Here is a 288,358-nt window from a genome sequence, read left to right as displayed (position 1 = left end):
TCTTGTGCGTTGTAACACAGTTTTGAGGACACAAGCTGTCTTCAGTCCGGTCCACTGAAGCCAGCCTGGCTGTGAGTAGGGCTCAGATAACCTTCAGGAGGTTAATCTCCCTTTCAGGAGGTTATTCTGTGCATCCCTCTCAGTCAGCCCTTCAGGATGTTAGTTACCGAAGCAGTAAAGCCATCATCGTCCAGAAGCTAATTCGTGTGCGTTTAAACAATAAAGGGCTGCACGTGTCTGTATTATTAACCTTCCAGCAATAAAGAAAAGGTTACTACCTTCTAGAACAATTTATATTAATTAAAAATGTCAGTTCATGAAACATTTTTAAGCTTAATTTTAAGAAAAATAAAGCTGTTTTTCTCCTCTTTAATTTCTGTGTGTGTCCCTCTGTTTCTTCCAACCTCAAACATAAAACAAGCATCCCAGGAACTACAAAATTCGCTGTGTGTTTCTCCTTGGCAAAAGCCCTGTAGTTTGGTGATTTCAGAAAAAAAAGTTGGAGAGGTCCTCGGGCATGCTGAATTTCTCCTCACTACATGACTTCCAGCATGGACAAGAAACAGACCTCGCTCCTCCTCCCCCTCTCTGTGGTTGCACGTAACCTGCCCTGAGAAAGGCATCCGAACTGATTTGCACACCGACTCACGCTGCAGTTCCTCAAGTTCAAGCAAAGGTGAGTCAAGGCCACGTTCAGTCACCAGTCAGCTGTCCTCAACTCATTTCAAGTTATGGGCATGACCTAATTGAAGGCTTCCCTGGAAAGTGCTGGCCAGTGAACCCAGCCCCTCTAGGCATCTTCTCCCAGGACCCACAAGGGCGCTGGGAGCCACTAACAGAAACCCCAGGCTGAGCACAAAGCGGTTTTACAGGTTTACACCAAAGCCATGAGCTAAGCAAGCCCCGTTACGCCCTCCCCAGCAGCAGGTCCCCATGCGACCGCAGCGCCGTAAGCAACAGGGAAGGGCACCCTCGGGAAGGAGCAGCAGCCAAAACAGCAAACGCGGGCGGTGACGCTCCCAGGAGCTGTGCGAGTTCACTGCTTTGCTTATCTTCCTCTGCAAAGTACTGTTTTGGCAACTCGCACATACCCCACGCTTCGTGCTCGCCCCGTACCGCGCCTGGGTGCTGCGGCAGGACGCTGTCCCCGCGTGGCGGCAGAGCCGAGAGCGGTGGGTGTGTGTAAGCGCTGGGAGGGCGCCCCGCGGCAGCAGAGCCGTCTTTTCTGTATGGAAGTAACATCGCAGCCTGCCCCGAGCTCGCGCAGCCTGTGCTGGCGGCACCAAGCCTCGCGGGGCTGCAGCCCCGGCGCTACGGGGAGCAGTGAAGGGGGAGGATGCAGGGACAGCCGTGCCAGGCCTGTGGTTACCGGTAGCCACAGGCCCAGGGGATGTGGGACACGCGTGGGAGGGTGCAGCGCCAGGAACCCCCCGCTCTGTTTGCCACCCAGTGCCGTTGGCTGAGCGGCCCCCGTTGGGACTGGATGAGAACGTGCGTGGAGACAGCGGGTCCAGCAGGGCCAAGCTTGGAGCCAAGCATGCTGCGCTGGGCAGGACCCATGGCCCTGGGCCCCAGGGAGCAGAAATTGCCCCCACAGAGAGGAAAGTTGGCTTGGCAAGAGCCCCTGGCTCTGGGCAGGAGAGCAATGAAGCCTGTCAGAGATGCAGGTCCTGCTCTGCACCTGGGCTCCAGCTGCTGCCATAGGGGATGGCCTATAAGCTGAAGCCCACAGCAAAAAGGAGGGGGTTGTGCCACTAGACAGATACGGAGCCAGGTGGCTGGCTGTTGCTGTTGCTCTCTGATGGGGTCTTGGCAGTGGAGGAGGTGGCCATGGAGCCACTGTTCCTGAAGATGCGGAGCAGCCTCCGCTTGTAGCCCCGGAAGGCAAAGAAGTAGATGATGGGATCGATGCAGCAGTTGAAGTTCATGAACGCCACAGTGACCTGCAGGGACATCTTGAAGGCTTGCTGTTCACGGCAGGACGGCTGATACAGGATCTTCCTGACCATGAACTGGACGATGTTGAGATGGTAAGGGCTGAAGCACAGCAGGACAGCCAGCAGCACTACCAGGATGACAGTGAAGGCCCGGCGGTGGTGCCCATTCTTCACTGTCAGGGAGTTCTCCTTGGCTGTCTGGCAGAGCTTGAGGTTGATCCGCACATAGCACACCAAGATGATGCCCACGGGCAGGAAGAAGCCGAGCACACAGGCCCCCAAGAGCAGGTAGGGCAGCTTAGGCACCTCCTCAAAGTTGAAGTACTCCATGCACGTCAACTTGTCACCCATACGCCGTGTCATGGGCCGCAAAAGCAGCGGCACCGTCTGCAGGAACACGATGAACCAGATGAAGACGCAGATGCCCCTGGCACGGCTCATCCTCCGGATCCTGCCAGGGTGCCTGGTGCGCACCACAGCAATGTAGCGGTCCACACTCACACAGGTCATGAAGTAGATGCCCACATAGGTGTTCATGTAGAAGATGAAGGCTGTAGCCCGGCAGAACCCATCCCCAAAGGGCCAATCAAACTCCAGGATGTAGTAGGCGATCCTGCCTGGCAGCGCCAGGGTGAAGAGGGCATCAGACAGGGCCAGATTCACCAAGTAGAGGTCGGTGGAGTTTAGTTTCTTCTTCCTGCGCTGGAAGGTGATGCAGAGGGCCAGGATGTTCCCACAGGAGCCGAACACCAGCAGGACGGTGTAGAAGAGGGAGAAGGCGACTTTGGCAGAGAAGTGGTGGTTGTGCACGTTGCAGCTGCTTTGGTTGCCAGAGGTGAGGTTAGCGAGTGAGGACATGGCCTCAGCAACAGCCATTTCCGTGGTGCTTCACGGTCTCCGTCGCTCTCCTTGGAAGAAGAAGAAGAGACGTGAAAGTGGCAGCTTATAACTGCTAACTGCTAACAGGAGCGGTACCTATAGGGCTGGGTCTCGTCAAGAAGCAAAAGGCCTGGCCCGCGCTCCCTGCCGCCCCCCTCCCGGCTCGCAGCGCTAGTCATTTGGAAAAACGCATCTCTTGTGATTTCGGTGTGAGCGTCTCAACAAAGGCTGTGACTCATCGTCTGCTTTCTTCTTCTTGCCACCAGCTCCCCTTAGGCTTTTTTTTGCAAGTGCAATCCCTACCTGAGAGGATTTGGGGGGCGGGAGGGGGGGCTGCAGGTCACGCACGCAAGGTGTGACAACCCCTGCGGAGAAAACGTCCATCCCCGCAGCGCCGGGGCTCTGGCGGAGACCTCGGTGATGCTCCGGGCCGGGAGCGAGAATTCAAAAAGCCCAGAGCAACCCACCCGCCGTCCCCGGCCCGGGGGCCGCCCGAGGAGCGCGCCGGGGCCGAGCCGCCCGCCCGCCCCAGCGCGGCCCCCGCGCAGCGCCCGCGCAGCGCCCCCCGCGCCGCCCCGCGCCCGCCGCCGCCGCCAGCCCCGCGCTGCCGCCCGGCCCCGACGGCGCCGCGCCCCGCGCCGCCCCCCGCCGCCCCCCGACGTCCCGGCGCCCGCAGGGCAAACGCGCGGCGCGGGCGCTGCGCTCCCACCTCTCGCTCCCTCGCCGTCTGGCAGCGGAAAGCGCCTGGAGGAGGGCGGCGGGGAGCCCGCAAGGGCCCGCGCCGGCACCCTCGGGCTTCCCAGAGGTGTGAGCGCCGCTCCGAGGGCCGGCTCACGTTATAAAGGCGCTGCGAGCTTCGTTTTTTTTTTTTTTTTTTCTATTCTTTCTTTTTTTTTTTCTCGGGGTTAGTAAAACTGCGCGCTCTCTCTGGGCTTTCTTCTTTTTCGGTGTGTGAGAGGCATTTCGCTGCAGTTGGGGGGTTATTCTTAGTAGTGGCTATGCTGGGGGAGATAAATGACTGTGCACGCACAGTAATCACTCCTGAAATCTTAGCCGACTTCTGCTTTTACTCTGAAAAACTTCTCCCAAGGATGCAAAATGCAGTTGAACAATGAGAATAACTTCAAGTCTGCTTCGCTCGCGCCCCCGGAGGATGCCCCCGTGGGAGTGAGGGGGTGCGAAGGAAGGGGGGGACCTACGTCTGGCACAGCCGAGCAACGCGGTCAAACCTCTTCTGGCAAAGTCCAGGCGAAGCTCTCAGGGGGCTGCACGTGGCCCCGGCACCCGCGGCCGGCAGCGAAGCCCGGGCGCGCTTGTCCTACGCACGCGCGCGTTGCGCCTTGAGGCAGCGGCTAATCGCAGCAGAGCCGGCCGATCCGCTCTTACTGGGAGAAGGTTTTCCCTGTTGGAGTAACACACCGTGTTGTGAACGGCACGTTAATAAGAAAAAAGTCCCTGTCTCAGCCGGAGTTTTAGCGCCGGGTCGGGCACCACGCGGCGCTCGGCTCCTCCCGGCCAAGCCGGGCAGTGGAGGGCTCTGATTTACCCGCGCGCCGGAGCCCGCCGCTGAGCCCGGCTCCCGCCCTGAGCGGCGGCAGCCAGCGCAGTTTGCGGCGCGGGGGCAGAGCCCTTTGCGCCGCAGCACTTCCCAAAGCGCTTGCAGACACGCAGCCTCCTCTGCGGCCACCGGGACGGCCTTCCCCATCGCCGCCGCTTCCCGGAGACCACCGAGGCGGTCAGATCCCGAGAGCTTCAGGGTATTTTTGTTGTTGTTTTTAGTGGTGATCTTGCTTTTTTTTTTGGCTTTCCAAAACTCCTAATAGACTAGGAAATCCCCATGCAGGGACATTCAGAGTTTTACTGGGGAAAAAAACTCAAGCCTAGAAATGTCAAGGTTAAGCTTACAGTTAAGTTAAACCTGCCCTGTGTGCTAGTAAAGCTCAGCCCATTCTTTAATTGCATAATATTTATAACATTTTTACAACATAGTTGCATTAAGCTCTGCCAGTCTGAGTACTCACGTATGGTGAGTCATTTGTATAGAAATTACACAGTGAATAATATTGCCATGAATTACTACCAGTTAAATGTACCTAATAAGAGTAATAATGAAAATTTGCTAACAACCATCCGCTACCGGAGACACTTTTTGGTAGCTGAAGCATTTTCTCATTGTATTGCATGAAGGGAAAGGTCCTCTAACGGGAGAATAACTGCTGAGTAAATCGCAAAGCCTCTTCCTCAGCGCCGTGAGGACTTTCTGCTGGGTGCAGCCGCCAGTAGCTTGGTTACTCTTGTCTGCGTGGAGCTAAGACGTCCTCGAACCATTCCTGCGTGGCAATGAGGACGCCAGCAGGATGGGTGCTCCACATCGCGCAAGTATTAGGTGTAAAGAAAGGCTGATCATGACTACGCGCACCCGAGAGCGCTGTTCCAGCTAGGCACCAGTCTAACCAACGCGCCGGGCGAAACGCAGGCAGCATAAGTCCTGGTGTCTCGCAGCGAGGGGACACGTTGGCGCTAGCGCCAGCGGAGCCCCGGGAGCCGCCCGTCCTTAGCGTTAGCTCCGTGGATTAGCACCACCCAGGGCTGAAATCTGGGATTAGACCTGGCAAAATGCCCTCACCAGCAGCCCGGCATACGCAAAAACGTGAGGTCCGGCGGGACACTTGGTGATGCAAATCCACGGTCGGGGCTTCCTCCGGGCAGCGAAGCCTCCTCGCAGGACGCACCGTCCCACCCACCTGCAGCTGGAGCAGGCCGCTGGGGCGGGGGGACCTGCGGGGCCGGCACGCACCTCCATCCCGCCCCCCCAGCCCCACGTTTCCCCACTGCCCCGGGGTCCGGATGGGCCTTGGCTCCACAGAGCACCAGCCGGGCGAAGGCGGGGACGGCTCCCGAGGTGCCAGGCTTGAGCTTCAACGCAAGGAGCAAAGCAGCGCACGAGTTGTCTCCTGCCATCTCCGTGTCCATCCACGGCCGGTTTTCTTGCATCCAACCAAGCAGTGGGCGCCTGCGTCCCCATAGCCGTCCGCAACCCCTGCGCCTGGCAGCCCCGTCCCTGCCGGGACCCCCGGCGCCCATGCTCGTGTCCACAGCAGCTCAGAGATGGGCAGGGTGGGGGGGGAGAGATGCTGGGAGAGGTGGTTGGCCACGAAGATGCTTGGGCCGTTGCTTAAAGCTGCTGGGGCTCCCCGGCGCCACACGATGGTTTGGAGCTGGAGGTGCAGAAGCCCCGGGGGCAGAGCGGGGAAGGGCAGGAAGCCTGGGCGTTTTCTTTCCATTGTATCACCGGGTCTCCGTGTTTCCTCTCCTCTTCGACCTTCGTTGCCGGTTTTGTCTTCTAATGAAAAACATTTTCAGGAAGCGTTGGGTTTAGAAACAGAAGCTCCAATCCAAGCGCTTTCGGTTTTGGTGCAAGAGGCAGGGATTTTCCACGGCTCAGCCCCCGGATGTGAAGCAGCCTCCGTTCAGCTGGCGCTGGGACGAAACGAAGATGAGGAGACCTTCTGCTGCTACCAGCCTCCTGCCTGTTCAGTAGCAGCAGCCCTGTGAGGAAGACAAGGTTTGAGGGGCTCCAGATCAAGACGATGGAAAATACGGACAAAGCGGAATCTGCAGTGAGATTCCTGCTGGTCTGAGACAGGTCTCTCCGTACAATAATTTCTGGGGGTTTGGTGCACCTGAAACCTAATCTGGCCCTGAATCGAAGCGGGAAGCACTGAGCAATTAAAAAGTTGCAACTTGACCTGGTTTATTTTGACATGGGCAGCAAGAGCCCTGGAGCTGCCGCCGCAACGCTGTGATGATGGCCGGGCAGAAGGACCAGGCACAGGGCAGCTCTGCGTCCCGGGTGGTGGCGAATGGTGGCTTCAAAGCTCAGGTTCGCTCCAGGAGCTGTTTTCACCCAAGGTCCGCAGTCTTCAGACCTGAAACGTGGCCCTTCCACCGGGCGTGCGACCCACGTAACCCCTGTAGTTTCCATGTGCCCTACCTGCAGTTTCAGTACGTCTGGCTACAGAGAGTAGCAAACAGGGGTAACTCTTAGTCACCTACGTCTGGGCACCTTGATAGGAGAAATACCAAGGAAATTCACATTATGAAATAACTTCCTCTAGTGAGCACGAAGGGCACTTGTTTCCACACTACGCTGTGACTTAGAAGCTCCATCTTGATTTTGCAGGAATAAGATGAAAGTTTTCTTAGTATCTGATTTCTGTGGTTAAAAACAATGTTTAAACACTTGTTTAAAAACAATCATAAAGCAAATTTGGAGATCTGAGTTCCTATTTTTATCTTTTATTTTTTTAATGCCAGGGCCGCACACTCTATGCACATGCATGCTTTCATAGCGCACCACCCCTACTCAAGCAGAAGTAACCCACGCAGAACAGGGTGCTCGGGGCACGGGAGTGGCTGCTCTCTGTATAGGAAGCACCAAAGTCCCATCTGGAGCCACATAATCCCATACTACAATTTTTCGTGACAAGACACCTTCTTGCCATTTGGACTTGGCCATTTTGCGGTGCCTTTCATTCTCTGCGGTCAGCGCTCAGGCCACGGCTGGTTCCTGCTTATCTGCGCTATTTTAATAACCTCCAACAGGTAGAAATGCCTTGGGAGCAGGGAAGGGATGGATATGGTCTTGCCCTACTCAATCGCATGGTGAAGTTCAGCTGAGGGTCTCGAAGGCCTCCCAAATCAGATTGCACCAAACCAGGGCTTACTGGTAAGGCCAGATGGATAAATCTTAAACCTTACCGCCCTAAATGACCATAGTTCCCATGAGTTGTTGGCTAAATGTTGTTTTAATGCATTTATTACACATCTTTGTTTCTTCGTTCATGCCTCCTAGGTCCAAACTATGTTTCATCTCCTCTCTTGTACACCCAGGAATGCAGCTACCAAATTTATAGCAGGAATTCCCAATTCCCGTGGAAATTTTGCTTCCTGGGCTTTCACTCACTTCTAAAGTACTCTTGGAGATTGCAACATTTTAGCCACTAATGCTTATTGAAAGCGCTTGTGTCTATGGGCTGTAATGTAGCTATGTCTGATGATTAATGCTCTAAATGATTTGTATATCACAAAGAATCGATCCATGTGATAGCTAGAGAAAATAGATCTCAAAAAGAGGCAAAATTAAACTTTTTGGGGGGTGTGCAGACCGTGACGTTAGCAAAAAGGAGGAGCATGCCAAGAAACAACAACAAAAAAACCTCTCCATACACATAAAAATAAAGCACGCTCTGCATCACATGCAGCAACCCCACAAAACTTTGGGCCGCATCTTAACCAGGCCAAGAGACGCCTCTTCACCACAAGGGAAGAAAATCAGCTTTTCACTCCCTGCGCAAGCGAGAACACTGTCCAAGGGCTCGCTCAAAGCCCCTCCTCTTGGAAAGGCTTTACATGGATGGGAAGTGCCGGTAATTTCAGAGCGGTGACTCACGGAGGCAGGGATAGTGCCCGTCTGTCAGCCCATGCACCCGCCCCGTGTTCCCCACCGTAGCGTCTACACAGATTTCACCTCAGCTGTGAGATGCTGAAGACTGATTTGCACCCACAGATAGAGATCAGGCACGGGCAGCGAGGTGGTGAGGCTTATTTTCTTTAAAACTTGCAATTTTACGTTTGAGTGTCATGGAACCAGTAGTCCTAAAGTGGGACCAGACCTGTGAGGTATGTTAGGAAATTTTTAGAGGCTGCTAAAGTCCCGAATTTGTTTTCATGCTTGTTATTCAGCAAGTATTTTGCTTGTGACAAAATACTGTGTGGCTTAGCACGTTGTGGAAATGAGTTTATGATTTTCTTTTCTTTTCTTGGTCTGGCTCTCGGCCAACATTTATTGTCTGCAGCAACCAATGCAGTGACGAGCTGCTGAAATGTGTCATTTTGAAACGCTCAATCGGACGGAAGCGTTCTGCTCTTCACGTCTTGATCAAATAACCTGATCTCCAGGTTGTCTAGAATCAGGATTATTTTTACAATAATCTTCAAATGCAGAAGCAGGGCTCCGTCTCTAGGTAACTGCTGTGCCTGTGCTTTTACAACGTCCCCCTGGTCTTCAAGAGGTGCAGTCAGGTGTAGCGCAGCCCCTATGCACGCTTGGTACAGCATCCGCTACCGCTGAAGACCACCTTTGCCTACCACTGTAGGCAAAGAGGTATTTAGCTTCATACTAAGCAGGTGCAGAAGTCTTCAGTCAAAGGCTCGCTGTAACTGGGTGACTTAATTCTACCATGGCTTCAGAAGAAGATTGTCCTGGATGCACAGAGGCTGTGTCAGAATGAGTCAAAGCTTATCTAGTGGGAATAACAAAGAACATTTTTTAAAAAGAGAAAAAACAAAGGGTATTTTTTTTCGAGAGCTGAGGGAAATTTGAGAGGCCCAGTAATTCCCCATGTCTTCAGAGTGGGAGTCATCTGACTACTTCAGATGGCCATGACCACTGATTACTAAACACCGTATTTCACATGAGATGACCTGTTTGTCATAGCTTTAGTATTTTTTTAAAAACTACATTCAAGTAAACTGTGACAGCAGAGTCATCATCCTCAGCTAATCTGATTTAAATAGCAGCTCCTAAGAAGGGTAAAATTAGTATTTACTAGAAATGAAGACAGCGTAGTTTCAATATCTAGTCTAAGATACTCTTCAGAAGGTTTAGATAAGGATACTACTACGTACTGTCTCCCCACCCACACTCAGTTTACATATTAATAGCCAGGCGATAGCCGATAGACTGAGCACCGAGCCAGTGAAAAAGAGGTTTCAAAGAGGTTTCTCTGTTCCGTTCTTTCTCCTAACAGAGACCGGGAGCTGTGTCACCGTGGTCGCCTGGGGGCAGCCCTAGCTGCCACCTCACAAAGTGGGGAGTAAATCCCCCAAAAGCCCACGAAGCTCACCCTAGAGGCTCCAGGCACCGAGAAGCGCTTTATATTCAGCTCCAACTCCCCAGACCTTGCCACATTTAGGAAATTCGGGGCCGTGTTTCACTTCCAGGCTCTGTGCGCGTGGGAACCCAGCTGAAGCCTTGGAGATTCCTGCCCGTTGAAATCAGGGGGCGTTCGCTCACAGACTTTGTGTTGTGGGGCCAGGCTCCTGCGCTAAAAATGCTTTTAATTACAGTGCTTGGATAGTTTTTATTTTGTAAACAGTCACTCTCTAGACTTCTTCTGTGCGAGTGAGCTCTGAATTAAAAACTGGAAACCCTTTTTCTGGGGCGGTGCATGTTGACAAGAGGATTAATGTTTTTGCCAGATGTAGTTTGGTGTGAAGATAGGGTGAAGGCAATTCTACTCTCAAAACCATCTTTTATTCTTGAGATATCAAGGAGTTTACCCTACTCTTTTAGGTAAAAAATATCTGTGGGTGAACTTGATATGGATGATTGATTGGGTCTAGGAGCCTGTATATAATATGAATGAAGTTGCTCTGAAAGAAGGTCCTTTAAAATGTAAGAAGGTACTTGCCATTAAGATGACCCAGCTTTTCATCAGAAACCAGTATGAGGTAAAAGCAAAATACCACAATGAGGCCCTTTAGTAAGGTCCACTGAGAAAATGGTATTTGGATTCAATTTCATACACAGAGAGTAAAAACAGAAGTCCCTGCGTAGCAAGAACATCCTCAGACCAGACCCATAGGGCTTGTTAAATGAATGTACACTGAGCTCTGTGGGACAAAACCCACCCAACTCAAGACGTAGTGAAGCCCATCTTCAGATGAATCTAGAAGCTTGCTTTACAGTCGTTTCCACTAAAGTTACAGCCCATGTGCTGATATGCCTCCGTGTTGTAAGATGGGTCTCCACCATCAGATGCTTCATATTAGCTGTCAGGTGTCCAAATTTTCTTCTGTGTCCTGCCCAGCTGAGTGTGAGGGGTGAGAAACAGGCTGGCGTAGATGAGATGCTATAGCCAGACTGTGAGAAAAGAGTTGTGGTCGTAGCTTTTGAACTCTGCCAGAGGAAGAGCGTGCACAGCGAAGCAAGGTGTGAACTTACGACTCACCAGCTGCTTTGAGTTTTCAGCACCTTCCTGAGCGCGCAGTGTCTACATGTGGCCTCGGTGCGTGGCAGGCCACATGCCCTAACCTCATGCTCAGCCTTGCAGTGGACCCTTGCCTGGTGTGGACAAGCCCTTGGACAGTCAGGGCAGCGTGGTAACACCTCAAGGTCAGGGCTTTCAGAAGGAGTGAGAAAGGGGTAGAGGAACAGCCGGATCCAGGGTGACTTTGGTACTGCCCAGGAGACTGTCCCAAGGCAGCCTCGGGGTGTGCCACAAAGCCTAGGTGTCTCCTTCCTCTGTCACGCTGCTTTCCTACCCCATAGACTTATTCAAGTAGATGGGGTCACTCCTCCTTTACCTGGTCCTACCACATTACGAGATGTCCCCCAGTGCAGAAGAGGGAAGAGCCACCTCCGCGCAACCGAGCAGCGTGTGCAGGAGGAGCAAACCGCTGGCTCCCATCAGCTTCCTCTCGCTGGGCACAGAGTCCGTAGCCCCGCTCCCGCAAGGCGTCCAGGCTTTCCTTCCAGGGAAAACCACCTTCTTCTGAAGGTGGGCCTCCTTACCTGCTTGAAGACATACTTAGCGATTTTTTTTACCATTCCTACGGCAGGCATTTGTCCAGGCTTGAATCGCGTGGCTGCCGCAGAGCCATCAACATCTCATTTTGCAGATTCACATAGGTGGTGAGGAGAGGAAGTGGTTGCTTTGATCTCAGTGATCTGCTGCAGATCAATTATACAACTTTTGGGTGAGCCTTACAACAGCAGCCGCACGTGGCTTAACTTACGCAAGCAAGGCAGGACGGGGAGTTAAAGGGAAAACACTGAAGAGAAACAAACCCATTTTGGAACGGGGGGAGAAAGAAAAGGCATCCCACATTACCAGTGGGTTTGCAATGGGTTCACGCAACGCCGCCATGGCTCGGGCAGCCCGGGCTGGAGCAGGACTTCAAGGCACGTCTCCGAGCGGCAGCCGCCGACCACAGGAGCAGCCGCTCTGCTGCTGAGCTCCGTCCTCCCCTCTGCTTCGGGCCAGGGGATGGAGGTGGCCTGGCCCTCCGCGGCCCCTGGGGGCGGGGGCGTACGAAAAGGGAGAAATGGCAAAAATGGGTTTTCGTGTTATTTGGGGGGCTGCAGATCTTTATGAGTTAAAAAAAAAAAAAAAAAAAAAAAAAAAAAAAAAAAAGACTCACTTTGCTATGTGCAAAACACCGGCCACAAGCTACCAGTAACTCTTGTCTGTGGACCGACACTCGAACGCTAAAAGCGGAGGCCCAGAACCGGCCTCGCTTTGTGCCTTTATTTTCCCAACTATTAGAGACGCTGGCAAATAAAATAAAATTAAATTAAAAAAAACCAAAAATAAAACGAAATAAAATAAAGCAAAAAAAAAAAAAAAGCAAAACCAAATCAAAATAAAATAAAATAAAATAAAGCAAAATAAGACAAAACAAGACAAAACAAAATAAGACGGGGGGGCGGCGGGGCCGCTAGGGGGCGGCACGCGCACAGGCGCGCGGGGGGCCGCGGCCGCGCGGGGCGGGCGGCAGATACAGCTGCAACCCGGCCGTGGTTTGAATTTCCCCCAGGACTGCCCTCGGCTCCGTCGCTTGCTGTTTCACTTGTGCCTGAAGGTCCCAGCCTTTTTGGGGGGGAACAGAGGCCTCCCGTGCACGTTGCCCACAAGTTCTTGGGTAGAGTAACAGCTAAAAATAAGTAACCATCATGGTTTTAGCCAGGTTTCGCTTTGAACGTCTGCGTTACCTCAGAGCAAAACCGAGAAGCAGCCTTGGGCTAGCTCTCCCGATCTTAAACCCTGGACTGTCACACATCTCTGCTTGTTGCTAGAATGACATTATTCACAGCCGGTATAAAGAAGAAGTGTTATTCTCATTAGAAAGGCAGATGAAATACTATCGATTTCAGCGGTGAAACTGAGAGCAAAATTTGTTTTGAGTGGGCCAACTCCATATTTAGCTGGCGGAAATGCCAGCAAAAATTACCACTGAAATCAAACACGCTCACTCTCACTTTCCCCGCCACCATGTTTTGTAGCGCGGGGGCTCTCATGCCAGCGCTCCTCGAGGAGGACATGGACCAAAGCCCCCTTGGAGAGCGGCGGGTGGGACTGGGAAATGCCAGCTGTGCCACACGGACACCAAGAGGAGCCTGTGAGAGGGCTTGCTCAGGACCTCTCCTAAATTCCTCATAGAAAAATGCATTTCTTTTGTATTGCAAATGGCAGCACCATCTGGACTAGATGCCGGCATTATATGCCAAATTCGTGACGCTGGTGAACAGGTGTGGTGCTGGCAAATCTTTCCTCCTTCGCACAGCTCCTAAAACAGGGCAGCTCCTTTTGTAACACCTCACCAGTCCAAAGGCCTAAACAACTCCTTTATTTTACAAGTGAGTCTGGGAAACCTGCCTGCACCTGCACTACCAGGTAGTCACCAAGCCCTTGGTTCCCATCCCATTTCCCAGCTGCTGGGGCTCAAGGAAGAGGAGGAGGAGAAGGAAGAGGTCCACGGGCTGTCTGGGGCTCACCCGGGAGGGACTACACTGCCGTACATAATATTCACAGAGCCGGCTGTGCACACCCAGTTCAGACCGCTGCTCCACCCGGGGCCAGCCGGCGTTGGCGTTTCCGCCACGTGTTACCTACGTGCTCCCGAGCGCCGTGGGCTCATCCCACCGGCTCGTGTTTGCACAGGCGGTCACATGCGCTTCGGCTGCCGCCATGCAGCTGCCCAGCACCTTGTTTGCCGCTGCTGGGACAACATCACTGCTTCCTGGTAAATAAAACAGCGCCGCTGGTCTACGTGCTCCTTGGCAGTTTATTGCCAGAGATGATAGGTCTTGTTACGCAGCTCCAAGTGCGGGGGACGGGAGAGGGAGGGAAGAAACGATGCAAGCAGGAAGAAATGCATGATCGCAACGGCAGCAAGACTGCGCTTCATGAACTGCCACGTGTTGGATCTTTTAAAAGCATCATCAGGTATTAAAGACCGTGTGCTGTCTTAAGAGCCCCAGACTTTATAACCGGAGTAAATGCTGATGCCTTTTTTCCAGCTCTGAAGGTATCTTCTTGGCAGGTGGGAAACATAAAGCAAAGAGGGATAAATGGCCAGACTCGGCTGTCTGTAAACGTGCCCTTCATGTACCGCTGGGCTTGAATTCAGCTGCCCCCTCTTCATTTGATAAAGCACCAACATCTCTTACTGTCTCTCCACCAAGGCTGCATTGCCACCAGTTACAGCTGGAGCCAATGCCACTTCAAGTGCAGGGTGGTTGCGAAGTCGAGTTGCCCCACGTGGTTCGCTGCTGGTTGCACAGGGTCAATGGCAGAGACAGGAGCAGGATCCAGAAACTGAGTGCCCTGCCAGCTTCAGGCTGCAAGCGTAGCCTGCATTTTATTCCCCTTTCTGCACTTCTAAGGAAATCTCCTACAGGGACTGTGGAGAATCAATAAGAAAATCCTGATAATAAACACTGAGACTGATAGGACCAAAATTAACAAAAGTCAATGCAGCTTTATTGCATTTTATGTCAATTTAATAAAATCTGCTTTTCATCTGCTTCTAAAGACATGTGACCAAAGTGATTGAAAGCAGGCCAGGAGACCCCCTAATGAAAAACCTGCTGGAGGTATGGGACAAACTGCAGTACAAGGAGGGTAGGTGCTGATTAGAGACCATAAACACTTGAATAGAAATAACAGGGCAAACCGAGGTGATGGAAAACGCACTGCACTTAGAAACCATATGAGAAGGTGAATTGCAACTGATACAAGACTTCTTCCAGCACCAAGTGGTTATACCAGGGCTTTTTTTTTACATACTGTTTGATATATAGTGAGGTCCAGGGAGTCTTTTTTTGTGCTGATGCTTATGCAGAGCAAGGATCTTGGACCCTTGTGGGTTTGTATCACTTCTAACTGCTCTGTTGACTGGCAGTGCGGCAAGATCAAGCAAGGAAAAGATGAAAACACTGCACAGATTCTCCTTTTCTTTATTCAGGCATCAAATGGAAATCCGGAAGACAGATTTGTATAGAGCAGGCAGGTATTTTCAAAAAAAAAAAAAAAAAAAAAAAAAAAACCCAAATGACAAACTGGTTGAAGAAAGTATGTATAGAAAGATGATAAAAACCCAAATGACAAACTGGTTGAAGAAAGTATGTATAGAAAGATGATTTTGGACATCCAAGGGAAAAACACTGTACTCACAAGTACTGTCTTTACACATTACATCCCAAATCCAAGAAATTAAAGCAATCTGATCCATTTCCCTTTTTAATTTGGTCATCAAATAGTCAGGTTTTACTGACATTATCAGTTGGATGTCAGGAAGAAACTGCTCTCAACATATATTCCAAGCAGGCATGATTTTTGATAAGAGGTAACAAACAATGTTGACAGAATTTGATTAATTTGAGCTACTATTCGTATTCTTTAGGCTGGCAACTTCAAGGCCAGTAGGTCATAAAACTGGTTTTGAGGATCACTGACTTCCTTTAACAGGGAAGTTAATCTAAGTTAATGCCTTAATCAATTACAAAAACAGGTAGGCAAAAAGAAATAAAAAGTCCAAAGTTCCTCCCCAGAAATCCCCAAACACTTTAAATTCTTCTACTTGCAAAGGTGTAAATGGCTTCAGCATTTAGGCCTTTAGAACCTACAGTATGGAGGGAAATGAAATTTATAACAGTTTGACAGACTGTGGGAATATTCTGAAGTATAAAATCATAACATGAAAGTTTCTTGAATCAAATTGTTGTATTCGTATGGATGATAGTCCTCTCTAGATTCAGACACTTGCACTTAGACATCTGCAAAGCAGGAGTCTTCATGTGAGAAAAATGCTTAGATTCTAATATTGTCTATGGATATCCAGCCAGAGGAGCCAAGGAAAGACAGATCTTTTGGAGTTTTGGATGGAGAAAAAAGTAGGGAAAATTGAATCAGAGAATAATATCAGTTAAGGTCAGGTAGTATGATCACTGAATTTAAAAAGAGCATAGCTCAGTTTGCTGTTGTTGCCTAGATTTGGGACATAACCCTGCTCTGATATAAGTCAACAGAAGTTTTGTTGTTGACTTCAGAGGGACCAGAATCAGGCACTTTGTCTGCTCCAGACCTGACTATTTATTTGGAAGCATAATTTTTTAAAACACACAATTTTCTCTTAAAATGCTACAAAGTAGGGCAAGTAATTACATTAGGCTATACCTGAAGCTCCAGAGAATTAATACAAAGGCTGCTTGGCTCTTGCCAATTTGACTGTTACAATTTTACTAGCACCATATGCAGCACTACCTTACCTGCTTGTTTCCGTTAGTGAACTCTTTGGGGTTTTTGTTATTTTTTTAAAAGGAGCATGCAATATACACAAACAAAAGCTCTAGGGAGCGGGGACCAGCTCAGTGCCCCGTATAGTCTTAGTATCAAATAAATCAGAGATGGAATGGGCCTGTTTGCTCAGCAACTCTGTCCTTTTTTTGCAGATATGCAACTGTTGGCTCAGGAAAGATGCTTTTTCAGGTGGTTTACGTTGCTTGCTGTCATGCAACAAAGTGTGAAGTGAGATTTCCTGTGTTACTCTGAGCACCCCTGTGGCCGAAAAGCAAAGGAGCTGACAAGTTTGGAGAAGACTCACCATGCCAGAGACTGCGGACAGGTTGAGGAGAGTTTTTTGAGGACAGCAGGGAAAGGGCTTCCGCCCAGGTGACAAAAGCAAGTCCTGCAGTCTTCTTGCCACTAATCCCAATGCAGGAGAAGAAGCAAATGCAGGTCTAGCATCAGCTACAAATTATGCAGACAAAGGCTTCACATAAAGATCTAAGTGGTGATTATTCTCCCACAGACAGCTTTGTGAATCGGGAAAAGATGAGGGGTTTGCCACCACTATTCTTGAAAATAAAGTGATATCCTGTTGGAAGCTGTTTTCACGACCAACAGTCCTGGCAAGTGCCTTAAGCTGGGGGAGCTACTATAAGGGCTCACCTGGAAAGCACATCCTGGTGAGGTGGCAGAACTGGACTGAGGAGATGGACATCTGCCTTGTCTGCACCATGCCACTCACCAGAATCTAAACAATTGCACTCATGGCAGTCTAATGCCCATGGGATTTTTGTTTCATCCCGGTGAAACATATTGAGGCAAGCCAATTTGGTTCTGACAACATTCTTCAAAACTGTTATACTTTGCTGTCTTGGAGCAGCCTGATAGATCTTCTGGTTGAGACAGGTCTTCTCCTACCTCTGCATGTGATGGAGGAGGACCTGGCAGGCCTAATTTGGGTGACAAGACGTATAAGTTGTGCCAAGGGCTGCCCGTAATGTCTTTTAACCCTAAGGATCATCAGCTACGAGGAGGGCAGTAGGAGCGGTCTGTGAGTCTCATGAGTGTCAAGAGGAAGCAGTTAGATGGGACAGGGAGATAGGGAGCACAAAAGGAAAGGTAGGTTTGCAAAAGGGAGGGAAAGATGGTGAGTTCAGGGAAGGCTTGGGTTGTTTCTCAGAGATGGGTTTGGTGTTTTAGTACAGTGTATGAATAGCTTCTACCCATGACACACAAGATTTACCTTATCAAAAAGAAGGCATTGAGCTCCAGTCTAGTTCAGGCAGTCACAAACAAGCTTTATTGATTACTTCAAGCTTGATCTTAGATTGATCCTACTCCTAGATTGATCAGAGAGATCAATCAAAAGATCAGAGAGGAAAGGTTAAAGGCTTGAAACTAAAAGTGCTGCATACAGACTGATTTGAAGTCTCCTATGGTTTAGTCTCTGCTCAGTAAATGAGTCTGGGAAGTTTATTGCACATATGCTATCTTGCAGTCTACAAGAACACTGAGCCATAACCATAACAAGGCACAGCAATGCAGAACTCAGATGGTGTCTTTAAGACATTGCCTAGCTAAGTTTGACAGATTTTGTTGTAAACTTATTTTTGAAACTCAGGCTATTTTGAAACAGGCCTAATGCAGAAGTGTGAGTAAGGGCTACACTGGGATCAGCCCTCAAAGGGAAGGAGCAAGTAGAACTGAACTATCTCTGTGACAGGTTGAAAAGTTTGGTGGTCTGGGACATGTTTCTCCCTTGCTCAGGGAAAAAGAAGCACAGAATCACCAAAATGTTGGTTGGAAGGACCTTGGAGGCTGCCTAGTCTAACCCCTCATCCAAGCAGGACTGTCACCAGCATTAGACCAGCATAGGTCAGCTATGGCTTTATCTAGCCTTGTTGGGAAAAACCTCCAAGGAAGGAGACCACTGCAACTCTGGGTGACCTCTCTTAGTGCTGCACCACCTTCCTGGTGAAGAAGGTTTCTCTAATGTCCAGGCTGAACCTGCCCATCCACCATGTGTGCCCATGTCCCCTTAGTAGGGCCTCTGGCACTACCAAGCAGAGTTTGGCTCAGTCACCTTTGTCATGGTTCTTCAGGTAGGCACAGGCTGCAGTTTTATCTCCCTCAGCCTTCGTGGCAGCCCTCACATGGCCCTCTCTAGATTTTTCACATCTCACTGGAAGTGGGGTGCTGTCCAAAAACAGGATGCTGTAGTCCAGCTGCAGACTTACCAATGCCATGTAGGGAAAAGAAAGTACATGGTGCCAGCCACCTTGTTTTCTGCGCCAATGCTCGTTGGAGGTACCACCATGCCTCCATCCAGGTACCCACTGTTGGCTGTCAGATGAGATCTAAATGATAAAAACCAAGAGAAACAGAGCAATTTTAGTTACAGCCAACACTTTGGTGTCAAAGCACTACAGAGTTCTCCCTTAAGGATCTGCATATAATTAGATGTACTTATTCAGTAAGTCGGAGCAGCGCCCAACTTACGTTCTTGTTTCTTGAGTTCATGTTACCGACTAAGACTTATCAAAACATAGTTTTATATGCTAATTTCCGTATAATAAAACCCTTACTGTATATCATTCATCGATATCAAGTGGTGTACATGTAAGAGTAGGCTAATATTATGTATATATTACCAAGTTTATGAGTTCAAGAATTACAATGTGCTTGCTTTATTTAGGTGGTAAACTTTTTTAATGAGTCTGGAGGGTCCTTTACATAAAAGTAGTGGCTCTATCTTGGAATCTCTTTCCATGTTTATTAGAAATGTGTTTTACTTTACCATGAAAAAAGCCAAGGAAACATGCAGCCTTAAAGTCTAATGAAGTAGTTATTCATGCAGTCAAAGTTCATAAATTTTAAATACATTTAATTTATAAATTGAAAACATAGCTTGCACTGGCTTTTTCAAGATTATTGCTTGCCACAGGGGTCTCAGGATAACTGCTTGGCAATGTTTGTTACCTCTTTTGTTTCAAGGCCTAGACTGGATCTTCACCATTTGCTCACATTCATTTAGAAGTTTTTAGAAGAAAGCATTTTAAAAAGAGATCTAAGATATTAAAAATTGTAACCCCAACTGCATTTTCTTTGTTCTCAACTCAGATAAGATTTGCTTTTGAGCTGATACTTCAATAGAGCTCTTTCTCTTGGTGAGAAACCTTTTGTCCCTCTGGAGACCTCTTTTTTGAGCTAATTGCAGAGCATATTCCCTAGAGCGACAGTCTGAGCTTGATTCTAGTCTCACAGCAATAAAACCTTAGAGCTAGCCTGGGTTAGGATCCCAGCCCCTGGGAACAGGGAATTTAGGGAAGGAGGGAAATGAAGATGACAGCTTTCCACTTTTCTTTTTTTCCCTCTGCAGTCCTCTTGTCGCAAACCCGTCCCCCATGACCAACTTTGATTGCACAGCTTCTGCCATAATCTGTCCTAGTTGCAAGCAGTCTCAGGTACAAAACATGCAACAAGGCACTCAGAGGCCCCTGCCTATGCTAAGAAATCAGGAGACAAACACAGGAGAACGGTGGCCTTCTGCCACCTGGGATTTCCACTAGACAAGCCAGTAGACACCCCGTTTTGCGCCAATGCTGCAACGAAGAGAGAGGCCATTGATGCTCATTGATACTGCAGTATCACTGCTGTTGACTCAGAGTTAAGAGGAGTAGGCACAGGAGCTTTGAATAATTTGAGGCAGATGTTATAAAAACAGGAATGTGATTATGATAAAATAAAGCATCAAGCCCCTGGTACCTAGAATCATGCTTTTCACATTTAATCACTGTATCTTTAGATTTATATTGCAAGGTCCCCACAAGCTTCTTTAACAATAAAGCAATGCAGCCAAAGAAAATAGATCAGTAAGGCTCATCCTCTGCAATTCCATGTGCCAAAACAGATCAACTCTACCCAAGTCATTTCCAAAAGAAATTTGTCTCACCTGGTCTCCAATGTCAGACAAGCCACTACGTCCTGCAGCAGGGTACTCCAGTGAGTCACTGTCCTAACGTTTAAAAAGCTATTTCTGACGGAATTGAGGTAAGGGCCATTCCTGAATTCCTCATTAAAGTGACTTGCTCCTCAGTCATGCAAATAATCCCCAGGACTTCTACAAAACCGAACTGCAAGATGAGGCCCTCTGAATGACTGATGTACAGCCCTGCTCTGCCCCCCCCCCCACCCCGTTTCTCCCATTCCTCCTTTATTGAACCCAAACACTCCCAGGCAGCAGCTGAGCAGGGAGCACACACTAGACCCGGGCAGGGCAGGGAGTGGGGCCAGTAATTGGAAAGGGGAATTGGGAAGCACCAAATCCTATCAAGAGCCAGCGGGGGCAAGCTTAGCAGCCGTTTCCCGGAGCCAGCCCCGCAGTCCTGCACGGCTTTGCAGGCTTTTGTTCGGTGGCACCGGAGGCTGCGTGGCTGCTCCGCTTGGAGCAGGCGCTGCCGGTCCGGAGAGCAGGGACAGAGCGGGGACGGCACGCCGGCTGAGGCAGGCTCCTCTTCCAGCCTTATTGCTGCCGAGGCCCAGGAGAGCAGCGCGTGCTCCGGAAAGCAGCACAGCGCGGCGCTCAAGGGCACCCGCGTTCCCCGGGCGGTTTTGGGGTAGCCTTAGGCACAGCTTCTTGCCCTCTGAAGCGTCACCAAGTGCTGCCACTCTACGTACAGAACCAGCAGCTATTTTCTCATGTATCTTTGCTCATTAAGAGAATAGCCTAAATATAGCCCCAACTAGCAAGAGCGAGAGACTGTGTGGTGCCCTCCGTGATCCGGTCTTCGCGGTCTGCCTACATGCAGCGCCAATTTTCTGCACGAAAGCCTTCGCTTTGCGAATGCCACATCAAGTGCCCTCTGCTCTCAGCCCCGGGGCAGACATATCGTTTCTATTACATGTTGCCACCATGCACGCAGGAAATACATGCAGCCCCAGAAACTGAGATAACATGCCTGGTAGCCCGTGGTTTTCTGTACAGTCTTCCCCTCTGTGCTTTGGCTCCTGACCAGATGATGTTGGTCCCATGTTCAGATAAACCAGGCTCTGGTGTGCAGCTGATACGAATAAAATTCTGGACTTCAAAGCCAGAGGGAGAAGCATCAAGGATGTATCTGAAAGTCAGCAGGCATAGTCTGGGCAGGCCAGAAGGGCAGGGAGAAGGTAAAGGTGCCCGGGGAGAGAAGTGACGTGGCAATGCCCACGTCAGCCTGCCAGTGCGGGGATGACATGCCCATGTCCGGGTGACGCCAGTCCTCAACAGGGAACAGGCTACGGAGCTGAGCCGGAGGTGGTAACATTAGTTACTTGATGCCAGATGGTGTCTTCACACCTGCCAAACATTCACAGTCAGCCAACACTTCCTCCTTCACTGGGCAATTTATTCAAAATAGTGGGCAAGTGGAGAAGAAGGAAAGAATGTGATGACTTTGTGGGGGACTTTGTGCTGTAGCTTGTGTAGGAGCTGCCCTTGTCTATCCCCCTCCCCCATGACAGAATAATTGAATGTGATGGTCAAGGGAGAAAAATTAAATACACATTTGTGCTTATATGGTGCTGCACACAGTTGGCCTAGAAAAGAAAAAGATTATGAATGTTTGAAGATCTGTTGCCATATTCTAGCTAAAACAAGATTGTTGTGACCAGCTGCGTGATAAAATAGTATGTTATTTGCCAGGTTATTATTGATTGCATTTTTGTTCATTCATAATAAAATAGACATTTCAATTCAATAAAAATTCCAGAAAGTCTCTAAAATCCCTTGGAGAAACAGATTTCCATTAGAGTTTGTAACCTCTGTCTAGGAATTCCTCAGCTCGTCTGTTTTAACTTACACAAAGTTTTCCACAGAGTAAACAAAAGACCTTGCTTCCTTACGCCTTGGAAAACTTGAAACAGCAGCACATTTTATGGAGAGATAAAAGCTCGTAAATGGCACAATATTCTCATCACAAGCAATCTGCCTTTTAATGAATGCCCTCACATCCATTCTCCCTTGCCCACGGATAATTTTTTTTCAGTAGCTGTTTCTTTCTGTTTCTTCTCTTGGGATAATGCTGTGAGAAAAAAGATATCAGCAAGCAAATATTTGGTGGCAAAGCCAAAGGAATCATGTTCTCTTGAGATAAAAGTCTCTTTACTTACAGTTGAGTAGACTGAGATTAAGTTATACGGAATCCAGGCTCCTTGCCAATTCCTCCTCATCTGCTTGTCAAGAAGGAACACTTCGTTATTTGATGCGGCGAGGGAGCAAAGAGCAGAAAAGAGGGCTGAGGGCCACGGCCATGCCCTCCCACAAGAGTATTTCCCTATCCACAGGAGCTGCCCTTCCCAAAGGCCACCAGGATGGATGCTCAGTATTAGTGACAGAAAGAGGGCCACAGCTGACTTGCCAGCACAGGTGTGTGTTGAGGGCACCATTCAGGAAAACAAAATGGGGTTAGATGAGAAATGAATGATGATGGGTATGTGAGGACGATGAAACGCAAAGGCAGCTGTGGGGAATCAAGAAAGGAGGAGGAAGAGAGATTCTCAGTGTCGCTATGAGATCAAGGCATGTGAGATATGGGTTGGGAGACTACTGGGGGTTGTGAGCAATTAGAAGAGTTGATAGTTCTTGAACCTACTACTATGTAATTAACAAACTACGCAAAATGGTGAACAAAACCAAGAACCACAGACCCCTGCAACAGTAGCAGCATCAGCGTCACACTGCATCTTGTCCCGTGCATCAGGAGGCAAGCTGAAACATTAAGGAGCTTTTAGTGGGTGCATAAAATTGTATGACACTATCTGCCACAGTCTTACATTTGGAAGTTGAGGAAGTTTAGGCTGAATGTGTGTTGGATGGTTTGATGCCTGTAACTGTCAGGTGCTCTGAAAACTGTTCGGCCCACTGGGCTCAAAGGGCAGAGATCAATGCTTTGATGCTCAGCTGGTAGCCAATAACAAGCAGAGTTTCCCAGGGGTTAATACTGGTTCATTATCTTAATCAAAAACCTGAATGATGAGGCAGAATGCAAAATCTGTAAATGTACCATCCTCAACAAATCTGTGGATGGTATTAAGTTAAGAGGGTGGCTGACAAGCTGAGTGGTAGAGCTTTAGTAAAGACCATGAGGAACTCAAGAAGTGGCCCAACAAAAACCTCATGAAGTTAAATAAGAAGTGAGAAGTTCTGTAGATGGGGCAGAATAACTCCAGGTTCTGCTACAGAATGGGAAGTAAGTGGTAGACTAACATCTCTGATGAAAAAGACCCGGCAGTTATGGTGATGACAAGATGAATATGAGACTACAGTAGAATCCAACTGAAAATAAGTGTAAATTGCACACTCTGCTACGTTGGGAAGGAGGGTGGCCAGTAGGTTGAACTGGCCTTCTGCTCAGCACCAGTATATCTGCAGCTGGAGTAGAGCATCCGGTTTTTAGATCCCACCACTTCAAGGGGGATATAAAAAAACTAAAGAGGACTAGGTGGCCTCCAGCATTCTTCCAACCAACATTTTAGTGATTTATGATCTTGTTTCTTTACATACACATTTATCAGTTTAGGTACCACCCTACTTTGCCAGCATGGATGAAATTTCTAAGAAGTTAAAAAGACTTTATGTCATTGCAGTCACCGCCACTACGTACATGAGTAGATACATAACATGCTGCAAACCAAATATGTCATACAACTCAGAGCCATGAATGCATGGGTTGCATATTCAGCTGCATATATTCTCCATTCAGTCAGAACACCAATATAAAGATAGCCTTCATAACTCTTTCCCACTGTAGGAGAAATATTGAGGCACTAGTAGTGTCATCTATTGATTGTGTGTAATTGCTTCCAGATTCGTAACTCTTGGCAGGACAAGCCACCCCAAATTGCTCTTTTTTTTAGCTTGCAAAACTCGTAGAGCACAATGTGCTCCTATTACAAATACCTCACTAAGAGACATTATAGTCCACATGAATCCATGCACTGCACTCTTTTGTGGGTAGTCAGCTCATCAGACTATCATTTCTGCATTCACTCATCTATATGAAGGGCGATCAGTATATAAACTCACCCATGATGAAATAGTTTTGTTGAACATCCACATGCCATACACCGGCCCGTGCATCCACTTTTGAGTATCTGTGAATACCCCATGGCAGGCCACAGTACCACATAATGTCAGAGTAGTAGTCATCCTTTCCATAGTTAAACTATTGTTTGAATTTAGGGCTACAAGTGTTCTATACATTGCAAAGGCATACTATTAAGAGACTGCTTAATCTGAGAAAAGCTGACTTGTAAAAATCTCAGCCCTGGCTGAGATTTTCTGGGTGGTCCTGCACTGTATTCCTTTCCATCCAAATCCTAGAATGGCAAACCAATGTCCCTTTCTGAGCAATCCAAAATAACCCTTTACAGACCTACCCAACACAAAAGAGTGTTTATAAATGGTCCTCCTCAGAAATATCCTGAGATTTGCTTTGTTAGCAAACCAACACATCAAGGCAGATTCTTTTCACTACAGCCTCTATTTTCTGCTCCTATATGTCTGTGTGGTGATCAGGCACAGTATTTTAAAAGCTGTTCCCAGGAAAAGTACTGTGATTTCCAGAGGCAGAAGTTCATGTAAAGAGTCACTATTTTTTCACCAAAACTTTCCAAACATTCCTCTCTCTCATCTATGTATATAACATGCACTGATTCTTCACCTCTGATCAAGCTGCCTCCCATCATTCATGACCAATGTTGTGTTAAGCTGTAATCTATGTAAATTTATTACCTTTGGGGGAGTATGGAAGATATAAATCAGAAAATTCCTCTAATTTAAGTGAATTTATTCCACAGAATAAGTGAGAGATAAGAAACCTTCCAGCTAATCTTTTACATGAAGCTTTGACACCCTAACCCCATTTATTGTTATTTGGATTAAGTTTTAAAGTAATCCCAGTTTTGTCAATGATTGGCACATACCAATAAAAATTGTAAAAGCATATGAAGTAATGGCAGGGCCAGGTCTCAAAGAAAATCTTATTTTAAAAAATCAATAGGAGGGCCACTTGTTCCTGGTGCAGTCTTTTTCCCACTTTATGGTGGTTTAATGAAGACCACATTTCCCTAGTTTGTTCATGAGAGCGTCACGTGGGACAACGGAAAAAAAGTTTATTGCCTGCCTGCAAAAATGAAGACACTTACTACACCATCCTTTTGTCACTAGGTCATTAAAGATCTCATGCAGCCATACTGTTCTCTCCCAATACTTGCTACGAATCTCCTGCATCCCTGCAGCTCATCACAGAACCTTCAGCATCTCTTTTAGGACTTGTCAGTTCTCTAGGGTTCCCTTTTCCATTAAAATTCCTTTCCACAAGACTGCATTTGCCAATTCTTTGAGTGGGTTGAAGTCTTCTGTTTTTAGTTCCTAATTCCTTCGTTTTCACTCCTGTCTCTCCTGAAACTCGAGCGCGCTGCTGATTTGTGATTTTTTCCGTCGGCAGCAGCCTTCCAACCAGTTTTCCCACAGTAACTGGCAGCAAATGTAATGCCACTTGGTACAGCTACATACACGTAGTATCACTGGGCACTCACGGAAACAAAAAGCCACTTCTTAGTCCCGTAACTTGAGGGATGGACTACACCGAGAAGAGTTACTTCCCAAACGCTTATCTAGGACAGAGTTCCTGACGCTGCCACACATATCCTAGCGGAGGTATGAGAATTACCTCCAGGTGTCATGGCCAGCAGCTAACTCCTGCTGGAATTTCTTGCCTGGTTTTCTCCCAGAAACAGCTACTGTAATTCACCTTTAGGCTGAAGATTGAGCAAATTATCTTCCAGGTTTACCCGTATCATCTTACAGAATATTTTAAACACAGTAATTTTACAATTCACCATAAATTTCCCCTTCTAATTGTCAAGTTCTTTTACTCACTTTATTTCTAAGTGTAAAGCTCAAAAGAGCTAAGTAAAGTTCTTTTAAGTGTAAAATTCCTGCAAACAGAAGGTGGGGTGCATTTAATTACCATTACTGTTTAACTTGCACTCTGCTTCTTGCAGCTCTCTGCCCTGCTTTTGCTTTTCCGTGGCCATTTATTACCTCTTTTTTCCTTTCCTCCCCACCTTCTATTTCAGGCTGCCAAGGGGAGAGCAGAGTCCGACTCCTGCAACGAAACGCTTCACCTGCGGAGCCTGCTGGGAGGGAAATTGATAAAGCGCAGCACCAGCCCAGGCAATTTCGTTCACAGCGGGCACTTGCAGGTGAAGCACTACCATAAAATGGAACAAGGTTACTTACCCGCCACCTTCCAGCACAAATCACCAGCTCGTACCTGCTTCTTCCGCAGTCTTCTCACCACCTTCCTGCCAGGCACCGGTTGGTCCGACCCCAGCGCAGGAGACGGGAAGGAGCCACGTGAAGGGCCAAGCACTAGCTCTGCAAGCGGCGGGTTGAGCCCGAATAAGCGCTCCGAGCGTTGAGCGCTTGGCTGAAGCGTAGCCCAGGCGCCAGGCCGCCAGAGGCCTCCTCCAGGCCACCCTCCCACCGATGTCTCCCCGGAGGGGAAGCCTGCGGCCAGTCCTGCCTCTTGGGGTGCCACAACAGTGCAGCAGAGCTGCGCCCGCTGCAGGGGCCTGGTAGGACAAGGATGGCTTGTAGCTCCCTCTGTAGCATCTGATGAAGGTACCCGCCTGATCCGTGGCGTAATTTCGGACAACTTCTCTCTCGTTTCGGCTGGTGATTCCCAGCAGTTCAAGCGCAACATGAGTTAGTTCCCAAAGGGTAGGGACAACATCACCGTCACTCCAGCATCACTTTGCCCCAGTCACCTTTCCCGTGCTCTTTGAAAACCCCCAGCATTAGAGGGCAACTTTACCCCAGCTCCGGATTTTTGTTTTGATAGGACCGTTGCTCAGAAGCAGGTCTCCAAGCTTTATTAATCCATGGGCTTTTTCTCAGCTAGCACTGGAGGCTGAAATATTTCCATCAGACTGGTTGGGAGTCGGGGGTAGGTATGAGAGAAGCGTCATGAGGCAGAGTAGGGAAACCGCACTCTGCCACGTATCCTCTTCTCTGATAGAGTAAGGGATGAAATTTTAAAGCTCCAGATTTAAGACAAATAAACAATTTTTTTTTCACATGATTCATAATTTATTAATCTACCTAACATACATTGTTCCTGAGACCAAAATATTTTGAAGTCTAAAAAGGCTGAACCCTTCAGTGTGAACAGTCATGGTTGCAGCTGTATCACATTTGGTACAACATGATAAAAAGTACGAAAGATAAACTTTCTCATACTTCGGGGCCTAAAACTCCAATAACCAAAGGGATTAAGGAGAAATTCCCTTTCTTAACAGTGCCTTGTACAGGCCTTGTTAGAGAGTGAATACTGGGCAATGGCAGACATCTGGTAGAGTAATTGTTACAGTACTAGTGGGGGAAAAAATCATTTTGACAAATCTGTTTCTATGAGACAAAAAAATATCCATCATCTCATTTGTAAAATTCAAGTACTGAAATTACCACCTAACCAGCACAGTGAAAACTCAATGTTCAACGCCTGGCTCCTAATTCGGCACATAATTCTCAATTGAAAACAATGGAAAAATAAATGTCTGGAAAGCATGCAACTGCCTCAAAACGTTTATGAATTTTGTCTGTATTTCTACCAGCTACATTCCAAATCGGTTCCTGCTAAACTCTGAAGTCTGTACTCTAATATCTCAGAAGGCTCCCCATAACTTGAATTCATACAATTTTTTTTGTGATTTGTGTTATTCACCATGAGGAACTCTGAGTAAAGAATTTTGTCAATGAAAGTGGCTGATCACGTGTGCATAAGTCTTAACCGGTTGTGCCACAGAAGGATACATGGTAAGAATACTTGAGAAATGTGACCGCAGATTAACTGATAATAACCAGATGGTATCTCTGTGTGCCTATTTCCACTTGTAAAATGGAGTAATAGCAGACTATTACAGAACATTTTTCTTCCAGCTTTTTTCAAAAATCCACTTTAATTCTTGTCAAAAGATCCGGAACAAGCTGCTTTTGGAGGAAAAAAACCCCACAGATTCTTTACCCATTGCACACTCGCTGGACAGCATTCACATCTCCCAGCTTCCTTTACTGACTGATTTAGGTCTACTCCAGCATGTGCTAGAATAGGTCACTACCCAGATCACTTTCATCCAAAATCTCTTGGGTAACAGTAGCGATCAAGAGTGATATTTAAAGTTGGAACTACAGTGAAATTATTAACTATAATAACATGACCACACGGACTGCTGAACAGTTAACTAGCTCAGTTGATTTGGAGGTAGTTAGAGCTATAAAAAGAAAACATTCTCCTTTGTTTTATCCACAGACATGTTCTACTTTCCCCTGTACAAACGTATGTTTGTTTTCAATTCACGTAATTGGTCCTAATGTTAACAAAAATTATATAGTTACACTCTGAGGGCCAAACTCATTGGCGTGGCCTAAACCAGAGCTGCTCCAAACACGGGAGACACGGGCCAGGCAGACACCAGTCTTCCCACACTTTATTCTGTGTTGGTTTAAAATACACCAGAGACACCACAGAACCTCTACAAATAGAGACCGCTGAAGGGAGCGGTGGCTCCCACAGCCATGAACAGCCAAGGCCGTTACTGCTCAGGCCGTACTAGCTGGTGCCACTTTTCCCCTCTCCCTTCTGGAGGAGTCTGTTTTACATGCTGCAAGGCACCACCACATCCCTTTTGGCATCCTTATTTCTCCAAAGACTCTGCTCCGTGGCTTGGGCAAAGGCTGAGCTGAATTTAGCCGTAAGTATTTTGGGACAGCCTTCCAGCGCTTTCTTCTCAGATGTAGTTTAGTAGCAGTCTTCACCTGGCAGAGCTCTTCTTGGCCCATTTTATTCAATCAGTCTTTTTTTAATTTGGCAAGTCAGATATCAGACTTGTTGCACATTTCTAGCACTGTATGACATAATGTGAAAGAAGATATAATCCTCTGCTTTGTATATCAAAAGCCTAAAAGGATTCTGTTATATTTTAATTTGAAGCTGCTCATAAAGAGTCATGGAAAGGGCTGAATCCATTTCCTGAACAAATACTCAAAAATAAAAAATAATAATAAAAAAACCCAGAAATGCAAGTCAAAGCCAGATAAACTCAGCAATGGTACAATCAGATACATTTCTATATGCTGCATAACTAGTCAGAATAATGTAGTGGCTGTTTACTTAGGTAGTGAATTGGATTCTTCAATTCTATAGTTAAAAACTATAGGCTTTTCCTGGAGTGCTGCTGCTCTGCGTTGACCCAAAGGAGCAGCACACCTCACGGGCCACCAAGCCCTGAACAGAGTGCTCACAGTTGCAACGCGGCTGCTGCAATGCTCCAGAGCTGCAGCAGGCCAACGCACACTCACTGGAAAACTGTTTCTTGGGAAGGAGGGGACAAAACCAACAGGATCTCTGTCCCAGTGACTCACAGGCAATGCTGCCATCCACCTTCACAGGCCAGGGAAAGCTCATGACATGCCTCTGGTCCCACGGGCCCCACAGGTGGTCAATGTTCCCACTGCCAAAGAAGCATTAGATCCACCAAAGGACTAAGATGCTTGATATACTCAACTTCTGCTTCAGGCACAAAGCTGTAGTCCTCTAGATCCGTGTTCAGCTGTTGTCTTGCTGAGGAGGCCTCTCAGTTTTCAGGGTTAAAGCTCCCTCAGTACCTACAAGTTGGCCTCAGATCATTTGCAGAAGTACTTGCTACATAACAGAATTGCATTGTTCAAGTCTCCTCATGCCAAAGTACCATCAATCTTCAAAATATATATTCCTTCATCTGTTTCATCTGCAAGAAGTTCTCAGGTGTGCGCAGTGTACCAGCGAGGGGCAGGGGGGAGGAGATCACAGTACAGCAATCTACAGGGTGGGATCCAATTCAATTCCCACCTCCACCTGCTCACCCACACCCCCCCCCCCCCCAGACTACCAGAGTAAGGGCTATTTAAGACAGGGTATTCCAGATGAAGTTCTCCATGAAGTTATTAGTATTGTCTCAGGACAGAAAAGCACACTCATTTAAAACACTCTCTCTGTACTTTAGCTGTTAGGGAAACTCATCCACAAGAAAGGAGTTCCAATTCTTGCTGCAAATAATGTTTGCATCATTTCTATTAAACAGTAATTGTACAAAACATTGAGAAGATTATTGTCAGTGAACTGGAAGTTAGTTGTTTCCAATTAAGTGCCCGAAATGCCGTGCAGGAGAGTAATCCTTAACTGTGTGCCTGCACAATCTGCAGCAAGAAGTACTTACCTAGTCTGTGAAAAACTGAGAAGCCTCCCTATGGCTTGGCTGCTGAGACACTGTTATGAGAAACACAGGTTTCGGTGTCCCCAGGCAAAGGAGGGAGTATACTGGAAGACTGCACTAGCTGCCAAGGTGAAGGGTAGAAGGGCCTTTAAAAGACTGCTTTTGAAATGAACTAGATTATGACATCTGTGATTCGCATAAAGAAGGAAGCACCCCTTGCAGCCCAGAGGTAACCAGTAAAAGGTGAGAACCACAATAATGGTAATCAGAACAGTTTTGGATACAAAAAGGCTAAGGACATTTTTCAAGGAATGACACTTACTTTTCCAGCAGTTTCTGATGACTCTGTGTTTGTCATCTGTGTACTTCTTACCACAAGAATCTCTCAGGAAAAATCTCAGGTTGTTATTTTGCTTTAACTTCTGTTGATTCATTAATCTCTGAAACAGTATTTTTTCCTGTGTTTATTTCACGCCATCATGCATAATCTTAAAGTCTCTGCTGATAAAACCTGTCGTACTTGTTCTTCTGGTACTAAAATCACACCCACTGAATTGTAACGTATGGCTGTAAAATCCGCAGCAGGGGAATCTAAGACGGGAAATTTTCAAGAAAATTTCCACTGCAGTTGTTGTTCAATTAGAGAAGATGGTTTTTACTCAGACCAAACTTAGATCCCAAAGAATCACAGCCTGGGATTTACACTTCCCATGGTTATAGCTGCTCTAAAAGAGTTACTATATTGAACAAATAAAGTAGTCTACCAATTGCTTTTGCGTATCACCTTTGTAGAGCCAGAGAGAAGGTAGCATCATAGCATACAGCACCATACCCATCGCAAAGCCCTTTGGACCAGCTGACAGCAGACACAGAGAAACTTCTGAGTCAGCACGTTGTGTAGTCATGAAGACAGAGCAAGATGAGGGATTTAAGCAGATCACAAAACACACCACACCTTCTACTCATTGCATAGTTTTTGGAGTGTTGTCAAAAAAAAGATGAGGATTAAATGGGCAAAGGCTTTTAAATATTCTCACATGCAAAGAAATGGAATTGGGCACACAGAAGTAATTTGCTTGGAATATTAACCTGTGAAATGGGAGATACGTTTGAACTCCCATATGGCAGAAGAGTGACTGAACTTGGGTTTTTATAGCCTGATTGCCCTGACGATGAGTAATTTTAAATAAAAAGAGGGAGCTGGAATTTCTTCTCCAGCTGTGCTTGTCACAAGGCTTGATATTCTAATTGCGCTCTTAGGATATCAATAGGATGAGACAGGTTGGAATGAGACTTAAGAATGAGTCAAGTAGATGAATAACTTAAAGTATATATATAAAATTTAAGAAATGTCTATCTATATATATTAACATTAACCTATTTATAAAAAACTAAAAATGGCTTATGCTATGCAGAAAAAATATATATAAAATATATTAAAAGAACCTTACCTAAGGCATACATTATGTGGCCCAGGTGCTTAGATGCTAGGCATTGTATCTGTCCAGGCAACAAGCAAATTATCTCACCTACATTTCCACCCTGCCATACACAGACTGCCCTCAGTAGCAGGTATCTCATTCATTGCTATCTTGGGCACTTTTAGATTGTAGTGTATGCTCTAGACAAACTTTTAGACTGCCCTGTCCATCCTCTACAAACTAGTAGCAAAACCTTAGCTGCCTACGGACTCTGGGTATGTATACGTTGGGTGAACAGTAAGCTTATCTTTTTTTCCCCCCGAAGTCCTGTAGTAAATAGAAGAAATGAGCACAAAGTTATTCTGAAAAATAAGCAAATTATGGGAAATGTTGCAGTGTTTACAGTTTTTTATTAAGAGGCCACTGTTCAGAGTTTCTAAAGCTGCACAAATACTCCAGACAGATGAGGAATATCAGGAAGTAGGGAAGCATAAACCAAGGATCTTTGCTGTGGACTTCTTTCAGAACAATAAGTACCGTCCACATTATCAAAACAATGTACTTTTCATTCCTCCCACTTCCCTAGGACTTTGTTGTTGCTTCTGTGTTTTTTTGGTAGATTGGGCCATCTGAAAGCAGCCATCAGTAATACACAGGAAATTCGGTCCATGGTTGTTCTGACTACTAAATGGTAATGGATGGTCACCATACAGAACATTATGTATGTATCTTCTCCTTGGCTTCATCTAGCTAGTGATGGATCTTGCCTCCCGTTCAGTTTGAAAAGCAGAAGAGTTGTCCATAGCAAAAAAATCTTGACAATTAAAAAAAGAAAAAAAAAAGTTGAATCAATGCAAACACAGTGTTGTCCAAAATCTGGGTTGTCACCCAGCGCAGTCTGACTGGAAGGCAGACAGTCCCAAGGCACTTCACCTAACCAGGATGCGAGGCCTCACAACCCGGCATCCCTCTGAAACGCAGCACCTCATGGCTGAGGGCACTGGGTGAGCTGAGGCAGGACCCTCGGGTGCCTGGCTGGCAAACCAACACTACCTGCCACCTCCCTCTCCCTTCTCCTTGCTGAGCTTCTCTCCCATCGGTCCTTGACGGTCGACAGAGCTCCCCCCCCGCCCCGGCCTCCGGGCAAGCGGCGCCAACCGCCCCCGGTGGCAGCCGCCGGCCGCGACCGTTGGGGCCTGCCCCGCCGTCGGGGCGGTGATTCCCCGCCGCCATGGCAACCGCGGGGAGAGGGCGGGCTAAGGACGAGCTACCCCGGAAGCGAACGCGCAGGGTCGGGCTCCGCGCGCGTGGCCCTTCCCCTTTTGCCCTCGCCCGGCGCCCCGCGCTGGGTGACGTGTCGCCAGCGCGAGAAGCCGGAAGTAGCCGCCGTCAGGGGAGAGGCGGAAGGGGGGAGACCAAGTAGCGACCGTTGCGGGCGTGCGCGCGCGCGTGTGTGCGTGTGCGCGCGCGCGCGAGACGCCCCCTCCCCTCGGAGGCCGCCGCGCGCCGCCCTCCTCCTCCTCCCGCCCCCTCCCCTCCGCCCCCGGCTCGCGCCCCCAACCGCCGCCGCCGCCGCCATGGCTCTGCGGCGGCTCCTCATCGCCGCGGCGCTGGTGGTGGCCGTGCCCCCCCCCGCCGCCGCCTTCTACCTGCCGGGCCTGGCGCCCGTCAACTTCTGCGTGCCGAGCGAGGAGAAGCCCGAGTGCCAGGTGAGCGGGGCCGGGCGAGGCGGGGCGGCCCGGCCAGTCTCGCCGAGGGGAGGCCTCGGCGCCCTCCCGGCGGCCAGGCTTGCTGCGCGGCCCGAGATTTTTATCCCGAGGGCTTGTGGCGGCCCCTTTGTAACGTATCAAATGTGGTGGCCCAGGGGCTGCTGCTCCGTGGACTTCGAGCTTGTTTCAGTTCCCGGTGTAATCACTCGTGGTGAAGTGTCTGCGGTTCCCTGCACGGAGGAAAGGCACTCTCCGTTCATCTTACGTGTTACTGTGTCATTACAGAAATTGGAAACCCCTTCAGGTTGTCTCTTGGGCCCTTTTAAAGACTTGTTTGAAAGCTGCAGAAAGTAAGAATCATTGTAACAGGTCCTGCCAGAGGTTTTTGACTCTGACAGGAGCGAATAGCTAATGGCTACAAGCAGGTATAAAATCAAGGCAAGTACACAGTGACATTTTGCTTTCTCTGTCTTTTTGGCTGTCAAGCATCTGAGGCATAGGAGCTTCTTGGCTCCAGACTCTCAAATGAAGTTGACATTTATTTTCATATGTGCATAAACACTCAATAGAGTTCACGTCACTGTATTACTTGTCTGCGTTGGCCAACAAGGAGTCAAAATAATCTTTGCACCTTTGGGTGAGCTTTAGAAGTTGTTTGCTGCTGCTGTGATGGAAATTGTGCTCGACCATGCTTCGAGACTTAAATGAGAAAGTTCAAGACTTAAATGTAGAAGTTCAAGAGCAATAGTTTTTACAGTCTCTTGCCTGCAAAGTTGTGCTATTGAAAGTGGCTATTTCATGCTTTCTGGGTTCTCAGCTTTTGTGTTACATGAAAAATGAGTCCATAATTCTGCAAAATAAAGATCTTAAATAATTTGCTTTTGATAAATAACTTGCATCTACTTTATCTATTTGCAGCTGTGAATCGGTAGAACAATAAGCCAAACGTGTAATGAAGGCATAGTTGCTATGTATGTCTTTTCCCTTGAGTATATTGTTCAATTGGGACCAGCCAAATCCTGCACTAAGTACAAAACCATGGATTTCTTCACTGTTGTTTCCATGCTCCTTCTATTGTAGTGTTCTACAAACACTCTGTTGTAGGATCATAGAAATCTTGTGTGGAGGTGGCCTCTGGAGGTCACCTAGTCCAGCTTCACTCTTGAAGCAAGACTGTGGCCAGTGCTAGGTTGGATGAACTATGCGTTTGTCTAGCTAAGTCTTAACAGCTTCCAAGGATGGAGAATGCATCACCTGTTTGGGCGACCTTCACAGTACTGCATTATTTTCTTAGAGAAATACTTTTTCTACTATCCAGGCCAAGACTCTGAAGCTGCCGTTTGTGGTTCTTCAGAACATCCCTGAAAAACATTGCTATGTTTGAGTGGTTACTGTTTCTAAGCTGGGGGTCACGGAAGAAGAATTTTTAGGTCAAGTCAAGTAAAATATATTGCCTACTGTCTCTTTTATCAAACCTGCGACACTTAGGCCATCATCTTTCTCAGATGTCTCTGCATTTTTTATCTCATACAATGTGTACAAAACATTTGACTCCTTATCTTGAGAAAGCCTCTCTTTGTGAGAAGGGATGTGATATTGTCAGTGAAATGACTCCGCCCTCCGCCCGTTTCCTAATCTGCTTGGCCATGCTCAGTTTGGCTACTTTCTCCTATTTCTGGTTGGAATATCATCAGAAATAGAATATGATCAATGAAAACTTAAAGAGCAACTCCTCCCTTAATATTAAGAATCTTCACTGTTTTTAAAAAATACAGATTGACTAAAATGTGAACTAGTTGTATCAGGAGTTGTCACTGAAGATGCTGATCTGCAATTACAATTCACACATGTACTTCTTATGGAAAATTGAGGAGCATTCACATGAATTTTCTTCCTCCCATGAAAAATAGCTAAGGTGAGGCCTTGGAGCAGCTGAGCCAGTCCAATTCCTTGCTGCTGCTGAGGGGAAGAAATTTCATTCCCATCCTCTGCATTGCCACAGCTGTATTACATGTTAAATTCTTATGTGAGCTTCTTAATATGGCAAGTCTGGCTTTTGGGCAGACTAGTTTTCTGCTGTGTTAGTGAGCTGAAGTGGTCTGCAGAAATATGACAAGAGTGTGCTAGCCAGAGGGGTCAGCGGCAGGTCTGCGTGGCTAGGGACAGAGAAAAGAGGAGCAGCAGCATATCTTCATTTACTGAGTCAGTTTAACAGCTCATAACTGTTCATGGAGCTGCATCCTGACTTGCATGTGGACAGTTACAGTAGATGAGGAGCACAGTACCTGACTGAAGTATCTGAGCTACAGATATGCACAAACAATTCCTTTAAAAAAAATAAAATTAACTTCTCCAGAATTTCTTGACTTGGCTAAGCTTGGGTGAATTTTCACAGAGGGGAAAAGGCACTTCTACTGAATGTGCACTTTTAATACTGTAACAGAAAATAGGTAAGTTGCTGCTGGAAGAGGAAGGTCTTGCTCCTTTAATGCACTCCCCTTGTGCTGTCCCCAGCTCTTGTCTGATTGTGCAGTAAGATGGCTCAACTTGCTATGAGGCTGAAAACTCCTCTTTTTTGCTTTACCATGGCAAGTCTTTTGCTGTATTTACCAACCTGAATTGGTTTACTGTGCAAGCAGGTAACAGCCAGAAACAGAGTAGGGTAAGCAGTTGAAATACATGGGGACTGTGGGACTAGAGTAAGGAAGGGGGCAGGGGGGAGACAAAGGGAGAAGTAAAAGACCTCTCGCTTTTGGTAGCAGCAGGCAGCCTCAACAGTTGTTAATGTGAATGGACCAAACTGTAGTCTGAAGCCACAGCAGACTGAATTTCAGGTTCTTGTTGCAAGGTTGCTGGAGTTTCATTTTGTTTGTAAGTTTGCCTTACATTCTCTTAAGAAACAGTTTTTATTTAAACTCAAAACACTGTCTCAGTCTGAATGTTTTGTTCACATCCTCATAGTCCAGTTTTCAGTTGCTATTTAATGAAGATCGTGGACCAGTTTATGCATACCCTTTTAAGACTTTAATTACACAAAAGTTAATGTGATAGATTTAAAATTGCTTCTTAATAATGTGGCTCTAGGTTGCTACACTAAACTAAATCACTGACATCTAGCATACTTTTATTATTCTTGTGCATTATTTTCTGCTATCTCTTAATTTGAGTAGTTACATTAGTCTAATTTGTTTTTGTGATATGGTTACTGTTTTTCTGATGGGTAGCGTTTTGCTCACACTCTCAGCAGATAAAATTCATTATGTGGGATTTTTGTTTCAAAATGTAGAGTTGCACAAGAATTCACATTTTCAGTTTGAGACTTTAATTTACCTTATTGACATAAATCTGTACATAAGTCAAAATTGATTTTATGTTTTGATGTAACAGTATTGCTTATCTTAACTCTTTCAGTCTGGAATTGAGCTGTTTGTGAACAGGCTTGACTCAGTAGAATCTGTCCTTCCCTATGAATATACTGCGTAAGTATATTAAACTCATGTAGGTTAAAAATTCCTGTTTTAGAGTAATTTTAATTATTTTTTTAATATACATTTTTAGCTTTTTTGCATTAATTGTCATCCTATAGATCAAAGTGTTACTTCTGTCTTTAGTAGCCTGCAGCCAGATGAGTTAAAATAGTAATGAGGTGTGAACTTCCCATCAATTATCTTAATGAGGTGTTAAATGCTTTCCTGCTACACTTCATAGGAGCGCTCAAAATACATATCAGTGCCAGGTACAACTATGAAAAGTTAATGCTTCAAATAATACTTAGTATTATTTAATTTATTTCAATACTTAGTATTCAATACTAATACAGTATTAGTATTGAAGAGCTTAACCACTAGTTATCTATGTTTTAAGGAACACAAATGTGATATATTTGACTATAGATTGGAAAAACTTAGCATGCTGTTAAATCTGCTGGTGAATACAAGTGTAATAATCTGTTTATTTAGTGGCGTTTGTTATGAAGAAGCTGTCTGTACTTTTTCAAGGCTCTGGCCCACATGATTCCTTTCAGGGCTGTTGTGATTCCATGATACGAAGATTTAATCCCTGGTTAAATTTACTGTGCAAATAGAAAACTTCTCATTACTTACAGAAACTTATCTGACCATATTAAATAATATAAACTAAGTTCTGAAATATCTGATGAAGAGTTTTGGGAGTTTTGTTTGTTTTTTAATGAGACTGTGATTTTTCACACTTAGCTTTATAGATTCTAGGAAGAAACCATTTGTCTAGAAGGAAAACTAGTTCCTTCACTTGTGATGAAAGTATTGATTGGGAGGCACTCTGTGAGGTCTAGTATTTGCAGCTGACAATATTTTATTAACTCTTGTATGTTTTTTTTTCTAATTCAGGTTTGATTTTTGTCAAGCGGAAGGAAAAAAGCGTCCATCTGAAAACCTTGGTCAAGTCTTGTTTGGAGAGAGGATAGAACCATCTCCTTATAGGGTTTGTTTCTTGCCAAAGGCTTTTCAGTAACACACAAATTCAGATTTAACAACAGAAGATCAGAATCTTGAACTTCTTCATAAGGGTTTTATCTCTAAGAATTTAAAAACCTGAAATTCCAAATAATAGAAATTTGTCAGTTTAATCTAGAATGAGATATATGCCTGCTTTTTGGTTTTTGAAGTTTTTTTCTTTATTATTCCATGTGTTTTATGCAAAAGGGGACTAAAGTGTCTCATATTCAATGTTAAAAATGAAATGATGTGTTCAGGAACCTGCATGTTGCATATTTTTTTTAGTAGTGGTAGTAGTGAATCCTGAAAGCTGTCAACGAGGAACTTTTTAGTACCAAACTGAGGCAACATGTCTGAAGAATACTAGTGGTATTGATGTATTTCTGTCTGGTGCTTGTGTTTTCAAAGCTGTGGTTACATGATAAAAACTGTTTGTTAGCTCTACTGATTGTAGTTATTCATGTCCTACACAGATTGGGTTTGAGCCATCATTTTTTGGCTGGATCACTTTTTACTGGGTTTGTAATGCAGCCTCCTTTACTGCTGGCAGCACAGGTGAGGCAGCAGACTATGTAGTTCTAAGATCAGGGGTAATCCAGGCTGGTATCGAAGTGTACACTTCAAGTGTGTCTTGAAGCTGTGGCCTGCAATGCTGAGGATTTTGTCTTTTCTGTTTGGAACCGGCCAAAATCTGGTTCTTGCTCCTTGGCTGTCCTTGTTACAGGCAACTGGAACCAGATCTGAAATCCTTCTTGCAGCTGTAGAGTGGAAGAATTAGCATGGTAGTTGGCCAGCTTGTTCTTTATCATGACAGAAGCTCTCACTGATTCGTGTTCTAGGACAGCATGTTTTCATCTGAATCTATGTGGACAGCATCATTGCTGTGAGGTCAAATGACCTGTAATAAATCATTGAGGAAAAAACAGGTTTTGATTGTTAGCAAGGAGCCCTTAGTGCAGGGATCATATGGTGTACTCTATGATCATGGGGGGTTCTACAGTACAAACCAATATTAAAAACTGCTCTGGAGGGTTAACGGCTTAATAATTTGTTGGTCTTTCATTATGTTGGCGTAAGGAGTTTTGAACATATAGGAGAAATTCGTTAAATACTGCAATTAGTCTGTCACAGCATTTTTGCTGATATGTATTTCATTTTTCTTAGTTCACGTTTCGTAAGGAGGAAACATGTAAACCTGTTTGTACAAAGACATATGATACCAAGAAGCCAGAAGATAAGCAGAAGTTAGACTTTTTGAAGAAAAGTATGCTACTGAATTATCAACATCATTGGTAAGCTGATGCCAGAATGCATAATCAGTTGAGTCTATTACATGGGTGATAAGTAATTCAGTATCATTTTGTATTTGTGTGTTAATACAGATTCAAGACTAGGTGTTTCAGCTAAATCTGTTACCGTTCTGTTCTTGCAGAAGATGTTGTTTTATTTGTCTTCTCCATACATATATATAAAAGATTTATTTATTTATTCATTTTGCTCCAAGAATGAGCACCAGGAAATGAGTTTGTTTCAAAACTTACAGCTTTGTGTGTTCTTTGTGCTGCCTTTGCGCTTACTGCAAAATACTGCTCTTTCTTTGCACCAGTAAATGTGAAAGTGAATTATGCTCCAGCTTGAGAAATGTCTTAAGGATCAACAGTTTTGAGACTGCTTCATGCAGAGTGGTGGCCAGCCAAAATTAACTAATAGGGTACTTCTGAGGAATGCAGAACTACTTACTCCTCTCCTGTTCCTTTTTCAGTCCCTCTGTAACAAGTATTTTTCTGTTTGGGTTGTCCAAGAGTGTGCTAGGACTCCTTCTCTGCTTGGATGCTGAGGTTCTGTTCTTGTGGGAGCTAGTGGCGGGCAGGGCTAGATATGTACGCTGAATCTTGTGCAGATGGTTCAGTTAGGAATTAGCTGTGCTAGGCATCCAGATGCAGGAACTGGGAAACACTTACCTGCAGGTTTCGTCTTGCTATTAGAAATATCTGGCCACACTGTCTGGGTTTGTATAGTACTTTGTATGGTGGTATGCCATGCTAACAGCAGCCTTTGGGTACAGCTGTGGAAGGAACAATTAGTTTATGATTTCAGAGTTGCCTGTGGCATGTCTTTGCAAGTAGTACCTGAGCATAATTAATTAATTACACATATGATTCCAAATACATCCTCTGCTTCACAAAAACAGATTTCTGTTTTCATCTAATTGGATGATAATTTTCTAGATATGTTAGTGAAAACACAGGTGAAACATTTAATGTTGCCTCTGTCATAAAATGTCATTTGCTAATGTTGTATTCTGTTTCTTCAGTTTTGAAACAGCCACTTATGCTGTAAACGCAGTGAGTGCTTTTTCTGCTGTTCTTCGGAACTAATGTTGGACATATTTAGGGATAGAATATGGCTCACAGATGTAAATCTTTCTAGGAACCTCTTTAAAATTACCAAAGTTGGAATTTGATAGATAAGGCCAGAAGGGTTCATAAGCAAAGGCCTATGCGTGTTTATGTAAGTGAACAAGGAAATAATAAAGTAATAAAAATACTGTGAAAGGTGCAGCTACTTTTGCAGAGATTTTGAGTGTATAAGCCTAATGCAGAAATGAGCAGAGATACTGGATTTGATTATGTTCCAGTTAAATAAACACTATATGTATTTATAATACTTGAACCACTTTTAATTTCACTAACATATGTTGTTGTGGCATAAAACTTCAGCTTTAGAAGTTTGTGTATATGCGTGTATGTAAATTAAAAATATGGTATCCCAAGACTATCGCTCTGTCACTTTTCGAAACAGACTCACTGTGTTTTTAACAAAACCCCAAATTTTAAGCTGATTATTCATGGAGAAACTGAAACAGAACTGTGTAAAATTAGACTGTTTTATTCCCTTCAGAATAAATTATTTTACAAATATATTTAGGTAATGTGTTTAAGTATGTATACTTTAAGTATGTATACTGTGAAGTATAATTTTTAGCTAACTTGATAGATATAGCTAACTTGATAGAATTCTATTTTAGTTCTTATAAGATGCAGCTCGATTTTTCAATCTGAATATCTCCCTTTAAAAATATGGTACTCCATACATATTCTTATATTCTTAGTTTTTTTAAAAAATAGCACTTCCACCATTGTGGGATTTTTTTTGTTTGGGTTTTTTTGTTGCTAGGTCCACTGCCTTAGAACTTTAGATTGCATGGGATGCAAATTCACCTTTACAGCTGTTACGGTAATGCACGTCTCCCTCAACCATAGCTTCACAAAGTGGAGGTGGCTGGCTTTTGTAATAAATAATGCATGGACCAGGCATGTGGTATAGGGACATATTGTACAGGGATCAGCAAGGTAGCATAAGTGAGGATTTAATAGAGGTTTATTATCCAGCTTCAATTTATCATAAAATTCCTGGGGAACACAGATGGCACAAAGTACTTCTAAGGTTTTAAAAGCCACTTAATAAGCTTAGGAGTTGACATACTGAATTGGACTCAACAGCTAAACTGATCTCTTGTCTGACAATGTTCATCACCAGATGTTCTAGAGAAGCGTGTAAGAACACTTGTATAACATATTTGCCCCTTGCGTATAATCTTTACAAGTCATTTTAAATTTGAAGATTAACTGTGAAAAATTATTTGCTTCTTAAATTATCAATTTGTTCCAGCATTGCTGCTTGAAGGCAGCTCAGTATGTCTTTTCTACAGAAGATGTGAAGCAAAGCCTTTATCACAACCAAACTCTTTTGCAGTAGACTGATGACTGACTTGTTTTTACTCTGTGAAATGAAAATACTAACAAAAGCGAGAGCTATCTCCAGCATATATTATGGAGGTAAAAATCCAAATATGATCTAAATGTAATGAAACTGCTGCTGGAATAGCTCCTAATCAGCAGCTTAATTATATCTAATAGTGTATGGGAAGTGAGTAGGATTTGGTTGGTGTTGCTGCTGTTGAAAGCTTTGTGGGAATCTTTGGAAACTGTTGAGCACCTGGAAATCGTGTTTTCGGAAGGTCTTTGCCTTTTTCCCATGTGTCAGTATGAGCTAGGAGCATTGTAACTTCATTCTGTCCAGTAGCTAATGGTGGGGATGATGCAGACTTATTTGTGTTTGCCTGAACAAAGGCACCATATAGCACTCTTTTTAGCTCTTATCTTTTGATACATTGAAAAAAAAATACTACTGTAGAAGTAGTGTTAAAATATGTAACATGCTAAAAGACTAAATAATTCTTCATAGCTAGTTTCCGATGAATTTTTTTTAAAAAAGCTTAGGAGGTATTATCAAGTATTTGTTGGCAATAATAACCTACTGGTTATAGTGATGACACATTTAATTGTAAAGGTTATTCAGTAGCTTGATAAGTTTTACAAAATCATGTGTTGTTAAGCTTCAGTGGGATGCCTTTTTTGGTCCAGTGATGCACAAAAAGTGACTTTCACCCCATGGCTTCATCTTTGAAACTTGCTAATGGACCTGTAAAAACATACCTTTGAGCAATTAATACTGCCCCAAGGGCAGCTGCTGAATTTTAATCCTCATTTAAATGATTATATTTTGGCATTTATCTTTCAGCCATTAAGAAAAACTTCATAGTGTAAAGAAACAGGCCTTTTACCTCGCTTTTACAAAGGGAGATGTGACCATATTGGATATCTTTTCATATCGTTAAAAAGTATTTTTGTGTCTGACAGTCTCACTGTTTGTAGCATGACTGGTACTATACAGCTATACTGTATACTATACAGCATTACTGTATCATATTTTCCTGGAATTCCTCATAAAGGTTTAGCGTTCCTCTGCAAATTTTCCATTAAAACTGAATTGTAAATGTACTGGGTTCAGGACTTTTACAAGATAGGAATTTAAGTTTTGTGAGGAAGTGGTATAGAAGAAGCAGGTTAAAAAAAAAAAAAAGTGGTTTGCAAGCAGCTACTTTCCCATAAATGTAGTGGTTCAAAGGTTTTTCTTATGCAGACTATCTATTAAAAGATACCGTCCTTTCACAGAACTGCAACTGGTTAGGAATTTACTTCAATAACAAAAAATGGAAGTTGCATTTCACCTTTAATGAAAAATAAAGATTTACATTGTGCCATGAAAAGTCTTGCAGTTGAGGAGCAATGAGAAAACCTGCTGGATGATTATGTTTAGGAATATATGTGTGTGTGTATGTGTGTGTGTAGGCAATATTTAGGAAGTTTTATGTTTTATCATAAAGAAACTTGAAATAATAAAGTTAATTTTAGCTGTTTGAGTGGATGATTCAGGCTATTTCAAAAGATGAAATAGTGAAACAGTTAATCTGTGGAATGACGAACTTCATGTTTTGGCCTTAATTTGTGAGGTGACTTTGGAGATCAGTCCAGTGAATAGAATGTGTTGGTGGTTACAGAGCAAGTCTCCCATTTCCAAGCCACTTTCTAAAGAAATGGTTTTTTTAAAGGGATGACATTTCAGTCAGAACTACATATTGCAAATCCAGTTTGCAAGCAGAATGCGAGTAGACAGTGCAGTCTTAAGACGGGAAATCTGAAAGAAGTTTTATTCTTGTATTTAGTCTTCCAGTATCTCATGTAGTATAATTAGATCAATATTAATCTGTTTTAATTTACATTACACTCTGTATTTTGAAAGACTGTGAAATAACAGTATATCCTTTGCAGGATTGTGGACAACATGCCTGTGACATGGTGCTATGATGTTGAAGATGACCAGAGGTTCTGCAATCCTGGTTTTCCTATTGGCTGTTACATTACAGAAGATGGCCGTCCAAAAGATGCCTGTGTTATTAATGTATGTTTACAAAATTCTTCTATTTTTTTAAGGAATATCCATTTTTTTACTAACTTAAAGATTAGCATTTCTCCTGTGTCCTGTTTCTGTGGTGAGTCCTCACAATCTTAAGAACATTTATTCCCTAAAATTGGGCAAGTGTTTTGGTATCTCTAAGTACCACAGCTTGGAAGCCTATTCTGTTTAGAAGAAACTAAGAGCTCTTCTTTTGGCTCTTCTTTGTGTAATAAAGAAAAGCTGAAAAAGATGGAGGGAGGTAGGCACACACATAGCCTTTATTATGTATAGGGTGTGCAGAAGAAGACGAACATGTTATCCTTTGTTGCCTGAAGAAGTCTAAGCATTCTAAGGCTTGGGCTTTACATTTTTGTGGGATAGAAGTGTTTTCTTCAAACCAGGTTTACATAGACCTGTTTATGCTCCTTTATATGGAAATTAATACTTCTTGGGAAGATAGCCTTCTGCATTAGCCAACACAGTTCTAGGGAAAGCAGAATAACTGAATAAAAGATTCCTGAGTGAACTGCACTTCTCTTGCGAGGAAGAAAGGTCTGTTGGATAACTGGGGGAGTTCCAGGTAAATGCACTGCACGATTTGTGGAGATAACACATTAGGAAGTCCAGTCTTGTCTTCAGATTACCCCAGACCTCTTCTAAAGAGGGCTGATGGAGAACTTGAAATAGATGTTAGCTTTTCCCACTTCATGAACTGTCCTGAAGAAGACAGTTCCTGCAGTTTTGACCTTACTTTCTTTCCTTTCGTAATTAATCAGTTTCAGAGACTCCAACACAAATTGCTGTTGGAAGTAAATTCATGATCAAATATACCATCTGACAATATTCTTTTATCCTTGTTTAAATATTTTTGGCTGATTAAAGGAAGATAACCTAGAAGACAAGTAACTGAAGAGTTGTAGAACACTTTGTTTATATAATCACCCTTACAGATAGGGCCATTTGAAGAAAGTGATGTGGGGGGATAGAACCCTGAAGAAATGAAGTACTAACTGAAATTCAGTAGACATGTTTTTTGTGACTTAACTTCTTGTTTAACTGTCTAAATTCCAAGCTGATGCATCCCTTCACCTGAGATCTGTATTCAGCATTCTTAGCTGCTGCTTGCAGTTCTTCCATGTGTGTCTTTGGTTTGAAGTATGAAGGCGATTCTGTCACAGTGGACAGTTACTTGCATTCCTGTAAGATTCCATTTAATCTATTAGAAAAATACACAATGTTTTAAGATAGTGAATTGTTTATGAAATACTTGTATGGGGTTGTCACATGACTTGTCCTATTCGGCTTCTACTTCCATTAGGTAAAATGGAACATCTTCAGTTATTGAAACATATCAGGTAAAGTTTGTCTACTTTTCAACTATAGTAAACAGTTTTTACTATTAATTTTCTAGTTTGTCTTTTAAATGCAAGGAAGCACTTCACTGTGTTCCCAGAATCCCATGTTCATCTTGTAGGGGACTTTCCTGACAAGAAAACTGTTTTAAAATCCATTTTATAAACTTCTGCCCAAGGCTTTGGATGTCTTTATCTCCCTGATTGACTCTTTCTTCTTTTCTTTTCTTTGTCATTGCAGTCAGAATTTCATGAAAAGGATACATTCTATATCTTCAACCATGTTGACATAAAAATATATTACCATACTGTGGAAAATGAAGCTCTGGGAGCAAGACTTGTTGCTGCTAAACTTGAACCAAAAAGGTTAGTGTTCAGGAGTATCTTGCCATCAAACAGTGGTCCATCCCAGGATACTTGCTTCAGTTCTGGGTTCTTTTGCTAGTCAGAAATGCTTTTAGATATGTAACTGGTAGGTTAGCTTTCCCAAAGGTTATGTAATGTCACGTAGGACATCCAACATAGTTTTGTTCTGAAGTCCATAGATCCTTCTGCACTATTTCCTATTCTGGACAAGAAAAGATAAAATGAAACCTGGAGGTCCTATACATTCAGTGAAGCAACCCTCATTTCTCAACTGGGGAACATTTTACCTTGCAACCGAATTCAGTATCTGAAGCACAGGTTATCAAAGTGCAACATTTGATGTCTTCAGCAATGAAGATTTTACTAGAAAGATTTCACAATGTTGTTCTGATGTCTGTATGACTTTTCTACAACTGATGCCTGTTTTATCACTTACTGGAATCTTAGCTTTCTTTTCTGTTGTATTCTTAGTATAACTGAGCTTGTTGCATTGTTGCTGCAGTATCATGATCAAAATACATTTTTTCTGCCACCTAGCTGTTTTGACAGAAGTCAGTAATTCCATTGTATTGTGACGTTTTGTTCGGGGATTCTTAAGAATACTCACACATCTTTAGTTTTGGTTCTCTGTTTTTGAAACTGTGTTCTATAGGGTATTTTAGAAGACACAGCTTGTGTCCAAAAAGCTCTGATGGCAAAAATTTCTGCACTTTTGTGATATGTTCCTTGCGAGTTCTGAAACAATAACTGTTAGGAACAATTTTTGTATTTAAAGGAAGAGACCTGCATGAGACTGATACTTGTGTGAACTTGTTTAAATACATTCTTAATAGTGTTATTAGTCAATCTTAATAGTGTTATCAGTCAAACAGCTTTCATCTTGTGTTTTTTCTTCTGACAGTTACAAGCATACTCATCCAGACAACCCTGACTGCTCAGGAATACCTATGGATATAAGTAATAAAGCTAATGGAGAAGTCAAAATAGCTTACACGTACTCAGTTACTTTTCATGTGAGTATTCAGCTTTTCTGTGTTAGCTATCCCTTAATAGGAAATCACTTACATTAATAATCTTGACTATAAGAGGTGGATAACTAAAACTATTTCAGAATAGCTAGTTTGTCATTCAAAAACTCTTCTTATTTGAACTAGATTGTCAAATATGACATGGGGTTTAACTGCATGACTTGAATTTTGCATATTCCCCTCCTTCCTAAACTTACAGATCCTGTATGGTTTTTAGAAGAATTATACTTTCCATGGCTACCTAGGTTGTCTGGTAGATTAGTTCCCAATCCAGGCTTTTAACTTGAGAAATTACAGGTTTCAGCAAATTAGTGTGGTAGGCAGGTGGAAGCTCGTCGTTTTCTGCTCTCCTGCTATAAAGATTTTTGGTTTTTTTTTTTTTTTTCTGTATTTCCTCCAGTGTCTTCCTCCCCTGGAATTCTGCCAGAGACTAGGAAGCTGGTATTCTTTGTTCCTTTGCTCTCTATTTAAAAGCTGAGGAGCACTATATTAGGCGACTGCAGGGAGCAGTATTTGAATGTGTCTCATTCTAATGACAGGCTAGACAGATGGGGGATTTAATGGAATTTTCTGAAAAACTGTTTTGTAAAGTATTAGTCTAAGACTTCAAAAATGCAAATGGGGAGCTAACAAGAGGAAGGCTGTAACTAACTGGACTTGTTGACTCCCTGTATATGTGTTGAAGGGACAGCTTGCACATAGCTATCACAGCTATTCTTACTTCCATCCTCAATGATTCTGTAATCCTTCTGAGGATAAAGGAGTCTACTTCTTACCTTTTTTTATCTTGTTACAGATTTTCATCAGAATCATGGCAATTAAGATATGAAAAATATCAATAGGGCACCTTTTAATTTTGTTTGGCTATTCTAACAGTTTTCTTGTGCTTATTGCAAGATCAGCGACATCTTTCTGAATGATAGGCCATTGCCAGATAAAGACTGGTTGCATATATTCCCTACTTCTAGACTTAGAGCTTGCTATAGGATTCAGTTCAACTAAGGTGAAATGGAGACAAAATGTTAGTTGGAAAGTAGCGCTGAGTTTGTGTGGAAACTACTGCCACCATTTTAAGTATACAGTAAAGCAGTGCTCTGGTAATGTCAGTCCATCTCCGCACTTTCTCAGCCATGAGCCATTTTTTTTTCTTTCATAAACTGTTTTAGTGTTTTGACATTTACCATGGTAGTTCTTGACCATAGTAATGTACTGGATTGCATGGCAAAGTGCAAAATGCAATAAATAATTTTAGAAAAATACTTAAAAGGAGTAATATTATGTATGACAGTTGTTACATTTAGAGAGGTTGCATCAGTCACAATGTTGAAATTGATTTGTATACTAAAAAGTGAGTACATCTTTGGAAACCTGTGAGAAGTTAATAATTAAGGAGTGAACTTCGCTTTGCACTTAGCTATCACATTGTTTCTCTTATAAAAATGATATATCCAGCTGTGTGTTTTACTGTCCTGTGCACAATATCATGTCTTTTGAAGATCTTTCTCTGACATTTCATCAGATTGGCACATCAGATCATCTCAGGAAGAGAGAAAAGAGCCAGTGTAGGTATAGGGGAAAATGTCATTTTATCCTAAAGCCATTGATGTAGTTTAGAAACTTGTTACTTGCATTGAAATGTAGTTTTTGCAATGACCTGGATATTTGATCTTGCTAAATTATCTAACCCACTGGCTTTTATGTTTTTATAAATTGGATTTACAGGGAAGCAAGCTCTTGTGTTTTACAACTCATTAAAATAACACCTTGTCAGCATAACACCTAACTATTTTTATTAATTGATTTTAGTATTTATGGTTTGTTTAGTAGTAATCTTCATGCTGATCAGTGCTATTTATTCCATTTTTCACGTCTACTCTGAAAAGCAAAACAAAAAAATTTTCTCTGAAGCATTTCTGGTCAATGAATATTCAGTCTGTATAATGAGTTGAAATACAAAAAGGAATAATTTCTTTTCCTTTGCTGACAACATAGACATTTTACTACTGTCTCCGCACCTGTCTTGCAGTATAAGCTGACTATAATTGGAATGGTAGTTGGTAAATAAAATTTGATGTTGAAACAAAGTTGTACTAAAGAAAAGGATAATTTGGGCAGGACACTACTAGAAAAAATGGAAAGCTCTGCTTGGTACTCTTTCTGTTGCAGTACTTGGTCTCTCAATGTTTGTGATACTGACTTAGATTTGCTAAAAAAAAAAAACCCTAATATTTTTTAATATTAGAGTTGATGGTCATTTGAATTTCAGATGAATTGATGTAATACTTGAAGGGAGGAAGCACAGTTGATGGTCATTTGAATTCCAGATGAATTGATGTAATACTTGAAGGGAGGAAGCACAGTTAATTTTGTATGGCTTTATGTCCTGAAAATACAGGTGCTCGATAGTATTTGGAAAATATTTTCTTTTAGATTGTGGTCAAATCTTAAGTTTGTTTTAGGCAATCACTATTAAACTATTCACTCTAAGCCTTGTAAAATGAAAGTTTTAATTTGTCATATGGTTGAAGGTTGCTTTACTTGAATAATAACTTGTAAATTTAAGTTGGAGACTGGCAATGTCTGAGACTGAGACATTTACTCTTTCAGGAAGAAAAAAATATAAGATGGGCATCAAGATGGGACTATATTTTGGAATCCATGCCTCACACACACATTCAGTGGTTTAGGTGAGAATAAAAATGCTTGTATTCAAGTGTTCTGTCCTGAAGAATTTTCACATTGGAATTTTAATGGTGATTTTTTTTTTTTCCCTTAAAATAGTATCATGAATTCCCTAGTGATTGTTCTTTTTCTGTCTGGAATGGTAGCTATGATTATGTTGAGGACACTGCATAAAGACATTGCAAGATACAATCAGATGGATTCCACTGTAAGTCTGGAATGTACCTCCTAAAATATATTTGGAGTTCATTTGTTTTCAGCTAAATATTTCTCTGTAGCAGGCTATTTAAAAGGTGATCCATTATATTAAAATACTGTATTTGCTTTACAGGAAGATGCTCAGGAAGAATTTGGCTGGAAACTGGTTCATGGTGATATTTTCAGGCCCCCAAGAAAAGGAATGCTACTGTCTGTTTTTCTAGGCTCTGGCACACAGATCTTAATAATGACTTTTGTTACCCTATGTAAGTAATACGGTTGGGCAAGAGATAGTTGAGTACAAAGAGTCTCTTATTACTTGTTGTGTAGCACTAATAAAAATGGTAATTTCTTTTTTAACTAGAATATTTTTTTAAAAGACTAAGATTAGAACAGCTGAGCTGAAACAGTAGATATACAGCTTAATATACGTAGATCTTAAGAAAATAATTGATATATTGACTTTAAATCAAATGTATAATTAAGTTCTAAAATTGTGTATATCTGCTTCATAGTTTTTGCTTGCCTCGGATTTTTGTCACCTGCTAACCGGGGAGCTCTGATGACCTGTGCTGTAGTCTTGTGGGTACTGCTTGGAACTCCAGCAGGTTATGTTGCTGCCAGATTCTACAAATGTAAGTAAAAGTTATTTAAAATGACAGGGCTTAAGTTCATTAGACTAAATTATCATCACAGAACTAATTTTTATTTTGTGCTACTGTTTATAGTTTCCCTCAGGGTAACATGGAGAAATGTACTTAACAACAGAAAACAAATACAAAACGGTTAAATTCTTATGTCATAGTTAAATGACAAAGTTAAATTGTTTTTGATGTGATCACACCTAAAGACCCTGAATTGCTCACAGCTATGCATTTATGGGAGGAGGAAACAAATTCCATTTTATTAATACTAAGCTCATTACTTCTGACAGTTTTGTACTTCTGTTATCCTACAGTTGGGGGGAGGGGTAAATCCTTAACTTACTTTCAGTTTGAGCCACAGATGTTACTTTTTCACCCCCCCTCTTTTTTTTTTCCCTAAATCATGAACCTCTGTACTTCCTTGCCTGAGATTTTTGGTCACCTGTCTGTATTAGCTTGATCCTAGCTGTTTGGGAGACTGGTGCTGGTCAGACTGAAGAAAACAATGAAGGTTACTAGGAGTTCTCTAGTGTGGAAATCCACCCGGTGGTATTTGAGCCCCTTACATTACTTGATAACATTTTCTTCAGTTGATCCCAGTTAGCTTTCATTTCAAGGCCTACCAACCTTAAATGTTTTGTTTCTCAACTCTTTGGTTTAAGTGAAGCATGCCATTCCACTAACAGCTTGTTTTACATATTTAAGCTACAAGACTGTTTATGACTTTGAGCTAGATCTTTTGGACTGAATTACTTTTGACTGAGCTATGAAAGGAATTTATTTCTGAACTGTAACATGGCTGTAGATGTTGAGATCCTTCAATTTCTCCTAACCATTATGCAACTTTTATTTAGGGAAAACCACTGGGGAAAGAGGGTTAGTATTTGCAGGGAATTTTTCTACAGTGGTGGTGATGAGGTAGTAAACTATTCCCTTGTCCTGTTCTTCAAACCAATCAGACTTCAGTGGAATGACACTTCAGGACTGAAAGCATAGCTGAAAACGGAAGTACTCTTTACGTGATGCTGGATGTTTTGTATTTTGAAAATATTTTGAAGTATGTTCATGGTAAACTGATTCTGTATCTTTGGTGAAGAGGTGGCTAGTAATAGTGTTTCATATTGTATTGAGAATTTAGTTGATATTTGGATATTCTATTTAGTGAAACAGACAGTGCTCCAAAGATATGCCTGTCATCCATGACAATTGGCAGTCATAGATGGTATAGAGAATGTAAATGTGAATGTTTCTCCTTATGTTATACAGAAAAAAATACTGTAAGATATACGAAACAAAATACAAGTGAAACACATATTTAGCTTTTATATTTTTTTGTTAACATGACATTTAAACTGAAGCCTGATTAAAAATAAATGGTTAATCTTAATAACCAGTGCAGAGTTCAACGAAGATTTTATGAAGGGAAAAAAACCCAATTAAAATCACTCTAATCATAATCACTTCTGACTCTTGAAATAAAAAAGCATATCATTATGACACTGCTCAGTGAAGCTGACAATTTCATCTGAATTCCGGCAGGATATTTTAATTTTGAAAGTGTGCTGACTAGAATTCTTATCAGTGTAGAACAAATTCATAAAGATTGTTTTTAATAAAGCTATACTTGGTCTTGTGATAGCACCACCCTTAATGCTTTTAAGACTAACAGAACATTACTGTTCCCTGTAAGCATGTTAGTCCTGACTTTCTTGTAAGATTCTTACACAATAAATATTTGAAGATACTTTTAAGCTTGCTTTTCCCATATTTATATTTTTCTACTCAAACCTGCAGTCAGATGTTGGAAAGCTTAAAATCCTTAAGGACTCAAGGTTTATGCTGTTTATAAAGGCTTAAGCGAACACTGCAAATCTATTTCTGTCTTTTAACATAGAAAGATAAAGTCGTCAGAGACCCAACTTATTTATTCAGATACCTTTCCTGACCTTAATTTGAAGTTTTCTTTGCTTTGAAGCTCTATGATTAAGCAATATGATGAGGGAAATTCATTTTCCTAACTAAAGATGTAGCATACTGTTTTGAACTTGGGCACGATAGCAAATCATTTGAGTTGTTGCAAGCTAAGTATAACAGCTAAATGGACTGGAAAATTAATAGTTTTGAGCTTAATGCATGTTTTGATGACTGTCAAATATTTTAATATAGCATTTGGAGGTGAGAAATGGAAAACAAATGTCCTGCTGACATCATTCCTTTGTCCTGGGTAAGTCAGAATATAGCCGTAATTAAAAGAATTAAATTGCTTTTCTGACAAGCATAGCTAATTTTAAGCTTCAGCTATACAAGTAAATCTTATTACATCATCCCTTTGTTCCAGAAGCTATGAGAACACCAAGGTGCAGTTGACAAAGATAAATGTTAATGGCACATCATCCTTAGATGTCTTTTTTTTTTCCTGTAAGCTTTTTGTTTATTCTTGATGCATGAAAAGGTTGATTAAGAAAGAGCAACATGATAGGAAGTTTTAGACAGGCACACCTTTTCATTGGTTCCTCTTGTTTCTCTGACCACACTGTAGTTGATCTTATGTGGTGTCATATACTGTATAACCATTGTGCTAAATTTTCCTACTTAATCACAGCAAGCAGTCTTACCCTGAAGTGTAGTTAAGACAAGCATATATTTGAAACTGCTTAGCTGGAACGTCAGCTCCTGCTGGAGTTCAGTCCAACCAGATTAAAAAAGAAGGACTAGCTTGACCTCTTCTTTTTAATATTTTGTATATGTCACTTGGTTTTAACGGATTTTACAGTAAAATTTTAACACAGTGCTATTGCTAACATTATTAAATTTTGAGTATTTCTGTGCTTTAAGTATGTTATGTATTTTTCAGAATTGTATTTGCAGATTTCTTTATCATGAACCTCATTCTCTGGGGAGAAGGCTCTTCAGCTGCTATTCCATTTGGTACTCTGGTTGCTATTTTGGCGCTCTGGTTTTGCATATCTGTACCACTGACCTTTATTGGTGCCTATTTTGGTTTTAAGAAAAATGTAAGTGTCTTTCTTAAGAGAGATTGTTTTGTAAGAGTGTGTGTGGGTGTATATAGTATATATTTTACATATATGTATGCATGCTCTATAGACTATGATTGAAGTAATGCCTGAGTCAGCTGCAGTCCTGTTCAGTTACTTTAGAATTGTATTAGACACTTGATCTTGCAATTCCAAGTTTTCAGATTTCAGTTAGTCTTTAGCTGTGGTGATATATCTCAAAGATGATTAGTTATTGTATTTAACTGAATGGCCGCTCAAGATAAAGTGATGATCTGGGCATTCTTTATTTTAATTAGCATCTCTTTCATTACTAGACCTAGACAAAAATAAGGAAATTCACTTACAGATTTCTGGGGTTCCCCCCCCCCCTTTTTTTTTTTTTTTTGTTTGTTTGTTTGTTTCTTGCCTACATCCACACTGAGTCTTAGGAAGGATATTTTCTGATCGCTAGACTTCTCTTAATTTGTGTGTTCAAAAAAATGGTATCACTGTTTGGCAGCCGCTGACTAAATTAGATGGGACGTCCTCCTAAACTGACTGATATTACGTGCTGATACAAGGACTCTTAATGACATGAGTGACCAAAGCCTTCTTAAATAGTGAAATTGATGCTTCCTTTTTGCTTAAAAAGTGCTTTACTGTGCCTCACAAACTAAAAATATCAGAATTAATAGATTTTGAGTTTATTTCATATATAGGAAGCCAGAGTTCCAGCTCTCTAACTCTCAAGAAATGCCTTCTGAGAAAACTGAAGTATCCGAAGAGTACTTTTAGATCAATTGTAGTTGTCTTATTTGTCTTAACTGTAATTCAGAACTTTATTTTTCCAATAGTCCGGTTGAAATTCCATCAAAAAACTCTGCCTTGTGCAATAACAGTTACTTCTTAAAATGAGGATTTGATAAGCTGCAAGGCAATATAAATATGTCATAAATATGTTAAAATTGAAACAAGAAAAGAAGCACCTGGCCAAACGTGTTGGTGCTCTTGATACAGTCTTTAAGAAAGGAGAAACATGAGAAAGTGCTGATTTATCTGCCTTAATTTTTAGTTCCCACCATGCTGGTCTATACATGCAGCTTAAATTAATGCCAGATTTAATCCTCTCACTTTTTAAGTTTACCCTAATGTGATTCTTGAAATATGTCCTCAAGAGTAACATACAAGGGCGGTTTTTAGAAGGAGAAATCAGTCTGCATCACCACCATCCCCAAGCTGAAAAGTAGAAAGAGAGCTCAGGCTCTGTAACAGATCACTGATCATTAATTGTGAAGAAGGAAGTTCAAAATATTTTTTACTCTGTTTTCTGCAAGAAGTCTCTTTTAAGTGGTTTGTTCTGCAGATGTTGGTGGCAATACTGGTTGTTGGTAGACATACAGTGTTAGATGAATGTATGTGCAAAACAAATAGTAATAGACTTGCCAGAAGTAGACTTTTGTTCCAAAAGAAGGCAAAAAGGTGATGATGTACTTTGACTTGTTATTTATGTAACAATCTCTTATTCTCATTTAAAGGCTATTGAACACCCTGTTCGCACAAATCAAATTCCTCGTCAGATCCCTGAACAATCATTCTATACAAAGCCATTACCTGGTATTATCATGGGAGGGATTCTGCCTTTTGGGTGTATCTTCATACAGTTGTTCTTTATACTTAATAGTATTTGGTAAGTTTACTACAATCTATTTGAACTTTCTCTAACACATAAAGTTGTAATTTCTATTTGAAAGTCTGTGTTCAGGATGTTTTGATTGACTTTTTGGGGACTGCAGAGTTACCAGAATACAGGTAAAAATCTGAATGCATCATCTTATTATTTTGTGGGTTAGAAGGTATTCGGTGCCTGTGTTGCTTGTCCAGGTGTGCAGAGAAGTGGCTGTGATATCCATAGCAATCTACAGCTGACTTACAATATTCAAATAGTTAGGTTTCTCACACTACTTCTCTGACTTCATGCAGAAGTGGCTCTGAAGCTGACATATGGCATATAACTTGAGAATAGTAAGTATATTAAAATTGACTGGCTTTTGTTGGCCTAGAGAAGTCTTATTGCTACATGGAGGAAAATAAAACACCAAAAGCTTTTCCTAAATCTTTAGAAAGGCACCAGGGGGTAGTTCTTTTAAACATGAAGAGTAACCCACTGAAGACTAGTTCAGTGCGAGTGAATTCTGATGTGAGCTCATAGAATACTGACAAACTAATCTACTGTGTGGAATTTGCCTTCCTTCTGGCACAATGTAGTTATTGGATCTCTTTAAACTGTTTCTGAACCTTGAATAGGTGCCTGTATTCAGCGTACACTTCTACAGCATTTGACATGTTTTATTATTTTGCAACTCTGCCCCTTTGATTGAAATGTGAGGTGAAGTCCAAGTTCTGCTGAAGTCAGTGGAAAAGGTGATACTGACTTCCCTGGAACCCTAACTTCACTCTTTATATCCAGCTAGTTCATTCCTAAAACCCCAAATACCTGGGGCATACTTTGGACTTGCTTTCTCACCGTTTTCAGGCTATAGCTGCTGAGGGTCATATTCTTCATAGAAAGCAAATTAGCCAACTATATGACTACACCAGTGATAGTACCTCAGTAGGAAAGGAAATATCAGTAAGACAGTGATATTACTGCATATGAAGAAACAATATTAGAATATTGTCCATTTTAAGTAGTGTTTTTTTGGAAATCCGTTTACAGGTCTCACCAGATGTATTACATGTTTGGCTTCCTGTTTCTGGTGTTCATTATTTTGGTTATTACATGTTCTGAAGCCACAATACTGCTCTGCTACTTCCATCTATGTGCAGAGGTAAGAAATATTCCTCAGTGTTCATGTTTAATACTGTTTTAAAGAGATTTCCACATAATTTTTAGGCCTTTGTAGTTGGAAATAAGTATTACAAGATTTAACATAAATATATTTACTAAATGTCTTGGAAGTGTGTATTTTAAAAGTAAAGCAAATTCAGGTTACTTCTGACAAAACTTTTAAAATAAATATTAAAACCTTGCACTGATTACCTTTAAGTCAGATAGCTCATCTTCAGTGTCTAAATCCCTGTCTTCTGAAGGTGTTAAACTAATCCATTAATTTTGATTAATGAATGTGCATTTTTGCATGTGTTCAACCTGCAAAAAAGTCTGTAGCTAGCAGTAGTAGGCCTGGTTTATGTTGATTATTTGGGTTTTCAGATTTTTGCCTATTTGATACTGATCTTTAGCTTTCATATCTCTAATAGTGAATAGTCTAGTTAAAGCAGTGATGATTAGCTTTTGTATGTAGACAGACGTTAGGAAAACTGACTTTTGGATAGAGTGATAACGAAGTTTGCTTGTAGTTCTGTATTTGGTAAGATGGTCAGTGTGTTAGAGGTATATGAAATATTACTCACACATTTCTTTCTTTCTTTTTTTCCCAACCTGCTTCTAGGACTATCACTGGCAGTGGCGTTCATTTCTCACTAGTGGTTTCACTGCAGTTTATTTCTTAATATATGCAATACATTATTTTTTTTCTAAACTGCAAATCACAGGAACAGCTAGTACCATTTTGTACTTCGGTTATACCATGATTATGGTTTTGATTTTCTTCCTTTTCACAGGTAAGTACATTGAACCTTGGCTAGATGTTGAGTCTAAATTTTAGCTTTGCTCAGGAGAACCCTTGGAAAAAGTTATCTTGATGAAGCATCACAAATTGGTACATAGTCTTTGATTTCTGCTGAGCTAGTTCTGTTGCATTTTTCAACTCTCTGATGACAAAATCTAAATACAGAGATGAAATGGGGAGAAAACAGAATTGGACTGCCTGTCTGAGGAGTTGCCTACAATTATATTTTCAAACATGACATCTTTGAATAAGATAAATAGTTTGCCAGATTTCATTCCTGTATTAACCATATGACAAACTCCATTTTTAAGTTAGTTGTCTTTGACTGAAAAACCCTTCAGAAACGTCATCAGGTCTAAAGTTACAGTGGCAGTTAAAAAAGAAATGGCAACTTTTGTGGGATAGAGGAAGAGATAAAAGATGAGTAAAAGTAGACAGTGAAGACTTTTCTGTGTTCTCTCTTCTGGAACTTTTTACCTTCTTTCCCAGTTGCACTGAGGAAGTGACAGGAGAAGGGGAACAGAAATACTTAAGCAGAGTTCTGATACGGCTATATCAGAAAATGATTATCTTCATTGTCAGATCCTGAAAAAGCACCCATATTATGTGCTGCACTTCAATTTCTTCTTCAATAAGTGAGATGAGGTGACAAAATCTTCCCTTTGTCATCCTTAATACTAAAAAGGAATCTTCAGTCAGACATGTGATAAAAATGCCCCCTTGTTTGGTACTAACTAGCAACTCCTCAAAAACCTTGAAAATATTGTATTGCATTCCAGCAAAATATATAATCAGTCTTTGTGGACTTCAGCATACAGAGCAGTCTTTTTAAAACTATTTTGAACTGAGAGTTGCTTTAAATGATTTAAAACTTCACCTTTATGATGAGCCTTAATATTTCCTGAGACTCTAGTATGGATTATAAATATACCTATAAAGGCTGCATTTTGAGCCGTCCCAGAACTCGTATGGCTTGCCATCAGAGATTTTAGTACAGGACTCACTATAAATAGTGTTTTCAGTTCTGCGTAATATAAAGGAGAATCAGAAAAGAGTAACAGAATATTAATTTCAAAGGCCTTGCCACTTCAACCTAGGACATACTGAAGCAGTTTATATGTCACAACAGATTGCAGGTGATGATGATCCAGGAACAAGGAATTCAAACGAATTTTGGTCACTGCTTTTTTTTTTTTTTTTTTTTTTTTTTTTTTTTTTTTTTTTTTAAGGGGGAACTGGACTGGAGGAGGTTATGTAATCCCTTTAAAAAGTGATCAAAATATGTTCTAAAAGTGGTTAGTTTTCTTTTAAAAATTTAATCTAATGTCTTTTGCATTGTTTGCAAATGTTTTGTGAGTTACAGCTCACAGTTACAGCACTTCTTTACTGTTATTTATATTTTATATACTGATAAACAAGCTGTTCTAAACATGTAGGTCTGAGATTCTGCCTTCCTTATTCGCTCTCTTTTATTTCTCACTGCCTTGGTTTTTTTTTGGTTTTGTTTTTAAACCTTGATTTCTTATTGGGTTATTAATAATCTCATTGTACTAAAGAATTCAAGAATGCATGGTTGTTTGGGCAAGTAAGGAAGTGTACTGCAGGATGCAGATCAATTTTAAATGTGGTGCAAATTTGTAACATGGTGTGAAAAAATATCAGGCCTATGAGTAAGATCAGTTAATTTAGTTTAACTAGTTTTTCTAATAAATATTGGGCATCTCTGCCATTAGTAGTAGATCATTTTGACCAAAACCAGAAGTGTTTACCCCATCTACTTTATTCATAGTCTGTTCTTCTTTGGACATAGGCAGTAATTCTGGACTGTGCACTTGTAAGGTGAGGGGGACTATGCAGTAATCCTTCCGTGCCGAGGCTTGGCTTAGGTGCCTTTCTGCACCTAAGGCACCATTCATTTTCCATCTTTCGTTTGCCTTTAATCTTTCAAGTCAGTTATGTCATGTGACATCGTCTGAGGGCATTAAGATGTGTCCAGTGCATCCTCTTTTCCTTTGCTCTCATGTTCACTTCCAGCTGGCCATCAGGAATTAGTTGTGCAGTGTCTGCCATCAAATCTGAGGAGTTCTTTTCAGGGTGGGTTCAAAAGGATGCAAGGGGCAGGTGATTTATCTCAAGACTTCTCAGATGCTTTCTGTGGTAGTCATTTGTGTGTAACTGGAGCAATGGACAGACAAGTTATGCTGTGCAACTCAAACTAACCTTCTACAGTCTTATGCTTTGGTTCTTGTAAAAATTCAGTTTCAGTGTTGAAATCAGGTGAGGATACATACGAAGTCAACCTTAAGGTCAAAACTTTTGAGATGACATATGCTTTATGAGACATCGTAGGATTCCCTTCTGTTTAAGTGCAAATGGTTCTTTAATTTGAGGAATATTCATGTTTCTTTAGACTTGAATAATTTTGTCCATTTGGCTTGGAATGCTAAATTCACAGGCCAGTACATTGGTTTCTCTCTGAGATTTGTTGAAGTGCTTCGAGATGAGGCTTTGCAGAAAGTAGTAGGCAGTTCTCGGTCCTTAAGTGAAATAGCACACTAGCAATTTAGCAAAAACTGTTCCTAAAGGCAACTGACTTCCTCTGTCAAAATGATAAAGAAGCTAAAAAGAGAAAATCATAATTGTTGTATCAAAACTATTCTACTGCTGCTTACTCATCTGTTAAAAATTGTCAGTATCAGGAAGGATTTTGATGGTGCCCTGCTGCTATGTCAGTGTAACACATGCTTCAGGCACTTGCTTCCATACTGCATTCCAGGTCATTGATCACACTCAGCAGGCAAAATACCGGGAGCTACATGACAAATCTTTGATTCACAGCTGGGACCAAAACTATGTATCATAGTAAATGAGTCAGTTAAACATCAGTAGTTTAGCAAGCGTGAAAAAAAAATTACTGTGATATCATTCATGGTTCCTTGCAGCCTTTTATAGTGAATGAATTGGCATGCAACTTTTCATTGTGGTTCTTCTCAAATAGTAAATTAAAAGGTGTGGAGGGGGCTGTTTTGTTTTAAGAGCATCTCTTGCATAAGCTAAGGCTGTGATTTACTAGAGGTGCTCAAGCAAAATCAGATCATTTTCAAGGCTTTCTTTCGCTCCTAGTTTTTGTGGGAAGTAAAGGTTCCCCTAACAAGTGTCTGAACTGCTTTCAAGTCCATTATCTTTCTGACTGAGGCTGCATTGTGAGAGAATACAGTTAGAATGACAAAACCCAACTGTATTAATTACTCTGCATTTGAAAGAGTATTCTGTTTAAAAACTTGCGTCTGTTGGATCTTCACTAAGAAAAAGGATGCAGCTAACTGTTTTAGTTAAAAGGCTTGTAATGAATCAGGGAAACAAGCTTCACCCTTTAATTTCAGTTCAAGTTTGCTTATACTTTTTGACTCGTAAGTATTTAGAAGTGCTTATTTTGAGGTATGTAACACAAATGTGTTCAGCAGGAGATTACAAACTCCATCATGACTTCACCATGTTCTGAATATCGTATTAATTTAATTTAAGCAGGAATAAGTGCAGTACTGTGTAGTACCCAAGATCTTGACACACAAACTAAGAAATATGAAACCCTTTCAATGCTGTTAACCTAGTTGGATTATTAAGTGTACAATGCTATTCCGACCAGTTAAGCAGGTCAGTTAGTGTCTGTAACTAGTCAGTGAAGAGGGGTGAAGTGGAGCTGTATGAAAGAGCTGGACTGGGGAATAATGAAAGCAACAAAGAAAAAAAAAAAAGGAAGAGAAACAACGGTGTCTTCCACAGGATAAGCTCAATGACTGTGAAAATAATGAGATACTTTACATAGTTGTTGAAGTCTACAAAGACTGTGTTCTGTCTGTAAATTTCTATTATCTGATCTGTTGAATGTATTGAGAACCAAAGGAAGGAGGTTGTGTGTGCATGTGTCCTAATTTACAAACTATAAATAGAAATTGAGGATGTCACCTATGTACACTGTCCCAACATAACTTTTTTTTTTTTTTTTTTTTTTAAGGGACAATTGGATTCTTTGCATGCTTTTGGTTTGTAACGAAAATATACAGCGTGGTAAAAGTTGACTGAAGAAACCAACATAAAGAATTAACAGAGAAGAGGTTTAATCTTCATTAACCTAACTTAAAGACCTGGTCTAGTTGATGAACTTGAGCTTTATCAGAAGTATTGGCTTCCTGTTCTTTGAGAATGATACTGAATATGCAGCTGCCCCAAAAACTTTTTCCACTAACATGTTTGTATTGTGACTTAACAACCTGTTTTCATTCAGATCTTAATGAAGATCAGAGTTAGGATATTTATGCATCTGTAAATACAACTATACTTTAAAAGAAACATTACATTCAAATGGCAGAATAGAAGTGGCTGTATTACAAAACTTAATGATACTTCTGATTAAAGTACAACTGTAAATAGGATTTTCTAGCTTGGTAGATGGGATGAATTATTTTTCTTTGAGGGAAATGAGACTTTTTATTATGCTAACTTTGAAGGATGACTCTTTAAGAAGTGTTGCTTTTAGTTTGGATGTGATTTTTATTTTTTACCGGTATTATGTCCACAAATATTCTGATTTCTGTGAATTCATTAGTTTCAGTGTTCTTGGCCTTTTAAACTATGTGCCTCTGAGTCCTTGAATTTATAAATTCATAATCTAATAAATATTGTAAAAATGTCTTGGTGGGTCATTAAATATTAGAAGTTCATAAAAATCTGTAAATTATAATGATGAGGGATGTTTAAAGACTGCGTAAAGTATTTTATGGCATTTTCTGTAGTTTAATGTATATTGACACACCTTTAAATCTGCAAGAAATACAGTTATTTGTGCTACATGACTATAACACTAAAATGTGTTTGTGGCGCATGAGAATGAAATCGTAACACCCTTCACAAAAACATTCTGCAGCACTTTGCCCAGATACTTACTTTCTGAGATACCAATGTGGAATTGTTAATATGTTGAGAGGATCTTAGTGCATGAGTCAGCATTCACTGCTGATTGTGCTTTTAGAAGATCTTCATGATGCATATAAAAATGGCAATTATTGCTAATTGTGGATAACAGGTTAGAAAAACAAAAGTAAGAGATTACTATTTTTGCCTTATATTAAGAGACTAACGTCAATTTCAGATGACTAGAGTAAAATCTATATTCACTTCTTCTGAAAATGGAGTGATTTGTTCATATCTTGTTTAGTAATTTAGTTTCTATTTGACTTTTGGCATGTTTTCACAAGCCCAGAATAATTTTATTTAAAATTAAACTGCATGTACCGGTTGTTATTCATAAGGCCTTTTTTATTTTTCTCTTTATTGGTTTACTTTTCTAAAAGACCTTAACCTAATGATGCTTGAATATTGAATCCAATAAAAATATCTTTGGTTAAGGTAACTTGTCATTCTTAACCCTGCTTAGAAGTCGGTATGTAAGAAAACCCCAGGTGGCATTTCCCAAAGTGCTGCGCCGCACAGCCCCTGCGAGGTGAACCACCCCTCTCGCACGCTCCACCTCTTCCAACCACAGTCGTGCTCGGAGGTTGCGAGTGAGACTGTTCTCATGCCCCTCCCCACGCGCACTCGCTAGGAAATGCTGATTTCAAATACGTCTTCCATGTTTTACGTTCAAAACAGGAAAGGGGCGAGTGTGGTTAGACGATTGTTCTTTGCTAATAGTGTAAGAGCTGTGTTGTGAACTCCTGACTTAAATTTTGAACAGTATAAAATTCAGCATTCTCAATATCCCTGTTCTTGTGAGCACCTGCCATAAGTACATCCACAGCTCAAAATCATCAACAGTTACTCATTCAAATGTGAAGGTGTAGTTTGAGAAATGTGCATAATTGAAATACAAATGTAATAGCTACTTAATTTCAGTGTAGGGATCTGAAAACAGATTCTTTTGAGATATTTACAATTGCTGTTTAAGAAGCTGTTTAATATAAGTAGCATCATCATTAGAGTATGTGTATGGATTTGAAGCTGATCAGTGTATTTCCCTTTTTTCTTACAGACTAGTTCACAAGTTATGACTGCTTAAGTATGTTATTTTCACCTTTAAATGTGCTCTGTGAACAGTATGATCATCTTCTGGAATCTAAACCTCCTGCATACGCATTTTTCCAAGCAGCCTTGCTTGTAATACTGTAACTGTATTGAGTTACTGTATGAATTTGAAATGGTCAGACTTTGGTGTTACTTGGGATAACACTTACACCTTCGATGATTTTCAACTTCTGTTGTGTGTTAGAGGATCAAATATTCTACTGTTAACACATCTGAACTTCAGATCTCTTGGGAGGGCTGGAGTTTTTGTTTAAACTTTAAAAATAATGGCTTCTTCTGAAATTTTTCTATGCTATTGGGCATTTTCTTAAAATGTCCTCACTGCACAGATTTCTGAGAAGATGTAATCCAGTAGAAGGTTTAAGAGGTAGGAACCAACTGTTGAGCTGCATGAAGGCAGAGCAAATGTGGACAAAAATATTTCAGCAGTATCCTTTTTTTGGTGGCTGGCAAATCATTTTACAGACTGTTTCTTTAGGGGTAAATGAAACTGATGTTCTTTGTCAAATCTTCAGTCCAGACCTGCTTTTGAAACCATGTTATGGGAGTTGTTCCCCCAAGGCCTCCAACAAAAAAAAAAAAAAAAAAAAAAATCACAACTTTGATGTAAATATGTAAGTGTCCATCCTCAAATCTAAAGAAGATGCAAAAAGATGATGCTACCTTGTCCATCTTTTGTCTAAGAGCTTCACTTCTAATTGAAATGCTCAGCTGTGTGTGAATACACACAATGGTCCTTAGGTTTTCGCCGCAGTACAGGTCCAAGGCTACGAACAGTTTGCATGTGCGCTCTGCCACTTTACTGGAGTCCTTATCACAGACGTCGGGTGACTGTGAGACAGTCACAGACAGTATCCTGATGGTTTATGTGCTGTTTCTAAAATCTTGCTGTTTTGCTCAGGGTTGCTTGAAAGCAGATTCCCTTAGGTTTCTTCCCTCTGCCTTTCCTGTGAACGCAAATTACTGACTACCCTGCCTAGCACTTGCAAACAGCGCAATGCTTTTGTATTTGAAAACCCAGCTATTCAGAATACGTGCGTGTGGTTACAGGTACGACGTAGATGTAGCAGTGGGCACAAAGCAAAGGCACTGGACCACGCTGTTGAGGTTGTAGGTATGTTCACGTGTTTCTGGAACACCCCTTACTGTCATTCTGGGGCTCAAGACATTTTGAACAGTGGTGTCACGCAGAACTCCAGGATGGACAGCACTAATTAAAGCCATCAGTATTTGTGGTTGGAGGAGAAAGCCTGTCCTGTGTGGGGTCTTAGGAAGAGGTAGGTGGGCTGTCTGGTTGTTGGATAGTGAGCTAGAAGGGAGGTAGCTATGTCTTCTCTGTGACTGATTGAAAAATTCTTTGAGGGAGTACTTTAGCCCTGATGTGGGTGGTGGCTGCACTTTTTTTTTTCTTTTTTCTTTTCCTGAAAAAAAGTCTTGAAGACTTGAAGAGAAGTGAGGAAGAGAAGGTAGAATAGGATGGAATTCAGGCAGGCGCCTGTGAACCGTGAGGCTCTCACAATTACACTAATCTCAGTAAGCTGTTTGAATCAACAGGAAACAAAAGTCCCTTTTTCAGTCTGAGCTGACATGATACATATCAAATATTGAAAGATGAGAAACACTGTTTTACTAATAGTAGTGAAGGCAAAATTACCAAGTCTTGAGTTAAGAAAAATGGGCCAGGCAACATTGGTACTTCAAGCAGGGCTGGAGAGTAGTGAAGGTGGAAAGATTCCCCCCTCCCTTTTTTTTTCCTGGAATTATGAGGCTTTTGTGAGGCTTTGACTCTGGCCAGTAGAGTCTGAGGTTGTAGCCAAGTAATTCTACTAAGCTTTGTGGGATTGCTGGGGAAGGATTGCAGTAGCCAACGGGACGTGTTACCAATTCTGGCTATGTTAGCAGTGTGTGACAAACAAACAGAGGTTGCTCAGTGAATTGTAGTTATTCAGCTGATAGAGCTCTTGAGTGTTTTACGGGTGAGGAATAATTTGCATGTGACCATACAATGGAAAGTACAATAAATCCTTAATAGCTGGTGAAAGTTTTGTTTTCAGTGGTTGCTAACTATTGTTCTGAACACCTCATTTCTCTCTCTCTTTTTTTTTGGGGGGTGGGGGGAGGAGGATATAATTTAAAGTTACTTCCAATTTGGATTTAATTTCCCTACTCCAGCTACCCCAAATGTTTAATTTTATGAGGTAGAACTTTGATAAACTGAACTGGTGCAGGATGCACGTGACCTGACTTTATGCTATGAAGCTAAATGCTGTCCTCTTCCTGCATTTTACTATTTTGGCTGATAGCTTCATTCCTGGGAGCAGCTGTACCTCTTCTTCATAAATTTTCATTAAGTTCTTGCTCCCAAAATGGTATGTTCATCCAAGTTAGTTCTCTCAAATCCCTGCTTGCTCCCTTGCACTAATTACCACACATCACTTAGAGAATGTGTTACGTTGTGCAAAGAGCAATTTCATCTCGGCTTTTACATCCCTTTCCTCCTTTCAATTACTATTCCTCTGAAAGCAGCTTTCATTTTCGATGATACTCCTGACCCTTGCTTTTGGAGCACTTTACAACTAAGTCCTTTCTTACAGTAAGGAAGATTATTTGTGCAGAGATGTTTTGGTCTTCACCTAAATAGACTGTTTCCTACAATTCATCTCTGATTTCACTTTTATTCTCAGTGTCCTGCTGTTTCTCTTTCTACTAGACAGCTAATAGTAACCCAGTTATATATCTGCATAAAGCTGACTCCTGAAGTGTTGCTTCTGTTATCTCTTATTTTGTGTGCTGTGCATACACAACTCTATGACACTTCAGACTAAAGCATAAACCTGCAGGGACTACTGTGAAATGTAATTTATCGGTTGATTATTGTATGGCTGCCACCATAGGTTTTCTTTCCTTTTATTTGAAACATCTGGACCTCATTGATGATGAGAGGAGGGTAGTTTAACTGCTTGTAAATCAAATATGCCAGAAGATTACAAATGAAACTTGTTGTGTTTGGATGACAGTATAGTCTTGCAGCTTCCCAGGATACCAGCACTTTCAATGAAGTGCAATTTAAACTCTTCCTTCCCTCAGAGATATTTTAGCATCACCTGCTGGCCAGAGCAAGTATGAACTTTCAAACTGCAGGAGCAGAGTTAAGGGTATGATAGGAAGAGTCTTACCAAAGTACTCTACTAATAAAAGGAGGATTTCTTTTTTTTTTTTTCTTTTTTTTCCTTTTTTTGTCCTTGACATTATGTCTTCTATTATGTATGGTAACTTCAAGTTCCTGGAGGTAGGTAGCCAAAAATCAGGGTACAGGATAATACTGATGATTGTACAGATATTTTAGCTGTGAAGTTGTTAGAAATCTGTTTGGCTCCTTTGTCTAGTATGGGCATTCAACTAGACAAGGGTCCTTTAAAGTTAAGCGTTTTTCAGATATGCAGTCTTGCTTTGTAAGGATTAATTGTGCTATTAACTAAGATAGCTACACTGGTAACTTCAAACAGGTTTTCTAAGTTCACAGTAAAAGGGATGCTTTAGAGGTAGCCTTGCACCATGTCATAAAAGTCTTGCCAGCCTGGGCTGTGAGGCTGGTTGAATGCTGCATACACTGTTTCTCAGTTGCATACTTGCAGTAGTGTCATGTCCTGATTTCTGAACAGTTCAGCATGACTGTAGTTTTACTACGGCTGACACAAGACTTTGGGCTGTGGGGTTTTTTTTCCCCTTTTCTTTGATCATGGCAAGTCAAGAAGATAGATTTATTTTTAATTTTGTTCTATATTTGTGGGGAAAGTCTATATAAAGTTAGAGAAAATATTTTTTCCCATCTTTCCAATGACTATTTTGAAATATTTATTTCGGTTTACCGAGAGTTGCCTATTCAGCTGAGGTGCTTAAAATCATGGAACAAACTCAGCTATGACTATTGTGATAAAAGGTGGTGATCTGCCGGTGGGGTAGTCCCACGCACTTACATGGTTCAGCCACCACTCATCCTTCACTTTGGTGAAAAAGCAGAGGGAGAAGCAAGTTCCTCCTTCACTGTAGGGTGTGAAGGGGGGCAAGCTGTGTGCTGCCTCTGCCTACTACACACGCTAGGGTTGAGCAGCTTTGGGATATTGTTGAGGAGGTCAGTGGGGACGCCTGTTCTCTCCCTCCCTGTCCTAGGGACGCAAGCAGCATCAGAGTCGTGATGTTCCTTCTCCAGCCTCTCTTGGGAGCTACCAACAGCAACAGACAGACGGCCAGGCCTGCTTCCTAGTTTTTCCCCCAGGGTCTCCCAAAGACCCCTATCTGTGCTCTGCCTTTTACCTCGCCCTCTGGAAATGGCTTGTCTCTGCTCGTTGCAGCAAGGCTAGCGAGACAGCTGAGAAGAAATGGGTGTTTTATTCTGTCTCCCTTTTTCTGGGTGCAGTGACAGCAGTAGAGTTACATTACACAATTATATATGTTCTCCTGCTGTACAGCATGTGAGCAGAGTAGCCTTGAGGCAGCTGGAGCGCAAGGCAAAGGGAAGCTGCAGGTGGCCTTACATTAACTGCTTGTCCCAGAAAACAAGGTGACAGTAGTTGCTGCACGCAAAAACTGCAGAGAGGAGGAAAGAGGTTCTTTCCTTCAAGAACGACAATATCCAGAACGAGGGGATGAAGCCCAAAGGAACTGATTACTTTGCTGAGAAAATGCTGGTTTAGTAAGGCATAGTCTTTTCAGTCGGAGTGTATGAGTTTCAAGCAGGGATTTTTGACAGAAGACAGTTCTTGGCTCCAGAATAGAATTTCTGAAGAAAGCACCACAGGCAGGCAAATTTATGCAGATTAGGAACATGACTCTAAATCCCCAGAGATTTTCTTGACCGCTAGATTATTTTAGGGTTAATATGTCTCTCATTCTGTCTTTTTAAATAGGTTTATGGAGTTTTTGTTTGCATTTTTTTAAGTTCCTATAGAACTTAGAATGGGAAAGAATTTGGAGTCTGTTTTGTTGGACAGGAAACCATCTCCTGCCCAACTCATAACTAACAGGAGGGATTCAGGTAAAGTAACCTGTGCAAACCATCTGTTCTCCAAGTAATTTGCTGCAGAAATATGCTTCTGTATGTTGTAAGGTGAGTCCTGATACACAATGTGCAAAGACAGAAATATCCAGCAGAAGCCAGTACAGACAGTCTGACTGAGCATCTCTGTGCAGGACCTTGAGTCCTCAATCAAACCACTGCCAAAGAAAAGAGAGAGAAGTAAAAAATAGAGGCTGTGTGGAAAATTTTAAGGGTGCTAGGGCTACAAAGAGATCACAACAAAGATGAATATTCCTTCTTGACCTTTTAAACAACTCTGACTCTTGCAGCCTTAGCAAATACAGTGAAGATGGAACCACTACTCAGTCATGATACTAGTACACAAAAGAAATCTATTGAACTCATGGCAAGCCATAACACTGAAAAAATTAAGAGTGACAAATAAATTTGTACTTAGCTTACACTAGTCAAAAAAAGTGCTCTATTAGCAGAAGCCAAGCTCCAAAGGAAAATGACTTGTGTAGGTCAAACTGAAATCTTATTTCTAGCTCTTTTTAATATCAATAGTCTATGCCTGTGGTGACTACTACTAATAGTTCAGCTTCTCATCAGTGGGATGATAGGGAAAAGTAAATGTGATAATTTGGAAATGTAAGATGATGCAAAGTTTTAACTCTTAAAAGAAAAAATTCCCTTGGTGCCAAGAATTTATTGAATGCTTTTATTGGTTCTTTTTGGTAAATTTGTTGGGAATATGAAAGAATTGGGCATTTTTAAGAAGTGATGGTACAGAAACTGATGTTAAGCAAGTTTGTTAATGAGACTGAAAATATAGGACAGGGTATAAGAAGAGGAAGACCACTGTCGTAACCCAGCCTGGGCAGGACCACCTTGTATGCAGTGGTCACCCTCTAGCACGTGCAGTCAGAGGTGTGTGTGCTTCTGCACTGCTCTGTTGCCTCCTTGAATTACATACAGATCCTTGAAGATGATGGAAAGCCTGAGATCACCCCTCCACCCCACCAAGCCTTTCTCTTCTGTGAATCTGTAATCTGATAATATTTCAGACTTGCAGGACCTTTTTGGTCTTTTCTCTCTTTCAATCCCTCCTTGGGTGCAATGACAGCTAATTTCCCATTCTCAACACCCTCAGCATCTTAGAGAGCTTCATTCATTGTGGCGCTCGCTAAGATTTGCAAACACCACCCTGCTGAGCTTGATGCATCTATTAGGTGTGTTTCTGCTAGGATGTATAGAAACATTATTTTAATTTCTGGGACTTTTTAATGCCAAACAATTGAGGTTAACAGATTCCCAAACTACATCCTTGGCAGGCGATAGCTCTCTGCAAAGTAGAAAGCACCGAGTGGCTGGCTCAAGTGTAGTACGCCTTGGGAAAGGCTGCAATAGTGTAAGGAAAAGATCACATTTTGGTCCAGCTCTATTCCAGCCCTTCACATTTGTGTATGAATAAATACATATTTTTTATATTTCTCCCTTGTATGCTTTCATGCAGTTTCTGGGCAGTAACTGCATTTTGCTCAGTGGAGTCATGTGAGGAAACACATCTTGCTGGCAGTGGCAGTGTCCACAGCAGGGGTAGATGTTGGTGACTTTGGGCAGCTACAGGACTAACAAATTAGAGAACAGTAATTGTAACCCAGTCCTTTCCTCACAATTTTTGGCTATCGGCTGCACCTTTTCACTCCTGCCTGGCCAGCAGTTCTCACCTGCCAGCACTTTTCTTTTTCTCCCCAGTAGCTGTTCTTCACTGTCGCAGACTCCCAGAGCTGCCCCCCAAAGTTTTTGTTATAAACTGCAGCCACCGAGGTTAGGGCTAGCGATTATCACTCCGAGAGCTTTGGCACGCAGCGTGCTCCTTGGGGTCCGCAGTGTAGGCTGCGCGTAGGAAAGGGGCACAGACTGGCGTTATTCAATTACCCTTTGGCATTTTGGAGGTGCAAGGTTTATTCTTGTGGACAAACACTGCCATGATTTTTACATGTGGAAGAGTTTGAACTCATCCTAGAAGAACCAAGCCTAGCAGCCTCATTTGCAACTATTTTAATTAAAACTGAGCAACTAAACACCATTCCTAAACATCCCAGTGCCAGGCTGGTTAATCAGGCGGTGCTGTGAGATGTACAGGTGGCTGTGGAGTAGCTGTCACTCACAGCAATGCTAACTGTAAATCACAGCATTGAAACCACAAGCAGCAGAGGAAGGCTGTGCTGCAGCTGTGCTGCCGTACTGAAAGCGCCGCGTGATCTTCTTCGTGAAACAGTACTCAGAGAAAAACATGTAGTTGCGTAGCATTGCACATCTCCTTGGTGAAACCCTAGAAGGCAGCCTCTTTGCAAAAATACGGCTGCTGGATGTTCTTCTTGAATACGTTTAGTGCACAGATTTCTCTTGGAGTTTATATCACTGTTTCCAACAATAATCCTCTTTTTTGAGGAACGTGTGCTTCTACCATCAGCAATAATGGTTTTCCATACGATATGTGGTACATGTTTACCAGCCACAATTATTTGTAATTTTTACTTTCAGTTTAACTTAGGTTTAATTGTCTCGATTTAAGCCTCTTGCACCAGCACTAAGCTGCTTTTGTTTTTACTTTGGATCCAATAATTTTAATGTTTCCTCCATATGGCATTGGGTTTTCAAAGGAAAACAAGGTCTGAGATGGAGTTACATGAATGGATTGAAATTAGGAAAGTGAAACTAAAAATATAAATAGGAAATACCAGGCTAATGTGGTGTATATAGGGAACTCTTGACTGATATAAGCGTATGACAAAAATGCTCATATCTTATGCTTAGCCCTTCTATATTTATGGTGGATTTTCTATTACTTCAGCAGTGGCCTGATAAAACAGCGTATCTTCTCCACCAGGACTACCAGAGAATAACAGTTATAAAATACATTTCAGTGACTCTAAACAATGAATTACGCTGCCTTGTCAAAAGTATTTTTGTCAAGCATTGCTGGTCTGTGATCTTATTCTGTGAGCGTGATGCACTTGTTTAGCTAAGTTTCCTTTCTATTCTGTTGAATTATTAGCACAAATATAAATATGAGTCTGTCAGTCCCTTTTTAGTCCAATACCTCCCTTTGAAAATATTTAACCATTTGTGACACTGATAAAACCAATGCTGCTTTACTTGGACTATGAATTTGGTGTTCTCTTCCAGATCTGGATGTGTCCTGGGAGGAGGTTTTCATCCAGGCTGAGGAGCAGCATTCCCAAAAGGTGTAAATCGGAGATTATTTTCCTGTGAGATCTGTGGACTAAAACATTCATGAGAACACCCCTAACTCATTTCAGTTAAAACATGCAGGGTTAGCCAAGATCTCATAGCTTTAAAGCAGCTGGTTTTCGCTACAAACCTTAGGAGCAACGATATGATCCTTTCTCTCAAGCCCATGGGCAGTGGTTCAGGAACTGCTGCAGTTGTAGATCATTCATGATGTGTGAATCCACCTGAAAGTGAGTCTCTACATTGGTTTTGTTAAAGCAGGATTCTGTTTTCACTGTGAGGAAGATCTGAGATTTGGGAAGATGACTATCTGCCATGTTTCTGTATCTTCTAGCACTCTTACATCTCTTTAATGGTAGATTACTCTTCAGCAGCAGGATACCCCTAAGATATGATGTTTTTTAGTCCTTGGCTAATCCAAAAGTAGCCTGAATCAGCAGTGAACAAACAAAGGCCTTATATGATACTTCTATCTCTTCTGCCAAGAAAATGAACATAAAAAGCCAGTTCTAATTTATGCAAAGAGAAGACAGGAAAATTTAGTATTTAAAATCCTAACATCCCATTTAAAAGCCCAAACATCCCATGCAGAGCATTTGTTAGTTTGTAAGGGACTTATGATTTTTTCCAGCAGCTGGAGCCTACTTTAGGACCTGTGTGGAGTCTGAGGGGGTTTTGCTGCCAGTGGTAACGGACTGTACTTAAGGATAGGGGTATAATGTTATTGATTTCCTACATCTGATGTAAGAGTTTCCATTTCTTGCTGGGACACACAGGTACATGGGTTATTTGATGAAAACTAAATCATTTCACTTGAGGTTCCTCATAATTGAAATCATTCATGAAATCTTATCATATTTGCAAAATCCTTTTATTTTCTTTATAAAAATGAGAACATGACTTCATTAAAGTGGTGTGAGACTTCAGCCTTTAGATGTTTAATGGTCTTTAAAAAAAACTATTTTAGTTTGAGATGTGCTGCTCTCTGCCATGACTGAAGATAATAGCACCTAAACTGAGTTTCAGAGTGGCTATACTCAGAGCATGTGTTCCTACCTTCTTTATCTTGGCAAATTTACTGGTTCATAAAATTTTACTAGAAATCAGTCAAAGCTCTATTTTCTGGTTTTCTTTTTCTCTTTTTCCCCCTCTTCTTCAGTCTGTTAGAGTGGTAAGTATTCTAAGATTTATTTTTCCTGACACTTCTTTAAATGTTTCTTTCATTTGTCATTATGTCAAAATGGAGCATAATTTCTGAAACTAGCAGCAACCTGTTCCAAACTGCTAGTACCACAGGGATAAATTTAAATTTAAAGACTTCAAAAAATAGTGACAAGTGAAAACTAATGTTTACAAGTTTTAAGAGTAGAATTACATAAAAAGTCTCCTTGCAGAGACCTGTGTAAGGGAAATGAATTTGTCAAAGCTCACCAGTCTTTTTCAAGATGATTTCTCCCCTCAAGTCTTCTAGTGCTGATTGCTCAGTTCTTCAAACAAAAATGCAGTAGCTAGAAATACCTCTCAGAGCTGCACTGAAAGGCCCTCAGACATGTTTCCTCCTTTTCAGTGTCCTCTTTGATTCAAGCAATGCTTTTCAGAACAGGGAGGTTTCCTGTTCCCAGCAGTACTACCAGAGCACAAGTGTCACTGCACACAAGTATCACAATGGTCTTCCTCAAGCATTGCTTGAGGTGCTGACACCTGGAGTACTGCTTCATGCATGCCTTATGCCACTGTCACTGGGTTGTGCTCTTCTGCATGGGGTTCCATAAGCTTCTTAGGAATCATAACATCATATGACCAAGGGCTCTAAAGATGTAGGAAGTGGACCTGAAAACCAGCAGATCTGATCAGCTGCAATATCTACCACTAGAAAAGAAATCTCCAGCGCAGATACACTTGCAGAAAGAGTTTTATTGCTTGATGTAGAAGTATCTGAAGCTCAGTTCAGAAATATCTAAACTCTACTGAAAATAATAGGGACCTGAGCTATCAGCAACAGGATTTTCAAAAAAAATACTACACTGGACTGAGAAACAATTTTTTAAAGATAGGATTTTCAGTATAACTGAAATTGGGTACTAACACACCCCACCTTGGGAAAAAAAGTCTCTGTTCTGCTTACATTCTAGGAACCATCCCACATTTTTTCTATAAACAATTCTTTTCATCTTGGCACTTTAATACTGAAATTTTCCTTTGCCTACTAGTTCAATGAAAACAAGTGTCAACCAGAGTTCAGCTGTGCCCTATACAGAGAGAGCTTTAAAGACAATGCTCTGTGGCAGGCACATAAACAAAACCAAGGGACTTTGCCTTTTACACAAAACCCATTTCCCTCCCCCTTCCATCCAGTAAACAGCTTCTGGCTGCAGATTTGGTCCTTTATAGAAGAGATTTTTAAGATCCCAGATGACCTGTCCAACAGCCTGGTAATCCTCAAATCATCTGCTTGCCATGCTAATGTGGAGATGTCACTGAAAAGGCTTGTTGACAACCTTCTGTTGCATTAAAGATAATTCTGTAAAACTGCGACTACCTTAGTCAGTTAAACTTTAGCACATGGTTGAATAAAACTTCTCTTTCTGACAAATTCAAAAAGACTGTTGACAGAAAAGAATTGTATGGAAAAATACTTGTTTTCCAGTTCACTTTGGGTTAGAGTAAATTGACTCTGATCTCTACAACCTCTTGTCAACTCTTTTAAACAAACATTTTTAAAGTTATTTTTTCAGAAGTCTGAATATCCTTTCCATGCACATTCTCATGCAAAATATATTAAACTATCCATCTATCATGTTTTATATTAGTGTGAAGTCAAAAATATTTTAACAACCAATATGGATTTACTTCAGTTTCTTTGTTTTTACATTTTCACACAAAGTAAATATTTTCAGACCTTAACAGGAACTCATACAGCAAAAAGACAGTACTCAAATACATTAGCCAGTGTCTCACAAACTGTCATATTACCAACATCTACAAATCCTTGCTGGAATAGTCCAATCAATTTTTGTGTTGAGTAATAAATACTAATCCCAGCTAAACTGTTTTGGTGCATATACAGCATGCTCTGATCCCAAAGAACTCCTTAATCCACTATTTTAATGATAGTCTATGGATTATGGCATCTATACTGTATATTGACACAATATATTGAGTTAAGGATCCATAGAGGAACATTTCTGTGATTCATTTTTATGGCGTACAAACCATCACAGTATTATGGTGTCAACAGCCTACAGATTATCTATTGGATTTCAAAGCACGCAGCAGCAAATCAAATTTAATGGGCCTCCCTAAAGGTGGAAACACTGTAAAATGTACTGGGAGGGAGGACTTTGAAATAAAATTAGAGGGTATATAAATATCAGTGAGCATTTCTGTATAATCTGCTATAAGGCACACAGAATGTTTCAAGTTTTAAAATCTGTCAAAGTAACAACGTTAAAAAAGGGAGCCCCCTTTCTTGCCCCCCCTCCTCATCCACACACACATCCCACTTCTTTCCTAGCAGCCTCATCTCACTCTCACATCTCATAGCTTGACACCATTTCAAGTAGAAAAACTCATCATGGTAGATAAAAAAAAAAGTGTTTGCTCCAAATAGGTCTGTTTTTTGTTTTATTTCTGAACAGGAACGGCATGCAGCATAACCAACCCAATTCTGCAGTCAACCCTGGTAGCAGCAAAATCCCCCAAAAAGGGATTCCTTTTGCCCCACCGTCTGCCTCTTCTTAAGTAAACCCACCAGTGCTCGTGTGGCAAAGGCTCTGGTGCACCATGTGATACAGGGAGGTGTCCACAGCACCCACCTTCAGTGGGGGACCCGAGCTAAATGTTTAAATGGGACAGTTATTTTTTTCCAAGCTCCATGTCTAATTAGGGGAAGGATACACTCCTGAGGGTGGCAATTCAGGAAGGAGTCATAGTTGCTCTGAATTGCCCTCGTTTTTTGACTATAAAAGGTGCCGAAGAGGATTAGGCTCAGTGGGCTGAGGTCAGGGTCTGCAACGGGTGCCTCGCCATCGAGGTGCAATGGCGATAGCACTGGCAGGCCCTGGCTTGGGGGAGCACTCTTCTCAGTGGTGGGGTAAACATGGTGTTAGCAAGCGCAAAGTAATACACGTAAGAAAGAGCATCTTGAACCACTCATGTGCATTGCTCATCACTAAATGAACAGTTAAAGCTCAGGAAACAAACCTACTCAGGGCCAATGAAAAAGTATGCTCAATGTATAGCAGCAAATAAAATATTGGGATTTATAAGAAACAGAGAAGAAAAATAATACCAAAACCACACTACTTTTCTAAAAAATATTATATGCTCCTGCCTGGAGTACTGGCAAGCACATCTCTCCAGTTCAAACTCTCTTATAAACTCTGTGTCCCAGTTGTTTTGTTTGGCCCCTCACTGCAATTTCTCCCAGTGTACAGAGCACATAGGATGTGTGCCACTTCCCAGTATGAAAATATATTGACTTTTCCTATTTCAGTGGTTCCATGCAGATGCTTTTTGGTAATCTTCCCCGAAAGTTGCGTGGTGCATATTATCTTAATTGGGTGGCAGGAAGCATTCAGTGTAGTATCTTCTTCATGGTTAAAAATAGGCCTCTCACACAGTATCATTTGTCTAGTATTTTATTAGATTTATTGCAGGATTTGTTTTAGTAGTCTCTACTCCTCACAGCTTCCCCTCACCTACTGGCCATTCAATTCTTGCAGACGTTTCTCTGTCAAAAAGACTGTTTTGAGTTTTCCTGTTCCATCTGTTGGTGACCTGCCATCCTCTGATTCGATTCCCATCACTTCCCTTAGTGCCTCTCCAAGAATCTCTTCATTCTACAGTCTTTCAAAACAGGTACTGCAAATTTTGTTACTTTGGCATTTACTGGCAAGTCACAGTGCCTGTTCCTGACATAATGAAACATATCGGTATCCCTCATCATTTGTTCTGTAGCTTGAGCTATTCCTAAGTGATCCTTCCTGCTCTCTAAACGAGCTATTTGGCAGTACCTGTTTGCAGAGACAAAACCCCCCTTCATGTGGATTGTGAGGCAAGTAAGGAAACACCCCACAGATAGACAGGGCAGCTGTGAGCTCCCAATAAACAGACTAACAGGTAATATCATACTCCCGACAAGGCACGGATACTGAGGAACATGTCTGAGCTACACAGTCACACAGGCAGGGACCAGCATTTCTGGGTGTGCACAGACAACCCCAATGGGAAGATGGGCCATGCTGCTCTGCGGAAAATAAATTTAAATCAATTAGCTGGAGGTGGTGATATAGCTTCCTTGGTAAAATGCCACAGAAGTGAGTAAGAGCACCTTGAACTAAGCCATGCTATGGTGTAGCACACAGACTGCGAGTCTTACTATATCTCTGGGGTTGGCAGGAGAACAGCGTGTTTTTATAGTGGTTACATGTACGGGTTTTGGGCAGAAGGTTCCTTGGCCTTGGAATATAATTCATCTAGGGAAGAGAAGGTTTTATTTCAAAGACAGCGAACAAGACTTTTAGAAAAGCAACCTCTAAAGACTGACCAACATATACTCTCTTCTGCTGTTAAAATCTGGCATTTTATTCGTAACCCTATGGTATTGTTCAACCTGCCTGGTTTGAGATTTGGCTTATGGAGCCTTGAAGAAGCATAAAAAACATAAAATCATGTCACAAACAAGGAACAGCTTGTCTGTGAGTGCCCAGGGGGCCCAATAGCAACTCCTGAAGAGAAATCAGGTGAGTTGCCTTGCTCTAAGGAAAATGATGCTTAATCAGTTTTCTGGAGAGAAGGCTGGGACAGGCAAGAGGTATTTATCTCTTCTTAGGAGTTTCCTGTGATGTGGGTAAGACCCACATGTATAAGGTTGTGGATTTCCCTGGGTTCCTGTGGTAGGGTGGGCCACTCTCCCTTCTCAAGAGGAGAAAGCTGCTGTCTGAGTTGTGTTTTTGAGATTGTTGAAAGAGGAAAGCTGGGATGCTTCAGGCCTTTGTAGACTGTAGAGAGAGCATTTTATTTTTTAATATAAAATAGTCCTGACTCTATATATCAGGGCTATTCAATTCATTTTCATCAAAGTCTGTTTTCCATCATGTTATATGCATAGGCTCTGGACAATGTACTACACCTGGTTCTATGGTAAATTAAAACACTCTGCACTGCTGGGATTTGATACCCTCTACAGTTCTGTTAAATATAATGATGCAATGAACAGACATTGGAAAATTCATTTTTCACCTGTGACATCTATTTTGTGTTTATTAGCTTTATTTCTATTCTTATACCAAGAAAGCTTTGGGGGAGTTTCCCAAGATTTCTGGATGACAGATCCTTCTTGGTCACTCCTCCTACAGAAAAAACTGTCCTGGCAGCTCTAGGCTTCAGCTGCATCATTGCATGGGGGCACACTGTCGGCTCAGTGCAGAGCAATGTGCTGGGGCCAGCTCTCCAGTCACTGCATGCCTCCACTTTGGCTAGGAACCACAGCGAGTGCCAGGTCCTGTCTCCTGCTCTGCTGGGGAACCAGGTGCTACTGTCACCATCACAACTTCAGCAGTGCATGGCAGCTGCTCCCTGCTTAGGAGCACGGGTCTCCTGCCTGGCACAAGAATTGCAGAGTTCAGCTCAGCTTTCCAGAAAAACAGTAACAAGAGGTTGCGGGCAAGGAGGATGGATGTGCCATGGACTCCATTCAGCTGCCTGCTCGTAGGTGTCTCTTGCCTCCTGAGATGCTCCATGGTGCATCTAGAGCAGATGCTGCAATTCAAGATAGGTCAGAATCCTGTGACACAGCTGCTGTCTGGTGCAGATATCCCAGAGGCACTAGGGGTTTATGTTTAAATAATTGGATTGAGCCCCCTAGGTGTGCCACACCTTGTGTGAGGACCAGGATTTACTTACTGTAACCTGGGCCCATGGAATTTTGTTGTCTCAGGCTGAAGCTATACAAGGTGTAAAGCAGTAGTGTAGTTTCAAAGTGAAATCCGTCACTGGTGCCACACATTGTGAGTTGGATTGGTTCCCAAAGCAGCTGCAAGCTTCAGGAACTGGACGTCTTTTGGAGGAAATTAAACCAGAATCTATGCTCCAGTGCCTGCTGAGTGTACCAGGATCCAAGGCTGGGGGTAACCTGCACCATCAAGAGGTCTCCTAACACAGATGTGCCAACAGGAGATGGGGTCTTGTACCATCAGGAATGCCTGAATCTTGAATTAGTTATTGTATTATATAAAGTCCAAATGTGCCTCCCTACTAGCCTTTGACCGCTTGCCCTCAGCACTTTGTGACTCCACTGTTCCTTCCTCATCAATGCACCTTCTTTTCTGGTTCAAAGTCCTTTTCCTTCCTTACCTTGCTCTTGCTTAGCCACCTATTTCTTTTATCACCTTTTTTTTTTTGTTATCTCCTTATTTAACTGCTATTTTCTGCTTTGGTAAAAGCAATCCCTTCACTTCCCTTCAATTCACTTTAGAGAAGCCGGTGAGGCACAACTAAGGTACCTTAGGAGATGTCATTGCTGGTTGCTGTGCTGTGAGGTCAAAGAAAATGCCTCAGTGGCCGGATGATCCATGGCAGTGCTATGAAGATGCTAACATCCTGACTACTGCTGGGTACAAGAGAGCCACCTAAAATTGAAGGCAGTGGTCTTGAAGAGTCAGGACCCCCACTGGATGAGGGGGTGAGAGATGGCCTAGCAGGTGTGCTCCTGTTACAGAAATTTAAAGGTATCTTCTGATGAAAGTGCCCTGCTGAGACTGCCATTCCCTTGGCTGGCTCCTGGGATGATCATGTGGGAGGGTCAGGAGGAGAGCACATCCACCCCACTCTTGCAGAAGACCCATGGCAGGGTTTTGCTGGTGGCCTGCTCTGGCTAACGCCTGCATTGTCAGCCACAGGCCAGAGCTCCCCTGCATCAGCTGTCTGTGCAGTTTTTGGCAGCCAGGAGGCAAAGTGGGTGTAAGACCTGTAAAGACTGCAAAGCTCATCACTAGGACGACCTTGAGGGCTCCTCTGCCCCCCCCCCCCCCCCAGGGCCATCAACAACAAGAAAAATCTTCCACCTGCCAAGCTCCCACACCAAATGAGTGGGAGCTCAGGTCAAGTATGCCATGTTTGCAGCCCACAACGGTGACAGAGCCCTCCTAGGCTCTGGTCCTAAGGAGCTGCTCTGTGGCCCTGCCCTTCCCCAAACCTGGCAACTTGAGAGTTCTGGTACAGCAGCTTGCAAAGAGGGGTCAGTGTGCCCTGCAAAAGGGGCTGGGTCTTGCACGTCTAGTGGTGGTGTGTGTTGGTGTTGGCAGCGCTGTGTCGATACACTTGGCGCAAGACAGGCAAAAGGACAGCGCGGGGCTTCCTGGGGTACTTGCATGATGAAGCAAAAGTTTAGCATCTTCTCTGTGTGCCTCTCTTATGAAAGCCTAGAAAAACAAATGCAGTTTGCAAGGGAGAATAAATAATATATTGGTCTGAGCCAGAGCCTGAATAAAAGACTAACAATGCCTCTTCATTTGCATTGTTGCTGTTAAGCTAGTACTTAAAAATTAAAGTATTTGTAAACTGAGTGAAAGCTGCAAGCTGCTTCATGATGCAGAAGGCACTGTCAGTCAAAGACTCTTGCCAGGCGGCATGTGCTGTCACCTCCAGTGAGGCAGGAGGCAGCAAAGGTGCCTTGAAAATCTCACAAGTACTTGGCCAGTTACGAGATCAGGTCCAAAGTAGCATTTTCACCATAGAGGCATTTTAACACTGCTGGCCATCGAAAGTGATTTCCTGTCGGAAAGAGGTACACAAATCTCAACCAGATTGGTGTCGACGCTTATTTCCCATTTTTCCACAATGAGCTGAGAAGAACATTCCTTTGTGTTCATAAAATTAAGAGGAAGGCACATCATTCCTTGACTGTTATGCTCATTTTTCTCTTGAAAATCAAAGTAAATGAGTATCAAGAAGACACTGATGTGCAAAAGCTTCCAGCAGCAAAGCAAGTCTTTTTTTTTTTTATTACTAATATCACAGACTCCAATAAATATTGTTAATTTTTAGCATTAAGACTCATTAATAGTTCTACACTACTACTTTTTACCTAGCTTATCAGAAATACCTGCTTTAGTTATTAATCATACTATTAAGATATAATTAATAAATTAGAAAAATCATTAATAAATTAGAAAATGAGTGCAAAACAACCATCATGTCTTCTCCCAGAACATTTCAGTTTTTCTCTTTCATAGCAACTTTATGCTTTCAACGCTTCAGAAGAAATTATGTCATTATCATTGAAAAGCTGTTTGAAATACAGTTGAAAAGACATCGTATCTGAAATTTGTGTTGTAAGACTAGCACTGTGGTTGCCATGATGCTTTACTGAATTAAGAGAAGCAAGCTTAGTAGGCAGCAAGCATCATTTATCTTTTTTAGCCTATTTTGCCCAGTCCATTAAAATTGCTAAATGATTTTCAACTACGCATTCTGTCAATCATTCCATTTTCATATTTTTTTCCATCTGAAAGTTGCAGGATTGCTCCTCTGATTAATTTCCCTTTATAGTTATCATGTTTCAACTGAAAGAGGGATACTAGGACCCTTCGTGCATATGAGGTTTTGCCTCATATAGGCCAAGTAACAACAGCACTGAAAAAAGTATGATAATTACCAACCTCAGCTGAGCTCAAGGACTCTTTTCTCCACATATTTGTCCTATACATACAACCACAGTGCCTTTCCCAAACTTAGCCCCAAAGACAAACTTAGCCCCTATTATAACCTTCCTATCTTCATAAGTACTTAGATGCCTAATTCTCAAGGACTTCAATGGGAATTAGGCTCATAATATGTTCTGAGCATCTCTGAAAATGTTAAAAGTGTCATAATCTAACTCATAAAAATAGAGCATCTTTAAAAGGCTTCCTAAAAGGGTGAGTGAGATGAATAGTATTATTCCAATGTTACAGAAGGGAAAATTGACTTTTCTATGTCCCTATGACCATTTGCAAGTCTAACAGGCAAACATCATTTTGAAATGAGCAAGCCAGGGGCTCCCTCAGGCTTTCTGAAACTGCTTTCTGCAAAGCCTATGCACACTGACTAGTGCTGCAGTTTGAACTTCCATCTAAACCTGCAAGTGCCTCTTCACGGAGTGATGGCTGCTCTGCTGCCGCCACAATTATATCCTGCCTCCAAATGACATTGCAGCACTAAATAATATTTGGTGCATGGGAGATCCTCACCTTATGCCGGGTTGTGCTTCCAGCCACCCAGGCTGGCTGTGCCTCTGCTTCCTTTGCCTCGCTCTGTGCTGGCACTGGAAGCCACAAAGATATAAAGGCTGAGAGGGTCTGGCAGGGGTGGCACACCTCTTCTCCTCCTCACTGCTATCTGGCTTTTTCACTGCAGAGTGCTGGAGGAGAGCATTTAACACATGTGGGATCTTGGAACTGGAAAGGGAAAAGATGAGAGAGGAGTCAGGGTAGAAATTGGGCACCAATGAGAGGTGTGAGATAGAAATCTTGTATCCCTACAGAGAGGTGCAAAAGGCAAGTCCCCAGGTTCTCCTCTACCACCTTGTGCTATATTATCCATTATTAGGAAAAGTTCCTGAAGGAGATAAGATTGGCTAGAGGCTGGAGTGAGAAAGGAGGGAAGTGTTAGTGAAGGGAAGGAGGAAGAAAGATCCTCTGCCACACATAGTTCACTGGACCTCTTCTGACCCTGTGCAGAAAAGTGTTAACACTATCATGCTTCTGGGGCTACCATAGAACATTATTTGCCATTATGTCAGATTTAAGTGGTGTCACCCCTCACTAGCACGCAAGATTACCAAGGGCATGGAAGCTGAACACAAGTCACTTTCATGCTTCAGTACAATTCTTGAAAACAGCATACTTCATTTTGCCAGGACTGGAAATTTATACTCACTGACATTGCTTCCCCAGTGAAGTGATGCTAAACTGAATGGGAAAATTATGCATAGCCTTCTAACAGAGAAAAGCAAGATGGGTGTGAGGGAAAAAACAAGGTTTCTTGGCAAAACAAAACAATGCTAGAAAGTAAAGAAAAGGTTCCACAAGGACTGCAGCTTGATTTGTTGTGTCTGGCATGTCCATGCCTACCAACTCTATTACAAAACACTCTGTCCTTCCTCCTCCCCCCCTACACCTTCTACCATCTTCCCACAGACCCCCTGTGTGTCCTGATGAGCAGGAGGCAGCGTGGACTGCATGGGGGGCTCACTGATGGGAGAGTGCCTGGGCTGCTGTGCCAGGCAGCCCCGGTAGCCTGGGCCAAAGCACCCTAAGGAGTGGGGGAATTGGTCTGGTCTTCCTTCCCCATCCTGGTCTTGTTTCCATAAAAGCTCTTGAAACTGAGCATATTGCGAATCTCTCTCCCAAGGCCAGGTTTGGTCCATAATGGGCAATGGGTTCAATAGTTGCAGGATGATGGGAATGATAGACAGATAGGGAGCATGATCCAAGATTCCTGACCTTAGGAAACTAGGCCAAAAATACCCATACTTATGGACGGATGAGCTTGTTGAAAGTATGTTTCATCGCAAGTCTAGTACATTAGAGCAGAATGGCAAGGCAAATACATTTTAAGTTCTGCCTGACAGAAAATGGAAGAAACAGATCAACAGAAGCACTGCGCTATTTTCAGGATCCCTTCCTTCTCAATTTGGCTTCCTTTCCCCCCCGGTACAACTTTGTATTTCACCTTTGATCTCACCTCTTCATTCTCCTCTTCAAAAACAAACTATTTCCACTTGTTACAGTTATTTCTGGACTGAGATGTGTGGAGCAAAAGTATCTGAGCCCGAATTTAACCTCGAAGTTAGTCACTTGTGTCAAGCGCTGTCAGCACTTCTCTAGGTATATGCTAACTTTAAGAGCCTTGCCACAAATGTACCCCCAAACTGTACAGCTTCTGCTATGCCAATATATCAAGGCATATACTAGCACATAACTGGATGCAGTGGTTACATTAGAAAGATGGCTATATTGGCATCGTTACTGTTGCCCATGAAGGTGAGCAAGTGCTCACGACAGAGGCCTAAGGTGGTAGGCAGGTATGATTTCAGCAGAGGTCAGGGCCTGTAGCTGCTCAACAGCTCCACACTGTGCACCCACCAGCAGCCCCACTCACACCACCATCCCTGACCCATCTGCATCAGACCCAACCCGGTCAGCGCTCAGCACACTATTTAAGCACCCCCAGCTCGCCCCGTGGGCCCGGTGGGCTGCGCCCTTCTGCCGGGAGCAGCGGGTTTCCTGAAGAGCACGGGAGGAGGCAGCTCACAGGACGGAGGGAACATAGCGCCCCCGCTGCCCGGTTAACGGCCACTAACGACTGCGCCGTTGGTGACGCGCGGGATCCTCCCAGCCCCGCCCCGCCCCCCTGGGCACGAGACGGTTACCACACGCGGGCGGAGGACACCGCCCCCCACCCCACGTGGTGGCGACGGCTCCGCCCCTCTCCCCCCTCCCTCCCCCCCGGCCAATGGGCGCCGTGAGGCGGAGGAGCGCAACGTCGCGGCTGGGAACGCCGCCGGCGGAGCCAATGGGCAGCGGGGAGAGGCGGGGCCGACGCGGTGATGATGATGGCGGCGGCGGCGGCGGCGCTGGCGCTGTGGCGGGCCGGGCCGGGCCTGGGGGGGCGGAGACTGTGAGTGACGCGGCAGCGGCGCGGGGAGGGGCGGGGCTCGTGGGGGCTCGTGGGCGCCGCACCCTGCCCCGCCCCGCCCCGCCCCTCCCCGCGGGGCGCCCCCCCCGCTCCCCTCCCCCGCAGCACCCCTCCCCCACCCCCCGCGCGGCGCTCCGCGGGCGGGAAACCGCCCTCGGGTTTGGGGGAAATGAGGGTTTTTTTGGCCTCTCCTCCCCACCGCGTGGTTATTCGCAGCGGGCCGGGGGGGGAGGGGGGATTGCCAGGCCGTGGAGCTGCTGCTTAAATAAAATAAGCCCGCGGCGAGCGGCACCCGAAACGCTGCTCCCTGCTGTGTGTCCCGTCAGCAGAAGCACCCAGCACAGTTTCTTCATAATATATTTTGGGTTTTTTTTGTTTGTTTTTGTTTTTTTTAAGTTTCTAGACTCTTCTGCTGCTCAGCTAAACGTTGCGAGTTAAATCAGGGCAACCCTGGAAGTTTGCTGCTTGACCTCAGGGTTTTGCGTGTCGGTTCTGGCCCGGCTAGCTGCATTTTGGCCCTTTCTCACCGCGGCCGTTCAGGGCGCCGTGAGCAGTGGGGAACTGTCTCAGCTTCGCTGTTGTTTGAGGGGGGCGCCAGGGGCGCGGTGGAGCGGGCACCGTAGGCTTCAAACTGCTCACCTGCCGCTCAGCCAGAGGTTGGTACGCAAGCAGGAGGAGCCCGGGGGGGGGGGTATGAAGGTCCACGCTGGCGGGGCGTGTTGGCTGCCCCCGTTTTACCTGTAACTGTTGGGGTGAGGCCGCCTGGATGCTCGCCCTGCTTCCCAGGAAATTTCACGGGCCTGTGCCGCAGCGGCTGGAGCAGCAGCCAGGTGCCGAGCAGGGCCGCGCTGGGAGACGCGCGTCCGTCGTGCACTAACGGAGGAGAAATGGTGCCTCTCCTGGTCTGCTGCTTCCTTCTCCAGCTTAGCCGGGCACTCAGTCCCTTCAGACAGCAGATGTGGAGCAGTCAGAGAAGGCTCTCCAAGTCTCAAGGACAAGCTCCTGCCTTTTCTTCCCACCCTGAAACAATTGCCTATTTCTGCTCTATTTCTTTCTGTAAGGGACATTTATAATGTATGACAGTTAGGCACAAAAGGAAAGTGAAAACATAAATTAGTTTCTTCCAATTACCACAAAATTACCCTTGCCTGGTTGTCTGCTTTGAACTGATACAGCTACTAAATTAGAAAGAGTGACCGGGTCTTTTCTATTTGTGGCGCCAGAGTTTCTGACCTAGCAAGCTTGTTACAGCCCACTGTGCCCAGTCTATTACAGAATAAAACAAGTGATGGTAAAAGGCATGGGATCAGTACCATGGGTTTTCTTCTTGCTAAGAAAACACTGTGTTACCTTCTCCATGCATGAGCCACTCTGTGTCAAGCTAAGTGCTGGACAAGAACATGCAAATGGCCATGCTGGGTTTCACCAAGGACTCATCCAACCGTAACAACTTCGAGCTTGAGTCAAAGCCATGTGGAAGAGTAGGAGCAGGGCAAGCACCATACCCACCATAGTGCTTCTTTGGCATCCAGCTATTTTCCATTCAGGGGCTTACTGAGCTGGGTGTGAATTTGAGGTATTTTCTATTATTGTTTGGCCTGTCTCGCCTTGACTTTGTATGGACATCCAGCTTATCTGTAGTTTCATTCTGCTGTCAAAGTAGTTTGGGCTTTTGTGATTAATCTGCATGCAGCACTTGTGAATGTTGTCCCCTTGGCAGTCTAGGAGCTGAGGCCCAGTATGGATGAGGGAAATTGAGTCAGAGGTGTGAGAAACAGTTGTTCTGCTTTCCTTCTCAAAATGACGTGCAAGTTATGGCATGGGCGAGAAGCTCTCCCACCGGCATCCTTTGGCCTTGCCCTTGTGAGTCAGGAGGGTTCATCTCCATTCCCATGCTTTGGTGGGCGCTGGTTGATGAAGGTTGTGTAGGAGCCATATGTCCCCTTGTAGCTGGCCTGAGATCACAGGCGTTTTCACACAAGTGGCCAGATAGCTGCCAGATGATGCTCTTTGGGCAGGAGTATATGAAACCTTCCGCTGTAAATAGATATGAAAATCTCCATGTAGATCAGCTTGCAGAATCAGGTGCTAAATGACACATGCTATAAAGAGGCCTTGACAGCACCTTCCTGCTGGAGATCTGCATGGTTCTGATAGCAGGCTGCCATCAGCAGTGTTAGCTTTCTGCCTGCAGGTGCATACTACCTGCAGGCTGAAACAGCCTTTACTTACTCAGATGGTTGGTTTTTGTTTTTGTTTTTTGGGTTTTTTTTGTGCTCATTTAAATAAGGTATTGAACAATACTTCCAGAGGGGAAAGCAAGTTTTAAGTACTGGCGTTCAGCAGGCAGTCAAGTGTGTTAGTTCATTTTAATATTTAAAGCTATAAATTCTTGCAGTCTGTGCTGAGATCATGATGCTGTAAATATTTTATAGTTGATTAGCAAAAGAGTATGCAGTCTGTAATAACTGTAATCTAGATGTTACTATGAGCATGCAATATTGATTCTAATGGTCTTGAGGAACTTTAGGGATGATTAGACTTGTTTGTGCTATGCAAGACGCCTATAAAATCCAAATCTGTCCTTTATGCCCACTGTCACAGTGTCCTCTATAGTACAAGGTCATTTTCCAGCCTACCTCCTTCATCTCATTTTTATACCCTATTTCCAGGTGCATGTAAATGCCTTTTTCATTTCTTTTTTTTTTCACATTAGTGCAGAATTATAAATGCCAAGCCTCGCAGTTTCTAGTTGTGAGGAATTCTGAATATTTATACTGCAGGGAGGTGAGGAGTTGACACTACATGCAGCTGAGGGCAAGCAGATGATCACATTTACGTATGCATAACGCACATCCAGGGTTGGGAAAGGAGACTGCCTGCCTGCCTTTGGCAGAGCTGCTCTCTGCCAGCCATGGTCAGAAAGCAGCACATTGGTTAGCGCTGCAGCCAGGCTGAGATATGGCTGCAAAGCACTACGGCCCCCTCACTTGATCCCAGGAGACTTTACGGCCTCCCATCTGCAGGAGTTTTCTGTGCCTTGTTAGTGGTGCTGCTCTGAAGCCAGAGAAGCTGTGCAGGTGGAGATGCAGGGTGTGAAACTACAGACTGCAAGCTGCCTCCCAAGACCTGAATTTGGGGCAACCTACTGGTCAGAGACCCACGCAAAAGGGGAATGAGGAGTCCTCACTCACCTCTGAGCTGAACATCCACATAGTTGTGTGCAACAGGGAGAGAAATAAAGGGACAACTTCAAACTTGGGCAACTAAGGCACGTGTTGGTTGGATTTAATTTGCAGCTTCCTGGTCTTTGCCTAGCAGAAGTTTTTGCAGGTATGGAAATGATGGTAGGTGCCTGTTGGAATGCTTAGTGTCACTGGGTGTGAGCTTGGTCACACAGGTCCCGCAGTGCTCATTTCTGTGATGTGAGACTGGCAGCATCCTGGACCCCAATTTACAACATGTACCTCCGATCCAACTGCTGCAATTTGTTATTCATGAGGACGTTACTGCCCCTGCAAAGCTGCTGCTCAATGCCGCCACGGGAGTGTGGGCAAGGTACTGGTATCGTTAGCAGGCAGATGACACCTGCGGTAGTCAAAACAGTTTTAATCTGTTTTTGCTCACTTGTGATGTTTCAGAGCCTGATGGACTTTTCTTGTCTGAGGAGGATTTTTGGCTTATTGGGAGACGTTCAAAAAAGTCCACAACCGCTTTTGAATAAAAATTGGAGCTGTTCTTTTGTTGTTGTTAAAAGACTTTAAGTGTGCTTTTAAAGACACTATTGCAGTAAAAATACACTGACTATGAAATCTGCCTTGATTGCAGATCTTCTTGAAGGGTTCTTCCTGCTGGTGGACAGCAAGTTGACCATGAGTCAACAATGTGCCCTTGTGGCCAAGAAGGCCAATGGTCTCCTGGGCTGCATGAGTTAGAGTGTTGCCAGCAGGTTGAGGGAGGTGATCCTGCCCCTCTACTCAGCCCTGGTGAGGCCACATTCCTGGGCCCAGTTCTGGGCTCCTCAGTGCAAGAGAAACACGGAGCTACTGGACGAGAGTCCAGTGTAGGGCTACGAAGATGATTAGGACTGAAGCATCTCCACTGGAAGGAAAGGCTGAGAAAGCTAGGCCTATTTAGCCGGGAGAAGAGAAGAATGAGAGGAGATCTTATCAATGTATATGAATATCTTCAGGGAGAGTGTCAAGAGGATGAGGTCAGACTATTTTCAATGGTGCCCATCGACAGAACAAGAAGCAAAGGGCACAAACTGAAACACAAGAAGTTCCACCTGAATATGAGGAAAAACTACTGTGAGAGTGACTGAGCACTGGAACAGGTTGTCTAGAGAGGTTGTGGAGTCTCCTTCACTAGAGGTGTTCAAAACCTGCCTGGATGCAATCCTAGGCAACGTGCTCTAGGTGACCCTGCTCGAGCAGGAGAATTGGGCTAGATGATCTCCAGAGGTCCCTTTCAAGCTTAATCATTCTGTGATGAGCATGGTGCAAAAGAGGAATGTTACAAATGTGATCACCTGCTTACCAACATGAAACCTGCTTGTCCTCAGCCAGCTGAGTGTATATCAGCTTCAAGCATGCATAGGAGGTTTTTTTTTCACCTGTATTTCTTCATGTGGCATCTTCTGGGCAGAGGTATACCCATATGCCAATACCAAATCAATCATAAGCATTGTTGTTAAGCTCGCATATCAGCCAAGTGCTGCAGAATATAGACTATATTCTATAGGCACATACCATGTGTTGCATCAAACGTGAAGATGCAGGCACACCAGTTACAAACAAAGGAAGCTCCGAAGTGCTGCTGGCAGAGCTCTGCTTCCTTTGCTGTATCGCTAAAATGGGCATAAAGCCTTTTCGTGGCACGGTGAGGCTTGCTGAATATCTGTGTGAAAGATAATACAGGATTAAATAATAATTCCATTTCAGATCTTGTGGAGGGACTGCGCATACATCATCTAAAATTTCTACACTTGGAATAAAAAATATTCAAAGCATTAAGGGTTTCTTCTGTTATGTCTGATTGTCATCTCCCCCAGGAACTCGCTGCTTCTTTATCTTTTGTTTCGCAATACAAGTTTGTGGCTACTTGGCAAATTAGTCATTACAACGTTGTTTTTCAAAGATTGGACACTGGAGGGTGCTAATGCAATGAAAGCTGAAATTGTTCTAAGAAATTAAAGGGTTCCCCTTTGTTAGTTTAGTTTTATTTTTTGCTGCAACATTTAAATGGAAAGACATGAATTATGATCCTTACCAGTAGCTGATCTTGTTCAGTGTGTGTAGAACTATAACCAAGAATATCAATAAAGTGCTAAGTCTGTAAGGGATTTCTTTCCTGAACCATTATCAAAAAATCACTCACTCTGTTCTACACAGTGTTTCTTTCAAGATTATGGCATTGGGGTGAATTGTGTTTGAAAGTGTGACTTTCTAGTGATAAAAACATTTTATCTGGCAGAAAGTTGAGAAGTATCTGCAGAATCTGCTTTTCTACAAGGTTATTTTGGTTCACTTAAACCAGTGTTGTCACGTAGCTGAGGAGGTGAGAACCTGATACTGTCTCACACTGGAGAGGGAGGGAGAGGATGCTCTGAATGCTGCTAATCGAGGTCCTGGTGTTATGATCCTCCAAATGTGGAGGAACCTGATGGACCTCCTTGAAATCAAGGCCTAGGCTGGGTATGTTGTAACTGAATGTGTTTAAAGGTAACTATGCCAGCTCTAGTAAGCTGTGGTTTGGCAGTGGTGTAAATCTGGCATTCGGGCTTCTGATGCCACAGGCACGTGAATCAAAGGGCTGATCCAGTCTGAACTCCGGCTCTTGTGTCTTACTGCACTTGCTCCAACCTGACTTTCAAAACGAGTGGTCCATCTTCCCCATTCTCCTCTGCACCTTCCCGTTGCTGCTTGTGCATTAGATCTTAAGTTGATGAATGGGATCAGCAAAATGATCCATCTGGAGCCTGATAGTTTGGGGGGCCTTTGGCTCTGCAGGCTTTTTTTTGGCTACCTCAGGAAGCTTCATCTTACCTCGCGACTGCTGTCACCAGCCACACAGAAGGGAGGATGCATGTGGCCTTTTCAGTAGCTGCCATTAGGTCAGATGAAGCACATTACAGAGTTGAACGTTTGCTCTGCTGATTCAAATTTATGCAAGCATTTTTGGCAAGTTAAAATTATATTGGCAGGTTTATGCCAAATGTGGGTCTTACCTGTCCACACTGCTTTCTTGCTTTATGCCGAACCAGGTCTCCACTCTCACTTGTGGAGAGCTACAGAGCTGATGTAAACTACGTGTTATGAGCTCCAGTATTCAGTATTCACAGGATTGTGAAACCTGTGTTTGAGCCAGTTTTCATACTGGCAGCAGCAGAAGTATGACACAGGCTGGTTAATGCTAATGAGAAGCAGGGTGCAAAGCTGAGCTTGTACAGCTAGTCACCACTGGCACCCAAACTAGTTTGCTTAGCGCTAACTCAGTTCTTCTGGATGATGCTACTCGGTGCTGTATCTGCCTGCGTGGATCTGTTAGCAAAATGATGCCAGTATTTGTGAGGTGTCCTAGCAGAACAAATGCAGTACAAATACACTTCCGCGAGATGTCTTTCTCCTTGTGTGAGAAAATTAGTTACTCCTTTTTCTCTTTCCCCCTTTCAAATGAATTGTTGTGCTGTCGCTCCTGGAAAGGGTTGCTACCTTGCTCTATTTTATTGGTAAATTTGTGTTCTTGCTCAGGTATTGCAGTCTGCTTACATATAACTGGACTAGCTTTTATTTCTCTTAAAAATATGCATCACTCTTCTCTGAATTCCCACATGGACAAAAAGATGTGGAGGAGAAAGGAAAAAGAACCTGTGTATAAAAACAAACAAAAAAACCTAGAATCAGTTGCTGTCAATATTCTGGCATTGTTTGACCTACACTCACTCACCTCACACACAACACAGCCAATTCTACAGAAAAGCCTGTCGTTTCTTGGTGGTTTATTGGAAGCAGCAGCATTGTAGCCTGCTCAAAGTTTCCATTTCTTTTGCAACAAAAGTTTTAGTAGTTTACCAGAATACAGTAATAAGGGGATGAGAGCAGAAAAGTTCTTAAAATCATTGTAATAGTTAGGTACTGAGGACAGTATGTTTAAGAGGACATAGTTCTGTCCAGGCACACAAAAATGATCTGGTTCACACTGTATTCATCTGTTTTACTGGCTTTTAAAGGAAGACAGTTTCTTCCATCACATCTCCGTATTTATGAGCAGGGAGCCAGGTAATGCCTCTTGGCATAATTTCAGAAAAGTGTGTGCTGGTCATGATGCTGAAAGGATTTGCAGTTGTGCATTTTATGTAGGCTATGTCTTAATTTATCCTGAGAGACTTTTGACTAGCAGAGAGGGTTAATGGACCTTAGATCGAATGTACTTGACCATGTTGAGTTTAAATGCTGCAAACTGCTGAATGCTTTCTTCAAGGCACAAAGCATTCTCGGCTTCGTGGTCCTTCATGGGAAAAGAACCCACTTGTTCCCTTGGCCGGGGTGCTTGGCACAGTGCAAGACTGAGCTTTCATATGGCTCTGCAGCCTTTTCTTGCTATTTTGAGATTAGGAGCTTTTTTTCTGCTCCTAATTTCTGGGTTTTCTGCTGAAGAACTGGTGGCTTTTCTGAACTCTTACAGTATGGTGTATACTCCCGTCTGTCACATATTAACCCATTCTGATTTTCAGGTGGGCTCCTGGTCATGATCTCTTGGACTCTTGGTGGACTCAGCTCCTCTTTCTCACCCTATCTGGAGCTCTGAGCCTTGTCGTTTGGAGCAATGAAATACTTGATTCACCAGTGGTATTTTGTCAGTTGGGCTGTCCATGGCAGTCTTTCTCCAAATGCTGCTCCCTTAGGTGGGGAGCAGTCCTCAATAAATGGTCTTCAAATGGTCCTCTTCCATCCCACAAGGTTGTGGAGCACTGCAAGCTTGCAGAACTTCAGTCGCAAATGGATGTGGAAGACAGCTTTGTTGTCATCGAGCTGCATGTTGTAAAACTGGAACAAGTTCCCTCTTCAGTTTTTCCCTTTTTTCCCTTGTCTTTGCTGTGTTCACCCCTCAATTCTCTGTGTGCTCTTCATGCATCGTTGGTGGAAACGGGAGTCGCCAGTCCCCGTGGCAGGGAGCGGGGGGCTGCCCGCCTGCCCTTCTCCACCCCTTCACAGGCCAGGATTGACTGTTGTCTTGGGCCGAGCAGCCAAACCTGCTTTCTCCTCTGCCATTTTTAGTTAAAACTGGTTGGCATCAGTGGCTCTGCAGCGATGAAAGGGAAATGATGAAACTTTAAGACATTTGGGGCATAAAGCTGATCTCTAAATTTTAATGTACTCATTGCATTTAAACAGTTAATAGATACATTTTACATTGAGCTTTCAGGTGACCTAATTTCCCTTAGTACTGTACATTGAGCTTTATACATCTGCACCTAATTTGTAAAAAAGGACTTAATGAGAAACTTCAAACAGTTTAAATGTCAATTACAAAGAAAGCGAGGTTTTAAAGTTCCAGTAATCTGTCCATATTGGTCATCGAAACATGATCCCAGGTGGATGTTAATTCAAGACAGATGGCATTCCAAAGGCACAATTACAAAGAGCTTATATATTTTCAACACTAACAAGCTGTCACGCTATGTTGTAGCTACACTTCCAATACTGTATAACTACAATTACCGCTTTATCTGGTGCGGACTTGCTAATAACGAGTTTTGATTCCCCGTTCTTGAAATTGTCAATGGGACTTTTTGGGGGTGAAGTTGAAAGCAGAGATGGCTGGTGCAAATATCTTTCATTTGCTCCATATGTTTTTTGCTTGTTTGTTGGTTAGGTTTTTTTAGTTAGTGGAATGCTACTCAGAGAAATTGCAATATTGAAAATATTGAATAATAACAGGACTACCTCATCACAGAAATATTTCTATTTCCTGGTGATGATAATTAACATTAGTCTTATCAGCTGCTAGGAAATAGCTGCGATGATTTGTTAAAACCCACAACATCCTGGATGTTTTCAGTTAAAAAGTCATCTGAAAGCCTTTGGAGTAATGCATATGTGACCGGGAAGATTGAAGTCCAGGGGATTGATTGTGACTTTACTTGTGGTGGTGTAAATAGGTAGCAGTTTCACTGCAGCCAGGCAGGAATAGCGCACCCAGTGCAAAATGAGGTTTGAATTATTTGTAGGTTTTTTGAGGGTGTGATTAGACGTGTGGGCAGAGATAGAGGAGCTGAGCAAAGCAGGGGAAACCTAGGACTTCCATGAGGCTGAAGCATCAACTTGTGATAGATAGTAATGCTTGTTTGTTGTAGAATGTATATACTTATTTTCTGTTTAGTAGTTGAGATAGAGAGTGATTTGTGTAACTGAACAGTAAAAACTGATTGTGTACAACTTCCACTGATAATTTTTTCCTTCAGTTTGTTTCTTGAAACAAGGTCAAGAAAATGCAAGGTTTGTGCTGTTATGAACAGACAGTGCTTTAATAGGCTTTAAAAATTATACAGTGTTAGAAGCAGGATTAATAATGCTCTCCGATAGGTTTTTAAGCTCTTATGGGTACATGTATCCCATACAGAGGCATTGAGAAAGAAGGGCTTATATTTCTGCTAAATTATCTATCTTTCAATAAAAGGTAGAGAAGATGCAGAAAGGCTAGGATGCTTCACACCTGGAATGCTGGCATTAAATGGTGAGATTTTGCCCCTCTTCCCCTTTTTAAAAATTAAACAATGTTGTAAAATGTTTTTTCTAAAGCACCTTACCCTTCTTCCTTTCTGGAGGAGATGCATGTGCTATTTGACATATGCAGTTCGCCAACAAGCAAATTGGACTCCTGAGCCATGCTTGAAACAAAATGCCAATTTTACCTACAGTTTTACTAGCTTTCCTGGTTTATGCAGTGGCATTTGAATGGCCTCTAGTAATTGTTTTTAGCAGGAAAAAGAAAATCAATCAAAAAAGAAAACACGACCCAAAGCTCATTAGCACTGTATTTGGCATGCCATGAATTGTTAAATCTTTATATAAATGCAGAAGTAATTTGTAACAAACAAAATCCTTTTTTTTTAGGGGAGGGGGAAAGTTTCTTTTAAATTTTTATTCTTACTGCTGTGATACAATTTTTTTTCAAACATCAGCTGTTAATTCCAGAATAGGGGACGAACAAATTCATGTTTTAATAAAGCAACTCTGTATAAATATTGAGTGTTAAATATACTTAGTGAATTAAGTGAATAAAATTGAGTGGAAAACAAAAGGCAATAAATAAATGCTTAAATAACCTTTTTTTGGCAAATTGGTTTATATCTTTTTTTTTTCCTTAATCTGAGGCCAGTGTGTCTCATTCTCTAGTGTTTTCCCTTCTGATTTTTCCTGTGATTATCTGGGTAACATACCATAGTCTTTTATTTAGATTAGGCTTCATTTTGTGAGTTAACTAATTGTTAAAGCCCGAGTGGGAAATTTTCTTGCACCTGGAAAATTAGGAGAGCAAAAGCAAGAGACATGTCCGCATCCTTTCCCTGGTGGTTCTTCACCTGTGAATTTGAACTGCAGCGCTAATAAAAGTTTTGTGGACCTCATTTTATGTGAGATCATTAAGCGACAGGAGAATTCAGGTCTAGCTGCCCTTCATAGTTCAGGACACTGAAAGGTGCCATTTATAAGCTTAAAGTGCCTGCAGGAAGGCAAAATAGGCTTGTAAAACTTATACCCCTAACTCTGAAAGGTAACCAGTTTGTACTGCGGGCTGCAGACCTAGGTTGTCAAAATTGCAAAGGTGCTTTATGGTATTGATTCTTTTTAAATTGAAAACCATCTGCCTCTGAAAACTGATGTAGTAGCCTTTTTTTTCAAACTTCTCACTTGTGCTGATATCTCCTTCATCAAAAAAAAAAAAAAATATGGGGAAAGATCCTAGTAAAAACCCTATCAGTTGTTGTAATGCCAAGCTGCTGGGCTTATTATCTTTCTCACTATAGACTGTTGTTCTGCTGAGCTGTGAATTTGATTATAAAGTGTTTCTCCTGACTTTTTAATAATAATTTGCAACCTTGAAGTGCAGTGAACTTAGTCCTTAAGGTGGGCTAGGCATTTTGCAGGCAAAGCAGTCGCCTCCCGAGCGTTCGGGAACCAGTAGCAGGCTGCACAACACTTGAAATGGAGAAAAGTCTTGGACTTCAACATTTCCTTGGGCCACTGCTCTCGTGCCTTTCGGGGTCTGCAGATCCATAAAACGGCAGCATATTCTTTCTTTAGCGGAATGTGTTGCTTGTTTAGAGCTGTGATGGTTAGTTATATGAACGAACATTTGCTGTGCTGGCTATCTACCACTCTGTTCAACTCCAATATTTATTCTCGGGGCAGGCACAGCTTTCCCTACTTGCTCTGACTGTCATGCTTCAAGTGAGAGTTGGAGCAGTCATTTCAGGAGTTAGTGCCTCAAAATCGCCGTTGTTATAGTGGAGGACTTTGCTTGGTTCTTTTTGTTGCTTGCTCAGTTGGGCTAAAACCTTCTCAAGTCCATGCTAAGAAACTTGGCATCCATGTCTGTAATGCTATAAATCGCTGGGGCTGAACTCTTCTAGTTCAGCCGGTGAAAGCTGCACGAGTCGCACCCTCATTAATGCTCCTTGACTGAAATAGCTTGGATGCCAATTTGCATGATCTGAACCTAAATTCCAGTGAAGACAATAGAGTGGACGGCAAGTCCAGTCTGCCTGCAGCATCTTTGTCCTCTTCTTCTACGTGAATTTAATAGCCAAATGCTTAGTCACATTATTTTTAGCAGCGACTGGTTATATTGCATAGCATCCAAACTGTTATCCCTCCGTACGTAGTTCACGTGAACTCCGAAGAAGTGGCTGTGATGGAGAAGTGTATCTGCATTACTCGGTTTTCTTATGCTGCTTTTGTCACCTAGATTGATGGACTTGGGGCCCCAAATACTGCAGTGTGTTTAGTATGACCCCAGGGCCTTTGCAGAGTTGATTGCAGGACTCAAACCTTTATATCCACTATTAAAAGGCAGTTATGTGACTGTTTATGTCAGAGCCAGGTGCTTTGTTGCCTGTGGACATGCTGTTACTTGACAAAATTTATTTTTTTTTTTTCTTTATGGTCAGAATGTGATAAACATACTTACCATGGTACCCTACCCTTACAAATGGTCTGGCTGCCTTTTGCAGACCGCCTCTTCTGCCAGAGCATCAGTGAGGTTTTCCTCGCTCTCCACAAGCATGCATCTGTAACAGCATTCTTGCAGGCACGGGGAGTTCTGCATTTTCTCTGTGAATAACATATAATTTCTAGGTGTCAGTCAACATATTTATAGCAATACTATTCTTGTGTGTGTGTGTGGTTTTTTTTCCCTCCAGTTCTCTAGTCCTTAGTGCATTTCTGCTTTTGTGGGTTCATTTATTTAGGCTGTATATAGCCTGTTAGCCTAATAATGTATATAATATCTATATATCCTAAGCTTTGGGGGCATATTGCATTAAACATTAGCTTGTTGTTAAATCTGTAACAAGAGCATGGTATTTAAGATTTAAGATGCTTTAGACTGGGTCAGTACAAAATTTTGACTCCAGAACAGAACTATAAAATCTGTTTTCTTACTAACTGCTTCTTCAAGAAGTTGATAGATGTGGGGGCAAAAAAAATTAACATTTTTTTTTTCTTTCCTGTTAAACTAAGCTATTGAGGAATTCTTCCTACTGCTACGCACTGCAATATGTCAGAAACACCGTTATGTTATAGTTGCATCATTATCTAAAGGAAAAATTGAGTGTGGGTTTGAAGTCGACAAGTGATGAAAGTAGCCCTGAGGTTGTCAATTAGAAAGGCAAGGCCTGGAATTGATAAGTTAACGGCCAGTTCCCTTCTCACCCCCTCACTTTGCTGCCTGCTCCCTCCTCCCCCTGCCCCCCGACGCTTTATTTCTCAGGACGTAAAGAAAAGACTCATGTTGGTTCGCATCCCAAAATTTATCTCACAAACATGATTCACTTGCATTTTTGGCTTGTGACAATGTGCTTAGTATATATAGTTAAACAAGGAGAAATAAAATGTAGCAGACAGAAAAATCAATCACAAAATGATGCCCACTGTTGTTTGTGGAGGTGGTGGTGGTGGTTTGGTTTGTGTAAGTGTTGAACTGTTACAACTATTCTTTCATAGCGTCCCTGGAGTCAGCACAGCGAGTTTAGCAATATTGCATAATTTAACTTCTACCGTATGTTTGTCTGCAGGTTTTAAAATGTGAATCTTAATGACAGCCAGTGGGATCCATGTGTTCCCTTAAAAGGTGGAGGGCAACATGTGCATTTTTTCCTGAAGGGAGATACTGGCTACCTAAGTTTAGGATATAATGTAATATAATACCTAGTGTTTGCATTTTGCTTGGGCAGAAAGGATCTAGCATGTTGCCATTTCTCTGTTCTAAGGGAACACGTGGTTTTAGATAAACAGCTAAATCATGGAAAATAACAAACCAGATGTATTCAGATTTTAATCATTCTAGGTGTGCTGTGTTGTGAGAGCAAGAATAAGCTTATGAAAGCAGTTTTAAAGTAGTAATATAAGTTGAATATATTTCAAAGAGGCATGTTGTGAAGCATTTAGTTCCTCTTCAGTTTTTGAAAAGCTGCAGACAGACAGTCTTGAAGTCTGAGTTTTTTTACTCATGGCACAGCTATCTCAGGGACAACAGAAATTCAAGATTTTTTCCAAACAGCCCCGTCTCAGCCTAGAGCAGACAAGTAATAATCACAGAGTTGAGATGGCAGGTAAACCTGCAAAGCACATTCAGGATTTTGACCTTCCTGTTGTGGCTCCTAAGGCCCAGGTGGTTTCGCAGTGACCAGCAAAACTCTGTTGAATGGCAAAAACTTGCGGCTGCTACTCATCTGTGACCAAATGAAAGAGGGAGCTTAGGAGATGGACTGCTGATCTGGAGTTCTTCTCTCCTCTATCCAGGGTGCAAAACATGAAGAAATTTCTAGACTAGTGTAATTCATAGGAAAAGAGACATGGCATCATATTAAGCAATTCAGTGTTAGATGGAGCTTTCTCCATCGGATATGTTAGCTCTGCCTCAGATCCAAGCTGCAGAGCTTCTCCAGTGCTTCACTGGAGGTTTCATATAGAACAAGAGTATTTTCCAAAACCGTATATTCCTTCCATGCTGTACATTAATGGGTTTCCTAAGACAGATGTGTCACATAGTATTGTACCCATAAATAATGAAAATATATGATAATTTTTTTTCATGAGAGGTCTTGCACATTATGGCTCTGCTGTTTTTTAGAGCTACAGAAATAAGCTCCTTTGGTGGCTTATTGCAAGACAGGCTGCCTCAGGATGAAGTAATAGATGTTATATTTAGTTTAGCCTATTGTGTTCAGATTTCACACCTACTAGAGAGCTCAATTATGGGTTTTCCTTCTAAGTTGATGCTTTTCCTGAATTCCAGTAGTGTCCATACAACCATGGTAGTCTTCTACAGTTACTTCCTGAATGAAGTTATAAAAGTTAATGGTGTTGGATCAGCAAAGCTCATCTTCCAGGGGAAATGTTCATCTCTTGCTGGACTTTTCTTCTCTTAATCTCTCTTTCACTTACTTTTCTCTATCTGTCAGCAGTGCCGTTGGGCAGGTATATTCCTGTGCCATATGGAAGAAGGTCGGTCAAATTTTGTTGATGCCAATCACGGCTCTGCAAAAGGCAAACCAATGCCAAAGATCCCCAGTCAAATATCCCTTCCAGTGTGTGCAGCAGAACGTTGCTCTCTGCTCTTAGTGCCCCCCACTTCCCCTTTTGCTGTTTGTTAACCACATTTTCTCACTTTTTTTTTTTTTTCTGGTGAGGGGAAGCAACCAAGAGCCCCTCTTTTGGTATGTGATTGTTACTTTTGGCATGCCTTAAGTACATCAACATCTTTTCCCTCTGTGAATTAAAATTTGACCTTTCTGCCACCTACTTACCAGTTTATACTTGTTACTCTTGTACTTCTGTTTCACACGCAGTGGTGCTTAGGAACACAGGGGAGTTAAAAATGCCTAAGGATCATCATAGTGTGAAAATTACAGAGCTCCAGGAAGATTATTGGTAGAATTGGTCTTTTTCTCCGCCTTTTGCCTACATCCTGAGGAGAAGTTTCATTTTTGAAGGGAAGATTTCTTTCTTCCCAGCAAGGCTGGTCAACATAAACTTGAAGCTCTCCAGAAGTTTGATAATGTTGGATCACTTCTGTCTAAAGATATAGAACCACAGTCAGAGATTTGGGCTCTAGAGAGCTTTTTAGAGTTAAAAAATCAAAGGCTTTCCCTTCCACCCACATACAAATACAGGTTCAGTTGCGCTTCTTCCTTCCCCTGTGAGCATTCTCAAGTCCTGAGCTCCCACCTTCTTGATCATCCATGCTCAGAGGAATCTTGGAAACAAAATAATTCTCCAAAAAGTGGTGACTTCTTGGTTCTTCTGACAAGGAATCTGAAAATAGCAGAGAAACTTGTCTAGATTCAAAAATTTGAGATATTTGCAATGGATAAAAAAATCTGTACACTAGAAATCAAGGAAAGAAAAGAAAACTAACTGCTTTCACAAAGATTTGTTAAGCAAGGTGATTTGCCATGTCCAAGTTTTGAATTCCTAAAATAAAATCAGAGTCCTCTATTGTATTTATGCAGGCAAGAAAGATTTCCTTTGGATATATCTGAAATGATGCAGAGATCCTTATCTAGGAGAATGCATGGTGTTAGCACGTCGTCATCCTACTGGAACTCAGCACCTGCTTTCCAGGACAGGAGAAACCACAGATTGAAAATGGTATTAAAGAGCTGCTTTTTGGGGGGCAGCTGTAGTTTTTCATTAGCCTCTTTGACCACTCTGGCTTGGAAAATGATCTGTTAGCCTTAAAACACAACTGACTAAAAAAAAAAGAAAATTAAAGACATGATGGCTTAGGGTTTGTCATTGAATTTGTGGCTGTATAGAATCACACTTGCATTATGGAATGCTAATGACAAAATTAAGTGGTATTTGTATGCTTCTTCCCAGCTAGTAGCCAGGAATTTTGCTGCCAACACCTTTTTCCAGGAGATATTTAATCTGGTCCGATTTCTTATGATTCCTTCTCTGCAGAGAAACTGTGGGACAGGGTGGGGGGAAAATGAGAGAACAGAACAAAAGACCTAGATAAAGTTAATCATGATCTAATCTGATTATTTTCCTGGATGCAAGAAGCAATACTTTTAAGCCAAATATGGTTTTTGAGGAAATGTAGCAATGGTTTGGGCGCTTCGGCTACTGTAGACCCTCAAGATGTTTGGAGGCCTTCAGTTCAGACACTCAGATATTCACCACCTTCTTGAGTCTTTTATCTTTATCCTTTTAGTCTTTTATTACCTTAGAAAATTTCAGATTCCTTTCCAGAACACTTTTAACCTGTTCTGCAGCTGATAAAATACTTTCTGCTAGCATCTTCATATAAAATATTTGAGATGCAGGACTTTCTACTTTCTACCACTAGTAGCACTAATGCTGGCACCTTCCTCAATGAAGCAAGAATAATTTGATGGGAACTGAATGATCAGCAAGGAGCTGAACACTGAATGAATTAGATGGCTCAAGCTTAATGATCAAGAAATAAGTAACAAAACTGCATTTTAAAATTTATACTAATTGCATTTCTTTTTCTTATTAAAGATAATTCTGTTAAAATGGTGCTAATGCCTAAGCTTACTGTAATCTGCTAAAATCATTCAAAGTAACAAATACAATAGAAAAAAAGCATTTGTGCTTCCGAAATTGTAAGTCAGACCACTGAATTCCTGAAGTTGATACCTAAACTCTACAAACCAGAGTCATTGAAGTACTGAGTCAGCTTTTGAGATCAGTAGTCTCTCCTGCAAGTACCAAGAGAATATTTTCTTCAGTATATTCAATTAGCTCAGTTAAATAATTAATTCATTCAAAGTTGACCAGTTGGGAGTTGAAAGCAGAAAAGCTTGTTCTTCTCTACCAATCTGTGAATAAAAGCTAATTATGAGAGGACTGGATTTTCTAATAATACAGTATTGAGGGATATTATGGCCAGAAACTAGACTGATGTGCTAATTCTTGCTAAAATTGCCTTTATTTTAACAGATCAATTTTAAAATCAAATCACAATTCAATATTTTTTTTTCTTTGTAAGACTAGCCCATTTAAGACTGTGCTATATAACCACCCGTGTCTCTATATTTTAAGTTACATTCCAGTTTCCATCCAAAGAAACTGTAAGTATACACAAAAGGATAGTAAAAATGTGCCATACACAATTTTCTAACAAAAAATAAAATTAATCGGAAAAAAAACATATAATGAGCTCTAGAGAAGCTTAAATATGTATCAGTAGAGCTTCTCCGTCCTTATGGCTAGCAATAAGAAGTGCCAAATTTAGTGTAAAAGCTATATTTAGCAACATACTTCAGTGGTTACAAACTGAGAATTAACCTTTCTTCAAGAAAATAACTAAAATATGTAAATGGAGAAACAAGATTCAAATTAATTATTTAACTCAAGTTTTCCTGCCTGGTAATTTAAATCATTATTTTAAAAAGTGGTTTAAAAGGTTTCATCCTACTTAAAATCATCAGTAGCTGTGATACCTGTGGGTGAGAATAAACATAAGCACAAGCTTGACATGGGGATCCAGAAATTCAGCTAAGAATATGAAATCAAGAAAATTGGAAAAGAAAATTTCCAGCCCTGTCCATAAACATTTGGCATATGGGGCACCCCACAATGAAATTTAATTGCCTGCTCTGCCAATAGGGTAGTGAGGGGAAAAATTGCCCCGGGCTCTAGAAACATGAGATGTGGAGGACAGGGTGGAGAGTCTGAAGCCACCAAGTCCTACTGCTCCTTGGTCCATGATGCTTCCAATTTCCAACAAATGCCGCAGTGCTTCCTCTCCTTCTGTCCATCACATCCAAAAGCTGTTCCTGTAAATGCTAATCCACAACCTTTCATCAAATTGCTTTGGAAAAAACCCACTGTTTTCTGTTGCTGATTGATTGATGAGGGTTAGGCTGCCCACCTTTGTACCAGTTCCCTCTGTAAGCTGAGTTTGTGCACGGTGCTGAGTTTCCGGGAGATAATCCTTTCTCAACACCTTACCAAGAGGAGAGTCATCTGGCTAGTTCTTGTCTCCTTAGCCACGATTACTGACTGAGGGAATAGGGACAACTTCAGGTACAGTGTTGCGAGACCAAGAAGCAAACCTTACCGTGCTCTAATGGTATTATCTTTGCTCCCACACTGCCAAGTACCTTGCTCTACTTTTTTGGATCGCATTTCAGTTTTAGCTTCTGAAGAACACGGGTTCCTCTTCTTCAGTGGCTATCAGTGAGCCTGCTGTGTAACTCAGGAATGGCTTATTAATAAGTAGAAATCAAATATGTGGTTGGATGTTGTGCTAGATACGATGGCACGTATCCCTAACTCCCCCTTTTTGGCCTTATTATCTCCTGAGTTAACTCTGGGTGTCTGGTAGAGACATGAGACTCTGGGAACCTCCTACCAATCACTTTTATTTTTTTCTGCTGATGTGCACAGAGCAGAGCTTTCATAACGGGCTGCCCACCCTGCTCCTCGTTGTCACTGCTGGCATAGCTGTGTGTGCTGAAAGGGTGCATACAGAGTGAAAAAGCAGAATTAAAGGCATTTGCCTCAAAACAAAACTACTACTGTGTATATACTACATGCCCACCCCAGTCTGTTGTCTCCCATGTCCTATGGGCAGTCACCTTGTTCTCCGGGAGTCTGCGATGGTGGTAAGATGTCCCATGAGAATGATGACGCTTTAGATGTTCATGAAATAATAACACAAAGTGTGAGCAGCGGTGATTTAAAGGCTTTGTGTTACCTGCCCTGTGTTAGACACGGTAGCTGCTTGCACCCTTGTTTTTTTGCACATGCAGTTTCTGTGTAGTCCTTTTGAAGTAGCAACCAGGTTTTGCCATTTCTCTCTCGTGTTTATCCACCTTGAAAAATTAGCACTATACGTAAGTTTTTCAATATCAGTTTTCAGGATAATTTGGACCATTTTTTCTGTGGTGTTTTTAAAACTGGCAGAATAAGAACTTTTTTTTCCCAGTCTGCACACAGTGCAAGAAGTATATTAAAATAAATTTTAAAAAATCTTTAAGTGAATTTAATGCTTGTATAAGGTGCCAGATTTTAATTACAGTTGGCATTTATAAGTGTAGTGCTGGCAATGGCAACCATATTGCTGAAAAAAGGCATAAATTTTGACACTGGCAATATGGGAACCCAGCATAAGAGGCTGTAAACCTACTTCCATTCTGTTTTAATATACTAGTTTAAGGGAAGAACTTTTAATGGTTAATATTTAACTAGAATGTTTAGGGTTAGATATAAAGTCGTTCTAATTTCAGACTATTTTGTAATTTAGGCTCTATTGAAGATCAGCTTAGGTAATAATTTTCTATTAAACAGCCTGTAAATAAGCATGCTTAAAGCAGGGAAAATAAGATGCATCATTACAAGAAATGAGGTTGGCATCTACCAGGTTTTCCATTAAGTTCCAGGTCACAGACAAATAAAGGAAGTATGTTAGAAAAAAAAACCTTTTTAAAAATAATTAGGGAGATGTCTGTTTTGTTCACCAGATGGAAAATCAGTAGTTGTGGGTGGTCTGTGCTGGATGGGGCATCTCACAATTGGCAGAACTATGCCTTTAACTTTTAAAGTCCTGGGACAAAATGCAAAAGTAATTGACTGTTCAGAATGCTCTCCCTCTGGATATCTATCCTTGCTTTTAAAACTGAGATTTGGTGAGTTTCTGACTTTTTTTTTTTTTTTTTTTTTTTTTTTTTTTTTAATAAGAATGCTCAGGCTGTTGTGTCTCATATTAGGGCAATTGGGTATTTTCGGTAGCTGTTGATTGGGGATGTTGTCTTTTGTGATTACGCTGTGTGTGTGCCTGTACTTGCGTGCACGCGACTGAAACACCACGGCTTTGCAATTCTCCACTAGCATGTTGTGCACGTTTTTCATAATATTGTTGATGTTTGCCGTGTCCAGGCTGTACATAAACTGTTGGTTAACATCATTTCATTTGCTTCCTTTCTCTAGTTCATTCCTTTTGAAGATTTAAATGAGATGTGTCTACCAGTTTACTAACTTACTAAAGAAAACAAAGTTGCACCCTTAGTTTTGCAAATAATAAGATAATTTGTATTTTAAGATTGTTCAGGGGGTTGCATCATGCAGGAATAGGAAAGTTTTATAAATCAATAACACTCTTTCTTTAATTCAAATAAATGAATCACAGTATGTATGTATGGACACTGTGGGTGTGTGTGTATATATATATATATGTACACATACAGTCATTTAAAAATGTGTTAAGATCTTTTTGTAACTTTGCGCACCGTTTCAGGACTGACACTTTCTAACTGCCAGATTAATATGAGAAAGTGGTATCTTAAAATGTAGAAGAACCTTTAGAAAGTCTTTGTATTCATTTTGATTAACAGGCTTAATTACTTGAACTGCGATAAAAATGTGCGTTGTTCAACGATGATACCAAAAGCATGGTACAGAGTCCATTTATGGCACAAGAATCAACTACTTTGCACTTACTTTACAGACAATATTTTTGCAGTTATCTATGTGAACAGTCACACAGAATTGTATGTGTGTGTTATATACATACATTGTAGCTTACATTAAACTGATCCTCACATTTATTATGTGCAAGCATGCTTGAAAATAAGTGAGGCACTCAACTTAGTACCTTCTTTGTAAAATCCCTTTTGCTATGCATGACATGTACTCTTTTATTTTTCTTCCTTGCAGTAAATTATAAAGCTTTTTTCTTTCCATGAATCTCCTTCCAAGAAAACACATACAACCTAATAACACTAGCCTAGAGAGCCATGCCTTGCCTCCACTACAAAGCAGTGTTTTCATTGAAGAGATAATTATAATATGGTTTAATGTTCTTGTCAAGCCTGAAACACTGTCCCTAAAGAGTGCTATTCCAGAGGGTGTCTTTTTGAAGAGAGTTGAATGTAGCTAAGAAAACATCCATATAGCCACACACTTTTCTGGTAAACCAAGGCAGATTTTTAATAAAATTTGTGCTCCCTGAAGAGAACTACGTGCTTTCTAAGGTGTTAATTTAGAGCTGCTTCTTCCTCTGGATCTCACTGTTGGAAATAAGGAAAATTTGCTGAGGTTGATTTATTTTTTTTTCTCCCCAATTATATTTGTGGACTTCAAATCTTTACAAGGGTGCGTCCTCGTAATAATAATTAAAATGCTTTTAATGCGCTTCGAGGCACGGACTTCAACTGAGTAAAAAGCCCAAACTGGAACACAAATGGTTCTTCCCAGGCAACAAACACGCTTGGCTGTTAATATGCTGTAATTTTCTGCTTTACTTAGTGAAAACAGCAATTACTTATTTGCCCCATTCCTCCCCCCGCTCCCGGCACAGATGCTACTCAGTCTGTCCATGTGCCGAGCGCTGAGCAGGTCGCGGGCGCGCGCCCGAGCTCGCGGGCCTCTTGGGGCCTCCCAAGTCAAGCCTTCCCGTCGCGCGCCCTCCCGCCGGCGGCGTTTCTTCGCCGCCCCTGCCCGTTCGAGAGGCGACCGCCCCTTGCGCCGGTGCCGCTTCTCGGGCTCGCCGCCGGCTTGGGCGAACGTTTGCTTCCAGGTGCAATTTTGTGTAAAGGAAGAGAGAGAGAAAAAAAAAAAAGAAAGGAAAAAAAAAAAAAAAAAAAAAAAGCGGTGCGGCCACACGGGTTGAGATTGCAGGCTGGCTCAGCAAATCGTTCGGCGTGGGTTTTGCTGCGCTGTCTCCCGCAGCAGCCGAGCGCTGGTGGCTGGAAGCTGCGTATTTTAAAGCAGGACGCGTTGGAGCGAAGGCGCAGCGGCTGCGGGCAGCGCAGAGATGCCCTCGCCCGCAGCCAGCGCGGGGGCTTCTTCCCTTCCAGCTTCGCAGCCTGACTAAGGTTGGTGAGCGAGAAAAACGTAGTTACCTGCCACGTTGCAAAAAGCACGTAAGCCCAGCAAAAATCGCAAAGGTGACGGCGACGGAAATCTTCCCCCGCCGGCCGCTCGGTGAGCAAGCGGCGCTCGGCGTACGCGCGGAGGAGCCCTTGGCGGCACGGGACAGCCCGCCTTCTGAATCTGCTCTTGGTGACCGGGAGTCCAGCACCTCTCTTCTTCCAAGGGCTAATCCTAAATGAGGAATAGGAGCTGCTATGTTTGTAAATTGAAAAGGGGCATTTCATTAACTCTTTAATGAGTGTAGTTCTGTAGAGGTAGTTTAATACGCGCGCAACACACGGAAAAATGGATCACTTGATCCTTCATTGCAGTCCTCTGATCCTTAGCAATCCACTTCCTTGCTCCGAAGTCGAGCAGATTTTCTTTTTTTTCTTTGAGGAGGAATTACAACGTGGGGCCTTAAATTAACATTGTAAATAATCTCTCGATTATTTCAGTGTATTAGTACATTTTCGCTGCGAAGCACCTTCTCAACAGAGAAGCGTTAAAATGTTTTTGTTGCTGCACAGTTTAAAAATAACCTTAAAATCCACCCCCCAGGTTTCTGTATTCAAACTAGATAGCTACAGTTCAAGGAATCAACAAGTGTTCCTGGCAAAGCTAACATTTTACAGTCACATCAGTTGTAGCTGCTTTGCCTACCCCACCAGTTTCCTTCTGGTTTTTAGTGGAAGGAAAAAGTAGACTAAATATATAAAATCTTCATTGATGAATTTAGTTGTCGAGTCACCAAAATGCCATTTTTCCCATTTCTTCTCAGGGCTTTGTAACTAGAAACTTTCTGTTTAGTGTTTGCTGAGGGGAATTCAGATTTTTCTTTCAGCAAGATATTAGGCTGAGTTACTTCCTAATGCTTTTTATGCAGCTCAGCACCTAAGATTTTGATGGATATTTCTTAACTTAAAAGGAATTCCATTTTTTTATATGTGGCACTTTTCCCACTAAACTATCTCTTTTCCTTTTTGAACAAATACCTCATTGTGAGATTAAATAGCTGACAAAAACAAACCCCGTACTTTTCAAGTAGGTGAATATACATCACCTTTGAAATTGAATTTCCATATTTTTTTCAGGTTATATATTTGATTCATTAAAAAATCATTTATTTTAGCCACGAAGATGTCACACAGAAATCCCTTGCCATGTTAGGTGCTGCTGTGACCACAGACAAGGCTGCGTGATGCCAGTCTGCCCTGGGCTGATCTTTGCTTTTCTTTGCCGTTATACTTCCTTCTCAGTTTCCATGGGAAATGCACTGTGGAGGTAGACTTCCAGGCAGCTCGTTTTGCGTAGCCTTGCTGTAGCGCCGAGGCAAACGTTCCTGCTCCACTCTTTACACATCCTAAATATCCCCCTTTCCCATGCAGCTTTACAGATAAGGAATTGAGAAATAGAAATCCAGTTTATTTTTAATATCGATGCTGTCCAAGGCGCCTGATTTCCAGCTTGCATGTCCGCATGCTGAGCTGGAGAGAGCAGCTGAACCACAGTCCGTGTTGGCAGGTTTGGGTGAGCACATCTTGCTTAAGCACATAAATACACTCGGTGCCCCTGCTCCATTCTGGGAACTCCTACTGGTTGCGTAGTATCTCCGTAGGATATAAATTGATTCCCTTGTATTTCCTTGCTTTTTAAAGGAGGGCTGGAGCAGGATTTTGCTGAAGCGAGTTTGTTTTTTATTACTAACCTTGCTTGCTTTCACGCCGCTGGCATTCACTCAGCCCTGCGTCCTGCTCATGCTTTTCATAATGAGAAACTCTGCAAAGACCTGCGGCAACTCAAGGCGGCCTTGTTAAGGCTGGGAAGTAAAATACTCGGAGGTTAGGAAATGTGAGGATTAAGGTAGCTTGTGCCGCCACAGTTCAGCCCCCGTAGACGCTCATGTTCTAATATTGTCTTTTAATTTCAGGATCATGCACAGGTTTTTCTACAGGACCCTGGCTTCAGCTAGTGAACAGGACAGGCGACGCTGAGTTAATGAGCAGTTATTCAATATTTTGTTTTCTCCTAATTTTTCAGTGCGTTGCCCGAGGCCTTATTTACTGCACACTATTGCAACCCTGCTGTGAAGACAGAATTGTTAATTTCCTCATGAGCATTTCCTATGGCACTTATTGCTATAAATATCTGAATGCCTAGCAAACATTAATTAATTTATCTTCAGAAAAGCCTCGTGATGAAAAGGGTGGGTATTGCTGCTGCTTTACGAAGAGGGGGCTGAGGCACCGGCAGGTGAGGGTCATGAACGTCCCATAAATTTGGGTGTGGAGTTGTCAGCTAGGGTTGGAGAGGCAGTGAGCTGTATTTCAGCAGTCAGCTTGGAGGCACCTTGCCGTCAGGGTGGAAAAGCAGTGCCAGGTTAGGCAAACAGGCTTCTTCCACCAGGTATTAGAAGAGCCAGTGAGATGAGCTGTGTAGGGAGCATGAGTATCTTTTACTTCATTAATAACTTTTATTTGGGGGAAAAAATACAGCAGCTTTGGGGCATGCAAGTCCTCTTCACCTGCATCCTTTTAATTTGTATATCCAATAAAGTTAAATTCTCGGCCAAGCAGGAATTTCTGAAGAGACCCATAATGCATCATGGCTGCAAGTTCATTACTGTTCAGAAAAGCTGGAAATATGTAAAAGGTACAGTGAGCAGGGAGCCACCTAAATCTAGACAAGGAGAAATACTGCAGAAATACCATATTTTAAAGCAAAGCCTTTTCCGAGATTTAAGAACCTCGCTTTGGATTTCAGGAAAGTACTTCAGTTGTGATTGAGAGCTCTTAGCCCTTTCATTAGAGTCACATATCTAAGCTTTCACTTCCAAAACCATTTTTGCACTTTGATAGCCAAAGCAGTAATTCTAAAGAAGAGCACAGAAACCAAAACGGTGGCAGGTGTGTCCTCTTACTTCATAAATTGCTCTGTAATAAGAAGCAATGGAATCAGTTCTTCCTCCTTGTGGGAGGATTCAAGGCTATACTTTCTTTCCAAGACATTGCTTTAATCACAAATGCAGTAAACTGTGACTTTCTAAATGCATAGGTAGAGGATTCACCTGGTAGAGGGCAGATCCAGTTCCTGTCCTTGCTCTAGTTATTTATCAAAGCACTTGATATTAATCAAGTAATGGCAACAGTAAGAGAATGATTTTTTGGGTCAGTCTTTATAGACTGGCCTCAGCGATCATGCTCTGGGTTGTTTATATTGTCTGCTTTATTCCCAGTGAATATGTAACTGTATGCTAACTAGAAGAGCTTCTTCAGTGTGTTCCTAGGGTGACATGGCCTGTGTCCTCGTCGGAGAAATGTGTATACGAATCCCCTCTGGAACAGGGATTTAGCCACGCTTCCCATGTGCCGAGCAGCTACTAACTGCTGATCAGTTAGCTGTTTTGCCCAACTCCTTCAGTCCCCCTTGTATAGAGCCTGTTCTGTTAGCCTTGCTTGATGAGTGCAGGTGGGCAGACCTTTGGGTGGCACCAGCCAATGTCCTGCTGATGGCCAAGGTGCTTCTGGAAATCCTGTGAAACAGATATTTAGGATGCCCTGGAGCCACGGGAAAGGCTGGCATGCTTGGCTCCAGGCACATGTCTGGCTGTAGGTGGACAGCCAAGCAGGAGTGGTAGGATCTGTTTTACTTTGAAATGCCTAAGCTGGGAGGTAGGCCAGATTAAGATGATTAACACCCATTGTGGTCCCTGCAGTGTGATTTTCCAGTTCTTTCTGGCTTTTTTTTTTTTTTTTTTTTTTAAATCCATGAACAGCTCATAGTGACCATACATGTGGTTATTAATAGTGCATGCTGTTACAAAGGAGTGCTGGCCTGCAAGGACACCTTTTGGTGTCACTGGGCTGCTAGGTACATCAGGTGGTGGTTCCAACTTGGAAGCACCGATGTACCAGCAGCACGTGTTGTGGAGCCAAGCAAGCCACAGACATAAGTGTTCTCTCAGAATATTTTGCTGAGTATCTGGCAGTGTTTTTCTCCATATCCCCTTGTCTTTGCATGCTGGATTGTTTGTCTCCAGAGGTCTAAGACCTCCTCGTTAATTGGCCATCTTGTGCAAGGGCAATACCAGTGAACAAGGACAATGACAATGACGGTAACAGCAAGTGATCTGTTCTGATCGCCTCATTCCTTACTTTGCACACTTGTCTCAGCGCAACCTGAAGTCTGATGTTGTGTTAATGGAGAAACGGAACTTTCTGTAATGTGAACGGAGAAAAATGCGTGCTTTTGCAGTCAGCTTAGGGTGCAATTCCAAAAATTTAGAAGAGAAGAATGAATGCACCTTGTGTGCAGAGAGAGATCTCTCTCCAGAGCTCAGGTGCAGAGCTCACTAAATGTGGAGGACTGAGTTTTTTGTTAACAAAAGATCAACATAGCTAATGCAGACCCCCTGCTATTGGAACACTAGAAGTGTGGGACTAGCAAATTAGCACACAGGAAATCTGCAATTGCAGGAAAAGTCAAGTCTCATGATCGTAGCAATTGTTTACATCTTTATACAACAAAAAGGCTGATTAATCATGTTACAGTACAACCTTGTGTTCAGATAGTGGGCGCTCACATTATTGTCTTTGTGAAGATGAGTTGTCACTTCTCTGATGTAGGCTGCTCTCACAGCAAAGAGGTATTAAAGCTTTCTGTTTGAAATAGAATAAATGGAATAATTTCTTCTGGTGCTAAGCTGTACAACAGTTTCCCTTTTACAAGCCTGAAAGTTTAGCCCCGTGCTAATTGGCACTAAAATGAAAAGTAATCAGTGCGAGGGAAGGGACTTCACAGTTTAATTTTAGTTAGTATAGAGTCAGTAAGCAGAACTGTGGTTGGGCTATACAAAAGCATGATGTAGGAGTAAAACGCTTAGCTGTAGCACGTAACTGAGGTCCTGAAGCAGCTCTGTGTGTAGGCTCTTACCAGCAGCTGGTAGCTAGAGCAAGGTCATAGATGCGCATTTTGGAAGCAGCTGTGCTGGGTGGGAAAGGCAGCGCTCCACCGTCTTGCTGCTGCTCCACGAGAGGTGATTGCTCCTGGCGCTCTGCCGGCAAATGGAGCCCTTGGAGGCGTTCGATACGGGCTAATGGGGCTCATTTTGCCTGGAATAGGTATGGGGGCACTCACACAACCTCTTTCCATCAGCAGAGCCGCGAAGCCAATTGCATCTGGCTGGTGGGTGATCCCAACCACACAAGGCTGATCCCGTCTCAGGTTACGTTCAGAAGAGGACATCTGCCTGCAGCCTTAAATCACTGAACACAGTAGGCGTCTTGCTGGCAGAGTTTTATGGCTGCTGCTTAACACAGAGCTTGCTAGAACGCTTTTCCTGTTCTTCGTTTCCCTTTCTCCCTACCCACGTAGGCTACATAGGCTTTCTTCCCACACATGTATTTATTCAATGACAACAGATACCTCATCGTTTTAATACAAGTGAATTTTTCCATATTCTCCGTGAAGAGTGTATTCATCTAGAGGTGGATGTGCTATGTGCTATATCTCTACTAAGGCCCTGTGTGATGTTAGAGCTCGCTGAAAAGTTTAAAGGAGAATATCCACAGTCTTGGAAAATGGTGCTACTTTTTTCTTCTAAAGGAACAGATTGCTGTTGATATTTCTGTTACTCAAAGGTGAAGTAACAAAAAGTCCGAGTTTCTTTTGTTTTTCTTTCTTTCCACACAATCTCTTCCTCTTGTCTTTCCAATTCTGATTGAATTTATGAAATGCCAAATGCTTTTATTAACACCTTGTTAATAAGAAAAACATGCAATCAGCTCTACTGGTTACCATCTTCATGGTACTCTTTGCAGTTGTTTGTAAGCAACAGTCAGCAGTGAGCAAATCCTGTAGCTACAGAACTTAGGCTTGTGTCCTTCTGGTTTGCATGGAGGTCATGTGAAAACATGGTGCTGAATTAGTACCCCCCTGTGCAATATGGAATTACTGTTATTGCCAGCTTCTGCTATTTCTGCAAGGAGCAGAGGTGACTGCAATGGAAGCTGTACAGAGCAAGAAAAAAACATACCTTTTACAATCTCTTTTCTGGTGGACTTGTTAGGATGTGATCATAATTGGCAAATGGCGATAAACATTCCTTTTTTAAAAAGAATCTTTTTAAAGGGAGCCAATCAAAATTTGAAAAGCTGATTACAAAAATACAGGTACATTTTTGATTCTTCAGTTTACATGGTTATTTTCTTCCTCTCTCTCCGCTCTGGAACTGCGGCACTGTATTTGCCCTACATGTTTAGAGGGACTTACACAGGAGGGAAAAAGAAAGGTTAAACTTGACAAAAGCTATTCTTGGAGATTATCTTTGGCAAAGCTAAAGTCTATTAACTTTTTTTTTTTTTTTTTTTTTTTTTTTTACAATACAAAGTACAAATTAAATCATACTATGCCCGTTAGAGACTTTGCCCATGGAAGAGCTACTGAACTGATGAGCTATTCTTCCACGATTGTGCTGGCTTCTCCAAATAATAACATTGCCGTGTGTTTTTCTCAAAGTGAGTGCAATTTGCATAGCATGCTTTCAGGGGTTTCCGCTGCTGCCGAAGCTAATTTAATAGTCATTAAAGCACTGAGCAAGTCTAATCCAAAGCCTTATGGGGGCTTCAATTCAGGCCCATAAAACGTGCAGATTTGCACTTGTCAGGCAGATCTCGGGGAAGCATATTGTAGGAAGAGGCGTATGGTGAGTGTGCTGCTATGACAGAGCTTCGGCTACATCGGGGACGTTTGAGGGGGAAAAAAGGGAAGCGATCCCCTCCTCGGAGAAGATTCCTATCATGGCAGGCTGGGGCATATATATCCCCTGGTAGCATTTCTACCTCCTGGAGCATTAAAAAGAGCGAGGAGACAGGGCTGATTGCGATCGCTGTCCCTCTCTGAGGGCTGCCTGAGCTGCACGGCTGGTTTCTGGGGTCCCATTTGGGATGGACGGCTCTTGCCCCGGCGTCTCTTCAGTGTAGCCCAACGCTTGCTCACACCCTGACATTTATGTTTTGTGTAGCCCACGTGCACATAGGTCTCTGTGTAATGGATGAAATCGTGGCACCGCTGAAGATGGCAGGACCATTGCCACTGATTTCCATGAGGCCGTGTTTTTACCTGGCCCATCTCACGTGCGGAGGAGCCCAGCTGTTTTACCCTGCTACCAGGGCTCAAGCGACTTTCTGCCAACGGCTTCAGGAAATGGCACATAAATTGCATGGGAGCAAGCACGCTCCCTCGCGGGTGCAGCTTTGTTTTCTCCTGCAGGTTGTGAGCCCCTTGGACCGCATGTTGCCACGGGGATGGGGAAGGGCGCTGGTGCTGGCTTCACCATCGCCTCCACCCACAATATCCCCGCGGTGCCATCCCCTCTTGCAGCTGGTGTAGGAATCTCGTGTCTGGAGGAGCGCAAAATAGGACATGGCAGTGCTATAAACTCCTACACGGCTGCCCGGGGGCAGGAGTCAGCCAGCTGCCCCGCTCCGGGCTGTGGCCTTTCCAGTTGCCGCTCCTCCGGAGCACCAAGCATCTCCCACTCCTCCTGGGCACGCACCGGCAGAAACAGAGGCTCCTCTGTGGTGCCCGGCTCCCAGCAGAGAGCATGCCCTCGGCTGAACCCAGCCTTCAACTTCAGGGCTGTCTTCTGGCCGCTTGTTTCCCAGCCACTAGCCCTGACGGTGGTTTTCTCAGACAAGCAGCGATGCTGCCACTGCAGCAGCTTATGGGAAGGTGCCCCAGCCAAGTAAAGCCACGTTGGCCCATCTCTCTCCAGGCTTTCTGGAGGGAGGGCAGAGCAGACCTTGTGCTTTTCCACTGGTGGCAGAGCCCCTGTGCTGCCCAGGGCTCAGCAGGAGCCTCTGCAAGCATCCACAGCACGTTTGGGAGCTGCGAAAATGCCACTCCTCACCCAGGGCTGGCATTGCCACACTGCGTAACCGCTTTGTCACACCGGCTGGAGCAGACCAGTGTGCTCTCGAAATGTAATTTGCCCTTAAAAATAGCGAAACATGCTGTAGAAACATAGGGTTGATGTCACCTCAAGGAAAATGAAATATTGCCATGAGGGAATAACGTTGGTGTGGATCGAATGGAGAAAGCAGCTCCTGTCTTTCTTTCCCGTGTGTAAGATTTTGGCGCTCTGCTTCGGGAGAAAATTGGCAGGTTTTTCAAAAGCAAGCATCTCTCGAGAGCCGAGGCAGTAAATAATGAGTTCGTAAGCTCTGTTTGGCGTGGGAATATTCGAAACTCAAGTGTATGATCCTCATTTAGCTTCTCGGAGCGGAGCTAGTTCAGGCAATGCCGATTTACACTAGCTGCCCATCTGCTCCAGCGTTTTTTTGGCCGCCCCACGCAAAGTGAGTTAGACCTTTCCAAAGAACGCACGGGCCCTTGTGCCGGCTCTCCCGAGCACCTGGGGGAAACTCGGCCGAGAACCAGGGGGAGCCCCGCGTCGCGGCCGAAGCACGAACCTCCCCAAAAGAGCCCCGGGGCGCCTTAAAATGCAGGTTTGTGGACGCTTTGAATTTTCGCAGCGCAAAGACCCACGTTGGGGGGTGAAAAAAAAGAAAGAAAAGAAAGACAAAGCAAAGGAAAAAAGAAAAAGAAAAAAGGGAGGGGGGAAGAAGAAGAAGGTGCGAGGGAAGTCCCATCGGGGCCGGGCCGGGGGCGGCGGGAGGCGGCCGCTGGGTGGCGATCGTGGCCCGCCGGAGCCGCCTGGCCGCGGCCGCGGGAGCTGCGCGCTGCGCCGCGCTGCGCTGCGCTGCCGTCGGCGCGGCGCGGGTTCGCGCCGCCTCTCGGCGGATACCCGCCGCTGATTTCCCCTGCTTTTATTGAAGGAGCTGGCACCGTGTGTTTAGGGTTGCTTTGCACGGCGTCATTACCCTGAGTGCTTTTTCTTTTCCTTTCTTTTTTTTTAAAAAACTTTTTTTGGATTAATTAAGTATGAATGGATCATGCATAAACAATCGTCTAAGTAGTGGCAAATAACTTTGCTACCTTTGTCAAGATGCCTGCCTTTTTACAACTTGTAGTGAAAGCATTAGCGCACAGTGCGTCTGGTTGCAGTCTGCGCGATGAGAAGGAGAGAGAAAATGTCAAATAATACCATCTAAAAGCAGTTGGCCTAATTCTCTCGAGCTGCTAATTTGAAACAGCACCATTTAATCCAAAAGAATTACACCAGTTTATTCCAACAAGAGAACGGGGGCTGAAGAATTTAAAATGTGACAGTAGCCCTGCAATCTTCAGGAAATTTATGTTTTTGGTTGGGAAGGGAGGACGGAAGAAGGGAGTCTGTTTCCACCATCATCTCCGTGCGGTGACTGATTGTTGTCTGATGCAGCTCTGCTTTCGCTTCTTGGGGAGATGTTCAGAGCGTACATGCAAAAGTGATTCATCTCCGCACGTCTTAGTTGAGATAACAGCGCTGCAAACCCCACTGTTAAGGTTAACCTGTACACTGCATACGGACAACAGATGGAAATTGTGGGTTAGAGCCGCTGCAAAAAATAAAAACGTGTTCCAAAGGGAAAAGGATCTTGTATTTCTGTGTTTGAACCTTTGATCTTCATTCACATCTGAAGGGAAAAGTAGACCTTTTGCTGAAGACACATGGTTTTGCATCTGTGAAAACACAGCTGTATATAGCAAAACAAGACTGGTGAAAAACACAATGGTTTTGCTGTGTCAGTTTAGCCGTTAGTGCTAAAATTCCTTAGAAATACAGCCTTTTGAAGAACCTCTCAGAAACTCCCTCTCTTCACCATATTGTTGATCGAGAACCTTTTTTTTCTGTGGATTTTGAAGTTCATCAGTGATCAAGAGACATCTGTTATCTAAATATTTAAAGTGAACTTCTGAGAAAGTCTGGCACTCCCTCAGCAAAACTGCTCTGACAGTTTTCTAAAAAATGTAAATGAAGACATCAAAACTTGCAGGAAAAATGTGCACTAGCAAAATAACCTTAATAGCCAGCCTGAGTTCAAAGAGAAAATAATCTGTGTCGTTAATGTTGTAATTCTTTATGGCGTACGCGAGGTATATAGCAACCTCGGAATAAGAGACTGCCCGTCCCGAGGTACCCCGGGGCCCTCGCTGAAAGTAAAAGCGTGTTGTGCAGGGTCTCCCGGCGCTGAGCGCGGTGGAGAACCTGCGCTCGGACGCGGCGGCTGTTGTCCCCCGCCTGCCAGCACATGCAGGGACACATCGGCCTGCCGGCCGCGTCTCCAAACAGCTCCGCTGGCTCCTTTCACAAGCCAGCGCCCAGCGGTGCCCCCGGCGCTGCTGCCGCTCGCGAGCCTTGCAAGGGTATTCTTACACCTGAGCTCCCTAGTCACTTGGACTGGTTTCTTACCGTGGACAAAAAGAGAGGCGTGAGCAATGCTAAATGCACAAGTCTCACAAAGTAAATGCAAAATTATTTCTTTAAGTGCCACTCTCCATAACCCAAATACCTTTGGGGCAGAGAGGAAACCTGGCTCCATTTTTTTTTTAATTCATGATATTGGCACAACAGTACCTGGCTCTTAAAATTGATCCGTCCCGGAGCCTTATGGCAAATTTTCAAATGTATGGAGGTGCCTAAACATGCAGCTGGCACTTAATCGGATTTTCAGAAGAGCCTAAGCAGGTTAGACGTCCTAATATCCATCGAAATCGGTGGGATTTAGGTACCTGTCTTGCTCGGTTGCTTTGGAAAATCCTACCAGGTGCCCGTCAGCATGTCGAGTCGCCCTGGAAAATCTGGTCCCCATCTATCCCCGTGCTCCCTCGGCTTGCAGAGACACTTGTCTCTGATCTCGGTCTCCTCTGGCCTGACACCAGCACCATCACTCTGGCGTCTGCCTGCGAAAGCGGCCTTTCCTCCGCTCAGTCCCAGCAGAGCAGCCGCGACCCGGCCCGCACTTTTCCCATTATAATGGCAAATTCCCAGTTCCCGATTTCCCAATTTTTAATGCTTGGTGGTGTTTGCATTCTCTAAAGCGCTTCTGGATTGAAAAACAAACAAACGAACGAACATCCCCTCCGTGCAAGCAGGTCCGCGTGTAGATCGGAGGCGAGCGTGGCGGTCGTGTGCAAGCGCAGGGGCGTCGCGCGCGGGGCCCGCAGTCGCCCTCGCAGATCGGGGCCTCCCGCGCGGGGCGAGGGCGCCAGCGGCCGGGGGGCAGAGCCGCTCGCCACCTCCTCTGCCGGGGAGGGGGGAGCAGACGGGGAAGGGCGCGCGCCTCCCTGCCCACGCGCGCTTGCTCCCGCTTTTCTCCGGGAATAGCAACAGCTCCGCTAGCGAGCTGACCCTCCTGCTGCTCCTGCCCCCCGCCTGCCCCTTGCCCACCCCCTGCCTGCCCCTCCGCCTGCCCCCTGCCCACGTCCCCAGCTGCCCCCTGCCTGCAGCTCTGCGCCGTTCGCTGCCTCCACGCTTGCCCCCCATCCCTTGCACCCCCTTGCACCCCTTCCCTCCCCCCCCCCCGCAGTGCCCGGCCGTGGGGCTGGGGGCTTCTTTTCCACAGGCAAAACCCACCGCTGCATTTTGTTCTCGAAACAGTGGGTGTCACTAAAGCCTCTGTTTTTAATCCCGTGAATTCGTTATAGGGGAGCTGTGGGGTCTATTAATTTTTCAGGTGGACTGCCTCTGGATTGCCTTTTGATGTGGTGGCTGCCTGGCTTTATGTTCGGGAGGTGAAGAATTCCTCCCCACCCTCACTTCTGTGCCTCTGGGGGGGTACACACAATTTCAAAAAAAGGAGCTGTTTCTGCAGAGGGACATGAAGCATGGGAGAGGATTTTAAAGGGGGTTTTATTGGAAGGGGGGTGTCTTTTTCTTTTTTCTTCGTGGGGGGAGTGTCACCTTCCTTTTTCTGCCTGTGGCAGGTACCATCAAGCTTGTGTTGCAAAACCAAAAAGGGAAAGGTTACGGTGATGCGTGCTTAAAAACTATGAAAATGCCACTGGCAAAACAAGTTTGAGGTTTTTTTTCTTCAGCTGTCATATGCATGTGTAGTGTATTCATGTTATCTTCAGTGAAGACAATGAATGTTTACATATAGCCGAATACCATCAATGAACATTAGCGATAATATTAATTTCCTGGCTTTGACCATCAAGTGAGAAGGCTATAAATAGATATTTGTTCTTTTTAAAAACATACAGTAGGACAATATTTTTCCTACAAAGTTTCTTGCATATATAGCGTATACAGTTTCTTTCCAAGGCAGGATTCTTTTCTGGCTAGGATTATGCCTTCTCACTGTGCTTTTTCCTTAAGAAAAAGGTAAATACTTTTTAACGTCTTCCAGTGTTGTGGGCTATCCATGTCCTCATTTTGTCCTTTTGCAATGTATTCACAGTCATTTGCAACTTTTGAAAGCCAGTCATTGTTTCTCTGCACTTATTGAAATGCACAGATATGTTAAATAGGAAAAAAAAAACCCAACAAAAACCCCAATGACTTCTTTTTCGCTGCATATGCTAAGAGAGTGCAGCTTGACTCTTCCCTGGGCATTTGTTAGTCACATCCTGTTGTCCATTGTTGTGGTGGTTGTGGTGTGAATCCAATTTATTTGATGGTGAGGAGCCAGTTTCTCCAGTGCTTGTGGGACGATAGGAGAAAGCGGGACAGCAATACAAAAATACTGGAGGGGACAAGGTGTAGCTATCGAATGTGTTTGTGTTCGGTATGGAATTAGGATCTCGGAAGTGACTGAATACAAGTACGCATCATTATTTTACCATCCAAGGAATTTTTGATAGTATTTTAATATATTAAATGTTCCTGGGTGCTTTGCAGTTGAGTATGTGGAGAAAACTTGACTATGTTTCCCGTGATGGGTGGCACAACAGGACTTTTTTCCTTTTTATAAGCCGTAGGAGGTGGTCACTGGCTGGTTTAGGTTGAGGGCTTCCTTAAAATCCTCTCCGAAGTCTGCAAGAGAAGCCGTTTATAGTGCCAGGACCATTTCCAATGTCAAGAAGGAGGTGGTGGAACGTGGTTTTCAAATTACGAGATTTTTTAGGGCAACAGAAACAAACCGACTCCTGTGGGAAAGGTGTGAGCTGACTCAACCGAGAAACCGCACCGGCTTCGGAAGCTGGAGAGTTCCAAAATGATTTTATTAAAAAGGACATCCAAGAGCAAATTTATCATGTTGTTATGGCAACTGAAATAGTTAGGTTGCAACGTGTGCATCTAGACCATAAGATTGCAAGAAGCCAGCAAAATAAGCCCCGTATTGTATTTGGGGGAAAAAAAATCGAAAAGTGGAAGCCAAATATTACAGGTCTTGCTTTCCTCATCTGTGATTAGTACAGCAATTCCTATTTTAATCTGTCTGGGGATGATGATGATGGGGTTTTAACAAAGGTGAAAGTAAGGCACTGCAATATTTATTGCCCTCAAGTGTGATCTGAGATTTAAGTTTGTTGGTTTTGCCTCTGACTTATTGCTACAGTGATGCTTCATGATGTTCTGTATTTGCTCCTTTTTCAGGACCTATAGCTTCGCGCTGTATTTCTATAGCGACACACGTTCCAATCCCCTTTTTGTCTCTGCGCTTGCTACCTTGCCTCCTGCGGGACTGTCAGGAGTCGCTGAGCAAAAATAGCTGAACGGGCTCCTCTTAAATCGGGTTAATATTAAATTGCTGCTGCGGCTGCTTTGATTTCGCTTTAGTTCAGGAAGTCATTAAGCTGCAGCCTCCAGTCCCCAGCTACCCGGTTTTAGAAAGAGCAAAAATATTTGTTAACATTCGTGGGTCCGTACCGTAACACGCTTCAGGAACCTTTTGTGCAACATCTGAAATGGATGAATTTGCCAAGTTTCAGATTTCGGGGGCAGGCAATACATTTGTAAGTCAGTGTTTTTGTTATTCTGGGAAAGTTATTTGATTTGCAGGCGCTTTTAACGTACATTTAATAAAAAGGAGATGGAGTGTGACATTAAGCAATTTTACAGCATTAGCAGCTTTTGGCTGTAAACAAAGCCAAACGAAACCCGATTGCGTTCAGTCTCCGAAGTTTGCTGTCATTTGTGCATAAACTGTGGACTTGATCCTACGGAGCATTATTCAAGCAAAAACACTGCTTAAAGTCTCTGAGAATTGTGCCTGAGTAAGTACTTGGGAATCAGATCCTCTGCTTGATGAAAAATAGAAGTACTTGCGATCTAATTTTAAGTCTTTTCCGGAGTTGCACACTTGTCCTAATGCTTCTGGTTTTCCTTGAGCTTGCCTTGCTAAGACGCTGCTCTTGATGTAAAAGCTGGACACTAAGGGAAATCAATGTTTTCGAGTAATCCTAGGGTTTTTTCCTTTGCCAGATTTTTCTTTTTACTAACCTCTTCCTCAAAACAAAACAAAATAAAACACCTCTTATTGAAGCATCTGATTTTAACTCAATGTAATTTTTTTAGAGGTTCCTGAAAAATTTAGACACATTCTCCCAATGTTTGGAGCTTCAATTTTCAGTATTTTGCAATGTAAAATTGCTTGACGTTATTTAATTGGACATGAGGGTGTAATACAGGAATTTCCGTTATGTGATGGATTAATTGTTTTCCTAATACTTTAAAGGCTGAGATCCAAACATTTTTCCATTCTATTGCAAAATTAACTGCAATAAATCTGTCAGACCCAATTATTCATTTAAAGCATTCCACACTGATTAAATCTGCACATTCGTTTGTGTGTGTGCATGTGGGCGAGCGGGGAAGAGCGAGAGCAGGAGAGGCGGAGGTGTGTGCAGGGGGAACGCTAGTTTTACTTGGTTTCCGAAAAGAAAAGAAAAGAAAAGAAAAGAAAAGAAAAGAAAAGAAAAGAAAAGAAAAGAAAAGAAAAGAAAAGAAAAGAAAAGAAAAGAAAAGAAAAGAAAAAAAGAAAAAATAGCCAGGCTGGGACCAAGCACTTCGAACTCAGCCTGGGAAACGTGATTATCTAAATAGTGCAATATTCAGAATTCAGCAGGTTGGTAGCTGTCCTTAAACCTGTCATTTTTCCTGCCTGGTGCAGGGATTGAATATAACGTTCAGACGTTTGCCACGATCCGAACAGATCATATTTTACTTCCGCCACCACGGCTTCTTCTTCTTCCTTTTCTTTTTTTTTCTTTTTTTTTTTTCCTTTTTTTTTTCTTTAATAGTTTGTTGATGTTTTCCGAGCCTCGAAACAAAGTCAGATGTGTTAACAGTCTTATTAACAATGTTAAAATGGAATTAACAGCTTGTGGCTACCCCTGGAGTACAATAGCGCGGCAGCCCGCCCTGCCCCCTTATAAACTGCGCCCCGCTGTCTCGCTTTTGTTTCGGGCCCAATCAGCAAACTAAAGTTTTGCCGAGACAGAAGGCAGTTCAAGTGCTGCTGCGGGGGCCGCGGGGCGGCTGCTCGCCCGGCCCGGGCGCCGCGCCGGGGGCGCGCCTGGCCCCCGGCGCCCACCGCCGGCGCTTCTCTTTCCTTTTTTTTTTTTTTTTTTGCCTTTTTTTTTTTTTTTTTTGATTTTTCCTCCTTTTTCCTTTTTCCCCTTTTTTTTTCCTTTTTTTTTTTTTTTTTTTTGACCCGCCTGGCTCCCTGACCTCTGGCTTGCTGTTTTGTCGGTTTAAAAGGCTCTTCCTCTGTCGCGGTTCACTTTTATGGTCCTTTTCAGGGCGGTGACAAAGGCTTTTTTTGTTTATCGAAGATGTATTTCGGGTGAGGTTTTCTATTAATCTTCATAACTTTTTGTGGCCGGGCTGTTTCGCTAGCGGCCCGGCGCCGGAACGGCATTGTGCCCGATTTTACGCAGCTAGCGTCGGCTGGAAAATCAAAGCTAGGATCCGCTATTCTGTAGTTTGTTTGTCTTTGCGAGCGGACGTTAACAAATACCGGGATTGGGATCTGCGCTGAGAAAAGACTCTTATTTTGTTCGACTCCCTCACGTTTACTTTTTGCCGTACCGGCGAAATCCTTAGAAATGTCACCCAGCAGATTGCAGCGTTCGCTGTAAAACGAACGTTCAACGACATCTATTTTTTTTTTCTTTTTTCCCATGTGGCTGCAATAGTCCTGCATGAGTTTGCATATAAGATTTATTTAAAAGGAGAGGCGTTTCCCCGTAAGGAAAAATGGTGATATGTTTTGCATTAGCTACGGCTGTTACATTTTTAGTCCTTTCATCCAGTAATCTCCAAGTATTTATAGCTCCTTACCAAACTGAGTAGCAGCAAAAAGTGGGCAAGCATTTTAAGCCCGTTTGTAGACTGAAAACCTGGCATGTCGCGGGGAGGCTGCCGTTTGCCCAAGGACTGCGAAGACGGTTGCAAGGCAGAGAGAGGAAAGCTTCCCCTTTCGCAGGCGAATTCCCCGGCCGCTGGATCACTTCTGTTAAAGCAGCAAACTGGGGAAACCCACGCAGGGTTTTGCCGGCTGTCGGAGTGACCAGCAGCTCTGTTGCGTTACGGAAGCGACCTGGGTTTCTCCCGGCAGCCTGGCGCGGGGCCGTCGAGGTAACCGTCGCGGCGGCGGCCTTGCAGTCGTGCCGAACGAGCAGGCAGCTCCCGGGGGCGCGCGACAGTGGCGGGAGGGAGCCGCCACGGCCCCGCGGCGTCCCTCGGGGCCGGGGGGCAGAACCGGCCACGGGCTGCCGGCCACCGCCGCCGCGGCGCGTCCCCGCGCGCGTCCTGCAAGCCCGACGGCTCGTCATTAACGGGGCAGCGAAGGGGTGGGTTGGTCCCAGGGCACGAAGCCCGGAGAGGTCGTTTAGCCCGCCGTGCAGCGTACCTCCGCGTTCAGGCTCGAAGGCCTCGTCCCGGTCCTTGCGTGCACGCTTCTCAAATACCGACGTACGCCAAGCGCCGCTCTCCCTCCTTCCACCTGCCTCCTTCCTGCACGCGTCCCTCCGCACCCGAAGAGGCGCCTCGCCCGCTCCGCTGCGCAGTTCCCGGAGCGTAGCGCTTCTGAAGCCGTCTCTATCAGGAGGGTATCTATTTTGCGCGCCCTTTCCGTATCAAACAAGACGCAGAGCGGTCGAAGCCCGTAGACGTGGTGCGGGCCGCTCGGGGTCGTCCGGGTGCACGGGGAGCGGCGCCGGCGCCCGCTGCGCTGGGCGAGTGGGGAAGGTTTCAGCTTTCCGAGGATCTTGCCCTGAGGAAGGTGCTCAGTGATCAGCGTTAACTTCAGTTTCTTATCGTCTACCCACGCTGGTACAAAAACTCGCTTGTAAGGGATTTTTGTACCAGCTTTGCACACATAAAACCCGCTACTGAGCTTAACCCACGGATATTCTTTACTAGTGGAAGAACCAGGCTGAAAAACACTTTTTTTTTTTAATGGAGGGATCAGATCTGCGCTATCTGTAGTATCTCTCTCCAACATGTTGTGAAAGTATTATATTTAATAGGCTAGCCAACAATTTTATACTAATAGAGCTTGTCATTGACGCTTTTTGCGTACTACCAAGTTTTTATATCACTTCAAAATGCTACAGAAAGAAAAGGAATCCTTTCATCTTGTTTTAAGTTCTGTAAAAGCGATGAGCAAAGATCATTTCAGAACTAGTGCTGCTTTATTTATGGATAAAAAATTAAATGCCCGTTTTTGAGAAGTGTTTTCATTTTTATGTGACAACTACTGAAGAAGTTGATGTTTTACCTGTTTATGAGAGAATTCATAAACAGAAGTAGCGTTTATCTGCTGAGAAAGTATTTTGGTGGTTCAGGAAAATTCTGGCTTACAGCTAGGGGGTGAATACGCCACGTTTCTTCCAAGCCACCTTCCGGAGAGAGGGCGTCTCAAGGGAGCAGCGCTCCTGCGACGTGCGCGGGGAAGGAGCGAAGGAGGCTGCGACGGGGCCGGGCCACACGGCCGTCGCGCAGCCCTGCCCTTCGGGCCCCTAAATCGCTCTTCTCGTCGCGGGAAATCCCGCTGGCGCTGGCAGCGCGACGGCGCGCGCGCGGGGGCTTTGCCCGCTTGCGTTTTGGGGTGGGGTGGGACCCGTGGAGGTGCTGCTGCGACCTGCCCGGAGATGCTGCGACTGTGCTGCTGGAGCCCAAGCAGCCTCAGCAGGAGGCTTTCCAGCTTCCTTCACCTGCGCTTTTGCCTGCAGGGTTATATTCCTGCTAGGTAGCTCCTGAAAGAAGATTTAAGAGTGGTCGGAATTTCCCTTTATTTTCTTTCACTTCTTTAAACTGTGTAGGCAACTCCTATTAGAGGTTTATAGTCTGTGGAGAGCGGTATGGTCTGCATACTTCCAACACACGGAAGGTTTGTATGTGAAGCTCCCAGTCCGTGCATTAGATGCGTTCTCCTGTCGCGAGCTCTCAGCAACATGGGCAAGAGTTGCAGGAGCTTCCCGAAAGGAGAGCCCCACAAGCTACAAATAAACTGTGGAAAGGGAAGGGGAAGTACAAGCGGAGTACAAGTCATTTAAAAGCAATTCTGAGTGTTCGGTTATATTACCTACTTTCTCGTGCATTTGAGTCCAAATAATTCTCCCATAGAAATGTACATTGGACCATAAGCTGAAACTGAAGCAAAATTACACCACAGGGCCAAAACTGGTAGGTTGTGAGTCCAGAAGAACGCACACACGTATTCAGTATTACAAACGTGAAGAGTTCTACTAAAGCCGTAGTTAAGATACTGCAAAAACTCATTTCGGGATGAGGCCTTGATACAAATATCTCTATTTGAAAGAAGTTGATACTGTACAGTATGATACTGTCTTTTATCTAAGCTTAAAACTAGCAACTTGCCCTTTTTGGACATGCAGCACTCCAAAATATTCCCTGCTGATAGGTCTGCGGTGCTTTTTCCAGCTATTGGAGGTAGACATCATGGAAATGAAGGTTTGGTTTCAATTGAAGTGGCGACGCCAGCGAGCAAAGGTGAAGGGTTGTCACTACGGGCACAAGCGACAAGGCACGTTCAAGCGGCTCTGAGAACCCGCTGGCACGAGACCTTCTAGAAAGCCTACAGACATCAATGGTACCTCTGCATGGCCACCATCTGCTCCTCTTCTGGGGCAGGAAGATGGAGAATATGGCTTAGACACCAGTTTTTGGTGCTCTGTTCTCATGGGTGAACTGGGCGAGGAGCAGGTGGGGTGGGGAGAAGCTGTTCATTTTGGATGAACAGGCATTCGTTTGTTTCGAATGATTTATTTACTTATCTATTCCGGGCCGAGGAAGTTTCGTTGGAAACAACCTGAAGGGGAGCGAGCTGCAGGTGACTTTTGTTGGACTGGCTCCTAACCTTGGAAGGAGGTGATGCGAGAGGACCGGTGGGACAAGGACATTGGGTTTCCTGCCCCAGCGGTGCTGCTGCGGGGTGAACGTAGGCGAGCGATGCTCCGGCAAGGGATCTAAGAGTGTATTTGGACGTCCCCAAATGTTGATTGCAGAGTCGTAAATGGATTCTTTACTGTGTTCTTCTGAACGCACACTCATACTAGCAAATGTTGGCTCAAAGAGTTGTATCTATCTAAATATATCTCCAAATAAATATTTCTATGGAGATACAATGCAAGTGATAAGGTACATGGTACGGAAAGTGTGCGGCGATGAGGTAGCACATTTAATAATGCATTTTTCTCTCGTTGCAAGTTGATTTCTAAATGGGGAAACTCAGGAAAACCTTGTAAACGAGGAAATGGGTTTATTTATTTATTTGTTTCGTTTCAGCTAAAACAGATGGGATTCTCGGATCATGCTCCGTTAAGCCTTCCTTTGGAATTCGCGCCACTGTGACCACCGAGCCCAGATGGTGCTTAAATCTGTCATTTTTTAACAACCCTACTTTTTTAATTTTATATCCAAACACGTTGAGCATTCTAAGTGATTAATTACTGTCCAGATATGTCTGTGCTGCAGTAATTTACTTGGATGTGCCAAAGATCATTTCATTTGGAGTAGTTAGCTTGGTGAGGGCTAAGCGGGCAAAGAGAGACTCCCCAGAAGGTACCTTACATTAGGGGCAGCAATGCTTCCTTCTTGGGCAGCAGTAGCTTCGCAAAAAGTTTCTGCAAGTAAGTAAAACAAAATTTCGGTGCACATCGGTATTTTTAAAGCTTCTAGGTCTGAATTTCAATACTGCCTCATGAGTTTCAGTCTCAGTCTTCTGTGTGCAGAGAGTTACAGCAAAAGGAAAGGTTGCAATGCCTGACAAAAATCCCTGTTTTCTTTTAAGCATTTTACTTCTGGACATAGATGCCCAAGGTTTCAATGGCTAGCTAATGTGAGAAAACGGAAGGCTTTTCTTCAAGAAGCAGAGCTTGTTCCAGAGGTTTCAAGAATGAAATGATCAAATTACCATTATTCTTTAGAATCAAATGCTTCTCTAGCGGTTTCTCTTCATTCTTTTTTTCTTTTCTTCATTTTTTTTTAAAGTCATTCTTCCAGAAGAGTTTAAATGTAATTATTATTTAGGAATCAGACACTTGCATTATTCTGCATGTTTGCATCATGCTGCTATCAATCATTGGTATTATAGAAATGAGGGAAAGAAGTGATGCTCCACGATCCCTGTGGGTATCCCTAGCTTTACTGCATGCATCAATACAGCGCATCAAAAACCTAGAGTTGCTGTTATTCCCTTCAACTAAACGCTGTTAGACGATCACCAGAAGGTTATTTGGGGATGTTACTGCATATTGTTTCTTTGGGCACACAGGTTTGGTGGAGCTGTTTCCGAAAAATCCTGAGAAGTGGGAGCTTCCTCTGTGGTGCCTCAAGTCAGCCAGGCTTTCTGGGGCTTTCTCCCACTTTGCACAGGAATCGTAGAGCTTTTGCTATGTAAGCGCCAGCAAAGGAAATGTCTAATTCCTTTCCACTGCTGTGGGACACGTGGTGGGGGCAGGCTGTGTCACCCCTCCTTTATGCGTTCTTTATATGCGATACCATCTTGGTTGAGTTGCTAGCTCCATCTGTAAATGCAACCCGCAGTGTTAAACATAGCAGCGTACCCAGCCTATGCTGAAGGACATTGCTTTCTGCGAGGGATGTTTGTTCCTACCCAAGGCTGAAATTGCCTTGCCGTATATGCTGTAGAAAGCCTAGGCATCTTTAAGAGAAAAGTAAATTTGTATCTCTAATACATAAAGTTTGTGAGGAGGTGTTTGTCCTGTAAGGCTATTTAAATGAGCTCAGCCCAGTATTAAACACTCAAGGATTTCCGTAGCCGCTGCCACTGAGTCTCAAAGTGATGAAGCCATGTGTAGTGCTTATCTCACCAGGCAAGGTAGCCTCTCTGCGGGACTCGCTGCAGCGATGATCACTCACCTCCCAGGATTTTGTGTCTCATCCAGCGCGCATGCCACCAGCGATGACCAGTTTATGTGAAATAAAAAAACGCAAATTGTTCAAGACTGATTTGCACTTGCCTGAGAAGTAGAAGCTTAAGCCGTGCTGAATTTTGGTTCTTCTGAAGACCCTTAAGGCCTTGAAAGCCAGAAGAACCTTAAGAACTATTTCTCACCATATTAACACACTTTAAAAGAAACTTCAGTTCTGGAAAAGCAAAATAAATAAATAAATAAATAAATAATAATAATAATAATAATAATTCTCCAACTTCCTGGAATCTGCAAGGAATCAGGTAAGCAAGTCAGACACAAAGGGCTGAACGTATGCTATAATGTATGCTATAAGGTTTTAAAAGTACCTTCTACTGAAATGAAAATCTGCTATCTATGAAACACAAGCAATATTCGAAGACTGGAATAGTCAAAATATAATGATCAAATGAATGCTTCCTACAGTGGTAAGACTTAGTAGATTTTATTGTTTCCTTGAAGGTAAATTTCAAACTAGCACCAGGACAGCATGTGCTCTCCTGGAAACTGTGCTTATATATATAAGTATTTATATACTGGGTTTACACACACACATACACAAACACAAATTCACACTCACACACACAAAGTGAATTTGTAGCTATAATAAAATGAGTGTATTATATCCATATAAATAAATGTGAGCATGTGTGAGCATATAATCAAATGAAATTTTCTCATTTTGATACATACTGAAGTTGACTTTATTTAATAGATTGCAGTAGGAGGTTTTTATGCTGAGAGCACTACATTTTTGGAATAGACATTTCCCTTGTTAAACTTTCGCTGAATTTAATTACTCTTAGTAATTAGTGATTCATGCTTGTTGTTGCAAAATAGATAATTAATATTAAATAGATAACATACAGGATGAGAAAACGCTCCTGTGAGAAGTGGGATGCCTCACCAATCTCACATAAGGTGTTTTTTTTCCCAAGCCCAGACTTTCTGGTAGCCTAGTATGGTTTCCTGGTACTGTTTTGGAAGCAGTGAAGTTCACCTCTTTCAAATCTCAATTTTCCTTCCCAGTTATAACAAAGTCTAGGAGGTCAGTAATTATATGAAATCGTGGCAGCGCTTTGACGTTTGCTTTTGTTTTATGATTTAATAAGGCTGGAGAAGGCTGAGTGGGTTCTGGTTTTTAGGAGGAGAGATTTATTGGCTTTCTGGGGCAGGGAGTTTGAGTTAGTTACTGCTTGTTTCAGCACTCTCTTACTGGTGATACTTGCATCTAGCATGACATTTTTTGGACCTGCTAAGAATGCTATAGCTAGGAAGGCTTCATCTGTCTTTTCTGGTTTGTACTATAGCATTTTATAAGGGGTGTATACAATGCCAGGTTTTCTAGCACTGAAGTGTTCAGTTAATTTTTATGTAAGTTATAAACCTGAAGTGCATATAAAAAGAAATGATAAGACCCTAATGTGAGTCTCTCTACAAAAAATAACATCCGTACTTTGTTGATGTTAAAATGATCCTAGTTAGTATTTCATTTTTTTTCCTTTTTCCTTTGATAAATAATTCTGCTTAGTAACATCTCTATAAGCAATTTATAACAAGCATCATAAGTTTCCATTGAAATGAATCACAGCAGTGCGGTGGCAGTTTATCGCTTCATTAAGGAGGTTCTCTTCTCCGCTTGCTCTTGCATATAATAATTCCTAAATTTTGGTAGCCCATTAGATGATTTTACTAAGCATCCGCAGTTACTTCTCTATCTTTTAGGTCCCCCTGCAATGTAATAAACAGAGTTTCTTAGACAATGCAGGTGACAGGTTTTTTCACTCTCTTTTAAATACATGCAAACTTACCTCTGTAGTTTCGATTGTTTTGTCTTTCCCAGGTACAGCAGAAAGAGGATTATATGACACGGGAAAGTCCCAGTTCACGTTCCTGTTATTTCCAGGTAGACACAGAAAATGATGCCAGCCTGTTTTCACTTTCAGGGTTCTTTAGGGCAGTTTCGCCTGGGAGGAAATCACTGCTCTTGAGGGATTAATATTGTATGCTTGTTTTTTGGCACTTAAGTTACTTGGAATATCTCCATATGATCTTTCTTAAATCTTGTTAGCTAAGGAAAGACCTAACACCTTTCTAGGCATTTCAACACTTAAAGCGGCCGGGGCTATCTTTGTGTGGGTTTCTATCGCGAGTGATATCCAGGTGTTTGATTTGGCTAAGCAAAATACATGAATCCTTTTGATGAGTAAAAGTTAAACCAGGATAGCTTATCAAAAGCCCCAAACATACTCCAAAGGACAAAACTTGCAGAATCACAGTTCCTATCCGTCTTACCTATCCATCAAAACCGCCCGTTTCATCCAATTTGCATCTTTTTATCTTTTCCTCCTTAATTGCTTCCAGCATTGGAGGACTTTCTTAGTGCCAACATGTAGATTGTTAGGCTGGGGGTCCCATTTTCCCTGGTGCAGTTCTCTGTCGCGCATTACTGAAAACTTTAATACGAAGAAACGGTGAAGCGAGCTGCTTTTCACCACAGCTCCCCTTGGTTGGGCAGGCACAAGCTGCCGAGGCGGAGAGGGTAGCCACAGTCACTAGATCTTCCATCTCTTTCCTCTGGGAATACTTCCTCCTCACACCCCAAATGTTGGACTCTTCAGGATGTTGCTCGAATCAGAAAAAAAAAAAAAAAAAAAAAAAAAAAGCTGTCTTTCACAAGTGAGTCTTTTTAACCTTTCCATAATGAGTTCCCAAGTGCTTTTTGGCCATAGATATTAAAGCTTGTGTGTTTGCAATTCCTCTGGCAGACTGCCTTTAGTAAAGAGGATATAGTGTTCTCTTGGTATTTTGCCCAAAGTAATTTTGCAAGAAACTGTAACTGTATTTAGTACATGTCATTCATTTGAGACAAGTCATTGTAATTGCATTTGATCACAATCAGTTTATGGCTGTTTTATCATGTTTTCATGCTGCATATCTACTCAAACATCATAGCAAAACTTAATGGCTACTGTTTTACTTCTGCATAAAACATTTTATGGCCTTTTTGTGCAGTAGACATCAGGTTTCAATCACCATTGCCCCATAGAGAGAGAAAAAAGTTGGACGAAGAACTATCAAAAGTCCTTAACTACATAAAATTTTATTTCAGGTCAACTTCCCATAAAAGATATTAAATGTATTTTGTGGTTTATTCTGCACGTTAACAATTTTAGAGGAGCTGCAATATTTTGGGGGAAACAGTATGAAAGGGGGAAGTTAATTCACATAAGATGTTTTACATTTGGGGTAATTTTCCTTTGTAAAAGTATGTATTCGTATTTGGAACAGCAGCTGGATAGTGCCATAGTCACATTCTCAGAACAGCTTTAAAAGCTTACTGTTGCGTTTACAAACTTCAAATTTCTGACCTTCTGTTGCTGCTTTTTAGTCATAGCTTTAAAGTTTTGATGTTCCATTCATAAAACCGAGCACAATTCATGCTCTTTAAATTATATATTTTGGTGTCTCAGCACTGTTGAGTTCCCAGCTGAAAACTTTAATTAAAAAGGAAACTTTGACATGCTGCTGAGAAGATTAGTTCGCATTAGAATGGCAAGATAAAAGAAAATTTAGTTCTAATCTAATTAACACCAATTAAAAGATGTAAAAGAATTTGCATCCGCCAATTGTTAATTATGCATCAATTTGCCCATCCTGTGCCAAAAAAAGCAGAATGTGCCCTGTTTTGTTTTAGGATACCTCTAGTGTGATGATATTGCCACAGTCATTTTTCATGTGAATTGGCTAAGATGGTAACACTTACTTTGTGTCATTCCAGGGCTTTGGTTCGTGCTTAAGATTTCACCGGAGTGTTATTTCAACTTAATTGTTCTGTAACTTGACAGCTGTATGTAAGGATAATGAAAATGCAAATAGAAATTCAGATTTTACAGAAACTGATTCCACATATGCACATGCCTTTTCTGCTTAAATGTATGTATGTAATTTTCTGGAGGTGTTGGAGCAGTATGCCCGTGCATTTTTATGTGTCTATGTGTATTTACACATGCTTATATAATATTTATTTTGATTCACGGGTTTTTTTTTTGAGATTATATCGGGGATTGTCTGGTAATAAATACGGCTTTATTCCTGATGCCTGTGGGATGTAACATTCTGGGAGAACTGGTATGGCTACTGATTCGAAGGTCTGTCTATTCTACAAGCTTTACAATTTGCTTTCAGGCAGAAGTCTCAAGGTCTTTTGTACACTGTGTGGCAGGAACTTGTTTTAAGTTTTGCAAAGTTTTTTTTTTTTTTTTTTTTTTTAATGTACATTTGTCTTTTTCTAATTTGGCTTCTCCAGATTTAAAATCTAAATATGTTAGTGAGGTGTCTAGTCCTGTACAAACAAGGGACCTGAGCAAGATTATGCTGTTTACATTCTGTGAAGCACCTTATTTTTATTTAGATGGCCAAATTACTAGGTGAGTAATGTTCACCAGTAGGAATGTTTTTTCTCAGCTGTCTTCATAGATGTTGCCAGCCAGAAGCTGACTTGCCAGGGGAAGCCTTTCCAATGCGGCAGCACTTCTAACACCAAAGGGACAATTATTTCATGAGGGTGGTAGCTGCCTGTGCCCTCCGCAACCCAAAGATAAATATAATACAAATTTTCTGAATTCCTGTTTACTTTCTCCTTTTTTAACTCTTTTGCCCATAGTGTTGGTCTGCATAGCGGACAGTAAGGACCAGAACTTCCCTTCAAGCCTTCCTATATATGACTAGTATTCAATGTGGCTAGATGATTTCAGAGCTTGGAAAAGCAAGAAGGTTGCATATCTCTGGTAGCAAAACTATAGAGGACAGGAGGTGCATACTTCAATCTGAAACAGCAGTTACGCTGAACATCTCTAGGCATCTAACAAAATTAAGAGAATAGAGTTGCAAAATTAATATAAAAATGAAATTTTAAGGCCAAACTGTATATTATGGGGAATAGAAATGTTGGTGTTATAGTACTTCTTGTAATCAAATAGTATAGTTAAAGTGATAACAATGTCTAAGTTAAGAATTGCCCTGAATTTCCTCACAATAGTCAAACAATTAAGTAATTTTGTACTACTGTAAGAATGTATCATGTAACTCTTCTGTATGTCTTGTTGTTCATGTTATGCCTTGCTGTGCTGTTCTTTATGCTTATATTGCCTTTTGTGAAAAGCATCACAAAGGTTCTTTATAAAGAAAACAAACCAGGAGCTAGAACATTAAGAGTACATTATATATTTGACCAATCACTTTTATAAAGTCTGATGCAAGTCTTTAATCTGAGATCCTTGGAGAACGCTTTGGTTTTTAATATTTCTATGACCTTCTCCAGGGGACTGAAAAATTACTTTGAAGTATCAAAGTGGTGCATGGAGTTTTAGCTGTGTGATTCCCATTAAAGTCAGTAGGAGCCAGGTAGCTAAAACTCAACGCAACTATGAAAACATACTCCTTGTGCAGTGTTAAGTAGTAAAGCAATTCTGTGACATGGCAGTGACATTTTACTGCATTTGCGGGCTTTAATAGATCCATTCAGGGCTTGTATTTTTACTGAAGTTTCACTGTTCAGTGAAAATAATAAAAATATTCAAAACCAGGTTTACACTATTCTAGTAAAGGGCACAACTGTTTTGAAAAGCTGGTTCTTTACTTGTATTTTTAATATAAAATGGCAAAATCAGTTTTGCAGACTCCAAGTTCATCACCTGTATGTCAATCATATTGTAAGCTTTTATTCAAAAGCCTCTAAATGCTTTGCATACTGTCAGCCCATAACTAATAGTGCTGGTAGATGATGGGGATTTATCAGCTCAGTCATGCTCCTGTCTAAGGAGAATAGAGTTTTTTTCAATCCTCTAAATTCACTATTAAATTATTTCATACCTCTAAATTTGGCCAATGTATGAGCATGGGCATTACATCTTTGAACCTTCCCTCAGAAAAAGACAATGATTTTTATGTCAGGGTTCTGGGCACCTCTAAGGCGGCAAAATGTTTCTGTTGGATATCATTTCACCTATGGATCAGGAATACAAAATTTTGGATGGGAACTCTAGTCAACTTGTCTACAGGTGATTTAGCTGAGGGTTTATGCTGGGTAGTTCTCAAACATAAATCAGACACTGTCACCGTTTTTTAGTAATGTGGCATCACTTTAATTTCATGACAGTTTCCAGTTTGCTCTGTCACAAATCTCCAGTATATTAGATTCTATATAAGCTTCTGATTATACTCCAAACCCAGCTGCAAATTAAAAAGTTCTACTCCATATAAAAACCCTGTTGCATTCTTCTGTGTCAGCCATGATAATCTGTCCTATGTGTCTTCTAGCAAAGGCAACCCATGAAATTGGAGACACTGGTCATCCTCATTAACTGCCCTTCAGCTCTTCTGGATTTGTTGTCCTTGATAAATTTCTAGCTCTGCAGTCTGTCTGACTGAGGCAGCTGCTGGTTACAGAAAACCTCTGGTTCAGCCACATTTACACCAGAGAAGTAGCCTAGAATGTGAAATGATACTGTCTTCTGCAGACATGTAATTATTTTCTTCCTGAAAGACAGAAGTTTCTGTATCAAATTTTCTGAAAGAATGTGGAACGTCTAATTTATATGGTATTGAAGGAGGAGGAAATGCAATGGTATCTCCACTCAGCCATGTCCCGAAATACAAGTGGAATTGCACAGAGGCTTGATCCTAAATTACAAGACCCAGTTGCCCTTTTCCAAGCGAAAAGCCCATGCTTATGCTTTTTAGCTCTGCAGCTGCATGTAGAAATCTGCAGAGTTGTCATACACCAGAGACCATTTAAAAATAATTGATGGTACACTGGAATATTAAGAATATTTGAGAAACTGGACAGTACTGCCATCATGCTCTTTAAGCAAAACTTAATTTTGTGTTTTCCTGACAAGGTCGTCTCTCCTTTGTCCACTACTTAACAAGAAGAGTAAGTGTTCAGAAGAGGTGGGAATCAAAGCTCCATTCATCTTTGCAAAGTTTTGCTTTGTCCGCACTGGCCTTTGTCCAATTTAAAATACCTTTGGAATCAGCATGTCTCCTTTGCATCCTTTTGCCCCAAACCTAAACATCTTCTAGAAAAAGTCACAACAAAATCAAGATGTTAAGTGTCTATGAAACTTTATTTACAGCAAAATAAAATAAAAAGTCAGGTGTGCTATTCATCTTGTCCAAAATCAGAAGCAAGGACTCAAAGCTTCTAAATCTTACATTTCACAAAGACAACAAGTAGCCATGGGATGAATTGGACAGCTGTCTAACAGCATTCCTCTCCAGGGCTGCCGTGCCTGGATGGGGAAGGAAGAGCCCTGCCTACAGCCGTGCTGGCTAATATTTGCCCCTTGGAGTATCAGCTCACAGACGTAGCTTCTCAGAAAAGTTCTCTAGAACAGCAAGAAACGGGTAGGATATCTGATGAGGAGTACTATCATGAAAGGTTATGGTTGCGGAAATCACCTTTTAGCTGTCCTATCTGTTTACTGGGTAGCACTGAAAAATCAAGATCAATTACTCCAGATTTTTGAGCTAGAGTTCATCTCTTAATTGACATGACACACTAAGAAGCTTGCAATACTCGGAAAATAGATCTAGCGACTAATGTCTGACTACAGCATTGGTTCGGTAAAAGTGCTTTTTATGTTCTAGGTATGGCCAATGACTTGCTGACATTTATATTTTCACAACAACAACAAAAAAAAAGTGTGGCACGTGCATAATGCATCACATTACCTCAGGATATGCTGCAACTTTTATGCGGCCGAGAGAGTGTATTTATAGTGTTCAAGTTATAGTGTATCAGGTTTTATAGCATCAAGCATTTTGTCATTAGCATAATCATTTCAGTTTCTCTCAAGCAGACTGAAAATGGATTGAAAATGTATCGGAATTAAATAACATACAGGACTAATCTATCCTTGGTCCCCAAATTTTGCTTCTATGAGTCTCAGTGAAACTTGCCAGGAGCTCAAGAGCTGTGCAGGGTTTCCTGAGAAGAGTAATGGCAATTCATCTTTAATATGGGCCTATAGTTTCCAGAAGCTACAGATTTCAGCGTATAAAATGCTCCACCATGATCCTAAGCACAGTCCGCTGCGATCAAAATTCCATATCAAAGAGAACTTTTGCTGCGCTTCTGTTTTGAAACAGCAAGCTGCATTTGGAAGTCATAGCGTTGACTTCCTTGGGTCCATAATTTATATGAATTAGATTTCCTGAGTTGCTTTCTTTTAAGTACTCTTTCCAAACCTTTTAAAACAGCCTTATTTTGAAATACTGACCTTTACTGTAGGATTCAGGCACAGGGCCAAGTACTTGCTCAAATTTCCTGTTCATGCATGTTTATCCTGACCTGTTGGAAAATGTACAATACTCTTTATTGCTGTATGACAGTAGAGAGTAACTTTGCACATATGGTTAATCCAGTTTTGCTCAACATGATACATGTGTGTGCATCTGTATGTGTATATTTAATTAAATTACTAAAAAAATCTTGCCCTTGATTTACAATATGTAGCAAACTGCATATGAATATTGGAAGAAATAATAGTATCATTAAATTAGCTTTATTAGACTTTTCAGATGTAAAGACATAAATAGATTATGATTTTTTCCTCTTTAATTGAGAAATATTTTGAAGTGTGTAGAGACAGAATCAAATTTTCATTATGTACCTGGTCAGGGACCAGGCTAAATGGTTCTTTAAGCAGTTTGAAAAAAAAATGCTCATTGAAGACTTGTTAAGTCGTGTGAGAATATGCATTAAATGCTTCTCTCTCCTGTGGGTATGTAGGTATCAGATACTTGGTTTACTGTGTGAGGTTTAATGCTTTTCTTCTAATTTCTAATGAACTTTACCACCAGACTACTTGATCATGACTAAGCCTATGAACAATGCAAATGGAATTGCCCCCTGATGGTGAGGAATGGGGCCCAGATGGCCCTTAAAAGGTGATAATTAGGAAATATAGCATATCTGAGTAGCTAGAAAGAGAGAAATTTGTTGAAGACGGTCAATCTGTTTGAAGCAATGGTCTTTTCCTTAATTATATAGATTTTCATTTAGGGCTGTTTTAAAGTAAATTTTCCCAGAAAATTTTATTTGCAACTTGAAACTAGAAACCACTGATGCTACTACTCCCTGTTTTAAATTATTTGTGGAATCTTTTCGTCTCATGTTGTCTTCAAAATGTAAATAACAGGCTGGCTGTGTATATTGTGGCAGTATTTTGGGTTGTATGTGTTCTTGTGCTGCAAAATGGTAACAAAGCGAGAAGTACTGGAGATAGATATCGGTATGTTGTAGACTATACACATTACCAGAAGTCAACTGTAAAATCTAGCAATTTAGGATTTGCTTGCTTCTTTGTCACTGCAAGTAACAAAGCGTTTCATTGCATTTTGGGGGTTTATAAAGCTCAGGCTTTTATTTCCCTATTTGACTTTATAACTTTATTAAAACACTGTGATTTTGAAATATATTGCTTCCTTCATGGAAATTTGGAAATACACATTGTTTCTTTTATGTTACAGCTCAGATACTAATGAAATAGTAGCACAGGTTATTTAAGGCTTTCCACTGTCACTGTCATTTACAGCTGCCTTATGAAATGATGTTTGATGTTGATTTTTATTTCCCTTGTTCATTGTGTGAAAAAGGCCAATGGAAAGGGACATTCATACTGTTACATTCTGGGAGGAAATTATGTGAAAAAGAGAAAACTTAATGGTAAATTCACTTCCTTTAATTCTGTAAATTATGTAGACTCTGTATGTGAGACTAATGTGATTTGAACACATCAAAATTTCAGAGAATGAGTGGACAAAATATACATACAATTAATTTTTTGAACACAGTATTTAAACCTGAATTCAAGTGTCAAATAAAAGCATGTAACAAGTATTCAGTGGTAAAATCTGTTTGGATGGCTTGTTCGCCTCAAGCTTGTATCATTATCATTCACAGTGTCAGAAAAAAAATCTCCAAAACATGGGTATATCTTGCAGATTTTGTCTGTTTTGTTGTTGTAGGAGAGGATAGACTTGCTGACAAAACAGGGAAATTTTCCTTTTTTTTTTTTTTTTTTTTTTTGTCCTGTATATTATTTAATTCTGTCTTACATCCCGTCATTTAGCACAGTGGTATTAGAGAGCATGCAGACCCTCTTCCATGCTTTGATTGTATCACGGTGAAATAGAAAGGGCCCAGTGGTCACTCTATTGCCTGGTCCCAAAAGTGCTTTGATCATCATAGTCTATGTTAACCTTTACCTTTTGTTATGTACTGTCCTCTATTTCTAAATTTATTTTCCTCAGCTCTGTTGGCTGGAGTGAAGATCATCACAAGGTCAAGTTTTTATATATTTGCATATCAATGCATTACTGATTTTTCTTCTGCCAGAGCATCCTCTTCTTAGGAGGAACCAAAAAGCAGTGCTAAAGGAAAGCTAGTCTATATCAGGAGTGAAGCTGTAAGAAAAGGGTTTTTTTCCCATTTTTTCCTTGTTTTCCTTTCTTCTGAGTATAAAGCACTCCAATATACAGAATGATATCTATATTGAATTACTACTTTCTACATCTCAAGATCTTACTATAGGAAGTAAAAATATTCCCAAGACTAGGAATACCCTTCTTTGAAGAGACAGATAATTTTAAATGGTAGTATTAATATCAAATGTAATCTTTAAAAAATAGGCTTCTTGTCAGTTTACTGTAAGTTCATGTGAAATTGTTATACTATACCTACAAACTGTTCTTCGCTTGGTTGCATTTTTGCAGCTTGAACTCCCAGTTATTTTTTAAAATTAGGAGTTTTGAAGCATGAAAACAGACTTTTTGAAACTACTTCACGTATACATAGAAATTAACATAAGTTGTTAAGTAGAATTGCTCAAGCTGACAGTATTCAAATTCAAATTAATATATAGTTTTAGGAGATGTGTGACTCTTAAAGTGAAAAAAAGATAAGTGTTAGCTGTCAGTAGGGAAAAAAAATATTAGAAACTAAATTTGGTAGATTTCCTATTCCCTAGCTCACAACTCACAACCTACAGTAAATAGGAGTATACCTTCAGCGAGGTCTGTGGGGTTCACAGTCCCTGGCATAGAGTCGGCCTGGTCGCAGACCCTATCAACCTAAATCCAAAATCAAGCCAGATCTAATCCTATGAGTCAGAGTTACCACCCTGAGAATTACTTGTGATTCTCACAGTTTAGACAATTCTGCAAGTGCTGGAATAGCACTGCATACATAGATAAAAACATTATTGCCTTTAACAAATGCATAAAAGAGGTTGCATTTATTTATTCTGATCTTGAGATGTCTGCACACTTAGCTTTATGGGCACTGAAAGTAAGCAGTACCCCCAGGAGTATGAAGTTAAACATGTAGAAATGCTGGTAGTCCCAAAGCAAGGGCGGTAGGTGGTTGATGTCTGTGTGTAAGAAACTGCTAGCATGTTTATCTGGTTCGGAAGCGACTTTCTATTTGATAAGTCATGTGCATGTCTTTCAGGGGATTCTTATATTTCCTTCCTTTTGTACGCATGTGCTGTCTGCTTCACAAGGTTTTGCCCGCATTTCCTGCCTTAAGGGAAGGCTTTGTTGTCACCTGGTTAAATCTCAGAAGTCGCCTGCGTGCTGTATTGCTTTTTGTTCTAGCTGTTCTAAGGCAAATAAGCAAATCTTGTCTGCTTGCCCTACTTCCCATAATTTCCATAGCATAAACATTTTGAGTTCCTTTCTGCTTTAAAAAGAATCTTTTGCTTTATTCTACTGCTCTTTTAGTCGATTAAGAGTCTTTTTTTTCTTTTTTAATGTCGTTAATTTTCTTTGTCATTCAAAGAGAGTGGGTTTAGCCTCTTTATCCATCCCAGGCTATCAAAAACTTTCCAGAATGTTCTATATTCTATTATTTTACAGGTAATTTATTGTAACTTTAATTTTATATGGCACAAAGGAGAAGACAGACATGGAAGGTTACTTCATTGCACTCTGATGCAATTCAGTGTGCTAGTTCTGTTTATTATAATTGATAGGGAATGTTTAAAGTACCTAACAGCTGCCCACTATATTGTGCTGATATTTATATGGTACTTTTATACTCTGTCTGCAACCATAAGCACAAAGGGTTTCTAAAGAATTAATATAAAAGTTGCTTGTAAAATTCCAAGGTTTATGGCATGATTTCTTCAGCACAGACCTGCTTGTTTTATGTGAGTGGATGCTACTTAACATAGCATGTTTCATTCTGTGCTTCTTTAAGACAGAAGAACTCCAGTTTTTGAAAAGTTTAAAAAAACCGTTTATCTTACTAAGATGAGCATACCATATTGTTTTAAGTTATTCTGAAAGAAGGTAACATGTATGTGCAAGATTAACGGGGCATAGATATCTTGAAGTACTTTAAATCACTTGACTAACCCATGGCTACTTTTCTGTATTGTTTAGAACCTTTTGTTTTTAATTAAATATTTAATAGCTTTTTTCCCCTTGCTTTCAAACAGACAAAGCCTAAAGCTTGATGCAGGAGGTGATGCCTAAAGCTAATGTGGTACAAACTGGCTCCGGACTGTCCTTCACCCTTTATCCCATGGCCACGCTTGCCCTGAGACAGGCCTCTGCTGAAACTTTCTGCAAAGCTGAATTTACAGTTACTGCATTTTACATCCTACCCTGTGTCCATGGCTCCCTGTTTCCAGCTGCACTGATGCAACAGCCCCATTTGTGGTTGGTACCCATAAGCTGTGTATTTCCTTGGGAGCCTGGGACCATTGCAAGCATTTGCAAAACCTCCATCTGGATGCATTGTCCTGTCACTGAAGGTGCACAGTAAACTTGCAGGAAACCCTGCAGCCCTTCCTAAATATGGGCAAACTCGGGTGTCTCAAATGCATCCTCTGGAGGCTCTGCACAAATCTTCCACTACTACTGTGCTCACTTCTCCTATGTCAGTGACTTCCCAAGAGCAAATGTATTTCCGTGCTATAAACAACCTCACCCTAATGCCCTCTTCTTCTCCTCCATACATACAATAGTTAACGTGGAGCATGCAGCAGCTGCAAAAGGTTGGGAGAGCAAGTGTGTTAGTCCCAAGTGGGTGGCTTTGCTAAGGGCAAAGGAAGTATGATGTTAATTTTTTCTGAGCCCTTTCCAGTTGCAAGACTTGGTGGGCCTGTCCTGACCACTTCCATCTCTCGGGAGCTTGGAAATTCCCCAGGAGCTGCTGCCCACACTTTCTTCCTGGTAGCAGTTTCCTGTGGCGTCTTCTGCCTTCAGTCTTTGTGATTGGCCTTGTCGGAAGATCATGCACAAGATAGGCAGGACTTCCCCAGTGGCAAACGGATCCTTATATTTCTTTGAGAGACCTTCTGTATTCTTTTATTCCTTTATTTATTTATTTATGTTTTCCATTTCCAGTGGCTCGCCCTCCCTCCCTTCCATGTTCCTGCCTGCAGGTAGGAGAGCTGCGTCTCAGGGAGGCATGTGTGCCACCAGTGCATCACTGCTGCACACTGCAGTTTCCTGGGGAAACTCTGACCTGATTTTAAACAGGAAATCCGGAGTACCTGAAGGAGTCTCCCTGGGGAGGTTAATTTGGCTGCCTTCTCAGTGCAGGTAGCCTATTTGTTTGGAGCCAAGTTAGCTCTATGTGGCGCTATCAGTTAGTCTGCTTCTTGGAGGGCATATTAATGAATCTCCACCTGAAACAGTAAAAAACACAAGCTTTTAACATCTGTAGTAATAATAATGCTAAGAATAGTCTGGTTTTCAACTATGGGATTCTCACATTTCCACACATTTCCCTGCAATCAGCAGGTCTTGCAATGTACCTGCTTTTAAGAATTGTTACGTAGTTCTATGACTCTCAGAAATGAAGCTTAAAAAAAGACAGCACACTATAAATCTGATAAATTCCAAAGGCACAGATAGTATACTGAACAATGATCTAGTGCCCATATTATATGCTTATTTGTACCTGTTTTCTTCTCAAGTGATGAATTTAGCTTTAATAAATGTGTTAGCGTGCTAGAAGCATCCAAGGTCTCTTCCCATGCCTTCTACTCCGAGTCCACATGTTGTTACACAACATCGAGCATATTCTTTCCTGGACATTTGCAAAAGAATAGGAAGATTACCTTATTTTCACTTCATTTGCATCATAGGTATCTTGTGCCCTGTTAGAAGTACTTATACTTGAAAATACATCTCTGAATAATCTGTATCCATGGAAAACCTATAGTAAATAGAGGCAGAAGCAGGGTAGGATTAGAGAGAGAGAGAAAGGACTAATGGGTGATATGCAAGAAGTTCTTGGGTAAATGTCAAAAGAGTAAATTCCCCATCATATATAACCTGAATTCTGCTTGTTTTGCTTTGTTTTGTGTTTTACCAGATAACTCATGGATTACATGCACAAAAATAGAACAGGAATTCACACTTCAGGAAGGAGCAAATCCAAGCACTGTCCTCTGTAATGTGCTGTAGAGATTGCCTATACTATTCAAAGTGATTTTGAATTCAGGTCGCTAATATACATCTGCTGTGCTCATGTAAAAACATAGTGAAGACAAGGCACTTCAGTTTTGCCTCGAGGGTCATTCCCCATCTCCACATGGAGTTAACTTTCTGATAAAAAGGAAGTACTGAGTTTTCACTGTCTTCCTACCTGGTCATATCTGCCATGTGCAAGTTATCCCAAAGATTTTTTTTTTAATGCTTTTTTATCAGGGATGAGAAGCCTTAAGGCTTCAGAATCCTTAGCTTTTGTAATATCTTACAAAAATATAAATGACCAGGCTTTGATTCGTGCAGAAGGTTTAAGGCTGCTTATTTTAAGAACCATTGAAACCTGAAGCCGCAGCCCTCTGATTACAGTCCGAGCCTGTATTTGACATAGTGCAGCAATGATTTCTAACATCTATTTTAGTTTGGATTTAGAGAGAGACAACCTACATTGAAGTACATTGCCATGCTCTGACTTGTGAGTATTGTGTAGGAGGTTTAAGTAAGATTATTTTAAGAACTCAACAAGCCTGAAACAGCATTTTTATGATTACAGCTTTTTTTTTTTTCTCTCATCCTTTCCACATAGAGCAGTAGTGAATTCTAACATCTCTTTTAGCTGGCTTTAACACCAGAGCCAGCCTACACTGAATTGGCCTCTTTTGATGCTACAGTATTGACTGAGGGGAGGGACAGATGGAACAAAAATCCTAATTGCCCAAACTTACAATAGGTTCCCAGCAGCAGCCATCACAAAAGAAATGTTAATGCAGTAAAAGGTAAATGGAAGGAGGCTAAACCCAACTTGTGGACAATTCAAAACCTACATCAATTTATTTTAAACTGCTTCCTGCAGTTTGTGAACACCTTCCTAGTCATAGTAGAATTATATTTGTTTTAACATTAGTCACTGCTCTGCAGAAGTTTTACCATAGTTCTGCAATTTATAAAGTAAACTGGAAGATGTAGCCTGGCATGAGGAACAAATACTTCCTATGGTCTAGGACCAACAGTCATAAAGTTATTTGTTAGATAAGGTCAACGTCTCATGCATATTTTTGCAGCTGCAACTGAACGCTGTGTTTTCTAGCAGAGAGCGTTGAGAGTATCTGCCGGTACAACAGATGGCAGTAGTATTTTGATGCTTCAGCTATGAATGAGGGGGCAAAATGTCATTTACCAAACATCCATCCATCCACCCGTCCATCCATCTCACAACAGTTCTGTGAAAGTATCATTCATCATGTTCATGTTTGCCATGTTTTCTTTTCCATTTCCATTTTCTATGATGCCTATCTTACTGATATCTCTACCTTTTAAAGTGCAAATCTCATGAAAGGTGCTGTAATTATTTAAGAACATACTAGAAAGTGAAAATTACTTTGCAAGAGCCTGTGTCTCAGCTCCAAACCATGAAAAGCTCCCTCTGATTAAACACATTTTAGGAGTTAAGCGTCTTTGGCTGACCGTTGTTACCTTTTCTAATAATGGGTGCAACTGAGGATTGTTTCACCAGTTCATAGACATCCATAGTAGACGTTAATTCAAGATATGATTTTAACCTGCTTTTTGCTGGAGTGTAAAGGATTTTTAATTGCAGAGCAAGCCCATGGACAGTGTTTACAAACCAGGACATTGGTCCCTCCTTTAAAGAGACCTCCATCATAAATAATTACTACATAATTTTCTTAGATATTGTTTGGGATAATTTTCTTAGATGGTTTGGATTCCACAGTTTTGTAGTTGATGGATACTTGCAATTATGCTTTTACAAGAAGGAAATAAAGCTATCCTTCGAAATCAAACTAAGGTGAAAACCGGTCCATATTTAGCATACAAGTTTTTAATTTTTCCACCCTTTTAATTAAAATCATTAATGATAAGTTTATAATGACCATGCCTGGAAACTAAGCAGGCCATGCCTGAAAAGGCTGCAGGCCTTATGGGATTTGGCAGTCAGGCTGCAGCGTGTTTTTTCTCGTGAGAACGCACGTCGACACCAGTAGTGCCTCTCATGTGGACAAGAGTTGTGAAAAAAATAGGAGAGATGAAAGGGATTTATGTGACTGTGTATCTCAGTCCCAAACTTGCTTAGATCCTACAAATGCAACCCGAATGACTCCGCTGTTGGGAGGGAAATGCAACTCTGGCCTCGCCGTGCTTGCGCAGCCCGGGGGTTCGGTGTCCCCGCACTCCTCTGCACCCAGCGGTGGGCAGCCGCACCTTGGGCATAAACCAAGAGAGCACCTCCGTCTCCGCTGGTTGTTCGTGCAGGCCTTCTTGCTCCCCTTGCGCACAGTGATCAGCGATGCTTTTTTGTATCCCCCAAAAGCATAGGAGAGGCGTATAGCTTGGGTAAATCCCATGCAGCTGTGCTGTCTTACAGTCCTTGGGGGGGAAAAGAAAGAAAAGAAGAAAAAAGGAGGTTAGGAGTGAATAATGCCTTACGGAGGGCTGCACCCACGTGTGCTGCGTTGTGTGAGGTAAGGAAGCTTCTAGAAATTCCCTTGGAGAATTGAGCTGCAACATACGGGGTGCTCCCTCCTCGCGCTGCGCCGAGGGCCAGCTTGAGAGTCGGCTGCTCTCGCTTTAAGCCTGCTACCGCCAAAGTGATTCCAAAAAAAAAAAAACCTTTATCCCCTTCCCATAAAAGTTTAACAAAATTGCTGTTTGCTTGCACCCAGGAAGCGCTGGCGCAAAGCACTGTTTGGTTTTGCGTTCAAAATTTGCCGTTTCCAAATACGTTTCGCCTCACCTGGCGTGGGCTTAGCGTGGGCTTGGCGTGGCGAAAGGCCCGGGTGGCCAGCGGTAGTGTTGCCACGTCCTGCCACGAGCTGCCAGCTCAGGTCACCACCTCCGCACAGGGCTGCACCCTGCCACCAGCCGCCATCTTGCCACGAGGCACCACCAGCCGCCATCTTGTCACGAGGCCCCACCCGCTACAAGATGGTGGACGGGCGGGTGCAGCCGCCCCCTGTGGAGCTGGCGGCGTTTGGCTCCCCTCCGCTGCGCCGTCCCAGCGTGGTCCGTTCGTTACCAAACATTGCTCTCCCACCTCTGCCAGATTACTCCTCTGCACCGGGGACGGCGGCAGCGCGGGGCCTAGGCGAGATGTGTCTCGTGCTAGAGAGCAGTGAGGCTCTTTGCAGAAACCAGCCCCTAACCCCTCCCCCCCCACGCACACGCATGTCGCTTTTTCTGTCTTTTTCCAGATGACGAGTTTTGTATAGAAACTTCAGTTCTCATGAACCAAATTATTTCTTACATGTAGCCTCAAATACCGAGCAGTGTTTGGTTTCAGTGCCTTGAAGTGGCGTCGCTTATTGGTCCCCCCCCAAGGTAACAATTCAAGGTCTGTATGTTTGGTTATAAAAGTCAAAGGTTAAGTGATTTGGGAATAAAATGTCATTTAATGTGACAGAAACGCGACAGAAATGAACCTGCTGATGCTTGCATTACTCCTGGGGTTTTCTTTTCACTTACAGGCTTGGTGTTAAGTAATTTTATTAACTGAGGAGGGGGAAACATATTATTTGCTAACATTTTTATCCTCATTGCAAAATTTATTGTGTGTTGCTTTTTAAGTATTTTAAAGCGGAGAGATTGGGAAGGCAATGAAAGTAAAAATGTAACGTGTTTTCTCTTTCAGAGGTGTTATTTAAAACATTGTATGATTAGTCAAAAAGATTAATTGTTGCTTGTGGCTAAACAGATGATAAATTTTAAAATGATATTATTACAGTGTGTCAGCATAAAAGCTCTGTGTCCCAAGTGTGTCGCCTTTTTATGTTTCTGTTGACAAGGTCCACATTTTATAGCACACTACCAGAAAGTGTTGACACATATTCAGATCACTGATTAAATGTTTTAAAAACGTGCCACTCAGAAACTAACCCTGATGGTCTTTTAGACAGGCATTTTAGGAGTCTGAATGCATTTCCCTTCATCAGTTAGGCTGTAGCACAGTGAGCAGTATTAATTATTATTATTTTTTTAATTTTGGTAGATTACTATTTTAAGAACAGAACTATTTATAATGTGTTTTCAAGCACATATTTTTATGGTTGTTTCAATATGCTTTAAAAGTTGAATAGTAAATAATTGCTCAGCAAGACAGTTGGGCAGTGAAATTGAAAAACCCATCATCTTTCTCTTGTACAATTTTGCTGCGGTGTTTTGGGGGTTACTTATTGTTAACATTTTGATTTATCTAGCCTGAGACCATCAGATGACGTTAAAAAGTGCAAGCCAATGCATCTTTGTAATTTCAATTGCTCAAGTTAGAAACGGTGCTCCACATTGAAAATTTCACTCATTATTCTCATCCAAATCCTGCAATCTGCTCTGCCAGCTCAGACATTTTATCCTGCATGGATTTGCCTTGAAACCAGCCATGCTGCCTCCAGACCCTACGTTCAGGCTTGTTCCACAGCGTTTTATTGCCTGATCACACAGGTTGCCGGGCAGTTTCCATTCCCACAGGTTTCACAGAGGATTGCTTTTCCCCCATGGAAGAGTCATAGAATAAAATGCAAAAACAGTCCTGGAAACATGGGTTGGGACCCAGGTGTTTCCTCTTCCAGCTTAGTGCCCTACTCACTTTCACAAATTCATACCTCTTTGTAATTTCTGCCCCCATATATTTTCCATTCTTGGAAACCAAGTGACCAGTTTGCAGCAATAACGATGGGTTATATTACTGCTGGGTATATTATTGCTGGGTTGTAAAACTCTCTCCTGCGGGTTGTGCCTTTGAGCCTCATCAGCCTGAGACTGGAGCAGGACCCCAGTTTCTCACTCCAAGCAGTAGTGCTGACAGGGCAGCAGCTGTTATGCAGCTTCTTCAGTGGCTATCCTTTAAAAGAAAATAATTAACCCTAATTAGAAAACCATTCCTCTTCATTGGAGATACGCTGTGAAGCTCAGCTTACTGTTTTTTAATGTTTTCCTTTGCTTTTTTAGAGAGATGTTACTGAGATATGAAACATGCAATCTGTTAGTGTTCTTTCTCAGTGTTTGCAATTCCAGCCTATTCTAAATGGTGTTTCTGGAGTGAACTATGTAAAAGTTTATTCAAGTAAAAATATCTGGTTGATGAATTGCCTTGCTATTTCAGGTGATATGAACATTTAGAACATGGTGAAAATATGTTTTCTGATCACACAGTTATCTCTTGGTTCACTAATAGATTTTATTGTGCTTGTTACTGTCCATCAAACTCTGTTCAAATTATGAGTGCCATCTGTATTCAGTTGTCTTGTCTTGCAATACAACTATTCAGAGGTTTTTTTTATTCTGGAAAATAGTACTAAAACTGTAGACAAAAGAGGAAGTTGACTAGCTGAGTGAAGAAAGAATTTTTAATTGCACTGTTCAAAGACTTTCAGGTGATTTGCTTTAGTATTCCAAAAATATTTCAATGTTGGGAGAAAAAAAAGTGAAGTTTTAACCACAGTTTTTAGTGAAAACTTCCTGTAAACATTTTTAAACCAAAAATTTTTGAAAGATTTCCTCCTATCTTTTGTAATTGAAGTGAGTTATTGTGGGGGAGATGAAATCGGTTCCCACATCTGTAAGACTTTGGAAGTACTGAATGTATGCTCAAGTGGATGAAAGAGTTGTATCATCTCCTTTCTGTTCTTGTGGTGCTACTGACCTGCCTCTTGTTTTTGTTTTCTGTTACGCCACTGATGACAACTTTCCTAGTGATCAGACTGTGAAACAAAACTGCCTCTGGGGGCCATGATCCATTAGCATATGCAGTAAGGTCCCCTGGTTGCCACGTTTCCCCTTAAGTCTTTTTTTTTTTTTTTTTTTTTTTTTTTTTCCCAGCTGCTTTCTTAGGACTGCCACGCTTCCTGTCCTCTCTGCTAATGGAAAAGGTGATATAGCTTGTACAACACAGGGAGGTAATGATGTATTAGAAAGAGAGAAATCAGGAGTTTCCTCAGGAAGGTATTTCATCCCATCTGTAAAACACTGATCTAAGTCAGGAGTGATGAACCAGGCTGTGGGTAGCTGCATCTTTCTCTGCTGATGGCTTAACGGAAACAGTTAGCTAGTGTAGGCTATAGGCCTGGGTTTTAGGCAGCTGAAGTTAGTTAAAGTGAATCCTACCCTGGACTGTAAAGATTTAAAATGTTACTGTGGCCCCTGTTTTCTGAAACTTCAGCAGGGGAAATTATCACCCCAATAAAGAATACACATATTTTTCCTGGGTGGGGTGCTTCTCAAAGGTACTGCACTAGCAAAGATTTGATGTAAAACGGACATACCTTATCATGTGGAATAAAACTCCCAGTCATGGTTGAAATCAGACCCAGTGGAAATGTTATCATCAGTTTCAAAGGGAACAAGATTTGCAGAGGAACCTAGTAAAATCCTGGCTGTGTTGCAGTCAGTGACATTTTTTTCATTGAATTTGATAGTGCTAAGGTAATTCATCCAGAGTGCTCTTGAAAATTGCACTCGCAGTCAGGTAAGTGGCTGAGTGCAAAGTACTTGGAACTGAACCTTACATTTGATGAAACAACACAAACAATACAGAAATTCAGGATCAGTTTTATAAGATAAACTGGAAAGAATTACTTCAGTATTTTTTATATTTACACTTTTGAAAAATTAAATACATTCCAACCAATAACAAATGGAGCCATCAAAGTACCAACAGACACAAAAATTCATCCACTGCTCCTCTTAAATTAGAAAAAGCCTTAACCAAAACTCACAGTTGGGTGTTATTTTCTGGATTTACTACAAAAAGAACAATGCATGTTTATTAAAAACAGAGTGGCTTTTAGCAGCAGCAGTAGCACTGCACACAATACACCAAAGCACAACAGGGGCCTTCTCCTAGCAATTGATGTGAAGAAGACCTTTGGCAGAGCAATATGGAAATTCACATTCAATGGCTTGATTAATTTGGAGTTTGGAAGCCACCTTCCAGAGATGGATGACAGTAGCTTATTAAATAAATAAATAAATAAGCAAGCTAAAGTAGCGCCGGCGTTATAGCATCAGATTTATGTCATCTGCAAAGACAGAAAAGGCCTTTGTCACCACTATTGTTCAACCTGTCAGCAGAGCCCTTGGCAGCAGCCTTTTGTAAGAACTTGTGTCAGGAGTAATAACAGGGAGATGACGGCGGTTGGTCTGTTTGATGTAACCTGTTTTTATGTATTCTGGCGTTGGCATCTACACACACACGCAGAAGAAAATAAGAGGGCCGGAGAGCCAGGTTTGTCCCTGGGTGTGCTCTCAGCTCCCCTAAGGGGCAGGCAGCTGGGATCTGCACCCACGTTGGGTCCTGCGTGCTGGGCAGGGGGAGAGGCTGGCACTGGCAGCGGTCTGCCAGGAGCCCCGTTGACTCTCCTTCTGCATGCATGCGTCAGCCCGCATCCTCGGCTTGTCACCAGGGAGTTCGGGGGAAATGGGAAGGAAAGGCTAATAGTGAGTGGCGTCCCTAGCGACAGTGCGTGGTGCCTGGTCCTGACCTCTGCAGCTCCCTGCCTGCTCTGAGAGCGACTCTGGCCCTTGGAGATGCGCGACAGTCCCAAGGGAATAGTGTAAGCATGTGTCAGGATTTGTGGTACGTGTGCCTAAAGCTATTCGGAAGCAATTAAGAGCTGTCTGGTATAATTCAGCGTATAATAATATGGTGTATAGTAATAATCTGGCAACTTCAGGGTAGAAGCAGGGAGGAAAGTTAGAAAAGAAAAATTAAGCGCTTTACCACAAGTTATTATATGCCATTTTTACAGAGATGAAGAGACTGTAATTCCACTTCCTTTTAGGGGAAACTTATCTATAATCTATGCTTTTTACTAAGATCTTGCATTTCTTTTCAACTTGATATTTTTATGTCTTAGCCTATAAAGCAGAAGAATTAGAAATGATCTGCAAAATTTTATTTGGAGTGCTAAGTGATTAATTTCCTCTACAGAAACATTAAAAGGATTCTCTTGCTCATGTGAAAGTCATTTAGTTCTTCAGTATTAATTATGCAAAGTAGCTAGATCACTACAAGTTATAAAAAAGAGAGCATGCTGACCTGAAGATATGAGATAAAGAAGATGACTCTTAGTTTGCAACTAACTCTAAGAGCAGCCTGCTTTATTTTGTCTCAAAGCCAGTAATAATTGGGTAAAAGCTAAGGAGTATATAGCATATAATTCAGAATACTCATCTCAACTATGTGACTGTAGAAGAGTTTAACTCAAGACTGAACATTTGCCATTCACGTCAGAGGCTTGAATTTTTGTTTTGCAAACAGAAGATGAAATTCATTCAAATTCACTTGTGAATAACTGAATAATAATAGGGAATTTCTTATAAAACTTACTGAAATTTTTTTTCTAATTAAGCAGTTCTTTAGATTTGAGCAAGTGAATAAATAAAACTGAATGGAGTTTGATACCAGTGAGCTATGTAATCCAATGAGAAAGACTCTTTTGGACTTTTTTTTTAATTATTATTCTGTAAATCAAAGTCATCAGGTTTCCTACATACTTGTTTTGGGAATAAACTTTACACAGATATAAAACTTACGGTTCAAAAGTATAATGCTCACAGTACTGAAAAAACAAAGAAGAAACTCGACAAACCTCTTATCTTTGCACATCTTGTGTCGGTAACAGAGTAAAGAGATTTGCCAGGGTGGAATTATAACATGAAAATTTGCCATAAATCCTACTGCACAGAATTTAATCTCATTTGTATAATATAAAATATGTAAAGATATTGGTCATTATTCTGGGTTGCATCAAAATTTTTAATGTTTGTGGAAACAAGAGCATTATTTTTTTGTGTATGCACATATTGAGAAAACATTTTTCTTGCACCAGTTTACTTGCTCTGAAATTGGAGGTGAAGCTGAAGGTAAAAATTCATATATTGTACAGGTTTCAGGTTTCAAAAATACAGTATTATCTCATTAGCTAGATGCATACTTAGCTTTGCATGTGGCCATTTTGCATGAATATGCTAGAAAAATATTTCACATCAATGATGTTACTAAGATTACACAGTACTGATTTTGTAAAGACTGAGATTTGCAGTAAAATATCTCATTTAAAAAAAATACACATTCTGTTCACCTTTACGACAATAGTTGTGAGGCCAACGTTATTAGTGTTCTGCTTTCAAAAACTGTATAGATTAATAAAATGAAACTGCTGTAGTAAGCTCATTGCTTATGATCCATATTACATGAATTGTTTAAAATATAAAGATTAAACAGTATAGGTCATACATACCAGTTTAGTTTGAGCCTTATAAATTCAAGCTGTATCTATTACTTTAAAATGTATTTTCTTAATATGGCATAGAACATCCTTGCCTGATTTTAGATTAACTCATGAACACACAGCGTCAACTTCTTAAATTGGCAAATGATTGCCTCAGCGCAATGGGAATTTTGTTGGCAACTTAACTTAAGTGGGGACAAGATTTCATGCGCAATCACCTTCCAGAAACAGAAAATCCTATTTCCAAGAGGTCATCTTCACTTCTGCTTGACTTCAGTTGGTGAATTGAGGGCTTCGGATGTTTCAAAAGAAGCAGACCTCTTTTTGCAGGATTTACCTACCGTAATTTACCTAGCATATGTTAAAGAGAAAAAATGAAATTTTGTGAAGCATCCTTCTGCTGTAAATAGTGTGACTTGTCGTTATCTCTGGAGCTTTTCTTTCATGTCTTCAGTCATCTTTGTAAATTAATGTTAGACAACATCTTTAGGTAGTACTCAAAGTATTTTAAAGAAATTATACAGTGTATCAAATGTAGAGCAACCTAATCTGATGAGGACTTTGAAAATAACATGTTAGAAAGCTGCAATGCTTCTTGGGTGAAACAAAGCATGTACTTCAGCCTGCAAAACAAGAAAGCTTGTAAGTCACTCAGGTATCTCTTAATCCACCATCACTGTAAACAGGAATATAGGCCAGCCCTTCTCTCTGCTAACCAATGTTACTATTGAACATGCATACAACATGCAGGAGATTTTCTTTGGTTTTAGCAGGTTTTGGATATACCTTCATATGAAAACAATGTGTTTATCACTGATTTTACAATGTGTTCTCATAGATGGAAAATGTATTTAAATAGATACCCAGAAGTTAGCTAATGACATTTATTATTTTCCTATCTGGTCATGGAAAATAATATTCTTTATGAGACCAGGACGTTATTTTATCAGCAATGGCTAGTATGTGGGTTTCTAAAATGTTCTTCTTTGATTAAGTCTGCAGTTTTGTTTTCTATTCTGATATTCTATGGCTCTGGTGACTTTCCATTAATCTTTTCAAATCTCCTTTTTCTGTCTGTCCAACTGCTTTTCCTTTTATACAGTTTCATTATGTAGAATTTATCCCTTTCTTGCTTGTTTGTTCATAGTAAATAGTTTCAGTTATGTCTGTGGGGTGGGAGCACTTATTTTTAGATTAAGATCTGCTTCCCAGATTCTGATATCACTGTAACTCTTATCTATGCATATTTTAGGTAGGACTGAGCACATTTAGGCAGCCCTTACTGTGGAGTTGGACGTATCTTCTAGCACACTGATTTTGCCCCCACTACTTGGAGGTACAAATAGAGCAAGGCTTGGTGTTTCATTGCAGTTCCATGAACCTTCATCTGGCCCAGTTGGGTTGAATTTTATTAGGAAGGAAAATTTAGTGCCTATAGATCAATGTTAAAAATGTTTTTGGTAAAACTGTATTACAGGTCCTGGCTATTAAGGGACTAGAAGCAAAAGATAGTTTTCCTAGACTTCTATTTGACTCATACATTGAGCTTTCTGAAGTCCTGAAAAAACAGAAATTAATAAAAAGCAAGTACTGAAGAAGCAACAACCATTCTAGGTGTGTATGCTAAGTAATAAAATAAAATCCCAAATCAGAAGACTGTGGTTAAAACATCAGGCTTAGAGATCCTTCTGCCACTGAAGACTGTTTTGTTACAGTCTGAAGTAATTTGTTCTTCTTGTTTCTGAGATAAGTTTCTGGATTCTAACCAGATCCTCCCAAAGAGACTGAAAAAGAGAGAAAATCTTCATGAAGTTTGCCCTGACCTATAAAAGCACAGCTCTGCAGGAGTTACAAATAGCTTTTTGGCTAAGTTCAGGAGCTGAAAAGGCCTACACTTGTTTTGTCTCCAGCACTGACAATAGCTCTGGATAAGAACATCTTTTTTAAAAGTTCCAGGGATCAAGCTGAAAGTCCAGCTACTGGTTTTTCTGCTTTCCTGTTCCCTCCAAAAAAAAAAAAAAAAATATATATATATATATATGTTAAAAGGCCTAGTCCTGCTTCCACTGAAATCAATGGAACTTTGTCTCTTTTTAATGTTTTTTTCTTTTTTCTTTTTTTTTTTTTTTTGGTAGGCCACTTTTTCAGACTGCTGCAAGTACATTTCATGCTTTCAGGTTAAATCAGGTTTCATATTTTATAGTGCAGCGTTAAAAATACCTAAGGAAAGGAAAGAAATTTCATTTTTGGAAAACTGTGCTGGTTTGATAATAAGCTACAGCAAGACAGTATTTGGTGCACGGCTGCAGAGAGTGTGAATGTTCCCACTCATGTTTGCAAGCGTCTGTACTGGGGCCATTGGCAGATATCCCCCAGCCAGCATGCCGGATCCAGGGCCCAGCAGGACAGGTAAGACTATTATTTCCAGAAACAGCTGAGCTGTCAGCAAGTCTTGTTTTTTATTTCTTAAAATTGCCGTGCTTTGGTCCCCACCCACTTTCTGATATGCTCGTGCTACCCCAAGAACGAGAGCTGTATTCAGTCACGGGATTGATGGTGGCTTCAGGGGGTTCTAATACTCAGCTCAAGAAGTGCCCTGGTCATCCAGCCACTTGCTGCTTTGGCAGTGCGGGATCCCCCTGTTCCTCCTGTTGAAGATGAACAGGAAACAAATGTGAACAGCTATTTATTTTACCAAAGTGTACCTACCCTTCAGCCCTCCCCAAAACAGCTGATAGGCCAGATTGCTTATTGCAACACGGGAAATAAGGAGAATCCAGGCCTCCCCTTTCCTGGGCCTCATATACCCGGTGAACTGTCCCTGCTTTTGCCCCAGCTATGTTTTAGGAAAAAATGTGTGACATGAGGGGCTTTGTCCTGGGCTTGACATGTTGTGCCATGGGGCTGGGGCCCTGTGGAGTACACTTTACTTCTCTATGCCTGGGACCTTGTAAGGAGCTGCTTAGGCTGGAGGAGTTCCTTGGGGGTGAGGGAAGGCAGGTATTAGGGAAAGAGCATGTTTCTATCTGTCTCAGCTGAAAATCAAGTATTAAGCTGCATTTGATCCTGCAGAGAAGTCAAGAGAGATGTTTCTTCTGCTTTTGGAAGGGAAAAAAGATCAATCTCTAATGCGGACATTACAGTGAAAAAGGTTAAAAGCCTTCTTAATTGCAATCATCACAAATATCTAAGAGAGAATTCTTGGGATGTAGCTGTAGACTTTAAAAAGCAGGTTGCTGGGTAACGTCTGTAGAGGCACATCTGGAGGGCAATTCATCCCACCCAAAGGTACCAAGCTTGCTTGCTAGATAACTTGCTCTTTGGAGATGTCAGTTTCTCTTGGTTGACAGTGGAGATCACCTGCACAAGTAACGTTTTAGATGACCAAAGTTAGGTGCGGTCAATGAAGCTCCTGAATAGGTGATCAGGACATGATTTAAACTGAAAAAGTAGCGGTACCACTGAAAAGGCCATGGTAGCTGGAGTAATCGTGAAGCAGCTGGGTGAGCAGAAAAATGATTCTGCAATCAATCAGAGTAAGTCTCATGGCTGGTTGATGAAAAAAGACTGATCCCAAAAGATGTGGATTTCTAAAAAACAACATCTCTGCTTATATATGTTTCCAGGAGCATGTCAAAGGCTCTAATCAAAACACAGCATGTTTTGCATGGGAATGTTAAGCAGGCATCAACTTTACAAAATCAGTTAAGCACAATTTGGAGAGAATTATTACAAGTTAGCAATACCATTCTTGTACTTCATTATTTGCATTTTACATATGTAAAGGACAAGCAGATATCTTCAGTATAACAGCTTTTATTTTTTAGATTGGGGGGGGGGGAGGACACAATAGAAATGTGACAATCAAGTTACCCTGTGGCAGAAACTATTTTGAAGAGGGGCTGTGTGTACTGAGTACAACGAAATGCGATGTAGAAATACCTGATTTACTTACTTATGAATGAGCTAGCTCAGGCAGTAGGCGCTCCATCCAAGCTCATCTTCTCTGCTAAGACAGCCTTGGTAGACCTGATGGCGTTACATTAGGTGCGCCTGCTTGCCCAGTGCTCCATGCCTAAATACTAGCAAGACTAACCCGGGTGCCAGGAGAAGAAGCAACGTGGCGCATCCAACACCACATTATGAAAGCTGTTTTCCTGTAGCAGCGAAATATTGTGTGTGTGCACATCTGTGTGTGTTTCTGTGCACTATAAAATCTATATAATCTATTTGATACAATGTGTGCCGTAAAGGAGAGCCTTAAAGTGGGATTAAATCAGGAAGAAAAAGGAACAAAAGTGGGATCATTTGGCCTCCTAAGGTCCTTACGGGAATGGAGGACAAGTTTAACAATGTGCGGATTGTAGCTCTGAGTTGTTTCCTCTGCCCGGCACCGTTGTGGGGCTCCCTCGTGCCCGTGCAGAGTCCCCCCCCCCGCCATGGCCTGGGGGCGCTGCCTGCACACCCTGCTGAAGGGGCCCTGGGCGTACTCTGAAATCCCCGCTCGCCGTGGTAAAACGGAGAGCAGCCGATTTCTTTAAGGGGTAGAGAAGCCAGGAGGATAATGGAGTGATTTAACTGCCCTGCCTCGCTTGATGTATGAAGGTGGATTCATGAGTAGTTCCCATAACATTTTGCTGGTGGTTTAATCATTACCAAGAGAAAAGACTAAAGAATGCAGAGAACAGGACGCTGCACTTTTTTTTTTTGGGGGGGGGGGGGAGGAGGAGAGGGGAGAGGAGGGTGGATGGGTGTTTTCTTCTGTTTTTAAGAATTGCATGTCTTTGATGAGATATTGCTGCAGGCTATTGTTTTACATTTTATGTCAGCTACCTTTTGTCCGGGGCCCATTATTGATGCTGTATTCTGTTTTAATTCACACTTCTCTGCTAATCAATTACAGCGTTTATCCATTAATCAGGTATTCTGACAGGGTCAATAACTGCTTTTCAGTTTTGTGGGATGTTGCGTGTTATCAAGCAAGTAGCAACAGTCGGTGGATTAGTTTAGCATGGTGCTATTTTTGCAGGCTGGTGGACGTTCAGAAGAGTAAACATCTAATGAGGCTCCTGGCACTTACTCTGTTTTTTGGATTCCTTGTCAGAAACCTCATCTGTTTGCAAAATTCGACCTCACTGGTGAGTGTGTGAGAGCGTGTGCATGCATGTGTGCACTCGCACATGTGAGCCTGCATATGCACATGTGCTCATGGCTTCCCCCATCTGTGTGTGTACAAATATATGTAGGCACATCGTAGCCTAAATGTGTATCTTATAAAATGTGCTAGTGCTGCTATATGGCTTGTAACAGATATACCAGTGGTAAATTATCACAGAAATTAAAGTTTGAGTTTTTTTTTTTTCATTTTAGCAAGTGGTGTAGATAACAGAGAGGGCAACATTTAATTGGACAGTTACAGTTTTGGTAGTTAAGTTACCATCTATAATGATGGTAACAGGTTTCAATTATCTTTTTTATGACAGATGTACCAACATTTAATTGTTTCTCGTCAAGTGCGGAAAGAAAAGACACTTCTGTAGATTTTTCAATTCTTCTACATGTCACTTAGCTGTCTGCACCATTGTCTGAGCGCCTTTCTCTCATCCTTTTTGCGGCAATGAGTTGTGTCATTCCCTCATGATCAGCACTTTTGTTGTCTTTGTTTTTTGCTGTACCTCAGAAGTCCATCTTTTCTTTCATCTCCTTCCCATTCATGCATGAGGGAACAGTTGTGCTCTGTTGTGGGGATGTTCCGCTGGATTTCAAACAGTAGGGTTTCTTTTTATTCTCTTCTAAGTAGTACAATGGGGCTGAATGTCTGTTGCAGAATGCACACACTAATATGCCAGGTTATTTGGTTTCTAAGAAGTCAATAAAACCGTTACGTTTAGGTTCAGTACTTGGCTTGCTTTTTTTTTTTTTTTTTTTAATCGCTTGTTTGCCTTGCAGTCTTCAGTTATAAATCTGTTTGTTTGTTTCTGGTTATAAAATGTAATCCTCTATATTAAATCCAAGCGTGGAATCAACAAACACTTAAAAGAAAATGTTACTGGCGATGGAGTATTTTCACACTAGCAGATTTGGCAAGCTATGTCTTCCCTGATAAGGAAGCAAAAACTGCCGCCAAATCTAATTAATGGGGTCTATAACAGGGAAGGGGAGAGAGCAGGAGAGAGGGAATGGGAGGGGTAGTTATCATGAGTTGGTCTTGGGAAAACTTTCTTGTTTCTTGGAGACTTAGTCTTTGCATTTAAAAAAAGGTAGCTGCAGTATATTTGATTTTAAAGATTTATTTTTTTGCTTGTGCATGTGCTTAGTTTATAAACACTTATTCAAAAGCCATTTCAACAGCAAAAGGCTAAAGACATAAAAAGCTAGAGATATCTTCAGACACTTTGTTCTCATATTCAGGAACAATCTTCAAAATCCTTCTTAATGAGGTCATAAAAGAAAAAAAAATCGAACAAGTGGTACTTGTGTACCTCTCTAGGATGTGTCATCGGGGTCACTTGCCACTAGGTTATCCTATTTAAAAAGGGATTGGGATAGTTCAATCAAGCATTGCATTAAGAGAGAGACTTTGATTAATTCCTTCTCTTCTCTATTGTGCTATAGATAATTTCAGTAAATTTGTGATACTTTCTTCTTAGTCAATGTTGAGGCTTAACGTTCTCAATGCGTCATGCTGAGTATTAGCATTTATTGGGCCTATTTGGCTCTAGTAAAGAGCAGTGTAGGCTGCAGACAGCCCTCTAATCTTTGACAAGTGAGGCCATTCTTTCAACATTACCGTTATCTCAGGTCATAGAGAGAAAGTGTTCTGTTACAGGTTTGCTACAGGAACAAATATTGCCTGTAAAAGAAGGGGAAGAATAAAAAAGTAAGTAGGCTAATGATTTATTGCAGATTTGTTGTTGGAAAATAGAGTTGGCTTTTATGTAGAAAATCACTGTCTTGAATAACTTGTTCGTTTTGTGACACAATGGGAAAGAAGTAAAGAAATGCAAAGTTGAGCTGTATTACTAACTTGCGCTGTTGCTAGAGACTTGAAATGGCAGTAGAGCAACTCAGAACCCAGCTGTGATTTTATTATTTTTATATCTTGTATAACCTAACTTTTATTTAACAGGTAATTGGTTTTGGTGGGAAATCTCCTTTTTCATTTAATTCTCATTTCAAAAAAATAATAACTAAAAGGAGCTGTTTTGACAATGAAGAAATCACATTGTGTCCAGTTTCTCCACTAAACATTCATTTTCCTTTCCCTTTAAATATGTGTCTTTAGGATTTGCACGATATGTCTTTTATTCATTGTAAAAATTTCTATCTTAGCGTTGCTTGGTATAATCTCCTTTCTCTTTCCTGGCTCATTTTGAAAACGTGTGTGATAGTCGCTCCGGAGACTTAAGGCCCTGTTGGGTATACACATATTTAGGCGCTCTTTAAAAAGTGGATTTTTGACCTGATAGACCGTAACGGCTCCCAGGGAGCCACTATGGTCATTGTGTAAATCCTTCTTAGTTTTCGGTTTACTCACTTGATATACCGTAACCGCGCTTAGGGCCGTTATGGTCTATTGTGGTAATCCAGCTGCTGCACATGCGCATAAAGCTTTTGTGCCTAAAAATCCACAGGAAGTTTTGTGGGGAGAGTAGTGGGCACGTACAGCATTACTTCCTTTCTAATGGGCAGGGAGTGAAATGGCCAGAGAAAAAAGCTGGAAAGCTGGGGCTCTTCTTCCTTCCCCCTGGCAGCAGCCAAAAAGCACTGGTACACATAATAGGTCAGCCGGCCAAATATTATATTAAAAGGAAAAGGAAAAAAAAAATCTGCCAAAAATATCATCTGGAATCACCAATTTAAATCTAAAATGTTCAAAAGTATAAGACAGCCAATTTTTGTTTATGCATTTGTTTAACGTGTGGCTAAGATGTGTGTCAGGCTTCTGCCCAGTGGGATTTTTGACAACTGAGTTATTGACCCTTGAAACAGGGAGTTGTAACCGAAAGGCTGATATCGTCATAACTATAGCAACACTGCCAGTGCTCCTGTAATTATTAACTTCTTTTTAATTAAAAAATTAAGCTGTTTCTTATTTTAAAGCAACTTTTATTGCAAACTGATGGAGCTAACACTGAGAGAGGTTGCATTGGTAACGATTTGGAATAGTGTGTGTCAGTTACTAAGATAATTAAAGTACTGAGAAAGTGCAGAAAAAGAATTAAATATCACTTGCTCGTATGAGTAAAGCTTATTGGTTCGAACTGTTCCTATGAGCCGGTCCTGGCAGGCAGTTTTAACCATCATTTTGTGCCGTGTAAAGCTGATTGAAGCTTTTATCGCTTGCTCAACTTCTCATGCGGCTGTGCTGCCTTGCAAGAGCAGGGCTTGGAGAGAGCGAGATTCAGCCATCCGCGCGGACGGGTTTTGGCAGCGTGCGGGGCCGAGTGATTTCACTGTGCAAGAAGCGTGCCTGCGTTCGGTGCAGAGAGGGTTTTGTCTCCCACCGACACATTTTTACGCCGGCTGCTTGCGCCTCGGCGTCGTGTCCGAGAGCATGGCAGGACGCCCAGGCACCCAGGAACGTGGACGTGGTGCCTCCCTGCCAGGCTGGCCCATGCAAAACCCATCCTCTGCTAAGGGTTGTCAGAGCTTGCAGGGTCCTTATCCTGGCATGACACTAAGCCCATGTCAGGCTCATCTCCGTGGTGCTGCTTTGGCTGCCTTCCACGCTTTCCTTCAAAATCTTGCTCCGCGGCGGCAAGAACCAGAGAGCCGTCGATTGTGGTTTCGCGAGTGGAGTAATTCCAGAAAGTGCTGCTGCCGGTCTAGTCATTCTTGGCTCCTGTGGGGACCTGGCCAACGCACTGACCCTCTCAGCTCAGGATAGATTTGCTGACCTGTATGTGGTGGTGGTGGTGGGGCAGAATTAAGAGGGGAGGGAAAGGCCGTTGTATTTCAGCAGCCTCTTTTGAACAGCGGACTGTTTGCAGAATCCTGTCGTGGTTTTCTAAGACTTGACAAGTTGCTGAAGCTTTTATTATTGCCCTAGCTTTTGTTTTTATTTTTTTAATCCACTTTCCAAAAGGGAGAGTAAATGCCCATTACGTATAAAATATATCCTCCATATCTAATGTGAGCCCAGCAGGTTTTAAATACTAGCATAAATGACTGTAAGTTCTCTGTTTCCTTCTACATTAGAAAGTCCAAACTCTTGACATTACTGTGTTTAATCTAGTTCTCAAATTTTTTCTGTTTTACAATCAGTTGCTAAGCTTTCCCTAGCCAGGTTTTCAGATAATGGCTTTTGTTTTTGCTTAGCCATCTGTCCCTGTATTAATTGTCCTTTTTCCCTAGCATCCGCCCAAAATTTTGGCAAACTGGTTCCTGAGGATGGTCTGAATTTCTTTTGCCTCATTTTCTATTGTTGGACACTGTTACCTTTAGCATTTCACACATTTAATAGATGTAGTTCTGGCTAGTGAAGGGAAATTCAGTCACTTGCACTGCATTGCAGGGAGATGAAGTTACTTTATTTTTATGCAACATTAAATGCTAGGAACGCAATGTAGAGGTTTAAATTAAAATGCTAGTTTGTGCGCAAGAAATCAGTGTGTGACAAGTACAAATATTTTTCTGCTTTCTCTGCAAAGTAGGGTAACAGCTTACAGAGTTACAGGATTTCAGAAGAACTTCCTCCAGGGTCAGTATCTGAGTTCCCATTTCATTTCCATTCTAAGTACTGAACTGCCGTTTGTTCTGCATGATTTACACAGCTTCTTCCCTGGTCTTTGACTGCAGAGCTACTGAACCAGGCCCTGATTCAGAGAGGTACTTAATCAAGTGATATTATTAGAGTGCTCAGACTCTTCATATTGTGCTCAACTACTTGGCTGAATCAAGATCATGCTGGCTCCTTGCTTCATCCTCCTCCCCTGTATTCTCCAGCCTTGTCTCTCTCTTCCTCTGTTTCATCCTCAAAGACTTATGCCAGGGTACTACTATTTCTCTAAGTGATTCGGCTCGCTGCCCTGAGTTAATATATTTTCTCTGTCTCTGATGCCACATCAAGAGACTCCTCAGTCCCCTGCTTTTCATTGGTGCTTCCCTCACCAAAATCTTCACTGATTTGGTCCTCATTTTTTTTTATCACTATGTCCTCACCTTTCTACTTTAATCTTGCTTTTGACCTTGTTTTCTTTTGGCTAAGTGAATACCCGCTGTGGTTCCCTTTTGCATCTCAAGTTGATCATCTGGTTCTGTGTTTTCAGGGCTCTTCTCCTGTTTTGCTTCGTCTCCCTGATAGTCTTTGCCAGTCTTCTCTCGTGGCTCATGTAGTGTCACATCTTGTCACCACCTGCCACACAGCCCCCACAAAACCCAGCCCTCCCTTTGGGTCTTGGGGGCCACCTCACCGAGATGCCATGCATTTGTCACCCATCTCCTGGCCCTTTAGGCTCTCCAGCCTCGCTCTGTGCTCGCTGTCCAGGTTCACCTCTTTTGCTTTGCCCCACTTCTGGAGCTGCCTGTGGCACTTCGCTGGCTTCAGATACCATATACACCTGGCTCAGGTCCTGGGCCTACCTGACCTTACCCCTCTGCTAAACCTGGCCCCTTGCAGTCTCCTCCCATGTTTGGTATGCCTCCAGCAACAGTCGCAACTGCCCTTTTATTCTCTGCCTCCTATAGGTATTTTTCAAATTTCTTCCTTTATAGCCCTCAAATATGAACAGCTTTCCAAAAGCCCTTCATCTTCACTGCATTCAGAGCCTCCCTGACAACGCTGTGTGTTGAGTTCAATGTTGGTTTGTTGCTGCGCAGTATAATAAAAGTGCATTTTGAATCGAGACATAAGCAAGTCTAGTTGAGTTACAGAATAATCAGCATACTACAGCCGTCTGAGAGCATATTTGTCTACCCACACTCTCCTATCTTCACCTCTCCATAATTTCGCTGCATTCTGGCTTAGAACCTGTCTTCTATATGCTCTCCTTGTAATATGCAACATTTTTGCAGAGGCTAGAAAATAAAAATATTGAATATTTTAAGGCTAGTGTATCTGAAATCACATAAAACTCAACTAGTGGTTATTTATTTTTCAAACTAATATAAGAAGAACTTCCTAAGGCAAGAATAAATGAACCTGCTAATATTTAAAATGTCCCTTTTGTGGGTCAGAAATCTGAGAAAATCCTTGAAATGCTCAATTTAGCAAGCATGACTGTTATCATGAGGGGAAAACAATTTGCATTACAACTGCTTTTGACAGGAGCAGAAGTAACATATCTTAAGAAGACTGCAAAACATAACCTTATTTGTTGAAAGGAAAGACAGTGTTTTGGACCGGACTGTATGAGATTTCTTTTAAGAGTGCGGTAAAGCACTTGCAGAGCTTCAAGAATGTCCAGCAACAGAATAAAATTCCTTTTAAAGAAGTAATTGTTGTAGCATGTTGTAAAAGAAATAATTTAAACTATACCAAGAAATAATTTAAGCTATACCAAAGCCATATAAAATACTCTAAGTACATACCCGTTTAAGTTCAAGTGTCTAAAATAGATGTGCAAGATTTTCCTGTGGAAGTCTTTCCAGGAAGCTACCTCTCTTCATTTGAAGGAACAGAAAGTATGTTTTGCAAAATTTAGACATGGTTTAATGCAGAGTACTCAGGCCAATGTGCAAGGGGATACCCAGCGCCGTGGCAAGGGAGGCAGCTCAGCTGCAGGGCTTTAGGTTTAGATAGTTCTCCTTGCACCGTTGTTTTCTTGGTGCTCATTGCCTGAAGCCCACATAAGGTGCAATCCACATAAGGCACAACTGAGGTTTATGTGCTGCTGTTCTTAGAAGTGCTGGTTTAATATCTCTTTCTGGCTGAATGTACATGCATAGGTTTTTGGTGAGCTCTGTGCTAAGGGCTAATCTATGGGGTTGCCACAGTCTGGTTTGAGCACAGGACTCAGGAACAGAGTGAAGACCAAGTCATGACAAGGGAATGGTAACTCTTTTCCTGCTGTTCCCTTACTCACAAAAGGGGAAAAAAGCAATGAATTAGTTCACTCCATTTTATAGCACATTTTAGTGCATTTGGCTACCACTCTAAGTGGCTATTTTAACCAAAAAGTTAAATTTCTTCCCATTAATGTATTGAGCAAACAGCCCCTAAATTCCCCTGCTTTCCCTCCAAAATAGCAAATGAGGTGCTGAGCAGGGACAAAGAAAGGATGATATGAGTTTTTTTACTTTTTTCTTACTTTCTTATGGCTAAAAATATGGCTCTGTGGAAACATAAATGAAGGGGCATCACTTGTTTGAAATACCTGGTCGCGTGCTTTGTTCTAGCAAGGATTTGGCAAAGCCAGGAAGCAGTCGCTTCAAAGGCAGGGCAGTTCGGGCCCATTGAGACAGGGCTTCAGCCTACAGCGGTGGTAAATCTGCAGGGTCACACCTGGATGTGCCCGCGGTGTGCGGACGCAAAGTGTACGGACACAAAGAGCCCAAGCGTCACGAAAGCAAGCCATTCTCATCGGTAGCTAACTTCGGAAGGATTTTCAATCATCTGGTGTAGGTGGTGTCCCACGGAGATTTACTGTGTCACTGGAGACTTCCCAGTCTAATGTCATTGCCTGAGATGCAGGAAAAGGCAGTTTATTATAGGAAAGTCTGAGGAACATTTGAGACTTTAAAAATTGTAAGAAAGACCAGTTTTATCATTTCTTCGATTTATGGAAGATGATTTTTTTTTGCCTCTTTCCATTGTTACGTGTTATGTGCCATACTGAGCATTTTTATATGCATACATGCATCCGTATGCATACTTTTATATAGGCATAAATAAATAAAAAAATTGAGAGTTTATATATCTGTACAGGCAGATAAATATATAAACATACACATATATAGAAAAATGTTCACCTCTGACTGTCATGGTTACAAACCAACAGAACCTTACTTTTAAGTCAGGGAGATATTGTACTGTCTTTCTGCATCTCAGATTGTCAGGAAGGTATTTTCTAAGTTTATTGTTTTTGTAATTATGTATTGTATTGTTTCTAAGAGACTTTTAAAAATAGCATTTTTTTTCTTGCTGGCACCCAGACTTAGGTTATTATTTTGCATTTTCCCTTTTTAAACTCAAATGACCCAACAAACAAGGAAAGAATTTGCCTGCTGGAAGTGTTCTGTAGAAAAGAGTGGATATGCCACGATTTTTTTCTTGTACATCTGATGCCAATCTCCAACAATAAATCTTGTAATTACTGAGACATTAGCTCAAGTAAAATGTTACTGAGGAAGATAAGAATTGAAACCTTCATGACATCCCTCCTATCAGCAAGGAAACAGATGATGAGGAACTAGGAGTAATGCGAGACTATAACTAATGTTTCAAACGCTCCAAATTATGTGTGTGTATAATCTCAACTTCGAAGCACCATTCAAGGGCATTTCAATTTGGTCTAAAACACATTTCAGTATTTTTAGGACTGTTTACTGTCTCCTTCATGCTTTGTTTGCTTCTTGATATTATTACACATTACTGATATGCTCTGCAGTATTAAAACATATCTCAATGCTAATATTTCACTTTTGTACTGAATTATATCTAAAATGACACCCAAACAAAAAAGCAGGCAAATTCAAGAATTAAATATGGTTTCTTTTTTTTCCTCATAATTTAGTGAAGTATAGAAGAACTGTTTTATCTAATTATCTATTTTCTCTTTCCTCAAAACCTTAAGTCTGAATTAACATTCATAGCAGAGGTCATTAAAGAGGACTTTTAAAGGAAGACAATGTGGTGCCTTCACATATTTTCACAGGGAGTTTTTCCCACAAGGTTTTATTATCAGTGAGTTCAAAGAGTCTGTATGTTGTTCACTTTTTATACAGATGTTCAATGCTGTAATACCAATTTAGAGAAACATTTCCAGCTGCTTATTTAAATGTCATAAAAATGTTAAATGGATATAGACCTAATCCTGTTTCTCCCTATAGATTTTGTTTTCCTGTAATTCGGAATATTTGCTTATCATGTATCAGTTCTCTAAGCTGAAAGTGATTTTATTTGTGTAGGTTCTAACTGAGGCAGTAAATTTACCCTGTTTGCTTATATTTAAATAAATATCAAACACCCTGTATCAAGAATTTAGAGGGAAAAAAAAGACTTACTCTTAAATTGGGGCAGTCTGGAACAATTTTCTTTGCGCTGTCCCCGAGTGAGCTGTGTGCTCGGTGACCCAGTGTCCTTTCTTTCTTTTACCCTTCCCTTTTAGCCATATCCAACTCTTCCCTCCCCATTAAGCAACAAAGATGGACAGGGTTGTTTTCTAAAATCTGTTTTTAAGGAAGGGGGGCTGATGGTGGTGTGTATTGTAGTGCAGCAGTGTAGGAAATCCACATTGAACAGATTTGAGGTGGTGTTGGAGAGGGACATCCCGTGAAACAAGGCCATTGGCGAGGACGGCAACTTTGACTCTTGAGCTTTACCTGAGTTTCAGCTGGTGTTTTTATGCGCTCGGTGACCACAGTGAATATATACAGTAGCAACCGTAACCACACAAGTAATCTCACCTGTGAAATATAGATAAGAAACTCCCACAGAGCGTGTAATAAGAGTGCTTGCACTCGCACTTGCACAGAGCAAGGCCCGTCAAGGGCTATCAGTGCCCCAGAAGGGATTTCTAGCTGTTAATTTGACTTTTTTTTTTTTTTTTTTTTTTTGTAAAAATAAAATCATATTGTTTTGCAGAGAACTTGATTTTAACCCTGTCTCTCTTCCCTCATTGATGAGGATGACTCCAGTCTGTATAAGGTTCTGCTGTCAGTGACTGACTGACCGTCGGGCGGGATGGGACTTACTGCGTGGGCGATCTGCCCTGAGGAGCTGGGAGTCACGTCTTTAGGATCAGTTTCTAGGTCGCACAAGATGTGGCAAAGCCAGTGCAAATGGTTCTCTGAAAATATGAAGAGACAATGAAATGATAAAAAGTGTTTTGAAAAAAAAATCTTTCCCCCCACTCCTTATAGCGTGCCTCTGTGTTTAATATTGAAATACATCCCTTGGCCAGCAGTTCTCCTCCGTTATGCGTAGGTATTGCCTGCTGGCATCTTTACTGTCGTCAAGCTTGCCCACACCCCAGAGTTTGTCCTCGGTGAGATGTGTCCTCCAGATTAAGCGCCCACCGTGGGCGCTCTGAGGATCGGCTTCATCCCACCCAACCCCGTGTCGCCCGCGGGTGCAGCAGGGCACGGTGGCTTCGGGCAGCTTCGGGGCCGAGCAGGCTCTCGGTCCCCAGGCTCTCAGCCCACCGAGGGCAGCTCAGCAGCTGGACGGGGAGCTGGCCTGGCAGGCCGGCGCGCACTGTATTTTCCATTTTTAGTTTCCCCAAGCACTGACTGGCAAGGAGACAATTTTTGAGGGCTGCTTCTGATTCTGTGATTAGCATGCCTGTTTCTATGTAATAAAAATATCCTTCAGCTGACTACCTGGAAGAGCAAGATGAATCGACAGCTTTTTATCATTAGTTTCACAGTCTTTGGTATTTTCTTTAAGCCCTGCTTCCTAAAATCTCTTTTTTTTTTTTCTTTTTGTTTTAACTTTTAAAGGTGATACCTAGCTTTAACTGTTGTAAGGAAGAGCTTGAAAATACAAAGCCAGGGATTCGAGAACAAGAAAATTTCATTGTGTGTTTAAAAAATGTCACGACTTTTAATCCAGCCTCATAATTTGAGGTCACTTTGTACAAGTTTTTTTTTTTTTTTTTTTTTTTAATTCTTGGTGCCACTAGCAAATAAAAGAATTAATGTGTTTTTTTCAAGAGGTGTATGGAATACTGCACAGATGGTGGGGAAGTGCTGAAGAAAATACAGGTGATGGTTTTCATTGTCATCTATACAAAAGCAATAATAATGGTAATTCTTGTAACCAACCAAAAAGACAGGAAAAAAGGAAAGAAATTGGATAATAAAACTTTGCCAGCTGTTTATTTAAAGGAGATCAAGAAAGTTCTGCAGTCTCCATAAAGTTGTTTAATCCCTCCACTGCTGCTAATTTTGTACGTTCCCTGTCAGATAATTGAACAAGGACGTAGTTAAAGGCATGAAAATCTAAAAGTCAGGGGGTTTAAGCCATCTCTGCTATTTTTTTAAATTAATGAAGTCAGGTCTGTTTTTCTGCTGGTTTCCTTCCCAAATGAAATAGGGCTGGCTTTATTTTTATTGCTGTAACTGTCATAGGAAGATTCTTGTATTTTGCCATTACTGAATAGTGATAGAGGTGTAGAAAATCCATTTGATCTTCTATAATGTTTTCCTGGTTAGTAAGATTTACATATGACATTTTTGTATGATTAAAAGTACAGGAATTTCATTGCAGTAGACATTAACTCCTGTGATTGAAGTTAAGGGAGATTTTTTTTTATAGCTAATCAAGAGTTTAAGTGCCTCTGGGGCATTTTAAGAAAATGTTATACTGTACTTAATGAACATTATACTACAAATAAGAGTGATATTTCTGTAATTAAAACAATCTGGATATTGCTTAATGAATGCTTTTCTTATCTTAATGTATAGGCAGTAAGGATTCATGTAGTTGCCTTTATTAACTTGTGGAGTTAGTTAAAAAGCTGGTTAAAACAGTAAGTCCATATCAGGTCAATATAAAATGCTTATGTAGGAATTTCATTGATCTTATAAATCTGACTAGTAAAAAAATAAGCACAGATGCTTGTTTGTGCCATCCTGAGCCATACTGCAATGCAATATTTCTGCCTGTAGACATTTTCTAAAGTAAGTATTGCCTGAAGCACTGTGGTATTTGCAAGCATTCTCCCCTGTTGTCTGTTAAGAAAATGTTTTTAAATTTTTACTACACTGGTATTCAAAAGTAGAGAGCAGTTATTTATCAATTAGTATAGCTGCAATTGATGTCAAACTAATAGCATTGTATGTTTATTCTTCTTCCTGCCATCTTACATCAGCTTTGATGTAATTACAGCATATTTTATTCTTGATGCAATTGCAGTGCATTTTAGTTTTATAGCTATGTGAACTGTTCTTTAGCAGTTTCATATTTACTAATTGCTTGTTAAAGTGTTCTTCACTGCTCCATTATTTGGCATAGACGCTATCCTGAATACGTCTATTGGGATACAAAGTAATTCTTCAATCTGAAATGCTCAGCTAAACAAAACTCATATTTTTACTTTTCAGTTTACTCTAAAAGATGTCATGCAGGCTTTTCCACAGCTCAGACTGAGTGTCTTTATTTTGTTTAAAACATATTCACCAACTGGATTGCATCTGTATGATTCTAAATCTGTTTTGCACAAGTCTCTGCATAAAACTGAAAATAGTAGCAGGTTGCCCTATGTATAGCCAAAGAACACATGGAAATAGAATAGTTTCATAATCCAGAATTGATCCTCTGTCCTGGAGGCACTTAAGCACATGGTTAATTTTAAGTGTTTGACTAGTCCTTTTGATTTCTCTGGACTAAACACATGCTTGAATGGGTTTACGGAAGCAATCTCAAAGTACAGAGAGGACTGCAAAATTGTTTTGTTTTTCTTAAGTAATAAAAATGTCTATGTTTTATTTAGAAGCATAATTTACATACATTTCTAAATAAGTGTATGGGAATCAGAGACCTTGTTTATGGTTTGGCTAGGTGTAGAACGGCGTAAACTGGAAATCAACACAAAATGTGGCCTATTTAATAAAGGATTCTCAGAAGTATGAAGGAAACGTCATTTTCTAAAACATCCCTGACCCAGCCAGAACAAGAATTAGAAAGGATAAAATTTGTAATAAGCAAATGAGAAATTCTGAAAGATGCAAAGGAGCAAGCAGATTTCTTCTGTCTTCCGACGTCCACAGCACCAGCATATTGATACTCATTTTTCTTTTGCTTGATTCATTTGTTTCATTTAAATATTCTCAAGCACATTTAGTGTGATTTTATTTTAACTTTGATGCAAATCAGAATTAATTTTAAGGTCCACATCATTTTCTCTTTATCTCACGCTGTGCATTTATGAATATCCAACCTGCCTGTGCTTTGGTGAGAGTAATTGTTCTGTGCTGCTGCACTATCGTTTCAGAGGCAGGACCAGCAGCTCCTTGATTCGGATTTTAGCGAGTATGTGTTTCGTATAATTCGTTAGCAGTTCCCTCCTAAACTGCTCCGGAGGCTTTGGCAGTTTGGGACTCAGGTTGTAATCGCAGTAATTAGCGCCGAATTTTCAAATCTCGTTCTCAATCTTGACCTTGCAGCATTTAGCCGACGTGTACACAGCTGGATCAAGGGCAGGGACTGAGCGAGCTCGGCTGTGGGGCTGCTCCTGTCACCTGGTATCAGCACCGGCATGGAGGAAAGAGAGGAGAGCACTGAAGAAAAGGGAGGACAAGCATGCTCAGATGAGAAAGAAGTTCTATCCCAAAATGTTTTAATCCCTTTCTTTTGTATGGATATAGAGTGAGATGTGCACAAACTGTGTGTGCAAAAATGTTATGACAGACTTTGCAAGAAGGGACGTGTCAGAAAACCAGCCAGAGTGGAGTCTTTTCCCAAAGGGACAAGACTGTTTTGTAGTGGTCACACACAAAAAGCCTCTCCTTCAAAATTCAGCTTTTCTGCAGAGGCCACCAACAGAGCTCTGATTCTGTAAAAGTGCCACCATTATAGATTTGGATTTTTTATATATTCACTTCTTAAGACAGAATTTTACATTGGATGGCCCAGTACAGCCTGTTCTGTCCCTGTCCTCCTCCTGAATTGGAAGATTCTTGACCTACGAAGCCAAGTTTTTGTCTTTGTGTTGCCCAGCCCCGAGCACACTTGGTACGTATCAGTTTATGCAGAAGAGTGATAAACCGAAACAAACTGTAAATCAGTGCAACACAATACATCCAAAGGGATGCTTTTTTACTTAGTAATGCACACTTTTAAAAGGCTCATTTTTCCTTTCTAAACCTTTTGGTATAGTAGTGAATCTTCATTTTTAATGTGGCGTGTTTTTGTTACGTGCTGTGATTTTCTTTTGCAGCTGCTAGTTGCAATTCTGCAACATTTGTGTAATGCAAGAACATCTTTCAGGAAAAGGGATGGCTAAACGAAATTTTACAAGATTTCCTTACACATCACAGAGTGAAAAAAAAAATGGAACGTAGAAACCACATTAGCTAAATACATGAAAGAACTCGCCATTTGCTTACAGAAATTAAAACTTCACAAGCGTCTATATTTAGAAAGACGGGGAAGCCTACTCCTTCCCGTAGTTAACGTGGCCAAGCGAATGTGTTACCGGCCAGCTGGGAGTTTTCCCAGGGCCCGGCAGAGCTCTGGGTTTGCCTGAGGAGCAGTCAGCGTCCCAGGGAGCTGGGAGCGTCCCCAGCGCCAAGGCCAGGGGACCGCGCGGGGCGCAGTTCGCCCCAGCGGTACTTCCTTGGCGTGACAAGTTACGAGAAAGAGGGAGAGCCACCACCTGCGCGTCGGCGCCGGCGTCTCGGCTCCCCGAGGCAGGGCACCGGTTAACCTTGGGCGGCAGCAAATGCAGACACGGGGACGTGCCGAGGCGAGCGGCCCGTGCCGGGAGTGCCAGCGGCCCGCGTCGCCCTGGGCCGCTCTTTCAAAACTTCCCCTTATTCAGTCGAAGGGAGCCTAACCTTCCTCAAAACCCCAACTATTTCTGCTGCTGCAAAAAGGAGAGAAATGAGAGATGGGAGGAGTGAGCGATCCCCTTTTCCTCCCATCTCCTTTGGCCATTTTGAACCGAGAAGAAAAAACTGATGTTCAGTCAGAGCACTTGCAGCTATGGCAGAGCTCGGAGGGAACCGAAACAAATGTGGTTGAAGGAACATGATGGGGTAGATAAAAGGTCATTTTTTTTACGTTTAGCACTGGTGGGAGGAGAACGTTTGGTTAACTATTTAACCTATGATAGCCTTTTATCATTTTATGGCGTAGGGGTCCGTTATTTTAAGCCTTTGCCAGTAAGTGCCTGGTTTATATTTGGGCTTTAAGGCTCTGGTTTCCAGTTACATGATTTATATCGGTTTACTGGAGATAGGAAAAAATTACAAATTGCAACTGAAGATCAACATCTTTTCTAAAATGAATTGCTGGCAACTTTTGATTGAGCACTCGTTTTTCATGTAAACACTCAAGTCCTTTCTTCTACTCACATTTCTCCACGTTGCTTTTTTTGTTTTTTTTTTAACAGCAGGACTCTCCTTCCCCATTTCGTTTGCCTCCCTGTTTTTTGGATATAATGCGATGTGTCCTATCAGTGCTAGCAAGCGCTTGCTAAAGGTCACTTGGAAGCCCCCTTTTCATTTCTCCCTGCCCCAGTTTTTTCAGCAGGATGGTGCTCCCAGGAGTGACCCCCTCCAATCTGTCCCTTTTGATATCCAAAGCTTGTTGTTACGGAGGTTAAATTTCTTAATTCACTGCGGTTTTGTGAGCCCTTCTTCAGCCCGCTGCACTCTGTCCCCATTGCGGTGTGCAGACCGCCTAATGATTTGGCAAAAACGTTAAAGTTTATTCCTTAACCTCTCTTAAAACTTGAGGGGCAGGATCTGATTCCCATCTTGTTTCCTGGCATTTCAGACCTGTTTAATTCCGTCAACTTGAGGGGAATTAATCTTAGAGTTACACCAATGTGAGATCATATCAGCCTTACGGGGGAGTTTGAAACCAAACAATGCCGCTTTGGAGATGCTCGGACTCCTGAGCAAAGCTGCTTTGCAGCAGATTTAAACAACAACTCTCGTCTGTCTTCCACAGCAAGTAGCTGTTGCCGTGTATTTAAAGAGGGAGAAAGTGTATTTGTGGGTTTGAAGGCTTTCTTAATTATTTTTTAAAGCATCAAGGAAATGACCTTAGTGGTTTTGGAACAAAGGAAGAAATCAAAATGTAAAGCAGCGTGTTTGATATGTTGATAACCCACAGTTTTTCTTTTAGCATAATTGGATCACTGTTAGTGGCAGTTGTTAGGTAAAGTACCTTAGCAAAGTTCTGGCATTATGCAAAAGTAAACAGCATATGTCTCCTCTTTTAACATCAGTCAGATTTTTAGAACAAAACTTATAAATTCACCTAGAATTTGTTTCCACTGGGAAAAACTCAAAGATTTCAGAGATCTATAGGCTGACTGTAAAGCTTGGGAAGTGATCTTTTGTTTTCCAGTAAAGAAAACGTTAGCATTTTTTCACGTTAACTTTTTAACAATTGCAGGGATTTGTTTTTCTTTAAAACTGCAGACCTTTTCTTTTTCTTCTCCTTTTCTCCCCTCTTGATATTTTTATTTCCCTTTTATATGGAGAGTTGTAGATTTTGTCACTTCAAACGTTAGCTGTTCCTCCTCTTTTCTTTTGCTTTACAATACACACTAGGAGATTTTTTTTTTTTTTTTTTTTTTTTGCATATTCCTCCCCTTTCTCTGTGAGATATTGTAGTTGACCAAATTTAAAACACTACAGTATTTAGCATCCCTGCAGTGCCATTTTAAGTATTTGGACCTGGAAAATGCCCTAAGCAATAACTACCTGAATTGCTTTTAATTACACAATATAGCTGCATCATTTTACTTCAGATTCTTTTTGATTGATGCTGTAAGGCAATTGTAACCATGGATGATGGGATTAAGTGCCTCTTGAAGTGACTTTAGCTTCTTGTGGGAACAAAGGGAAAGAAGAGAACACTTAGTCCCTTTTTGAGCGAACAGCCTTTTTTCACTTGCTATATAAAGAAATACAATTAACAAACATTATCCCCAGAGGTGAATTGAAATGTACATGCAGACAATAACCGCTCTTGACTGCAATTAGACATATATGATCCGAGGTATTTTGGCCATTCATTAGTGCTAATTGTTTGAGAAACAAGCCTACAGAACGAATGATTAAAATGTTAGTGCCATAACTAGGATTATTAGCATGTGTGATAAAATGCATGCGCTGCAGCTGTACCAATAAAACTCTCAGGAAAGTCCCTTTGATTTGACAAATACTTAGCTTAGCTCGGTTGTAAGCTGTTTGTATTTGCAAAAGGCCTGCTGATGTTTATAACAAACAACTTGTATCTCCTTTTCTTAATTAGGAGAATTACTATGCAAATTGTGGTGCTTTGTAATTTCATATCTTTTTCCTTTGTCTTTGGTGGATTATTTGGGTTTTTTTGCGAGCTACTCCCTAGTAAATCGGACGTACTAACACCAGAAATAGAATACTTATTGTATTTACTTTGGTTTTATGCGGGCATAGCAGGAGAAATAACTACAGGAGGGTTTGCAACCTAAGCTGCATTGCGTTCGATGTGGGTTCAGGGATTTGAGTCACCTGTGTCCTCCCCTCCATCATGAATAGCCAGGACTGTGGTTAGGACGTGCTTACGTGCACAAGGATCAGAAATCCATTCTGTAGAAATTCACCTGCATTTTGAATTCTTTTGTTGTGATGTCCAGATACACTCTTTGGAAACAGTATCCCTCGCTCTTTGCCAGCGCTATGCCAAAGATTGTAGAACTAGAGAGATGGCTCTTGAAGCAATGGATATTTTTTCATGGAAGAGGCACATCAGGGTGTAGTATCTCTTCTGGAATAATACACATTAACTAGAGATGCAGGGTAAAGTGCTGAGCCTGAATATAACTTGTGGGAGCACTTTGCGAAGTATGAATTGTTGTTGCTAATGAGACTGCACAGGTGCATACAGTTAAGTATATGTGTGAGTATGAGCAATACTGGAATCTCAAAATGCAGTCTACAGCAGGGAGATTTGGATAATTTGTGGTAATTTCACTGGTTACAGTCGCGCTGTATTTTGATAGACATTGTAATGTCTCTGAGTAACCAAAAAGGCTTTGTTTTCTCCTTCATGAGGAGGAACTATTTGCTCTTGGGTGAAACTAGTATCAGAGGAACAAAAGTAACTTTAATTTGCCGGCTATTTTGACATTTTTCAGAAAGATTTAAGTATAATGTTGTGTTTGCTGAAGAAATTTAGATTCATTTTCAAGACCCCAAGAGCATTTAACTTGCTGCTAGATGCTATGAATGAAAATATGCCGCTGTAAAACAACTTAATGACCTTTACCCAATAGTCTAGTCTTTAGTTTAACTTACAGCACTTAAAGCAAGAAACATTGTCTTAGCAAATTCACTTGGCTTATGTCCATGTATTTAGTTTTAACCACTTTCAAGCTTAGTTTGAATCATTAAAATAGTTGCACTCGGGAAATACATGTAAGATTTTCCTTTTTGTTATGGTGTGGGGTTACCAATGGAAGTCAGGTGCCGGTGCTGTTTTTTTTTTTTTTCCTAAAAAAAAGTAACTGCTGGAGGTATTTTTATTCTATCAAAATAACAGTAGAGGCCAAGATGATCAGGATAGTGTTTGCTGCTCTGAGTAATTAGTTGTTAATATGCACAACGCCCTGGGCCTTGCCACTGTGTTTTTAAAAAGTCAGTAAGTAGGTTCTTGTATCAAGGTAGACCTTGGTAGGTCTACTTTCTCCTCTACATTGTTTGTTTTTTAGGAGAACACAGTGAGAATGGAAGAGGATTTTTTTTAAGAATGTGTATTAAAATTGTTTAAGTATTTATTGGACTCATACCTAAACATACTTGTTGAAAACATATTTTACACTTACATTTCTACAGCTCTTTGTTTTAAAGGGGGAAGAATGCTGTGCTGGTCTACTGACACACATTCTTCCCGTACGTTTTTTTTTTTTTTTTTTTGCTATCCCTCTTGACAAAATGATTACTTTTAAGATTTGCGGAACTGTTCCATAAGACTGATAGTTTGGCAAACTGACAATATGTTTTTATAATCTTGTGTCCTGTATTTATTTTGGTCCCAGGGGGCTACAAAGTTGATTAGCTGAGGAGGAGATACCAGTAGTCATAGGCTGGTAGTATTTATAACCTTAAGCCTATCAGGTGATGGTATTTTAATGGATTAAATTTACTGCTTTTTTTGGAGTCAGCTAGTCTGCTGGGGAAGTCATACTGCCACCCCATCGAAATGAAAGTTTGTGTGCCTTAATGGTGAGAGCTGGCCTGAAGGTAATGACAGTTTTACCTACAAGATGCTCTGTGCCGTTGTGCTCAGTATTTGGAGAACTGATAACCAAATAACTAGCAGTGAAAGGGAAGGCGGCTGGTCAAACAGCCTTCGGTTTGATTACAGGCTGGAAGAAATCTCAGGCAATATGTCTGACAGGAGATACATCTTGTCTCTGTATGCCCTGAAATTATGGTTTTAGTCACATCTATCAGGTTTCGGCATCTGAGACGGTTGGAAAGATGCAGTCAGTAAGGGTGCTTCAGGGGCTACTTGGCTGTAGCCCTGGAGTTAACTATTAATGGACTGAGATCTTTGACTCCTTTGTGCCTTTGGGAATGACAGGGTTGAAGCCATCCAAGAAAGAGAATAGAAACTAATCACTTTTGTCTCCGCGTATATGTTTAGTGGAGGACTGCAGACTCCTTCACTGACCTCCATGTCACACAGAAGAAAGACCCTCCTATTGCCATTTGAGCTAAAACCTCTCTCCCACCTCCTCCTTGCTTTCCCAAAGTGTCCTGCATGAAAATGGGATTAAATGGGTTTAGCTAGCTGCCACTCGAGTCACTGCAAGTTGTGTTACCATCCCCACTTCAACGCAAGGCCAGGAGCGTGAGAGGGTTCATGGGAGAGGGGCGAGCAGTGGACTTGGCAGAGACTTAGTGGATCTCAATTATCTGTTTCTCGGGTATCGAGGCTCAGGATCTCCACCACGTGTAACTCAGAGGTGCCTCAGTGAGAGGTTAAGATTTATTAATAAGGTTAGCATTGGCCTTGAAATAAGTAATGCATTGTTTTTATTCAACAGCAAAACCGCCCTGGTGATTGGGCTGCGTTAAGCATTACTACTTGTATTACAAGCAAGAGAACGGCCCCAGGCTTTTGTAGGCTCCCAGAGAAAGTCCACCCAGGACACGCAGACCTGGCAGCGGAGACAGTGGAATAGTTGCCATTTTCAGCTTAGTTTACTAGGATAAAACGTGATAAAAGCTTTCTTCCTATATTTAAAACAAAACCTGTATTTAGCTTTCAGGGTGCTGACTCTAAGGGAAGAAAGAATTCTCGGGAAAGGTTGGTTTGGAAAGGCAAGTATCATAGCGGCCTGTCAGCAATGCACCACGCTGTCTCTGACGGAGAGTGACTGAACTCATTTTCAAGCATTTCAGAGGGATAGTCATGTTCACTTTGAAGAAAACTTGTTGGCACATGTAGCCATGTGTCGTCCAAAATGCAGCAACTAGGGAAACATTATTAAGAGGGGCAAAGGAAAATGCATAGGTCCCTGACATGATGTGATAATGACACAGTCTGTGTGGTACTAGAAAAGCTTTGCATTATTCAAAGTGCTGAATAATATGCATGATAATGCATAATGGTGTTATATAGTAGGATTATTTGTGGCCTAAGTGACTTGTGCCCTGACTACGAAGGCAAATTGTATTATTTTGTCCTCATTTTTGATGTAGCAGAACAGGCCTGCTGAGGACAGTGTGAAATGGGTAGGAACAGGAGCAGGCAAGAGTTTTTTAGAAATGCTGTGAACCACGGTGGTACCCTCTGCAATTTATTTCTCTGGGCTTGTAATTATGGAGCAAGATTAACTCCTGACTGCACTCAGGGCAGCCTTCCCGGGCAGCTCTGCTGCCTCTGAGTGCACCAACACCAGCTCGTGGCTTGTGGGGGCTGGCTGGTCCCTGATGGAGAAACACGGACACAAGGCGGAAGCTGCCTCAAACCACTCGGATACAGCAATCCATGCAAGCTCTGTGGTGCCACAAATTCAGGCCTACGCTGAAAAGTGACGCACAAAGCATTTGCTAATGTTGAAAGGCACCATGGCCAACAATCTGTCAGTAATACTGGTGGATTTATGAGCTCTGTCAATAAATACCTGTGCAGTGGGTCTGAAGGTCTGAAGGCTTCTGAGAAGACATGTTGGGATTAATGAGCTTCTGCATTATGGGGTTTTAGTTCTTGTCTATCTCTTGTTTCCCCATCCATCCCTTTTGCTTATTTTAAAATTTGCATGCAAGTACTTCTGTTGAGAAAACGCTAGGGTTGCAAAATCAGCCTTGCAAAACTGTGTTTGTTTTACCCAACACCCCAGCTCCATTCACAGCGTGCTGTCCGGCTCCTGGAGCAGATGTGGCAGATCGCGACTGCCTTCAGAAAGCAGCCCTGCTCTGTTGCCAGCACAACCTCCATCCCATGCAGTTGTTCTGTGAGGGAAAAAATCTTTTGTATTAAATAGTTGTCGTAGTGCACAGGAACAAACAGTGGAACTGAGGATCTGTGGATAACATCAGCCTTCGTGTTTCTTTAGTTCTGAGGTGTTTGCAGCTTCCATTGAACATGGTTGTTTTGGTTTTTATACTGTAGTTAACTGTCATACTGATATCTCCCTACCTAAGTTCTTCCTGAGGGAGGAAAAAAACCCAGCAACTATCTAAGTAGGAATGTTTTCCTTTTAAAATATACTCAATTATTCTTTCTAGCATTGTAGACAGGAGTCTAATTTCAACAATATCCTTTACAGGGTGAATTCTTCTCTGCCAGCTGGTGTTCCTAAGCTTAGTTATCACTTTGCATCATCTCACAAGTACGTTCCCAGGCGAGCTGTGCTGTATGTACCTGCAGATGACGAAAAGAAGATACGAAAAATCCCTTCACTAAACGTAGATTGTGCAGTACTGGACTGTGAAGATGGCGTGGCCCTGAACAGAAAGGTAATTAAAAAATTATTTGTGGAATACAGTCAGCACTAAACAGAACACATGGAAAAACATTTTGCTTGCCTTGGGGAGGTGGCATCCGGAGAAAAAATGATAGATCTTAAGATATACAAAGTAATGTAACATTGATTAGCTTTGTGAAGGTGTTGGAAAACCTGATGACCCAGAACTGAAAGAGATCCTGTGTGAATGTGTAGAGAGTGGCTTATTGAAGGAATACAGAGCTGAGCATAAGCACTTATCGTGGAAGAGTGGAATTTATTTCCATTGTTATTATTGCTACTTACTTCTTATAGAAGAGGAGGAAATAGACTGTGAGCAGAGAAGCTGAAAAGAAAGAGCTTAGAATCACCAGATGGAAATTTTGTTGTTGAAACAAAAGCATCTGCAAGTTATGAACAACTGAGTGTGGGTTTGGGCTTGAGCCCTTAGGTGTTTGGAAAGATTTACTTATTGAGCTTTAAGGAAGAAGTGCTGTTAGGGATGTTTATGAAGGAAGGAGAGGTTAGACCGTTAATGCATCAGGATTTGGAGGGCATCAGAGCTGCAAGAAAGAAGGCATGGAAAGCAGAGTAGGAAATAAATGTAGACATGTTAGGTACTGATGCTATGTTTTTGTTGATGTTTAAATTTTAAAGAAGAGAGAATCATCTAACATAAATTCATATATACTTGCAAACAAATTTTGTAAATATATCAAAATAACTATTCCCCTTTAAAATGTTTCACATATTAAGCAAGGTACATCAGAAACTGGTCTGAATGTTCCCTAGTGAAAAGTATTTCTAGACTGGAACATAAATTTGCCATATTATCATATTTTTAAGCTTTCTTGTCCATTTTATAATGTTTCAAACTACATGAAAAGTTGTTTACAGTTTGAGTATGAATGTGTTATACTGGGAATTATGAAAACAATCTTGAAAATTTTCTCATGTGATCTCAAAAAAAGTTTGGATTCCATTTGGATGGAATTTTATTCTTTTCTGTATCTTGGGAATTAATGCTTTCCAGAGGGACTGTATTTAATAGTGCTGTCTTTAACCTTCAGCTCATTACAGGTATTTTGGAAATAAAAAGCTTATAGAGTTTTTCTGTGTTAAGAGTTTAGTTCTAGAAAATGAAAATAAGATTGCTGAATGTTCCTGGTAGAACATTCAGAAAGAAAATCCCAGCTGCTGAAATTGTATGAGGAAGACTAAAATTATAACTGCTGTCACAATGAATTAGTATTGTTTAGTTCGTATTTGGGAGGCTGTTGCTGTAATATGACACAAGACACAATTGTGTGTTAAACTGTAGTATTTTTAGGTGCAGCTTTATTATATAAAAGAAATCATTTTTAGCAGAAGTATCTATCCATAATGTAGGATGATAGGAAAACAAAATTTTATGATCAAGGTGACAAAATTGGTAGTAGTAATTTCTAAACAGTGGTAACATTATAGCTCAATTGAAGTGAAGAGAAGTTATGCCACTGGGTATAAGGTTTCAAAGAAATTAGAACAAATTCCTGTAACAGAAAGTTGAGATGACAGATGAGCCCCTGACTGAGCTTAAATGCAAAAAGGAAGTAGAGAGAAAGAAGAAGTGGGGACAGGCAAACAAGGGGGAATATAGAAGTGTCATCCAGGCATGTAGAAGCAGAATTAGGAAGGTCAAAGCTTGGCTGGAATTAAAACTGGTGAGGGCTGAGAAGGACAACAAGGAAGGCTACTACAAGCACAGTAGCAGCAGTAAAAGAAAGACCGGGGAAAATGTGGCTTCACTGCTCCATGAGACAAGTGACCTTATGCTGCAGAAGGTTGAAATGCTCAGTACTTGCTCTGCCTCAGGCTTTACTGTCCAAGCTGTGCTCTCAGGCCTTCCACGATGCCTCCATGTGTCTGGAGGCAAAACCTGGGGGAGGAAGGTAGTACTTGCAGTAGGGGATGAAGTTAGGAGATGGCTAGCATCATCAGGAGGCTGCTGTCTCATCACTGAGAAGTCTTGGTGGCTGGAGGAGGTTTCTGATGACTGGAGAAAGGCAAATGTTATACCTGTCTTCAGAAAGGGCATGAAGGAGGATCAGGCTGGGAACTCCAGGCCCATCAACCTCACCCTAGTCTGTGGAAAAATGAATGGCTAGTTCTCATGGAAAGAATTTCAAGGCACATAAGGACAAAGTCAGCATGGATTTATCAGGAGCAATTAATACCTGACCAACCTGATTGAATTCTCAGATTATATATCTCTCTGATTATGAGACATGAATAGATATTTTCTGCCTTGAATTTAGTGAGGCTGTCAGCATGGTCTCCCATAATATTCCAGTAGCCAGCTTGAGGAGGACTGGACTGGATAGGCTGACTATATGAGGGGTGGAAGTCTGGCTTGATTCAGGTGGTTGGTACTGTGTGGTATTTTGCAAGTGCCTTTCCTGGGACCCGTACTGCTTAATACCTTCATCAGCTACCTGGTAAATAGGATGGAGTGCACTCTCAGCAGGTTCAGGGATGACAGCAAACTAGGGTGCAGTCAATATGCTGGAGAATGTGACTGCTCTAATGGACTTTGACAGGATGGAGAAGTGGGCTGATGGAAACCTTACAATGTTCAACAAAGTCACAGTCACATAGCTGGGATGGGAAAACCCCATGCAGCAGTATGGGCTTGGGGGAGGAATGACTGCCTGGTGGGGGGGAGCTCTGCTGAAAAAGATCTGGGATCCAGCGATGCATCCTCCCTCCCTGGAAGCTTTCAAGCTCTGAGCAACCTGATGTAGAGCTGAACTTAGCTCTGCTTTAAGAAGATGGTTGGGCGAGGTGGTCTCCAGAAGTCTTTTCGAATCTGAAGTAGTCTGTGTGATTCCATGATCTTGTAGCAAAGTTTAATTTAAAGTGATTAGAAGATTGAATTTCATTTTTAGATTTGCCACAGATACTCGATAAGACTTTGAGACTTAGATTATCTGAATGTGAACCTGAAATTTTAATTATCCTAAAACTTTATTTATTAATGTTTCTTAGATGTTTAGAGACGTGGTGTGAAAGGAGTGTGCACTAAAATCAATATTCAGTGGCTCTTTAGAAATTAATCACCTGAAACTGAGAAAAAGTCACAGAAACATAGCAACACTCAAGTTGTTCTTTGATTTGTTATTCTTAAAGTAAATAGTACTAGTGAATTTGACTTTTCATTGGCGTATTTTACATTAATAAAAGTGCTACTTAGGAATTTTCCTGAAACTGCTGCAGAAATGTTGGGGTTTTTTTGGAAAAAATGGAACCTCGTAGACACACTTCCTTTGGCCAGATTTGCCTATATATAGAAGGCCTTCACTTGCATGAAGTCCAAGCAACAAGTTTGAGCCAAATCTTGTCTATTTTACAAGATACAGTGTGGTATGTATTAGAACTAAAATAGATTTTAAGAGATCAAGAATCTGGAATGTCAACATCTTTATTTGTGTGCTCATTTAGAGGGAAAAGAGAAGTATGAGCTTCCTATGTTTGAAACTGGTAAAATTCGCAAAATTACATCTGGTTGCAGTAGCTGCATTTGAAGCTGTACTCATAAATTAAAAATCTTTAGATATTTTATATATAATTTCTTTCTAAAGAAAATTCAGAAAAGTTTCCTTCCCCCAAGTGTGTTCTGTAGCAGTGCTCAGAGAACACCAGAAAAGGAGAACCTATTTTAACTTATTCTGGTCTGTCTACAATTACAGTGTCTTCATTTCTTACCCTCAGGAGCTACCACACTAACCATGATTTTAGATGCTACCTGTTGACCTGCCACCTTTTCCATCTTTTTCTATTTGTTACTTTGATTAAATGAGAAGAAAAAAACAACTTGCAGAAGAAGTTCATAAAGAGGAAAATTTTCAGCTTTTAAGGGGGGAAAAGGAGGAAATGACTAAAAAATGAAAGTTTGTAGTATGCGGAATACTAAGCTGTGTAGCCTCTGAATAGGGTAAGAGCAGATCTAGCTGTGAGAAGAACATGTGGGACCTTTTGAGCCCCTTTGGGACCTAACAGGGCTGTAAGTAGGTCTTCAAAAATTCAGAAAGGGAAAATTCGAGGAAGATATCTCAATGCTACTGAAAACTTCAGCCTTCTTCTACAAAGTTAGCTTTAGTCTTACTAAACTTAGCCTACCTGTCATGCAGATCTCAAATCCTGGCTAGGGCACTGTATGCTGTTTTTAGAAGTTCTAATACATCCAGTTTCATGGAGAGGTCTGTCAGCTGCCTCCCCAGGTGTCCAGCTTTGTAAAACATTGGAAATTTCCATTGGAGTAAGTTCATTTTTGGTTGTAGGTGAGGGAAGATGAGAACTGCTGAAGGGAGAGAGGTGTTCTTTCCCACTAATGCAGTCCTAAAGGTTTTCCAAATTTATTGTCCATTTGGAAATGGATATGGCTTAGAAATTGGAGATGACTCAGAATATTTTTAATATTTTTAAGTGAACAGCTCAATTAGCTCTATCTAATTCTAAAACAATAGTCAGATCACCTAGCAAGAGATCAGCTGGAGCTGCTGCTTCAGTATTATGCTTCTTTCTGAGCCTTTGATGAAAGTCTCAGAACATTTTAATGCTTCCAAACCTGTACTATTAATGGCTTTATGTTTGTTGAGGCCACAGAGTCGTTTTGAATAACTGAGATACATGGAGACTTACTCTGTAGCTGTATCAAGCTGTCCCACTAGGCCAGCTTGTGCCAGAATTACTTTATGGAAAATCCAAACATCTTCATTCCATCTTCAACTTCTGTAAAATATGTAAAATAATGTAAAACAAATATATTTCAAAAGGAAAAATCATTACCAAATGAGAATTGAAGTGTTCCAATCTGAAAATATTGAACTAGAAAGTTTCCATTGTACCAAACCTTTCTTTTTCTTTAACAAGACAGCACTTTTACAAGTATTTTTGATTTCCACAGAATGGTCTTTCAATGGAAAAATCTGTTATGAAAATTGCTGGGCTGTTTGTATCAAAATACATGTTTTCTTGGTGAAATACGGACCAGCCTCTGGTAAAAGCCCTATTGAAGAGAATAGAATTTCTCTGTCTTTCCCATTCTTCTGGTGGAAGTAACAAAACCTGTTTAAACATCCATCTTGATCTCAAGTTCTCTGCAAATGTATTTCCAGCCCATCCTAGAACTCTGAGAATTGCCTGGAATAGCAGACTTGTGTGTGAAATGTGTATGGAGCTGAAAGTGTGTTCTGTCTCATCAGGGTGAGCTTTGCAGAAAAAAGGAAACTAATGTAAAGGCTCAGGCACCCTGAGTACCATGGCATTCCTTCTGGTCCCTGGCTGCAGAATTCAGGTTTCATGGAGCAACATCTTCATCTGCAACACCTGATTCCCCTGCTGGGCTGCAAATAGTTGGTGCAATAAAGAAGGATAATTTCAGGTTAATTATCTGCTCAGAAAGTTAAGCTAAGTCATTGTCTAAGCTGATACAGTGGCCTCCTGAGATGTTTGATGATCAAGGAGTAGCTGGCAAGAAAATATCCTCTTTTGATTAAAACATTTTCACTGTAACTTCCCATGCTCAGTTTTGCTATACCCCAAAGTGGAAGTCCCCTTCCAGATCTGCCTTGGTCTGAGCAGGTGTCTTTTGTCCCTGAAGAACTTCCTTCCTCTAGCCTCTGGGTCACAACCCTGCAACATCCAGTCACCTTGACAGCTGCTCTACGTGAGGACACTGGCTCTGTACATGTACCTCATGAATGGTTTTCTCAAATGGGGCTCAGTACATTTAATAAATAATTTTCCACTTAATGTTGTTTTTATGTAAATTTGCCAGGATGCTTTGTGAAGTAGTAACGGGGCTAGGCCTAATTGCCCCACTAAATTTCGTATTAGGGAGTTAAATCCCACCCAGCCATATATATGCATATACAAGCATTTATTTCTCATGATCGCTCATAAAATTCTGGCATGTAAAAGGTAATATTGCTCATATTTTTTATATCAGAGGTGTAAAAGCAATCCCTTTGAGTATATATATGGTAAAAGGAAAGTTCTGTAGAGTCTTCTGACATAAAACACTTCATTTGAAAATAAGAAGTTTTATTGCTGTCTCTCTTAGATTAAACAGATTTCATTTATCCAGTAAAATTTATCAATATTCAGGGCTGTACTGTAGAGAGGTGTAGGACTGATTAAGATTTGAGCTCCTAACCGTTTTTGCTGTGAGTTGCGATTATATCACTTTGTCTCTTCTAGAACGTAGTTGCTCTTCTTCTTCAATGCTTGAGCAGCAGAAACTGAGTAAGAGGCATCCTTGGCCCCATCCTTTCCTCCCATCCCATCCATTATAGAAGAGATAGCATGCCTGAACCTCTTCTATTCTCACTGCTCTCCTCAGAAATAAAGAGGAAGTTCAGTTTGGCAAAAAAAAAGATGGGTAGGGAAGGACTTATTTTTCTTATGTGCAGCATGGCCTCTTAGGGTCATAGCATAAATTTGTCCCTACTTAATATCTTGTAGCAGCCACTTAAAAGATCATTGCCGTACTGTGCCATGGAAAGAAAAAAAATTCAATTAATTCTTTTGAATCGTCTGTTTTAAAAAATAGGATTAAAGCCTGACCACTTTTCAAACTATTCCATTATGAATAAAGCATACGTAAGAGATGACTCTGGGTTCATTACAGTTAAGAGCAGATCATCCACATACATGCTGATTTTATGGAGATTTCTCCCCATGAGAATGCCTTCTCCATCTCTCTAGTGATCTGATCCTGGGGTCAGAACAAACAGTACGCTGGAGAGCGAGCATCCTGCCATTTTCCCCCTAATCTGAGGCCTTCTGACCTTCTTATTCTTTATCACTGATGAGAAGAGACTATTGCACATGGAATAACACTTTAACTAAATTTGGGGGTGGAGATAAATATATAAAATGGGTCAGCATGGTATACAAAAAGATCCCAGACCTTCCTTATTGAAATACATTTCCTTATTCATCTTACTAAAGGCTTTTACAGTATCAGTAGAACAAAGCTGCAGTTGGTTTCCATAAATCTCTGGCTACTTCAATTAAAATCAACAGTTTTCCTGTATTATGTGATGATAATCTTTTTTTTTTTTTAATAAAGCCAACTTGGTTAGGATTTATCAATGCTGCAGGTATTTCTCTAGGCACATAGTGAGAATGTTAGCTAGTACTTCATAGGCACAGTTGCATGAAACATTGATAACTAGGTTATTTTGCCAGGACTTTGCTTTATTTATAATAAATTAGTACTGTACCTAATTGTATTCCTCCTACAGGGAGAAGGCTTGCTGATAAAGTGTGTAGAGAATGATTAAATGTACACAGGCGCGTAGTAGGGTGACTTCTCTTCAAAAGATGCACAAAATTAAAATGGGAATGCTGCTTTCCTTGGTGGCTTGCCATTATTAAAAGTCTCAGTAGCATGGGAAATTTCTTCTGTAGGAATTGGGGAGTCCAGAAGTCTCTCTGGTTTATTGTAGGGAAGCTGAAGTATACAGTGAAACTCTGCAAGGCCTTTTTGATCCTTGAAGAGTTCTGATGAATATACATTTTTATGAAAGTTGTAAAGTGTTTTCATTTCCTTATTAATCCCACCATGGTGCTGGAAGAACTGCCACTCCTGGGTGGTAACTGTGACAATAAAAGTTTTTGTTTCTATTGTTTTAGTCTACAAGCCAATCATCTTCCTTATATAAAGATTTGAGGTATCATAAGTACAATCACAATATTCAGCAATTTTCTTCTTAATGAGCTCAATAATGCCTGCGTCTCTTTGAGCAGAGCCTTTGAATTGCCAGTTATTTTTTTTCCACTGATTCAGATGTATCCAATTAAGTTTGACTCGGGCATGTTCTGATGCAACTATTACTACTGACAGAATGGTGTCTGGAAACTTACGGAAGATGTCTTGGCTCAGTATTAACAGAAATTTCAGGCAGTAATATATTAACAGACATAGGAAAATATTTTAAAATATTACAGTTAATATTTGTATGGAATAGTTAGAATTCACCATACTTTAAGTCCTTGTACGTCCACTGCACTCAGGCACATCAGCACACTTTGGCAGCTAGTTGCAGGACCAGAGCTTACAGATGGTAAGTATCTTGCCGACAGCAAGACATTTACTGTACCCTTGGTTTCATCTGTTATTCCTTTGGAGACTGTACTGTTCAAAGACAAAGATCCTAGTGCTCAGAGGTGGGAAATAAACACTGATACCTGTGTAGAAGTCTATTTTTCTTCCACTGTATGTACTATTAACAGGAATCCACAATATTTACCGTGGTGCATCTTCAAAACTCGATTATGCAGTCCTTCCTTCAGATAATGTTTCTCATTGAATGGGACATTTGTACCTAAATGAATAATTCAGGATGAGACTCTTCAGCAGTATGAGCTTCTTCTTCATGTGTACAGCTATACCTCAAAATGAAGGTTTTCTACCTCCTAAACTTCCCAGGTTTCCCCGGAACAAATGTGCTGATGGTTAGATATGTCATGTTTCTCTTATTCTAGGTGAGTTTTGGATGTTAGCCCCCTTTTTTGAGTTGTTGATTCTTCAAACAGCTGATCGATTCTGTGAAAACAAAGCCTGCAATGCCTAGCGTTGCTGCACCAATATGCATGTGCGAGAGTGCATAACAAACTATTTCCAATATATAGCATAGAGCCATCTAAAACTGGCCTTTTATTTCCACCACGAACTAAGCATATGCCATGACATTCCTTCAACTTGGAGTGGAGTAATTTATCTCTGTTCCACAGAAGACAACACATGGATTACAATTGCAGCCGTATCTCTAGCTTACTAAAGCTGGAGAGCATCCAGAACTATGAATTCATTGGGCATTGACACCCCAGAATAAACCAAAAGATACACAATTCTTGTGTTTTTCTAATCCCTGCCGTAGAACTGAAAGCTGTAATAAATGGGGACAGAGGATCTTGTTTACTCACATCTAAACCTGCATAGCTCTGCGGGCTACCTAGTGCACTCCAGCATGAAAGCTCCTAATGTGACCTAACCTGTGCAGATAGCCATGCCCACAGTTTGAGCTCCCAACCAAGGAATTCTTTTACAGAGAAGCAAAAAACATGTATTTTTTCCCTTCGTTTCAGGTAAGTCAAAACATTTAGCCTCAGCATTTGAAAGTTGTTGTTGTGGCAGCACTTTTTATGTATGCCTGGAACATGTGGTTATTAGCACATCTAAGTGCTTTGGGCTAGCCCAAGGTACAGCGTTGGGCTGGCCCAGGTATATTGTATTTCTGTCTCCAAAGGCAAATGCACATGTCTGCAAATCAAATATACTACATATTTTGATGTTATTGTAAGCTGATTTGCCAAAGTTGCTCATCTTTTTCTTTGGCTACCAGTACCACAAGGGAGATTATGGTCTGTCTTCTTGTTTATTGATAACAAAGTGATAAGCTGGCTGTGGAGTCTGGTTTGCACTTTGCATCATTTCTGAAAGGACAGATAAAATCCTACTGTTTTCTGCATTTGACTGTGATTTCTATCTTTAAAGGAGCTTGGTTGCACTGAGATTTCTGCTTCAACTTCGTAATGACTTCATAATGTTGTATTATCTACTATGTATCATTGTAATAGCTCTTTTTGCTATCTTTCTTCCTCTGTAGTGCATCAAGGTTACCCTCTCCAGAACAATGTACTTGCCAGTTATTATCTCTTCAAGGTTTGGGAAAAAGAATTGTAAATATTTTTCTTCATTTCTGATCACTGAGCTCCAGAAGGCCATAAATCCTTGTGTTGTTCCTCATTTGGGAGCAAATGGTTGTAAAGATCACGGTTGCTTATTTTAAGATCATTATAAAACATTGCTTGTTCATTCTTTCCTCCTTACTTGTTACACTGTCTTACTAGATTGCCTTGAAATAGCTGTTCCTATGCCAAGTTTGAGATAACTTCATATTCCAAGGTTTCACTATGGAATTGTGCATTGTAAGGGGTTATATTGGACAAAGTGGTATTTTCTTCCAGTTTAACCAGGTTATTTGGTTACATTTTAAACTTTGATTCCACAGAGATCCAATCTTCCACTTGTTAACCAATTATTTTTAAACGGAATAAATATAGATTGTAATTTAGTATGCTTTTTTCATGAGAAATGGGACAAATTAATACATGTAAACATGGGTGAATCTATTTAAGTAGACTGTCCACAAAATCCTTACAATATGTAAACAACATTTGTTATGCCTTAGAGATAACATATGATTGGACTCATGAGACCCTATTTATCCTACTGAACAGTTTCTTTTATAACTTCAAAGGGAATTTTATATATTTATGGCAATAGTGGGGTGTTAAGTGTAGCTAGACAGAAATTATACCTCAGCTATTTAGTTAATGCCAATAGGGATTAAATTAGATTTTATAGCTGTTAGTAGAAGTCTGTTTTGTAGCTAACAAGTGGGATTTTTAAATCCTGGAAAGCATAATCCTATTATAAAACTGGCAGCTGAATTAACATTATCTAGGAAGCAAGTCTTCACGGATTAACATTTTTTGACATTAACAAAGAAAAACTAATGCTACAGGGATATTAGATGCTTTTCCCAAAAGTAGGGGAAAAAAGGAAAGTGAATATAGGACAAGATAAATGGCACAAATACTGCAGTAAGGAAAAAACGGAGCAAAATACACATGAGAAATGAAATCTGTGGGTAACCATGTTCTGCCTCAAATATGAAAGAAATATGCCAGGTGGGAAGAGGCTCCACATACAAATAAATGCGTATGCTAACATGTGAATGTGTCTTGGGACTAATTCAAAGTTATCCAGCAGGGGCGCGAGGTCATCATGAGGTATCCTGTGTGGTTCTGAGCTCTTTGCATCCCAGCGAGATGCTATAGGACTATGAGCTGTCAGGTTTGCACAAAAAGACTCACAGAATCACAGAATCATAGAATCAGTAAAGTTGGAAGGGACCTCTGGAGATCATCTAGTCCAACCCCCCTGCTCAAGCAAGGTCACCTAGAGCATGTTAGACAGGGTTGCATCCAGGCGGGCTTTGAATATCTCCAGAGAAGGAGACTCCACAACCTCTCTGGGCAACATGTTCCAGTGCTCCACCACTCTCACAGTCAAGAAATTCCTCTTCACGTTCAGGCGGAGCTTCCTGTGGTTCAATTTTTGTCCACTGTCTCTTGTCCTTTTGCATGGGACAACTGAAAAGAGTTTAGCCCCATCCCCTTGACACCCTCCCTTCACGTACTTACACACATTGGTAAGATCCCCCCTCAGTCTTCTCTTCCCCAGGCTCAACACGCCCAGCTCTCACGGCCGTTCCTCACAGGGCAGATGCTCCAGCCCTCTGATCATCTTTGTAGCCCTACGCTGGACTCTCTCCAGTAGCTCCATGTCTCTCTTGTACTGGGGAGCCCAGAACTGATGCAGTACTCAAGATGAGGCCTCACCAGGGCTGAGTAGGCACCTCCCTTGACCTGCTGGCAACACTCTGCCTAATGCACCCCAGGAGACTATTGGCCTTCCTGGCCACAAGAGCACATTGCTGGCTCATGGTCAATTTTTCATCCACCACAACTCCCAGGTCCTTTTTCTGAAGAGCTGCTTTCCAACAGGTCAGCCCCCAGCTTGTACTGATGCATGGGGTTTTTTCTCCATAGGTGCAGGACCCTGCATTGCCCTTGTTGAACCTCAGGAGATTCCTCTCTGCCCAGCTCTCCAGTTTCTCCAGGTCTCTCTGAATGGTAGCACAGCCCTCAGATGTATCAGCCACTCCTCCCAGTTTGCTATCATCCGCAAACTTGCAAACTTGCTGAGGAGGCACTCTGTCCCTTTGTCCAGGTCATTAATGAAGAAGTTGAACAGGATGGGACCCAGTACTGAGCCCTGGGCAACTCCACTAGCCACAGGCCTCCAACTAGACTCCACACCACTGATGACGACCCTCTGAGCTCTGCCTTTCAGCCAATTCTCAATTCACCTCACAGTCCACTCGTTTAACCCACACTTCCTGAGCTTTTCTAGGAGGATGTGATGGGAGACAGTGTCAAAAGCCTTGCTGAAGTCAAGGTACAAAACATCCACTGCTCTCCCCTCATCTACCCAGCCACTCATTCCAACACAGAAGGCTATCAGATTGGTTAAGCAGGATTTCCCCTTGGTGAATCCATGCTGGCTACTCCTGATCACCTTCTTTTCCTCCTATGCTTGGAGATGACATCCAGAATGAGCTGTTCCAGTTTAGTTCTTCAGTTTCCATATGCAGATGTAACAACTGCAAGTAAAGCAATTCTCAGTTGAGAATTAAAAACAATTATGCAGGAAGAAAAGGGGGTTTTATGACCAGGGGTTTTTTTACAGCTCACCTGGATGGACACTCATCATCTGCCTCCAGTCTCCGACAAGCGCTGGGAGATGTGCCTGGGTGATGCGGTTAACGAGTACATGCCTTTCATCCCCTACTTGAACCTGTACCTGCTAGGACTGGCTGCTGCTTGATCACTTGTTGCTTATACAACAAACCTACAAAGCTGCTCCATAGAGAGAGACCTTGATGAAGCTCTCCTTACCTACCTTGATGCATGTTATGGGACAACTGCTGTAGGCAACGCTATGGGAGATGCCAAGAGGGTCACTGAACTATCTTGCAAAATCTTATTCTAGGCATTGGTAGACTAAATGGGATAAAGGGAAATGATGAAGGTATATGTCACCTTATATTTCAATTAAAAATATTTGTCTCCATCACAGTAGCAAAGGCTTACTTAAGATCAAAAAGTATACATCTACTTTTTAAAAGCTCTATGTTTAGAATCTGAGTCTTTATACACAGCTGTTGCACAAAAATAATGAAAGCATTTTGTTCTGTGAAGAGAGGAGTCCAGCCGATAAATGTATCAGTCACAAAAACATATAGAAAAATTTCTTCCAGACTTTGCAACATCGTAGTCAATGTTGTTGATCCAGTATAGATTTTACTGTAACAGTACCTTTTCTCTGCCATCTTCTCTTGCAAATTTCTTCCTTTATATCAAATAGAGAATTTCATTAATTACTAATAGGAAGCTAAAATGAAACAATTTGTTCAAACTTTTAGTTTAAATAAAGTGGAACTAGATGCAAGTCACTGCTAGAATTGAGTTTTATTATTCAAGACTTAACTGTGGTTTTACAAACGCAACATATGACTTTATAGGTTCATCCTTGGTTTGGTGCATTTGAAAAGCTATATTTTTCCTCCTTGTGAATGGCTATTTGCAACATTATTACTTACTGAATTATATTTTTAGAAAGCATCTTTTCTGCTAAAACATGTGTTGTAGCAGTCAGTGATATGGGTAAATCAGTTATTGAGGGCATGGTTGTGAGTGCCTTACGGGCTTTATTAGATCATGGCTGGGTAGCATAGACTTTACCACACAAAAGACGTAATAACATCCAAGCTGTGGAAATTGTGTAAAATTTCTAAATTGCCAAACTGTCCTCCCCTAAAGTTAGTGTCATGAGGAAAGATCTTGGCACCATTGCATCAGTGAAAAAATCCCATCATCTGGCACTAATAGGACCAAGATTTCTCTCCTGTTGTGTGCATGTTGCACCGAAGATAATGAACTCTAGTGGGAATTGGAAATAGTTGTTTGCCCTCTGTCATGGCTCTTTTTCAAAAATCTGTCCCCCAAATGCTTCTCTTTTCTTTCTGTATGTGGAAAGGTGCAGCTGTCCATAAGCATGCTGTTCACAGTGGTGCTTTAAAGCATGTGGGTATCATTTGGACATTGCCGTAGCTCTTTGAAGTGCTGAGCACCTTTGCAAAATGGGAGTAGAAGGTGTCTGTGATTTCACACACTGAGAAGGATATAAATGATTTTTCTCAGAAGTGTATGGTTCTTCTAGTGAGAGCTAATAATAAATCTTTCCTTCTCCCTTAAGTAATGAGAGTAACTACTAGTCCTGAAGTATTTTAAAGTTTGTTTCCTGTTTTGCTCTCAGTGTTAGGAAGTATACGGATTTGGCCAGTAGGACTTGGGTTGTTTTTAAAATCTTTGGCTAGCTCCTCAGCTTGTGTAAACTAGTTTAGCTCTTCAGTTTTCATATGGAGATGCAGTAACTGCAAGTAAAGCAATTCTCAGTTGAGAATTAAAAACGATTATGCAGGAAGAAAGGGGGGTTTTATGACCAGGGGGTTTTTTACACCTCACCTGGATGGACACTCATCATCTGCTTCCAGTCTCTGGCAAGCGCTGGGAGATGTGCCTGGGTGATCTTGGTTAACAAGTGCGTGCCTTTCATCCCTGCCTTGAACCTGTACCTGCTAGGACTGGCTGCTGCTTGATCATGCACTTGTATGGTCTTACTGAATGGGAAGGGAGGAATGAGGGATGTTTGGGTCTGCCATCAGGTGCTTTTGCAGCTGAGTATGCATTTTTCTAGAGTGGATGCTTTGTAGGGGCTCCTTCAGGGCCAGCAAATGTAAATCAGCAGCAAGGGCATCTGATTTCAAGATTAGGCTTTATTTTGTTGTCAGATTAGCTTATCATCGGTTAGGTACAGTGACACTGCTGTAAAGAAAAAAAATGCTCAGAAATGTGATGGCAGGTTGTGGATTTCAGTGCTTGAGGCTGCTGAAAGTTGCCCCTCATGCACCTGCTTGATTTTGTAGCTGATGGGAATTCAAGTACAGAGCAGCCTCTGAGTAGCGCTTGATTTGACTTGACAGAAACTAGCACAAAGAGCAACTGGATTTTAGACTGTGATGGCAGTCCAGATCCCTGGTCAGCAAGCATTACCTCTTTAAACAGGTATATTTAATGTTACGTGGCGAAGTGCTGCATGGCTTGCGAATTCTTAGATGTAATGTTCCCTGCAAAACCTTTGCCACAGGTGTACCCAGTGAGATGAAGGGGCCGCTCAAAAAGCTCCTCTTTCCTCGAGCAGGTGAAGCTCTGAGCTTTCATTGTGCTGCCAAGGGAGAGCAGACCCACAACACTCACCTTTCCAAGCCATATCATCTTGGCAAGCAGCTTTATGCCATTCTGACTAGGGGTTCAAAAAAAAAAAAAAAAGTGCATGTTTAGCAGGTACTTCTGAGCACTGAAGACAAAGTAGTCACAGGTGTGATTTCTGTGAGCCAGTTGTGGCACACTGGAGGGAAAGAGGCTCCTTTCCTGTGTAGTCTGGGCATTTATAAATGAAGGGAAGAGGCCAAGGAAGTCTAATGAAGCAGATGAGGTGCTGGTGAGCAACAGTGGCACAAACTAGAGGTTTCTGAAGTGAGCTCAAAGAAGTCTTACCTGAGGTTGTACAAGGAGCTGCCTATATGCTCTTTTGGCCTTTACTGTACAAGGAGAGAGGACTTGATGCATCTTTTAAATGGGCAATGTACATGTTGCAAATTCCTGATTGCAAATCACCAATCACTGACTTTTTAAGACTCAGAATTTTGCAAATGCCTAGTAGGGTTACAGGCATAGTATTGTTGTAAATCTATTACGCTGTTAAACCTGATTCCTTGAGTGAAGCAGAGCATTTATTGACCTGTTTCCTTTTTGTTCTGCTAGTAAACACATATGTTTAGGGAAACTAGGACATCCATTTGGCTTCATTCATTGGATGATTTTCTGGAGCAGCAGAAAAGTTGAGCTGGAGGAGCTATCATCACCTAGTTCAGTCCTCTGATCTGAAGCAGACTGAAGCTTTTCCAAACCACCCCTGATGGATGTTTCTGTAGCCTGTTGCAGAGAATGCCCAGAGATGTCTCCTTGTGCTCTCTAGTGTCTTTTGCAGATTTTCTAATAATTTAGTCTAAACATTATTTTCCACAAGTGATAGATTTTGTTGTCTGTGACCACTTATGGAAAGAAAAGCAGAAATATGTAACCCTCTCCTATAAAACATTTTTCTAAGTATTGAAATGTTATTAATTTCTTCTATTGATTTTCTCTTTTTTTTAGTGAAAGTGACTGCATGTCCTTCAGGTTTTTCTAATAGAAGGTGTTTTCTATCAGTCTTTTTGTAATCTTGTGGACTCTCCATTTTTTTTTTTCAATTCTGATTCCCAAAACTGGATATTTCAACTGAGGTCATGTAAATGCTACATAGAATAGAACAATTAGGTCCTATTTTATAATATATGGTGTTCCTGTTAATATATTTCTAGAATGAGCTTTGTCTTTCTCATAATAACACCACATTTGTGATAACAGTTCACTTCGTGATCTACTACCCTCAATCCATTTTCACCTATATTTCTGCCTGGACTACACAGTTGTATCTGTACATATATATTTTCTCTGTTGTACCTGGTATTGTTCTGTTATCTTTTTCACTTTTGATTGTCTTTCCGGTTTGAGACGATCATTGCACCTCACTCTCAATTACAGTTCTCTTCAAATATTGTAAGTCTACTCTCTATTGCACTGTTCAAGGTGTTAATGAAAATTTTGAATGTAGGTGGCTGAAATGGGACATTGAATTCTGGACGCAACCTCACCTGCAGGCTAAATACAAGAGACCAATAACTTCTCTCAGGCATCTGGCCACACTCCTCCTAATAGTAGTCGAGGATGCAGTTTGCCTTGTTTGTGGTGAGAACACATCTCACTGACTCTTTTCAAGTTGCCATCCACTGAACCCCAGGTCCCTTTCAGTAGGCATGCCTGTCACACCCTGGCCAATGAAGGCACGTAGAGTTATCCTGCTCCCACTGCAGAGCTTCTCACTTCTCCTTGCTGAACTTCCTGGAGTTCCTGTTGGCCGGATCCTTGAGTTTCTCCTGGTCACTCTGGCTCGAAGCTCTACCAGCCATAGTGTCAGCCTGTCCTCCTAGTTTGGGTCACTAGAAATTTGCTGAGGGTTCATTCTGTCACCACGGAGGTTGCTGACTCAACTCTGGAGTTCTCCACTGTTGCACTGTTGCCAGCTGTCAACTGGGCGTTGACCTGTTGATAACTATCCTTTGAGCTCATCTGCCCAGTCAGTTTTCAAATCATCTAGCACTCCATTCTTCCAGCCTGTATCTTCTCAGCTTCCAGATGAAAATTCCATGGAAAAGAATGTCAGAATCCATTCTGAAGTCAAGGAGAGTTACATCTGCTGTTCTCTCTTTGTCCACACAGCTGATCATTTTGTTGTAAAAGGCCTTCAGGTTGGTGAGGAAAGTATGTCCTCTTCCTCTCTCTTGGCTACACAGTCTCTTTAATATTCTTCTCCTAATTTTGGAGGATGATCAGTTTAGGGAGCACTTAAACAACATGGATGTACACAAGTCCATGGGACCCTATGGGATGCATCCACAAGTGCTGGGGAAGCTGGCTGCTGTCATCACAAAGCTACTCTCAAGTATCTTTGGAAGGTCATGGAGATTAGGAGAGGTTCCAGAGGATTAGAGGAGAGCAAAAGTCACCCCTAACTTCAAGAAGAGAAAGAATTTGAGGAACTGCAGGCTGGTCAGCCTCACCTTGATTCCTGTGAAGGTGAGAGACCAACTAATCCTGGACACTATTTCCAGACATGTGAAAACAGGCAGGTGTTTGGGAATAGTCAGCATGGATTTACAAAGGAGAAATCATGCTTAACCAACCTGATAGCCTTCTGCTATGAGGTGTCTGGCTTGGTGATTATGGGGAGAGCAGTGGATGTTGTTTACCTTGACTTTAGTAAGGCTTTTGACACTGTCTCCCATAACCTTCTCATAGACAAGCTGTTGATGTATGGGCTAGGTCAGTAGTCAGTAAGGTGGATTGAAAACTGACTGACATGCTGGGCTCAGAGTACTGTGATCTATAGCACAAAGTCCAGCTGGGGGCCAGTGACTAGTGGTGTCCCCCAGGGATCAATACTGGGGCCAATACAGTTTAACAGCCTCTTTAATGACCTGGATGATGGAACTGACTGCACTCTCATAAAGTTTACAGATGATAACAAAACTGGAAGGAGCAGCTGATACACCAGATGGTTGTGCTGCCATTCAGAGGTACCTTGACAAACTAGAGATACAGGCAGAGAGGAACCTCATGACACTCAACAAAAGGAAGTGCAAAGTGCTGCCTGTAGTGAAGAATAACCCCATGCACCAATACAAGCTAGGGGCCCACCAGTGGAGAACACCTTTGCAGAGAGGGTCCTGAGAGTCTTGATGGACAAGTTGAACAAGGGCCAGCAATGCACCCTCATGATAAAGAAAGCTAATGGTATCCTGGAGCATTGCCAGCAGGTCAGAGAAACTGATCCTTCTCCACTGCTAAGCACTTGTGAGGCCACATCTGGAGTGCTGGGTCCAGCATTGGGCTCCCCAGTACAAGAAAGACAGGGTTTTATTGGAGCAAGTGCAGTGAAGGGCCACAAAGATGATTAAGGTATATGTCATACAAGGAGAGGCTGAGAGAGCTGGGATTGTTTAATCTGAAGAAGAGAAGGCTCCAGGGGGATCTTATCAATATGTATAAATATTTGAGTGAGGTGGATTGAGAACTGGCTGAATGGCAGAGCTCAGAGGGTTGTCATCAGTGGTGTGGAGTCTAGTTGGAGGCCTGTGACTAATGGAGTTGCCCAGGGCTCAGTACTGGGTCCCATCCTGTTCAACTTCTTCATCAATGACCTGGACAAAGGGAGAGTGCCTTCTCAGCAAGTTTGCAAGTTTGCGGATGATAGCAAGCTGGGAGGAGTGGCTGATACATCTGAGGGCTGTGCTGCCATTCAGAGAGACCTGGAGAAACTGGAGAGCTGGGCAGAGAGGAATCTCCTGAGGTTCAACAAGGGCAATGCAGGGTCCTGCACCTATGGAGAAAAAAAAACCCATTATTCAGTGCAAGCTGGGGGCTGACCTGTTGGAAAGCAGCTCTTCAGAAAAAGGACCTGGGAGTTGTGGTGGATGAAAAATTGACCATGAGCCAGCAATGTGCCCTTGTGGCCAGGAAGGCCAATGGTATATTGCGGTGCATTAGGCAGAGTGTTGCCAGCAGGTCGAGGGAGGTGCCTACTCAGCCCTGGTGAGGCCTCATCTTGAGTACTGCGTCAGTTCTGGGCTCCCCAGGACAAGAGAGACATGGAGCTACTGGAGAGAGTCCAGCGTAGGGCTACAAAGATGATCAGAGGGCTGGAGCATCTGCCCTGTGAGGAACGGCCGTGAGAGCTGGGCGTGTTGAGCCTGGGGAAGAGAAGACTGAGGGGGGATCTTACCAATGTGTGTAAGTACGTGAAGGGAGGGTGTCAAGGGGATGGGGCTAAACTCTTTTCAGTTGTCCCATGCAAAAGGACAAGAGACAGTGGACAAAAATTGAACCACAGGAAGCTCCGCCTGAACGTGAAGAGGAATTTCTTGACTGTGAGAGTGGTGGAGCACTGGAACATGTTGCCCAGAGTGGCAGATTGTGGAGTCTCCTTCTCTGGAGATATTCAAAGCACGCCTGGATGCAGCCCTGTCTAACATGCTCTAGGTGGCCCTGCTTGAGCAGGGGGGTTGGACTAGATGATCTCCAGAGGTCCCTTCCAACCTTACTGATTCTATGATTCTATGATTCTATGATTCTATGATAGGTGGATGTAAAGAAGACAAAGCTAGATTCATCTCAGTGATGCTGAGTGACAGGACAAGAGGCAACAGGCACAAACTGAAACATGGGAAATTCTACTGGAACACAAAAGAACGTTTATTTACTGTGAGGATGTTTGAACTTTGGAGCAATTTGCTCAGAGATTCCCTGGAGATACTCAAAATCTGACTGGACATGGTCCTGAGCAACCTGCTATAGCTGACCTTGCTTGAACAGGGGATTTGGACCAGATGATCTCCGGAGGTCCCTTCCAACCCCATCCGTTCTGTAATTCTGTGGTCTGGTTGTCTATGGTTATCATGATACCATGGTATCATCTTATTCTGTCCCCATTTCTTCTTTACCTGTTGGAGTCCATAAGCTTAATGAGCGGAAGATTGTGTTCTTTTTTCATTCAACAGCTTTACAGTGTCAGGTACTGTAGAGTGTACTTAGCACTGGAACCTTTCTGAACATATGCAAATTTTAGCTACCTCAGGTTGAATTTGGATACCTGCATCTGTGAATGTGATCCCCAGCCCCACTGCTAGTCCATGCTTATGTTCTATGTGCTCGAAGGTCTGTTTTTGTGCATGCTCAAAAATGCCTCTATCCTCTTCTGGCAGCTTGTCACCTCTCTCATGCTGCGGCTACCAGAAAATTGTCTTCTGTCTGAGTCCCCAGAGTAGATGAGATCAGAACTTGCCTTGCAGACTTTCACAGGAGACCCATGCAAATGGGTCAATGCATGAACCCATGCAGTGGGTCACCAATGGCACAGTGACCGTGGCCATTTTCTTAGAAAATAGCTAGGAGAGGAAAGAAAAAATGTTAGTCATGTGCACTGTGGATAAGAGGCTTATTGGGAGTTGATGAGTCAGGGCTAGAGGGGAAGCTGGAAAGGGAGAAAGTCATGGTGGGGGCCCAATCAAGAAGAGGCAGTGGACAAAGATTTCCTCAAACATCTGAAAGAAGTCTTTCAAATTCTTTCTGATTCTCCTGGACTTTAACCATGCCAGCATCTGCTGAGAGGGCAGCATGATTAAGCACAGGCAATCCAGATTTCTGGAGTGAATGGTGAACAATTTTTTGGTGCAGATACCAGAGAAGCTAACTAGGGTAGATGCCTGGATGGATTTATGAATAAGAATGAATGGGTCAGTTGATGGCAGCCTTGACTGCAGGAGCTGTGAGATGCTGGAGTTTAAGATCCTGAAGGAAATGTGGAAGGCAAGGACACAGGGCCTCAGTTTGTTCAGGGAACTGGTAGGCTTGATTGATCCTGTGGTGGGTTTGCTCTGAAGGTCAAGGGAGATCAGGAGAGCTGGTCAGTCTTCAGTGAAAACCTTCTCAAAGCACAACAAGAATTCATCTGAAGTGCAGGAAAACAGGCAGGCACAGCAGGAGGCCAGCTTGCTGAACAGGAAGCTCTTGATTTAGCTCAAATGCAAAAAGGAAGTGTACAGGAAATGAAAGCAGGAATGGGCTACCAAGGGGGAATATAGAAGTTTTGCCTGGGCATGTAAGAACAGAATTAGAAAGGTCAAAGCTTGGCTGGAATCAAAACTGGCGAGGGACACAAAAGGCAACAAGAAAGGTTTCAACAGCCTCATTGGCCACAAAAACGAAAAGACCAGAGAAGATGTGGGTCTGCTGCTGAATGGGGCAGATGACCTAATGCTGCAGGATGTGGATAAGGCCAAGGTGTTCAATATATTGTCTCAGGGTTTACTGTCGTGGTCTGCTCTCAGGCCTTCTAGGTTGTCTCCTTGTGCCTCGCTGCAAAACCTGGAAAAGAGTGGTGTTACATACCATGGAAGAGGATGAAGTTATAGACTATGTAATTTAGCTGGACATATAAAAGTCAGTTGGACTGGACAGAATCATTGGAGGCTGCTGAGGGAGCTGGCTAGTGTCATCACAAAGATATAGTCTGTAATCTTTGAAATGTCACAGTGGCTGGCGGAAGTTCCTGATGACTGAAAAAAAGCAAATGCTACATCCATTTTCAAAAAATGTATAAATGAGTACTGCAGTCCTGTTAACCTCACTAGTACCCAGGAAAATTATGATTCTAGTTCTCATGGAACTCCTCAAAGCATATGAGGACATAGCCAGTGTATATATAGACAGAGCGAATTGTACCTGACCAACTAGATTGCCTTCCCTGATGAGATGAATAGCTGTTTGGATGAGGGGAGAACAGTCTAAGTCATTTATATTTACTTCAGTGAGGCTTTCAACGCAGCCTCCCATAATATCTTGACAGTCAGCTTGACAAGAAGTGGACTATGGATGACTGGTAAATAAAAAACTGGCTGGACTGTAGAGCTCAAACAATAGCAGTCAATGTTTTAAAGCCTAACTGGTGGCTGGTTAAAAGTGATGTTTTGCAGGTATTGTTTAGCATTGCCATCAACAGCCTGGATGATGGGATGAAGGACACTTTCTGCAGACTTGCAGATGATACCATTTTGTGAAGGAAAGACTGATGTGCTGGAAGGCAGGACTGTCATTTAGAGGAGCATCTGCAGACTGAAGGCAGACAGGAACAAAGGCAAATATAAAGCCCAGCAGCTGGGGTAGGATAACCCCATGCAGCAGTACAGGCTGGAGGGCAACTGCCTGGGAGGCATCTCTGCTAAAAAGGACCTGGGATCCTTTTTATCAAGAAGCTGAACAGGAATCAGCAGTGCACCCTCGTGGCAAAGGAGGTCATAGAATCATAGAATCAATAAGGTTGGAAGGGACTTCTGGAGATCGTCTAGTCCAACCTCCCTGCTCAGCAGGCTCACCTAGAGCATGTTAGGGTTGCATCCAGGCGGGCCTTGAATATCTCCAAAGAAAAGGAGACTCCACAACCTCTCTGGGCAACGGCCATACCCTGGGCTGGTACTAGCAAGGGTGTTAGTACCACTTAAGCATCCTGTAGAATTAAGACAGAAACTTCACAGAACTGATACATGATGAATTTGAAATTAAAAATGCAAAGTGCTTTAATTAAGTTTCTTAATTTCACTGACCCACATATGAGAGGTTCAATATGTTTTATAGATCCTTTTGTACAAGGTAGAGGAGGAGGAGCAGCTCAACTGGGTTAAGTGTGGTAGATGGTATAGATAGGAGCTTTTGGCTACCCTGCTGCTACTGCAGTTGATTAGCTGTTTTCCGTAATTATGCATTTCCATCAGGGGTGCAGTGGTTATCACCTCTGGTAATGAGATTACTCCCATTTCATACAAGTGTAATGTTCTGCTGGTTCCCTTTTGGCACTTTACACGTTTCTCTCACTTGCACTCTCAAAGCTTACCGAGGTTGCTCACCATATTCTCTTCTATGGACTCACCGAACCGTGCAAACTGGTTTCCCAGCATTTGTCAGTCTCGTGGTAGCAACCAACAGGCATGCCAAGACAGCATCACAGCAGTTACTGTATAGAGGTTGCTTTGCAGTGACCACAGTGAACTAGTTGATTTTTTGTTGCTTTTTTTTTTCTTTGGGTAGCCACAATAGGCTATCAGAGAATGGGAATTAAATATTTTTCACTCGTGTCAGGAATCTCTGTAACCCATAACATAACAGAGTTGTTTATCCATGGTTTTTCATCCCATTCAGCACAGAAGGAAAACCAGATAAGGCACTATCCTTTCATTACAATATTGAAAAACTTGCAGAATTTGCTGGGATTCCCTACATGCAGAGGACTTGTTCCCTAAAGCAGTGTTAAAAATTATTATTGTCAGTTGAAAGACAAGCCAGAAAAGTGAGTGCTGGTGTTGGTCTGACTTACAAATCCTTCATTTTTCTGGTGCTAAGTGATGGTCTTGGATATTTCTTGAATAAGAAGAAAGAGAGATACGCAAGTAAAGGACAAATAAATCATGAACTGCCATGAAGAAGATACAAAATTGTAATGCACATTCCTAGAGCATAGCAAAGAGGAAAGACTATGTAGTGAAACATTATGCTGCAAGAAGCTGCAGAGATGCAAGGCATTCCTTTTGACAGAGTCTCTGAAGGAAGGTTAGAAGCTGTGAACCCTTTTTGAGACAGCTTTACATGGTGTAGATCTGTCCTAAACAAAAGTATTGTTTTCAAGCTATTCCTTTCGTTTCCCTCCTCTTTATGTCAAGACCCCAGCAGAGTTTTGTAAGCAGTCCAGGGGCCGTCCTGGCAGTTTCTAGCTTCCTGCCTCTAGGGACGGACTCCAGGTCAGAGACTGCAGGGAAGGTATACTTCAGAGAGTGCCCTGGCACTTGCAACATCTCTTAATCATTATTTTTTTCCTTCCAGTGTGTGGCATGAAAAGGGCAATACTGTAGGCTACCAATCAACTGCCTCCTTAAAATAAACTGCATTATCACAGTATTTTTCATGTAGCGATCCCAGTGAGTAAGCTGCATGGTGCAAAGAAGGGCATCTGGTTTTCACCCTGTTCTGGAAATCAAGTGAATACACAAATGTGGCTTTTGCCAAGAAATATAAATGCAAGTGCTTGAGCGGCAGCCTTGGAGCACAGAGACTTCCTTGACTCTCTGTGTGGTTCCAGGAGCCATGTGACAAGTTCTTTTAATGCTTTTCCCTATTAAAATTGGTCCAAAATCCCAAAAGATATGCTATGAAAATCCACTTATAGATGAAGCTGCCAGATTTTCCAAAGAGAACGAATCTGGTCAGGAGACCAGAAAATAATATTACCTCAGCAGCAAACCTCTCCTAACATGCTGGAAAAAGTCATCAACCTAAGGGTGCCAATAAAACTGAACAGTGCTTCTAAGCAACCACGTTTAGGAGGAAAAAGATTGAACGTTCCTTCTTTTTTTCAGAAACAAGTGTCTCAGCTGACTCAGGAAACATGGCAGTTCTGCACACCTGCTACCGACAAGGGGAGAAAATGTGAGAACTGAGTGTGCCATGCAGCACATTAAATAAATGGGTTTGCTTAGTGGGGTTTTGGCTTGAGGAGTGTCTGTTTAGAGAGCTGCCTGGTGCCCGAAGAGCAGCGGCCCTATGCCTACCACACCACAACCAGATACAAAGGAGCTGTCACGAGAAGCTGCTGTTGAAGGGAAGAGTTTCCTCCCTTCCTGCATTTTAGTATATCGTTTCTTACCCACATTTTGATTTTTTTTTCAAAATGCTAAAAGGAGACAGGGTGGTGCTCAATCCAGTTGCTTTCTTTGGGTTTTACAGAGTCTGGCTTTTGGAGACTGAGCACCAGCTGTGAAGTTACATTGATAAGATCTACATTTCAACAGAATAAGACATATAATTCACCCTTGAAAAATCAGAAGCCTTATTTCTGACAAACTACTACTTAAGAGAAGATTTGACTGTACTCTTTAATTCAATCTAATCTACCCAGTCTAATTATATGCTCATTTCTACTCTAGAAGACTAGTAATATAAAAAATCATACAAAATTTGGGATCTTTTTCAGCATTGCATGAGGTCACTAAGCTTGGGACATATAAGTGCTGTGAAGCCAACACCAGGGAGTTTTCATTAAAAGGGTTTGATAAGGGATTTATATTGTAGCAGAGGAAATACATTCTGAAAATCTCTCTGTTGAACTCGTTACTTCATGCAAAGCAGTAGCTACAATAATAACAAAAAATCACATCTTATTTCCTGGAGAAGTGGGAAATGAAGAGAATATATTTAAATAGAAATCATATTATTAACTCTTTGAGATTCCAGTATATTTCAGTGATCTCTGAACACAGCTGTACAGTACAAGTGCCAGTGTTGGCACGAAGAGCATCTGAGAAAGTTCCCCGTTGTGCCAAGACTGTGACATTGCGTTCTACTGGAGATCTCTTTGGCTCTGTTTCATGCATACCTAGCAGATTGTGAAAATGAATGTTTTCCATTCTCGTGGCTGATTCTTGCATGCATCTGTTCACTCATCTAAACCTTACTTACATGCTGCTATGAGAATGAAAGGCTATAATTTTTTACTTGGATATTGGGATTGTTTCATGCAGCACAATTTTTGCATAAGAATCCTGCACAGAAATTATAAAACACTTGTCTTACGGTAGTCTTAGAAAACTCATGGTGAAATGAACTCATTCCTCATTCTGCATGCATATCCAGAGTTGATGTTACAGGAATTATATGCACAAATCAGGGGAAAAGTATGCCACCTGGAATGGAAAATACCTGTTGGCAGGTACTGAAAGATAAATATTTAAATATGATACATTCGTATGACCTTAATAAACCCATAACAGTTATGTCACAAATTCTGTACTGTAATTCATGGCTCTTACTTATCATATATCAATTTGCAAGTTACTGTAAGGGCAGAGTTAGAGTTTACCAGATTGTTTGAATATTGTAGCAGCGCTGTATTACAGACCTAACGTGGTGATGTATATGCTGCATATTCCTCATTTTAATTTTTGAAGAAATGGCCTGGCAGTTAGCTCAATTTAATGAGTTTGGATGGGGTCATGAAGGAAAATGGCATATACACAACACTCGAGGATTATCAATTGTCACACCATTGCTTTAAATAAAATGTTTCTGTCATGTTAGATTTTTCAGTTGTAATTTCACTGTGTTTACAATTCTAAACAGCCTTTAATATTAATAATATTTCCCACAAAGGAGGGATTTAACTGGCTTAGCCACATTCTCATATGCAGTCTAGGCAAAGGCAAAGGATGAGATCCAGATGAATGTCAGCCCAGTTTCCAGTTTCCAGTGCAATGTTTCCGGTAAATAGTATCAGTGTGTTGTTTTTCAAAATTATTTGCGCTGTGCAGATTTGTATTCCATTTGTTGCAGGGATGTATTTTTTTTGAGCCTTGTTGTTGTGCCACCAAAATTAACGTGCACCAGCTAAAAGGTAAAGACAAGGATACAAAGGCAAAAAAGCCATCATCAGCAGCACTGTGCCCCACAGTACTCTTAAAACACTTGTTTCTTGTGCATCCAAAGCACACATTAAACCTTTATATCACTCTTCAGAGACTGTCATTTCTTTTTCCACAGCATAAAGTTTACTGGTTCTTCTCTTTTCTAAAGCACCCTCTTTGCTGAGTAGTTACACAAAGGGAACAGGGCTAAAAAGTGAGTCACATTAGTCATGCTGCGTAAGGTCCAGTGAAGTGGATTTCCAATTATTGCTAATTTATTCAAGGGTAAATTGTTGCACTGCGAGGGGGCTAGCAGTAGGGGTGGGTGCCGAGCCACGCTGACCCAGCAGGCGCCTGGCGGTGCACATCATGCGAAGGCTGTCATGGTTTCCGCGGCTCCTGGGGGCCGGCTCCAAAATGCACTCACGCACGTGCAGGGGTAGCCCCAGCCTCTTGCAGCAGGAAGAAATAAAGGTAGGGTTTCCTTCCCTCCTGGCCCTCTGCGTGCTCACCGGGATCCCTGGTTGCATGCAGGAGCTGTGCTAGACCTGAGAGCGTTTGCATTCGGGGAACCTGGGGTCTGCTCTTGTGACTGGGTCCTGTACAGGGGCTCGAGCCTGCTACTTCTCATTTAAGGTCTGCACACTCCTCATGCATCTGTTTCAGCTGAAGTGTGCTTCCCTTTTGGTTTGGGGGCTATTTTGTGGAGGGGAAAGAAAGCACAGCGGCTGAGGGCTGCCCCGTAACAGTGCTGCAGGCAGTCTCCAGGGCCCCGAAGGTCTCTGGAGGGGCCTCTGCTGACATGTACTAGGCCGTGCCCAGCCACAGAGACAACCCAGCTATAGCAATGTTATTTAACTGAGTTTATAGTCAAGGGATGATAATCAGGCCTTTCCTTTCTTACTTGTGCACATACACAGTGTAGCTCCTGTAGCTTTGCTGTCAACGGGAGTCTCAAACCATTGCGTATCTGGCATGGCTCAGCTCTCCCTTATCTTCTAACATCCATGGCCCTGGTAAGGACATGTAGGAAATTTTTTATTTCATTTTTAAGTCTCTGTCATCTGCAAATTGATGCATACCTTGGTAATGTTCTGGGGAGCCAGGGTAGGAAATGTACCCACTTAGATAATGAAGCTACCAATAAATACTTTCTAATGTAACAAAAAAGCTTAAATATGTGGTCTTCTTAGCTAGCATGATCAGAGCACTGGATGAGGACACTGTTGTAATTGATAGATATATAATCTTGTGGTTGAGAACAGCGGTTTCAGTTTTAGTGATAAGGACTATGTTTCTGGCCATGGGAGCCAAGTCCATCTGGGCCCTTCCCCAAGGGCCAGTCTCCCTGCTATGGCTAATGGGTATTTCCATGTTGAGTTTCCTTGCAAAGGAGCTAGTTACTCATTTTAAAGCATACTGTGTTAGTGAATCTTTGGAGACCTAAAGAGGTTTTCAAGGAAGTTTAGACACTCACACTGCTTTAAAAGTCTTGTTCAGCCAATCTGTACCTCTAACTCAGAGATGCTTAAAGTATGGCTTAGTAGCAGTTTCCTGTGCTCAGTGATCACAGTGGTACTCGCATAACCAGATCTTTCTTTGAAAGGCCAAATTTTCCTACCGGGATAGGAAGAAATCCTATAAAAGAAATCCTGTAAAAACAGTGGACAGTATATCTGCAACTTGTCTCATAGCAAATCAGGTGGCTTTTAATGCTTTACAGACTGCAACTAAACTCGCACTATCTTGCACTGTTACTTTAAAATGCGCATTCTACTGCAATCAAAGGAAAATCAGAACTGAAGATATTTCTGTAAGGCAAGGAAGTGCCCTTACACTTACTTTTAAGACCCTATGTGAAAGCATGCTACACAATAAATATCTATAGTAAGAATAACCAGTTTTATTTTTACCAATTCACATTTAACTTATGATGCTTTTTAAAATTTTCCTACTCATTTTTAATATGGGTAGTAAAATTTTTGTGGAATTACAGATACTTTGTTTTGACAGAATGCTTTAAAGTAAACACTTTGTGAAGATTTTATTAAACTGGAATGCTAGTATATTCTCTGCTTATGTTATATTCTATTATGTTATATTATATAACAGAGGTGTAAATTTGCTTGCTTTCTTTCCTCATTTTTTCCTTTATAAAATGTAAGAGATAAAAAGCAATTAGAAATAGAATTTTTCTTTTGGCAACTAAAAATTGTTAATAATTGGAAAGTTATGTTTGTAGCATAGATTGCTAGTAAAATTCGCCTCTTCCTGCCAAAATCAGAGTCCAATTTTCAACATCTCCCCAGTCTCTCTCTCTCTCTGCACGAGCCTTTCTCACAGAACTAGATTCACTTCTGGCTGTTTTGTTCATGCACTCTGTCAAAAAATATTTTCTGCATCTCTAATTTCATCAAGATATGCTTGACTGCGATCGTCAGAATCACTGAGAACTAGTGTTTAATTCAAAATTCACTGTGCCGATGGCTGTGTCAGTTCAACAACTGAAATATCATTGAGGAATCAGACCACCATGGTTCCACAGTGTGTTGGCATGTTTGTGTAATTATAAGGGAAACTTCATTATTGTGTGAGACTGCCCATTCTTAAACAATGCTTTGTTTATAATATACCACCCATTTCTAATATTTACATTGGGAAAGGCCTGTGTATAAAAACTGTGTATTTCATTGTTGAATACCTTTTGTAGAGAAGTGCCATATTTTGAGAAATAGTAATTACCCTTTTTTCTTCCTCCAGTAGTCATAGTAACACATGTCCAAATAGCAAGCTTCACTGATAATTATCTCATCTATGCAATTGCTAGAGTACTTTTACTCTGCAACAGTCAGCAGCATCAAGCCCAATTTCAGCGTAGTGATCCCAAAGTTAGATGTGGGTAGAATGGCAAAGATTGTAAAGAGCTAAGGCATAAAGAGAAAAGATAGAAAGTTAGGATGTTAGAGGTAGGTACCTCTCAAATACGGATTGCTTTTAGGAACATCAGTCATTTTAGAAGTGAAGCTGTATCTTTCAAGTCTGATGTTCCCTCATTTTAATTCTTGATCATAATCCACTTTTGACGTAATTATCATATCTTGTTTATCTCCTCCCCTGGCAATTTAGCTGTCCTGCACTAATAATTTTTCTTAAGCAGTAGTACATTGGGAAAGCTAGGTGCCCAGGATATTAAGTAAGTGAAATTAAGGCACTGTTGGCTTTGGAGGCAAGCTAGCTTGCAGTGGGCTTTGCCTTTGCCATCGTACGGGGATGGTGTACAAGTGAAGAGCTGGACGTTGCCTCCCAGAGCAGACTGTCGCAGACCTTCTGGAGGTGTGCTGTTTCGGCAAGTGGCAACCTTTCTGAGCAACTGGTTTTTTCTACATCCTATTCGTTCCACTGCTCACGGTGCTCTTGCAGGCTAAACGTCAATGTGGATGTTGAGTCTTAAAAATTGAGCTGCGTTTTACTCCCAGATATATTGCATTGGTGTGCAGTTGGGCTGGGGTAGCTCAAAATAGAAAATAGGCCGGGCAGCATGATTCGTGCCATGTTTAAATCCAACCACTTTTGATGTAAGAACACCAGGACAGATTTTCCCTGAATATATTTAGCCAGAGAATTGGGTTGAGTGGGTGATTGTTTTGAATGATGAGCTGTTCATTACATCTGTTTTCCTTGACTGCTGATGTGAAATAATTGACTGATGAAACGTGAGAGGATAATTTCATGTTTCACACCAGTGACTCCATTTTATTTGGTACCCTTCTCCCATGACTGGGAAAGACTAGTGCCGTACGGATCCTTTGCGTAACTGAACGTTGGATCAGCAGCTCAACGAAGAGGTCATTCCAAGATCTCCCAAAAACTTGTTGCTGTTGTTGTGTTGTTTTGTGTTTGTAGAGGTTTCTGTAGTGGTTTCATGAGGTAACATACAGTTCCAGTACTTGTCCTTACATTCAGATTTGCTCCTCACTAGTGCAGTCAAAGATTTGAATGGTGTGGAAGCAACCATACTCCCTGGGAGTCCTTCTTTGGCAGGTTTAACAAAGTAGCTATTGGTTGACTAGAAAGGGACACTGACCTATGCTTTCATAGTCCTGTGTCTAGTCCCTGCGTCTCCGGGCTGAAAAGTGCACTCTGGACAGCTTGTGTAAGCTTATGTGGTACCTTTTTGGGGTAACAGGGTGCTGGAGCCCTGCCTGCTTCATGAAAATGTAACAAATCATAGGATTTAATCCAAAGAGTAGAGCCTTACACAAGTGAAACAAAACATACAGTACATTTTACCATAGTGGACTGGCATGAAATGTCCTTAAGTTGCGTTCTTTGCTTCTGCGAGATCTTTGGACACCACTGGCTCATAGCAGAGGGCAGTCCCCTGTGCTGTGAAATCAAACGACGGATTCAAAGCGCAGCAAGGACTCACAGGGGGAATGAGACCGTAGCTGTCAGGATCGGGCCCCCGGTGCAGTCACCAGTGCTCAGTACTGGTGCCCAGTGGAGTCATTTGAAAAACGAAGCTAAGATGCAAAAATCCTTCCCTTTTCTCCGTTACAAATTTGAAATGAATGTTTGTGTTGGTGTGTGTTGCGATATCAACGTTTGTGCAATCCTAAAGTTGCACGGAGGTCCCTTTTTATAGAATTGCCTCACATCTGCTAGGTTACACGTAATACTGAGGTTTGGCCCCTGTGAGAGACAAAATTTCCCCGTGTCGTCCCCACAGTGAGAAGGAGCGGGGGGCTAGCGACACAGCTGCTTATGTGAACGTAACTTTGGCAAAAGCGCCGCGCTCATTCAGAGCAGTAAGGCTTTTCCCAGTACTTCGGAGATGCCTGTCAGTGCTGTTTTCTGACGGCCCGATGCTCTCCAAATAGAGCCGATTTCTAATTTACGGAGGGCGTCGGATGATACCCCCCTCGTGAACTCCTAGCACAACATAAATAATTGTTCCGTGCTTCTGCTGCTTATAAATGGTCCTATTCTTGCGACCATTCCCAGCCCCGATGCTCGGTCTCTAGGCCAGCAGGTGCGGGGAGCTCAGCGAGGGTGGTCCGGGCTCAGCGCGCCCCGCCAAAGTGTATCCTGAGTTTCTCAATAACAGTCTCTCCAACCGGCGGATGAGCTCCAGAGGGAGCCTCAGACAGCCCTTCGCGGGCAGAAGAAGTTGGCAGCGACACCGGGGCCTCGAGGACGGAGCTTACAAAGCTGGGAAAACGGCCCCTCCTGTGGCGTGATGCTCTGTGCCAAGGCCATCATCCTTCCAGCCAAGAAGGGGGCTGCGCGGGTCTCCCCTAAGAGCCTGTCAGCCCCTTTCATTAAGCAGCCGGAGGGGCTGCTGCTGAATGACGCAAGGCACTTCCTTCCCCGGGGGCCGCCGCCGCCGCCGCGCTCTCATTCCTTGCCAGCCAGGGGAACAAGAGACCCGGATTAGAAATCAAACTCGGGGGTTTCTGCATGACTGTGCAGAGCGTATTAGCATTAGGCCGCGAGTTCTTTTTTTTTTTTTTCCTTTCCTCTTTTTTTTTTTTTAATAAATATTATCTATTTGGTTTGTCCCGGCGCCGGCGGTTTTGTTCTCGCCCGCGGCCTCCCCGCCCCGTTCGCCGGCGGCGCGGAAACGCCGGGGATTGTTCGCTAGGGCCTGGACGTGGGCTTGGCGGTTTTGTCCCTCTCATTACGGCGAATGCATCACCTGCGTGACTCAGTCATTCGTCGGCTGCCTGGGGAGAGAGGCCTTCAGGAGCGGCCGCCACAATAATCCCGGCTCATTACGGCGCATGGCGTTGCCGCTGTGAGAGGAGGCAAGCTAGCGGAGCCGGTGCTTAGAAAATACCGGTCTAGCCGTGCGGAAAAACTGCCTTCTCTCACTGTTTAGTCAACTCTATATTGTGAACTTCGGTAGATGGGGAAATTTAAATCGCAGTAATTAAAATGAACGAGCCAAGCCGGGACAGCGCAACGCCGTCTTCCTTTGTCTGATACGTATTGTGGGAAAAGAGAGTACAAAAACGCCAGCTGATAAAATAATAAAATCAGGACAGGTTCGACAGCCGGTGGGAAGATCAAATATTGGTTAAAAAAACCCAAATGGACAAAGCCCTTATGGGGCGGTCAGGCCCCTCCGCCGGCAGGGGCCGCGTGCCCTAGGTCACCGGACCTGCCTCGAAGTTCGCCCGTCCGTAGGCTCCCTCGGAGCTCCACCGCCGCTGGGGTCGGTGCGGTGCCGGGACGGGACGGGACGGGACGGGGCGAGCGGCTCCCCCCGGCCTCCCCTCTCGCCCCGCTCCTCCCCGCCGCCTCGAGGCGCCCCGGCAGCTGAGCTCGGCTCTCTGCTCTTCCCGACGGGGGGACCGAACGGTCCGATGGTGTTTTGGAGGATGCACTGCAGGAGCCTCCTCCCGAATAGCAGATGTCCTTGCCGGAGAAGGGTATTCAGCCTTATGATTTCTGTAAGAAAAATGTTTCCTAAATGATTAGATTCTTCTCTCCAGCTCTCCGTATTAAAATAGAGAAAAAGGACAGAGAATTACTTCGTGCATGTGACTGTGTAGTTTAAATGTAATTAAAGGAAAACTAGTCTTTTTTTTCTTCCACTGAAGAGTTGCATTTATACATTTTAATACCAAGATATGCTCAGTAGGGAGCAAGAGCCTATCATTGGCTCTTACTGCAGGCAACACAAACTGAAAAATCTACAAGAAAAGACTACAGCACAGAAAGGAGGAAGTGAATTTTAGATGCAGAGGGAGAATACAGGTATTTAGACCATATCTGTATCTATAAAGCTAGAGATAAAAGGCTTTCTCTTTTATATTTTCTTTTTATTGTTTTTTATAGTGCAGCACAATACAAACATTACAACCTGGCTGACTCCTGTGGAGATGCCAGGCTCCAGCATCGTGTCCAAAAATTAGCTTTATACATATGCTAAATTAAAGATTGGCAGCCGCAGCAGCACAAATCCCATATTGGCAGCAGTTTGCAAATCCCACGTTGGCAGTCTTCTCCACATGAAAGAGGAGAGGAAATACAAAGGGCAAAAAGCCCAAGAGACTTTCTCTATGGAATAGCAGCGAGTGGAACATATAAACTATCTGTAGGGAAAAAAAATCTCCAAATTACTGGAGATAAAAAAATAAATCTTAATCTGTGACTAGCTCAAACTAGGGGCCATTTACATCTTTTGGAGAAAGAGCCATCCTCTTGGCTGCCGTTAGCAAGCGCGCATAGTTGTGGTGGAAAGGGTGCGATCCCAGGGATATAGAGAGGATCACACGTGCCCCTGTGAGGAATGGACCTGAGCTGGTCTGGTTCTTCTGTGCCCGACACTTGTGTAAATCAGAAATAGCTCTATTAGATCTCTAACGTAACGCTGTTGTTAACGCTGCTGCTAAGTATAACGGACCTAGAGCATATAAGATTATTTGGTTTCTCCTTTATAAACGGCATGTTTTTATCTGTCTATCCATGGAAAACCTTTTTTTCATTCTTGCATTTCTTGCAAAACGATCAAAAAACTGTCATTGCTTTTGATTCATTAATCTGAACATATATAATTTCCTCTTGCTTCTGTTTTATTAGTGTGTTCAACATGTGCTTTAGAACAGTGAACGCTCTTACATATATGTTTGGCAACAGTTTTTCCTAAGTCTGCCCATTCTGGACGGATTACTTTTAGCTCCTTCAACCTATCCCACTATGTTATTTTGGCTGGCATTGATTTCTTCTGGAGAAATTACTGCATCTTGTAAATGACCATAAATAATTCCTTCCGATGCTTTAACCTGCATGGATTTTAGAAATCAGCAACCTGTTTTCAGCATAGATGCCTGGACTTGAACAAAGTAGCAGGTGGTTGCATGAAGGTGAAAGGTAAGAAGTGTGATAGGTTCAAAGAAGTCAGTACTCAATACTTAGTTCTCATTCTTGGCTGTAACACAAGGTAAGTCTTGCACTTGATGCAAGTGTAGAGAAGCAGAATTTGAGTTTTTCCAGAGCTTTTATCTTTGTTTAATCTTTAAGTCTCTATAAGCATTGAAGTATTTCATGCTCTTCTAAACCTAAATCGTCAATCTAGCACAAGAAATGAGATTTTTTTTCTCCTCTAGAAAGGAATTTGCAGTGAATCAAAGACTAGAAAATTATAGAGCTTTAACTCCTTTCTGCGTGTGTGCCATGTATAGGTCTCACTACTCCTTTTAGCAACTGTTTCATAAGACAGTCAGTCCTAGGCCAGTGTTGCATGATCTAAAGCGCTGCTGAATCAGTGGAAGTAGATCAGGATCAGGCATTTCTGCTGAGCTGAGCCGGGCACGTGATACGGTGTTTATCACATGCCAGTGTGGGACATGGGTCTCTTGCACAGTATCCCCTACCACACTGCATTCTGCCAGTACACCCTGCAGCCTGGGGCACGGGCCACCAAATAGAACAAGCTGGCAGGGAAATGCTGTGCTGTTTTCAGGATACCATTTGCTTTGCAGCACCTCATGGGCACTGTGCTTCTCTGTGTGACTCACAGGCCATAGAAGCATGAGCCAGAGAGCAGCAAAGACCCTCCAGGAGGGAACCCAGTTGCATTCAGACCTCCTAACTTTGAGTATTGTCTCCTATGCATTATGGGCCATACACAGGGAGAGAAGCTGCAGGTGGAGCTGAAGTTACAGAGTATGGAGGTGTTTGGACTGCCAGAGAATGCAAGGGCACTGGGTCCAGAAGAAGCACAGTGCGTCATAGCAGAGCGTCCTGCTGCAAAAGTCAGGACTTAGCAGTGGAGGGAGAACTCCAGGGTGAGAAGGACCATGTTCATGGCTGGTGCATCTCCTTGCTGAGGGAGCATAAAAACTGCCATTGCCATGGCCACCTGGAAGCTGGCAATCATTGAGCTTTTTCTGCCACATTACCAAATAGTCAGGGCTGGAAAATGAAAGCCCCTTGGCCCTCACTTTCTGCAGGTGATGGACACACAGGTCATCAAAGCAGCCTTTGCTTGCATTAGCCTTTTCAGCTTCATCTAGAGATTAATCTAGAGGGCTGTAGAGGCTAGACAAGGGATTTTTAGGAGGAGAAAGGGTTGGTTCTGTAGTATTCATTAGCTGACCTCTGGTAATCGTGCCCTGGACAAAGGCACAAATATCTTCCACCAAGGCATCCACTGAACCCTGGCTATGCTCCAAGCTCACCATGACTTTCTCTGCCAAGTCTCTCATTTTGCACATTCACTCCGCTGAGTCTTCTGTCATCACTGTAGCCCCATCTTGTTCCAGGCTTTCTCTAGAGCCTGTAGAACCTGCTGTGTCCTTGAGTTGTCTGGTTTCACCTGCAGGTGCCAAGGTGCTTCAAACAAGAAATATTATCAAGTGGCGTGTTCCATGCAGACAGAAAGCAGCTTCGTTTCACACAATATATGGTTAAGTATAGTTAAGCTCTTTTTCTTCTTGATATTGTGAAATTCACATCAGTTCAAAAGCAGTGGGGCGAATTCGTGAGAGAATCCAATCAAAGGCTATTTAACATAAAGATACTACCTCTCATTCACATATCTTTGAGTTGTAGGTAGAAGGTTTCTTTCTTCCAGCTCCTGAGGATACAGAATTTTTGACAGTTTCAGTGGAAGGTGAATGGATCCAGACCAACTTACAAAGTGCAAGAGAGAGGGGAGAGGGAGCTTAGATCAGCTTTTTGGTGAACATTCTGATCATTTGAAGGTACCAAACAGACTGGAGGATGACTTGGATCTGTGTTATTCTGGGCTGATTAAAGTGCATCTTCACTCATACCGAGCATACCCTTATTCTGTTATTGAATACTATGCCCATAGTGCATTAAACCACAACAGTAGAATTCTGTGCAGGGTCTCTGTAAAAGCTTGCTATGCTGGGAATCCTGCTTGTTTTCTCGATTTCAGGTTTGATTTTATAAATCTTGATGCAGTAGCTGAAGTTCAGAGGATGATCTGTAATTATGTGTGAAATTCTTGACTGTCATAAAATCAATACCAAGTGGTTCATGATCAATAAACCTAGGGAAGGGAAGACACTGAGGAAAAAGGCCTAGCAAGAGCAGGCAAGGGAGGTTTAGACTACCTTGCCAAGGGACTCTATGCCAAGGCCAAGGCTGTTTGGGGGTCTGGAAGGCTGAGAGAGCTAAGGAGGTACGCATGTGTATATGTGTCTGGGGCAAGGGGGGAGCGGGATGGAGCTGTAAAAAGATACCTTTCTGCCTAGTACTTCACGTGTCCAGAAAAAAAATGTGAAACGAAGGGCCTATAAACATTGCTTCCATATTGAGGGATATGGAAGCCAGGCTAATTTCTGGACATCCTCTTGGGGAAACAATGGTTCAAAGAGCTTCCTCCAGTGATCTCTTCTCCATTTATGGTGTGATCATTTGCCTCTTTTTGAAAGAACAGAGTTGTCCTCACTCAGAGGATGACTGCTTCTCCAGAGAACTTTCTGTTGCGCTTGCATTGTGTCTGTATCCCTGTTTGGATGCAGGCGAGCTCCTTACAGTGCTCTCCTTGATTTTCCATCATTGTCATTGACTCTCTCAAAGACTTAACTCCTTAACACAGGAGACAGACTCCTGTGTTTGTCTACTGCTCCAATGTCCTTAAGCATACCTAGAGCATGTGCATGGCAGTATGTCCTGAGTTCCCACCAGCAGCCACTGCATGGATGATTACAACCCTAGCAAGTTCAGGAATACCAATGCCAGCATGGAGTCTCTGTCTTGTTCAGCAGGGCGGCAGGCTTAGCTCTGGCACTGGTGATCCACAGCGCCATGCTACTGTCCAGGGAGGGTGACTCAGGCTGGGGTGTCTTGGGCGTGATTGAGTCAGCCAGATGTTTTGCAGCAGGTAAAGAAAGGTCTGGGTTAAGCAAGCTTCCTTGTGTAGGATCATGGACATAAGGGACCATCCAGGAGACGTAAGGCAGCATCAAGGAGACATCCAGGGAGACTGTAGCTTTGGAGCACTGGGAGTAGAAAGGGAACAAGAAGGGACCAGTGTGAAAGCCCATGAGTTAGCGGAGGGAAGTCCAATCCACAGCCTCTGATCTGGGCTGAAGTTACCTGTCCAGAAAGCATGAAGAGCTTTCATCTGGCAGAGGGACTTCATACTGCGTCAGTGCTTTTTGAATCGGTTCGCTCAAACAATATGTATTGATCCCTTTTCGTCTGTCTAGTTTATGTTGATCCTTCCTGCTTCACTATGAACATGCTTCTATTTATTTTGGTCTTTCTGATGACAAAGCGAAAAATAAATAAGTACTGGCAGTGCTGTTGTAGCAGAGCTTCACAGAAGTGGACTTGACATAGTACAGCTTCACTGGCTATATTTTACTACTGTTACGTGACACGCTATATTTCTTTCTCACTTGCCATCCCTGGTTAGCCATAACCTGCCTTTTCTGCTTCGTATTTCTCACTGATTATCTGTGGCTTTGAACTTTGTTTTTAACTTCAGCCCTTTTGTTTTTACTTCTCATACTCTTGCACTGCTTTTGATTTTTCTCATTTTAGTATTGCCAGAAATTTTTCATTGGGGTGATGTTCATTTTTTTCCTCAAGATCATCAGTGTAGGTGTATATTAGAACAAAAATAAATTCCAAGTACAGTGGACTTTTCTTAGCTCTGTCCGAATATTGTGGTATTTAGTTCTGCTTATGGCTTGCTTAACAGTCTTTTTTAGCAGTGCACCTCTTTCCCTTCAACATTAATTTTGAGTAATAGGAGATCTGACATAAAATATATACACTGAAAGTGATTTACACTGAAAAACAAATTACCCTGAAATTTTGAGAAAGTCTTGAGGTGTAAAATGCTGTTGCAACACGTAATTATTTGAATTATACTCTGGGCTCCGTTACATTATTTTTACTCTATGACATCACATGGCATATGTCGAAGCGGAATATGTGTCGGAAGCATAATGGCACACATCAAAATGCGATGTGTACCAAAAGGCCTGCAGCAGTGAGGAGTCGTGGCCGTCTCCTCCTCTCCCGTGGCCTGTCGGTTTCTTCATCCCAGCTTAGCGCCTGTTGGCTTGAGAAGCAGCGAGGGAGCAGATGGGCCACAAAATGAGATTCTGTAACCTTCTTGCCCGGTAGATCTGCTTTCGGCATGTATGCAGAGACGTATTTACTTACTGTAGTGACAATCATCAGTTCCATTTCTTTTAAGAAAACCAAACAACTTCAGCTCAGTATGAAAGGTAGCAAAATAAATTGTCTTCAGGCACAGTTACCGTCCATATAATTTTAAATCAATTACGAGTTATGTGGCCAGATTCCGCTCTGTGTTATACCTGAACATGCCCATTAAATCAGCAGATATGCTTCGGTGTAATGGGGCTGGGTATGGGCAGAAGGGATCACAGTGTAGTCCAAGTGCTGTAGATAGCTGTGTGTTGTTACTACTGCAGGTCAGAAGAGCACAGTTCTTCATTTGCTAGGACGTTTTGTTTGAATATACTATTTGGGTGACCAGATGAAGCATCTTTTTATTGTTAATGAAAGAAGTTGGATACCAAAGTAACCAAGTAATAATAACTACAAAGCTTTGAAATGCATTTTATAATGAATCTATTCCTGAGCTTGCATTTGTTTCCTTTGCCTCATTGGAAGTGTACCTATTTAAAGCATTGGTTTATTTTAAATAAGAGGAAATAAATGTAGTTGGCTAGTGTCTGATTAAGGTATAGCTGTTAATGAAAGTGTCCTGCCTACTCTCAGTCACAAAATGTATCAGGATAACCTTATATTTAGCTTCATCCTGAAGATCCAGTGTTACTGTGCTTTATGTATTGTGAGATGCATTAGACCGTTTCATATCAGTGCATTGGGTGTCTTGCCTGGGATAGCAGCCACCAGGCCAGAGGACACTGAGGTGAGATTCGTTTTGCCTGTTCTAGCTCTCCAGCAAGAAGGCGCTCAGCTTAAACTAGTTGCCGAGGCTCCCTGTGTATTGAATGGGGAGAGCTGGCTGCCTCCAAAGGCAGCTTTCTATCCTAGGCAGCTGTTCTGGAAAACATAAATCTTCTTCCAGATATACCGACTTCTCTCTATTGACTATCAAGACTCCCCAGAAAAAAACTTAGGACATCCAACTTCCAGCTGACTCAGGTTGGATGAAGGGAGCCTGGCCTCTGTGTCTAGGGATGCCTGCAGTGGTGAAAAGCATAGAGGATGCTTTTTGCCAAATATATTGCGACAAGTTCCTGTACGTAGAAAGTGCCTTCGCTCTCACGCTGAGCAAATGGGACTTATCAACAAGTACGTGACACAAATACAGCCAATATGTGGGAAACACAGGTTATCTTCCTTGGGAGGAGAAAGGAACATGTCAAATCTAGTGATTAGAACCTGGAGTTTTAGGAGTTCTAGGTAATTGAGAAAATAAAAAGGAGAAGTAGAGATTTTGTGTACAAGAATTGCCTGGCTGCCTTATATGCATGAGCACACTGCCAAGAGCTGCAGGTGTTCAATCAGACTGCTTTTATTTGAGGTGCCTAACATGGATTTAGAAACCACCACATAGGCAACCCGGCTTGAAAATTGACCTTAATTTCTTCTAATTGCATGTCTTTTTCTTCCTTATTTTTCTTGTTAAAGACAGGATTTTGAAAGGCGATACACTAGTGCAGCTATTTTTGACTCATCACTGACTTTGTCTTACTTCTTGTTATTTAATCGGTTCCAGTGGCCATATGCTGCTGAGAATCCTGGAACAAAGTGAGTAAACTGGGAGGCATTGCTCTGAAGGATAAATTTCACAGTTGGAAACACACTTAATACTCAGCCTTCTAACCAGTTTTCCAGAAATCGCAAGCTTGATTGCCATGATATCTGAACATGGCATTAGCTACTCTAATGAGGAAAATAATTGATATGCTATGGAAATTAGGTCTAATTAGATCTAGTTAAGATAAATATATCAATTCAGCTGAAAACTTGAAGAGATACGTTTTACAGCATTCCAGATTATAAGCGTGACCCTTGTTCTTCACTCTCTCGCATCTTGGGTTACTACTGGTAGAACTGAATGCAAGAAGCCTCCGTATCAGAAACACTGCAGTCTGTACCCACTTGATACTGACTCAGTGACAAAGATGCTAGCTAGTTTGAATCTTACGTAGGTTAAAACCTGCTTATTCTTTACATGAGCTTTAGGCAAAGATTCTAATTTCAGAGCCACAGAACATAACGTCTCCTGCCTATTCATTTTCAGCAGTTAAAGAAACATGTTAATGTTTATATATTTTCACATCCACAGCAAGTAATGCTCTTCAGCATCTTCAGCGTTGTTTTTAGTGACTGTAGAACAACATGGATGCAGTATTGTATCAATAACATGGATCAGTAACATCAATAACATTGAACACAGGCTATAACAAAATCGAACTTCCTTTTGAATTTTAAAGGAAAAAGAAAAAAACAAAAACATGTAAAGATGGGCCATCCAGAAAGTCTCAAGACTTTGTTATTATTTAGACTGGACTGATCACTTGTACCCAGCTGTATGCCTTGAAAAGTCGTGCCAAACCATAGACCAAACTCTTCTTCCCACTTCATTAGAGCACTTACCATGGAACTAAAAGCAGAATGAAACCTTCTGGGTAGCCACCTCATTGCCAGCTTACACAAAACACGGGACAAAATTTTTTGCTGTCATGATGAGGTTTAGTTTCTAGATTAAACATTCTCCCTGTTGCAACAGGAAGCGGGGGGGGGGATTAACAATCTCTACTAATTTTAGTTTGGTATCTCCTAATTTTCACATAATGAGCTATTTAAAATGAAACCTTTAAAAATCTGTCTTTAGATTGTTACTTTTTCGGGGTACCTCAGCTAGTAAACTACAGGCTCTAAAATCACTGTACACATCTTGCAACATCACACACCAGCTAAAAAAATGTAAAGAATTAAGGTGATAATTTTCATTATGTGTTGTAATCTCTTTTATTCTTTCATAGACAGTCTGGCAGACTGGGTAGTTTGGGGCAGCTGCTTTTGTCCTCTGAAACTGCTAGCTTGCCTTCTGGGAAGCCGGGTATAATCGGAGGGCAACCCCACAGCATCCTGGGGACAAGTCCTCCGCTGTGAGCCCAGAGGCCCAAGTGGGGATAACATCCGGGAAGAGCCCAGACCTCAGGGTTTGTCTGCGCTGAGCGCTGCTCCCAGGAGGCACTGAGCAGGCTCCGAGCAAGAATGAGGATCCCATGGCAGAAGGCACCAAAATGTCTTTAAGACAAATGTAGTCCCTCTGTGGGAGGGGGAAAAAAAAGAAAAGTATTTATATGTCCTTTATTCTGGCCGAGTCTTGAGTAAGAGGAAAAGGGAATGATCTGCATGTTTGTTATAAGGGTTCCTGATAGCTTTTCAGTGCCTTGGTGCCTTGATAAATACATACCTCTATCCATTGGTGTTCTTTCTGGTCAGTGAGTGTGGGAGAAACTGTGGCCAGCTGCTGGTTTGGTACATAATTTTCCTGAGTGAAGGTGAATAATACATATGAGTAAAACAAGATGACTCTTTATATGACCTTTAAGTATTATTAAACTGCATACCCATTTTCATTACTAATTTTCTATTATTAATATATTTCTCTTCTTTTATCCTTGGTCTCTCTAGTCATTACCACTATTCTTCATCTTCCATTCGAGAAAATACTAATAAGCGTTGTAAAGCTTCCCAAACCCTCCATGCAGAGATGTACATACACAATCACTGGATGAGATGCTATGCAAACCAGCAGCAGATGTAGATAAACTTCTTCAGTGGCAGTCTGTCACAATGATTTCACTATTTAAGTCACATAGCACCAAGGCAGCAGTTGTTTTTTTTAAAAAATCTATTTATGCTTTTTTGTGTGTCAAACATAATGATAGCAGAAATGAGAAATCAGCCTGCAAACAGTCCAAATTTAAATAAAATCACCCCCACACTAGACTATAACAGTGGCAGATGGACAGAGGAAGAAAGTGTATATAGTCATATTTTTTGCCATTATAGTATAGACCCTTTCAGATTGCAGCAAGCAACTTGCCATCTGCAAATCTGAATCTTTCCTTTTCTGCTGAGGCACCGATTCAAGAATCATGATTTCTAAAGTTTGAGTTAAAGTATTAAGTGGCTCATCTCTCATTTTAAAGGCACACTTATCTTATGATTTTACTTCAAACAAACCTGGAAATTTCCCTCAGATTTCTCCTTAGGAAATTATTTCTCCTAGGACAAAACTAAAACCCACTGGCTAACAGTTCGGTGTGTAGTGAGGTAACAGATTGTGCACATGAATAGGTTTTAGTAAAATATTTTCTTATGGTTGTTGTTCTCCCTTCTTTTGCTTGTTTTACCCTACAGGCAAATGATTTGCTCTATGACTACCTGGTATACTGATTACAGTGAGCCCCTTCTTTACTGCAATACAAATACTAAACAGCAGCAATGGGTGTTTGGTTTTAATGTTGCCCCTCTGAAGTGATTAAAAGTCTGCTCACTACGTAAATGTGTCACTGATTTTTAAGGGCCAGATCTTCATGTAAATGGCCACTGATTTAACAGATTTTGAGTTTAATCTGTGCATATTTAAAAAAAACCTGAGTGTGAAATGCTGCATTGCACGCTGTTGTTTTCCACAGTTTTATCTGACAATGAGTTTTAAAAACAGTGACGAGGACTTTAGCATCGCTGAGCTCAGGCAAGCATTTGCAAGTGACAGCCTACGAGGTTTTTTGATGCTTTTGCATTATGGGCAGGGAGTTGCTTAATCTAAGGGTCACGACTGTCTTACAGGTTTAACAATTTTTTTCTCTCTGTGTAGCCAGCAGTAACCAAAAAGTCTCCTTTAAGGATGAAAGCCTTTTTTGAACTTGTCTAAAAAGGAGAGGATGCAGTTCAATTCTGGCAATTCCATTTCAAGAGGTGTTGCAGCATGCATTTCAGTACTTCTAATTTTTACCAAATCAGGGCTGGTCTCTACAGGAGCAAAAAGAGGAAAGGTTTATTTCGTTAGTCATGTGAGAGCCACATACAAAATAAAGTATTAAATATAGTAATTACAGTAATTTTTGTTAAAATATTTCTACACAATAAACCTGTGGCTTTGAAAACTCTACCAGAAGCAAAAGAAAAACAATCTATAATGAAAAAAATGAAATCAGAAGCCACTAATAGCACTAAAGGGATCCCAGAAGCCAAATTAATGTTTCTACAAAGAAATACTTTCCTACCCTAGGCAAACTCATAGTAAGACCCTTACCTGGGTCTTTATATATACGATTCAGATTTCATTTTGAAGCATGCTTTTTACAAACTGTTTAGTGTTCATATGTCATTACCACTGTTGGGCCAGATTGCACCTGGCATCGATATAAACAAAGCTTTGGCAAGAATTCTTTCCTTTGGGATGGAGACATCTGATTTTCAAGCTGAAAACATGTCAGTGTTGCAAGGCACTCCAAATAGCCTGTTTTACCAGTGCAGTAAATTAACCCGCCTGGTGTAGTGTTAAATGCTTTACAAACATCGACTGAAGGCAAGGGAGGGAAACAGCAAAAAACAAACAAAAACATTTCAATAACTTGTTTGACTGGTAGCCATGAAAAAAAAAGTACAACCAAAGCATGAAGGAAGGAGGTGATCCTTGGGAGATGGGAGACCAGAAGAGCAAAATTTCTGAATTTTGTCCTGTGTTCAGCCCACAGCATGTGTCATGGCATGGTTCTGGGAAAGGAAGGCAGACAGAGATGGAACAGAATGAGTTATATAGAGGATAAAGAGGCATCGTCCAAGAGAAAATTTAATTTGAAAATCAGGTTAGGATAACAGCAAATACTCACTCTAACTCACCATAACCTTGTCTGTAAGAGAAAGGTTCTGTGAAAGCGATTACATCCAAGAGGATTGTCTTTCATGCTGCAAACCACTGGTGGACAAAGACCACATAGGCAAAGCAGAGGATAAAATATTAGGCTTTCCCCCTTGCTTCCACATTGTTCAGGACAAAAGAGCCGAGCTGAACTTTTGGGCACATGGAATTTGCTGATTGAAAGCTCGTGGCGCAGGATCGTGCATCTGTGTTGGGTCTGAATGATATATAGAACAATAGGGTTCAACCTGCCTGCGGCTATACAGTAACTCTGCAATACATGTCTTAAACTATAATAGCTAGAAAGTAGGTCCAAATGCATATGGAGTTGAACAGTGACCTGTCCTGAGAAACACAGGCTGAAGCACTGTTCTTGAAAAGATATATATATATGTATGTATATATTTGTATATGTATATATATGTATACATACATACATACATATACACACACAAGCGTACACACACACACACATATATATATCTTTTCGTGATCAAGTAGACTGAAGCCATTTTGCTACTGTTGCCTGGCTCTTTTAGTTATCCTAGTATCCATCTATTTACAAACATGCATTTAAATGGGCTAGAATAATTCATTAATATTCACCACCACTCATAAAATGTGACAAAGTTTGTGTTAGGGTGCGTGATCATTCCAAAGAGGATTAGATGTGTATTAAATTTAGATTTATAGTAATAAGATTCAGCATGATTGATTCTTGCTTGGACAGCAATAGAGGACTTAGCTTCCATACTGGCAGAGATTATATCTGGTCAACAGGAAATGAAAACTAGCCAAGAAACTGCCAACACAGAATTTGAAGCCGTGAAACCTGGTCAAGAAGAAACAAAGCCAAGTAAGCAACAGATGAAAAATTATCTTAAAGCAAAGACCAAATCATTCGGTTGGAAATAAGAATTGTATTGGAAAAGGTGATATTGAGAGCATGAAGGGACATAGGGATTTTTTTCTTAAAATAATATTAATAAATAAACTGAAGTGATGAACACCAGTAGTTTCAAAATAATGGACCATAACATTTTTCTAGAAAATAGAAAAGAAGTAGAAAGTTTTAATATGCTCAAAGACTTCTGAAAGACAAATAGCAGAGAAGAGTTAAAAACCTTGTGAATCATTTGGAAGAGAACAGCAGAGGTTGGAAACCGACTTGGGAAGGTATTCGCTCAAATGAGGAACCAGAAAAGAAAGAGACTTTGGTAAGAGACATAATTTATGATGCTTTTCTGGTACTGCTGTATCCAGTACACCCAGACTTTGGAGCAGTCCAGTCAGCTCAAGAGGGACAGCCGACTTGGAGCTGTGGAAACCTACTGCCTCTGAAGACAAGACTTCCCAGGAAGCTCATTTGGCCATTGCACACCAAATGAAAGAGTGATGGGAGAAATTGGTAGGGAATTAGCTGATCAATTAAGAGGAGCAGCTCTGCTGTCACTGTTTATTTTTCTCTCAGAAAATAAGCTAAGTTCTCTAGAGCAAACCTTGGATAAGCTGTTTGAAGACTGCCCTGGCCACAGCCCAGCTACAGGCGAACATAACAGGAAAGACACCTAAACTAGCAGAGGGCCCCAACAGCCTGCTGTATCCATTACCACATACCAGAGCAAGTGCCACAAATGTGCTAGCAGGAGGCTGGTGTCTTGGTGCCCTCCTGGAATGAGAAAATGGAGCGGAGGAACTTGCTGAGGTTGTAGGTCCGGCTACCAGGCTGACGTGATGCTCAGTGGCAGGCTGGCAACCCAAGAAGCAGCCTTTGCCAAGGCGAGCAACGGAAGTATCACCTGAATCCTATCAGGATTAATCTGCATCTGGTGTACATGACAGGAGTGGGGATTCTTGTTGGAGAAGTGTCTGAGAGCTTTGGGGAAAAAAGTTACATGCTATTCTTAATACAAAACACATTATTTCAGGAATAGTCAAAAAAGAGTGAACAGGCAGGTTTACCTGGTAAAGCAAAACAATGTCTATTAAGAAGTGTTCTTCAGGTTAATAAGACATATTTTCATGAATCTCCTTTGGCAGTTCTTTATTCAAATCAAGAAGGAAGTTCATTTCAAGTCAAATGGACAAAAAAAAGTGATATACATATCCAAAACATGTATTTAATCCAGACAGTTTACACAACAATAAAGGAAGTTGGGATACTGTGAGGAAAAATGATAATTTAACAGATGTCAAACTTGTGAATACTGACTTGCATTTTATCTCTGTTGGCTTAGAATTAATATAAAGAAAACAAAGCACCATTACTGTATGAATGCAGTTATACTGCTAGAAGATCTTTATTGTCCATAAAGTTCATTCACATAGGAAAATAAAATACACTATCAGCATTTTGGTAAACAGATGCCTGCCAAAGCTTTGCTTCAACTCAATGTTATTGATATTACCTAAATCCAAAATAGTTAAATCAGTACAAAAGCAAGGTCAAGGCCAGCTCCAGCATTTATTAGACAGCATTTGCCATTATGTTAAGAAATGATGCAAAGCTGAGCCGTCTTACGTTGACACTGCATTTGTCAGAGTCATTGTCCAAAAAGTGAGAGAAAATACCTGATAAACCAGGTCTAAAGAATTTGCGCTTGAAGCCTGACAGACTGCCTGTCCATGTCAGATTTGGACTTGGATGTATCTAACAGCAGGTGATGGAACACCGGTGAAAGAGCCTTCATGGTCAGGTCTGGAAAAGTAGTATGAAGGAAGCGGCTTAACTTGAGGCAAAAGCTGTGATAGTCAACGTATCAACTGTTTACTGAAGTGTGCCAATTTCAGAGACCCCAATCAGTTATGCTCAGGTAACCTTACAGGTAAATAGGTATATATGTAAGAATAGGATCTGTTAGAGATGCTTACTATGGCTTGCAGGAGCTTGCTTGAATCCTACTTCTCTTGATCAGCAGGAAACAAGGCTGGAGGTTGTGATGGCTCTGGGGGTTCAATCTAACAAAGTCACAAGCCAGACTCCCTCAAAAACAAGGCCAAATTTCTATAATTCATTAACCTAGAAAGGAAATACACGTTTGAATCTGAACCTGGCTGCTTTACTCAAGATGCACCTTTCTTGCATGCAGGTGGTGTGAAATCTTGGCTGCTTTGCTGGTTGACTTTGGTGCTCTAGGGGCAGTTGTGCAAATTATTGGTGCTGGTGGAAAAAAAAACTGAAGAAGTGCCTCTTTGACTTGCTGCTTATTGCTGTCCTTTGCAACCCTTTTGCCTGCAGTGATGCAAGTCTTTGTGTGGCCAAGCTGTAAATGGGAACACTGAAACAATTTGGATTTAAAAAATCCCCATTCCCCACCCAGAAATGAAATAAACCTGTTCTTTCCAAATCTGATTGCTTCAGTAATCCAGTTTGCCTCTTGGCTCAAGAAATAGTTGTATTGGAAGTGCTAGGGCCAGCAAAAAAACTGTCACATGAAGCACATGAAGTGGGAATGAGCAGGAGAGGCAAAAGAGGGTAGGAACTGCTTAGAACTTGCAGAAATCAACATATGTAGCATTTATCTAATCCTTTTCTTGAAGAGTATGCACCAGCCTTTAAACCTTGCAGCTATTCCAGAAGCTTCTCTAAGGAACACCTCCTCAGTCAGGCTAGTATTAAAAATAATTGATTTAGTAAGAAAAAAAAATACAGTTGAACATAAACTTAAAGAAAGAAATGTGGTCAGTTCCAATAATTTGTTCCAGGGTAGTCAGGAATATCTGAATGAGAAGCTTAAGAAGGTTTTGAAGAACACCAATAAACAATTAAGATTTCTCCTTGGCATGTTAAAAAGATATGTGTTCTGTTGTACCAGAACTGTACAATACACTTACATTAGTGAAGTACAAATACTGTGAACATAAGATTGGCACAGGGGAGATTTGACCTAGAAAATAACCACCACCTTGGGTACCACTTTCACACTGAAGAAAATCACTTGTTTCACTTTAACACTGATCATAGGTCTAGGCAGGGACAAATTCACATAATCAGATTTGATTTAGACTACAGAAAACAAGTGAAGTCATTTCTAAAAGGTCCTTACTCCTCGCCGTGAATGCATGAGTCATTGAGTTAATCTTATTTTATACATGAGGGCTCCGTCTCTGCATCAGCTAGTCACTGCTGTTGCAGGGATATGCAGGATGTGGCATTTTGGTGCTGTGTCCCCTCTGCCACTTTAGAGAAGGGTGGAGGGTGTCGTCATTTTTGTGCTCTTGACTGTCCTTCAGGGACTGCCCAGACAGAACAGCTGTAAGTGGCCTCATGAAATCATAGGAGCATCTGAAGAAAGGTTGCCTACAGGAGGTGCTAAAACCTGCATTTGGGTTGGAGTGGGGTTTTGGGGTTCCTTGACTGGCCACAATGACCAGTGGGATCTCTATTAGAAGGAAGACCTTCCAGTAGAGGAGGAAGAAGGATTTATGGGAGAATCTGACGTACTGAGGCTAGGCCTCATTAAGGTAAGTACTGCCTGGGAAGTACATGTACAAAACAAGTCTGCTTTTCAGGAAGGCAAGAGTTGTTTCATTTTAGTGTAAAGCTGGCTAGATCAAAATTTCCCATGTTGAACAGCATGAACAACCCTGGGGAGAGCTATCTGTTCAGTGCTTCTGTCCTCTACTTATTTCAAACTTCTGAACTTGAAGGCATCTAAAATTATGTTTATACTCTCCTTACATTGCTCTCCCGTGGCAGTAATTGCTACAGTTAGAGTCTACTTCTACAACACTAAATGCAGCTGCTCCAGGCAGTGATGCCTACTGCCCAGTCCTAATGGGGCAGAGAGGCTCGTGTCCAGGTTGTGTAGGGGTGACCCATTGGAGCAGACTGGCTGTAGTGGTGGGTACATAGCAAGTGGTTCTGGATCTCCCCGTGACTCAGGGTGGTGCTTGAATGACCTGGAGTGTAATTATTTTTCTGTCTCATTTTTTCTTCTGTTTGAACATCTGAGATAAGGTGAGCAATGTGTCATATTAACATGGGCTATTTTTAACATTTGGCTGAGGATATGTGTTGCATGCTCTGGGACATGGCAAGACAGCATGTGTGAGTGTTTGAAGGCCTTGCTGAGCAGCATGGAGGGAGACACACTTGATGCCGTCTTGTCCCTGCTGCTTTTTAGGGGCGATCCCTGGAGAGAGCTATCTCTAGAACCACACTTTCATTTTGGTTTGGAGGAAATAGCTGATTCGCTCCAGAGGACAGTAAGGATGTAAACTAGCAGTTAATGTCTTGTGGGCAGTCAGGGCCCGAGATCTGCAAGTGAAGTGGGGAACTGAGTTATCTGATGGTACAGATGTTCTCATAGGGACCATAAATAGAAGTTGAGATCAGTCATGTAGTCTCACAAGGGAAGACAGGACTGCATGAGACAACCTCTGCTTTGAAAAGCTACCCATGAAATGAGGAGGTTTAAGAACTCCTCTTCTAGACAATGCAAGCACCCGTCTGGTGGGAGGACTTCGTGGTGTGCCTTGCTCAGCATATGACATCCGAGTGATCAGTTGGTGTCATAAATCTCATGCTAAATCTGCTGCATGGAAAAACATTCATCTACAAAATGACACCATTTAACTTAAAAATGTGGGAAGAAGATGTTGAGATGAGAGCTTTTTATACAAGCATTTGGTCATACATATAGTGGTCATGATCTGTAAACCCTTGGATTTAAGGAATTGTTTAGGATTTTGCTCCCTTACAAAATATTCATTTGCTAGTTTACCAATGCAGATAAAGCTACTCTATGAAAAATGAGGTAAGAGGTGGTCACAGAGCTGTTAATCAATATTTATACAATTCAAAAAAAAATAGTTCCAAGTTTTCTCTTTAGAACATCTAGCTTTACTGAGATTATGGGTAGACTGGGAAAAGCTTGTTCCAAAAAAGAGAGCAGATGAGCAAAGCTGTGGCACAGTATACCTGATTTTTCTTAATGCTTTCTACATTCATGGGCGGTTCTGAGCAGCCTGGAACTAATACACTGACTTTTTCAGTTGTGAGCAGGCATAAGCCTTCCTCCCTTTCTGCTTAGGAACTGTCTTGTAGTTTGAGGAGTACTGCAGGTGTTTTTTATGATCTAGAAGATTTTTCCTTAGATTCAGTCTCGCAGTTGGTTTCTTTTCCTGATAAACTTTTTTATTTTATCTCTATTTTGCCTTGAACCTTTCCCACTGTTCAATATTTGCTGTATTTGGTTTTAATTGCTTTTTCTAAACAATTTATTAATAGTTGAAGAGATAATTAGATGGCTTTTGATAGCAGACATTTGCTCATCTTTGAGATGTTTGATCGACATCTCACTTAGAGTTATCACACCTGAAATCAGCTACTGAATAAGAATTAATAATTTGCTAAAGTAGATATACTTTTGACAAAATGTAGACTAATATAGTTCATTACCATAATTAACCAAAAGAAACATTTACAAAAATAATAAATGGATGCCTAAATGTGAACATTTTCCACAATAATTTATTACATGTTATGTCAAGACAATATGTCTTAAACCAGAATATTTTTAAAATAAAAATAACCATAACATATGGCTAAGTACTTGTGCCTTGTGAAAGAAATGTGTAGCTTTTTTTTTTAATTATTATTACATCAGATTGAATATTTTATGGTCTCATTTCATCATGCAACAGCTCATTCAGATTGTCCAGGAAGACTAATTAACACTAATGCTTCTAAAGCATTTTTTGTTTGTGATGCTAATCTGTCGCACAACGAAAAGCATCCTCAGAAAGCTGGGCAAAAAGTAAAGAGACTACATCTTGCAGCCAGCTTAAATTAGTGTTAGCTTGATTTGTCTTAATTGAAAGGCTGTTTACATCTCTTCCGAAAGTGTTTATAAAAGTTGGCAGACAGAAGAATAGCTGCCTACGTACTGGAACAAAATTTTCTTTTATTGGAGCCGTTGCATATGATTCTATCCTTTAAAAAATGTTTAAAATAGTATTGTGCACAGTCTTAAGGTACAAGTCTGTCTCTGTATTTATGCATATACTCACGCATACATAAACTGCTGCCTCAGTATTACAACAAACCGAGGGATCTATGCTAAGTCTTCATACGGTATTAATATTTCTATATGCCAATTCATGCTAGTAGCTTTCTGGTCTCTATTTACATTTTTATAAGAGATCTGTGAGTATGAAAAATATATTAAACACAGTTTGTAAAAATGTCTTGATCTTGCACCAGTTTCCTCACGCTCAGCTCTCCTGGCGCAGCAGAAACGTGGTGCTTGTGTAGCTGAGCCCACATGGAGCTTTGCAGGGAGCTGTCAGCTCTGAGTTCGGGCCGGCCGCCGTGGTCCAGCTCAAAAACTCTTATTCTTTGGTTCTCCACTTTTCTGCTATCTTGAGCCAAATCACTGCCGGATGGTCATATCTGGAAGTTGTCCAGCTCTGATGATACCGGATAATCTCCAGCGAACATCCCCTGGGTCCACAGCGGCCGCGTTGGCAGAAGGAGGAGGGGAGACGCTTGCTGAGGTTACCCGGCAGCAGGCAGCTCCCAGCGATCTGTAGGCAGCTTTGGGAGATCTTGTCCTCTAAAAATACAGGATAAGTATCATTGATAGACACATTAAGGCATTCTGAGATCTGAAAGGAAAATTCCAGGAAAATGAGTCAGGCCATTAAGATTCCTCAGCAGAGCATAATGAAATTGCAGATTAGTTCATAATGCTGACGTAGTTTCCTTCAATTTTTGTGTTGATAAACCATGTACAGCATGTAAAAGACAATTAGCAGAGCGGAGAGAAAAGCAGCAGATGCTAGTGATGCACAGTTAGATGAATCATTAGGTTATAAAGAATCTCTTTTTCAGAAAAGGGAAAAGGATTGTATAAAAAAGGAAAGGCTGGAATAGACCAAATAATTATTAAAGAAAAAAAATGGCAGATTTCAAGAAAGAGTAGCAGAAAAATCAGGATCTTGCAGTTGTCTAAAACATATGTTTGCCTAAATTGCAGAGGAGAAATACAGGCATATCTTATGGAGGCCTTCCTCTCCTGCAATCTCCTCACTTCTTGCCTTTAGGAGTGCATGTTGGTTTTGGCATGCTCCCCGTTGAACTGAAAGCAAATGTGTTTTAAAACTTCATAGGTCTTTTAAAACCCCTGAATTGATTAATGGGCCTAGAAGGTAACTAAAATAAATGGTTTAATAGCAGCTTCTAGAACCTTTTGCATTGTATGTGTTTTCTTATGTCAGTTTTTCAGCTAACGGGGAATAAAATTTTACCATTTTAAAGATTTATTCTTACAAGTATCTGACACAAGTAGAAGACAGGTATTATGAACAAATATTTCCTGGCTTTTCTAGTTTTCTTTGTTTCCTTGAAAACAAATGTAATTTTTCTTTTCTCCTGCCAATTCTGTTTGTGAATTTGAAACTAAATGATCTATCATTTTCTATGGCATCACTACACTGAAGGAGACTAAGCGTGGAAAAAAGTGTCAGGATTTCCCTCTGCAAACACTCCATCTTGCCAACATAATATTATGGCTATATGTGTGCTTTTGCAGAGTCTTGTATAAGAAGGCAACATCTAGGTTTGTGTGGTATGAATGAATATAAGTGACAAAAGATTCAGCAATGTCAAGTTCTGTAAAGAAACAACTCCAGGGAAGTAACATTAACACATAATTGTATGTTTTTATCATGTCAGACCTGTCACAAAAAATAACTTGAGTTATGATTATAGTAATTAATTTTTCTGCTGCCATTTGAAACATGCAAACTTATTATCGCGATGAAGATGATACATTCTGGCCTGCCATTTTAGTGCATCATATAGCTATATTTCTGAATGAATTATTATAAAAAGATGTTAACAGGATGAGATCTATGCATAAACATATCTTTAAGTATGTTCAATGTCTTTACATTAAAATCCCAAGGTCTCAAAAGAAAAAAAGAAAAGGTTGAAGAGTATAGAAGAAAGATGAAGCAAAACAGAAACAACTCAAAAGGGACAGGACATATTTATGCAGATATATGCCTTTCTCTTTTCTCCCCCAAATCAGGCAGTTCTGGAAATCACAGTGCTGGGAAACTGGTTTGTGAGGTGTATTACCAGTTGCCAAAGGAAGCAGAAAATGATTTTTTTTTCTCTCTGCTTTTCCGGTCCCCAAAACTCTGTTAATCTGAACATCTTGGTTTCGTTATTTCTTTATTAGCACGGTGTCCAGGATGAGTGGGTGGGTGAGCTTCCAGTTCCGCGCCATTCCTTCTGTTTCAAAGCTGAAATTTCTACGTGTTGACATATAACTTAAAGGAAAAGGAAAAAAGACAAAAAGGAGAAGAGGAAGGGTACTGATTCAGATGTTACGAGACTCTGATCCTAGTGCTATTTAAGGCGTTTCTTTAGGTGTGTTGATCCTCCGCAGCTTTCGAAATAAGCCCATGGGGCTCCTCCCGGGTTGTCACATTCTTCCTCGAATCTCATATTCTGCCTGCCTTATCCCATCCGACAGCAGAATTGATACCGCACTAATCCCTGGAAGTTTGGAACTAATGAACTAACTGCTGGGCTGCCGCCACGGAGCTTGGTCCCAAACTATACTGTACTTCACACTCGATTTATTCTCCAGATGGCGAGACTGTGCAGCCCTGCCGCGAGGGACCACCTCTTCCACTGGAGTGTAAAAGTGGACGGATGTTGTTTTCTTTGCAGATTTGATAATGCAGAGCTCCAAACTTGTGAGGATGGTTAGTTATTAGCTTTAACGGGTGCCAAGTGAGCCAGCTACACGCACGTTCCCGTCTTTAATTTCGGGGTCCGTGCGTCTCGGTGGCGGGTGATTTGTCTGCGATGCTGCGTCACCGCAGCCTTTATCCCCTCCAGTTGGTGTAGCTGTACGTAGCAGTGAAAATCTTCCTGTGTCCTCCTCACAGTCAAAGAGAACGGATGGGAAAGCAGCCACGTTGACCAGCGTGGTGACGTTCAAATAGCCACAGAATGGGTTTTCCAGCAAAAGCTGCAAATTGGATGTATTTTAATAGTACCGCTGCTTACCATAGAAGCTGTCTGTTGTCGTTTTCTCTTTCTCAGTGTAATAAGGTACCCAGCTCCTGTGGAATCTGAGCACTAACCGGGATACAAGAATCCCAAACTGCCTTGGGACGGAGTAATTTATTTAACAATTATTACCAATAAATTAACAATAATTTATTTCTTTATCAGCTGTTCATTCGTGACAGAGTACTGTCCGATGCTGTAGTCCTCGTGTGAAGAGCAGGGTAAATCGTTTCTGTCACTGTTCTTTAAAAATTCTAGCTTGGCCATTCTTGGCAGAGAATTTACCTGACGTTTGGAAAGCATGTTTGTTCTTATACCTGCCGCTGTAAAGGCATTACTGTATTGAGTAGACATTTTTTTTCTCTACTATTACCATACTATTACAATTCTAAAGTAGTTTAGATAGCTTTAGATATTCACTTCTGCATGCGTCATGCAAAAAGCACAGCATCTACTGTTCGTTGAATAATTCATACTTACCTGTGAAACACTTTCTTGGAAACCTGGGTGGGGACCTGATGCCACCTCACTGACATCCTTGGGATTTTCCCCACTGTTTCGGGAAGACGCAGACTCAGACCCCTCAAGAGTTCTGACTTTGGGTAACCAAGTCTTTAACAGTTTGGCCCACAATTAAAAATGCAAGCTGGTTCCTCATTTGGAAATCCTAGTGAGGAGAAGCATTTTATCATGGGAGAGAGTCTTTTCCATTCCTGGGGTATCTAGGCAGGCAGATCTAGGCAGACAGACCTAAAATGTAGTGGTTTTAAGAAAACGCATCAATTCGCAACCCAACAGATGGCATGGGTGTGTTAACTAACATAGCAACATATTTTCTATTAAAATATGGGAAAAAACAGCAACTCCCCCTCCCCATGTTTGCTGCTTGGTATAAATTCAGTGAAGTTGTTGGTTATTTTTGGGATATGTACCAGAGGGCTGCACATTTAGTTTATGTAAATTGATAACAGCAACAGCCTGTTAATAAGTGTTTTGTATGGAAATATACCTAGAAAGACACGATCTGTCTTTTTTGGGAAGGGAGTTTACAGCCTGAGGAGAAAAATAGCTAACGAGATGGTCTACTGCTCATTATTGTAATCCGGGAGAGCGTAATGAATTAGGTTGCAAGTTTTCCAGCGCCGTGCCTTCGGTTGGAATTGGATGCTGCCTCAGCGGATAATTTGGGGAGATCTTTATTTTGCAAATTGGATCAGCGTGTGCTGAAACTGTGATAATCTGACTTTAATTAAGAGCATAAATTGCTTTGGAGAATGTTTTTCAACTGCCCTGCTGCATCATCTCCAGAAACTTTCAGCCCAGCCCGGAGAGCCTGTTTGCTCCTGGTCTGAGAAGGGCAACGTGGCGGCTTGGTATTAGCCGCTAAGGGCGTCTTACAGCTCGGTTTACGTGTTCCCGAAAAGCTCGCCTGGGCGCCCGGGCGCGGGAGCTGTCTGCCGGCTGCGGCGCCGCTTGCTTTGGCACGGCCGCGCGGCGGTCGGCGGCGGGCCGAGGCGCGCGACCCGGTGCGCTGCGGAGCTGCCGCCGGCCGAGCCGGCACGCGCGAGCCACCGCTCGCCCCGCGGCGCGAGACCGCGGCGGCCCCTCTCGCCGGCGGCGGTCGCTCTCCGTCTGGTTTAAATCCACTGTCATGCGCTGCCTCGCTGATTGGTATCGGCCCACGTATGGACTTTGATGCTTTTTCCTTTTTCCCCCCTTTTTCCCGGCGCCCGCCTGCTCTCTCGACGAGCATCTCCAGTGCGGGATTGCGTACGGCTAAGGCTGTTCCTGAGCGCGTGCGAGCCAGAAGCTTTAAAGTTTTATTAGCACCATAAAACCCCTTCGCAAACGAAATTACTTTTGATAAGTGTTCGTACCGCCAACGAGAATTTGTTCGGGGCTCCTGGCGAGTGGGAGGAATTTGGGTTCGGACTGAAACAGGCAGGAAGTCGGGAACCCGGGCGCTCTCCTACCCCCTCCCCTCTGCTCCTTGAGGCCGATAAAAGTGTTTCATCGCAGGAAAGCATTCAAGTATTCTTAATGCGGATCTAATATTAAGCAGATCAGTCCGTTGACGGACCAAAAACCAGTGCTCGAGTGGCAACAGGAAACAAGTGTCCTTGGAGGCTTCGTTCTGTGCGAGCAGGAGAGGATCTTTATACGGGGCTCAAGCCAAAACGCAGGTTCCCTCGGCGCTGTTCCTGCAGCGTGCGAGCCGTGCGCTCGGCTACGGGCCGTATCGCACTTCACGTACAGGGAGGAGAGGGAGGGTGCTTATGGCGAAAGCAGGGACGTACACGTGCATCTGCGCCCACTCAAGTGACATCCGTGCTGTTTCAGCACATGACATCCAGGGAGGAATTACAAAAACTAATCGTTTTGTGTGAATATATTAACGTTCCTTTTTGTGGGGTATGAACTCCCAGGACAACAGATTCTGGGTAGCGTAAAGATTTATATTTGCTGGACATCTTCACTAATACTGAACACAACGCTTGTTTTCTGCAAGAGGTATTGCAGAAATAACGTAGACCCGAAAATCTGACATTTATCTACTAGCTATAAAGAAATGAGAAAGGTGACACTGCGAGATGCTGGTGATGAGTGGTTTAATACAAGACCAAGTGTGACAGGCATTTTGGGGACAAAATATATATCAGCTGACTAGTTTTTTCCCCCATCATTTTAACAAGTTTTTTGCTCAGTGGGTTTTTCTGTCAATAGAAAATAAGTGTTTTCTTTCTTTCTCTTCTTCTGTGCCTTTAAATATACATGTTGTAGAGAGAAGCAAGACTGACAGTTGTGAAAACACTTGAAGAGTTTGACTTTGGCCATGCTGAAAAATGCGTTAGGATAAATTCCGTGTCCAGTGGTTTGGCAGAACAAGATCTAGAGATGCTTTTGCAGTCCAGGACCCTTCCTTCAAGCATGATGCTGCCAAAAGTTGAAAATGTTGAAGAAATAAGATGGGTGAGTAGTTACCTGTTCACCAACGTAATATCTTTTGACTGAAGCAGTTGGGCCAAGTGAGAACTTGGGAAATGCATCCCTTTAAAGGTGCCTAAGATGAGCTATACGCAAAGCATATGTGGGTCACCTTGCATTTATAAAGAAAACTAGCTTTATTTCTCCTGCAGTTGATAATGAAGCAATATTGATGGCACACTATATTATGAAATGTAGAAGCAGTGTGTAAGTATCAGCCTATTTTCCAAAGATTCTGACATGCAAAATGACCGTCTATGTACGTATGTTTTAGTTACATGCCTTGTAAGCAGTAGATGGGGAAAACATGTTAGCAACATATGAAAAAAATGGGTTGGGGGGAAGGTCACTCCTTGGGGCAACTGGAGGAACAAACAGGAAGCTTTTAACTAGTGTTTTTAATTAGCACAGATATTATTTCCTGAGCAGTTCTCTATTTCTTCCTTTTTAATTGCTGACAGGTGTGTTTGTGTTTCATGACTGACTTTTCAGCCAATAAAAACCTGAAATGTAAATGGTTGGCATGTCAAATTACTTAAGAAAACTTTGAAATAGGCCTAATTATGCTACAATTGTTTTAATTGTCAAGAAGGAGGACATTTGTTTAGAAATACCTTTTTTTCTGCAAAGTGCCAGTAAAGGATTAACGTTGAATTACTCAGTTCTGCTATTTTTGAAAACAGCTCGCATGTGTGCAAGCTGTGACGAAAGGCAGGGAGCTGTATTCATATCTGTTTTAATCGAAGCATCTAACCTTGAGCAAGCCTTTAAGTTCACGCGTGAAGGTACAACGGGGCAAATGTGTTAGTCGTGTTACCAGGTGTGGTCGTCCGCTGCTAGCAATGGAAGATGCGTCCCCTCACACCGACATTTAATTAAATTAACTCGAGTACACCTCTCAGGGGCTGCGGCCGTGTAAGTGTTAGACGTAACTTGTCGTTAATGAATATGCATGCTTCCAAAATGGCAGGGCCCTGGCTGCCACAGAGTGTGTTTTGCACCGAGGTGCAACCCGCAGCCTCTTTGTTCCTCCAGCTCCTTCCACCTTTGCTCCCAGCTAACTTTTATGCCTCGCGCCGTCCCACTAAGAGATAAGCCGGCTCGAACTTGGGTCTCGCCGTCCGTGCTTTTGGCCCGCTCGGTTAAACCTTTGAGTGCAAAGCGCGTGCTCCACTTCTCAACACGGGGTGATTTAAAAAAAAAAAAAAAAATCTGCAAGTGCCCTGGCTTTTTCTTTTTCCGACTTCCGCGCCGAGCGCAAGCCGTTTATTTTTCCTCCCTGCCTTTCACTCGGGCGCGCGGCCGCAAACCTGGCGGCTGATGCGCCGCGAAAAGATGGGCTTACTTGTTTCCTTTTGTGTGCGAATCTCTTGCTCCGCTTTTGTCCCCGGCGCGGGGACTTGTTTGACTGGCATGGCTTATTGGACTATAACAAGCGTAACTCGCGCTCCTTTGTGGCGGGACAATTCTCCCACAAATCCCGACCAGTGGCCATTCTTCCCCGCACACTATTGGGTGTGCACGGGAATTGAAAGAATCGCTGAGGCCTGCTACTTCGTCCCCTCCCCGAGCTTTGTTTTTTTCCCTCCGCCTTCCTTCCTTTTTTTTTTTTTTTGGCTTTTTTTTTTTTTTTTTTTGCTTCGCCCCCTTCTCCCTGAAATGAACGCTTTACCAGGCCGGAAACATTTAATCGTCTCCTTTTGAAAAAAAAAAAATTAATTGAAACTTCTCCACTCGTTACCTTTTGTATGGGCGCTTATTGCAAAATTTTTCAAAGGGAGAGGAAGGGAGGCAATATTTAATTACCCGTGCTTTTTGTTTGTTTGTTTACCTTCGAAACAAAAGATGCTAAAAATCTCAGGAGCCTGACTTTTTGAATAGTTTAAAATACATGAGGAGCTGGGCCGTTTCAACTCGCACCTGAAGTACACACATGGCAGCACTTTTTACTTTTTTTTCAACTAAGAAATAAAAATCACCCAAAGAATAAAAGCTGATGAGATTTGACGACCTTGTGTTTGATATGTGCCTGTGCAAAGTTTAGTGCTTGCTGGTTTTTGCAGTAGCTGCCATGCTGTACAGTGGCACATGTGAAACGCACAGATTTTTCTTGCACGTTTTGGGGGTCAGTTCTCTCCCCCGAGGAAAAGTTCCAGGGAGGACCATGGCGGTGATGCAAAGCAGTGATGGGAAGGGCACAACTCTTCATCGCAGAAAGCTGTGATTTATTTTGGCCTAATTGTAAAGTTACTGCAAATTGCTCGAAAGCTTTTTAAAGATCGCAGTGATTAGATTTTCCTTCTTTTGGGGAGGGGCAGTGGGGGAAGCTAAAAGGGGAAATAACACCTCTAATCCAGCTTCTGGTAAATAGGCTGCCAGCTTTTAAAATGAGTTTCCTTTCTATTAGTCAGAATATTATGCTAAGCCTTAAGCATTAGTTTTTTATGTTGCCATAGCAGCCTTATTCCTGCAGGGTTGTGACCTGCGATGATTACAGTACAAAGCTTATAGGGTCTTGAAACCCCCTTTGAAGATGAAAAGTCTTTGATGGTTTATATTTATGCAAATCTCTTAGATATGATTTACCCAACTGAGACTGAATGGAGAGATGATTAAAATTCCCCTTCCTTTGATATCCATTAGTAGTTGAATATTCCTTAAATTTAAAATATATGCATATGTTATTTTTGTCTTTATTTACGAAAATATTTTGGCCATACCTGTGATGTGTTTATCTCCTCACAAATTACTAGATCTGGACAAACATAATAGATTTACAATACAGGGCTGAGAGTTTTTTTTCCCCCCCTTTTTTTCCCCCCTTTTGAAAGGGGAAAAAAAAAATCTGTGCGAGAGCTTTTGTATGTTTCCAGATGATAGATTTTGGAATTTGGGCTACCCCACTGGCAGCTCAGAGCTAGCTGTGAACTGGTCTCATGGAAAAAATTGGAGAGCTTTGGTCTTCAAAGAATTAAACTTCCTTTTTAAGGCCTTCCTAGGTAAGCTAAAAATTACGAAGAAAAGCCTCCCGAACAAAGGGTGACGGCGCCGTAATGAATAACACGGATGCTGCCGAGGCGGCCGCGGCGCCCGCGCAGCGGCGTCAGCGCCGCGGCCGCCGCGACGAGCCGGGACGCCAGGTACGGCGGGGCTCCGCCGCTGGCGGGGGGCCCTGCTGAGCCGCCGGGGTGCCGGCCGCGAAGCCTGGCCCTTCCCTACGCGGTCGCTCGCTCGTTTGTTGATTTATTTATTTTGCAACTCGGCCTTTGGACGTCAAACTCTTTCCGCAGGGCTGCAGCGTCGGCCTCCGAGCAGACCTTGCTAAAAGCCGCTGGCGCTTCCTTAACTATAAGGTTTTGGGGGGGGGGGAAGGAGGGGGGAGCCGCGGCCAGGTGAAAGATGTAAAGTGTTGTCGGTGCACATGGACGTCTGTAAATGATTTTTTTTCCCCCCTCCGCTAGCTCATGCTGTCTAGTTTTAGTTTTCAGACAAGTTCTCGCATCACTTAAAAGGCCGAACACTTGTCGAACCGGTGAATTTTATCCCTTTTGTGGAAAGCGCACTGGGCTTGCTCAACTTTAAGGTAAGCAGGTCTTGGCGTGGCTGCGGCGTTCACCTTTTAGCAGCTCGGCAGTCGAAGCAGACAAGGCCATAGTCTCGCCCCAATTTCTTTAAGGAAGAGAGGTGGAAAAATAATAAGTGTATCGATTTCAGTCCCCGAAAACGTTTGGATGTTTAATTCTCCCGTTTGTATTGTAAAGGCCTTCATATACCCAAAGTAGTTCAGTGAAAAGACAGCTCCAGATAGTCCATGCCAAATAAGAAACCACTGCGGTACCCTTTCGATTTTTAACATGCTTCCCGTGCAAATGTGCTTACAAAATGATTTGGAAAGCTCACAGTGTTGCAGTAAACGTGACTATTTAGTAACTGTCAAACTGGATTTTGTATAACCATTTCATTAGGGAAAAAAAAAAAAAAAAGGAAAAAAAGATCATTTCACCATTCCTGAACTGGTGTCTTTCTGATAGTTTCTACCGATGATGTTTCAGACAAATCTCCCGTTACAGCCTTTCGTACGAGAGCCCGATGAGGGGCCACGCTAAGATTCCCTGTAAACTGAACTTTGAAAATAGCCGCTCTCGAGGAGTGAGCCACTTTTCGAGGCAGTTTCGCTTCAGCTCTCGTCGCGTACCGCTTTTTGATATAAAGGGCCTTTCGGTGTGCAGCCCGGGTTTTATTCCCCGACGGCAAGATAGCCGGAGAGCGAGCGACGGGGGCAAGTCCGCGCGCAGGCCTCCCCCCGGGCGAGCCCCCGCGGCGCTGCAGGCCGGCGCCGACGAGAGGTGCCCTGCGCCGTCCGGGCAGCGCAGCGCAGCGTCGCCGGCGAGACGTGCTCCCGCTCGGCCCAGCATTAAATCCTATTTTAAATGCAGTCTTCTTCCTCTTTTTTTTTTTTTTTTTTTTTGTGCGTTTTTTTTCAGGATTTTAATAGTGGCATTTTTAATATTGCAGTGCTCAATGCTGGCAGGAGTGTTGCCTTTTAAAGCACTCTGTTTAATAATAATTTCTTATCCCACCGGCTGCCATATAAGAACACCCATTAGTAGAGTTTGTAATTACATCAGTCTCTCCCAGCATACGCTATCCTTAAATATCCTGAAAATAGTAGTAGTATTCAAATATTGATCTAAAATAGTAATATTTTGGAAAGGTTGTTCCAAATAACTACAGGAGCAAAATTTTGCTTGCTTTTACTTTAACATTTTTCTGCAACACTTGTTGCATTTTTAACTTTTTCAGCTACTTTTGTTACCCGTAACAAAAGACTTTAAACTGGCAGCCTATCCAATAAGGAATCCTTAGGCATTTTAAACCATTCCAATTATTTATTTAATAAAAGATATTCTGACCTTTCTCTCTTTTTTTCGTGCAATGCTATTAAATGTTAAACTAATCAAATTTAATACTTTTTGTTTGCCTTTAGGCAATATTTGACAAGTATTTAGTTTCGTATTGTTACATAAAAAGCCAAAGCACCAGCCTCAGTCATACCCAGGGCATTATGGTAAGCTTCTGCCATAAGGTAGCGACTCAAGTGTGGTGTCCTGTAGCTATATGTGCGTGTAAGCACATATATGTACTTAACTGAACATGATTTCTATTTTGCTGAGTCATTTTAAAGCCCTGTACACTGTTGAGCCTTAGCAATGGCTTTGCTTAATAGAAGCAATTTTAGCTGAAGGGTTTCTAAATTTTAGTAATAATGAGTTAATATTCTCTTAGTCTCTGTGCTTCCTGCATTTCTGTAGAAATTACTGTTACATTCTCCTTTGAAGGCTGTCTGCGAAGAAGCGCTGAGAGCAGGCTCCCAAGTTGGCTTTCATTTGGACGCAGTCGTCTTTGGAGGAGAGGATTTCCGTGCCAGCATAGGTTGTTACCTGCCTGTTTATTGTAAATGTTCATGTACAGCATTTGCATTGGAAAAGCCTCCTGTGATTTATCCACCTTTCCTTATAGCAAGAGTTGAAGGAATGCAGACATTTGATGCTGCATTTTATATTGTTTTTACTTTTCTCCATAATTTTTTTTCAACGCAGAATGTATTATCAGGATATGAAACCGTGGTGCCTGTATGTTACAGGACAGTGACACTTCCTTGCATTTCTTGCTCTGCAGCAACAAAGATTAACAAAAACAAAGCAAAACCTGTTGAGTCACTGAGATTGTTTAAAAATATAATATCTGTAAGAAACATGCCATACTTTTAAGAACTGCACTTAAAGTCCTAAAAATATGTTGTCTCTTTTAGCATTGCTTTACAATTGATTGTGACCCAGGATTTTGACAGCATACTCAAATACTCTCCTGCTATGTTTTGCTTTAATAAATTCACTCTAAACTCAAACATATCCCATATCAATACAGTTGGCTCTATTATGGATTTATGTTAAAGCACTATTATTCCTCCTCAGAAACGGAAAGTGTTTCAAAACATGTTTTATAAAAGGCCATTAGCTTATCAATCTGATTCACTTTAAAGATCATAGTTCAAAACTGTCAACATATAAATTCAATATGAAATGTTAATGTAAAAATTAACATTGATTCACTAAATTATTCCTTACAAATTGCAAATCTGTGCCTAAATAGTGCATAGTGATTTTTTCAGACCAGCCCTCATGTGTGAATGTTGCTTAGCTGGTGCAGTGTGAACCCATGAAGTCTCGTGAATACTTTTGGTTCTTCTCGGAAGTCATCTACCATCATTTTTCATCCAAATGCTGAAGCTTAAATATTCAGCTTAGGACATCAGTTGTGACAAGAATCACAACCAAGGAAAGTGCAATTCTATTCTCAGTGTGAATTTTTTAACCATTTATTTGTACCCAGTATGCCAATTTGTATAAGGTTTCTCTTGCTGTAATGCTTTTCAGGGCATATACAGTAAATAATACAATTGTATAATTGCTTCATGATAGTCCCAACTCGACCCTCCTTGCCAGGTAAAACTTCCACTGACATCATTTTGATTTGAACCAAATCAAAACCTGAATTTAATAAGCGAATGTGTAAAGAGAGGGTTTTATTGCTAAAGCAGCTTATTCTTTGCTCAGAAGACCATTATTTTGACAACACAGCCTTGCATCCCTCTTCTATTTTCTAAATCAGCTAAATGAAATCTAAAATGTCTTTTTAATAAGAAATGTTTTAAATAAAAAGATTTAAGACAGGGTTGTCATCTTTTCTTTGTTTTCATTGGTTTTGCAGGTGCAACAAGCAGTAAGGAAACTCATGATATCCTATATGCCAGGCAGAAAATTATAGTAACAGCCAAGGCTTTTGGCCTACAAGCTATAGACCTTGTTTACATCGATTTCCAGGATGAGGATGGGCTCCGCAAGCAATCAAGAGAAGGTGCCTCAATGGGATTCACTGGTATGGGTTTCTGCCAATGTCTCAAAACACTGCACATCTTCTTCTATTTAAATATGTTGCTGCATTTACTGCTACTTAGACAAATAGCTTGGTTGTTTTATTTCAGATCATTTATTGAAAAGCTAAGTAATGCCAATCGCCTCTACATTTATTAGCACCTTTAAAACTGAGGCTGGAAATTTTGCCTGCAAAATCACAGGCTGCTTTTTAAAATCACACCCCATCAAGCATATGACTGTTTTTCAAGGAGAAGTTTGGGTAGAGGATGGGCAGTGTGTGCTTCCTGCCATCACGGATCTTGGGAAACGTGATACTGTACTTTGCAACGATCAGTCCACAATTGCCTTTTAAAATATTTTGATTCCTGTTTCGTGTTTTTAAACAGCAGCTATTAAAAAGTACTTTTTAGGTGAAGGAGCTGATAAATAAATCTTGGATGCTAATTGCTATGGGAAAGTTATTTTCTTATTATTTTCTTTGATTTGTTTTTCATCTCCTGGCTCCCCTCCCAGTTAGTGCTGGTGACACCTACGGTATTGGCAGACAGCAAGACCAGCAGGCTCCTTGCAACAGAGTCCTGTAATGCAGACTGTTACCCTGTGATTGGTGTACCAGATCACTCAGACACCCTGATGAGATAGTGCAGCCACCAAAGATTGTGTTTTTGCAATAGAAATCAGCCATTTGACACACGCATTATAGAATATTAGGATTTAGCACTAACATTTTAAATTATTTTTTGCTGACCATCATTCAGGGTATATTTAAGGCAAAAGGATATTTCTTACGATTTTATTATCCAAAGAGTATGTCCTGACAATGTGATCTAGCAAAATGTATTTTTACAGTTAACGGCATGTAATAGCTGAAAGCAGTAAGCAGAGTAATCGAACAAATTAAGCATTGTTTTAAGTGTCCTAGGCATTGCAGTGAAAGATTAGCAATGGATCCTCTCCAGCACAAACTCTGCCTTACTGTCTGTTGAACTTCAGCTTTTGCAAAACCGGACCTTATTTCGGAGGCAAAAACGTTAGCTTCTCATAGTTACTGAGCATTATCTATGTCCACGTGGATTTCCACCCCTGATTCTCCTGCTATTGAAGTTGGGAAAATAATAGAGCTCCTGAATGGCAGCACCTGCTGATGGCTACGTAATCTAGACCAATATTTTCTGGCTTAAGGAAAAGCTTGATTTTTGAAAAACTTAAGCATCTGAACCTCCTGTTGACAGAAGATGGAGTTGCAGATGCTAAGCACCTCTGAGGACACTCTTTTTGAATGCTTAATGTGTATTTAAATACTGGATTCAGGCTGTCAATTTAGAAAATTCAGAAAATGCTAAGCATAAACAACACTGATGGTGTTTTGGACTCCATGCAGTATATGTAAAAAGCTATCTAACACCAGGACAGGACCCAGATAGGTGACAAATAAAATGGTCCTATCTGGCAGCTTAGAGCATAAAGTTAATTTCTAACTCAGACATAAAGGTGTCCAGCCTTTCTGTATGGGGTGTAAGGATCTGTAGAAGGTACAGACTTCGTTAACATGAACTCACAGCTCCTGCTCTTTGCCTTCTGCCTTTCTACCACTATAATCAACACATTTCAAAAATAGAGCAAACAGCCTGACAACCAGTCCAATCGTAATTAGAGATGGGTCAATACTGAGTTTTCTGATTTGTTGGCCAAAAGAAAAAACAAGAAGTCATTAAAAAAATCTGTTCGAGTCAAAACAAAACAGATTTTTTTTTCATACTTTTGGTAAAAAGAAAAAAATATTTGAAGTCAATCCAAAATGTTTTATTTGTTCGTTTCTTTCGCTTTCAGCTTATTTAACATTTCTATAATCTTCTTTGCTTGTTTTGTTTAAATATTTCAAAACTAAAAATTTAGTTCCAAAGCTATATAAAAGGTTTCCAATTTAATATTCATCACGGAAAATTATAAACAGATTTTAGCTTAATCCATGACCTTCTCTAAAGCAGAAGTCTGCAGATCTTATTTGACACTGACAACTGTCTGATAATATAATAGTAAAATACTGAAATGTTACCTTCACAAGAAGGTCCAAACATATAATTCTTGTTATTTCTAAATATTTAAGATCACATCCTGATACTTTTTCTCATATAATCAGAATCATTGAAATTAACAGGACAGAAATGAGTTAAGGCTTTCAGATTGGTGTGTTAACTGGTAAACTGCACACTTTGCCAGCCAAGGGCCAAATTTGCCACCCTGAAAAGTGATGCAAATTCAAAATACTCAGCAAAGTTATATGTCCTTAGAATTTTCCTGTATTTAGATTTAGACCACTGGAATTGGACTTAATGTAATCAAATATGTTTCTTGAAGATTAAACAAGTTAAATAATGTAACAAAGAGATTACTATCTATTTAGTTACTCTTATGCCCCTCATTGCTTATCATAGCCAATTCTTTACTTTTGCTATCTTATAAATAGCCCAAAGTTTCTTCAGTGAGTGTTTTCATATAACAGAACGTTTTCAAATGTAATTTAGCTAAGGCAAAATACCTGTTTGATATATAAATTACTACACATTATATTACAAATTATTGTATAATATGAAGTATATTATATATACAATTTATAGATTATAAAATATAAATTAATATAAATATATACAGTTGCATATACACACACAGACATACAGCAAGACATTTTACAATACCATAACCTGCAGACTTAAACTCAGTGTGTTGTCCATATAAATGGTCATCAGTTTTAGGAATGTTTGTATAAAAATTAAGTAAACTTTGGAGTAAGCTTTAACAGCTGACTTAGTCATTATAGAAAGTCCTGAGCTACATGCTGCAAAGCCAGATATAAATATGAAATGCTATACGTTTCCTCTCTTTTTGCAGTTTTTGTAGAGGACTAAAATGACACCATCATACAAGTTACCTAAAAGACTTGACAGGTATTGATTTAAAGCACAATATATCAAGTGGTACTGTAAAAAGGATTTCATGGTCATAAATTTTAATGTCTTCCAATTTTGCACTCGCTCAGTGACTTGTCAATAACAACAATTCCATTTAAAATATTTGCTTCATTCCTGCATGGCATTACGTCTATTATACAGTTATTTGGATACATAATCTGTGACAAAAATCAACTGAGTGCCATACATCAAATATTAGACTGCTTTCTGTAAACTGTTCACTAATGTTTTTATGATACAGATATAGTTTAACTACAGAATTCTTTATTAAAAGAAAACCTTATTACAGATATGTTTTACACTTAAGAAAATCCTAATAAAATAAATATAAAAAATAAAATCATAATAAAGTAATTATTTTTATAGAATGATTTTCAGCATAATTTCAAATATGCTCTACATTTTTCCCAGAAAATTAAACTTTGTAGGGTTTTCCAGTAGTTCTACACTCTTCAAATTTAGAATCAGTAGTTTAACTAGGAAGAGCATCTCATATTAAAAATAAGGAATGCCATAGTCTTATTAAAGGTAGCATTTGATTAAATTGTCTAAAACGCCTTTGACGGGAACTAATGCAAACCCTATTAGTTAAAGAAATTTGTCATCATATAATTTCTTTCAAAAAATGCACCTCTTAATGAGTTTAATCATGTTTTTAACCATCTTTTTTTATGATTTTTTTTTAATATTTACCTTAACAAAATGTGAAACTGAAAATTTGGATGGCCTAAAGATCATAAACAATCACTAATGAGGAATAAAATAAAAACGAACTATTTTTGGCTTTTTATTGAAGAAATATATTAACACTTAGCAGTAAGTGTTTCTTTGAATACTAAAACTTAGTAGCTTGTGCTCATGCAGACACAAATTTTGTTTGTACTCCACACGCTCACCGAGACCCCGGTCGGTTTGATAAAAGTTACCTTAGTTACTGGAAATGTGTTTTGCAGTCATTATATTATTTAGAATAGACGCATCTTTGTGGTAAGGCGTGAGCCCCGCTGTATGAAGCGCCGTGCTTATTTCTAACAAATCGCTCGCTTAATTCCAACGTGAACATCCGAAAAGCTCCTCTCCCACTTCAGAAACCTCCGTCAGAACCGAGCGAGCTTCTAACGCTCAAAACCTTTGCTTGCAAGCGCTTTACGTGCCCAAATTGCACCGCTCGGGCAAAATTTGCCTCTTTAAATAAAACCAGCAAGAAGGTGAAATCCGCCGGGGCGGCTCGGCAGGTGCGTGCGGAGCCCCACTGGGTCACCGGGATGCCACGGGAGGGCGGAAGAGGGGGGCGCCCGGGCCTTCCCTTCCGGATCGCGGCGCGGGATCGGGGCCGTCAGAGGCCCCCGGTGCCCCTCGCTCGCGGGAGAGGGTGCAGCGGCCGGCGGGGCCGCGCGCGCCGGGGCCGTCCGCCCGGCCGAGGCTCCTCGCTCGCCCGCTCGCCTCGCCGCGGGCAGGGTCGGGCTCGGGGCCGTAACGTGCTTTGCTGCGTGGGAGCCAAGCAAACGCATTGATTTGGTGTTGCCGTTGTGAAAAGCGGGGCATTGGGGTATCCGCTCTGTATTCAAACACTTCTAAAGCAACATAATCATGCAGAAATCACACCAGTCTGCTAAATTCCCTTAAAAATGCTACACTGCCAAACAAATTAGAGATGTACTCTTTTCTAAGTACGGTATCAGATGAAAAGGTATTGTGTGGCTGTTTATTCGTATGTGAAAATCTCCAGTAAAGAAGGCAACACCTATTTTTATTTTCTTAACACATATTTATACAAGAAAGCACTCAGAAGTGCTTAATAAAACGTCAAGATGCCTCTGGTAACTGTTTAATATACCTGTAACTAAATAAACATGGCAGTATACCTGCAACAGCTAACCATTACAACAAGAAGAATTTAAAGAGCAATGAGTATTTGATTCTAATACTGAGAATTTAGGGAATGAGCCTTATGTTACTGATAACTTTTCAATTCTACCAATCTTGCACGATGTTCTTCAGATCTCTTTTTCTGAACATACTTTATTGCTGCTTATTTATGCATGGCTGGAGCTGCTATTTATATAGCTAAAATTCAGAGATGCTTTAAACTTAATTGTTATTGACAGCACTGGTCAAACAATTACACCTGAAACAACAAAAAGACGATGTATGGGTTGAATGGGAAGGGAGGGGGGAGAATTGTGGGTTTGTTCACATGGTATTGAATGCAACTACTGCTTGAGATATTTTTGTTCTTAAAAAAATCTGGCAAAAGGCTACCTGCACGCTGTCCAGTTTAAAAAAAAAAAAAAAAAAGGAAACCAAATAAAATAGTCACTTAAATAGCAGAAAGTCTATGAGGCATATGAGAGCCTCAAGTGGTTGGAACATTTTGTTTGAACATCTGTTTGTCGATGCATGATTCTGGTGTTATTAATCTTCTTTGTAGGTAAGCAGGTGATTCACCCTAACCAAATTGCTGTTGTCCAGGAACAGTTCTCTCCGAGCCCTGAAAAAATAAAGTGGGCGCAAGAACTGATTTCTGCTTTTGAAGAACATCAGCGATTAGGAAAGGTAAATACTTTTACCTTTAATACCACATAGTGGAAATCAAATTTGAGCAGTATTTGAAATTTAGAAAGATTGAGGTTGGCTGCTTGTGTTTTTGCTAAAGTGTGCTGTAATTGAGAATAGTGCTCATGAAATCTGTAGCTGGCTAGAATATAGACTGTATATTTATTATAAATATGACACATCCCAGTTTGTTTTCAAGTAGACTGGCTATCTTTTTCTCCTTCTATTTTAACTTGAAATCTTTGGGTACATAAGTCTATGTGCGTATCTCTGCAGCATCAGTGGATTAGAACTACTTCTCAATTATGTCATAGAATCATGGTGATGCTGTCATATGAAAATATTTGCAATCAAAAGGCAGGTATCCTGGGAGAAGACTCAAACTGCTTGTGCAAGCATCATTTATGGAAAGAGATAAACAGAGGATTAGAAATCCTTGGTTTTCAGGAAAAACTCTATATTGGTAAAACAATTTCATTTTTAGGGTTTGATCCTGGAAACATCCCTACTAGTGAGTAAATTCACTTTTGAGCAAAACTGTTTGCAGGCTCTTAATCATTAAAAACGGGAATGTTTTATGTGCATTTGTACCAATTGCTGGACCTGAAATTTGGATAGAGTAGAAAGCAAATTAACACTAGAATATGATTGTTCCTAATTTAGTGCATCATTGAGTCTCACGTTTCCTGCTCTGTGGGTTTCTGCTATGTAAATATTGCGGTGGTGATGCACAATCTGTCTCTACTTTGTGCCAGTAATACTTAAATTAGGGGTCGCCTGAAGGAAGATTTTATGCTAGTTGCAGCATTGTCAGTTAATTATCTTAAAGGTTATTTGCTATAATCCAGTTTGCCTCTTTTTGAAAGAAAAAAAAAAGTTGCAGCTAAATATGTTTATCTTAGTTACAGCCAAGCCCAGGATAGTTAAAAAGCAAAGTCCCGATGTCAGAACAGCTAGCACAGATAAACAGAAACAGTTTACATGGGTTTATGAAAATTCAGGTGGGGGAAAAAAAAAACATTTTCAGTAATGAAGTTGGGTATAAAAGACTGCATAGATTTTCACTTTCTCCAGTACTATATAAAGGTCTTCAGTACATTTTTTTTTGCTTTCTGATGGGTAGTAATACACTAGGATTTGTGCCTTCCCAGTTTTCCTACATTTCTAAGACCACAGATGTTGTATATTAGAAATTCTAAAAAAAGGTCAAAGCAGAAATTATGCTTTCATCTCAGGATAAAAGTGTTACAAGGTATTTGGTCTGCCCTTCTCTACGCTAGGCAATCATATCCTGTTTATGCTATTTAGGTGTTTATGTTTATGTTTATGTTTATTTAGGTGTTAGGTGTAGTATGTCCATTACAATGATATTTGGGTGCCATCTGAGCAGTTATTTCAGGTCATTAGTATTATGTTATACTTCTGCATCTCTTTGTTCCGTTTTCCCTTGATGTTTAAGCATAGTTGTCTTCATGAAAGTGATTTAGAAAATAGAAAATGTGTGACTGCTTTTGTACATTATTCTGATTTACAAAACTTGGCCCTCTTACAAAAGGCATCATTGTAAACATGATGCTAGTGCAAATGTGTATGTAGGTAGATGCAAAATGAAAAAGTCAAATGACAGACTCTGCCAAATATTATCACTTGCGTAGTATCATTTCATCTGAATTTAATGTCAGAAACCCATTTAAGAAATACTCCTGTTGTTTGAACTACTGATGAAGAGAAGCGGCTAAATTTAACTGGAGTACTAGTATCACACAATACTAAAGGCACACAAATCTAATATTTAAGAATTCTGTGTTAGGCAGGCATTACTCTTTGAATTTGTTTTGAAGCTCTTATTTTATCAACATAGTGATGAATTCTTTACGGTATTAGCCCTTTATGATTTTTTTTTTCTTGTAATAAGTGCTTTCTTTATTAGGCTGCAAGCTTCTGTAATTATTCACAAATGCAGATTTGCTAGAGGTTTGTGGCTTGGGATATTTTCTTTAACCCACCAAGTTGCATGCTTCATATATTTTTGCATATAGTGGGCTATCAAAAAGAACAAGGATTGGCAGGCTTATCTGTGAACTTCTGGATCTTATGTTATTTCAGTATTGCTGGGCTTCACAGCAAAATCAGAAAAGCAGTTTTCTGTGTTGTATTTCCTGCAAACTTCTTAACTGAGTTTGCATTTTGGTATTATAAATGTGTCAGTAAGAAGAGCTTGCGAAGTCTGGTTACTTAAATTTTCCAGAGCAAACATATCTCACTGAGGGAGCTTCTTGCTCTGTGTCTTAGAGACATGCTAGTAATGTAAGTAGTAACTCTTCTATACCACCTCTTGACAAACACTATATATACTGGTTTTAGAAATCCTCGTGTCCTAATGAAACATCTTTTCTACCTTCCTTTTCCTTTTATTATTTTAAAACGTTCAAGTCCATAAGACTACAAATATAGCTGTGGTTAATATGGTTGAGACTTGCATGTTTTTTGCTAAGTTATTAATCCAAGTTGAAAGCCTGGAAAAAATAAATGTGAGAGATTTGTGCAGCTGTTTGTGTGGCAGATAAGTTATTGGTCTTATGTCTTTGGGCTCATAGATTATTGCTAATCGGCTTCAGAGTTTGATGCCCTTAGTCAACAGTGTTTTATACTAAAATACAATAATAAGCTTTTATAATTTATTACAATTTGAGAGATACATTTATTGTAATAATCTCTTTTTGAAATAAAGCTGAACCTGGCTACTTCATCTCGGAAACTAAAATGCTTTGATATAGTCATCCCCGAATCTAAGTAAGGTTACTAAAAATTAGAATCTGCACAAGGTTTTACATCCTGTGACAGTGTCCACACAGAAGAAAATCTGAGATTTTTCTAACCTAAGTTATTGGGGCTTATATTATGGAGATAGTCCTGTTTGGGGTTTTGGTTTGGATTGTAGGTTGTTTTGTTTTACATTTGAAACCTAACCGAAAAATAGCATGTCTAGAAAATGAATGGTAACATTGCATTTGGGACAATTAATAAACAAATGTTAAAAAATAAACAGTATATTAAATATTTTTTACAATTACTTATGAAAGCTAAATGCTGTCTTCTGTCTAAAGCTTTGAGATCTAAAAATGAAAAATGTTAAAAAGTATTGATTTTGTATAGTTTTGGTATTTTTCCAGTAGAATTGCATTTCTGTACGATATGATTTCTCAAAATTAAATTCAGCCTAAAGAAAGCAAGGATAGCTGCTGGGAAGATCTAAACTTAAAATAAATCTCACAGTGTGCTCAAAAATGAAAAAGATGGGTAATAAACATTATTTTGGTAGTCTAAACAAGATTCTGCTCTAAATATCTGAAGTATTTGTACTGCATTAAATAGAGAAGTGATCTTATAAATCCAGATTATCTAGTCCAGGCAGAGTTAAAGTGGCAGAGCTAGTGAGAGAAGCTACTAGCTTGTTGCAAGAAAAAAAAATCGCCCTTCTATTAATAAAAGCACAATACTCTTTACTATGTAAGTTAATGTATGAAACTTACTGCTCTGTTTCCATTATCATTGGATACACGATTATAATAATTTATATATGGTGTTAGTGTTTATATATGACAGGGAACTAAAATATTGAGCCATCTCACTTGTAAATACATCACATACAGGATCTTCAGGAATTGTTTGGTTCTAGAATAATATTCAGGGAGAAGAAAAAGCAGAAGGGTAAAACAGAGAGTCATCTGTCAGGTAAGTATTATTTAGAGTTAAGGTAATTCATTCACAAATACCAGTTCTAAAATCAGTTGAATATTTTAGATTCCACAGGGCAAAATAGAAGAAATATCTATATATGCCATATATGACTGTGTCAAATTCTTGACAAGCCTTTGGCATATGTTTCCTGTATTATATTCTGTGCATCATGTATCATGTTCTCAGAAGCCCAGGAATAATATACATGAAGTCAAGTGATTTGCCAAACTATACAATTTCTTTCATGGACCTTTCCAGGGCTATAAAAATCTTAGGAATGCATTTATTTATACAGCATCTACCCAACAAAGGAATGGAAATTTCCAGCAGCGACTCTGTTATAATAGTCTTTGTTTAGAAAAAGCGAACCCAAGCTACTGTATCTTGGAAACGATGGCGACTTGTGCTTGGGCCTGCTCCAGCTCCCACCGAGGCCAACGGAAGACATCCACGACCGCCTGGGAAGGGGCTCCGGCCCTCCGCGTGCCGGTCCTGCCGCAGGGAGCCTCGAGCAGGGCTTCCTGCTCGCTAGCCAGGCTCGCGCGCGTCCCAGGGATGCAAGTGCCAGCTGCTGTGCTCTCCCTGGCCGGGATGCCACCGTGCCACAAACGGCTCCCCCCCAAAAAAAACTCAGCACTGCGCTGAAGCCAAGCTACCCAAGAGCATCTTGGTGAGGTCACCACTCCCGATCCTGGGGATGCCACGTCCCCTCACGTCGAGGGTTTTATCGGGGTGCTTTAAGTGGGGTGAAGGCTGAGGGAGCAGCCCAGCTGCAGCCCAGCCAACGGCAGGGCCGTGCCAGATTGCCCCATCTCCCGGTGCAGGACAAATCGCAGGCAGCACTAGAGGAGCTGCCAGTCGTGCTGGACGCCAGCCTGGGGAGATGCCAGCAGCACAGGGATACCTGCGCTGGGAAAGCTCCCGCTGGGCTGCAGCGTTGCCAGGCTTCAGTCCTGGTAAGCAGGGCATTGGCTGTCATTTATGGAAATAGGGTGATGTATATTCCTCACAGACACAGAGTGGCAAATTCAGGGATTTGTGTTAAATTGCCACATTTTGCAACCCTCTGCTGTAACAAGTACAGGATTAGCTGCATCTCTCGACATAAATGGAGAGTAGTTTGAGGATGTAGTGCATGCCACTGTTATTTTAAATAATTATTTAGAACTTAATAATAACTTATTTAAATAATTACCTATTTATGTTTATTATTTATTCTTTAAGTGGTCATGTAAAATTTTAATGTGAAGACTGGTAAATAAATAGAGATAGAGAGAGCACATATTAGTAATCAAAGACTGTATAATTTATTATCTGAAAAAGGTTTAAAAAATGTGGTTGGCGTCACAGTTGATGGCTTTTCGCTTTGAAAGACCCATCTGGGGGCAAATTTTGAACCTTTATAGTGGAGCAGAAGGGGATATATTAGCTAATTGCTTGTGCATATACTGGTTCCTACACTGGCACAATCAGTCTTGAGGGAGTTTTGCCAGTGGTGAGAGCATGAGACAGATTTTCCTATGTGGGGCTGCAAAAGCTCCTAAGCAGGACAGAAACTCATAAAAAATATTTGCTTGCCAACCTCTCTCCAGCAGGCATTCAGTGGATTGTAATCTCTTTTCCTCCAATCATTAAAGACCTTTGTCTGATACATGGGGGTAGAGGGACTAGGATGGTGCTTTGACATTTCTACCATGAGAAGTTCATGAGCTGGGAGCAGGTGGACTACGACTGCGCTGCAATAACCTTTCCACCCAGAGGTAGCTCCTGGAGGAGGCCACTGCTGTCCTCCAAGACATGAACCCCACAGAGGGTGTGGGATTAAGCCCTTTTTGGGGGTACTCCTTAGCACAGGCACAATCCACCCGTCCTCATCAACCCAAGGCGTGCAGCGTCTCAGAGCAAGCCTGGGTATGGTTGTACCGCTTGCTTTTGGGCAGCCGTGCTGGGTGGACAGGCTCTCACTGCCCAGCAAAGCTTTGCATTGCTTTTTGTGGCTGTGGCATGGGGCTTAGCCACGGACACCTATCCACTGCAGAGCGAAAAACCTGCTCGGTGCTAGGCGAACCACAAAGGCAGCTACCCACATTTCAAATCTGTGTTTAAAAAGTATTAACAAGTCCAATGGTGCTCATGAGCCTCGTTACAGTTTCCAAAGCCAGGTCTTACAAAAGATATAATGTTCCAACCAGATGGCCCTTTTTAGGGCTTACTGAGGGAATTCAAGTCTGTACAGCCAAAATATTGTTTCAGCTAATTTAAGTAGCAGCAGTCTTAACTGCTTCTTCACTTCTCTATTAGCTGGTGTTTTCATAGAATAGGAGAAAACTTTTCTGCAAAAGCTCTGTCAACTAAAATGGAGAATCTCAGTAAAAAATGACTGTTCAATCCTACTCAGAAAATGAATCTGAAAGTAGAAAAATATAGAATACAAAAATAATGGTGATTCCATTGTTGTTGACAGAAAGAGCTTCACTGATTACTTTTCTCCTCTGCATTGTATTTTATGGTTACCTTCCAGCTGAAATTTTCTAGGCTATATTTAACAAACTGCTCCCATGACTGTAAACCTCATTAGCTTTAAGTGACTTAATTAAGGGCAACTGAGGATACTAAAGGCTTAATATTAGTTACTTTTCATTTTTCCATATAATAATAGTGATACTTCTGGGGAGAAGAAGATATGGTTGGATGTGATGTTTGTCCAGGAAGCTGCTTTTGTGCTGTAAAATAAAGATGTGCGTGGCAGCAGCACGTCCACTAGTATGCTCTCTAGGATTTTCCCATTCCCATTATGTTATGAAAAGCAGGATGCAAACTAGTTTGGAATATTCCTGATTTCTAGGGCTCTTTTTTCTGCTTCTTTAATTTTTTTTTCTGCTCTAGAGGAGCACACAGGAAGGCAACAACTACAGGACAACTACAGTGAAAAGGAAACTAAAGAAAATATACGGACAATAAAAAATAAAAAACCCTCATGTCTGCCTTTCAGTCAGGGGTCTTAAACAGGTTGTTCTCCTTTGAGTGAGAAACTGTGGTGGCTTGAAGCTGTATCAGGGGTTGAATCAAAAAGGATCCACTGGCCCATCCCAGCCGAAATGGCTGTCCTCAGTGGTTCAGGTGGGCTATGGAATGGAAAAACAGCCTGTCCAGCTCACACAGCAGGACAAGCCCCATAGCCAGTGGGCTGGGAAGGACAGTGTCAGGTGGAGGAGATGACATGCTTCAAGACTGACATAAAGGACCCCGTAGGTCCTTGTTCTTCTTCATCTTTCCCTGCCTCATTATGGACTTGTAGGATCATGAAGTCCTTCTTGAACACTTTCTATTAGAGTTCTTACACTGCTGCCATGGATTTATTTGAGGTAAAAATTAATGTGTATTTCGCATTGTTGCTCTTTCTAAACCTCTTTCATCATCCTCCGTGCTCCAAGAGGAAGAATTTTATCTCATAAAGACAGGCTGCTGCCTACATCTGGCAATATAAACTGATATATCCTCTAAACTAACACTGATTCTAGTATAACACTAGTAAAAAGAAACAAAAAGTAGCAATAATTAAAGTTTCCTTCATGTAGACAGGATGACTAGAGAGACTTGCTGATGTGCATTTTTTCCAGAATTCCCTCCCTTCCATTCCTTAATTCAATAGATCACAGAGACCCACTGTGCATCTCCTCCTGCCAACGAGAAATTTTAGACAGATCTATTCAGGGACCATTTATTTTCCCTGGAGATTTTTTGTGTATTCACATAGTGTGAATTTCCTTCACATATCTTACTACAAAAAAGGGATGAATGTAAAAGGATTCCTAGTTCTGGAAACGGAAATATGTAACCAGGAAAGTTTTGCTTGTATATCTTGCTATTTGTGGTGTCTTCAGTTTGTTATATGTGACTAGACTAATTATTCAACATCTTTCCTTTCCTACGTATGGCAACAATGTGAAAAAAAAAAGGCCAAGAATTGCCAGCATCAGTCTGGTTTGGAGGCAGGAGAGGGTATTTTAAAATTTTTTCTGAGTGGAGTGGGAGGCATTATCTTGTTACAGCCTGAAAAAATATGTTTGGTCATCCCAGAGATCCTTGAACATCTAGCAGCTCACTAAACTTGGGAAGTTCTTCAGCAAAAGTAGGAAACTTGACACAAAGTGATGGCTTTTTGGCTACAACTTGCAGAAGAAAATATTAATTAAACCTGCATTCAGAGCCCTCACAGCTGCTAGTTTATTTCTTCCTCTAGACTTCCCCAAAATAGGGTTTCAACCTCCTGTTTCAGGCTGAAGTCTTGCTTTGCAGTTGGGCTAATCACTCCTTCCCCAGGCACAGACCCACTTCCACTTGCTGGGAGCAGGACTCCTGTCTCTTTTGTTCGTATACCTGTATGTAAAGCCAAGCATTCTTTTTAAGCCCCAAAGCAAAGATTTCCACATTTCCTCCACAGGGGATTGCTTAAAGAATGTGTGTTTTCATTTAATCCTAAGGGAAATTATCTTCCTTAATGCCATGCTTTTTAGGGGGACCCTTTGCTATCCACCTGCTTCCTTCCCTCCTCAGAAGAGCAAATCTGCCATTCTTCCAGAACACAAGCCTTTTATTTCCTGATAACAGTTTAACATTATGCAGGATTACAGATCATGTTCTCAAATCTGGGCAGATTTTAGTGGGCTTATTCCATGTACTTTTGTGGTCTCAGAAAAGGCACAACTAGACTTTGGGGATTTAGAAGTGAGAGATCCACTTAATTAAAATGGGGGGGGAAGAATGTTTCTCAGATAATTGTGGCTCACACATCTTTCTTGTGCCTCTGGACTTGAGGATGCTTGCCCGTACATGTCCTCCAGTTCCCCTCGCTGGAGGTACGCAAGGTTTGCACTGGCCAGCTGGCATTGCCAGTTCTGCCCTTTTCCATTTAGCCTGGCATCTGCCTGGGAGCGCTCGTACGGGTCACGGGGGTTGCAAGGGGACTTACATAATTACTTATTTAGACAATGGCTGTATTCACGCACAGCCTCTGGCCTGGGTTACCAGAGCGGTATGGGAGCTCTGCTTGATTCACAAAATCTCCTAATGATGGAGGGGGTGGAGGAGAGAAGGGAGGCTGCCTCTGCGGTCCCCCTACTCCCACTTCCCCTAGGTCCTAGATGCACGGCCTCTCAGCAAAAAGCCAAGCAGGGCAAGGAGGTAGTACTACTGGCACACACTCGTTGCGGAGATTTGGTCTGCAAAGGCAAATATTACTAGCCAAACTGGCAAGAAGACTAATTGAAGAAAAATACATCTTCATCAGCAGGGCAGTATTTCTAACCCTGTGTCAGCAGAGGGCCACTAGAGGACTTCCCCTCACTCTTGAGTTCGTTACCCTTCTGAGCAACAGTCTCCTTCCTATTAATATGCCATATTGGTACTAGGTCACCTAACTGATGGCAGAGATTTTTTTTTTTTTTTTGGGGGGGGGTAACTCCACAAGCATTAGATAATCCTCATCTTAGACCTACCATTATTTCAAAATTCAGCAGTAGCTGCTTTCTTGTCAGTATTGCACTTTCAAGGAATGATACCTTGGCTTTTTTCCCCTCTTTTCTACTAACCAGAAGAAAACTGATGATCCTAGAAACAATTCATCCAAAGTACTCTGTATTGGCCAGAGTGCTCATTACACAGATTCCTTTCTGGTCTTGCCAAGGCCTTACCTACTCACCAGCATCCACTAGTACCTCCAAGCCTGCCACCTAAATCTCCTGACTACATTCACAAAGTAAACTCCTTCTGAAACACTGGCTCCCTCTACATAATGGTCCAGAGCATCCCATACATTGAGACACACGTGTATGAGTACAGCAGTATCAGCTATATTGTTTCATGTGATACAAGATAATTGAATTCTTTTTCTACTATAGACCAGAAGTTTAGTGTAGATTTTATATGTATCATTAAGAAAGGTCTGACCACTGTCACCATGGGAGTTAAACTTGTTGGCTACATGTACTATAAGATCTGGTAGAACAGACCATCAAATCAAGGGTTTGTTAGCAAAGGCTCATCAGTGGTCAAGGTAACCCAGTAACAACAACAGTGGTTCCCAAAGCACAATGGGGAGTTCTCACAATCAGTGCTCACATCTGGAATTGTGTCTGTAATCAAATAGGAAATTGTAACTTACAGGACTTATTTCATACTTTGGAATTTATGTACTTGCTATACCTTAGGAAAGCCAATCCTCAAATGCAGCACTGATGCAGATTATAAATGGTTTCCAGTAGTCTTAAGAACTGAGGGTCTGCAGTAACACTCTCAGTGAGTTCATTACTGCCATCCGATAGACACAGATAGAGACATAGATAAATACAGAAAGCACGAATGCTGAGGAAGATGCCACAAGCACTCCCAGGTGAGGGAGTACCTCTAATTCTTCGATCTTGTTAGCCAAAGGGGACTAACTTGTCTGATCACTATCCCACATGTCCCAGAACAATTATTATTTTACTTTAATTAACTCCTGTACTTTAATCCAACCCACAGCTCAGACAGAAGGTCTCTGAGGTGCCATAACTATGAGGTGCTGTAAGTGTTCTGCATCCTGATAGTTTTATCCAACCTGTTTCTCTGATTTACTCAGCAATACGTAATGAATCAAAAGACTGTGGGAGTAAAACCCCACATAGCATCACATATTATATAAAAGGTTTCCGGAGTGTTGAGGAAGTTGACTCTCTGGCTCTTCTCCTTTCTAGTTCCTCCAGAAAAACTGATCCCCAGCAAATACGGAAATCATTGGCTCTGAATCCCATCTATTTACTTTCTAAAAAGATAAAACGCTTCTTGCCAAGAGAAAATTATACTCTTTTGATGAAATGGTAATACAGACTTGCAAAGCTCTTAACTACTCCCAAAGTTTTTATAGAGTGAAAGTTCAAATACACACACACACATGCACGTACACAGAGATGGTCTTCGTGTTCCAAGAACCACTGTGTAAAAATGTTCGTCTTTTGGCCTTGGCGTTTAGCAGACCAATGCTGAAACTCTTTCTGTGACTTCATACATTTCATTTGTTATAGGTAAAGGAAATATTTAAGGATGACATATACATATGGCATGTTCAAGAATCGTGTCCAAGATGCAGGGCAGCACATGGCCTGAGTCGCTGTCTAAGCTGTCAAAGAACAGCCACCAGTTATACACTGAACTTTGTTAGATCTCAGCTGGTTTTGGCAGCAGCTAGATTTCTCCACAAAGAGATTCATAAGGTACAAGCATAAGCCCTGCCAAGCTGATGTACTATGAAGTTTGGTTCTGAATCTCCTCAATCTCAGTCACCTGGAAACTTACTCCATTAGTTATTCCTAAGGCTTTATTTGCCCTCTTTTTTATGTGCCCATTTCTTTGGCTCCTGACCTGTGAAAATGACTCTCCTCTGTCACCTCTGCGTTATCACTCCCTTTGTCTGTGGGCTGGATCTTTTTATTATTTGGAGCTGACCATGCTAGATTTTCTTTTTTCCAACTCAAATATTTGTTGTTTCCTTCTGAAAAAAAAATCAGCAGTCTTCTGTAATTTTAATTCCCTTTCAGCTGTTTTGTGTATTTGCCAAAAGCCCTCTCCATTCCCTTCTCAAAGCACTTCAGGACATTGTGAAATTCAAAGTAGAGCTGTTAAGATCTGACTCACTATGGCCTGAATCTTGCATAAATAGTTACGTTTTTTAATGTTACTACTATTTTAACAGAACATTGAATGTCATTGTGAATTTACTGCATTCAGATATGACATGGTGCCGTGGGGATGCAGCAAGTTACGCAGTACTGGTCATTCATCATTCAGCCTGGAGAGGGTGGCCTGATACAAAAGGTGGAGCTGGGGAGATGACTGCTTTGCGGGCACTGTGGGCAGGTCCAGTAACCTAGCGGAGAGAAGAGCTGGATGGGCCTGCCTTCCTTTTATTTCTGAGTGTTATCCCAGAGCTGTCCACAAAGGAAATACCTTTGAGTCTTTCCTCATTTGTCAATCAACTGGGAAGACCTCTAACTAGCCTACATAATTACCCAAATGGGGAATGTTGCCCGTTCACCTTCCTTCCTTGCTTTTTCCATGGTATTCCCTGATAGTCTTCCCGACAGAGGCACACAGCTCTCAGGCTGAGCAAAGTCAAAGGTTGTACAAATACAAACTCCTCTCCTGTGTTGTGCTGTCTTCACAGCTGTTCACTTTAGGCGAGCCAAAGAGCTCTTACAGCTTCCATACTCTACAAGCTGGTGAGTGCAAAAGTCACCATGATTCTCATAACACCTTTAGGATGTTCATTGCATTGTTGCATTAAAAACAGCCTTGGATAAGGAAAGCAGAGTGTGTGCTGGATTGCCTAAAATGGATGTCGTGGTTTTGGCCCATAAATCCATCCATTCCACAAAAATGGAACTGTACTGCAGTTCCAACCTGCAGTACAACTGCTGCAAGTGGTCATCATCACCCTACGACTGCGCTGACGCCCCACAACCAGCTCAGGCTTTGCCTTCTGGCTGCTCGTTTTCCCAGCTCCTCTGTCAGTCCTTATGCTGAGGACCTGTTACTTCCAAGGGCATGTTTTACGTTCGAGTCATCTGAAGGCAGGAGCTTTTCTGAAAAGGCTCCCACTGAATGATTTATATTGGCGGTGTAGAGAGCGAGAACCAAAACAACGCAACACAAATAATCCAAACCCCAGCCTAGCGGCACACACTAACAGTCGTTCCAATTCACACCACAAGTTTCCTTAAGAACTGACTTCTGATCCAACAGTTTAACTACTGGAAGTCTAAGTACAGGCTGGAAATGTGAGATTATTAACAAAATTAGCCAAAAAGAAAATTTAGCTCTATGACTAAATTAATCACCAGGTTAACACTATCAAAGTAAATGGTGTTTATGGAAAGTCTTGTTTTCTTTATATTAATGTGAAAGAAAACCAAAAGAATGTTAAAGGCAAATTTCATCTAACGGAACTGGAAAAGAGGGCATGGGGACAAAGCTATAATTATTGGTATTTCCTATCTGTTGAAACCTGTGGGTGGAAAGAGTGGCAATGAATAGAGTATATTCAATGGCATTAAAATTGGTTTCCTTTTCTGGACTTTAGCTCAACACCGCAAATTAGCAGGGAGAAATTAAGCATGAGTGAACAGGCAGAGAAGCCAACTTGTTCATGTTACTCTTGACTGTTAGAAAAACACATTTTTTTCCTTCACGAATTCAAACTAAAACCAATCAAAATTACAGATGCACACTTACAAGAGAATGTACTGCATACCTAAAGCCAGTTCAGTGTTCACATGCGTATCTACTGTTACCCTGCTCTCTTTTTTGAACTTACAACATGCCATTTTAATAAACAGAGGACAGACCTGCAGTTTAACTAACTTCTGCTTTCTGAAAAGACTTTTTGGCGCAGACTCATCTCGCTCAGCTTAGGCACCTACAAACAGGCCTAACCTAAGAGCACCCTGTATACAGTCAGTGGAGCAGATAGGACCCTCTAGGTCATGACTGCATCTACCCAGGATAGAAATGCCACTGCTGGTGCCTATCTCCTGCTGTGAACTGTTGCCAGTACTGAGAATAACGGTGCTCCTAATTCAGCCATTTTACAAAGCTGAGAAGGATGATTCCAGACCTTAACATATCTCTACTTACCACTGTTACTCTGTCTGCAAATTTCTCTTTTAAACAATAACTATTATTTGGTTGAATACTTAGCCACAATTAAAAGACGTTTTTCTTTCAATGAAAATACATATCTTGCACTAACCAGAACTTTCAGACCACTACCTAGACCCAAACTTTTTGAAGAAAGATTTGCAGAAGTCCTACATCATAAAATGATTACTTAGCTCCTAACTGATTTTCACAACAATTAATAAATAGAACAGTATGAGGTTGCATTTTTTGTAAATGTTTACAAATGAAAATGGCTGAGACACTGCAAAGATAAAAAGTGTATTATTACTTATGTAGGGTTGATTGGTTGCTCTGTAAATGAGAAATTAGATTTGAAGCATTTATCATCGAGAATCTGTCAGTCCCATTTTTCTCCAAGCCTGCCTAAGATATCACAAGGCTACAGTATGAATCCTCCTTAGAACAGAATAATAGTTTTAAGTATTAGACTTTCACTGGCTTTAATACTGCATGTTCTCATATACAATAATATTCAGTTGTATTAATTTACTGTTTAAGATGGATTTTTGTCTTAGTTGGCATAAAATTTGATTTAGTATTTAATTAATGCTGCTTCAGTTAAGCTAAATATGCCACTGGAGCAGCACCATTCATAAAAACTTTTAGAAATGGCTTCTGTTTTTACTTTACTTACCAGATTCCTCTATTTAATTGTTCTCAATCCTTACATGAAAAAAAAAAACAGAAAAAATAAACTGCTTGCTCCAATCTGCATTTCTCTTCCTATGCATGCACGTACACACATGCAGCTATCTTTCCTTACTCTGTTCTTGGTTAGTCTCACTCACTGTCAAATCTAAAATCAGCCTGTGATGCTGTGATGCTGTAATGATTGCAGCAGGACATGAAAATGGAGCAGTACTTCACAGACACCCCACAAAATGCTAGAGCAGGGCCTTTAATTCTTAAATACTTCAGGGAAAGAAAATGCATCTTTGTTTTTTCAAGAACGTGTCAAAGTACAGTCAGAATTACAAATAAGATTTTTTGTTTGATTACTGAACTTTGGAATATCTTGTTGCACAGCATTTTATCTTAAAAATTCTATTTCATCAACACAAATGTAGATTAAAGCATCCAAAGCAACAAGTCAGGTGTGGCTCTATTTAATACCTACTGCTTCTTCTGTTTAAAATTTAACTGCAATCTATAGTTAATTATTTTACACCTGTCACCACAGTATCAACACAAAATCCTTGGAAATAATGACTTCTAAAATCTGCCCTGACTCTGGAATCATCATTGCTGTGACATGTTGGCCAGTTCTGGAGTAATTCTGGGAAATTCTCTATATATACAATGTTCAGGTAGGCTTTAAGTTGTTAGCAGAGTAGATTAGGGAAATATTACCACAACAGCCATTTGCTTTTTCAGCTTTCATCCCACCATCTTACTCTAAGCACAGGTCCAGTCTGCCCTTAGCACAGGAGACTCAAGGAGAGGCACAGCGGCACAACCTTCCAAAGGACGCTCAAATGAGGAAAACTTCCCTCCCCCTGCCCAGAAAAGCCCGTTTCCATTTCCTGATGCAGATAATGATTCGCCCTATTTGTTAACTGGCTGTAACCATCTACAGACGGTTTTGTGCCACCCGTGTGGCACCCACACACACAGCCATGGCTGCGAGCTGCCTGCCTGGCTCAGCACCCCCAGCCTGGCTGCTTGGTGCCCTGCTAGGTTGTCAGCTAGAGAGGATAGGCAGGCTACATATAAGGCTTTTTTCTTCTTCTCCCTCTTCTTGCCTCTTCTTTCAGACACTCAACTCACACTGCTTATTTATTTATTTATTTATTGTATTTGCCTCATGTTGGTTAGTTTGTCTTGTTCTAAAACTTGTTCAAGATTCCTGTGGGATCTAATGTTTCCTGCTTTGCGGATGTGTTTAAAAAAGAAAAAGAAAGAAAGCAAATGACAATTTCCAAAGGTCTTTTCAGGAAGTTTGTATTCTCTCTTTTGCAGGGAGCCTTTACTTTCCATGGGAATATGATAGACATGCCATTACTGAAGCAGGCACAGAACATTGTTATGCTTGCCACAGCCATCAAGAAAAAATGATCTGGTAAATGAAGCTCTCACCATGTGGCCACAGTAGCAGTTTTAAAAGATGACTATACTTGGAGAAAAAAAATTAAATACATCAGACTTAAGCAGAAATTCATTTACATTTTGCAGATCTGTCATAATCACTTGCCAGAATTGCTAATTATGAAAACTATTCGAGACTGAAACCACTGCTCAGTCCTGTACAACCCACGAACTCATAGCCTGCAATGATGTCACATCACTGACTGAGTGACATCATGGAAATTACTACAAATGCAGAAGTATGACTTAAGGGTAAAAGCAAAACGTAAGCTGTGAGCTCTGTTAACAACTGAAAATCGGGTCAAATCACTTCTATTTTTTATGTATGCTTCTTCCTGCTCCTGTGTAGAAACCCCACCAGAAAGGCTGAAGTCTCAAATAATTATCCACCAGTTTAAATAACTGTGATGAAAATCATTACCCTGTGCAGATTTCTCTTCCCTCCCTTCTGTACATGTGCAACAGCCATTAAAAATATTGCTCCAACAATGCAAGACTCTTGACTTTTTTCTTAAGTGGTTGCTATTCAGACCATTTCCTCCTGGAAACGTGGAGCTCGGGAAGGGTTGGACGGCAATAAACTTGTAGTTTTCGGAGGCACAATGCAGCAGAACTTGCGCATATGGTCTCGAGTCAGATTTACATCACATTAGGGATACGGCTACAGGTCATGTGGGCCGTGTGGTTAACGGGCTTAGTAAAGCTGTTTTGAAGAGGTTAACCCAGCTTGTAGTAAGGGTAAATAAACATAACAACCAGGCATTGTCCTCTATTCAGCATGTACTCTTATATGGAGGGCTAAAGGGTATTGAAGCTGCAGAGGATCAACTTGTGGTTGCCAGAGGACTCCAATGAAGTTTGAAACACCAACAATCAGAGATTTTGTTTCTGTTCCTCATTAAATCATGAGCTTTTGTGCTCAGACTATGAAGGACTGTTCTTTAAGAAATTAACAGAATGGGAAGTTTTAAACTATGCACCAACCTTTTCATGACCTACACAGCAGCAATGCTGCTGCACTTAGACAAACACCGCAGGGAAGGCTGTTCTGTTTATTTAAATTTGTAAATAGAAAACAGTTGTTTTTTAGTTTCATTTTTCACCGCCTCCATGGCCATTTTACTTATGGAGTCACAGTGGCTTATTCCTCCCATCTGCTCGCTTATTCTGTTTCCTCCCCGTCTCCGAGGAGCTTTTTTAAACATTGTTTTGTTATTTTTGCTTTAATTAAGAAAAAAAACCCACACAGCGCCTTCACGGCGCTGCTTGTGTGGAGCAGCGGGCACAGCGAGTCCCGGCGTGCCGAGGGCCCCGCCTCGCCGCTGCCCCCTCACGAAATGGCGGCGTGGCCCGGGCGAGCGCCCCCAGGGACACCCCGGGCCGAGAGGCGGGGGGCAGGCTGGGCAGCCGTGCCCAGCGCTGCCGCCGCCGCCGCGCTCTTTGAGCAGCGGGACGAAAAGGGCCGAGGAGCGTGGCGGGGGCAGCGAGAGAGCCGGGGTCAGCGGCGCAGCGAGTGGCTCGGAGCCTCCGGCGGCCAAGGGGGCGGTGGCGAGCGTGCCCTGGGCGCGGGGCCGGGCGGGGCCTGCCGGCAGCGGCGCGAGGAGCGACCGGTAAAACCGTTACTCGCTCCCGCCAGTCCCCGCGTGCCGTCGCCGCCTCGCGCCTTCAGCGCACTCCCGGGACGGGACAGGACGGGACGGGACGGGCGGGCTGCGGAGCCTCCTACGCGGCGGGGACGGCTGCAGAGGCGGCGCTGGGCGGGAGAGCCGTGCTCCCCCCCCCCCGAGTGCCGCGCAACGGCGCTAAGTGATCTGTTACCGCGCGAGGACCTCGAGGCTAATCTGATTAATTAAAGACTACCTGTTTATATTGCGCCTCGCAACTCCCCCCGCGTCTCAACCCTCCACCCCCGGCGTTTCAGGGCACCCTCTGTTATTAATTCTTGGATGACTAAATTATGGGTAACACTATTAAAACATTATCAGAACTAATGAGAAACAATTACTTAGAAGATGAGCTGGGACAAGCCGGAGCAGGGCGCATTTGTAGTTATCCCCGCAGATTACGTTAATAAATCATCAGGTGCAAGGCAATACGGAGGCAAGGCCTGGCGTGGGGGGAAGGAAAATGAGATGTAGTTTTTTTTCCTTTTTGCATAATTTTTTCATTAATCTCAATAGGACCCTTGTGGTGTAGATTGTTTTATTCCCTTAATACCGCGCGGGGGGGGGGGGGGGAGATTTCAAAAAAAAATAGTAATAACGTCTTCATTGTTTTACTGAAGTCTTAATGCCGCGGGTGACAAGGCGGCAGCGCTGCGCGGGCGCGAAGGGCGCGCACCCCGCGCCCGCCGCCGCGCGGACCCCGCCCGCCGCCGCCGCCCGCCCCTCACGCGCAGCGACGCCGCGAGGCGTTTGCGCCCGAGCGCAACGGGCCGCCGAAGTAACTTCACTGCGTGACCTGGGTGCGCAGAAATAAAATAGGCAGGTTTCTTCACACCGACGCCCGACTGCGGGTATGTTCGGATTTCAACTTAAATTTCACTGATTTCACCCCTCCCTCCCCTTCCTCTGTGGAAAATACTGCTTCCACTTAACGGTCTTAACGATTTTCGCTTTATAAGAAATAAAATAATTTATTTGTTTTTAGTTTACTTTAGGAAGCTTTACGTGTTTTCCGGCTTTATTCTTTCTCTCTCCTTTTCTCTCTTTCTTTCTCGCCTGGTGCTAGGCAAGCAATTGATGAAACAAAACAGATTATAAGATTAGCAGCAGGATTTTGTGCATATTAATGATAGGGAAGGGCACCGAATGGGTTTGTAATTGCAGATCTTGCGCCTGGGATTGGGAACTGTAGCCCTGCTACAGCAAAGACCCCCCTGTGAGGTTTTCACATTGGAACTTAGGGGAAAAGTGAAAAAGTAATTACCAGAGCACAACATTGAAATGTTAAAGCACTTATTCTTTCTTTCAGCGTTCTGTTTTAAAGGGGGGAAACGGGCAAAATGGAAAATAAATTACTTTCAAATAAGTAGGTTAGCACCTGAATACTGGTGCGCATTCTCCTTTTTTTTTTTTTTTTTTTTTTTTTAATTCTAGCAATTATTTAGCAGGGCATTTGCTTCTGAACCTACCATCCAAGCACCAGAAACGGGGGAAGGGAGGGCACGGAGACCTCGGGAACAGAGGGGCAGTCCGCGTGTGAGGTTTGAAGAAAATATCACCAGGAAAGCCGTTCAAAGCTGCAGTTTGAAATTTAAAGTTTTTTTTTTTCTTTTGGTTTTGTTTTAAAATCGGGGCTTGAAAGGAAAAGATTGTTTTTGTTTCCCTCTTCAACACAAGCATCAAACGGTATTTTAGCAAGGGATGCATTTCACAACCACAAATCCCTTCCAGGAACGGCATGTTCTCTGTAATATCGAGAAGTAACCTGACACTGAGTTTTAACTCTTCTTAAGCGTCCCTTCGTGTTGCCTGGACTGGTTTAATGCTCCTTATGCGAAACCGCTATTCTTAAAATCTGAATTCTGCATTTAAAACACAGCGCTTCTTTGCTGACTTTTCCAATAATTTCCTCGTATGATTAACAGCGAAAGGCTTCGGTTTAACAGCACGTACTCGGGCGTATTGTTTTAATTCCGCTTTCAACGGAAAATAAATGTATCTGGGGGAAATTAGACTTTGAAAACTTTTTTACGAGCCAATAAAACGGAGTATCTGCTCCTCGAGCACTAATTTCTGATTTCGAATTGGAGGGGGGGAAAGAGGGGGGGAAAAATCTTTGCATTTCGTTCATCCCATTGCTCCAACCCGCTCCTTTACCTCCCCCGGTTTGAGCGCGCTGCACAACTCCAAGCCGATGCTACTTGTAACTACTATTTTAAGGATGCTGTGTGCGGGGCGGGCGGAAATAAAAGCCCGTGAGGGCGGTGATTTGGTTTTGCTTTTCTCCTGCGGGAAGCACAGCGGTCTGGGGTCGTTGCCTGCGCGGAGCGGTGTGCCGGGGAGGGGGAGGTTGCCCCGGGACCCCCACCCCAAAGACTGGAGGGGGGACGGTTTGGGGGCGCTGCCTCCTTCCCTCCCCCTCGCCCCCAGCACGCCCCGGCGGTGCCTCGCTAGTGGAAGAGGGGGGGGGGAGATCGAGAAAGTCGCTGCCGCGGGCAGAGCGCGACCGCGCCGGGGCCTCGCTATGGCGCGGCGAGGTCGGTGGGTGCCCGCGGACCTGCCCGGCTGCCGTGGGGGCGGCAGGGAGGCCGGCCCGTGCCTCGGCGGCGGCCGGGACACTCGCGCGTCTTTGTGCGCCGTTACTAGGCGCCGCGGAGGCGAACGGGCACGTTAACCGGAGCCGTTAAACGGCCGCAGTAACGGCTCCCGCCGCTCCTTCCCCTGCACCCCTGGGCGCTGGGACGAGGGCAGCTGTGGAGGGAGGGGCCGCCTGTGCGCGCAGCACACGCGCTCCTCTGGGGAACTGCCCCACACTTAACGCCGGGGCGTTAGTGCCCTCCATCCCCATCCCCCTCACAGCCCCCCACCGCACTCCTCAGCCTCAGACCCGCCGCCTCAGGGCGCCGCCGGGGCCCTCCGGCCCTGGAGAGCGGGTCGGGGGGCTACTTTCCTCACCACGCCTGTCCCGGCAGGGGACGAGACACAGAGCAGAAACACCCCGTGCATGCACGTAGGGCAAGCAGCGGAGAGATGAGACAGTCTCGCCACGTTTGGGGGTTGTCGCTCTCCGAATCATATCCAAAAAGGAAATTTCAAAATCTTTGGTAGTAATGCTAAGATGCTACTCATAATTATGTCCGTAGATATTCAAAAGGCCTGATTCTTCAAGCTGTTGCAGGTGCCTGTGACCTGCTACAATAATTTGAAGTTCATCATCCTGATGAGAATAAGGAAAATAAATACCTGTACTACCTGTTTGGGCCTCTGTCATTCAAAGTAGCACTCCATGTAGCTCTGGGGCTTGTGCTTGTGATTTTATTCCTATTTCTGCTAACACAGCTTCTGTTAATGAGATGGTGATACCAAGCACATGCATCAATTAGGAAGTTTCCAAAGTGAGTCTTGCTGAAGGTAAAAAAAAAAAAAACACTTGTCCCCATGTCACACATGAATGCATGAATGAGCCTCGAATACATGGGAGACAAGTTCATGCTGCTGGCACAACCTTGCCTGCCTCCTGACATCCGATTTTTCTCTTGGTTGCTTTTGCAGTTGTCCCTAAAATACAGCAATGTTTGTGCTGGTCTGGTACGCTGTGGGATGTGACTAGAAATGCTTCAAGTTAACTGCGCATTCAGTCTGGCTTAAAGGTGCAGGTCAGACTTAGTTGATAGTGGATGTATCACTGCTAATCTGACCATCACTGACAATCTGACTGCGTGTTTTACTGCAAAGAGACCTGTGGTGCATGACACTGAACTAAATATTTGGGGGTGAGGGGGAAACTGGGGGCAGAGGTGTACAAGAGCTGTACAGTTGTATCATTATCATTGCTATATGAGAGCAGAAGTGGGAGAAACAATCTGTTGGTGTCTTTACCATCAGCATTTGTGAAAAGGGTTTGGGCTGTTTTTTAGTGTATAACAAGGTCCCACAGCTCTGTGATACCACATTAGAGTGCAGGGAAGGGATGTGTCTGTCTTCTCTGACATTCAAGAAGTACCACAGAAAGAGCTTGCCCTGCGAAGGCTTTTCATCATTGCTTGCCTCACAGGAATGCCATTCCTCTGTTTCCATACCTGTGCTACTGCTATAATACTAGCAAAAGACTACACATTCATTTGAAAATGTTCAGTCATGATACTCTACTGAGAGACTGCTTAAAGTATATAGTAGATAGAGGCATTTATTTTTCTTTCTTTAAATCATTTTTTTTAATATTTCCCCCAGAAAGAAAAAAGATCCCCATAATAATAGCAAATATTTGTGCTGTAGTAAGATTTTGCAAGAAATCACAAAATCCAGAGATGAAGTGGATTAACTGACTTCATCAAACATGATGTCTTGAGTTTTTGTTGACTGTTAAGGATATACCAGATTTACTGAAAGAACACATGCCATTTGTTCGGTAGCAAATGTAAATATGTCTCTACATTGTACCTATATTAATAAATTATAGGTTATGTCCTCCTTACTGTTTTAACTAGCATGTATTAAAGTGAATATGTGAGAGAGATATGTAAATGCAAGTTTGCAGACAAATGGCAATGAGTTAGTGCACATATGTCTTTGTGTCTTTGTGGCTATATTTTCTGCAAACGTGCATGTTTCACAGTATAGGCAGAAGCAGGGAAAATTTAAAGGATATCCCATGTTCCTGTTCTTGTTTTGTTCTTACTGACATAGGTTTGTGTCAAGTTTACCAAAAAACTGCTGCTGTAATACCACATTTGAGGGGTGGAGGAAAAGGATAATAAACTTTTTTTTTTTTTTAATTGCCTCCCTGGCTATAAATTAGCACGCATTGGGCTAATTTTTTTTCCTTGAACAAAAGCACAATTGACAGCAAAGCTTAGGGAAAATAGGGAGGGAGCTCTGAGCCCCAAATCTCCCCTGTGTATTGAACCTGAGCAGGAGGAGGCCTTGTCTGTGCCCAGAAGTTGAAGGGCACTGAGAATCACAACAAAGCAATGGGGATTTTTATGTTTCACTGACTGTTTTTGCAGCTGCATCTTCCCCCCTCCTCCTCCCCCATTATTTCATGTGAGAACCAAGTATGAAAATAGTAACTATGCTTTCTCTTGTGCTCCAGCAAATGTACTCATGTGCTCCAGCAATCCAGAAACACCAGAGACCCGAGTCTATTTTTTTGCAAGTTTGTTATAGGCAAATATACAAATTGTTCTTACGTACCCTATTTCACCTTTATTATCGTGAATCTGAAGAAAAGACTGAAGCCCACTGACTGCATTTCTGACTCAATGTGATGGTCTTTGAGTCCCCCGGGTTTCCACTGTCATTTGAAAAGGATCTGGCAGAAATTGCTGAACTTTCCAGTTTTCCACCAAGTTGCCTCAACTTTCTCTCCATTCATGCCTTCCATTCAGACTGTAGAATATCTGCTAAACCATGCCCTCCCCTGGTAAAAGCTCATAGAATGGGAATTTTCTTGGGAGCTGACTGTGCAAGTTGTTACACTGAGTATAGGGAGAAGCAGGGAAAAACTGAAGGGTGTCCCATTTCACACGTAAGAGAGATGTAAAGATCTGTGGTCAATTCCTGGCCTCATTTCATTCTTACTTATGTGAACTGGTGACGGGTTTACCAAAAAAATGCTAATTGCTGTTAACCCTTAGTAGTGCAGCCAGAAGTAGGTAGATGCAGACCCCATAGGCGCACAGAGAGGTGGCACAAAGGGTGTGGAAGTGCTGGGAGAGAATGGCTGAGAAATGACTGAAGGATGGGGCCGGAGAAGACAGGGGCATGCCTGTCCTCTCATACTCAGCAGTGGAATCATCTGTTGTTCTTAGTGTCTGTAGGCAGAAGGATACTTAATATTTGCTTACTTTGCAGTAAAGGAAAGAGCGAACATCCTAACTATTTGTAAAATAACTGTCTGATTGCAAGACTAGATACACCACAAGATGGGTCACTAAAGGAAAGCAGTGTGGTGCCTTTAGAACAGCATAGATATCCACTGCTACAAAGCCTGAGGGAGGGGGTTGGAAGGAGTGATCCTTGAGGTCTTTTCTAGACTTACGTTTTTATGATACTATAAAATGTGCAGGGATGCAACAAACAAAAAGGAGAAGAGGAGGAACCTAAAAACTTAGAAAAGGAAACTTTCCTTCCTATTACTGTACTTTCTCAAGCTGTGCTTACTACCTTAGTCTCCTGCTTAAAAATCTACAGCAACAGGCTGTTTTCCCTCTCAAAAAATGCATTTGATTTTTTCTCTCTGCAAAGAAGGCCTACAACACTGCTATTTGAAGAGGTGAAGAGCCTTAGTATTTTCACATGGGGTCATCCTGACTCTTTCATTTTTCTTCTTATGTCATTGCCTCGAGTTGCAGATTATTGTGGGCTGAAAAACTCAGGCCATGGTTTTCTAAGCAGGCAGGTATCCTGCCTCACCCACAACTCAAATCGTCTATGGAAGTGGCCTGCCTCTTGTGTTACTTTTCTTTACTTTTTCTTAGGACCTATGTGTCAAAGACCGTATTCCCTGAATGCATCCAATCTCCCTCCAAGAAGATCAGTCAGCGAAAAAAATCCAGTAGATGCTGGAGTTGTAACTGGTCAGTTTTCTCTCTCAAGTTACGGTTTCTAGCAGATACAGAATTCACCTATTTCAGTTATCATGATGCAGGAATGAATCCAGAGTGGCAATTCCTTTATGTTAAAAGTACACTCGTCTTACTGCAGTTAAGGTTCTGAAAATGTTTAGATCCTTTAAACCTTTTTTAGTTTGTATCTTACTTAAAAATAAATTTACCCTAGAGGGACTATCAGTTACAAAAAGAAAATCATTCTCTTCTCATTACAGTACAGAATGGGACATTTACCCAAATCATAAAACTCCAGTATTTGGTTCAATGTCTTGTTAGCCAAGGCTTTCAGTTACTTTTTGGAATTATTTTAGGTGATCTTTAAGTTAGAGTGCTGCCTGCTGTTACTATTACAATCGTATAAAACGTCTTGTTTGTAGAGCTGCAAAATGCTTTAAAGGCATTAATCGAAGTGAAAAGTCATTGACCAAATTTAAATTTATTTTGTCCAAAACAGTGTCCTGAATATCCAGATGGTAAAAAAACATTTTTCACCATGTACAAATTATGAATTGTACTTGAAATTAAGTTTCCATATTAAACCCTGCATTGCTGAACCTCCCACTGGCATCCACAGTTTTTCTGAAAAGTGACATCTTCCCTAGCAGTGATGGGATGGGAGTTCTAGTGCAGATATAACCAAATTCTTATTGCTAGTCAGGTATAAGGACTTTATAGCAACATATACCTAAAAAGTAAAAGGAACGTAAGGTGTATGAGGAATAGAGTAGGCAGCCTTCTTGGGTGTAGTGAGGATAGATGTTTTTTGTGCTGACACACAAGGGCGGAAACTGTTTTACAAACCTCTATTAAAACAGCATATTGCTGATGTCACAAATTATGTCATTTTTCAGCAAGCTGTTAGGTAGCAGCAGGATACTTAGAAGTCCCAATCTGAGTTCACAGCTTGAGGCCTCATCATCCATTGAAGTCAAGGAAATACTCCACTCCTCTGGCCCTCTGTTTTGCAAATAATATATGAAGAATCAGGATTCCCACAAATGAACTTTCAGGCACTAACTTAAATGAAATAACTATATAATATATTTGTATATTTATATATGTATATGAATAAGGGGACACGAGTGGGGTGTGCATCACACAAATGCATGGTTGAATTCTGCAGTTTGCCATGAATTTTTCTTTAAACAATTTTTTTGCATTCTTCTTGGTATTTGGAATTGATTCTTCATAATCAGTTCTGTGGTCATTTCACACACACAACCCCCATTGAAGTTAGAGATAGCTGCATAAAAAGGGATACTAAGTATTCCATTTCTTTTTTTAAATTTGTATTTATATATATAGTGCTTATAAAATATCAAAGAGTTCTGATTTAAAAGCATATACATAGGAAGTCATTTATCTATAATGGAACTGAGAAGATTATGAAAAGTAAGAGAAATGTCTAAACACATACTAATTAGTAAAGCAGAACAGCTTGTTGGAGGCTCTTCTTGTCTCCTTGATAAATAATATTTACATATATGTGTGTATTTCCCCTACCCCACTAGAGTGGAATATGCCATCGTGTTCTTCTGACGATGCATGTATACCCAGGAAGCAGCACAGTCTATGTTATAAGACATAAAATACACATTATATGACCAGAGGTTGTGAAAAAAAAACAGGAATTCAAAGCTAAAGGTGACACACTCATCATTGTATGCTTTTACCCCCCTGTGTATTGGTGTGAGCCAAAGATGGAGTGTCAAGCTACAGCTCTGAATTTCCTGACTTTTGCCAGTGTTTTAACATCCCTACATTAACAGGATGAGTGTACTGGCAGGGAGATGGATTAGATGGCCAAACAAGGCTTTTTTATCCCCGGACTTTCTCATTAAAATGATTTCAATATTTTGCTAGTTATTTACAGACATAGCTGGCTGTAACTTCCTCTACTGGGAATGATATTACAGGGTTGGATTAGCTTCTCCTCCATACCATACCCCTGATTTAATTGCTGTTGCAGCTATCCCCCACTATCTGCACAATAAATGCTGTTGCTTACAGAAACATGATTACAGGATTAGAATTATTGGGCCGTCGCCCAGACTAACATGGTGACATAGCATAGCACTGGCACCTTTGAAAACTGCACTGACCTCAGGCATCTGTACATCAAAGGCCACGGCCACAATCTGAGCTTCATTAGCTTTCAAGGCTGAAGTTACAGGAGCACTACTTCCTCAGTCACTAATGGGAAACACTCTACTGCATTTGCTGGTGAGGTGTTAAAAGTTCCTCTTAACATCAGTTACTGAGCTACAGCTTCACTAGTATCCTAGTAAAATAAAAATGACTTGTGGAGTGGGAGCTGAGTTCAAATTGAAAGGCTAAGTTGGACATCCCTTACTTGAGGAAAAGACATTCAAAAGCACAGGGACATTTCAGGAATGAGGACTACAAGGCAAGGCTCACCTTCCCCCTGGGGAAAGCACCCCAAATCCCAGGCTCTGAGCTATAGGGACATTCCCACCACTTCTGAACGCTGAGGGAAGTATTTCATCTGACTGTGCCAATTGTCTAATGACTGAGGTATCTGAAAGACACTCAGTTTTTTATTTTTAGGATGTGATGCAGAGGCTTATGCAAACAGGGAGGCTGAGCAGATCTGTGACTCAGCACACGTATCATGGGGTTTGAAACGACGGTGAGAAATCTGACCCTCTAGTGCCCTGGTTAATCTGCACCTTCAGGGAGGAGACTTGTAAGGAAACGTTTAATCTCATTGAGGGAAAAGCTAGTCAGAGAGAGAACAGTGATGTGGCAAAGCACTAGGGTAGGATCTGATTGAATTTCTCATTCTAGCTTATGCTTCCTTTGTGGAAATGTCTCTTAAACTCTGTATACCTCAGTTCCCCTTTATACAACTGGCACAATAATATATCCTCTCTCATGTCTATTTAGATGATAAATTCTGGGACACAGACTACCTCTTACTATGTTTGCACAGTCCTAGCATAATCAGTTGGGGCTTGTAGTCATTACCCTAATTGAATAGTAATATATGAAGAATGAGGATATATTACCAACTAGCACAGAGAAGCCAACTGGTAGCTAGGTGGTATAAAAGAAACCCAAAGAAAAATTCATGTTTGTCTGTGCGGAAGGGAAGAGAAATACTTATTCCGTAAAAGTATTAGAAATTGGTAAAACATACTCCATCATGGTGAGATTAGAGAACCAGGAACTGGCTTTGTATGAGAACTAAATGTCTGAAATGCACAGTTTGTATTAAAAGGTCTTCACGAGACCAAAGAAAGAGAGAAAAGTAGAACAGTCAGAGGGTTTACACTGAAGGGCTTGTTTTTCTTTCCTCAAACTAGCCTTCTCTGGTGCACTGGCAGTGGAGGTGGGTTGGTTTTGTTGTTTTTTTTTTTTTTAAACTCATGCTGAATGGAGCAGTTGCCTGTGAGCCTCCAGTCTGGGTCAGCTGGATAAGGTGCTACTGGGGATAAGACTAAGGAATTATGCCGATCTCTGCAGGTAAGCTGCTCCTTCTCTTTGTGAGGTAGGAAACTTCCCATGTGCTCCTTGCAGCTTGAAAATTTACTATGCTCAGGTGTTATTAGGGTCACATGCCAGCACCAAAGTTTTTTCCAGCTTGTGTTTGATAAAGCTCAGACATTTGCTTCACCTAGGAAGTTTAACTTAATCTCAGGGGTTTGTTCTGCCTTAAGGAGCTTGCCCATGTCTTCAGAGCTCATTTCAGTTTCAGAAGCTTTAGTTTGGGTTAGGAACTAAGGCAAGATTAGAAACCAGAGTAGGAAGAATTCAGCTGAATTTCAGCTAAGCACCTTTTCACCACAGACAGATTTACAAGAAGGCATTAATTTCCCAGCAAGTTGTCACTGGATTTCATTTTAAATTAAATAACAAGCATTCAAAGAAATGGGGTATTCCTTCTTACACATACATTTTTCATGAATTCCTGATACTTTCTAGGCTTTCCTTTTGCCACATTCACAAAACTGTGACCCCCCACCTCATGCATTGCAACAACACTCTGACCAGTGACGGTTTGTAAATATTCCCGGAGCCTCTGCTGTTATTGCAGAAATCTGAGCCCTTCAATCTGCAAACTCTGGAAACATGTGAGGTTAGTTAGATGTACCCACTCCTTTGGGCCAGGGCTGCGTGTGGGTTAGAGTAGGGTAAGCAGACACAAGAAGGAATGACAGTGGTATTGCGGTGAATGTGAGAGCTCTGTTCTTCAGAGCTGACATACTGACATACTTTGCAGCAGTCATTGGTATGCTGCTCCTATTGCAGCTAATGATTATTTTCCTGTGGATTTCAGGATGCTCAAGGCTCTCTGAGACCACATCCTGAGGGTCCAATCCAATGCCCAGAGAAGGGGCAGGACAGGAATTTTGTATTGAGGCAAGTCCAGAAAACATGAAGCTTAAAAAATTCAGAAATGCAAATTTCTAAGATCATCTCTAAATAAGAAAATAAAAATAGGGGTGGGGGAAAGAGACTTATCTCTTCTTCTGCCTCGCCAGCATGCTTTGACTGAGAACAGGGAGGTGATCTCAGGAACACTCGTTCCAGCCTCCTGTTCATAAGTAGCAGGAAGGCCTGTCAAACCTGTCAAACTCCTTGAGCTCCTGGGGTTTACAGACTTCTTTCAGCTACCCCAAGCAAAACCACAATCCCATAAAGAAGCTTTTTCAGTAAAACCTTCTGCCATTTGCCTGAAGCCAACAAATCACTCATTTTTAAAAAAAATCCATTTCTAGCTCGGAGATATCCCTTCCCCCCATGCTCTCTCCTGGTAATGCCTTGAGCAATGGTCTAGCAGAGGTAGTTTTCTGCAGGAATCCGCCACCACAGTGCATGTCAGAGGCCAAAATCTGCAGTCCTCACAGAGGCCAAAGCCCCACTGACATAAGGAGAGTTTGGCTTGAGTAAGGACTGCAGAAATGACCACCTGCTTTCAGTCTGGGCTCAAAATCGGTGTAGGATGGTTTGCATTCATTGCTGTCCCTTGCTTATTTGCAGCCTCTTCTGAGGCAGTTGACTCCATCTAGTTGCCCTAGTGTGAGTCCCAAGCTATTTGCTGGTTGTTTTGGGGTTCAGTGTAATTTCTATTAGAGTGGGACCAGCTCACACCACCCCAAAGTTAGCTGCTTAGGTTTTGCTTAGAATAGTAGCAAAGAGGATGATGCAGTTACGGGTCCTGAACTTAAAAGCCTGGGACTCAGAGAACTACTGAGTCCCTTTCTAAAGCACTCTAAAGCACTCCTTCCACTTGACAGCACTACCTTAAAGGAAGGGATTTCAGAGAGAGATTTAGAAGATCCAGGCTGTTCAGTCCTCCCTCCATCTCCTCATCCTTTCCTTGTGAGTTGCTGTGAAAACAAAAGGTCCCAATTCATTGCCTAGCCCTTGCCCTCATGTTAAACTCATGGGCTGCCAGTGTCCAAACTCACCTCTGTCCCAACGCAGAGCCAGCATGTGGCTGATCCAAGACTTCAGTCAGCCACAGCATGAACCACTGCAGTTTTCGAGACCACTGCCAGATTACAGCATCTAATATCATGATAGAGAATAATGTAGCCCCCAAAAGAGGAAGGCAGAGGTGAAGCAGCATCCACTCTGGAAAGCGTTACTGGATTTATGTGACTGGAGTTGCAGGAGTGCATTAGGCCCTGAGTTGTAAACTTGACTGTGGGCTTGTCAGCTATTTTTCAGATTCATTTTGGACTTGTCCCAACCGACATACGACTTTGCCGATTATCTGCCTAGCTGTATGTCAAATCATACTGTTTGATTTATAGGTGGCAGATCTGGTGACGTGATATGTGAGAGGAACAGAATCATGGTCAAAGTCCATCATGATAGAACCATAGCAACACCATAATAGATAAAGCAGCGATTACCCAATGTGAGCAAAAAGTGGCAAGTTCAAGCTGCAATTTATTCACAATATGGGAGACGTACTTTGGCAAGAGTTAAGCACTCATCAATGCATGTATCATAAGGGCAGAAGTATAACAGAAGTCTGCTAACAACACAGTAAATAATAATCTTATGAAGACTTAAACAAAACTGAAAATGTACCCTGAAATGTAGATTTTGGAAGCTGACACTTGGCCTGTGATGCGAGCTGAAATCCTGTTTCTTTATACATCTATTTTAACTCAGTAGGCAAAAATATATCACATTGAAACACTCAAACCGTATTTAAGGTCTAGTTTTACAAGATGCATTCATATGAGGTAAAGAGGTTTTTTCTACATCTTTAGGAGTAGCAGAAGACAATGCAGCAGAGCCCGTGATGCACATACTATGCAAAAAAAAGAACAGTATGTGGACTATAATAGGCTTGTTCTTCTCTAGAGTGCAAAATACGAAAACAAAACTAAAAGGAGAACACAACATGCTTCCTTGGGATCTAGCACTACTGACTATATAAGTAGGCCTCTTAATAGAGGCAAACAGAAATACCATGACAGAAAACCTAAGTTTCTCTCCAGTACATTGCTGAAGTTACCATACATTGGGATGTCTCCCTGGGGAAAGGCACAAAATAAACACAGTTCAGGGTAAAATCCATCCACAAGCATAGATCTTCTCCAAAAGTGGCACATAGCTGTATATATTAAAAAAGCAGATATAATTAATATACTTGATTTTATATGTGTTCATGTATGGAAGAATATGAAAGCATAGACCAACTGACACAAAAATAAAAGATGCATTGACAGAAAATTGTTGTCAGGCTTTAACCTCTTTTATGTTTTGTGCTTTTCTTATTTAAGAACAACTGTTGTAACTCAGGGTGGATAACGGCCCATCAAGCCAAGAATCATATGTGTAAGTGCCTCTATTGGGTGCCTAATGAAACAGGTAAGAGCAGGCCTTGCACACACCGATACTTCAGTCATACTTCAGCAGGCCATTCACTACCTCGACCTGTGAGGTGTAGTGAGACTGTCCCCAGCTCATTGCACTATCTCAGATCACTACACCAACAGTCATTTGTGTTACGGAAGGACCAGATACGCTTTCATTTCCTGCCTTCTATGAAGCAATCTCAGATTTCTGCAGGAATTCCATAAGTGCTGCATTACCAGAATAGCCAAAATTGGGTCTGATTGTGCAACTTCCCACTATTCAAATTACAACCTTTTATTACATAAGTTGATGAAGAAGCCCAAAAGGACTTGTCTGAGAACAAGTTTGACTTCAGATCTGAGGTTAGGTGTGCAAAACTATCAGTTAGGACAAACTATCAATTTAATTGTGACCTGAGCAAATAAGATGAGTAGCAACTTAGACACAATAATACAGAAGTCTCGACTTCAGATGTTAATAAGCCACCTTTCTGAGCAGATTCAGGCTTGAAAAGGTATGGGAAAAGGTAGGACGATACATGGGCAAATATCCTCAAGATTTGATTTAAGAGGAAAAATAGCCATTTGATGTTAATGTATAATGTAGGAAAACTGAGGGGCAAAGCATTAGTGAATTAGTTGGGTAGAACAGATCTCAGAACTGTTCACTTTGCCTGTGGAGGAGTTGGTAGGATACACATAACTAGTGTGTGCTCAAGGCAACCATGCTGGCTTATGCTCCACTGGAAAGAGAAGTGTTTGCCACATGGGAGCCAAAAACATTGGCAGGAAAATAACTTTAATTTCCAAACTTGAAAAGGAGTATTGCAAGCAGGAAAACAATAGGGGTAAAAAAAAAGAAAAAAACATTCACCTGGACTGTCTGATTTTACCTTAAGGCTCTGACCCTGTAATTCTGTGTGTGTTTGGAACAAACTATTTCTTAAAAGAGGTAGAAAGAGAGCTTAAAGGCAACTTCTGAACCTCAGGTAGGTCAAGAGTATGTGTGCCCATCACCTGTGGGCTGAGATGAGGACAAAAGAACTTGGGACTTGGAAGCTCAATGCAGGCACATGCCAGTAACCAGCACAGAGACCTGACTGACATTGTATGTGTAGCACGCCTAGGACATGCATGGTGCGAAAAGATGGTGAAAGAAGCCCCAACTTTAACATGCACTCCGCAAATACTGATCCTCTATATTTCTCTTGTTCAGGACCTTGTGTCAGCCTAGGACGCAGAAGAAAGACAGAAAGGCTTATTTTTATCTAGCCTTTACCGTGAGGAAGACTGATAAAACCTTATCAGATATTTTGGCTCATCTACAGCCATCCACATCTATTGTCATTTGCCTTTTGAGCCTAATGGAAAAAAATGCACTGGATGCTACATTCATTGTTATTGTTTCAATTTCCTTTTCTCTTATTTATTTCTTTTGCCTCCCAAGAGTCATTTTGAGGTCCCATTACTTCCTGCTGACCAGGAAAGGCTATGAGAACAAATACTTTTAGCCGATTAAAATACACACACTATCACAAGAAGAACACATGGAAGGGGGCAGGGGACTTGCTTAGCAAAGGGTGGCTTAATCTGTGGGACAGAAAGTTGCCAGAATTATGGAAGTAGACATTTATGTCAAGACCTGTTTTAGACTTGATCTCTGAGAGGGACAGGGCTTCTGAATTCCTCCTGTTACTATATTGCAGTTTGAATCTGCAGATACTGAATCAGAGTAGTGTTTCTTTTGGAAGTCAAATAAAAATTTATTTGAAAAATATTCAAGTGATAAACTTTGGCAGTGTGCATTCCTCCTTTCTCTATTGACGGAGGGGCCACGCTGTATTACAGCTGAAAGAGACGTTGCACACAGCAAAAATCTACTCTGCAGCAGAGATGGTAGGTTGACCACTCTCTTGAAGGAAGACAACATCTTCGCTGAAACAATGGACATCATTAATCCCCCATCTCTAGGGCAAATGAACCCGGTGGTCCATGCTTGACCAGGCTACAGCAGATTGTATCTGGTGTATTTGGAAATTTTCCTTTCTAGCATCTGTTAAAAAATTATTAGCAGGTGCTGAAAAATGTGGCCTCCAACCCAGAGATCTGGAGCCAAAATACCAAAGGGGAAAAAGTCAGTTCTTGACAACTGCCTGACTCCAGGGTTCAATGAGCCAGAGAGGCAATCTGCTGCTGTAGGAGATGCCAGATCAGAGAAGGGAGGTAGTAGCACCTCATGCAATTAGTCTGATTTTTCTGAAGCTACAAGTGGCAAGGGCCAGTTCCTTGCCTCGATGAAGTTATAAGCCTGAACTGAAGTTATTATCCCCCCCGAGGTTAAAAAAGAGTTATACCAGCTTGCAGGTGATTTAAAAGGCTAGGCAATCTGTGCACCACCCAGAATACACATCGAGGCAATACGACATTTGCTGTGCAAATGGCACACACCTATGTATATATGCCCCAGTGAACACAGGAGACTAAATTCGTATGTGCTGTGTAATTATATACTCACATATAAAAATGAGCTGATATGGCATAAGTATGCATATACCTATGCCTATACCTATTCTAGCCTCCAGTACAGGATTATTGCATTGCTGATAAGTTGACATAAAAATGCCATTTTATAGATTACATCTAAATAGAAATGAGTGAAAAAAATATTTAATTCTCGCTACAGCCCAAACTATTCATATAATTATTATTTTTATTACTTTTTTATTTTTATTACTACTGCTACTATCACCATGATTTGGGAGCCCCTTGGTTCTACCCAGGGTACAAAGACCAATCCTGACTTCAGACTCAAAAAACAGGATGAATGAAAGAGGGAGAGCAGCAACCTGATCTATTCAGGCCTATGTAACAGGCTAGTCAGAGCAATGGTTACAGCATTCACCCCTCTTAAACTGCAATTCATCGCTCAAGCCTGGGCCCTCGCTGCCCCTCTGCCAGCATTTTCTACATGTTTTCTTCGAGAAGGCGGGGGAAAAATAGCAATTAAAGATGAAACGGAGAGAGAAGCTTTTGTTACGATGAGGGTGCCTCTGCTCGGTGTTTGGTGGCAGCGGTGGCCATCAGCAGCAGCATCGCCGGTTCCCCGTGGTGGCCCGGGGTGACGGGCGGCCGTGGCAGGCGCCGGGGAGGAGAGGGTGTTGCTGGACAGTTCCCCAGCGACCCCACGCGCAGCAGCCGCTGCTGCGGCAGTGCAGCAGCGGCACCCGCCTGCTCCGGGCTGAGCAGTGCCACTGGAAGCGGGAGCCAGGTGCGTGCCTCTGGCTCGCTTTCTTTTTTGCTTTGCCTTCCCTTATTACGGTTGTATCTCATACGATTGTGTCCTTTTTTCCGCATCAAAATCAAAATTCTCTCTCTGCTGTTAGCTCTTTGACAGTTCTTCAGGATAGAAGAATTTTTAAAAATCTCTCTGAGGGCAAAAATGCACTTTCAAGCACTATTTAGGTGTTTCCCAGCTCTCTTGTTATTTCATGCCTCGGTCTGCTGGGTGCTTTATGAAAAGTGGAAAAAGCCTCTAAAAGTGCTGCTTTTTTTTCCTTCATATGCAGACACCAATCTTAAATGAGACAGATGCACAGCCCAGGACATCAGGAAGCAGCCCGCCCCAGCACGGCTGTGGCTCTGTATGAGCCGTGCTTGCTCTGGGGCTTTCAGAAGGAGGTGTTTTTTGCCACCTCCAGCACTTGGAAGGTGAAATGAAATAACAACAGAGCCTCCCCACCCCAAAAAGAAGCATTTTGAGACGAATGGGCAGAACACAACGTGAGCCTATCGGGCAAACGGCAGCGAGCACTCAAGTACTAGAAAAGCTGTTTGCCAGGAGGCCAAATGGTTTGCCTGCAGCTCTGGGAAAAGAGATGTTATGTGGTGCTTGAAACTGTTTAAAGAAAACAATGGCTCACTGCTACACGTCTGCCCAGGATAGTCTGGAGTGCTACACTGTTGTATGATATTTATGCCAACCAAATGGCAGTGGCAGCAAAATACCAGTGAGTAGATTGCGGCGAGCTGCTTGTGCACAGGCATGCCTGCAGGCCTGGCCTTCCCCTAGCTTTGCACGTATTAGTTAACTTATTGAACCCCTAGGAAGGGAGCACCTCATTCTTATTATCTCCATTTTACAGGTGCCGAGAGCGGGGTTGGAGAGATTTGCCACAAAGGGAGACTGGCGGAGCGGGATTAGTGTTTACAGGGCCCAGCTCTCAGCCCTATGCATACATGGGTCGACTGTGCCTCTTGGAACAGATTTGAGGGAAGATTTTTTTATTTCTCTGACATAGGAGAAAATATACCTTCCGGTTTCTGCTAAGGGAATTACTTCTTCTTGCCAATGCCTTGTTGTTTTGTCTCGAGGGCGGTGTTAGAATTAGCCGAGCTGGAAATCCATACTGTCAACTAAAATGTAATATTGTCCCAAAGAGAGCCAAAATATGATATGCTTTTCATAAGCAGGAATAGGCAAATTTGCAAAATTATGATTAGCAACAATAAGAATCATTTAGGGAGAAGCCCTTTAAATGACCTTGCTCTGCTTTTGCACGGTGCCCAAATAGCCGCATAAATCAAGAGATTTCCAAGCGTATAACCAAAATGCCCACTTCGGTTTCCACTACCCACAAATACTGCCCTTATTTCGGATTTTTTTCTTCCCAACCAGCCAGCATCAATCCTCCTCTGACTCTTTTTGACGTCAGTACAAGGGTGAACATTTGCTACCCTATTACTGCTTTTCAAAGGCAGAGCGACCACAAAATCTAGTGCTCGGCTCAGGGGGCGACAGCAAGCCCCTGCAGCACGCCAGCACAGCCCCACCGGCCAGTTCGCTTCCCTCGCTGGCGCTTTGAAGAGCGAGCTCACCTCTCAGGAGGGCAGCGAGCCGGCTGTCGCGCGAGGTGAGGTTGGTAGTTCTGCCTGGGCGCTACTGGCGCCCTCCGGGCTGGCTGTGCCGAGGGCCAGCGCTCCTGGGCTGTGCCGAGGGAAAGTCACTCTTGGCATCCCTGCTTCTCCCAGTTCCCACATTTCCTAAGCCACCCTTTTAAAACGTAGTCTGGCGTGTGAAGAGAGGGTTAGCCAGCAGCGGGGAGCCACTCACCTAGTTTTTTAAAATTCTGTCTTAGACTATAGCAGAAATACAAGTGCAAAATTTTGCAATACAGTTTTGAGTCTTAAATGCAATAAATCCGGTTATGATCTTCACAGTCAAAGCTAGACTTGAGGTTTAAATAATCTTTAATTGAAAGATAAAATTGCAGTAGCTGATTCTATTTCTGTTTTACTAAAGTTAATATATGGTATGTTTCTGTCTCTCTTAGCTAGGTGAGCTTTTTCTCCTATGACCCTGCTTGCTGCTTTAATGCTGCCGCAGTTAATAGCACCTGGATAGAGAGCATTTCTTGGCAAAGTAAAACTGCAGATCCTCAGAAGTCAAAATCTGAATATGTATAGAGCACATAACTGATCATTAATGCGTAGCACATCCCTGCTGGTCATTTAAATAAATTATTAACAACAGCATCACCAAGAAACCAACCAATTGCCGCCCCAGCCATTGAGACCCTCTAGGAAGGTGTAGATTTTGTATGGAGTGCTTCAAAATTTCTGAACATTTTCTAAAACAAAAGAATAACCATGGAGCATACTGTAGAGCCAGTTGTAAAGACATGTGCGCATGCACGCACATACACGTATGTGCATGTATGTACACTGTAATTAATGTTTGTAATAACTTGTTTAAAGCAGCAGGTGAAGGATCCCGGTAGCATGTACATATTTCTATCCAAGTTTCTCACTAGTCGTACCAGTTCTTACTGCTATGTAGTCTACAAAATGCTTCTGGAAAAGTGTAATCCTGGTTTTGCTTCTGTATGTTCAGAAAGCATTTCCTCATGGATTATCTCTTCACAGCTTTATACGTTTATTTGCTTTTACTCTCCAAACGCCTTGACTAGAATGCTATATCCCTGAACAGAAATATAATCCCCCCTGCTATTTCTCCCACAGGAGTCTGGTTCATTCAGAAACAAGGAAGAAAATAAGAATGATTGTTTTTAAATTCCGCAACGTGCCGAGTTTAGACAACCCACCGATGCAAATGCAGAAGGCAAATCTAGCGCTGGCAGCAGGAAATGGCTGGGTTCGGTGCTCTTGTAAGCAATCATCTTTATTTAACCATGCTTTTAAGTTGCCATTTTGATATAATCCCGTATTTTCTGGGCCTGGTGCACTGTAACTGGCTTGAGACACCCCTGTATAACACAGTCATCAATCAACCACTCTTCTGCCAGCACTCATTGACTCTCGCGCCCTGCGCCAGAAGCCAAGGACAAGCCCACGTAGCCATGTGTTGCCAGCAGCCGACGCACCCGTCCCCTTTTGTTACTGGGCAGCACGGGGTCCACGGGCCAGCCCAGCAGACACTACCACTGCCCTCTGCGAGACAGGAGCGCTGCAAGGGAACGGGGAGAAGGGCCTGAACAGCACGGGGACGCTGTTGTCCTTGTCTAACCAAAGGATCTTCCTCCTCTGCCTGGTCCTTGCCTGGCCTCCTTGCTGGTGTGTGTGTCAGGAAAAGGGACAGCCTTTAGGGGAGGAGGGAGGCTTCATTTTAAAAATAAGTAAACACTACAAAACAGGTTGTAAAGCTGTATCTGCTCTAAAAGAGCTGCACACTGCATCCTTGGCTTTGCCTTGGTGACAAGGGGTTGGCCGTGTCCTTGGAGAGCTCAAGGGTGGCTGAATGCCAGCACCATCTCCTTCCTTCCAGTGTTGTTTTTTCCTTCTCTTGTATCCTAGAAAAATCCCTGTGGATTTCACTGCTCTAATGAACATGATCTGAGGTATTTGTATGAGATTGCTGTCTGTAGGGAGGGGAGTGCTAGGGGCCAGTTGTATGTATGTGTGTGCATGTGGGTGCACCTGCATGTGCACATAGAGGTTTGATTTGCAGTTGCAGAAATGTCACTTTGAGGAGGGTACAAAGCAGAACTGTAGCAGCCAAGGAGAGGATAAACTCATGCTTTACAGTGACTTACAAAACAACGGTCACAGCTCCAATTCAAGGGCTATAAAATGCTACTACAGCTCGCCAGCCGATGAATGACCTTAGCAACTGGGGCAATTTGCTCCCCTGCTTCGCTTTGCTGCTGCAAGTGGACTGTGCCTACAGTTCCCTTTTGTGTGTGTGCTTAATATCATCCCACTTCCCCTGCTCACCATCCTTTTCTGTTTGAGAGCATCTTGGTGGAGGGTTGCATGCCTCCATCCCTACACCACCACCTCTGAGCACTGTCTGGCAGGCTTGTCTCCCTGGGAAGGTCAAGCGTGCGGGACGCAAGCATCAAACCCCACGGGCACAACCCTAGCGATCGGGGCAGGTTAGGCTCAGTCCTTGAACTGATAATTGATTACATTGCCCCAACCTCTGCACCAAACAGCAAATGCTCCTGGGATATGACCATTGCCAACTAGAGAACTGAAATCTCAGTGCTGACAAAGTAAGGGGGGAGCAGAGGCGAGAGCAGTAAAAACCCTGAGCAGATTGCTCCGAGCTCTTGGTTGCCCAACGGCATAGTGTAAAATAGTCCAAGGTCCCCAATGACAGCATGAAGGACAGTTTTGAGGGATTTTTTTTTTCTATATTAGAGAAGGAGAGGGGGGCAAAAAGATCCAAGGGTTGCCCCTGAAAAGCAGGCACTCTTGGGCAAGGCTGTTTAGCACAGCAGCTATTACTGTCATGGCTCTTCAGGAAACCCGAAATCTGAAAAGCTGCCCAGAGGCTGAGCCCCCCTTCCTGCCCTACAACATATCAGACCAGGCAAGGTTAAAGGAAGCCCCTTGCAGGAGGATTTGATCTGGGGTGCAGACAGCAGCAGCCTGGCCCTTAGCAGACCTGCCTGGGACCCGGTCCGGGCCTGGGCTGGCTTGGGCTGGGGTGGTTTATGGCTTTAAAAGAGAAGTTTTACGTCACTGCAGAGAGCCTGCATTTTTGTGGGATTCAAATATTCCTTAATTAGGTGTTGTCTCTTAGCAGAAAGAAAAGAGGGCTTTTATTTCATTTTATTTTGCCATTTTAATTTACTCCCTTTTGCGTTTAATAACTGGGTAGGGAAACATTAAACAGCTGCCATAAAATATTCTGTAGCATGTTTACCGGTGGGAGCCCTGGTTTTCAAACACGATCTCTCATCCAGTGTGGGGGCCAGTGTCCCGGGAGCCCCTTGCAGGTTTAGGGATTTGCCTTCTGGCAGGGGAGAGGGGCTGACCCACTCTGCCATGCTGAATCGCCTTTTCTGGCCCATTTCGGCATAGGGAGACAGCTTCCCTCCTTTTTAATAAAGATGGCAGCGTCGGCTGCAAGAGGGTGCAGCCCCCAGGAAATGTATATTGAAAAAAACTGTTTAAGCGATTAAAGGCGCCCGCTTTCAGAGACCCGGGGGCAGTAGTCCGAGGGGGTGGGCAGGGGAGCCGGGAGGCAGCAGAGCCCTCGCCGGTGGCCCAGGGAGCGGGCGAGGGTCCCGGAGGGGGACACCCTGGAGGCAGCCGCCCCAGGGCGAGCCCTTGCCACAGCCCCGGGCGCGCGTGGGGCCGGAGCCGGGCACGGGGCTCAGCCGCAGCGCCCACGGCCCGTGGGGCCCCCCTCGTGCCGCCCTGCCCGCCTCGGACTCTCGCCGGTGTGTGGGGTGCGGGGTCTCCCTCCCGCGGCCCGGAGCGGCCAGTCCGTGTCACCCACGCAAGCAGCCTTCGCCCCACGCTGGCTGCCGCTGCATCCCTTGCGCGGGAGCACCAAAATCGCCTTTTCCAGCCTGTGAAGGATTGCTCCGGTTTGCCCCCCCTCCCCCCCCGCGCCCCGCCAGGAGCTGCCTGGCAAAAAGTTTCGCTAACTCAGAGTGCCCCCCGCCCGCCCCGCTGCCGCGTAACCTCCGCGGTCAGCGGCGACGGGAAAGCGGGCAGCCCGCGCCCGGCACGACTCGCGTTCCGAGTTCGTGGCGCTTCGCTCTTTAGCAAAGCAGAAGTTTTCGCCCGGAAAAAATATATATATATATATATGATAATAGTACCAGTAACACTCGGCATGTTTTCTGCAGGCGGCAAAGCCGCACACGCGAGCGCGCGCGCGCTGCCGTGGGGACAGGGGTGCGCACACGCCCGGCGAACGAAGCGCGCCGCGCGGGGGGGGGCGGCCCTGCGCCGGCAAAGCGCCTCTGCCAAGCCCGAGGTATGGGGGGGTTAGCCTGGCCGCGGGAGTCTGAGCCCCCCCGGACACCCCGCCGGGGCTCAGGCGCTTGCCCAGCTCCCAAAGGGCCTTTCCGCCCCCCCCCCCCCACCAAAGCCGCACCGCTGGCGCCGCCGTTCACGCGTGTCGTGCTTTATCCCCACGGCGCTGCCAACCCCGGCCGCTCGGTCCGCGCCGTGGGGCGGGCGGGAGCGCCGGTGCCCACACGCGCCTCGGGGCCCGTCTCGGTGATTACTGGGGGGCGGAGGGTCCCCCTCCGCGCGTGGGTTCTTCCCTCCCCCCCCCCCCCCCCCCCCCCCGTCGGGACGCAGCCGGGCGGATACGGAGGGGCCGAGCCGCGGGAGGAGGGATGGAGCAGGGTACATCCCCTTGCGGCCCGACGGCGCGGCGAGGGACGGGTCCGTCACGCCTTTTCCCCAACACCTGCACTTTAACAGTCGAAATATGGGGCAGCGGCTGCCCGCCGGGTCTCGACACTGTTGCCCCCGCGGCCGACATCCGCCCCCCCCCTCCCGCCGTTAGCCTCGTCCGCGCCCACGGGGCGCTCCACGGGGCCGCCGGGACCTTGGGCTTTTCCCTCGGCCCCCAGCTCCGGCTACCCCTCCTCTGGGGCAGGTTTGAAGCCCCCCGCCCCCTCGGGGCCACCCCTCCGGGGGGACATCGCAAGGCGAGGGAGAAGCGAAGAGGTCTGGCCCGCTCACTCACCTGCCCCCCTCCCCAACAGCCGCCTGCACCCCAAGTCCGAGGCGGCTTCCCCTGTCCCCTCCCCGTTTCTTTCCTGCCCCCAAAGGAGACCCCCCGCGCTCCCCAACGCGCCCTGGGCAGCAGATTTGCAGCTGTTTATTTCATGCCCCTCGAGCCGTGGAGGCCGCTCCCTTTTGTCCAGGCTGCGGATGACCCATTTCCTCCCTTTCCCCCTTCCTCCTTGCCCCCCTGCCTCGCC

General features: G+C 42.2%; 3 protein-coding genes across 3 annotated transcripts; 2 read left to right on the top strand and 1 right to left on the bottom strand.

The window, feature by feature from the left end:
- Window positions 1-1,754: 1,754 nt before the first annotated feature.
- On the bottom strand, window positions 1,755-2,813 carry LOC134140464 (G-protein coupled receptor 183-like). Its single transcript, XM_062575709.1, has one exon. It carries the CDS (start codon window positions 2,811-2,813, stop codon window positions 1,755-1,757), a length of 1,059 nt encoding a protein of 352 aa, XP_062431693.1.
- A 30,459-nt stretch (window positions 2,814-33,272) lies between these two features.
- TM9SF2 (transmembrane 9 superfamily member 2) lies at window positions 33,273-62,173 on the top strand. Its single transcript, XM_062566815.1, has 17 exons — window positions 33,273-33,596; window positions 37,008-37,075; window positions 37,964-38,057; window positions 39,236-39,363; window positions 43,747-43,876; window positions 45,467-45,591; window positions 46,493-46,604; window positions 49,227-49,306; window positions 49,401-49,509; window positions 49,633-49,765; window positions 50,015-50,134; window positions 52,310-52,367; window positions 52,998-53,157; window positions 54,675-54,826; window positions 55,856-55,967; window positions 56,589-56,760; window positions 60,784-62,173. Exons 1-17 carry the CDS (start codon window positions 33,465-33,467, stop codon window positions 60,849-60,851), a joined length of 1,953 nt encoding a protein of 650 aa, XP_062422799.1. The 5' UTR covers window positions 33,273-33,464; the 3' UTR covers window positions 60,852-62,173.
- A 21,546-nt stretch (window positions 62,174-83,719) lies between these two features.
- Window positions 83,720-263,537, top strand: CLYBL (citramalyl-CoA lyase). Its single transcript, XM_062575694.1, has 8 exons — window positions 83,720-83,790; window positions 177,568-177,757; window positions 234,842-235,030; window positions 238,527-238,628; window positions 240,385-240,478; window positions 241,817-241,984; window positions 247,384-247,508; window positions 262,923-263,537. The coding sequence occupies exons 1-8, from the start codon at window positions 83,720-83,722 to the stop codon at window positions 263,016-263,018; spliced, it is 1,035 nt and encodes a 344-aa protein (XP_062431678.1). The 3' UTR covers window positions 263,019-263,537.
- The last annotated feature ends 24,821 nt before the right edge of the window (window positions 263,538-288,358 follow it).

The sequence above is a fragment of the Rhea pennata genome, chromosome 1 (genome assembly GCF_028389875.1).
Source record: "Rhea pennata isolate bPtePen1 chromosome 1, bPtePen1.pri, whole genome shotgun sequence".
Lineage (NCBI taxonomy): Eukaryota > Metazoa > Chordata > Aves > Rheiformes > Rheidae > Rhea > Rhea pennata.
This window is presented reverse-complemented; position numbering and strand designations above follow the sequence as displayed.

Excerpts from the sequence above, each read along its gene's own strand:
- LOC134140464 (XM_062575709.1), bottom strand. The coding sequence starts at position 2,813 with ATGGCTGTTGCTGAGGCCATGTCCTCACTCGCTAACCTCACCTCTGGC.
- TM9SF2 (XM_062566815.1), top strand. The coding sequence starts at position 33,465 with ATGGCTCTGCGGCGGCTCCTCATCGCCGCGGCGCTGGTGGTGGCCGTG. Across the intron at positions 49,307-49,400 it reads ACACACATTCAGTGGTTTAG|TATCATGAATTCCCTAGTGA; the intron begins GTGAGAATAAAA and ends CCCTTAAAATAG. Across the intron at positions 50,135-52,309 it reads TGCTGCCAGATTCTACAAAT|CATTTGGAGGTGAGAAATGG; the intron begins GTAAGTAAAAGT and ends ATTTTAATATAG.
- CLYBL (XM_062575694.1), top strand. The coding sequence starts at position 83,720 with ATGATGATGGCGGCGGCGGCGGCGGCGCTGGCGCTGTGGCGGGCCGGG. Across the intron at positions 83,791-177,567 it reads GGCCTGGGGGGGCGGAGACT|GGTGAATTCTTCTCTGCCAG; the intron begins GTGAGTGACGCG and ends TATCCTTTACAG. Across the intron at positions 235,031-238,526 it reads ATGTTGAAGAAATAAGATGG|TTTTCAGACAAGTTCTCGCA; the intron begins GTGAGTAGTTAC and ends GTCTAGTTTTAG.